This window comes from Carcharodon carcharias, chromosome 34 (assembly GCF_017639515.1).
Source record: "Carcharodon carcharias isolate sCarCar2 chromosome 34, sCarCar2.pri, whole genome shotgun sequence".
In the NCBI taxonomy this organism is placed as follows: domain Eukaryota; kingdom Metazoa; phylum Chordata; class Chondrichthyes; order Lamniformes; family Lamnidae; genus Carcharodon; species Carcharodon carcharias.
The window spans coordinates 3,376,232-3,609,646 of record NC_054500.1 but is presented as its reverse complement, the minus strand read 5'-3'; the positions used below and the strand labels follow the sequence as shown (position 1 = coordinate 3,609,646).

Genomic DNA, 233,415 nt, shown 5'->3' with positions numbered 1-233,415 from the left:
AATGACTCAAGCCTCCCTGTCGCTTGCCATTTTAACACTCCACCCTGCTCTCTTGCCCACATGTCTGTCCTTGGCTTGCTGCATTGTTCCAGTGAAGCCCAACGCAAACTGGAGGAACAACACCTCATCTTCCGACTAGGGACTTTACAGCCTTCCGGACTAAATATTGAATTCAACAACTTTAGGTCGTGAGCTCCCTCCCCCATCCCCACCCCTTTTCTGTTTCCCCCTTCCTTTTTTTTCCCAATAAATTATATAGATTTTTCTTTTCCCACCTATTTCCATTATTTTTAAATATTTTAAAATCTTTTATGCTCTCCCCACCCCCACTAGAGCTATACCTTGAGTGCCCTACCATCCATTCTTAATTAGCACATTCGTTTAGATAATATCACCAACTTTAACACCTATGTGTTCTTTTGTTCTATTGTTGTTGATATCTTTTGATGATCTGCTTCTATCACTGCTTGTTTGTCCCTACAACCACACCCCCCCCCCCCACTTCTCTCTCTCTCTCTCTCTCTCTCCCGCCCCCCCCCCCCCCCCCCCACACACCTTAAACCAGCTTATATTTCAACTCTTTCTTGGACTCGGACTCAAGTTCTGTCGAAGGGTCATGAGGACTCGAAACGTCAACTCTTTTCTTCTCCGCCGATGCTGCCAGACCTGCTGAGTTTTTCCAGGTAATTCTGTTTTTGTTTTGGATTTCCAGCATCCGCAGTTTTTTTGTTTTTAAACTGATTCATGGCTGATCTTGAGCTTCAACTCCACTTTCTCACCCACTCCGTAAATCCCTTAATTCCTGGAGACACCAAAAATCTGTCTATCCCAGCGGTAAATGTATTCAATGATGGAGCATCCACAACCCTCTGGGGTAGAGAATTCCAAAGATTCACAACCCTTCGAGTGAAGAAATTCCTCCTCATTTCAGTCCTAAATGATCAGCCCCTTACTCTGAGACTGTGCCTCCCCCCACCCAGTGTTTTAGATTCCCTGATCAGCAGAGACAATCTCTCAGCGTCCACCCTATCAAACCCCCTCAGAGTTTTATAGGTTTGGATGAGATTGATTTCTGAGAGTTGATGCTGGGTAACCAGCTCCCAATGCCATGGGTCTGTCAGCAGCTCTGACCAGCGTTCCTCTCTCCCCTAACGCTGGCAGTCCTAGTCCTGTGTGTTCTCAGAATTTTCTGTTTCTAGAAGGCAGGGAAAAGATGAGCTTTACTGACATAGGTCACTGCTCCCCCCCCCCCCACCCCCACGGGGAGAGATCTGGTCACCTTGGGTAGGCCAGCCAGGGGTCAACTAACAAAATAATAATATCCCAAAGACATAACCCAGTGAAGCAATTGACCAGCTTCCTTACAATTTAAAATTCATTCCACTATCCCCAGACTGAGGGGGGAAACTTCCTGCCAATGAAAGCGGCATTGGAAATCAGGCATTTTCTGGAACTATAAACAATCCCACCTCCCAGCGACTCTATAAAAACTCAGACAGGACCCGCTTCAGAACACACCATGGCTTCAGGTAAGAAAAAAAGCAAAATGTTTAACATGCTGCCTTGGAGTGTGTTTGGAAATATTTTAAAGTGGGTATTGCGATATTTGAATGTAGAGTAAGCTTAAGTTACAATATTGGGTTTAAGTTGCAATAATTGAATGCAGAGCTGGGTTTAAATTGGCTCTCGCTGTCCATTAGTAATGTTGGAGTTGTAACTTTGCTCAGTAATGTTGAGAAGGTTGGTGAGGAACCTTCTCGTTCAGGCGGTATCTCAGTAGCTGAACCCTGGTACTGGGAGTTGAGAGTTTACTTGGGTTCTTGTCCTGACCAAACCCCGGAGAGGTGGGGAGAGCCTTGATTCTGGTGTTAGCAATTATAATTAAAAGGAGAATGAGGTGAAGGAGCTTTGTGTGCAAGTGTTGCCTGAAATTATATTTTGTGATAGTGATGGTGAATAGCAATTAACATCTACAGAGGAGACTGCTGGAAATATAATGTGATACTGAACGGCGGAACGGGGGCATACCGAGGGCTGAATATTCCCATCGCTTTCTACTTTTATTGTGCCAATATAACCAGAGTCACGGACCTGATGGAAACTGGTATTCCTCCTGCATCATTTTGCTGTGACTATATCTTGCTCCTTGCCTGAGCTGCTGATTTTGCACCATCCGGACTGGAGTTATACCGCGGGTTGGGATCGTACACTGGTCACCAACCAAACGGGTGGCTCCCATCTCCCTGCACGGAGCTGACTCCACAGATAAATGTTTGGATGATTTTTAGAGAGCATGTGGACCTTTCATTTGCTGAAAACACTTAAAACTTAGAAAACTTCAAAAATAAACCATCAGTGAGGAGATCTGAAATCTGAAATAAAAAGAGAATGCTGGAAAAACTCAGCAGGTCTGGCAGCGTCTGTGAGGAGGGGCAGCGTCTGTCCTTGAGTAACCGGGCTCCAGCTGTTTAATGTGGGATATATACTGTTTTCCTGAATCAATTCTCCTTTGTGATTCGTGTCTGATTCTAATAGAAAAGCTAGTTTTCATTTTATTTCTCTCTCATTTGCAAATTCAAAAGTTCAGGTTGAACCCAAACTGTTTGGCGAAAGGTGGGAAAAATATACAGAAAAGGATTAAAATTTGTGTTTTGCTTGATAAACAGAAGAAAAGATTTGTTTCTGTGAAGTGATTTATGATCTCGCTCAGAAACATCCCAAAGTCCATTGAATTCCTTTAAATTGAGCAATGGGATGAAAACCATATTTTTATGACATTGGTTGAGTTTGTCTATTTAGGACAATTAATAACAGAAGAAGGATAGAGATAGCCTGAAATAATTCTGTGAACATGAATGGTGCGTTAATGAGAAAGTTAAAGCTGGTTACAAGGAAAGAGCTCATGAGATGCTACATTCTATCCACTTTCCCGTCTGTCTCACAAACCCAGATAATGAGTAAAGACTGTGGAAGAAAATTGAAGCCTTTGAAATGTGGATGCTAAGACGCACGCTAAAAATTCCACATAAAGACCAGAAGACAAATGAAGATGTGTTTGAAACTGTAACGGCAAAAAGAACTCAAAAAATTGACATCCAGGAAAGAAAGTGTTGGTATTCCGGCCGTTTGATCAGAGCAGGAAAGCTACAGATATCTTTCAGAGGGCAAAGTGGAGGCAGCAGGAAGAGGGGTCAACCTGGGCGTAGGTGGGTGATGGACGTCAGAGCGGTTACAGACAAGCTACAAGGGAGTGTGAGGATGGTGCAAGACAGACGAGCTTATCAGCACAGCAGATGATATGGTTGGAGTAACTACAAGCAGCAGCAGCTGCAGCCACAGTCTGAGAGAGAACTGTTGGGCAGAAGACCAGGAGAACATTATTTTCTTTAAATAGTGGCATCCACTGGAACAGCTAGCAGGCAAGGCTTGGGTTTAATCTCTCATCCAAAGGATCGAACGTCCCAATCCACCACAGTGACCCATTCCCACTCCACCCCAACAAACCCTCAGCAGCTCGTGCAGAATAAAATAAAAGCTGAATTAATGTTTCCAGCCGCATGTCAATTTTTAAAGTTACTAATTATGAAACTTCTTGTTTAGAGGAAAGTGAGTCTAGGGGAATGTATACTTGTTCAAAGGTAGGAAGGAGAGGTTTGTATTTATATAATATCTTTCATAACCTCGGGTCATCCCAAATCACTCTACAGCTAATGAAGTAGTTTTGAAGTGCAGTCATTGTTGCAATTTAGGGAAGCACAACAGCCAAATTGTGCACAGCAAGATCCCATGAACAGCAAAGATGTAATTGACAAAATAATCTGTTTACTTCACAAGCCTCCCCACAGATGCTGCCTGGCCTGCTGAGCGTCTCCAGCATTTTCTGCTCTTATGACAGATTTGAGGCGATTGGTAAAAGATACAGAGGTGACAAGAGGAAAGATTTTTTTAACAGAGTTTTACATTTCCGACCAAAGTGGATAACTTCACACCTGGACACATTATTTTCCAGTTGCTGTGATCTTGAACACACTGCTTGAAAGGGAAGGAGGTTCAATAGTAACTTTCAGAAGAACGTCAGATAAATATTTTAATGAGAAAATAAATTGCAGGGCTAAGGGAAAAGAGCGGGGGGAGTGGGATTAATTTATAGCTCCACCAGCACAGGTACAATGGGCTGAATGATCCACCATTCCATGATTCCATAAGTTAGCTCCAGCCCTTTGGGATTAGGGGAAGGAGAATGAGCTAAAGGCTCCCACCTTCCAAAGACCCCCATGCTGGACAGCACTGAGTGTGGAAATCATCATCAGGCTAGGTTGTGGTGGCTGCTGCAGTTGAGTAGCTCACCTATACACTTGCATGGTCATGGCTCTATCAATGGACCCTTCACTCCTGAAGGAAGTCCAGGCTGCAGTGCTTGAATTGTCCCTGGGGCCTGTACTCTCTGGTGTTGTGCTGATGTTTGGATACTCTCTGAGATTGGACCCATAGTGGTTGTGTGGTTATGGGGTGTGACTGCACAAAATACTGTCCCTGTCTGCGTAAAAGCATTAAAACATTATTTTGCTTATGCCTTTTGTTACAAAAGCCTTGTATTGTGGTTGGACCACTTTGGACAGGTGTACTACATAAATTCCTAGTTCTTATCACTTGAATGAAGGGGAAGTTTTCTATGCTTGCTATCAGACAATTAACACCAGAGGTTTTGTCAACTCAGGAGCTAGTTGATTAAGAGGCTTCTGACACACTCTTTAAAAAAACGTTTACAGACGTGTCAGGAAGGTCTGAGATTTGATTTCTGGACTGTTTGTTGAGGTGGTAAATTCCTACAGAGCACCCAATGAGATAAATGATGGTAAAAAGATTATTTCAAAAAGAGCCTCAATAATAATTGAGAAGAGATCTGATCCAGCCCAGGATCCATCTTAACTGAACAATCAAACCTGGGTTGAAACTAGAAACAATTTTTGCCCGCATATTTTAGTTAATGCCAGTTACCTGGATGAATCGATTTATTTAAAGGTTAAATCAATGAATCCAAGCCTAAAGAAATCTTTAAGTTTAGGAGTGGGAAAGAGTAAAAGGTGTTGTGGTTTGACTTGTTAGTAATCAGCCAAACAAGTCTCAAACTGAAAGCAAAAGAAAAAAATCAAGACTAAATAAATATACACAGAATATATTAATTAGAAAAATGTTTCAAGATAATTGGTGAATGCTTTAAGTTAGGAAGTTCTGTGGTGTGAAATTTTACATGCTATTAGAAGTGTATTTAGCAAGGATTTTTAAGTATTTGCCAGGTTTCAAATCAAACCATAGACTGTGTTGTTCAGTCAGTGACATGTGGACTGATGGCAAAGAATGACCAATGTTTGAAAAATTCTTCCAGGAAGGGTATTGGAAGCAAAAATGCTGGAATCATTTCGGGAGCTCTTAACGGTGAGAGAGGCTGTGGGCTCTTTCAAGAAGGAGGCTTCCCAACATACCTGGCATCTGGTGAAGGGTGTGCAGCGTTCCTGTTCCCTCTGCCCTCCCTATGCAGTTTTGTGGAGATGCAGAGTACTGTTGGATCTTCGTTATGGCCAATTGCAGAGGAGGCAGCGAGTCAGAAATGCAGAATATTATAAGAACATAAGGGGAGTAGACAACACAGCCCCACAAGTCTGCTCCGCCATTCAACATGATCTTCTGTCTCAATCCCTTTCCCACCCACTCCCCACATCCCTTAATTTCACCAGAGACCAAAAATCTGTTGATCTCAACCTTAAATATGTTGAACAATGGAACATCTACAACTCTGGGGTAGAGAATTCCAAAGAGTCACAACCTACGATGAAGAAATATCTCATCTCACTCCTAATAATCGACCCCTTATCCTGAGACTGTGGCCCATGTTCTAGAATCCCCTGCCAGGGGAAAATCTCTCTCTACCCTGTCAAGCCACTTCAGAATCTTGTAGGTTTCAATGAGATCACCTCTCAAGTCTTCTAAACTCCTGAGATTATGGACCCCATTTACTTATCTTCTCATTATTGGACAATCCTCTCATCCCAGGAACCAATCTAGTGAACCTTCACTGTTCTGTTTCCAATGCAAGTATATCCTTCCTTGGGTATAGAGAAAAAACTGCACATGTCTCACTGCCCAGTATAATTCCAGCAAGCTCCCCATGCTCAGGCTCCAATCCCATTACAGTAAAGGCCAACATGCCAATAGCCTTCCTAATGCCTTATTGTCAGCAGCAGATTTACAGTTAGTGGGGCCCTGTGCTCAGCTTCATTTTAACCTCCCACACCCCAGGACCTCCCCTTTCCCTGGGACACCCCCTTTCCCCCCAGCTCCTCCTCAGCCCCCCCCCCCCCGGCAACCTTCCTCCCCTGGGACCCAAAGGCAAAAGCCAAGAAAATACACAAATTGATCAGTGCTTCGCACACACTCTCACTCCCCCCACCAGCCTCTCACTCCCCCCGCCAGCCTCTCACTCCCCCCACCAGCCTCTCACTCCCACGCCCACTCCCACACCCACATTCACTCCAACACCCGCCCACACACACACTCTCTCTCTCTGGGTTGGAGAATTCCAAAGATTCAAAACCCCCTGAATAAAGACATTTCTCCTCATCTCAGCCCTAAGTGGCTTCCCCCTTATTTTGAAATTGTCTCCCCTGGTTCTAGACTCCCCAACCAGAGGAAACATCTGACCTGCATCTACCCTGTCTATTCCTTTAAGTATTTTGTAGGTTTCGATGAGATCACCTCTCATTCTTTGAAACTCTAGAGAATACAGGCCCAGTTTGCCCAGTCTCTTCATAAGACAGTCCCGCCAACCCTGGAACAAGTCTTGTGAACCTTCATTGCACTCCCTCTATGGCAAGAATATCCTTTCTGAGGTAAGGGGACCAAAACTACACACACGACTCCAGGTGTGGTCTAACCAAGCTTCTATACAATTGAAGCAAGACTTCACTACTCCTGTACTCAAATCCTCTTGTGATAAAGGCCAACATTCCATTAGGCTTCCTAATAGCCTGCTGCACCTACATGTTAGCCTTCAGCTTGGCCTAAATAGCCAAGTGGCTATGGTACTGGGCTTGTAACCCTAAGATCAAGAGTTCAAATCTCACAATGGCAAACTATGAAACAATGTAACTTCATCTGAATAGGAACAGATGGAAATGTGTTTGTTAGCTTGGCCTAAATAGCCAAGTGGTTATGGTACTGGGTTTGTAACCCAAAGATCAAGAGTTCAAATCTCACAATGGCAAACTATGAAACAATGTAACTTCATCTGAATAGGAACAGATGGAAATGTGTTTGTTAGCTTGGCCTAAATAGCCAAGTGGTTATGGTACTGGGTTTGTAACCCAAAGATCAAGAGTTCAAATCTCACAATGGCAAACTATGAAACAATGTAACATCATCTGAAAAACAGATGGGAACGTGTTTGTACTCGAAAGAGTTACATGTTAGCCTTCAGCTTGGCCTAAATAGCCAAGTGGTTATGGTACTGGGTTTGTAACTCCACGATCAAGAGTTCAAATCTCACAATGGCAAACTATGAAATAATGTAATTTCATCTGAATAGGAACAGATGGAAAATGTGTTTGTACTCGAAAGAGTTACATGTTAGCCTTCGGTGACTCATGGACAAGGACACCCAGGTCCCTTTGTATATCTAATCTCTTACCATTTAGGAAATACTCTGTACATCTGTTCCTTCTACCAAAGTGGATAACCTCACATTTTACCACGTTATATTCCATCTGTCATGTTCTTGCCCACTCACTAAGTCTGTCCAAATCCTCCTGTAGCTGCTTTACATCTTCCTCACAACACACATTCCTGCCTAGCTTTGTATCATCCACGAACTTGGAAATATTACATCTGGTCCCCACATCCAAATCATTGATATATATTGTGAACAGCCGGGGCCCATGTACTGTGAGCTGAGTGAGCCTATCAGCAGCAAACGCAGGTGAGCCACAGCCTGTGATTGGAGGAGCAGGTTCTTTAAGAATCTTCCACTGCACTTACCTCAGGGGGTGGGGGGCCACATTGGAAGTGCTTCACCCATGGGCCAGAGGTTGGACAGGCCTGTTCTATATTATCTCATTCTAATCTTAAACCTACATTCAAACTAAAAAGGCAGCGGTCAGTAAGTGGTCTTATCTTACAAAGCTCTCAGGTTTATAACCCATCCTGCATTTTGGGCCCCCCTGTCATTTGACAGCCCTGTGCCACAGCCCAGAGAGTTTCACTGTAAATCCACCCTGCTTGTTTTACCTGCACACTAGTTTCTGTTTCTTCTCCAAGTACACTCAAGCATTTTAGAACATCAACATTCATTTTGAAATAAAAGCAAAATACTGCAGATGCTGGAAATCTGAAGCAAACGCAGAAAATGCTGGAAATACTCAGCAGGTCTGACAGCCTCTGTGGAGAGAGAAACAGAGTTAACGTATCGAGTGACTCTTCTCCAGCTCTGAACACTGTTTCTCTAGTACTGAGGCACTGCGGAGTGTCATCTGTCAGGTGAGACATAAAAGATCCCACACACTATTTAAAGAAGAGTTAGGAGATTCTCCCCAGTGTTTATCCCTTAACCAACAACACGGAAACAGGTTGTCTGGTCATTATTGTATTTGCTATTTCTGGGAGCTTGCTGTGCGCAGATTAGCTGCTGTGTTTCCTACTTTACAGCACTGACTATACTTCAGAAAGTGCTTCATTGGCTGTAAAGCACTTTGAGTCTGCGAAAGGTTTTAAATAAATGCAATGTGGCAGACATTCCAGCTCATAACTGGCTGTACTAAAAACAAATTCTCTCCCTTCTGGTTTTCCTTCCTTAAAGCCCTCTGGTGCCAAGCCTCTGCCACTAGAATGACTTTCTCTGTATTTACTGTCATCAATAATGTAATTGGAATGTTAACCCAGAGACCCAGGCGAATGCTGCAGCAACATGAATGCAATGCCTCCTGAGGCAGCTCAGTTCAATTAATTTCTCAATCTGGAATAGAATGCTAATGTTCACCAGGTTCACTCAGACTCTTCAGGGGAGCAAATCTGCCACCCTTACTTGGTCCGGCCAACATGCGACTCTGGACCCACAGCAGTGTGGCTGAATTCTCCCTGAAATGGTGCAGCCATTCAGTTATGTCAAACCTGTAGTGTAGGAGACTGCATTGTGGTGTAGCCACATCACAAGGACTGCAGCAGTTCAAGGGGGCAGTTCACCTTCATGTTCTCGAGGGCAATAAGGGATGGGCAATAAACAGTGCCCCAACATCCCAAGAACGGACAATAAAAATCTTCCCTTAATGTCCTTTGCTGTAAGTAGAGGATCATCTGCTTGTCTCATCTCTCCCTTTTTGTACTTATACAAAATAGCAATCAGCCATGATCTTATTGAATGGCAGGGCAGGTTTTGAGGGGCCAAATGACCTACTCCAGTCCTATTTCTTATGTTCTTATGTAACATACAGTTTTCCTCTCAAATTCCTCTCAACCCTGGTTCAATGAAGAGTGCAGGAGGACATGCCAGGAGCAGCACCAGGCATACCTAAAAATGAGGTGTCAACCTGGTGAAGCTACAACACAGGACTAGTTGCATTCCAAACAGCATGAGCAGCAAGTGGTAGACAGGGCTAAGCAATTCCACAACCAACAGATCAGATCTAAACTTTGCAGTCCTGCCACATCCAGTTGTGAATGGTGGTGGACAATTAAGCAATTCACTGGAGGAGGAGACTCCACAAATATTCCCATCCTCAATGATGGGGGAGCCCAGCACATCAGTGTAAAAGATAAGGCTGAATCTTCAGCCAAGAAGTGCCGATGGATGATCCACCAGAGGTCCCCAGTATCATAGATGCCAATCTTCAGCCAATTTGATTCACTCCACGTGATATCAAGAAACAGCTGAAGGCACTGGATATTGCAAAGGGTATGGGCCCTGACAATATTCCAGCAATAGTACTGAAGACCTGTGCTCCAGAACTTGCCATGCTCCTAGCCAAACTGTTCCAGCTACAACACTGGCATCTACCCAGCAATGTGGAAAGTCACCCAGGTATGGCCTGTACACAAAAAGCAGGACAAATCCAACCTGGACAATTACTGCCCCATCAGAATACACTCGATCATCAGTAAAGTAATGAAAAGCATCATCAACAGTGCTATCAAGCAGCACTTACTCAGCAATAACCTGCTCACTGACCCTCAGTTTGGGTTCCTCATTACAGCCTTGGTTCAAACATGGATAAAACAGCTGAACTCCCGAGCTGAGGTGAGAGTGACTGCCCTTGACATCAAGGCAGCATTTGACTGAGTGTGGCATCAAGGAGCCCTAGCAAAACTGGAGTCCACAGGAATCAGGGGGAAAACTCTCCACTGGTTGGAATCATACCCAGCACAAAGGAAGATGGTTGTGGTTGTTGGAGGTCAGTCATCTCAGCTGCAGGACATCACTGCAGGAGTTCCTCAGGGTAGTGTCCTCAGCCCAACCATCTTCAGCTGCTTCATCAATGACCTTCCTTCCATCATAAGGTCAGAAGTGGGGATGTTCACTGATGATTGCGCAATGTTCAGCATCATTCACAACTCCTCGGATACTGAAGCAGTCCATGTCCAAATGCAGCAAGACCTGGACAATATCCAGGCTTGGGCTGACAAGTAACAAGTAACATTCACACCACACAAGTGAAAGGCAATGACCATTTCCAACGAGAGAGAATCTAACCATTGCCCCTTGACATTCAATGGCATTACCATTGCTGAATCCCCCACTATCAACAACCTGGGGGTTGCCATTGACCAGAGCAGGTCAGAGGCTGGGAACTCTGCAGAGAGTAACTCACCTCCTGACTCCCCAAAGCCTGTCCACCATCCACAAGGGACAAGTCAGGAGTGTGATGGAATACTCTCCACTTGCCTGGATGAGTGCAGCTCCCACAACACTCAAGAAGCTCAACACCATCCAGGACAAAGCAGCCCACTTGATTGGCACCCCATCCACCCCCTTCAACATTCACTCCCTCCACCGTTGACGCACAGTGGAAGCAGTGGTGCCATCTACAAGATGCACTGCAGGGACTCAAGAAGACTCCTTCAACAGCACCTTCCAAACCCACAACCTCTGCCATCTTTTCACGGGTAATTAGGGATGAGCAGTAAATGCTGGCCTGGCCAGTGATGCCCACATCCAACAGCAGGTGGCAGTGATCAGTAATCTAGAGGAAGCTGCCCAGCAACAAGGGAGGGAGGCGATGGTGTAATGGTGTTGCCACTGGACTAATAACCCAGAGACCCAGGGTAATGCCCTAGGGACCCGGATTTGAATGATGCTATGGCAGATGGTGGAATTTGCATTCAGTAAAAAAAAATCTGTAATTAAAAGTGTAATGATGGCCATGAAACCATTGTTGATTGTTGTAAAAACCCATCTGGTTCACTGATGTCCTATAGGGAAGGAAATCTGCTATCCTTACATGGTCCGGCCTACATGTGACTCCAGACCCACAGCAATGTGGTTGACTCTTAAATACCCTCTAAGCAAGGGCAATTAGGGATGGGCAATAACTGCTGGCACAGTCAGCGACACCCACATTCTGTGAATGAATAATTAAAAACAGTGAGCACCAGAGTGAGAAATCTGATCATAGCAATCACAATCCCTTTTTAAAGAAAGAGGCAAACCTGAGTGCAACTTGTAACAAAAAACGGAATGCCCTCACCCACTGCTTATTTAACATCGCGTGAATCTTGTGATGTGGTGTATCTTAGCAGCAGGATAATATCACCTGATATCACATCAGCTCAGCAAGGGGTCAGCACTTTTGGGGAAGGAAGGGACAGTGGAGACCAAAAACTTCACTGGTCTCATTCTTTAAAACTATTACTGGAATCCCCTGACTGGTTGCCATCATTGTCAAGCGTTACTTTGCAAAGTGCACAGTCTCCGCTGTACATCACAGAGTCAAATATTGAATAATGTAGTTCAATCCTAAAATATTTTCCTTGATTGGAATCAGATTGTGGCAAGATCTTTGTTAAAGGCCAGGGGATGACAGAGCCTCATGCTGCCAAACACACACACAATGACAATCACAATGCTGGGGACACCAAAGAGAACATCAGTGATGCTGCAGTGAACCAAGGTGATGCCAAAGTGAACAATGATGCCAAAGAAAATGCCAATGATGGCAAAGGAAGTTCCAGTGATGCTAAAGTGAGCAGTGATGCCAAAGGCAGTGCCAGTGATGGCAAAGAGAGTGCCAATGATGCTGAAGGAAGTGCCAGTGATGCCAAAGTGAACAGTGATGCCAATGAAAATGCCAATGATAGCAAAGGAAGTGACAGTGATGCCAAAGTGAGCAGTGATGCCAAAGGGATTGCCAGTGATGCCAAGGACAAGTGCAGCAAAAGGCATAAAAAGGTAAATAATGTCCTGTTCTATTTTTATTTATGTTTCCTGCCCACCTTCTTTCCCCATCAGTCACACTGTAAAGGCCAATTGAACTGCCAGCTCTCCCCTTAGGTAGCTTTGTGAAGTCTCCCTCTCAACCTCTGCCCAAATGACCACTTTTCACTTGTGAGTTTAGCGGTGAGCGTTGACAGATCGTTCACATGTGGCTATGCCTGGGCTGATCCCCTCTGGCATCTACACACCCAGGGAGGGTCCGGGGGGCTATAGAACAATGGCCAGGGGGGGCAGGAACCCTGGGCTGCTTCTCCCTCCCCTCCAACCCTGTGCTACAATATTGGGGCCAATTCTAACTTGTCTGTTGTGAGCTTGTGTCTTTATAACTCCTCATTTCTACTCTGTTATTTGAAATCTTGTTTGTTGGTGCTACTTTTTCCTCAATGTTCAAGGATTTATTTCAAGGTCACTCTTCTAGATGATGAAACCACGGGGATCAGATGCCCTCACTGTGAACATACAATGAAAGGCCAACACAGACACATTCTATTGGTATCATTCACTTAGTTTCAATGCCAGCACTTGTCAAACAGTGAGATTTGATTTTTGACTTTCTTCCCAATTCTTCACTTTAGTGAGGACAAAAAAAAGGAAAGAGGTTAAACACAGGAGAAAATAGGAAATTCTTATGTTAAAATCTGTTTGAAGGAAGCAACTGTGAAAGCTTGCAGTGAATGATACTAATGAACCACTTTACATTGTTCATATGTTACCAATTTAACCATCTAATCTACCAATTTAAAGTGATTGGTAGAATGATTAGAGGGGAGATGAAGATAATGTTTTCACCCAGAGGGTTGTGGGGGTCTGGAACTCACTGCCTGAAAGGGTAGTAGAGGCAGAAACCCTCAACTCATTGAAAAGGTGTCTGGATCTGCACCTCAAGTGCTGTAACCTGCAGGGCTACAGACCAAACGCTGGGAAGTGGGACTAGGTTGGGGTGGCTCGGTTTTCAGCCGGTGCAGAGATGACAGGCTGTGTGGCCTCTTTCTGTGCCGTAATCTTTCTATGGCCGGGATTTTCTGGCCCAGCCGAAAGGTGGGACTGGGCATTCCGGCAGGAGGTGGGGCTGGAAAATCCCACCCTGTGATTCTCTGCTACATTGTGCTCTGAATCTGCTCGGGGTTTTACTTCTTGTGGTTGACTGTAAATTGCTTCATCCTTTGTATATGATGACAGCCCCTATGTTCTGAAATAGAGATAGGATAGTATGAAGCCTTAATTATCTTCAAGTCCTACATTCCACATTGCAAAGATCATTCATTTCTGGGATAAAACAAAATGATTAAATAATCCATTTAACAACTTTCCCTGTTAAGTAACTAATGGACTCACATTCACGTAGAGAATATATAGCCTTTCTCCATAAACTGTTCCTGATCTTTCTCAGTAATCCATCTTGATTCCAGATGAGTGGAGTAAACATCCAGATGAACTGGTGAGTTTTGCCATCAAACTCTGATCCATCAAATACAGTGACTCAGCGCACATTGATGGTCATTGACCCATAACATTCCCTCATAGTGCGCTTGTTAACAAAGCCAACTCCTTTGTGTTACAGTGTAGAATAGTTTAAATGTAATGCACAGGGAGGATATTCTCTGTTGGATCTCCTGTTGCCATGGTGACTGTTTCTTGGTCTTTGTTCTCCTCCTGAAGGTGCAGACTGTACATTGGGAGTTTGGTTCCACAGGGTCTGACTGCTTTTGGATGCAGCCACTCTGCATCTGTGAGCCTAGACCTTGAATGTTTGTTGACTGTTTGACTGTGGGAGGCAGCACTGCTGACTCTGAGCTATCTCCACACATGCACGTTTGACCAAAGTGATCAGAAGCCAAAACTCTGGTCGACTATCTCCCCCTCCCATTGTAATTGGAGGCCCTGAGATAGTTGCAACATTCCCCACTGTCACTCTGGCTGAGCTGAGATAACTCCCTATGAAGTCGGCATCTAACCTGGGCTTCCCTGACCTTACTGTCCAAAGGATGCACCTGCCAATGAAGCAGAGCTTCCCCAGTGAGCAGTGTGAAGGTGGTGGGGACCCAGTGCACCTATAATAAAGTCCCATCTCTCCTAACAAGATTCCAAAAGTCATAAAAATAAAAAGCAATAAAGAACCGGTAACCCAGTGGAGTGGAGGGAAATGGGAAGCAGTAACTGCCACTTCCTGCAGTGTCACTAAAGTCAGGAATATCCAGCAACGGGGATGCTGTGGAGGAACAGAGTCACTGACCTCAGCATGTACAAGGTGGGAGTAACTCGTCAGGCACACACTATATTGAGGAAAGTTTTAATAAAATGCTGTTACAGCCGACTGGAAATGCCTGACCGGGACCTGTTTCTCTTTAACACCAGGGAGGAGATGGCCCATCCCCCAGCTCCAGTTCCAACTCCAGCTCCAGCTCCAGTAGCAGTTCCTCAGACAGTGAAAGTGAAGGAACGGTGAGTTTTGGATATAATCCTCATCATTATGGGTGTGATATATCTGACAAATAGCTACGGTGTCAGGGTGGGTTGCGTACTCTCCTCTCTGGAGTCAGAAATTTGTGGATTCAAGTGTGACTCCAGAGACTTGAGTTCAAAATTGAGGCTGATACACAAGCACACGACTGAGGGAGTGCTGCACTATTGGAGGTGCATCGTTCAGATGAGGAGTTACACTGAGGTGCCTTGGGTGCCTGTAAAAGATCCCATGGAACTATTGGAAGAACAGCAGGACAGTTATCCCTTCGCCAATATTTACCCCTCAATCATGTGGCCTTTGATTTAATTGCTGTTTGCGGGACCTTGGCTTCTGAATTTGCTACAATGACTGCATTTTACAAGCACTTCACTGGTTGTAAAGCTTTGGGACATCTTGAGGTTCTGAAATGCACAAAACAAATGAAATTCTTTCTTGTTTCTGATGTCAGCCAGAATTTTCCCTGCCCACTGGCATCAGGTGTCATGGCGGCCGTGAGTGGACAATATGGCGAGAAGCCCAAAAGTCAGTTTCACGCTGTCGTGAATCCAGTTTGTGATTGTCCATTCCGCCCGTCACTGCCTTTCCCGCTGCTGGACATCAGGAATCTAATTTCAATGTAATTGCACCTCATCATCCTGCCTGTTTACTGGAATCGCCCCGCCACCTCCCCCCGCACATTAACTTTACCACACACGCCGGCAAGAAAACATGCAGACCCAGAACACGCCTGGACACGCGTGACGTGCAGAAATCGGGACTTTACCATATCAGAAGATGCTGGAGACGAATAGTTACCAGACCTGGGAGGACGATGTCCATCACATGCTGGGTGGATTCTCACGGACATGTCTCCACCACAAAGCAGCTCAGGGAGGGTGGGAGGTCTCCATTGACGTCTGGGGTCTGATTCAGAACATCACAGACTCGGCCGTGGACTGCTATGGATGATCAATGAGCGAGGGCGGGGGGCGAGAGGGGAAGCTCCAGCAGCGAGCGGGGGAGGAAGGTGTATCAGAAGGGGTAGGGGTGGGAGAGGAAGGTGTACCAGAGCGGGGTTGGGGAGGGAGTGGAAAGTGTATCGGAGGGGGTAGGGGTGGGAGGGGAAGGTGTATCGGAGGGGGTAGGGGTGGGAGGGGAAGGTGTGTCGGAGGGGGTAGGGGTGGGAGGGGAAGGTGTGTCGGAGGGGGTAGGGGTGGGAGGGGAAGGTGTGTCGGAGGGGGTAGGGGTGGGAGGGGAAGGTGTGTCGGAGGAGGTAGGGGTGGGAGGGGAGGGTGTGTCGGAGGGGGTAGGGGTGGGAGGGGAAGGTGTGTCGGAGGGGGTAGGGGTGGGAGAGGAAGGTGTGTCGGAGGGGGTAGGGGTGGGAGGGGAAGGTGTGTCGGAGGGGGTAGGGGTGGGAGGGGAAGGTGTGTCGGAGGGGGTAGGGGTGGGAGGGGAAGGTGTGTCGGAGGGGGTAGGGGTGGGAGGGGAAGGTGTGTCGGAGGGGGTAGGGGTGGGAGGGGAAGGTGTGTCGGAGGGGGTAGGGGTGGGAGGGGAAGGTGTGTCGGAGGGGGTAGGGGTGGGAGGGGAAGGTGTGTCGGAGAGGGTAGGGGTGAGAGGGGAAGGTGTGTCGGAGGAGGTAGGGGTGGGAGGGGAGGGTGTGTCGGAGGGGGTAGGGGTGGGAGGGGAAGGTGTGTCGGAGGGGGTAGGGGTGGGAGGGGAAGGTGTGTCGGAGGGGGTAGGGGTGGGAGGGGAAGGTGTGTCGGAGGGGGTAGGGGTGGGAGGGGAAGGTGTGTCGGAGGGGGTAGGGGTGGGAGGGGAAGGTGTGTCGGAGGGGGTAGGGGTGGGAGGGGAAGGTGTGTCGGAGAGGGTAGGGGTGGGAGAGGAAGGTGTGTCGGAGGGGGTAGCGGTGGGAGGGGAAGGTGTGTCGGAGGGGGTAGGGGTGGGAGGGGAAGGTGTGTCGGAGGGGGTAGGGGTGGGAGGGGAAGGTGTATCGGAGGGGGTGGTGGTGGGAGGGGAAGGTGTATCGGAGGGGGTGGTGGTGGGAGGGGAAGGTGTATCGGAGGGGGTAGGGGTGGGAGAGGAAGGTGTATCGGAGGGGGTAGGGGTGGGAGAGGAAGGTATACGGGGGTGGATGGTGAGTTTGGGAGGGGGGGGACGAAGGTGGCGTGGGGGTGAGGTTGGGAGTTGGGGTGAAGGTGTAACAGGGGAGAATGCAACAACTGGGGAGGAAGGTGTGGGAGAAAGAGTTCAGCGAGGGAAGGACTTCAGAGGGAGGAAGAAGTCCAGCGGAGAAGGGAGTGGGGGTAGAGAAGGGAGTAGAGATGGAGGAAGGAGTAAAGGTGGGGGGATGTCTAGGTGAATGTGCAAGGGAGGGCTCTGTGGAGTCGATGACTGCTTCCTGGGAAGCAAACTGAGGGTGGACGTAATAAGAAGGGATGGTGAGTATGAGAGGGTGCAGAGTGAGCCAGAGGGGATGCGATGGCTGCAGTAGAAGGGACAGCGAGGGTGGTTGGTGGGGACTCGGAGGCAGACACAGATCCTGGGGGTGGGAAGGAGGAGGTCAGTCAGGTCAATGTGGATGGGGGTGGGATTCTCAGGAAAGTAGGGAATGTACATGTTCACCTGGACATCCTGGAAAGAAAAGGGTTCTGGCTGATAGGTGATGGTGGGGAGGTGGAAGGTGATGCCAGGGGGGTCAACAGTGATGGGGGAAAGGACATGGGTGACTGGGGGAGAGGAAAGGAGAGGGGGAGCTAATGATAAACTTAACAACTACCATTTCATAGAAATTAAAACTGAGCAGAGCCTCATGTTGGGCAGGAACAGGTGCTGCATGGGAGTGAGATCAGTGGGTGGGCGGAGATGGAGGTCAGCTCAGATGGACAACTGAAAGAGAATCTCAGCAGGCAGCATTGAAAATACTCAGGACATTGAGATGAATGATGGAGGAAGGATCCGTGTGTGTGGGAGAGGCTTACATGAGGCTCTGAAAGGCCCTGCCACACTCACACTCTCCCTCCAGAATCACTCATGGGCCGGCTGTGTGCAGCTGACCTGCTAGTGGGGGGGATGCAGGGGGAAGACTCACGAAACCTGTAAATGAAGCTGAAAGACACCATTACACTTTATTCAGTGAAAGTAAATATATCCTCAGATTATAAAGTGACAACCACTTGTGATCAGAATTTCTTAACTTTTCTCAGCCTATCTCTCCTTGTAGGTGCTGCCCTGACATCCACAGCAGGGGTGGAGACAGCCTGTGCAATGATTGGCCCCGTTGCCTCTATTGACTTTGGTATGGGTCCTCTGGAGAGCTGAGGTCTTGAGGGCCCTGACTTGCTTTGTCTGTCCTCCTGTGGGCCGGCTGCTCCCTCTGCGGTGACAGAGGACAAGGTTGAGGGGCTCACAGGTAAAGGGGACTGGGAGGGAGAGGACAACCTCTGAGATTCCTGAGTGGATGACCCAGGGGTGTCCAGCTGCTGCTCCTCCTCCCTTCAGGTGCCCTGGGGCTCCAGCCTTACTCCTTGAGGGGAAGGAGCACCTGGAGGGATGTCAAGGTGCCCTGTTTCCCTCTCGCGTTGCTACTGCAGGAACTCACCCATGGCTCCTGCGATGGAGGGGCAGGTCTGCACACACCTCCACGTTCTGCTGGACCAGGGTCTCCATGGCGTCCGCCATCCTCCCCATGGAGACCTCCATATGTGCACATGTGGGCACCACTTTATCAGAGAGCAGGCAGACCCACTCCCCTGACTCGCGTGCCACTCTGTTCAGGGCTTCCAGCAGCTCTGGGTGATGTTCCCCTGCCTTCTGCTGACTCCCCAGAATGAGTTTGAAGGCCAAATCCAGAGGCTCGTCACCTGACTGGGACCTCGCAGATACCTCTTCTCCAGCTGCCCTCCGAGTGCTGGGGAGCTTGGTCGAACCTGCCTCCTCCTGCTGTGGACACATGTCTGTGCGGTGACCACCAGATTGTGAACCCAAACCTGCTCTAGATCTAGGTCCCATCGAGGTGTGTGTCTCTGGGCTGGTGCAGGGTGTGGGTAAGCGCTGTGACGGGTCTTCCAGGCTGTTTATTCCCAGCTCTTCAATGGAGGAGGTGTCCTCTTGGCTGGAGGTGAGGACCGGGATGGAGCAGAGGGACTGGCTGGCTGAGAGTGTCGTTCGCTTGGCAGAGCTCCCTGTGAACCAAAGTAGAGATAATGAGTGCATGGCAGCAGAATCAAAAGCAGGAGAGAGAGACACTCACATTTACATTGAGAGGGATGATGTGGTGCAGGATCCTCATGAGGGTGTTCACATCCGATCTCACCCACACCACAGGCAGGGTCCACATCCTCACCACTCAGCACAATGGCCGCTCCTCAAAGTGAGTGAGGGGTCTAATGTGGGCCACTCCACCCTCCGGTCTGGGACCTCTCCCTGCTGCTGTGAGCCAGCTTCTCCTGCATGAAAACAGCTGGAGAGAGTGTGAGCAGTGACACTGAGTGGAATGTTAGTGTGGTGAGTGGAGCCGTGGACAGGATGAGGTCACGAGCTCTACAGGGTATGAGCCTGATGAGGATGTGAAGGTGTGTGTGAGAGTTAGTGATGTTGTCCATGAGGTGTGAGATCCCTGTGGATGTGTGATGGTTTGTGAGTGTGTGAGTTGAGAGTGATGAGAGGAGTGACTCACCCTGCGGAATGGAGGAGATCATTCATTCTGTAGCGGCACGGGGTGTCTGTCCTCTTTTGCAGGATGTTGGTGCTGACCATCACTGTCACTGCCTCCCTTACTGGATTGATCACCTTGCTTGCTGGCCTTCGCCCAGAGTGGGGGGTAGAGGACTTCACGGTGGATCTCCACAGCATCCAGTAGTCGCTGGAGGGTGGCGTCACTAATTTTGGGGGGCAGCACGTTTCCTTCCTTTGGCAGCCACATTTCCAGCTGCAGGGACGGCCTTTAAAGATGGCGCCAGGTTTACTGAAGGCCTGAGGTGATGGCGGGGCAGGTGAATCAGAGGTCGTCCTGCCAGCAACCCGCCGAGTTTCTCAGGAATGAGGCTGGACGCGCTGGGGCGATACAGCGTGAAAAGCCACCATTGCGGCCAGCGAGTGGAAAGTCCTTTATCCTGCCGCTACCACACTTTAGTGCAAATCCGCTCATTGTCACAGAAATTCTTTCACAGGCCAGTGAAGGTTTTGGGATTAAGTTTTATCTATAATTTTAATTTTGCTGATTCATGCAGGAACTGAAATACTGGGGCAGCCACTGGCAGATGTTCATGTGAGCAGGAATTTGCTCCTTTCATGAAACTGAATCAGCCTCTCCTCTGCCCAGTCTGCCAAACTGTTTAACTTCCTGCAATATCCTACATCCTTTCTCCGTGCTCTCTAATTTGAATTTTAACTTATTTTGATATCATTCTTCTTCTGCCTATTCCAAATCATTTCGATGTCAGTAAAAAAGCAGGTGTTTGAAGATGAAAGCTCCTTTGAAGTACCCAGTTTCAGGCAGAGCAATGTCGTTCAGCCCTTCAAGCTGATTCCACCCATCGTGGTTCTGTATCCCTTAATATCCTTACCAAACAAAAAAATCTGTCAATCTCAGTTTTGAAACTTTCCATTGACCTCCAGCCTCAACACCTCTACCTTTTGTGTCACGAAGTGCTTCCTGACATCACCCCGAATGGCCCGGCTCTGATTTTAAGGTTCAGAATTCACCTCCCACCACCACCCCCACCAACCCCCAACCAGAGGAAATCATTTCTCTTTATCTAAATCATCAACTTCTTTGATCACCTCAATTAGATCACCCCTTAACCTTCGATTCACAAGGGAAGACAAGCCTAGACTATCCTCGTCATTTAATTCTTTCAGCCCTGGTATAATTCTGATTAATCTGTGCTGCACCCCCTTCCTTCAAAGCCAGTATGTCTTTCCTGAGGCTTGGCAACCAATGCTCTTTAAATGTAACATAACTTCCATAAGAATATAAGAAATAGAAGCAGGTTTAGGCCAATCGGCCCCTCGAGCCTGCTCTGCCATTCAATAAAATCATGGCTGATCTGATTATGGCCTTAACTATACTCCATTCCTGCCTCCTATAACCCTCGACTCCTTCACCAATCAAAAATCTGTCTAACTCAGCCTTGAATATATTCCATGACCCAGCCTCCACTGCTTGCTGGGGAAGAGAATTCCACAGTCTTAACAACCCTCTGAGAGAAGAATTTCCTCCTCATCTCCATCTTAAATAGGAGACCCCTTCTGTTTAAACTGTGCCCCCACTATGGGAAACATCCACTCAGCATCCAGCTCTCAAGCCTCCACAGAATCTCATTCATTTCAATAAGATCACATCTCTGAACTCGAATGACTAATAGCCCAACTTGCTCAACCTTTCTTCACAGAAGTAGTATTTCGATGAGTGCTTAAAACGCCAAAGCATTCAGGGCTATGGGCTAATTGCTGGAAAATGGGATTAGAATGGATAGGTGCTTGATGGCTGGCACAGACACGATGAGCTGAAGGGCCTGATTCTGTGTTGTATAACTCTATAGCTCTAAGACAACCCCTTCACCCCAGGAATCAGCCTAGTGAACCTTCTCTGAACTATATCCAATGCAAGTCCAGTCTATCCCTCCTTAAAACTGTACACAGTATTCCAGATGTGGTCTAGCTAATGCCCTGTACAGTTGTAGCAAGACCTCCCTACTTTTATACCCCAAGCCCCTTGCAATAAAGGCCAATATTCCATTTGCCTTCCTAATTACTTGCTGTACCTAAATACTGACTTTTTGTGATTCATGTACACCCAGGTCTCTCTGTACTGCCGCATTCTGCAGTCTCTCTCCATTTAAATAATACTCTGCTTTTCTATTTGTTCCTTCAAAATGGACAAGTCCACATTTTCCCACATTATACTCCAAACTGCCAATTTTTCTTCCACTCACTTAACTGATATATGTCCCTTTGCAGGGTCTTTGTGGCCTGCTGACAACTTACTGACCTTGTATCATCAGCAATACACTCAGTCCCTTTCATCCAAGTCATTAATATAAATCATAAACAGTTGAAGCCCCTTTGTATTCCAGCCCCCTTAAAGATAAAGGCCAACATTCCATTAGACTATGTAATTATTTGTTGTAACTGCCCACTGCCTTACATTGGTTTCCATACTTGGACCCCTTAATCTCTCGATCCCTCCATAGTTCCTAGTTTTATTTTCCAGTGAGGAAAGGATTGGAAAAGATGAGACTAAGTTGGTGGAATCACAGACAAATGATTGGATGAAGCAGACGGGTAAAATTAAAATGTTTTAAATTTCTTATGACTTGTGTTTGAGTATTTTAAGGTGAACACAGGTGCCGATATATTATTATGGTTCTGTTAATGTTTAGTTTAGTTTCATTGTATGTGGCCAATAACTATAGAGCTGGTCAAACTCTGGAAGACTGAAATTAGCCTGATCAGACAGTCTGGGGTTAAATGCTGCGGAGACTTCCTGACAAGCCGTGTTGGCCTTTGTATAAAAGGCAAGTGAACTCACATTGCCTGGTTCTCTCCACTGATTCCGAGATTGTCCCAAACTGTTGTCCTTGAGCAGCACAGCATGCTGCACTCAGTTCAGCGATAAGCCCATGGTGTGTGTTCCAGTTCACACAGGGAGTATGAGTTGCTGTGGCAACACACACTTTAACATGTATGCTGTAGTCTGGATAGTGATGCTAGAGGCTCCAATGTTCTTTCCATCGCATGGCTGACCTGGAATCTCTCCCACTCTTACCATTGGTGTGTATTGGAGGGGTTTACAAGTTGATACTCCACCTGCTTGGCCGTGTTATGAATGCATCTCCCTTGGTCACCACGTCCTGGGTGGGACTTAAACCTCAAGCTTCTGGCTCAGAGGCAGGGACGCTACCCAATGTACCACAAGACCTCAATAGTAAGCCAAGAGCCAAAACATAGATGGGATTGTGGATGTGAGTGATGCCAGTACCTAGCCTAGTGGGCACCTTTCTGTTGTCTTCATTCATTTAGTGACGGTTTTTTTTGGTTTATTTAATGACAGCCTGGATGTGGAGAGAAAAAGAAGAAAGTGAAGCAAGCGAAAGCGGACCAGGTGAAAGAGAGCGAGAGAGAGAGAGACAAAGGGCAGACCGAGAAATGCAGACACTAACAGCGGCCGAAGAAACCCAACAAGATTTATAAAAAGATTTTGTTCTTGCCCCTAATCGTTTTGTTTCTTGCATGTTTAACGAACCCTAGTTTGGCTTTTTAAATTAAACTGTGTCCTTTGTACACTTGGTTTGCAGTCTTTATCCTTCTATTAACTGTTCATGGGCAGCCTTAATTCTGGAGAGTTTCCAGGTAAGTCTTCAAAATGTACTCAGGTTATTAGTTAGGCAACTTCTCTACATACTTGTCTTTGAGTTACTTCAATGCCAATTGTGTTCTAAAATATTTTGTATATTAATCACTTCAATTGATGGCCACACCTTCAGTTATTTGGGCCATAAACTCTGGAATTCCCACCCTAAACCTCTCTTCCTCCTTTAAGATGTTCCTTGAAACCTGCCTCTTTGACTACGGTTTTAGTTACCTGACCCTAATGTCACCTTAAGTGGCTCAGAGCCAGATTGGTTTGTCTGAGAACACTCCTGTGAAACTCTGTGGGACCTTTCACTATACTAAAGATACGATATAAATGCAAGTTGCTGTTGTTAATTTTGAGATACCAGCGAGATGAATTACAGAGATATCAATCTGAAATAGCATTGGTAAGCTCTTCAGTCACTGGCTTTCATTCATCAAGCACATGATTAAGCCGTCACCCTTGTTACGATCCTAGTCCAGACCCCCAAGTTTTTGGTACAATTCGGTTAGGGACCAATAATGTTTTGTTTAACGTGGACAAAGTTTGAGATTTAAGACACTTGCTCAGAGAGTAAAGCCACGAGATTCCACAGGTTTTGAACAAACAAAAATAAACTTTATTATACAAGGTCACAAAGATAAAACAATTTACAATATCCATCTTATTCTCTAACGATCAGGGTTAATATGAGTACATGTGGATTAACAGTCAAACTGTTGTCAAACACACCACACTACACAATCAATATGAAATGCAACCAAGACAGATCTCATAGATTTCTCAGCAACCCACCCAGATGTCAGTAAACACTATGAGTCAACCAATCTCATTGAAACTTTGTTTCCTCCACAAGGGACTCCTAACTTTTCACTTTCAAAGATCAAGCCTTTGAATTCCCTCAAAGCCACTCCAACTTGGATTGCCTCACCAACTGCACACCTGCTGGGGTTTCAATCTCATCTCCGGAGACTCCGTTCCCCTGGATTCCCGAGTCTGCGCTCCAGCTTCTACTTTATTGGCGCAATTTCAGCCCTTCAATAGCTGGCTAACTTCACTGGGTTGGCACTGCCCTGCATTTCACCCAAGCTCCATTCTCCCCAGCTACACCCTGGCTCCCATGGCTTCTTCTGAGCCCTGTCCTCTTCCGGCATGGAGCCAGTGGCCTTCTGGCACCTTCTCAGCTCCCCAGGACGTCTGAGCCTGAACTGCACAGAGCTATCAAATGGCTCCCGGAATTTCTCCAGAGCCCCAACTACACAGAGCCAGCGAAGAGCAGCACTTTTTTGGCCTGGCCTTTTTCTTTGCTGCAGAACACTCCCTCTCCCCCAGCAAACACACACATAACTTGCAACCCTGGAACTTTCTTTAGCTCCACCCATCTTCATGATGACATGGCCTTCCAGGGCTCACTGAATGCTTTTGAATTAATTGTAGCTTTAACTCACAAAGCAAAACAATTCTCTGGGCTGCATTTCTTTGCAGTGGTGTAGACACCTTGGATGGGCTTTTCCAGCTCCACCCGGACTTTTGACTGGGCCACCGAATCTCCCATCCTTTTAAGTGCTTTAGTTGCATCTATCCCATTTTCTACAGTCAAACTCTAATCTTTCCAAAGCTAAAGATGACCTTGAAAATATTTCTATGGGCCATGAGCTAGGTATTTATAATACCCTCCATAATGGAACTCTGATCCTTACCTTCATGAACATTAGCAATCAGAATTCCTTCCGATTTAAAATAATTAGCATTTGTGTGATGCCTTGTTTAATGTAAATTTCTCATGTCATGAAAACCAATGGGATTTTGGGTTTCATCACAAAGCTTAGAATGTAAGCGTGAGGGAGAAAGCCAAAGGTTGGAGAGTCGACATTGGGAATATTGTGCTCAGCTTTGACCATCTCATTTTTAAAAGGACCAAGTTGGACAGTTCACCAGAACGACATCTGGGGGAAGGGACTGAGCTGGGAAGTCACCAGTTACTGGCCCTGGTCACACCAATGTTAGGTGGGTGCCAGAATTATGGAATGGCACAACATGAGAGGAGGCCATTCAGCCCATTGTGTTTGTGTCAGATCTTTGAAAGGGCTATCCAATTAGTCCCATTCACTCTACTCTTGCCCCATTGCTACAATACAAAAATTTCCCCCTTCAAATATTTATCCGATTTCCACTTCTGAAGGTTCCTATTGAACCTGCTTCCACTGCCCTTTCAGGCAGCTCCTTCCAGATCAACTCATTGTGTAAAAGCAAAAACATTCTCATAGCGCCTCCAGTTCTTCTGCCTAAGATGTTAAAAATGATAAATTAATCTAAAACAGGGGGACATATTTTGAGATATTCTGGCTTAATGCAAACTCTGGAAAACCTGAGGGCAGAATTTTTGTCTCATTGGGTGTGCACACCTGACCCGAACGAGAGTAAAATAGTGCGCGATGATGTCAGCCAAGTGTCCTGACGAAATCGCGCGCTCTCATGATATTTCGCTTGGCGGGTGCACACAAGAGGTGGCAGTGCGCCCACCCACAACTAAAGGGCCTATTAAAGCCCTTAATCAATTAATTAAATTGGATTTTTCGATGCCCGTCCAACCATTCAGTTGGCAGGCAGGCGAAATGGGCAAGTGGGTTTTTCCCACGGGCGGGATGAGGTTTTCAACAGGAATTAAAAATAAAATAAAAAGGTTGAAATCTCATTTCTAACATGTCCCTGCTTGTGTGACAGAGTCACATGAGGGGACATGTTTTTAACACTCTTAAGTCCTTTATGTGGGTTTTTAAAAACCTTCAGCTCTGTGCCTTCAGGGAGCTTTCAGTGTGCGTACCCGTGTGAATGCACAAACATCCATACTCACCCTCCTCTCGCCCCCACCCTGGCAGCGCCTGATTCACACTGACTGGATGCCCAACACGGTAAAAATTCTGCCCTCAGACCATGACGTCCTTCCTAAAGTGTTGAGCTGGAATTGTCTTTTTTAATTCCTTCATGGGATGTGGGTGTCACTGGCTGGGCCAACATTTATCACCCATCCCCTAACTGCCCTTGTTCAGAGGGCATTTAAGAGCCAACCACGTTGCTGTGGGTCTGGAGTCACGTGTCGGCCAGACCGGGTAAGGGTGGCAGATTTCCCTCCCTAAAGGACATTGGTGAACCAGGTGGGTTTTCACAACAATTGACAATGGTTTCACAGTCATCATTAGACTTTTAATTCCAGATATTCATTGAATAACAACAGTACTCCAGCTGAGGCCAAACCACAGGTTTGTAAAGGTTTAGCATGACTTCCTGTCTTTTGTATCCAATGTCTCTGTTTACAAAGCCAGGTTTCCCATGGGCTATTTGGACAGGTGCAATTTGTGTTTTCATTTTCACTCCAATGAAGCACTTCATGATTGAAGAGCAAAATAAAGGGCGTGTCACTCAAGAAGGTGCAGGAACAGGTTCCCATGCGGAGGTGACAGAGTGGGTTGAGAAAACAGATTAAAAAGGCAAATGGGATCCTGGGATTTATATATCAAAGCATAGAGGGAGGTCGTATCAAAACAAAAGCAGGGAGGTTATAATGAACCTTTATAAAACACAGGTTTGGCCTCAATTGGAGGCTTGTGTACCATCCTGGGCATCATACTTTAGGAAGGATGTGAAGGCGTCAGAGAGGGTGCAGAAAAACCTCTCAAACATGTGACCACTACCATCTAGGAGGACAAGGGCACCAGATAGATGGGAACATCACCACCTGCAAGTTCCCCGCCAAGCCACACACTATCCTGACTTGGAAATATATCACCGTTCCTTCACTGTCGCTGGGTCACAATAAAAATGCTGGCCTAGCCAGCGATGTCCATGTCACATGAAAGAATGAAAAAAAAAATTATGAGATTAATTCCAAAAATGAGCTACTTCAGATCCCAGGAGAGATTAGAGAAGTTGGGGCAGTTCTCGTTAGTTAAGGTTGAGAGGATATTTGATGCAGGTATTTAAAATCATAAAGGAGGTAGACAGAGTAGATAGGGAGAGCCTATTCCCATTGGTGGTGGGATGGAAAACCAGAGGACACTGATTTAAGGTGATTGGCAGAAGAACCAAAGATGATGTGAGTATTTTTTTGAATGCAGCAATTTTTTAAAAAAATTATGCAGCATTTTTTTTGATGCCATCATTTTATGGCTCCTTCGACAGCACTTTCTGAACCCACAACCACTACCATCTAGAAGCACAAGGGCAGCAGACACATGGGGACACCACCACCTGGAAGTTCCCCTCCAAACCACCCACTATCCTGACTTGGAAATATATCGCCATCCTGTCGCTGGGTCAAAACCCTGGAACTCCCCCCCTAACAGCACTGTGGGTGTACCTACACCACATGGACTGCAGCCAGTTCAAGAAGGCGGCTCACCACCACCTTCTCAAAGGGCAATTAGGGATGGCCAATAAGTGCCCACATCCTGTGAATGAATAAAAAGAGACTCTTCTATAAACAGGTGGTTGTGGAGGATTTTGAGTGCCATTTTTACCATTCACTTGTTGCTGGAATCTGAAGAGGACTTTTGAAAGACATCAGGAGACTTTCTGGGACAATTATCAAGACTTCAACTACACTCGATCAACATTATTCTGGAAATGTTCTGAGAACATCATCTAACAGAAATACATGCTCTGCTGCATGTTATAGGGGTCACCAGGAGAAAGGGAACGCTTGGTCATGGCCTTCTTGCTAGGGGCTGCCCTTGGTTTAGACAAGGAATTGAAGGAGGACATGAGACCAGGCAGAGCAGCAGCAGCTTCTGGAGGTGTGAGGGGCAGGAGGACGAGGTGGACTCCTACCCCCCCCACCCCCCCCCACACGGGTTCAGGACATTCCTCCCCCTCTGGACTTCCTCCACCAGGACCTCCAGTGTCCTTTCCGAGAACCTGTGCACCCTCTGCCTCTGTCCCTGAACCATCCTGCAATGTGCTGCTGTGTGCCAGTCAGAGCAACCCGCACCTTCAGCGGAAGTGGGTGTGAGGTGCCCATATATCCTGCTCCATATAAATTGTGTCTAATCAGCACTCGAGTGCTAAACCAGCGGGTTTCTGGTTTAGCATCTCTAGACAAATGATAGTGATCATGATCAGCAATTAGGACCAAGATTGGGAATAGTAGTATTGTGGTACTGTTACTGGATTTGTACTCCAGAGGCCTAGACAATTCTCTGAATACAAAAGTTCAAATCCCACCATGGCAACTGGGGGATTTAAACTCAATTAATTTAATAAATCACAAATAAAAATGTCAATCTCAGTAATAATAATCATGAAACTACTATATTGTTTTTAAAACCCGTCTGATTCACTAATGCCCTTTAGGGAAGGAAATCTGCCATTGTTACCCGGTCTGGCCTACATGTGACTCCAGACCCACAGCAATGTGGTTGACTCTTAACTGCCCTCTGAAATGGCCCAGTTATCCACTCAGTACAAGGACAATTAGGGATGGGCAATACATGCTGGTCTTGCCAGTGACACTTACGTATCATGGTCAAGTAAAAACAAAAATTATGTACAAAATTTGGACTTTCAAACCAGCATCTCCTATTAGCACATATCCCGTTTAGTGCCTGTTATTATCCTTTCATCAAAATAATCCCGTATGATTCTAAGTCAGGAGTGTGATGGAATCCTTTCCATTTGCCTGGATGAGTGCAGCTCCAACAACACCCTGGACAATGCAGTCTGCTAATTGGCATCCCATCCACCACCTTAAACATTCACTCCCTCCACCACTGGCACACAGCGGCAGCAGTGTGTACTGAATTATTATCATCAGCTGGGTGCGTTTGATAGAAGCGAGCTGTAAACCATACTGTTACAAACTCGTGAACATTTATTGTCTATAGACACTATTTACAGAGACAGACTTTAATAGGTTTCCATTAGAATCTTCTTCTCTCAAGTTCCAGTTACGTGTGACCTGACATCATTGATGACGCACTCCAGCTATTAGCATATTAGCTATTAACCCTTTATACTCCACCACCCCCAAGTCTTCGTTCTATTCAATAACAATAACTATTTACATATTCTACTGACCCCTGCCTCCCCTTAACTCGCTGTCTCCTTTCCTGAGTCATAGGTAAAGACTAGACTGTCAGATCGTGCTCTTGTTTCCTGTGGGAGAGAGATAGGAGCACAATGTTCTTATGGAGGGGCCTGTGAATCATCCAGCACATTGGCCGGGTTGGATTCTCAGTTGTCAGGGTCATCTACCCACACCTGTAGACGCTGAGTACTGGTGGATACCAGAGCAGATCTGTTCCACTGGAGGACTCCATGGTCAGTGTGCAGTGTGGGTGAATGGACCAACTCAAAAACCAACCGAGCAAGTTCTGCTGAGGTCCGAAAAACAGAATATAGGGAGTTAGGAAGTAAGTTGAAAAGTAAGACCTCAAAGGTAGTGATCTCAGGATTACTACCAGTGCCACGTGCCAGTCAGAGCGGAAATAGCAGGATATATCGGATGAATACGTGGCTGAAGAGATGGTGTGGGGGGGAGGGTTTCAGATTCCTGGGATATTGGGACTGGTTCTGGTGGAGGTGGGACCAGTACCAGCTGGATGGGTAACACCTGGGCAGGACTGGGACTGATGTCCTAGGGGGAATATTTGCAAGAGTGGTTGGGGAGGGTTTAAACTAAAATGGCAGGGGGATGGGAACCTATGCAAGGAGTCAGAGGAAGGGGAATCAAGGACAAGAACAAAAGACAGAAAGCAGAATAAGAAAAATGATAGGCAGAGAAATAAAGGGCAAGAATCAAACAGGACCTCAGTGAAAAATAGTGGCAACGGGACAAGTAATGTTAAATAGACAAGCCTTAAGGCTTTCTGCCTTAACGTGAGGAGCATTCGCAATACAGTGGATGAATTAACTGCACAAATAGATGTAAACAGGTATGATATAGTCAGGATTATGGAGACATGGCTGCAGGGTGACCAGGGATGGGAACTGAACATCCAGGAATATTCAGTATTTAGGAAGGACAGACAAAAAGGAAAAGGCAGTGGAGTTGCATTACTGGTTAAAGAGGAAATTAACACAATAGTGAGGAAAGATATTAGTTCCGATGATGTGGAATCTGTATGGATAGAGCTGAGAAACACTAAGGAGCAAAAAACGTTAGTGGAGGTTGTATATAGACCCCCAAACTGTAGTGGTGATGTTGGGAATGGCATTAAACAGGAAATTAGAGACGCATGTAATAAAGGAACATCTGTAATTATGGGTGACTTTAATCTGCATATAGACTGGGCAAATCATATTTCATTCATCCCTCTCCTTGGATTCACCTAGTTCTGTTGAAGGGTCATGAGGACTCGAAACGTCAACTCTTTTCTTCTCCGCCGATGCTGCCAGACCTGCTGAGTTTTTCCAGGTAATTCTGTTTTTGTTTTAGATTTCCAGCATCCGCAGTTTTTTGTTTTTAAATCAAATTAGTAACAATACCATAGAGGAGGAATTCCTGGAGTGCATACGGGATGGTTTTCTGGATCAATACATTGAGGAACCAACTACAGAACAGGCCATCCTAGACTGGGTATTGTGTAATGAGAAAGGAATAATTGGCAATCTAGTTGTGCGAGGCCCCTTGGGGATGAGCAACCATAATATGATAAAATTCTTCGTCAAGATGGAGAGTGATGGAGTTGATTCTGAGTCTTGGGTCCTGAATCTTAATAAAGGAAACTACGATGGTATGAGGCATGAGTTGGCTATGATGGATTGGGAAATGTTACTTAAAGGGATGATGGTGGATAGGCAATGGCAAACATTCAAAGAGCGCATGGGTGAACTGCAACAATTGTTTATTCCTGTCTGATGCAAAAGTAAAACCGGAAAGGTGGGCAAACCATGGCTTATAGGGGAAATTAGAGATAGTATTAGATCCAAGGAAGAGACATACAAATTGGCCAGAAAAAAACAGACCTGAGGATTGGGAGCAGTTTAGAATTCAGCAAGGAAGGACCAAGGGAATGATTAAGAAGGGGAAAATAGAGTACGAGAGTAAGCTTGCAGGGAACATAAAAACTGACTGTAAAAGTTTCTATAGGTATGTGAAGAGAAAAAGACTGGTGAAGACAAATGTAGGTCCCTTACAGTCAGAAACAGGGGAATTTATAATGGGGAACAAAGAAATGGCTGACCAACTAAATACATACTTTGGTTCTGTCTTCACAAAGGAGGATACAAATAACATACCAGAAATGTTAGGGAACACAGGGTTTAGTGAGAGGGAGGAACTGAAAGAAATCAGTATTAGTAGGGAAATGGTGTTGGGGAAATTGGTGGGATTGAAGGCCGATAAATCCCTGGGGCCTGATAATCTACAACCCAGAGTACTTAAGGAAGTGGCCCTAGAAATAGTGGATACATTGGCGGTCATCTTCCGAGATTCTATAGGCTCTGGAACAGTTCCTACAGATTGGAGGGTAGTTAATGTAACCCCACTATTTAAAAAGGGAGGTAGAGAGAAAACAGGGAATTATAGACCAGTCAGCCTGATGTCGGTAGTGGGGAAAATTCTAGAGTCCATTATAAAAGATTTAATAGCTGAGCACTTGGAAAACAGTGGCAGAATCAGACAGAATCAGCATGGATTTACGAAAGGGAAATCATGCTTGAGAAATCTACTGGAATTTTTCGAGGATGTAACTAGTAGAGTTGATGAGGGGGAGCCAGTGGATGTGGTTTATTTGGACAAAAGGCTTTCAGCAAGTCCCACATAAGAGATTAGTGTGTAAAAGTAAAGTGCATGGGATTGGGGGTAATGTATTGAGATGGATAGAAAACTGGTTGGCAGACAGGAAACAAAGAGTAGGAATAAACGGGTCTTTTTCCAAATGGCAGGCAGTGACTAGTGGGGTATCGCAGGGACTGGTGCTAGGATCCCAGGTATTCACAATTTATATTAATGAATTAATGAATCAGATGAGGGAATTAATTGTAATATCTCCAAATTTGCAGATGACACAAAGCTAGGTGGGAGGGTGAGCTGTGAGGAGGATGCAGAGATGATTCAGTGTGATTTGGACAAGCTGAGTGAATGGGCAAATGCATGGCAGGTGCAGTATAATGTGGATAAATGTGAGGTTACCCATTTTGGTAGCAAAAACAGGAAGGCAGATTATTATCTGAATGGCTACCAATTGAGAGAGGGGAATATGCAATGAGACCTGGATGTCCTTGTACACCAGTCGCTGAAGGTAAGCATGCAGGTGCAGCAGGCGGTAAAGAAGGCAAATGGTATGTTGGCCTTCATAGACAGAGGATTCGAGTACAGGAACAGAGATGTCTTGCTGCAATCGTACAGGGCCTTGGCGAAACCACACCTGGAATATTGTGTGCAGTTTTGGTCTCCTTATCTGAGGAAGGATGTATTTGCTATAGAGGGAGTGCAGCGAAGGTTTACCTGACTGATTCCTGGGATGGCGGGACTGACATATGAGGAGAGATTGAGTCAGTTAGGATTATATTCACTGGAGTTCAGAAGAATAGTATACAGCTTTTCCATTCTTCCTGCCAAAGTGGACAAGTTCACATTTTACCACATAATACTCCATCTGCCAAATTTTTGTCCACTCTCTTAACCTGTCCATATCCCTTTGCACACTCTCTACTTCCTCTTACAAATTACTTGTCAGCAAATTTAGCTAATCATCCATTTGTTACCTTCATCTAATTCATTGCTGCAGATTATGAATAGTTGAGGCTCAGCACTGACCCCTGTGGAACTCCAATAGTTACAGCTTGCCAACCTGAAAAATACCCCTTTAACCCTACTCTCTGCTTCCTGTTAGCTAACCAATCCTTTATCCATGCTGTTATATGTAATATGTTTCCCCTATCCCATGAGCTCTTATCTTCTGCAATAACCTTTGATGTGGCACCTTATTAAATGCCTTTTGGAAATGCAAGTACACCACATCTACAGGTTCCCCATTATCCACCTTGCTTGTTACTCCTCAAAAACTCAAATAAATGAGTTAAACACAATTTCCCTTTCAGAAACCCACGCTGACTCTGCCTGATCACATTATGATTTTCTAGGTATCCTGCTACAGCCTCCTTAATGGATTCTAGCAATTTCCCTCTGACAGATGTTAGGCTAACTGGACTGTGGTTTCCTGCTTTCTGTCTCTCTCCTTTCTTGAATAAAAGTGTTATATTTGCTATTTTCCAATCCACTGGGACCCTTCCAGAATCTCAGGAATTTTGGAAGATTATGCCAATGCTTCTCCTATCTCTGCAGGCACATTCTTTTAAGGTCCTAGGATGCAGGTAATCTGGACCAGGGGACTCGTCAGCCTTTAGGCCTAAAGTTTCCCCAGCACCTTCTCCCTGGTGATGGTGAGTGTTTTATGTTCCTCCCTACCATTCACCTCTTGATTTTCAAGTATCTTTGTTCTGTACTTTGCTCCATATGGACACCAACACAGTAAATTCATATTTAGAGGAAAGATACAATACTTGCAACCCAGATTGCAATAAAACCTTTTAGATTTTGTTTTATATATTCTGACAATCTGCTCTGTATAGAAAGGAAGGACCATCTCCATGCTGCAGTTCACATTGTTCCATTGTCGCAGAGTTGTAGAAAGAAAAGTGAGAGGGAGGGGATGGCAAGAGAGGATGGTTCCATTCATTCCTGCTACCTAATCTCCCTCTCCTCCCTCCCCAGACACACTGACACAACACTTAGTCAGCTCACTCAAGATAACAGTATCAGGAGAAGCAAAGTTCCAGTTCCCTGGGAGTGGTGCCTGCTGCAGACAGGCAGGTCAGGCCTGGCACGAGGCTGAGTGACCAGCTCCCCCAGGCTTGCTACCCCAGGGCCTGCTCCCCCTGAGCCTGCTCGCTGAGCCTCCTCGCCCAACCCTGCTCCCCAAAGCCTGCATTGTGGGACCTGCTTGGCCTGGCCTGCTCCCCAATCCTGCTCCCCAGTCCTGCTCCCCAGTCCTGCTCCCCAGTCCTGCTCCCCAGTCCTGCTCCCCAATCCTGCTCCCCAATCCTGCTCCCCAATCCTGCTCCCCAGTCCTGCTCCCCAGTCCTGCTCCCCAATCCTGCTCCCCAATCCTGCTCCCCAACCCTGCTCCCCAATCCCGCTCCCCAATCCTGCTCCCCAATCCTGCTCCCCAATCCTGCTCCCCAATCCTGCTCCCCAGTCCTGCTCCCCAATCCCGCTCCCCAGTCCTGCTCCCCAATCCTGCTCCCCAATCCTGCTCCCCAATCCCGCTCCCCAATCCTGCTCCCCAACCCTGCTCCCCAATCCTGCTCCCCAATCCTGCTCCCCAGTCCTGCTCCCCAACCCTGCTCCCCAATCCTGCTCCCCAATCCCGCTCCCCAATCCTGCTCCCCAGTCCTGCTCCCCAGTCCTGCTCCCCAATCCTGCTCCCCAATCCTGCTCCCCAGTCCTGCTCCCCAGTCCTGCTCCCCAATCCTGCTCCCCAATCCTGCTCCCCAATCCTGCTCCCCAATCCTGCTCCCCAATCCTGCTCCCCAATCCTGCTCCCCAGTCCTGCTCCCCAATCCTGCTCCCCAATCCTGCTCCCCAGTCCTGCTCCCCAGTCCTGCTCCCCAATCCTGCTCCCCAATCCTGCTCCCCAATCCTGCTCCCCAATCCTGCTCCCCAATCCTGCTCCCCAGTCCTGCTCCCCAATCCTGCTCCCCAACCCTGCTCCCCAATCCTGCTCCCCAATCCTGCTCCCCAATCCTGCTCCCCAATCCTGCTCCCCAGTCCTGCTCCCCAGTCCTGCTCCCCAATCCCGCTCCCCAATCCTGCTCCCCAGTCCTGCTCCCCAATCCTGCTCCCCAACCCTGCTCCCCAATCCTGCTCCCCAATCCCGCTCCCCAATCCTGCTCCCCAACCCTGCTCCCCAATCCTGCTCCCCAGTCCTGCTCCCCAACCCTGCTCCCCAATCCTGCTCCCCAATCCCGCTCCCCAATCCTGCTCCCCAGTCCTGTTCCCCAGTCCTGCTCCCCAATCCTGCTCCCCAATCCTGCTCCCCAGTCCTGCTCCCCAGTCCTGCTCCCCAATCCTGCTCCCCAATCCTGCTCCCCAATCCTGCTCCCCAATCCTGCTCCCCAATCCTGCTCCCCAATCCTGCTCCCCAGTCCTGCTCCCCAATCCTGCTCCCCAACCCTGCTCCCCAATCCTGCTCCCCAATCCTGCTCCCCAATCCTGCTCCCCAATCCTGCTCCCCAGTCCTGCTCCCCAGTCCTGCTCCCCAATCCCGCTCCCCAATCCTGCTCCCCAATCCTGCTCCCCAACCCTGCTCCCCAGTCCTGCTCCCCGACCCTGCTCCCCAATCCTGCTCCCCAATCCTGCTCCCCAATCCTGCTCCCCAGTCCTGCTCCCCAATCCTGCTCCCCAATCCTGCTCCCCAATCCCGCTCCCCAACCCTGCTCCCCAATCCTGCTCCCCAGTCCTGCTCCCCAATCCCGCTCCCCAGTCCTGCTCCCCAATCCTGCTCCCCAATCCTGCTCCCCAACCCTGCTCCCCAATCCTGCTCCCCAATCCCGCTCCCCAATCCTGCTCCCCAGTCCTGCTCCCCAGTCCTGCTCCCCAATCCTGCTCCCCAATCCTGCTCCCCAATCCTGCTCCCCAATCCTGCTCCCCAATCCCGCTCCCCAACCCTGCTCCCCAATCCCGCTCCCCAATCCTGCTCCCCAGTCCTGCTCCCCAATCCTGCTCCCCAACCCTGCTCCCTGATCCTGCTCCCCAGTCCTGCTCCCCAGTCCTGCTCCCCAATCCTGCTCCCCAATCCTGCTCCCCAATCCTGCTCCCCAATCCTGCTCCCCAATCCTGCTCCCCAATCCTGCTCCCCAATCCCGCTCCCCAATCCTGCTCCCCAATCCCGCTCCCCAATCCTGCTCCCCAATCCTGCTCCCCAGTCCTGCTCCCCAATCCCGCTCCCCAATCCTGCTCCCCAATCCCGCTCCCCAATCCTGCTCCCCAATCCTGCTCCCCAATCCTGCTCCCCAGTCCTGCTCCCCAACCCTGCTCCCCAATCCTGCTCCCCAACCCTGCTCCCCAATCCTGCTCCCCAGTCCTGCTCCCCAATCCTGCTCCCCAGTCCTGCTCCCCAATCCCGCTCCCCAGTCCTGCTCCCCAATCCTGCTCCCCAGTCCTGCTCCCCAATCCTGCTCCCCAATCCTGCTCCCCAGTCCTGCTCCCCAATCCCGCTCCCCAATCCTGCTCCCCAATCCCGCTCCCCAATCCTGCTCCCCAATCCTGCTCCCCAATCCCGCTCCCCAATCCTGCTCCCCAATCCCGCTCCCCAATCCTGCTCCCCAACCCTGCTCCCCAGTCCTGCTCCCCAATCCTGCTCCCCAATCCCGCTCCCCAGTCCTGCTCCCCAATCCTGCTCCCCAGTCCTGCTCCCCAATCCTGCTCCCCGACCCTGCTCCCCAACCCTGCTCCCCAATCCTGCTCCCCAACCCTGCTCCCCAATCCTGCTCCCCAGTCCTGCTCCCCAATCCCGCTCCCCAATCCTGCTCCCCAACCCTGCTCCCCAATCCTGCTCCCCAATCCCGCTCCCCAATCCTGCTCCCCAGTCCTGCTCCCCAATCCTGCTCCCCAATCCTGCTCCCCAATCCCGCTCCCCAATCCCGCTCCCCAGTCCTGCTCCCCAATCCCGCTCCCCAGTCCTGCTCCCCAGTCCTGCTCCCCAGTCCTGCTCCCCAGTCCTGCTCCCCAATCCCGCTCCCCAATCCTGCTCCCCAATCCCGCTCCCCAATCCTGCTCCCCAATCCCGCTCCCCAGTCCTGCTCCCCAATCCTGCTCCCCAATCCCGCTCCCCAATCCTGCTCCCCAATCCTGCTCCCCAGTCCTGCTCCCCAGTCCTGCTCCCCAATCCCGCTCCCCAATCCTGCTCCCCAATCCTGCTCCCCAGTCCTGCTCCCCAATCCTGCTCCCCAATCCTGCTCCCCAGTCCTGCTCCCCAATCCTGCTCCCCAATCCTGCTCCCCAATCCTGCTCCCCAATCCTGCTCCCCAGTCCTGCTCCCCAGTCCTGCTCCCCAGTCCTGCTCCCCAATCCTGCTCCCCAATCCCGCTCCCCAATCCTGCTCCCCAATCCTGCTCCCCAATCCTGCTCCCCAATCCCGCTCCCCAATCCCGCTCCCCAACCCTGCTCCCCAATCCCGCTCCCCAGTCCTGCTCCCCAATCCTGCTCCCCAATCCCGCTCCCCAATCCTGCTCCCCAGTCCCGCTCCCCAATCCTGCTCCCCAATCCCGCTCCCCAATCCCGCTCCCCAATCCTGCTCCCCAATCCCGCTCCCCAATCCTGCTCCCCAGTCCTGCTCCCCAGTCCTGCTCCCCAATCCTGCTCCCCAGTCCTGCTCCCCAGTCCTGCTCCCCAATCCTGCTCCCCAATCCTGCTCCCCAATCCCGCTCCCCAATCCTGCTCCCCAATCCTGCTCCCCAGTCCCGCTCCCCAATCCCGCTCCCCAATCCTGCTCCCCAGTCCTGCTCCCCAATCCTGCTCCCCAATCCTGCTCCCCAATCCTGCTCCCCAATCCCGCTCCCCAGTCCTGCTCCCCAATCCTGCTCCCCAATCCTGCTCCCCAGTCCTGCTCCCCAATCCTGCTCCCCAATCCTGCTCCCCAATCCTGCTCCCCAACCCTGCTCCCCAATCCTGCTCCCCAATCCTGCTCCCCAACCCTGCTCCCCAATCCCGCTCCCCAACCCTGCTCCCCAGTCCTGCTCCCCAGTCCTGCTCCCCAATCCTGCTCCCCAATCCTGCTCCCCAGTCCTGCTCCCCAATCCTGCTCCCCAGTCCTGCTCCCCAATCCTGCTCCCCAATCCTGCTCCCCAATCCTGCTCCCCAACCCTGCTCCCCAATCCTGCTCCCCAATCCTGCTCCCCAACCCTGCTCCCCAATCCCGCTCCCCAACCCTGCTCCCCAGTCCTGCTCCCCAGTCCTGCTCCCCAATCCTGCTCCCCAATCCTGCTCCCCAGTCCTGCTCCCCAATCCTGCTCCCCAGTCCTGCTCCCCAATCCTGCTCCCCAGTCCTGCTCCCCAGTCCTGCTCCCCAATCCTGCTCCCCAATCCTGCTCCCCAATCCCGCTCCCCAGTCCTGCTCCCCAATCCTGCTCCCCAGTCCTGCTCCCCAATCCTGCTCCCCAATCCTGCTCCCCAATCCTGCTCCCCAGTCCTGCTCCCCAATCCCGCTCCCCAGTCCTGCTCCCCAATCCTGCTCCCCAATCCTGCTCCCCAATCCTGCTCCCCAATCCTGCTCCCCAATCCTGCTCCCCAATCCTGCTCCCCAATCCCGCTCCCCAATCCTGCTCCCCAATCCTGCTCCCCAATCCTGCTCCCCAATCCTGCTCCCCAATCCCGCTCCCCAGTCCTGCTCCCCAATCCTGCTCCCCAACCCTGCTCCCCAGTCCTGCTCCCCAGTCCTGCTCCCCAATCCTGCTCCCCAATCCTGCTCCCCAGTCCTGCTCCCCAATCCTGCTCCCCAATCCTGCTCCCCAATCCTGCTCCCCAGTCCTGCTCCCCAATCCTGCTCCCCAACCCTGCTCCCCAATCCTGCTCCCCAGTCCTGCTCCCCAATCCTGCTCCCCAATCCTGCTCCCCAATCCTGCTCCCCAGTCCTGCTCCCCAATCCTGCTCCCCAATCCCGCTCCCCAGTCCTGCTCCCCAATCCCGCTCCCCAGTCCTGCTCCCCAATCCTGCTCCCCAACCCTGCTCCCCAATCCCGCTCCCCAGTCCTGCTCCCCAGTCCTGCTCCCCAGTCCTGCTCCCCAGTCCTGCTCCCCAATCCTGCTCCCCAGTCCTGCTCCCCAATCCCGCTCCCCAATCCTGCTCCCCAACCCTGCTCCCCAATCCTGCTCCCCAATCCTGCTCCCCAACCCTGCTCCCCAATCCTGCTCCCTGATCCTGCTCCCCAATCCTGCTCCCTGATCCTGCTCCCCAATCCTGCTCCCCAGTCCTGCTCCCCAATCCTGCTCCCCAGTCCTGCTCACCGGGCCTGCTCCCACAGGCTGTGCTCCCCCCGGGCCTGCTCCCACAGGCCGTGCTCCCCCCGGGCCTGCTTCTGCAAACCTGTCCCTCTGAAACTGCTTCCCGAGACTTGCTGCCCACAACTGCTTGGCTTGGCCTGGCCTGGCCCTGCTCCCCCTCCTCTGGGCCTCATTACCAACAGGGACTCCCTCCTGTTCTTTCAGTTCCTGTTTCCTCCCTTTGCTGTGACAAACGGTCCAGTGCAGCTGAAGGACTCCTGAAGGAAATGGTCAGAAATACAGCTGCAACTCCTCCAATCGCAGGTTCCCCCTCTCCCACCCTTGCTGCTCCTCCAATCGTATGTTCTGTATCTGGAGGAGCAGCAAGAGCGGGAAGGAGGGAGTCTGTGATTGGAGGAGCTGAAGAAATGACTGACTTGAACACTGAGTGCAGAATCTCCTCTTGTCTTATTGGTTTCCCCAGTAGATTGAATTCAACAGGTCTTAGCAACTTCAGGAGAGCTTCCAAACAAAGCCCTCAGCAGTCAGCTCACTCCTGCAGATCTATTCCGACATTATAACTTCTGCATTCCTTTCTCCTACATAAAACCAAGCGCATTGCTAGACGACCTTTACAGACCAATCAGCACAAAGGAGAGAGGAACAAACAGCACCACACCACACGGAGCCATTGGAAATCCAGGTTGGCAAGTAAACCACCAGAATGATGAGGAGTACCTGTACATATCCAGCGGATCATGTCAGGAAAGAGCAGCCTCAGCCTCCATTCAATGGAAAGAGTGGGGATTGTATCAATGCACCAGAAGGATCTATTTTTGGACACTGCACAACTATTTTCATGATTTGAACTGCATCAGGTTACAAGGACACTGGGTATTATTAAAATTCCTTACAGAGACACTATTAAAACAGAGATCATTTAGATAGTGAGAGTTTGCACGTCCAATATAAATACACAGCACCTGAACTGAAATGCAGTAACAGCGGACAGTGTGGTGGAATCTCTGAGGTTCACTTCCTTCCACCTACAGCTACAGTGTCTCACAATCTTCAGATGAAACAAACAATCATAATAATAATCCCAGTAAATGGTGTATTTCGACAACTAACCTTTTTGCCCATTTAGCTTTGTTACTGCTATGTTTCACAGCATCACCCTTTTCTAAGGGGTGGTCCCCAGACCCTGGGGGAGGGACTGCTCTCGGTGTAAAGGTTAGTATAAAGAAGAGTTTGTGGAGCTTGGAGAGAGTTGGGTTGAGGGACCAGTGCACAGTCTCCACTGGAACTCTGGTGCCTTTTAAAAAAATTCATTCATAGGATGTGGGCTTCGCTGGCTGGGCCAGCATTTAATGCCCATCCCTAATTGCCCTTTGAGAAGGTGGTGGTGAGCTGCCTTCTTGAACCGCTGCAGTCCTTGTGGTGTAGGTACACCCACAGTGCTGTTAGGGAGGGAGTTCCAGGATTTTGACCCAATGACAGTGAAAGAACGGCGATATATTTCCAAGTCAGGATGGTGGGTGACTTGGAGGGGAACTTGCAGGAAGTGGTGTTCCCATCTATGTGCTGCCCCTCTCCTTCTAGATGGTAGTGGTTGTAGGTTTGGAAGGTGTTGTCTAAGGAGCCTTGGTGAATTCCTGCAGTGCATCTTATAGATGGTACACACTGCTGCTACTGTGCGTCGGTGGTGGAGGGGAGATCTGTAGAATGGTGCTTCTGCTGGGGGACTCCTGTATATCACTGCAAGTTATCAGAAGAACCTTGAAGGCCAGCGCACAAGTGAGAGAGACAGAATCCGTGATCGGAGGAGCAACTCTGTCTTTCCCACACCTGCTGCTCCTCCAATCACTGCTCTGTTGTTAGTTCCCACTCTCAGCAACTGACAGTTTACCTGACATTTCTTGTTTTTTTAAAAAAGCTGACAGTTGCTGAGAGTAGGCAAGACCTTTGGGCAAATTAGAATGGTTCAGCTGAGCAGACAGAAGCAGGTGATACAGCGCATCAAGCCTGCATTAGTGTAGTGCACCATAAGCCGCTTATCTCATCCCAATCTCCTGGTCGCTTTACCATTCCTCGTTATCCAAGAAATAATTCCCTTTTGAAACAATTGTCCTGTTTCAATAATGGTTTGTGGTGCAGAATTTCACCCTCTCTTTAGAACTGAAGGATTTAGCAATCCTTTTGTTGGACAGTGCAGGTTCGAACCTGAGAACTGGCCACTCCTCATTATGCAAAGGAAGTTAAAAAAAATTCTGCAGCGACACAGCCAAAAAGAAAATTCTTTCTCGTTCCTCATAATCAAACAAAGTGACCAAAGTGGGGAGGAAAACAATCTCTTTCATCCACATTTTGAGGTGAAGTTTATTCTATACATGGGCTGCAGTGGTTCAAGAAGGCAGCTCACCACCACCTTCTCAAGGGCAATTAGGGATGGGCAATAAATGCTGGGCCCAGCCAGCGAAGCCCACATCCCATGAATGAATTCAAAGACAATAGATCAAACAGGTTTTTATTCTGTGTCGAAACCAGAACTGGATTCAACTAACTTGCCTTTCTAGTTTTCTGCCCTTTTCACTTCACATATTTTGTGGCACAATAGCGGGTTTATTTATTTTGCACAGTTTTGTTTTAACCCTGTTATCAACGTATTGAGTAATCTGGCTGGATAATCAAAGTCACTAGCGTGTAGGGACATCCAAAAGATTTGTATGCAATTCTTTCTGCTGCGTCAACAGGACCCATCCCTATTGCGGGTCATTCTATTATTCGCTCGGTTAAATGAGCGGAATAAGGAAAGTTGGCCGAATGTGATGAGTATTATCCTGATTTTCAAGGCTCCTGAATTGAACCTCAGTGAGTAGACTGTAGGATGAATTTGAAAATCGCACAACAGAGAAACTCATTCGAAAGGTCTATATAGGATTGTTGGTCAAAATGTAATTACAGAACTTGTAACAAATAACACATGAAGTATTAAAACAAAAACTCTCTGTCATTAAAAAAGGTTTTTTTTGACCAAGTTTGTGCTACTTGTTGGAAGTCGGGTTTTCCTCCGTTTTGTACATCATTGTGCAGGTGAAATCTTACAGTCTCAACGCTTTGGCTCCTTTGAGTGGAAGATTCATAAGTGCGATTCCCTTTCTACCTTCACACCCTGACCACTCTTTTCTGCACTCCTCCAACACTCCCTGGTCGCTCGTTTTTGAGCCAAAATAGTGCCCGAGGCTTAAAACCTTTGCCAAAGATCTTCTGATTCACCAGTTTAGAGCTATCAAGATTCTGAAAGGTTAAGACCAGGCAGGTAGGGGCGGATTGTCTCTGTAGATCAATCAGACAGTAATGGGAGAGCACTACATTCAAACAAATTAAAAACAAGAAAAGGGGCTGGGAATGGTTGACCAACTTTAAAAATGATCAGAAATGTTAGTATTGATAGTTTTGATTTTTGTTTTTAAAGCTGGTCTTTCAGGTCTGAAGCTCTGGCTGCTCAGTCTGGACAAAGACAAGACCTCTGTTTACAACATCATGCCCAGACCCCCTTAGCCCCCGTGCACTTTGTACACCCCGTTCTCCTGGGCCTCGACAACGATAAGAGAGGTTTATCCTTGAAGATCCATCCCGAGGCATTCCCACCGTTGGGATGGGAAGGACAGCACATCTGTAGTTCCTGGTGGTCTTGTCTATAGATGGCGCAGGTAATGCAATTCAAAATCATGTCTGCAATAGCTTTAGAGATAGCTGACCACCAGACTGAATTGCAGGCCCCAGCACTGCACCTGGTGATATCCAGATGTTCCTGGTTTAACCATTGGAGAATGTCTAGCCTGAGGATCCTGGGAATGACAATGCAGTCATTATAGACTAACAGGCCTTGACCAATCGGAGTCAAGCTGGCTGGTTTAAATTTCAAATAATGCTTGGCAGTTAACTGTCAGTCACCATTAACTGGTGCATTCTCCATGGCAACACCTCTACTGATTAGTGTTCACTTGCCAAACAATCAGCACTCTCTTCTCATACAGGATAAAGTTGTTGCTTACCCTGACATTGATATTCTTGCGAATGTCCTGACGAGTGCAAGATGAAAGGCTTCAACAAACTGTCTTTTTTTTAACAATACTCAAGTTCTGTATGACCAAACGACTAATTATTAGCATACTGAAATGTTTATAGTTGTATAATGCTTTTATTATTTTATATTTTATTTCTAATATAATGATTATCTAAAACTATGTAATGAATTATGATTACTTGTTTTGTTTTTATTGTTATCACATTTCATCACCTGCCGCAAAATCAAAATAAATCAATTTTCTATCCATCTAATTCGCCGAGGCTCCTTTGACAGCAACTTCCAAAACTGCAATTTATACCACCGAGAAGGATAAGGGCAGCCAGAGCTGGTGTAACCATTAGGAAAACTAGGTGGTTACCTTGGGTGGCCAAATTTGGGAGGCGGTGGGGGGAGGTGGGGGGGAGGGGGGGATAGGAAAAAACTTCCTGCTCTTTAAAAAAATCAAAACTGAAAGCCAGCCAGAAACCCACAAAGCTACCTGAAGGTCAGAAGCAGCAGTTACCACTGGGATCATCTGTCAGTGAAACTGACAGTTCAAATTTTTTAAAAAGCAGGTCAATCACAAAGCTGCCTGAGCTTCTGACAGTTGCTGAGAGCAAGAACTGACTACAGAGCCATGACTGGAGGAGAAGCAAGCAGAGCTGCTCTTCTCACCACAGATTCTGTCTCTCCATGTTTGGTGTGTGGTTGTGCCTGAAGGAGTTGCCTGCTCTGTCACAGCTTCTCATGAACACACGGTGCTTGAACATGTTGGAAAAGTTGAATGAATGCGGGTAAGCAGCAGGTTTGCAGTTACGTGTTAGTTGCTTGGAAGAGGCTGGAACTAAGCCAGAGGGAAAGAAAAACAAACTTTCCACAAAAATCTTTATCCTGGGGCCAGTGAATAACCAATAGATTGGCAGCAATTAGTGTATCATACCTAGGCAGTTAGAGAGTGTGGAAAAGGAAGAATCGGAGTTTGACAGAACCACAAGCAAAAAGGACCCTAAAAAGAGTGAGAAACAGAGAGAGATATGCACACAGACCAAACAGACAGAGGGAGAGACATGCACAGTCGAAGAGAGAGAGGGACAGAGAGATTCACACACACCACACACAGGAGTGAAAGGGGTACAGGAACAAATAGTGAGAGCACAGAAAGTCAGCTAGAGTCAAGGAGACACAGAAAGAGAGAGAGACAGAGAGAAATAGACAGACAGAGTGGGGGGCAGAGAGGGAGGGAGAGAGAGAGTAAGAGAGAGATAGAGGGAAGGAAAGATACAGTACAACACCACAAGGGCAGGGCAAGACATCTCCGTGTAAAATGGGGATTTCTGTAAAGATGTCTGGAGTCCTTCATTAACAAATTCTTAGGGGGAAAAAAGTTATTGTTTAAAAACATTAGAATCGCCCTTGAATATATACTAAAGCTGGGAAACAATGAAAGGGTGAGGTTACTTTGGCTGGGATTGGCATCTTCCTGTCTCCCCTCACCCAAGTGTCAGTGAACCACCTGCCCAGTCATACATATAAAATTAATTCAAATTAATATTCCATTCACAAGTTTAAGTAATGTCATTCAAACGCTAACTTCAAATAAGCATTATGTTTTAAAGTTCACCGTGCGAATGAAACTTTTTCACAGATTGGATTGAAATTGATTAGAAAGTATAAAAAGTTAACGTAAAAGATTTTTTGTTGTTTAAAAGTTATTTGTTTATTCATGAAACATAAGTAAACAAACAGGCTTCAGCATCCGTGGGGAATGGGTGCTGCCATCTAACCCAAAATGCTGTTTCCGAAGAGTTTTTAACCAATCACAAAGCGTCTCGGTGATCTTGTGCTGATGCGGTGTGTTGAGGTCTCCTGAGAGGTGCAGAAGTGGAGCATGAGAATCGAATGAACAGCACTGAGGGAACAGGGTGCTACAGAACAATGGGAGCTGTGACCGGAGTGAGAGCCTGCCAATAACAACCACCGGTCAGGTTGTCCATTTTTAGTGGTTCTGTGAGAGTGAGGCTAATAGGGAACAAGTGTTAGTGCCATTTTACTATGAACTGTGGGGAGGGTGAAGGTTCGCCTGGTGTGCATCATACTCTTGCACCAGCCCTGGGGGCAGCAGACACATGGGAACACCACCTGGAAGTTCCCCTCCAAGGCACTCACCATCCTGACTTGGAAATATATCGCCGTTCCTTCACTGTCGCTGGGTCAAAATCCTGGAACCCCCTTCCTAATAGCACTGTGGGTGTACCTACACCACAAGGACTGCAGCCGTTCAAGAAGGCAGCTCACCACCACCTTCTCAAGGGGCAATTAGGGATGGGCAATAAATGCCAGTGACACAGATCATCCAAGAAATAATAAACTGAAGAGTGTATGCAGTATTTTCTGTTCTCCTTTTCCCTTTTTGACGCTGTTATTTTGTTTAGTTCGGGATTTATGGTAAAACACACCTTAACTAATTAGAAATACTGCTAAAGTCTAAACCAGGAACAACCAGTGTTCAGAAGCCAGAAAGCTGTGAACTTTCACACGGAATGTGTGTGGTGGACGCACTTGTGAAGGTGATCACCCCGCCCAACACAGCAAGATCATCCGGGTGCCATCAGTCACCGAGAGATGAGGTTGGAATTGAAGGAACGTGAAACTTTGAGCATCACACCCCTCTCCCAAAAGACGGTATAAAGAGCGCCAACTGTATATTCACTTTTTATTCTATGCTTCCGGCTTGAGTCCACACCATGGATTTTGGGTTAGGTAAGAGTAAAACACACGAATATACTAATGTATACAGCGTATTATAATGCAGAGTTGGGTTTAAGTTGCAATAAGTGAGTGCAGAGTTGGGTTTGGGTTTAAGTTGCAATTAGTGAATGCAGAGCTGGGTTTGGGTTTAAGTTGCAATAAGTGAATGCAGAGCTGGGTTTGGGTTTAAGTTGCAATAAGTGAATGCAGAGCTGGGTTTGGGTTTAAGTTGCAATAAGTGAATGCAGAGCTGGGTTTGGGTTTAAGTTGCAATAAGTGAATGCAGAGCTGGGTTTGGGTTTAAGTTGCAATAAGTGAATGTAGAGCTGGGTTTGGGTTTAAGTTGCAATAAGTGAATGCAGAGCTGGGTTTGGGTTTAAGTTGTAATAAGTGAATGCAGAGCTGGGTTTGGGTTTAAGTTGCAATAAGTGAATGCAGAGCTGGGTTTGGGTTTAAGTTGCAATAAGTGAATGCAGAGCTGGGTTTGGGTTTAAGTTGCAATAAGTGAATGCAGAGCTGGGTTTGGGTTTAAGTTGCAATAAGTGAATGTAGAGCTGGGTTTGGGTTTAAGTTGCAATAAGTGAATGCAGGGCTGGGTTTGGGTTTAAGTTGCAATAAGTGAATGCAGGGCTGGGTTTAAATTGGCTCTCGCTGTCCATTAGTAATGTTGGAGTTGTAACTTTACTCAGTAATGTTGAGAAGGTTGGTGAGGAACCTTCTCGTTCAGGCGGTATCTCAGTAGCTGAACCCTAGTACTGGGATTTGAGAGTTTACTCGGGTTCTTGTCCTGTCTAAACCCCGGAGAGGTGGGGAGAGCCCTGATATTGGTGTTAGCAAGAAACGATTTCAAATATCAGCTCTCCTTAATAGTTCGATCAAATCCACCTTTTAAATTCTAGGGAGCACAGCCCTGTAATTAGTCAATGATCAGTAATTCAGCTACTAGTTAATCCTTTCACTTTATCATTTGTTTTTAAAAATAAAACACAACTATATTTCAAATAATTAAACTGTAATTATTGTAGTTTTAATTATTGAAACAATATCCTTGGGCACAGATGAAAGAATTAGGGTGATCCCTCCGCCTCCCTTAACACTTTTTTGTGGTTTCTTAGCTTTGCCAAAGCGAGAGAGGCAGGAGGCTGACATCACAGTATCAGTTCCAGATTTACATTATTAATGTTAAAAATCTAGATCCTCCTACTGAGAATGGGGAGCCCTAAACACATTAAATAATTGTTTATTTTAATAGTTTATTTGTTTAGGAGGCAAACGTATTGTGAAATATACCTGTTAGGTATAACACTTTTGGATCAAATGCTGTGCTGATACAAGTATCTACTTACTTTTTAATAATTAATTCTAGGTTTATGGGCATAGCTGGCATTTATTGCCATGCCGAGTTGCCTTGAGCAGGTGGTGCTGAGTTTATTTTTTGAACCGCTGCAGTCCATGTAGTGTATGTATACCTGCAGTGCTGATGGGTAGGGAGTTCCAGAATTTGGACCCAGTGACAATGGAAATGCAATGATATATTTTCAAAGGTGTGAAGCTTTGAGGGGAATTTGGGGCTTGTGGTGTTCCAATCACCTGCCTGGTGAATGAATTATTAAAAAGTAAGTAGATACTTGTATCAACACAGCATTTGATCCTATATAATCCTCTATAATTTTGGAAATTCGGAGTGTGTAATCGCAAAAGCAAAGATCTCAGTTTCACCTGAAACACAAAACAATTAAGCAAAAGTTAGACTGTTGTTCACTTGTAACATTGAATCACAACATTGTTCCACTGTAATTGTGTAAAATATTACTACTATAAATAATTCATTGTAAAAAGCCATGAATATTGTAGCCTCTTTTATACAAATGTTTCCTACTTAATTAGGGGCTAACATTGTGTAGAGTCCCTTCAGCTATAGGTACGAATCAGAAAAATCTTGTTCAATTCCCAGATTGTGCATAGTCAGCTCCCTAAGAATTGCGTTACGGAAATTGTGGGAAGATTCATGAATAATGTACACTTGATGGGGGCAAGACTGAGATCATCTGTGATGCTTATTGTCTGGATTAACATAAAGTAATGGCCAGTTAAGAGGGGATTGAATTTCAGAGGATCTCCCAAAATAAGGCCCCAGATGCTGGCTGGGCCAGCATTTATTGGCCATCCTTAATTGCCCTTGAGAAGGTGGTGATGAGCTGCCTTCTTGAACCGCTGCAGACAATGTGGTGTAGGTACATCCACAGTGCTGTTAGGGAGGGAGTTCCAGGATTTTGACCCAGCGACAGTGAAGGAATGGTGATATAGTTCCAAGTCAGGATGGTGAGTGACTTGGAGAGGAACTTGCAGGTGGCAGTGTTTCCCATACATCTACTGCCCTTGTCCTTGTAGGTGGTAGAGGACGTGGGTTTAGAAGGTGCAGTGCCATTGTGCATTGGTGGTGGAGGGAGTGGATGTTTAAGGTGGTGGATGAGGTGCCAGTGAAATGGGCTGTTTTATGGAGCTTCTAGTGTTTTTGAAGCTACACTCATCCAGGCAAGTGGAGAGTATCCCATCACACTCCTGACTTGTCTCTTGTAGATGGAGTTAATGTAATACAGTGAAATATGGAGATGGTTGGTTCTTGTTGATCCACTGGCAGATTCCCACTGGGTAGTGGTGGGTGAATACCAAGTGGGTGGGAAGGACGATTGCAAGATTAGCCCTCGGTGGGTGTTTTGGTCAGAAAGTGAAGAAGTTGATGTTGTTACTCAAGGAGGCTGGGTGCTTGGATGGGCCCTATAGAGAAAGCCAGGAGAGACACATAGGGAAACTGTGGGCTAGTCCAAGGGAGATAATGGTAGGAGAGCTGAAAGGCAGTAGGGTAGTGATTGATTTGGGGTTGGAAGCAGCGGTGGAGTGCACGGTGCCTGAGAAGAGAGAAATAAAAGGTGACAAGTTCAAGTTGACAGAAAAGTTCAAGAGGAAAAAAAAATGGCAGTAGTTGGCAATGCTAAAATGTTTTCATGAATGAAGGAATGCAGGTTATATAATCATGGCAGACATTAGAAAAGATGTGTCCTAGTTGTAAATGGAGAATAAGGAGGTGACAGGAGGGAGAAGTTTAAGATAAATCATACTTTGTTGGCCCATGTTTCCAAACTGCTTGAGACCAGCTAAGGTTTTTGCACCTGCGTGTGTGTGCTTTTTGTGGGGGTGGTGCAGGGTGGAGGGCAGGATAACTCCCATCTCCTGGTCAAAGGAATTTCTTTCAAAACCAAGACTGTGATTATTGGCACATCTGCCCATCAGAAAAATGTGGCTTTAAGTACGAATAGGGAGTGGCAACATGGGAAAGTGGTTCAACATCAGCCAAGCAAATCCTCCACATTAAAGCATAAAAAAACACCCCCAACCAAATGAATGGGGTTGAGGTTATAAGTGGCGATTTTTTAAAAAAACTTGCGATTAATTTTGTTTGTTAGAATTCTATGTTGCTGTGATATAATTAAAACATCATACCAAAAGTTACTTGATGCAGTTAGAAATTTATAAATGAGCAACATTTTGCCACCTGTCACTCTATAAGGCACAGATTTCTCTTGCACTTTGGACAATCATTTAAGAATATGTCAGTAATCATTACGTTTTGACCACACCTTCAGTCGCCTCCCTTCATTATCTGAACTCCACACCTGTTTCATTCCATTGCCCAATAGAAGAGCTTTGAGGTGTTCTATACTGTGCAAAGTAACTTTAAGTAAATTTTATTTTTCCAAGTAGTTTAAGAAAAACTAGGCGACTGTTGTCTTCACGTTTGCGAGATTTCTGACTGGCTGAGAGACGTTGGGCAAAAAAATCTTAATTATGGGTAAGTGTAGATGTTAATGGGATGGGACTCAGTAACTGGATCCCAGACATTTAATTCCTAGGCAGGAATTCTTTCTATAAATTTCATCTTTATGTAACTTGCATGTAGTTTTGTGGAAGTTGTGTTAAGACTAGTGAACTGCTGTCAGTGATAGCAGCCCCATTGTGTTTCATTTTAGTAATGGAATCATACAGCTCTCCAGGGCCTCTTTAAAAGAGCTATCCATAAATCCAAATAGCGCTGCAAATCTTTCCCCTTCCAATATTTATCCAATTCCCTTTTGAAAATTACTACTGCTTCCACCACCCTTTCAGATATTTGCATTTGAGATCTGAAAGATTGTTTATATATTTTTTAAAACCTTATGTCGTTTCTGGTCCATTCCCAATTACTACAAACCTGTCTCCTGTCCTGTCAGTGGAAACAGTTTCTCCCTGTTTACTTTATCAAGACACTTTTTAAAAATAATTTTGAACGCCTCTAATTAAATCTCCCTTTAACTTTCTTTGTTCAAAGGGGAACAATCCCAGTTTTCTCTACTCTCCATAAAGAATATCTTCACAAAATTTATCAGCTTTCTTTCTCTTGAAGAATGAAGTATTTAAAAGCAATGTAAATCTGAAAATTCTTTTAATGTATGTTGGACTCTGAAGGCTGTCAGTCAAAGGAACCTTGAATTCCATCTCTGCACGATTGTTCAAGATTATATTCTGTTAGAAGGGAGAGTGTAAAATCTGAAATGTCAGAACATGCAGTACTGCTGTTAACTTGGCACTGATGCTGAGATAATCATTCTGGTGTCCACCTGTCCTTGGATAATGAAAGTGAACAGAAGGAACTTTCACCACTTACAGACACTATGAGGCTATTGAGGGAGAAAATAATGCAGAGGAAGCTGAACAGTTAAGAATATACAGAACAGGACAATATCAGATGGAGGGGTTCATTTACCACACGTCCCTCAAAGCATTTTCTTTGTAAAAATGTCATCCAACTCCCTCTTTAAAATGGCTGAGTTTATCAACCTTTGATTCTAAATCCTTCCCACCCACCGTGTAAACTAATTACATTCGATTTGCACATTTCCTCCCATGTTCCCCCTCTCGCCTTGCCAAACCCTTCAGACATCCTTAAGACCAAGGTAAACAATGTCTTGAGATTAATTTGCTGATGTTTTTTGGGAACTTGAATACTTCAGTATGATCTGTTGTCTTGAAGTGTAAATATACTTTACTACCATACCTCTGAGCTGGTGGTGCTTTATTGCCAAGATGTTTCATTGCCTCTTTCCCAGTGCCACATATCCTGTCCATAACATGGTGCCCGCACTGGACTCTAGCTGGGAAGGAGGCAACTCCCTTTATTTTCTGTTTCATGTGCTGTTAACAAGATCAGAAGAAGCTTCATGCTGCATAATGTGAGATGGTTTAACAATGTCATCAGAATAGTTTATTCTGCAATATTATCACATCAGTAATGGGCAAATTGAAGTTTTCTTGTTCAACCCCTTGTTAAGTGGACATTTTTTGACCTTTTGTTGGCTTCATTTTAGTTTTGAACTGCTTGACTTGGTTTGATGCTTATTGTGAAGCTGGTGTGATCCCATCCAGACTGTCAATGGGTCATTACCAGAATATGGCTACAGAATTCACCTACACCACACCACAACCTCTTCTTAACTCACCAGGCCCCTCCTTCTTTCCCATCTCTTCTTATCTCTCCTCTCCTTTCCATCTCTCTCCGCCTGTGTCTGTCTATCCCTCTCTGTCTGTCTCTCTGTATAAGAGGCTTTATGTCACTGATTGCATGTCATATCATCCAAAATCCATTTATGCGTGGTGCAGTACAGCTTGCCCTTGAGCAAAATGTTCTTCAACTCCAAACTTGCAGCAAGCATGAAGTGTGAACAGGGAGTGACTCCAACAACCACTCCCCACCCAGCTGCACTCTCACCAACATAGTCCCCAGTGTTTGGGGATGTGTTGTGTCTGTACACATTTACAGGTCGTCCTCTTGTGCTGTATGTGACAAACAAACCCTATCCATTCAGACATGACACACTTCATGTACATGGTTGTCACTCAGCACCAACTTAAAAGCAAAATACTGCAGATGTTGGAGATCTGAAATAAAAACAGCTGGAAAAACTTAGCAGGTCTGGCAGCACCTGCAGAGAAAAAAAGAGTTAATGTTTTGAGTCCAAAATGACTCTTCTTTGGAACAGTTCTGAAGAAGAGTCATATCGGACTTGAAATGGTAACTTTGCTTCACTCTCTCTCTCTCCCTATCTCCAAAGATGCTGCCAGACCTGCTGAGTTTTTCCAGTACTTTGTTCTTATTATCGCACACTCTTACTTTAATTTTCTTTCTTTTTCTGCTTTGTTCAGTAATACATTGCAGTCTGTTGATATGTTCGGTGTTAAATATTGTGGGGATCAATTTTGGGGGGTGATTGTTAGTCACAGCAAAATGATCGAGCTGCAGGAGTCAAACATGTGCCCAAAGTAGCTCACTGGATTGATGTTTACCGATATTGAGTAATGTAGGGGTGGGCCTTGTGTTCCTTTCGGGACAGTTCATATATTTTTAATGGACTAGAGAAACATGTCTGCTCTTTCTGGTTTCACAATATCAAACCTTTGTTGCCCAGGGAAATTTGTCATCCGGGTTCAAGGAATGGTAAGGCTACTGACCGACTCCATTCAGTCTCTGATCAAAGCTAGTGAGAAATCTCCATGCTTTATTTACCTGTGCCTCTGTCCCTGTATGTGTGTTTCATTGGCTTTGCCTGGGCTGCCTTCTTCAGTTAAATAGCCCACCGACATTCATTTTTAAGTTCAAAACTGAGTAATCTTTACTTGGGATGAGGTACTGATGCCACACCGCATCAAAGGGCAAAGGGAAACAACCCTCGAGAGTTGTTACTCTATTTTATGTTGTTCCTTGATTTAAAAGGAATAATAATTCTTGAGCCTCTATTTTATTCCTAAATGCCTATCCCATGTGCTATTTTGCAATTGTTTAGTCTAATTCTGAAATGGTCTTTTGGAATCAGATTTTGGCAAGTCCTGTGAGAAAAAGGAGAAGGACAAGTGCACTGAGAAGAAAGAAAAAAGCAAAGAGCATAAAAAGGTAACCGATCACTTAATTTCAACCCTACTCTTTTTCCATTACCCAGCTCTCCCTCTTTCACACACCCATCCCCCCAGTGAGTAACAATGTACAGAGCAAACAAGGGTTTATTTTGGTGTGTGTGCATGTGTCCCTCTCTCTTTTTAGGTAGCAACTAGCAGATGTGAAGTAATTGGCCCAAATGTCCATTCTTCACCTGTGAGTTTATTGGTGAACATTGACAGATTATTCTGTCATGGGGTGCATTGGCACCTGAACCCAGTCTGATCCTCATCTGCCAGGAGTTACAGGACAGGGACAGATTACCCAGGCTGATTCTCCCTGACTCCCACACTCCTGAACCACAGTTATAGGACCAATTCCAATTTACCCATTGCCATTGTTCTACTTACTGTAATGCTCATTTCTACTTTGTTCCTGTTTTTAAGGCGTCTTTAAAATTAATCTCAATTTGTCAATAATTTTGCCCATGGCTTCAATGTTTTGTGGATGTTAGACAGATTTGTTTCACAGCAGATAGAGTTTCATGTGGCTCTCAAACATGCAGGTTATTTCATTCCTGCTTGTTTAACTCTCTTCCAATGTCACTCCTATGCAGTTTGATCATATCTATTAAGTTCATGAGTTTTTTTTAAAGGAAAGATATTTTTGTGCTGAGAACCTTTCTTCAAGGCAGTCCTACAACTCGGGGAACTGACATTGATGAACCAGTCTGTCCCCTCAAACCTGTTTTCTTTAATTGATTCACAAGATGTGGGCTTTGCTGGCTGGGCTAGCATTTATTGCCCGTCCCTAGTTGCCCCTGAGAAGGTTGGGGGGGGGGGGGGGTGGGGGGTGGTGTGTGAGTTGCCGTCTTGAACCGCTACAGTCAATGTGGCGTGGGTACACCCCCAGTGCTGTTAGGAAGGGAGTTCCAGGATTTTGACCCAGCATCTGTGAAGGAACGGCGATATATTTCCAAGTCAGGATGGTGTGTGGCTTGGAGGGGAACCTCCAGGTGGTGGTGCTCCCATTTATCTGCTGCCCTTGTCCTTCTAGGTGGTTGTCATCGTAGGTTTGGAATGCTTGATGCATTCTAGGGTGTGTTCAATTGTGCAAATGAATCATTTTGACCAATTAATGTGGCACTGACCCTTTTTATTCCTCCCCTACCTGTCCCACCATCTGTCTACTCCTACTAATTGCCTTTTTCAATTTTAGCAGCAGCTACCGAGTTCCATTTTAAAATAATTTAATGGACTACACTCGCACAACCCATTTTTTGGAATTTAACGTTTTAATTGTTCTGTGTGCATGCAGCAAAATATTTTCTAACTTTTTTTGCTTTTCCCCCAATTTGTGGCTTTTTGCTAACATCTCAATTGCCAACGGAAGCCAAGGTGTATTTTCAACTTGTGCTGCAGATAGACCAGACATTGTAGAAACTGCTGGATTTTTTGGTTCCATTGTGGCTGACCCTAAAAGTTTTATGCCACAGCAGGGAGTTAGAAATAGACCCGGTTTATCACCAGTTACTGTATAATTTTTCAGAATCACTAGGACTATGCTTTGATGATCCAATAACCTAATAAGGACAAATAAACCACAAACTTGTTAGCCTGTGGCATTCTATTCCCCAGAGAGCAGAGGAGGCTGAGTCTGACAGATTCTTGCTTGACAAGGGAGTCAAGTGTTAAGGGGACAGACAGGAAAGTGAAGCTGAGACCACATCAGATCAGCCATGATCTTATCAAATGGCCTGCTCTTCTTCCTAATTCGTATGTTCATGTAAACTTGTGACCTCCCCTTCATTCCTGGCAAGAGCCTAGTAAATCGACAGTGCACCTACCCTATTGGCTTTTATATCCCTCCCATAATATGTTTTCCCAAAACCGAATATCATACTCTGATTGCATCCCCATTAAGGTCACACAAGAGGTTCAGCATTTGCTTGGTCTTTATATTCTGCATCTCTGGGTAATATAATGAAACTTTCTGCCGAAGTTGTACTGAAATAAATTGGATTGAAACAGAAGGTTGAAATAATGAAGTTTTATCAGCTTCATGTCCTCCATTCCTCCACGATCCCCATTATAAGGGTTACTTTGCTTATGGGACAAAAGTGAAAGAAAGAAGCTTCACTTTATATCACATCTTTCACAGCTCAGGATGTCTTGAGATGCTTTTCAACCAATTAAAGTCACTATTGCAATGTAGGAAGTGTGGAAACTGAGTTGTGCATAGCTCGATCCACCAACCAAATAAATAACTGGCTAAGAATGTGTCTTGCTCAGTGATTCATGGGTTAAATCATTTGAAGAACCTTTCATTTCTCACATGCTAACAACAATCTTTTCACAATCCTTAATCCCAAATTAGGTTCCAGAACAAACAGTCAGATTTGTTGGTGGTAACACCCAGCAGTAACCAGGTCCAAACTTTCATTGATTAAATATTGTAACTCACTCTGTAGAATTATACAGCTGCTAATTCTAATCTTGTTGGCTTGGAACATTGCCTCATAGCACATATTATCAAAATAAACTCTTGTTCTAAAGATTGCAGGTTGTTTAAATACAATATTATGGCAAGAGGGAACATTCTCCAGATTAAATTTCTTGGTGACTATTTCCCCATCCTTTCTTCCCTTCCTCTTCTGAAGTGTCATTGGGTTTGGTTCCCTGGGGGTCCAGCTAACCAATCAGCATTACCCACACAGCCATTCTTTATCTAGAGTCTAGACCATGAATGTCTGTGCACTAGCCGCTAAGTTGAAGCACTTTCTACCGTAGCGATTAAGAGCAGACTCTCTGCATTCCCCCTTATCCTAGTTGTTGCAATCACTGAGACACAATACCCTTCTAAACAACCCCGCACGCTCTAGAACAAGGGTCTATTTTGATAATAGCACTGTGTGGAACTGTTCTAGGCCAAGAAGATTGAGATCAGTGGCTGTATCATTGTACAGGCTGAGTCATAGCATTTAATCAATGGGAGTTTGGACCTTGCTGCACTGCTGGGTCACCACCAACAAATTTTTGTTCAGGAACCTAACTTGGGATGAAGGAGGACTGTTTCCTACATTACACACAAATTTTAAGTGTAGTAAACGGCAGACAATTTGCATGCAAAGATACAACAATGTAATAACGACCAAATTATTGGTTCTTGGGTGTTGATTGAGGAATTAATATTAGCCAGGACATCAGAGACAACTCTGCTAGTTGTCTTCCAATAATGCTGTAGATCTTTTATGCCCATTTGAGGATGCAGATTTGGTTTACAGTCTCATTCAAAAGAATACACGTCCAACAGTGCAGCATTCTCTCAGGACTGCACTGGGAGTGTCTGCCTGGGTTCTGTCATCAAGACTCTTGAGTGGAACATAAACCCTCAGCCTTACCTGATTTAGAGGCGAGAGTGTTACACACTGAGCCATAGATGGCAATGTGAAGACTATTGTAGAATTAAATTTCTGGTAATGCTAACCAAACAAATCCAAATGGCTGAAGGTCTGATTGATTCTGATCCTGACTGGTTTACTTTCTTTACAGAAGGGAGATAATAGTACATCTTCAAGTTCCAGCAGCTCATCCAGCTCCAGTTCTTCAGAGGGTGAGGGAAAAGGAAAGGTAAGAATAGCCCATCATTGAACTCAGTGGGATTAGGGTGGGATGGGGTACAGTTGTGGAAGAAAGAGATGGCTTTTGTTTTTGCTGGAATTGTCCTCTGTCCCTCACATCACCTGTTTCCTGGTTTGCAGCACTGTACATTTGAATTCTAGCCTGAAGCAGAGTCAACAACTTGCAAGCATAAAAACTGCTGCAGTCCTGGACAGATGCATTTCGAGCACTGTTTAAGTCATGATACAGTGTTCCGATTAGTACAGTGCACTGCCAACGTATCTTAATTAGTGTCAGGCTTTAGGCTGGGAGGTATAGACTAGATTGAGAAATGTGACCGACATAATGGTACAACCTGGTTTAGACCAACTTTCACGAGTATATAATTGCTGCAAGGTACTAGGGTATAACCTAAAGCAAGTTGATATTTAAAACATTACAAACAGCAAAATCTCTCATTGACATCAACTGGCTAAGCCTTTTGTACCTATGTGTGGGCTGGAATCACACATTCACCAGAAAATTCCAGGTGAGGAAGACCATTGGGCCCACCATTTTCTCAGCCATTCAGAAAAATCCTACATTTTCTCTCCACTCCACCTTTTTATCAGTGCATCTGATTAGTTCCTAAATGATTTAAAGTCTTTTTACCTTCCCACCTCTATCCATTGCAAGTGTTAATCGCTCTGTGAAGAACCTGTCTTACTAAAATAAAAGCAAATTACTGCAGATGCTGGAAATTGGAAATAAAAACAAAGTGCTGGAAGAGCCCGGCAGGTCTGACGGCTTCTGTGGACAGAGAAACAGAGTTAACCTTTCAAGTCCAATCTGATTTTTCTTCAGAACCGTTAACTCTTTCTCTCTCCACATTGTGCTGGAAGAACTCAGCAGGTCTGGCAGCATCTTTGTTGTCTTCTTACTAGTTTGAACCTCTATGTCCTTGTCCTCCTCAATTTAAAAATATTCTTAATGATGCCAGTCACTGTGACTGGTGGGTGTTTGAAGTGCTGAGGGATTTACCTTTCAGCAGTGACACATCACTTACCCTACTGCTTCCTCCCTCCTCAAAACCTGATTGAAGGTTTTTCCTGCTGTCTTTCCTCTTTGACAAAACTCATTTGATACCCAAGGCCTAATAAACCTGCTGCTTCCTGGCTGTTTGACATAAGTCCTGCCATTGATGAATATGACCCATGTACAAGCTATGTTGGGCATATATCTGCAACATAGTGTATCCTGCACTATGCTGGGCAAGCAGCTTTTCCTTAACATAACAAATGCTTGCTATTGCATTTGTTGGCTTCATCATGTTGAACTTGGATTGTTGAGTAACCAAAGAGTTAAGATCACCCTGTTTGTTACCTGATCCTACAAAGTGCTCAAGGCATATTTGGGTGTGTTAGTCAAATAGCAGCATATCATTCTGCTTTGCAATCGAGATGTAATCTAATCCTTCACGAGTATCTGATGCACTCTGCATTCTCTGGTTTATCATTGGCAATAAAACCTGTAAAACTACTGTTCAAAGGAGTCATTAACTAAAAGATTACCAGGGTTTATGTTCAGTTAGGAGTTTTTAAAGTCATTTTCCTGTTGTCTGATGATAAAATGTATTAGGAGCCAGAAGATGCTGGAATGTGGGCATGTGCGTGACTCCACACAATCTTGGGAGGGACCTACTTAGACCATATCCTCTCCACATACAGATGCTTGCTAATTCCAACTATTTACATGACAGAGTAACTCTTTTTGGTGGAGAGAAAGGCTTGTTATAAAGCACATTTCAATGTCCCCTAAGTGCATTACAGCCAATACAGTACATTTGTAGTGTAGTCACTGTTGTAATGTAGGGAACCCAGCAAGCCCCCACAAATAGCAATGTGATAAGTGGCCAGATCAACTCTAAGATGTTACTTGATGGTTAAATATTGGCCAAGACTCTAGGAAGAACACTCACTCTTTTTCAAAATAATGTCCTGGGATGTTTTACATCCACCTTAGCAGGTAGATGGCACCTTCGTTTAATGTCTCATCTGAGAGAGCACCTCTGACAGTGCAGCATGCTTTCAGCATCGCACTGCAAGTGTTGGTCACAGTCTCACCCAGGCTTGCTATAAGATGCTGGAACAGGCTGCACACGATGAGGGGATGCAGCTCTGACTTGATTTTTCCATTTAGTGAGCTCCTAAAACATCTTAGCTTGCCTGGTGATTCAAAGTGTCAATTGGTTGACAGGTTCTCAATGCTGCCTCAGTTTGCTGATGACAACTGGATCAGGATTGAGGATACCTCTAGATGGGGAATTAAAAAAAGCTAGTTCCTTTTCCATCTCAGCTGGAGAGTGTTTGAACATTAGGCTCAACCTTGCTGATACCATCTGCATCAAAAGAAATTGGCCCTTGCCAATCAGGCACTGCTGCAGCTCAACCATCATTGCAGTCCCAAGGTAGTGATCTGGGCACAAGTGATTTTTATTTTGAGAATGTGCAATTTTAACTGATGTTTTTCTCTTCATCTAACAGTGTGCTGGTGAAAAGGTGAAGAAGCATAAGAAAAAGGAGAAAAAATGCAAAGGAGAGAAAGGGAAGCATAAACATTGCAAATAATGGCAGCAAAACACTTGTAGAAGTGACATTTGTGCACGTGTCTAATGTCCTGGCCTTTCACTTTTTAAAGATGAAGTTTCTTCCTTTACACGCTTGGTTTATGGCCCTTCTTCCACTATTAATTGTTCATAGGCAGCCATTTAATTTTGGGACATGATGTACTCAGATTATTAGTTTTTAGCTGTGTGCGCTAGTCCAAGTAACTTTTCAGCATAGGTCTTTGTTAGTTTTCTATTTCTCCATCTCTGCTGTGAAAATTCATATTGACCTTATAAAGGACTGAGTTGTTTTTACTGAACTCTGACAAGTTGTACAAATTCCACCCCCCCGCCGCCCCAGCGCCCCCCCCCACCCCCCCCCGCCCCACCCCCCACCCCCCCCCCCCACCCCCCAATCCCCCCACCCCCCCCCACCCCCAGAAGTGGGATGGGGATGTTAAAATATAAAAACTCTTTAATGATAGACCATGAAATCTGAACCATGGCACACAACAGGTCATAGCTTACCGGACTAGGTCAGTGGGAATAACATGCTACTTAAGTTGGCAAGACCAAAACAAAAAGTGACAGCTCCTTAATGAACTTCATAACACTCAAGCTTTGTGATTAAGTGGGAGTGGCATTATTAGAAAAATGGTTGCTTAAAGATGTGTGCTTTAAAAAAACACTATTTTGTTAATCACTTCAGTTACTGCTTCATAAAGTGCATGATCAAAATATTAACTTTTGATAATGGAGTTAAATGATTATAATGTAAGCTTTACCAATTAAAAACAGCGAGTAACCAGCATGTGCGTAATGCAATTTTTTCAATGCAAACTCAAAACTTGCATAAACGCATGGTATTCCCTACTGAGGGGGTTAGCTTGAGTCAGGAAATTTGTGATTGGGATAGAGATGGGCCTGTCATCCTCAGACGCAGATTAGAGATGGCCACAGGGGCAGCCAAGTGGGCTGTTTAAAAGACTCTCCTTCGTACTCTGGGACTTCGCCCCAGTTGTCTTGCTAAATATTAAGCTCTCTGGCCTTCACACCTCTCACTACACTCCCACCCACTCTCCATGCCCCTCCTACATGCCAACTCATTGCACATCCAAGCCCATTCACCCCAGCATATGCTCTGTGCAGAGCCAAATGAATCCTCTATTAACAACGGCATGTGTGGGAATGCTTAGAAAGACAATTCATAACTATATTAAAGAAAATGCTGCTTCAACAACCCAATGTGTCAAATCTCTATCTTGTATTAATAAACAATGAACCAGTGACAAGAGATCTAAAAGAAATTTGCTCACTGGCTTTCCTGCTGTGCACCTGTTTCCACAACCTTCTCCCACAGCAATGAAAATTAGGGTGCTGCGAATGGGGCAGGAATCCTGGAAAGGTCCGCGGTTTCATGACTCCAAAGCAAACCAACATTTCCCCACCCCACCTCCAAACAACCAGACAACAGCCTTGCTTTTGTTCCGTTTGCAGAGGATTACTTATCCTCCTGCTAGCTTATGTCTGTGAACCAAAAGAGGGGAGCTTTCCTTCGTGTAGTTGCTTACACTGTCAAAAGTGCCTGGGAAATTCCTTGAATCTTTTTGCAGAGAGAACAACAGTATAAAAGTGGAAATTTGTCAATCCACTGATTGGTTAAGGAATGTACTCTGTTGGAGGGGGGAGACTTCAACAGTGTTTGCTCTGGAGGAGTGCAGAATCACACTTAGCAACTTCTAAACTTCTAGCTTAATCTGCATGTGTGCTGATTCCAGAAGTTGCTCTCAGTTCAGTAGAGTAATGATGGTGAATACAGAGAGTTCTGTCATCACTACCACAGTAAAATTCATGCCACTATCATCAGGCCACCGTGCAAGTTGTGTTCAAGAAGCTTGTGTACTGGTGACCTGCAGCCACACCAACTTTGGGGGCTGCACCACTTCCAGTGTACAGGCACATGCTGCTCCTGGAGCAGGCTGAAATTTGATACATCTAAACTGTTAAAGCAAAGGATTAAGGGTAGCACAGCAAACATACTCCAAAAGAAACATCTCCAATCACAATAGGCATTTGTCAAGGTTTTGCTGAGCTGAAACTAGGGAGAAATTTTGCTTTCACACGATTAGATTAAGATGGTCAGTTTGCTCATGAACATTAGGAAGTATCAATTCTTATTAATCTTTCTTTCCAATTAAAAAATGCCTGACTTTCTCCCTGAGAATTACAACTACCTGACCAATGGTTTTTATCCTCTTGAAGCAGTCGTTAGAACTCAAATGTTCATAAACAAAAACAAATTTATTTCAAAAGATTTAAGGCAAGGGGTTTAAGAAAAATAAACGAACACAGCTAATAATATACATACGAAAAAGAGGGGACATCATACAATACTGCAATATTCAAAACAATGTGCATTTACCATAATACATTATTGCGTTGCAATGTCTAACCTTATACAGGTATATGTACAGCAGAACTAAAACAAGTACTATCCATGTGCATCATACAGTGTTTTTAAAAATGCAATAAACTTTTTAAAAATGTTGCATATCAGAAACCCTGATTAAGAAGAACAACCCCTTTTGCAATAGGGATTCAGCCCTCTACACGCGACAAAATTTAAGACATCACATATTTAGTTTTTTTTAAAAATAGTATCAAACTAGCTCTGAAAAATACTTATGCATGAATAGGCTTCAGCCTATGATTCCTTGCACCAGGAGGTCAGGGGAAAGGGACTGAGCAAAAACCAAAAATTCTCCCCTTGAGACAGCAAAATTAAAAACAAAAGTGTCTCAGATTTATTTCAGGTAATCAGCACAAAAAGTTTCTATGAATACACTAAAATAGAACATTATACCTGACTAATCAGGTATAGCCAGCTGACTCTCACTGTATTTGAGATATCAATATTGCAGTCTACTCATTAATTCAAAATTCAATTAAAATTGAATGGCCAGATAATTTGAAGAGCTGAATTCTAACTTTTATGTTTGTATTGCTCAATTTAAATTAGATAACTCAGTTTTCCTTAAAAATATAATAAACAGTTTGAATTACAGAGTAGACTGCCTTTTGAAACCAGTAATGTCAACCAACTGTACTTTCCTATGTTTAGCTATTTTGAGCTATTTTGTAGGTGGTTTGGGATTGTTTCACAGAAATATATAATCTTTATGGTTTGTACAAAATTTTTTAAAAACAAAAACCAAACAATTCTGGAAAGGTTAACTAGATTTTAAAACATACTGAAATCATTTTCTGGGCTCTTATTTCTCATAGAAGGTGTGGGTGCAGAATTAAATAGTTGTGTGTGTCTATGGAGCTGCAGATGTGTGTTGTTCTTCAATTACCTAAAGTGACTATTAAACATTTTCTGCAAGTCATCAGTACATAAGCTTCTGTAACAATGGAGGGATCTGACCAATTCTGAACAAAAAGAAGAAAATTTGGAAAGCTTTTCTGAGCTTAAATAAACTACTGACTATAATTCTAATATGACATGTTGATTATGGTTCCCTCGTTAGAGGAGCTGCATAAAATACACTTATTAGAATGCTGTACAATTTCCTAGGTCAATGTTCAATTTTAACATCCTTTTCTGGCTCCTCAAATGCATCAATTCAATGTTGTAATTGTAGTTTTTGCGCCATCATTTTTATCAACAGTTCTGAATAGTGTTCGAGTAAAGCTGTTGCCTTGCCATTCTCAAGAGATTCTGAAGCAAATGGTGGCTTGTTTACCAGAGAAGCCGAAATTGGCAAACACTCTACAGAGTTCAAATGCTTCCTCGCAGAGGAAAATGCATCACACAGGATGGCTTTCATCTGGGACTTCACTTCCGGTGCATCTTCACTGGACGTCACCTGTAAAGAAAGGATTGGAGCAATTATTTAAAAAAAAAAAATTCCTTCCTCCTGAGGTACAGCTGCTCAGACAGGAGCTGTTCTGGTAGGGTGCACATGTTTCACACAGCTGATTTTTTAAAGAACTAGGTGAGGAAGGTATTGTAGCTCAGCTAAGTTTTGTTTTCAAGTAACGTCCATTCATGAGCATCCCACAGCAGTAATCAAAAGCAAGAACAGGTGATCTTTTCCCTCCCTATTCTTGGGATACTAAAACTAACTCAGAACAATGACTACCCTCAGCTAATTCAATCAATACCATATTTCATTTTGTCACAATTTACATCCCCGACCACTTCGCAATGATTTGGATTGTGGATCTCTGTAGGAACCAATGTGACTGAGGGGTGCACTTTAACATTCTGGGGAATGAAGCCAGACAGGTGGCTGAGGTGGTGGTGGGGGACCATTTTAGTAATAGCAACCACAACATGGTACAATTTAAGCTCGTTATGGACAAAGAAATAGACAAATGCAAAAAAATGTTTTGGATTGGGGGGAGAGCAGATTTTAATAAAATAAAGCAGGATCTGGCCAAGGTAGACTGGGAACAGCTAAATCGACAGAAGAGCAGCGGGGAGCATTCAAAAAGGAAATGGGGAGGGTACAAACTCAACATGTTCCCTCTAGGGTGATAGGAAGGAGTAACAGCCCAGAGAACCATGGATGACCCAAGATATTCAGGACACGATGAGAAGGAAAAGAGAGGTTTTTAGCAGGAGCAAATCAGCGGAGGCATTAGTGGAGTACAGACAGTGAAGGGTGGAGCTTAAGAAAGTAATTAGGAGAGCTAAGAGGAGATATGAGAAAGCTCTGGCTGGTGAAAGTAGGGAAAATCCCAAGATATTCTACAAGTATATCAATGGGAAGAGGATAACCAGGGAAAGAGTAGGGCCCATTCAGGACCAAGGGGGCAATCTATGGGTGGAGCCAAAGGAAATCGGTAGAGTGTTGAACGAATACTTCACATCTGTCTTCACCCAAGAGAATGAGGATAAAGGTATGGAACTCGGGGGGAGAGACTGCGAGGTTCTTGAGCAAATTGATACAGGGAGTGATAAGGTATTAGAGGTGTTGGCAGGCTTAAAAGTGGACAAATCTCCAGGCCCGGATGATTTGTGTCCCAGACTGCTGAGGGAGGCAAAGGACGAGATCGCAGGGGCTCTGACCCTAATTTTTAATTCCTCTCTGGCCACAGGGGAGGTGCCAGAGGGTTGGAGAACAGCTAATGTGGTTCCGCTATTTAAGAAGGGTTGTAGAGATAAGCCAGGGAACTACAGACCAATGAGTCTCACGTCAGTGGTAGGGAAACTATTGGAGAAAATTCTGAAGGAGAGAATCTATCTCCACTTGGAGAGGCAAAGTTTGATCAGGGATAGTCAGCATGGCTTTGTCAGAGGGAGGTCATGCCTAACAAATTTGACTGAATTTTTTGAGGTGACGACCAGGTGTGTAGATGAGGGTAGTGCAGTCGACGTAGTTTATATGGATTTCAGTAAAGCCTTTGACAAGGTCCCACGTGAGAGACTTATAAAGGTGGCCAATGCACATGGGATACAGGGTAATTTGATAAGGTGGATTCAAAATTGGCTTAGTTATAGGAGACAAAGGAGACAGAAGGCTGCTTTAGTGGCTGGAAGCCAGTGTCCAGTGGCGTACCACTGGAGTGGGTCCCCTATTATTCGTCATTTATATAAACGACATAGATGATTACCTGAGGGGTAGGATTAGTAAGTTTGCGGATGACACAAAGATTGGCCGGATGGTTAACAGTGAGGCTGAGTGTCTTGGGCTACAGGAAGATGTAGATGGGATGGTCAAATGGGCAGATAAGTGGCAGATGGAATTTAACCCTGATAAGTGTGAGGTGATACCCTGTGGAAGGAGTAATTTGACAAAGAAGTATTCAATGAACAGCATGGCACTAGGAAGTTCTGAAGAACAAAGGAACCTTGGCGTGTGTGTCCATAGGTCTCTGAAGGCGGAGGGGCATGTTAGTGGGGTGGTGAAAAAGGCATATGGGACACTTGCCTTTATCAATCGAGGCATAGATTACAAAAGCAGGGAGGTCATGTTGGAGTTGTATAGAACCTTGGTGAGGCCACAGCTGGAGTACTGTGTGCAGTTCTGGTCGCCACATTATAGGAAGGATGTGATTGCACTGGAGGGGGTGCAGAGATTATTCACCAGGATGTTGCCTGGGATGAAACATTTAAGTTATGAAGAGAGGTTGGATAGACTTGGGTTGGAGCAGAGAAGACTGAGGGGCAACCTGATCGACGTGTACAAGATTACGAAGGGCATGGACAGGGTGGATAGGGAGCATCTGTTCCCCTTAGTTGAAGAAGAAGTCACGAGGGGACACAAGTTCAAGGTGAGGGGCAGGAGGTTTACTGGGGGATGTGAAGAAAATCTTTTTTATCTAGAGGGTGGTGATGGTCTGGAACATGCTGCCTGGGAGGGTGGTGGAGGTGGGTTGCCTCACATCCTTTAAGAAGTACCTGGATGAGCACTTGGCACGTCATAACATTCGAGGTTATGGGCCAAGTGCTGGTAAATGGGATTAGGTAGGTAGGTCAGGTGTTTCTCATGCGTTGGTGCAGACTCAATTGGCCGAAGGGTCTCTTCTGCACTGTGAGATTCTGTGAACATATATACACTAGTGTTGCTGATTTTCCTCCTCACTCACTGTTTCTATGTACAAGAGATGTATCATTCCAATCATTTTCCAGTAGAAAATGCCCAATGAACAATGGGGCACTGGCATCAGTACTGGAACAGGAAGGATCTGTACCGTTGGGACAGTCTCTACTGTGTGTGTGTGTGTGTGTGTGTGTGTGTGTGTGTGTGTGTGTGTGTGTGTGTGTGTGTGTGTGTGTTGGGGGGCCGGGGGGGGGGGGGGGGGGTGGAGGTGGTGTAGATTCAACTTCATGGAAAATTATGAAAAAACTGAAAAGAACGGAGAGCCCAGGAGAGGCTATTAAAGTCCCCAGAACACAAAATAGGACAGAGTGTTTGGAAAGGGCTAGGAATCTAACTTCATGTACATCAGATAAAGGGACGACAATGAGAAAGGGGATGGGAAATACAGGACTGAAGGTGTTGTATCTGAATGCATGTAGTATACGAAATAAGGTAAAAGAGCTTGTGGCGCAGATTGAAATTGGCAGGTATGATGTGGTGGGCATCATGGAGACATGGCTGCAACAGGATCAGGACTGGGAGCTAAATATCCAAGGATATACATTCTATCGAAAAGATAGGCAGGTTGGCAGAGGGGCTGGGGTTGCTTTGTTAGTAAGAAATGAAATTAAATCGATAGCAAGAAATGACATAGGGTCAGATGATGTAGAATCTGTGTGGGTAGAGTTGAGGAACCGCAAAAGTAAAAAAAAAATAATGGGAGTTATGTACAGGCCTCAGAACAGTAGTCAGGACGTGGGGCACAAGATACACCAGGAGATAGAAAAGGCATGTAAGAAAGACAAAGTTACTGTGATCATGGGGGATTCCAATATGCAGATAGACTGGGAAAATCAGGTTGGTAGTGGAACCCAAGAAAAGGAACTTGTGGAGTGTCTACGACATGGCTTTTTGGAACAGCTTGTGGTGGAGCCCACTAGGGAACAGGCAATTCTAGATTTAGTGATCTGTAATGAGGCAGATTTGATAAGGGAGCTTAAAGTGAAGGAACCCTTAGGAGGAAGTGACCATAATGGAGAATGGGGTTGAGAAACTTATCAGCCATGATTGAATGGCGGAGCAAACTTGATGGGCCAAATGGCCTAATTTCTGCTCCTATGTTTTATGGTCTTAGGTAGGGAACCAGACAAAAGCGCATTGCTAGTTCAACAGTCCACTGATTAATCTGGCCGTCCAGTGCCTGGGTGCCTATTTTAGGCAAATGTAGTATATCTAAACTCATTGTAATCAATTGGCAATAGACAAATAGAGTCCTAAAGGATGCCTTCTTTCAAATCTCTATTAGTTTGATCTAAGAATTTTGACATCTTTCATCTTTACTAGCAAGTCAGTAAATAAACCAAGATGGCCTTGCAGCAGTTTTATATTATTTTAATTTCAATAGCTGCTTAGAATTGATGGTTTCCTTTTCAAAAAAATATTGTAGGGTGTGGCCAGAGGAAGCATTTACTACCCATCCCTAGTAGCTCTCATGAAGGTAGTGGCTAGTTGTCTTCTTCAACCTCTGCAGTTGTGTGATGTAGGTAAACCCACAGGGCCGTTAGGTAGGGGATTTCAGGATTTTGATCTAGTGATGATGAAGGAATGCCATTACACGTCCAAAGTGGGATGGTGAGAGACTTGGAGGGCACATGTTGGTGTGGTGTTCTCATACACTTGCTGCTCTGGCCCTTCCAGGCAGTGGAGATTGTGGGTTTGTGAGAAGATTCTGTCCAAATGACCAAAGTAGAAATGTAAACACAAATTTTATGGACAACTTGAACCCGAGGCAACATTACAATGATTAAACGGAAAAAAAAATTCCACAATCTCAGGAACATTAAGCCAATGGGCCTCATGTCAGAAACTAGGGTTTGGTCTATCTTCTATGCTTTTAAAAAGTGAGGTACAGCATATATTTTTTGACAGTTCATCAGTAAATGAAGATGAAGATTATGTAGCATAATAACATTCCACTCTGCTGTATCTCCTCCCTGCCTTCCTAAAGAGGGGATTGACAGCCTTCTGATTCAACTTTAGGCTGATATTCATTATTAAAAAAAATTCACATGTGAACTGGTTTTATTTCTAGGCAGTGAAACCACTATTCACCATGGAAAAGGAAACATCCATATAGCTGCTAAATGCAATGCTTCTGTGCAGTACTAATTTTATGTAGCCCTTTTAAATGCCACAGTATTCCCTTGAAACCTATTACAACATTGTGCACAGGTTGTCTGATGTAAATATTATGCAAGACCCTGCTGTGAGCAAAGAAACAGGCCATTCAACCCAATAGGGCTGTGCCCGTTTCATGTTCTACACTATTGTTCTTCCAACCTTCTTCACCTAACCCCATCAAGATAACCTTTTCTTCCTTTATCCCCTCATATGTTTATCTACCTTCCCTTAAATGCATCCATGTTGGTCACCTCAACTACTGCTGTGAAAGCGAGTTCCATTTGTCTTGATGTGAAACTATTGGGAGAAGCACCCACTGAAGTCTTGGACTTCCAGAAGGCCTTTGACAAGGTGCCGCACAGGAGGCTGCTCAGTAAGATAAGAGCCCATGGTGTTAGAGGCAAGGTACTAGCTTGGATAAAAGATTGGCTGTCTGGCAGGAGGCAGAGAGTGGGGATAAGGGGGTCCTTCTCAGGATGGCGGCCAGTGACTAGTGGAGTTCCGCAGGGGTCAGTGTTGGGACCACAACTTTTCACTTTATACATTAATGATCTAGATGAAGAAACTGAGGGCATCCTGGCGAAGTTTGCTGATGATACAAAGATAGGTAGAGGGACAGGTAGGTAGTATTGAGGAGGCAGGGAGGCTGCAGAAAGATTTGGACAGGTTAAGAGAATGGGCAAAGAAGTGGCAGATGGAATACAACGTGGGGAAGTGTGAGGTCATGCACTTTGGTAGGAAGAATAGAGGCATAGACTATTTTCTAAATGGGGAGAGAATTCAGAAATTTGGAGTGTAAAGGGACTTGGGAGTCCTAGTCCAGGATTCTCTTAAGGTTAACTTGCAGGTTGAGTCGGTAGTTAGGAAGGCAAATGCAATGTTGGCATTTATTTCGAGAGGACTAGAATATAAAAGCAGGGATGTGCTGCTGAGGCTTTATAAGGCTCTGGTCAGACCACATTTAGAATATTGTGAGCAATTTTGGGCCCTGTATCTCAGGAAGGATGTGCTGGCCCTGGAGAGGGTCCAGAGGAGGTTCACGAGAACGATCCCAGGAATGAAAGGCTTAACATATGAGGAACGTTTGAGGACTCTGGGTCTATACTCGATGGAGTTTAGAAGGATGAGGGGGGATCTGATTGAAACCTACAGAATACTGAAAGGCCTGGATAGAGTGGACGTGGGGAAGATGTTTCCATTAGCAGGAGAGACTAGGACCCGAGGGCACAGCCTCAGAGTAAAGGGAAGACCTTTTAGAACAGAGATGAGGAGAAACTTTTTTAGCCAGAGAGTGGTGAATCTATGGAATTCATTGCCACAGAAGGCCGTGGAGGCCAGGTCATTGAGTGTATTTAAGACTGAGAAAGATAGTTTCTTGACTGGTTAGAGGATCAAAGGTTATGGGGAGAAGGCGGGAGAATGGGGTTGTAAAACTTATCAGCCATGATTGAATGGCAGAGCAGACTCGATGGGCCGAATGGACTAATCTCCAATCCTATGTCTTATGGTCTAAGTCAGGCAGGTAGGAGTAACAAAGTAGGTCAGAGCTCAAATAGGTCAGTTTTCTGCACCCTTAATCAAAAATACAACAAATAGTGGAGAAAACAAAGCTGTTTGAAATAGGGAAAAGAGTAGAATTAAGATATTGATGAAGTTAATCAACATGTACCTACCTTGCTGTACAGCTGCAAGGCCTTATGCAAAGTGCTCTGAAGTTCTGTTACGACATACTCGCAGTTCTCGATACTGACTACAAGATCTGCAAAAATCAAGAACCAATGGAGGAAAAAATTCAACATACTTGTAAACATACTAGGAGAAGCAGCATCAGTGAATCACAAAATATTTCCCCCCACACCCATGTAATCTGATACCTGCACAGCGTTTCATTTTGTGTAGAAATAAGGCATAAATGGTGTTAAAAGTAAAAATGGTAGCTTCTGGTGTATCACACAGCAGCCGCAATCAAATGCTGCTCAGGACTCTCGATCAAAAAAGTTAGTGACTACCCATGCATTGGATGCATGAACTAAGCTTAGATTTTTCAGTTTTTTTTTAAAAATTCTTTCACAGGATGTGGGCATCCCTGGTTAGGTCAGCATTTTTTTTTTATTGCCCAGCCCTAATTGCCCTTGAGAAGGCAGTGGTGAGCTGACTTCTTGAACCTCTACACTACATGTGGTATACGTACATCCAACAGTAAGGGAGGGAGTTCCAGTATTTTGACCCAGCAAAAGTGAAGGAACAGCGATGTATTCCCAAGTCAAGATGTTGTGTGGCTTGGAGGAGAACTTGCAGGTGTTGGTATTCCCATGCATCTGCTGTCCTTGTCCTTCCAGTTGGTAGAGGTTGCAGGTTTGGAAGGTGCTGTCAGAGGAGCCTTGGCATATTGCTGCAGTGCATCTTGTAGGTGGTACACAATGCTGCCACTGTGCATTAGTGGTGGAGGGAGTGGATGTTGAAGGTGGTGCATGGGGTACCAATCAAGCAGGCTCCTTTTTCCTGGATGGTATTGAGCTTCCCGAGTGTTGTTGGAGCTGTACTCATCCAGGCAAGTGGAGAGTATTCCATCACACTCCTGACTTATGCCTTGTAGATGGTGGACACGCTTAGGGGAGTCAGGAGGAGAGTTACACACCACAGAATTCCCAGCCTTTGACCTGCTATTGTAGCCACACTATTGTTATGACTGCTCCAGCATGTTAAAAGTGGGTGATTCAGTGATGGTAATACCATTGAATGTAAAGTGTGTGGGTGGGGGGAAGGGGGGTGGAATGGCTGGATTCTCTCTTGTTGGAGATGGACATTGTCTGGCACATGTGGGCACAAAGGTTACTTGCCACTTATCAGCCCAAGCCTGAAGGTTGTCCAGGTCCTGCTGCATATGGGCATGGACTGCTTCGGTATCCGAGGATTCATCCGGTTTCATTCCTTCTTGGTTTTGATACAACTGAGTGGCTTGCTAGGCCATCTCAGTGTCAACTTAGTCATATGTAGGCCAAACCATGTAAAGATAGCAGATTTTCTTCCCTAAAGGAATCCATTAGTGAACCAGATGGATTTTCAAATCGACTATGGATTCATGATCGCTATTAACAAGACTAGCTTTTAAATTCCAGATGTATTGATTGAATTTAAATTCCACTGGCTGTCGTGGTGGGGGGATCTGAACCCGTGTCCCCAGAGCACTAGTCTGGGCTTCTGGAATACTGGTCCAGCATATTACCACTACTCCAGACGTTAAATTGAGTTGCTAGGAGATTTAACCTGAAAACAGATGGGAATTAACCCTTCACATCCTGAATATTTTCCTTCAATTCCATGGGAAGAAATTATAACGACTTTGAAAGGTGAATCCACTTTTCATCACTAAAAGTTTGAAGTTAGTCATTATTCATCTGGCCATAATATCTACCTACACAATTTAAACATTTATTATGTGTAAGCATCAGAACAACTGCACTTATGCAATGCATGCACTACAACATTCAAGTATCTTAAAGTTATACACAAGAATATTTTTTTGGTTGCTGGGCAGAAAGTGGAAGGAAGAAAGGTCTTACCATACCCAGCAGAAGCACACACCCCTGAACTGTCCAGACAACTGCAACATCTGCAGTTCAGGTCGCTTAAATGGTAGAATAATATAGCAGTAGAGAGGCTTTTAAGTGGAGATAGAGTTAGGGTGGGGAAAAAACAAATGGCATAAAAAACAAAAACAAACAAACATTCTTATTCAAGTTAGCCAAGAAGAAAACAAACTTTACTGTGACAGAACTATAAAGATTAATTCTATATCTTTTCTTCAAAAAATAATATTGGGAGCCAGAGATGCAATGGAAGCTAAATACATATTGGAAATTATAGTACCTGTTTCATTGGTGGGTTGCTCTTCAATCCCTGCACATTCTCTGGGTGATTTAGGAACACTTGTGGGAAGGTAGTTTCTTTTGGTGATAGTTATAGAATTATTGCTCACTCCATTGCTGTTGGGACTGATGCTGTCGTGCTGTGGTAGTACAGTAATTGAGTCCCATGACTGAAATACTTCTAACTTGTGCTCCATGACATCTTGAGAATTGTTACAGTGCTCCGAATTCCCAGTATCTCTCTTTAGGATTGTCAATGAGTTCATGTTTGGGCTGCTCCCATTTTCCTCAGCATCTTCACAAACGGTTTGATCTTTTTTAGCCAAACACACTGGTTGTGTAGGTGTGACTGCTGAGGTAGATAGCCGTGTGGAGTCCTGGCCAGCACGCAGTTTTTGTTTGACCTTCGAAACAGCAACACCATTAGCTATCGGAGGAGGCATCAGCAGTCTGTCTGTGTGCATTTTGGAAAGGTTCAAAGTTAAGTTAGCTCTAGCTTGATGGTTCCCATAAGACAAAGCACCATTCTGTAATGTCTCTTTTGACGCCACCTTTTCTTTAAGATTTTCAGTTGGACCATCTTCACTTGGAGTGGAGCCATTCACGGACTCCATTAAGTCTACAGTAGATACTGCTCTGGAACTAGGTAAACTCATAGCACTCGACTGTCCTAAGGTTTTCAGGTGCAGGTTTTCTCCCATTGATGCACTACGTGACATTTTAGCTTTGAAACTGGCAGTTGGGTGCATGTAGGACCTGGGTTTGCCAGGTTTGCTCTTCGACACCTCTTTGCTCAAAGTTGCAGCAAGCATGTCCATTTTGCCATACAGTGAATGTCTCTGCACTGTCCCCTCATTTACATGCATATTATGCATGCTGGATCCTGAGGCTGCTATGAATGAAGCGGATGACACCTGTTCTTCTGATTGAAAATGAGAAAAAATAAATGAGGTCAAATATTTAGTTAATGCACTTATGGCAAAAAGGTGGAAAAGATTGTGAAATGGAAATTAATCATTTTATTAACAAAAGGGCATTTGCTTGGGGTGTATTAACTACCATTTTGTAATAGAAAACTTCTAGGGTTAAATCTTACCTGCTTGTACCAGGTCCATCACAGAGACTGAGCGTTTATACATTAGGCTTCTTCCATTATATGGTGCTGCACCTTTCACCCCTGTCAATGCATGAGACATCTCGGCACTTGAACTCACTGACTCTAAACCCCATTCACTTCCACTGTACACTTTCTCAACACTTTGACTCAACATTTCATCGCTATGGTTCTTTGCCCCTTCGAAAGATGGCTGTGACTTGGATCCTTTAACTTCTATAAAAGGTTTAATTTCAGCACTTAATTGTGTAGATTTGTAACTTGTCTGTGAGGGGGGAGGAAAGAGAAACACAATTATAAAACAAAGATACATTTACTTGTCACAAATTTTCTTTTAGTCTTATTTTTGTTCAGTGGTAACTGATGGTTCAAGTAGGGACTGTATTCCATGATCACCCAAAGCTACATCGCATATCTACCCCAGCATCAACTGGAGTAAAAGATGCTGTTAGGGAATTTAGATGTCACATTAGCCATATAGAGATAAAGGGATTAATCTACAAATGCTGAAATACAAATTTTTTTAATGAGTCCAGTATTTCAAGTATCTTCTATCTTTCACTGAACTCTGTGCTGATTACCACATAGCAATGGAAACATACAATCTGTCCTGAGCAATATTATAGCTGTGCAAGATAGTGGGATTCACAGAAACATTCTTGTACTTAGCAGAATTACAACAACGTTCAATTAAGAAATAGATTCCCCTCAAATTGAATAAGTGATGACAATTTTTAATTTCAACTATGCTTAATGCACACAGCAAGTCAAATCAGAATCACATAGGAAAGTTTGACTAATATTTTCCACGTTTTTCTTAAGAAAAGTGATAGGGTAGTGCTAGAGCAGGATGAGCTCAGCTCAGGTCCAATGCTGGTCTATACAATAGGTTCCAAAGAAAGGGGATAAAATGTGAAGTCAGAATAATTTACAGCAATCCAGTCTAAGTTTTTCTAAAACAGAAACAGAATTACCTGGAAAAACTCAGCAGGTCTGGCAGCATCGGCGGAGAAGAAAAGAGCTGACGTTTTGAGTCCTCTTCGAGTTCTGTCGAAGGGTCATGAGGACTCGAAACGTCAGCTCTTTTCTTCTCCGCCGATGCTGCCAGACCTGCTGAGTTTTTCCAGGTAATTCTGTTTCTGTTTTGGATTTCCAGCATCCGTAGTTTTTTTGTTTTTATCTAAGTTTTTCTAACTTTATTCTTTCACAGGTTGTGGGCTAGCATTTATTGCTCATCCCTAATTTTTGCCCCCGAAAAGCAGTGGCACACCACCTTCTTGAACTGCTGCAGTCCATGTAGTATAGGTACACCCACATGGCTGTTAGGAAGGGAGTTCCAGGATTTTGACCCAGCAACAGTAAAGTGACTGTAATATAGTTCCAGGACAGGACGGTGTACAACTTGGAGGGAAACTTGCAGGTGATGGTCCTATGTATCTGCTGCCCTTATCCTTCTAGGTGGTAGAGGTGACGGGTTTAGAAGGTGCTGTCGAAGAAGCCTTGGTGAATTGCTGCAGTGCATCTTGAAGCTAGTACGGACTGCTGTCACTGTGTGTCAGTAGTGAGGGAGCAAATGTTTAAGGTGTGGATTGGATGCCAATCAAGCGTGCAGCTTTGTCCTGGATGGTGTCGAGTGTTTTTGGAGCTGCACTCATCCAGGCAAGTGCAGAATATTCCATCACACTCCTGACTTGAGCCTTGTAGATGGTGGCCAGATTTTGGCAAGTCAGGAGGTGGGTTACTCACGAATTCCCAGCTTCTGACCTGCTCATGTAGCCCGAGTGTTTATATGGTTGGTCCAGTTCAGATTTTGGTCAGTGGTAAACCGCAGGATATTGATAGAGGGGGATTTGTTGACAGCAATGCCACTGACATTCACATGAATGAACCAGATGGGTTTTTAACCAGATGGTTTCATGGTCACCATTATTGAGAATAATTACAAATTTATTAATCAAATTTAAATTCCAACTGCCATGGTGGGATTTGAACCCATGTCCCCAGAGCACTGGTCTGAACCTCTAGATAGTGGTCATGTCACTGGACGAACAAAGTTCAGAAGGGGTGTGCAAAAGAATATGAGAAGGGACTATCAGTTAACGTAAAAAGGGTATCCAAAAGTCAGTCATAGGCATATAAGTAGTAAAATAATGCTAGAGGAGGAGTAGGGTTGATTAGGGACCAAAAATAAGATTTATGCGTGAGGGCAGAGGGAATGGCTGAGGAAGTAAATTAACATTTTGCACCTGTTTTTAACCAAGGAAGAGGATGCTGCAAAAATCATATTGAAAGAGAAAGTAGTTGACATACTGATTATGCTAAAAACTGATAAAAAGGTTGTACTGGAAAGGCTAGCTGTACTTAAAGTTGATTAGTCACCAGGATCAGAGATTTATCTGAGAATACTAAGGAAAGCAAGGGTGGAAATTAAAGTCACTTAGGCAAATGTAGATTAATTAAGGAAAACAAGTGGGGATTTGTTAAAAGCAAATTGCATTTAAGTTTTTTTGATTAGGCAACACTGAGGTTTGATGAGGGTAATGCAGTTGATGTGCTGCACACAGGCTTCTGAAAGGCGTTTGATAAAGTGTCACATAACAGACTTGTGAGCAAAAGGGGTAATGGCAGCATGGATATGAAATTGGCTGAGTGACAAGAAACAGAAAATAGTAGCGAACAGTTGTTTTTCAGACTGGAGGACTTTATATGGTGGGTTTCCCTGGGCCGGGAAGGATTGTGATGGGCTCCAAGAGGACAAGGACATTCCACAAAGGTAGAATGGGCACAGGTAATATAAAATAAAAGACAAAAGGATTCCAAGAGCAGAATGACAAGGGGGGATATATGTGCACAAATTGTTGACAGTTGAGAAAGGGGACATATGAGGTCCAGGGCTTTATAAATAGAAGGACAGAGTGCAAAAGTAAGGAAGCTAGAGCAAACCCTAAAATGTGCCTCAACTGAGTAATCTTCATAAAACACTGACTCAGCCTCAACTGGAATGATGTGTCCAATTCTGGGCACCACATTTTAGGAAGGATCTGAAGGCACTAGAGAGGGTGCAAGAAAAGATCGACAAGAATGAAGTTCTTCCCTGGAACCAGATATATAGATAGATTGGAGAAATTGGGACTGTTCTCCTTGGAGAAGAGATGGTTGAGAGTTTGATAGAGCCACTGGGATGGAGTAGGTTAAGAAAAACCGTTCCTATTGGTGCAAGGGTCAAGAACCAGAGGACAATGATTTAAAAGTGATTGTCAAAAGAACCAAAGGCAACATGAAGGGAAACTTTTAAGCTGGTGCTTAGGTTTGGAATGCACTGCCCAAGAATGTGGTGGGGGCAGATTCAATAATGGCTTTCAAAAGGGAATTGGATAATTATCTGAAGTATTACAAAGGTGTGCAATACAGAATATTGATATTGGATATATTGAGAACATTTTGTGCTAAAAAGGACACTGTCTTACAGTGGCTACTAAATTGCACTTGTGAACGCCACAAGCCAATTTATGGAGACAGTTTACAGAGCTCTGAGACAATGGCTAAGATAAGTCCCAGACTGAACCCAGAAATGTGACCCAGCTCTTGGTGTAAAATATATTGGATTTGAACTAACATACAGAGACTGCCATAGTGACAGTAAGGGCAACAGCCTCAGCACTCCCCCTCTCTCTCAGAAACCTCTCTCAACAAAGCTGAGCCCTGTTTGTGGTTTGAAAACCCACCAGAAGACCTCACGGTTGTTAACCAAGAATTCTTAAAGGAGCATCCCAACTCAATATCATTGTCTTCAAGAGAAACAGAGAATCAACCGGCCACAACTGCAGAGTAACTGCTTCAGTGAGAAACCAAAGTACCAGCACCCACTATAGAAAGTGACTCTCTAACTAAGCATTTGGGCAGTGAATAAATTGACTACTTTTTAAAAAAAAATCTTGGCCAAGTTTTAACATATCTGATACTGTAAAGTTTTATTTATTTGTGAGCATGTGTGGGGAAATTGTGTTTTTGTTAAACATTAGAGGGGAGTTTGTCAATTTCCGTATCTTTACCCAATTAAGTGTTAGTAATAAAACTAACTGCTTACTTGTTAACGCAAGGAATCTGGCGAGATTAATTCTTATACCAAAGCTATACACAGCACACAGTTTAAGAGCATAGTGAATTGGCAACATCACATTTTTAAAAAATTCAAACTCTCTGTTATAAATAATCCAGGTATGGGACAAAGAGGAGTCAGCTGATCTCTCCCAATTTGACCATAACAAATGGTTTGCAGGGCTATGGGGAAAAGACAGTGGAGTAGCACTAGCTGATTTGCTCTTGCAGAGAGCCAGCATGGACATGACAGGACAAATGGCATCAATTGGTGTTGTAACCATTCTATGATTCTATCTTGCAATTATTGTACAGGAGACTTACAAACTTCTAAAATCAGATTCAACTGATACATATTCCAATTAAAAATCATAATTTACATAATTATTCAAGAAAGCTCCTTAGACTTAAGCAAGATATCCATAACTTCATCAAGTGAAAAAATGGGAAAAAAGATATGGTCACAATCTGAATTTATATCTAAATTTTAGCTTTTACTCCATTTTGGAAGTCCTAAAACAAAAGATGATCAGAAGGAAACATAATGGAAAGTAGATAAAAACAAAAAAACTGCGGATGCTGGAAATCCAAAACAAAAACAGAATTACCTGGAAAAACTCAGCAGGTCTAGCAGCATCGGCGGAGAAGAAAAGAGTTGACGTTTCGAGTTCTGGACCAGTTCTGTTGAAGGGTCATGAGGACTCGAAACGTCAACTCTTTTCTTCTCCGCCGATGCTGCCAGACATGCTGAGTTTTTCCAGGTAATTCTGTTTTTATAATGGAAATTAGTACCACTCCAAGGGCACTGTCTTTCAACAGCAAGACCATAAACTTATTCAGTCAATAGCTCAAATGCACTGGTATCAGCTTCCTCTGTCTCACCCATCAGATGGAGTGACATAATGTGGTAGTAGTTCACATTATGTTTCTTGTCTTATACATCGTGCCTGGCAAATGGGATCTAACATCTGGGTAAAAGTGCTGTGGCTCAATTAACATATCACACACTGCTTCCCTTGACTGTTTACTAAAAGGTAACAGGCAGTTGCACAGCTTAGGCTTTATTACTAGTTGTGCTGATCTCATCCAAGACAGCAGTGACGATGGTAGAATTATCCTGAAGATCCTTGGGCTAGGAAAGGCTCCTCATCACTACCCAATGATCCCTGCTTGTAAGCATGAACATGTGGATGTCAGGAAGGGGCAGGATTAAATGGAGGTCTGTTCCACCCCCCCAGCTCCCCTCTCCACCCAATAGCAAAGTGATCTGCTACCAACTGCTCTCTAGGTCTAAGATAAAAATGGAGTTACTAGACAGTGCCTGATGCCTTTGGAACTGCAATTATTGAAGTTGTTGCATTCAGGAGAGAAAATTAACCCAGTTGATAATGGATTTCTGACTATGTATTCATCAAAAAACTTAATGAAAATAAGTAGTCACCTTCTTACAAGACACACTTGAATCCATTTGTTAGCACGCTCAATTCTATTTAATATTTACTTTCATGTATTTAAAAAAAGTAAACTGATTATTTAATTTGGCACTGTAGGCTTTATGCATGAGTTAATGCTCTCCTACCCAGGATATGGCTTTAAACTCAATATGCAAATTGTCAATCTGCTGAGATTAGAAGTATTTTCTTCAATGCCAATTCAATGATCCGTGCTCCTAACACAAAAGTTATAACTGAGGGAAGCAAGTTGGAGAATTGGCACGACAGCGGTCTCTCTAATTTGTATTCTGCATGGCCTCTTATTACCTGAAATTGATGAATTTACCACTATACTGTCTGTTGAATAAATTCCTATGATTGAATGTATAAACTCAGCACAACCAAGTGGACTATTTGATATTCATTGAAAACTGGATCAGAGGTACCCTGTAACTATTATATGCAACATGGTTTGAACAAATCATTGGATCTTGGAAAATTGGAAAAACTAAGTGTTTAAATTAGCTACTTACGTCTTGCACATGTTGGAACTGCAGTTGGACTTTGGGAGGGAAAGCTGCTGCCATTCTGTGGGAAAAACAGAAGTCACAACATTCAGAAACACTTGCCTGAAATAGCAAATCTGAAGTGTGGCATTCTAAATTATTGAACTATCTGAAAAGATTTAAAATTTTCTCTGGAGAGCCATCTCAAATTAATTTGTAATCTAAAATCAGAAAATGGTTACTTTTCAATTGCAAAGACGGCATACAATGAAATAATTAAAAAAGGTCAACATTCAGTTTGCTTCAGCGTACCAGACAGAAAAGCCCTAGACTTTTATCAGTAATTTGTGTTGTATTAGCACCAGGAACTTTGATTAAGAACACTGACTGCAATATCCAAGGAAAAACAGAGAAGAGTAACATTGCTACTGCTTTATGTTGTTCAGCAATTTCTGCTGAAAGTATAGGCCGATCATGGGTGAAAAGTCAGACTTAAGTGATATCTACATGTCAAATAATATTCACTTAGACAAAAAAATTAGAAGGCGATGGCACACATGGAATCATACCCTTCAAAAAGTCAATATTTTAATACACTTTAAGGGACAATCTTGCAAATGAATCCCAGTCAAATCTATTTTCTGTCCAAGCTGGATGTTTAATGCTGTGTGCCACATTAGATCCAACATTATAGGATTTAACTTGTGTAAACCAGAGAGCACCAATTAATTTAATCAATCCCAGACTTCTTGAGCAGATTTGGAAACAGGTTACAACAGTGGAAGGTAAGTGCTGTGCCATCAACCAGCAAAGACATGAATTTAAAAAAAGGGATTTAATGGAACTGGAGATATACTTCATTATATGCATCAAGAACTTTCAGATATTTAGGCAAACCTATTTGAATCAGCCTTCAAATTGAACAATTGCTAAAATATAACCAAGGGCCTGAAGAAGTTCATAAGGTTTTGTATACTATTAAACTCATTAAATCTTTTTGGGAAAGTACAACACGAACCTGCTGTTTTTCTGGCAGCGGGACAGAAATCTTGCAGAGATACTCAAACGAGGATTCAGGAAAAAGTTGTTTTCATTCTCTGCACTTTGCTGTAGATCTTTCAGAGAGCTGTCAAATTTTTCTGCAAATTAATAAACCAATTTTAGTGACAAGGAGCTGCAAACAGTTAACAGTTAAAACTCACAGGGGTAAGGAAGTCACATTTTACACAAGTTGTTACCATTAGAAAATTCATTAGCCAAAGCTTCAAAGTTGTGCTTGAGAAATTTTTCCTGATCTGGTGTTTCTGCAGTATGTGACTCATGTGACACCATACAGGACTGCTCCTCCTCCTCCTCCAATCCTGAAGAATGACCATCAGAACTGAGTTGGCCCACAGAGTCAGAATCTAGGGATGGTACACAAAAGATATAGAAAGTACAGTTAGGGTTTACCTCAAGCCTCAATTTTTGTAATGCACTTAGTGGACTTAGTTTGCGAAACATATTATACCCAAACTCATACAATTGGATCTGCTTGACAAAAAACAACCACTTAATATCAGAGACATTTCCAGCACAGGAGGCAGCAATTTGGCCCAACAATTTGGCTCTCTGTGAAGCAAGTCCCATTCCCTCACCATCTCTGCATTCCTGCAAGTTTATTTCCTTCAAGTGCCCATGCAAATTTATTTTGAAATCACTGATCATCACTGCTGCTACAACTCTCATGGGCATCATTACCATTTGCTGCATGAAAAAATTCTCCCACATTCCCCCTCTATCTTTGCCCAAAATTTTAAATCGGTGTCTCCTAAGCCTTATACCATCAGCTAATGGGAATATGTTAGTACTAACTTTTTGCAAAAGCATCAAAAGATTCATGAATTGAGGCAGCCATTCAGCTCATCACGCCTCTGCCAGCACTTTGGAAGACCTATCCAAATAGTCCCATTCCCTGTACTTTCCCAACAGCCCTGGAAGCTTTCTCTTTTCAAGTATTTATCCAATTCCCTCTTGATAATTGTAACTGAATCTGCTTCCACAACCCTTTCCAGGCAGCGTATTCCAAACTACAACTCACTGCATAAAATGTTGTTTTCCTCACGTCACCTTTTGGTTCATTTGCCAAACACCTTAACTTCATGTCACCAGGTTACAGTCCTTTCTGCTACTGGAAGCATTCTAAGTATTAGGGCAGTTGATGATTTTGAACACCTCCAACAAAATTCTTAACCTTCTCCGCTCTAAGGAGAACAAACCCAGTTTCCCATAAGAGCATAAGAAAAAGGAGCTGGACTAGGGCAATTGGTCCTTCGAGCCTGCAACAAGATAATTGCTGATCTTCTACCTCAATGTTACCTTCCTACACTATTCTCACATCCTGTAGTACCCAAAAATCTATGGACCTCTGTCTTGAATGTACTAAAAGACTGAACATCCACAACACTCTGGCGTACAGATTCAGAACCCTCCACATCTCACTCCTAAATGGTCAACACTTTAATCTGAGGCGGTGACCCCATGCTCTAGATTCCCCAGATGGGAAACATTTTCTCAGCAGCTACTCAGTTAAGCCCCTTAAGAAATTTATTCTAATCTCTAAGGAAAATAGACTGGTCTACTTAATCTTACATCAGAACAATCCCTTCAGCCCAAAACTCAATCTGATGAATCATCATTGCACTCCTCTAGGGAAAGTATGTTCTTCCTTAGGCAAGGGGACCAAAAACTGCATACTGTATAACCAATGTCCTGTATAATTTTAGTAAGAGTTTTGTATTCTTATGTGCCAATCCCATTGTGACAAAAGTGGTCATACTATTTGACTTCCTAAATGTTTGATGTACCTGCACTTTAACTTTATGATTTATGTACAAGGACACACAGGTCCCTCTGAATTTTCCAGTCTCTCACCATTTAAAAAAATTCTATATTTTTCCTACCAAAGTGGCTAACTAAATACTTCACCACATTGCATTCAGTCAGCAATGTTTTTACCCACACCCAATCCCTTAGTGGCCTCCTCACTTTACTTTCCTTACTAACTTGGTGCTGTCAGCAAGCCTGGATACTGCCCAAATGCTGATCCTTGCATACTCTGCTAGTTGCAGCCTGCTAATCTGAAAATATTCCATTGACTCCTACAGTTTTGTCCATTAACCTATCCTGAATCAATAGTAATTACTTCCAATCCCATGTGTGTTAACCTTGTGCAAACAACCTCGTGTGGCACCTTGTCGAATGCTTTTTGCAAATCCAAATAAACTACATCTGGTTCCTCCCCTTTTCCACTTTACTAGTTGCATCCTCAAAAATTCATCCTTGATTTTGTTCTCTATGCCTCTATTAATGAAGCCAAGGGTCCCTTATTTTGTGTAGTAATCTTTTAAAAAGTAAGAGCTCATGGTGAATGGTCAACATATTAGCATACATAGAGGATTGGTTAACTCATAGGAAGCAGAGAGTAGGGAATAAATGGGTCATTTTCAGGTTGCAAGCTGGAGCTAATGGAGGAGTGCCACATGGAACAATGCTGGTGCCTCAATTATTTACAATCTATATCAATGACTTGGATGAAGGGCCAAATGTATGGTTTCTAAATTTGCTGATGACACAAAGATAGGCAGGAGACTAAGTTGTGAGGATTTGGCAAAGAGATAGAGGTTAAGTGAATGGGCAACAATTTAGCAGATGAGGTCCAATCTGGGAAAATGTGAACTTGTCCCTTTTGGCAGGAAGAATAGAAAAGCAGTATACTATTTAAACGGAGAGAGATTGCAGAACTGGTACAGAGGGATCTGGGTGTCCTGGTACGCGAATCACAAAAATTAGTATGCAAGTGCAGCAAGTGATTAGGAAGGCAAATGGAATATAATTGTTTATTGCAAGGGGAATGGAACAGAAAAGTAGGGAAGTTTTGCTACAGTTGTACAGGGTGAGATCACATCTGGAGGACTGTGTGTAGTTTGGTCTCCTTACTTAAGTACATAATTGCATTAGAGTTGCATGATATCCAATGGCATTACCATCACTGAATCCTTCACTAACAACATCCTGGGGGGTTACCATTGACCAGAAACTGAGCTGGACCAGTCATATAAATACTGTGGCTACGAGAGCAGGTCCAGAGGCCGGGAATTCTGTAGAGAACAACTTGCCTCCTGACTCCCCAAAGCCTGCCCACAATCTGCAAGGCACAAGTCAGGAGTGTGACGGAATTTCCTCCAGTTACCTGGATGAGTGCAGCTCCAACAACACTCAAGAAGCTCGGCACCATCCAAGACAAAGCAGCCTGCTTGACTGGCATGCTATATACCACCTTCAACATGCACTCCCTCCACCACTGATGCACAGTAGCAGAAGTGTGGACTGTCTACAAAGATGCACTGCAGTAACTCAAGGCTCCTTCAACAGCACCTTCCAAACCTGTGACTTCTACCACCAAGAAGGGCAAGTGCGGTGAAACTGCATAGTAAAACTACAAGCTGCATGTTCCTCTCCAAGCCACACACCATCCTGATTTGTAACTATATTGTTGTTCCTTCACTGTCACTGGGTCAAAATCCTAGAACTCCCTCCCTAACAGCATTGTGGGTGCACCTGCACAACATGGACTGCAGTGGTTCAAGGAGGCAGCTCACCATCACTTTATCAAAAGGCAATCAGGGTTGGGCAACAAAAATGCTGGCCCAGCCTGTGACATCTTGTTCTGTGAAAGAATTTTTAAAAAGGGAAAAAGAAACAGTTCAGAGAAAGTTCACTTGACTGATTCCTGGGATGAAGGGGTTATCTTATGAGGAAAGGTTGGGCTTGTGTCCATTGGAGTTTCGAAGAATAAGAAATGATCTTACTGAAACAAAAGACCTGAGGGGACTTGACAGGGTGGATGTTGAAAGGGTGTTTCCCCTTATGAGGGAGACTAGAACTCAGGGACACAATTTAAAAATAAGGGGTCTCTCATTTAAGTTGGAAAGTTTTTCTCAGTGGGTTGTTAGTCTGCAGAATTCTTTCCCAGAAAATATTTTTAAGGCTATGTTAGATGGATTCTTGACTGACAAGAGAGTCAAAAAGTAAAGGGAAAGTAGAGTTGAGGCCACAATCAGTTATGATTTTATCAAATGGTGGAACAGGCTCAAGGGGCTGAATGGCCCACCCCTGCTCCCAATTCTTATGTAAAAGAGCCTTTTCAATTTAGGACGTTAGCTTCAAAGATTTGTGTACATATAACCTCAGGTGTCTCCGTTTCTGCACTCCCTTTAAAATTGAACCATTTAGTTTACAAGACCACAAGAAATTGGAGCAGGAGTAGACACACAGCCCATCAAGCCTGCTCTGCCATTCAATAAGAACACGGCTGATCTTGGGATTCAAATCTATTTTCTCACCCTCGCCCCATATCTCTTGATTCTGAGACACCAAAAATCTGTCTATCAATCTTAAATATATTCAACGATGGAGCACCCACAACGCTCAGGGATGGAGAATTCCAAGATTCACAACCCTTTTGAGTGCAATAATTTCTTCTCACCTCAGTCCTAAATGATCAGCCACTTATCCTGAAATTGTGCCCACCTGTCTTAAATTCTCTGACCAACAGAAACATTCTCTCAGTGTCCACCCTATTAAGCCCTTTCAGAATTTTGTAGCTTTTGAATGAGATTGTCTCTCATTCTTCTAAATTCTAGAGAATATAAGCCCCATTTACTCAGCCTCTCATCATAAGACGACCCCCTCAACCCAGGGAGGAATTTAGTGAACCTTCGCTGGTACCGTCTCTAATATAATAAATATCCTTTCTTAAATGTGGAGACCAAAACCGTACACTGTACTCCAGGTGCGGTCTCACCAAAACCCTGTACAACTATAACAATTCTTCTTTGTTCTTGTACTCTAATCTCTTTGCAATAAAAGCCAGCACACCATTTGCCTTCCTATTTGCTTGCTGCACCTGCATGCTAATTTTGTGTTCCATGTACAAGCACACCCAAGTCTCTTTGAACATCAACATTTATAAATTTCACACTTTTTGAAAAATATTCTGCTTTTTTATTCTTATGGACCAAGTGAATAATTTCACCCTTCCTAACATTATACGCCATCTACATCTCGTTGCCCACTCTCTTAACCTGTTTACATCTCTTTGAAGCCTCTGTGTCCTCCCCACAGCTTACCTTTCCACCTAACTTGGTATCAGCAGCAAACTTAGATACATATCTGAGTCATTAATATAGACTGTAAATAGCCAGGGCAACAGCACTGATCCTTGCAGCTCTCCACTACTCACTGACTGACAACTTGAAAAAGCCCAATTCATGCCCATTGTTTTCAATCCTCTTTCCATGCTAATATAAAACCTCTAACTTCATAAGCCCTTATCTTGCTCAATAACCTTTTGTGTGGCAGGTCAGAAGATTGGACGGGATATAAAAAACAGAATGACAAAAAGATTAATAATGAGGGAAGAATTATAGCATGAGAGAAAGATAATTCGAAATATAAAGACAGATGTAAGAGTTTCTATAAAAGAGTTAACCAAGTAAGCGTTGGTTCCTATAGAAAGTGAGTCTGGGGAATTCATAATGGAAAATAAGGGGATGGCAGATGAATTGAATACTTTGCATGAGCCTTCACTATAAAAGTATACAAATAACATCCCAGAAATAGCTGTAAATCAGGAAATGCAAGGGAGGGAATGACTCAGGAAATCTGCAATCACCAGGGAAGTGGTGCTTAACAAATGGTTGGAGTGGCGGGCTGACAAAGCCCCAGGTCCTGATGGACTTCATCCTAGGGTCTTGAAAGAAGTGGCTAGTGAAATAGTTTGATGTGTTGATTTTAATTTTCCAAAATTCACTAGATGCAGGGGGGGATTCCATTAGATTGGAAAATAGCAAATGTCACTCCTTTATTCAAGAAGAGAGGGGGACAAAGCAGAAAACTACAGGACATTTAGCTTAACATCTGCCATCAGGCAAATGTTAGAAGCTATTATTAGAGATGCTATGGCAAGGCACTTAGAAAAATTCAAGGCAATCGGGCAGAGTCAACATGGTGTTGTAAATCATATTTAACCAATTTATTGGCGTTCTTTGAAGGAGTCATATGTGCTGTGGATAAAGGGGAATGGATGGATGTTCTGCATATAGGTTTCCAGATGGCATTGATATGGTGCCATATCAAAGGTTATTGTGGAATAAAAGCTCACAGCGTAGGGGGTAACATATGGCATGGATAAAAGATTGGCTCGCTAACAGTAAACAGGGTCTTTTCTCATTGGCAATATGTGATGAATGGTGACGAATGCTGGGGCCTCAACTTTTTAAAATCTATATAAATGACTTGGATGAGGAGACCAGCAGTATGGTTCCTAAATCTGCTGATGACACGAAGATAGGTTGGAAAATAAGTTGTGAAGAGGACATAAGGAGGCTACAAAGTGACTTAAATAGGTTAAGTGAGTGGACAAAGATCTGGCAGATGAAGTATAATGTGAAATTGTCCATTTTGGTAGGAAGAGAAAAAAAGCATATTATCTAAATGGTGAAAGATTGCAGAACTCAGACGAAGAGGGATCTGGGTGTCCTAGTGCATGAATCACAAAAGGCTAGTATGCAGGTACAGTAAGTAATTAGGAAAGCTCATAGAATGTTATTGTTTATTGCGAGGGGAATGGAATTTAAAAGTAGGGAGGTTATGCTTCAGGGGAGGCTGTGGCATAGTTGCTGGACTAGTAATCCAGAGACCCAAGGTAATGCTCTGGGAACCCAGGTTCAAATCCTGCCACAGAAGATGATGGAATTTGAATTAAATAAAAATATGGAATTAATTATGACCATGAAACCACTGTCTGTTGTTGTAAAAACCCATCTGGTTCACCAACGTCCTCTAGGGAAGGAAATCTTCTGTCCTTACCTGATCTGGCCTACATGTGACTCCAGACCCACAACAATGTGGTTGACTCTTAAATGCCCTCTTAACTAGGGCAATTAGGGTTGGGCAATAAATGCTGGCTTAGCCAGTGATGCCCACATCCCATGAACGAATAATAAAATTGTACAGGACATCTGGAGTACTGTGTACAGTATTGGTCTCCTTATTTAAGGGTGTAAATGCATTAGCAATTCAGGAAATAAACTAATACCTAGAATGGGCGGGTTGTCTTAGGAGGAAAGGTGGTCAGGCTAGGCTTGTATCCGTTGAGGTTTAGAAGTGCAAGAGGTGACTTGATTAAAACCTTTAAGATCCTGAGGGGTCTTGACAGGGTCGATGTGGAGAGGATGTTGCCTCCTGTGGGAGAATCTAGGGGTCACTTTAAAAATAAGGGGTCACCCGTTTAGGACAGATGAGGAGAAATTTTTTCCTCGGAGGGTAGGGTGTTTTTGGAACACACTTCCTCAAAAGGCAGTGGAAGCAGAATCCTGGAATATTTTAAGGCAGAGGTATATAGACTCCTGATAGGCAAGGGGGGGGGGGTGAAAGCTCAGGGGAAGCATGAATGTGGAATTGAGGTTGAAATCACATCAGCTGTGATCTTATTGAATGGTGGAGCAGGCTTGAAGGGCCTGCTCCTAATTTGTACGTTAGTGTGGCACCTTATCAAATACCTTTTGGAAATCCAGGTATTCGAAATCTATTGGCTCCCTTTTATCTACCCTACTAGTTACATTCTCAAATACACTAATAAATTTGTCAAACAGTATTTCCCTTTAATAATAAAAACTAGTAAGGCTGGAAAAAGTCAGCAGCTCTATGAAGAGTCATATTGAACTCAAAACTTTAACTCTGTTTCTCTCTCCATAGATGCTGCGCCAAACCAGAGTTTTTCCAGCTTTTTTGTTTTTATTTCAGATCTCCAGCATCCACAGTATTTTGGTTTTATTTCCCTTTAGTAAGAACCATGTTGACTTTTCTAAGTGCATTAAGACTTCCTTAATGATAGGTGGTAGCATTTTCCCAACAACTGATGTCAGGCCTGTAGTTCATGGTTTCTCTCTCCTTTCTTGAAAAGTGGTGCAACACATGCCAACTTCCAATCTCATGGGACTGCTCCTGAATCTAAAGGAATTTTTGAGAATTATAGCCAGCACATCCACCATCTCTGCAGCTCTCTTTTAGAACCCCAAGGTGTAGGCCACCAAGACCCAGGGATTTGTCAGAATTTAGTCCAAGTTTCTCCAATACTTTATCTCTGCTGATATTAATTTCCCCACTTTTTAGCCTTTTGGATAGTGTCTATTTTTGGTATGGAACTTGTACATAAGAACATAAGAAATAGGAGCAGGAGTAAGCCATTTGGCACCTCAAGCCTTCGCCACCATTCAATAAGATCATGGTTGATCTGCCCCAGGTCTTAACTCCTCTTTCGTGCCACTCGTCATAGCCCTGAACTTCCCTATATTTCAAAAATCTATTACTTCCTCTTTAAATACTTTCAGTGATCTAGCCTCCACAACTCTCTGGGGGTAGAGAATTCCAGACATTCACTACCCTCAGAGAAGAAATTCCTTCGCATCTCAGTTTTAAATGTCCGTCCCCTTATTCTGTAACTATGTCCTCCAGTTAGAGGTTCCCCCACTAGTGGAAATATCTTCTCAACATCCACCCTCTTAAGCCCCCTCAGAACCTTGTACGTTTCAATAAGATCACCCCTCATTCTTGTAAACTGTAATGAATAAAGCCTAACCTGTTTAGCCGTTCCTGATAAGTCAACCCCTTCCTCCCAGGAATCAGCCTAGTGAATTTCTTTTGAACTGCCTCATATGCCAGTATGTCCTTTCTTAAATACGGGGACTAAAACTGTACACAGTACTCCAGGTGCAGTATCACCAACACCCTGTACAATTATAACAAGAATTCCCTATTTTTTTTTAAACTCCAGCCCCCTAGCAATACAGACCAAAATTCCATTTGCTTTCTTAATTACTTGCTGCACCTGCATGCTAATGTTTTGTGCAAAAGAACACCCAGATCCCTCTGTGCTGCACTTTTTTGGAGTCTCCCTCCATTGAAATAATAGTCTGCCTTTTGATTCTTCTTATCAAAGTGCATGACCTCACATTTTCCTACATTAAGCTCCATCTGCCAAGTTTTTGCCCACTCATTCAACCTATCTATATCCCCTTGCAGACTCCTTTTGTCCTCATCACAACATGCCTTCTCATCTATTTTTATATCAGCAGCAAATTTGGATACATTACACTCTGCCCCCTCCTCCAAGTCATTAATGTAGTTAATACTACTTCCTTCTTTACTGCTACACTGGCAGCCACCTCTTCACAAGTGAAGACAGGTGCAAAGTACGGATTTAGTACCTTAGCAAATCTCACCCATGTAGGGTGCTTTTCCACGCCACATGCTGCAAAGTTGCACAAATTTGTCCTGGTAATGCAAACAGCCCTTTCAATGTCATTTTGCCCACCTTGATCTGTGACCTAAATACCTTGGAAAAATAGTTCCAGAAATGGAAGTTCAAGTCAAACCCCAACAAAACAACAATTACTTCATTCCATCTGAACAACAGAAAGTGAAATCCTGCAGCAATAGTGCACGACTGACCCCACCTATCTCGGAGCGAAGCTGTAATGGCCGCTATCTTTTTCCAGTGGTCAAGAGGCAGGCAAGGGTCAATCTGCTCCAGAAATTGGTCCAAAGTACGATGCAGCTGTGCTCACATCAGCTACTCTGTAGTCGTAAGCATGCTCAACTTGATGTCCAATTGAACGCTGCAATATAGTGCATCACTAGAACCCTCAGGTGACTCCAATAACCTGGCTGCCAAGGATGTCATACGCCACTCCCTTATTTGTCAGGATAATGCAATCCTCTGGGAAGTCCATGAATCGAGGAAAACTCATCTCCCAATCCATCAGAACCTCAGCACACCTTGAAGGCATGCAAGATCTTTTATACCCATGCACTTAACCTTCAACAATGCAACCTTGAAGAAGCTTGGAAAGTCAAATGGTGTTCACAAGAAGTCACAAAGACATTGTGTGGAAGCCCTGATGCAGAGGATTTGAGCTTGTGCAAAGTTCACTGGCAGCCCTAAACCACATCTTACAAACCATGGCAGATATGGATACTTGATACACAATTGGAAAATTAAAAACTCTCCAGTGTGTGACTGTGCTCACTCAGAAACTTCATAAAATTGAAGGATGCATCGCAGTGATACACTGTGGGAAGATGCTGGCGTAGTGGTAAAACAATGGGCTAGTAATCCAGAGGCCCAGGCTAATGCTGAGGCTATGGGCTCATATCTTACCATGGCAGCTGGTAGAATTTAAATTCAACTAAATAAAATCTACAATTGAAAGTTAGTCTCTGTAACCAGGGAGGCACAGACTCAAGGCTAGAAGGCAGTAAGTAAGTGAACAGTTTTGATTCCAACTACCTCAGGAGGATGCTGAATTTCTGGAGCAGGGAGGTGGAAGTAGATATCATTAGTAGATTCAGTAGCAAGCAGAACAGATATTTGGCAAAAGAGGGAACTTTGAATACAAGATTTTTTAAAAAGTTTATAAACACCATGTTCCCATATACCTCCAGAAATCACCAGGGTGTAAATAAATGCAACACTAAGTTTGTAGAGTTTTTGCAGAATCTACTTGGAAAAAAAAAAGTAATTTTTTTTGTTAAGAAACAGTGAGTATGTGAAGACTATGTGGAGAAAAATGCGACTATTCATGGCAAGCCAAGCAGCTGCCACTCTGAAGGGATTACTGAGCCCAACAGGATGTGCAAACCAAGCTTAGATAGGTGAAATGACAAGAGTATTGAAACACAAGAGGAACAACTACTGATGTTCAATCAACCTAATTATTGTCCTTTTAGAAATACATTTGACTGTATACCATACGATCCTTAGTACAATTCAACTGTGTAATATTGGTTGCAGTATTATTAGTTTTAGTTTTATTAACATTAGTACATTTACTCTGTCCTGCTCTACTTACTACCTTCTCAAAAAGAAAAAAAGGTGCTTTCAGGGATTTCTCACCATCCTGTTGTTGTTCACTGGAGGTGTGGCTGCTGCCCGAATCCATTGAGTAGGCACTGTCGGGACTGCTCTCCACCGAATGCACAACCTTCCATTCAGACTCACTCTCCGGTAGTTTCTTTGGAGGCTCTTTTACTTGATAATCACTGGTGTGAAATGAGAGATATAGTCATTGTACAATCAGGACAAGCTGCTTGGGTCTTTAAATTGTTCAGCATGTATGCTGGAACTTGACAGTGTAGGAACTTACTAAATGTTGGGATTACAAAATAACGGCTCATGCATAACTTTCATTCCTTCTTACTTTACAACTGCTTATGCTGCACCAAAACAATGCTTTCCATAACCAGATGCAAGGATAAGTGCCTACAGTGACTTATCGCGATTGTTTTCCCCTGTTGGAGGTAGAGGGATGCTTGCTTTTGTTTAGCAGCTGCTTTCAACAGTCTACACAAATTGATAGGCTATTGGTAAACCCTAAATCTGTTCCCCAGTGACAATCCATTTTATTAAAATATGAATTTTAGATGGGGAAGCTGAGTCATTAGCCTACAATGCGGTTTGTATTGCATATAATAAATGCTGGACATTATAAAGCAGATTAGATGCAGAAATACATTAGTTTAAAGTTCAACCAGTTCTATAGAGGAGGAGTTCATTTTCTATGTCAGAAAGCAATTTTTGTATATTTAATATTGATGAATACATACTTTTCTGTGCTGGTAGAATGATCATCATTCTGCATGGGATAAAACATTGGTGCACTTAGTTCAATTTCTGGAGTATCCATCTCCTGGGAAAATGTATTGTCTGTAATCTCCAGGCAAATAGAGCTTGGCCTTCCCGCAGACTCTTTTGACAGAAGGCTGGGAGATAGCTCCATCTAAAGCAATAAAGTTCTTATATTATATAGAAAGTCCAAAATAGTCTTAACCTTGAAGCATGTTACTGTTTTGCTGCAAAACGTTCATATAAAATGTTAAAATATCAAAACATTGTTTCAAAGAATGAAACGGTACCAATTCATCCTATAATTTCTTCAGAGCCTTTCTAATATTGGCCATTTTAGAAGATGAATGTTGCAAGTCAAGACTAAATGCTTCCTCAACAAAACTGATGAGGAAAGAGGAAGACCCAAGGGCATAACCTCAGAGTAAAGGGAAGACCTTTTAGAACAGAGATGAGGAGAAACGTCTTTAGCCAGAGAGTGGTGAATCTATGGAATTCATTGCCACAGAAGGCTGTGGAGGCCAGGTTATTGAGTGCATTTAAGACCGAGATAGATAGGTTCTTGATTGGTAAGGGGATCAAAGGTTACGGGGAGAAGGCAGGAGAATAGGGTTGAGAAACTTATTAGCCTTGATTGAATGGCGGAGCAGACTCGATGGGCCGAATGGCCTAATTTCTGCTCCTATGTCTTATGGTCTAAGACATTACCCTGTGCAATGCACACATATCTAAGGGCTGGTTACAAAGGAGGTTTCTACCTCAATTATGCTGACACTGCTAACTCGACTGGTTCAACTGTTCTATTTAAATTTACCATGGAGTCAGCATGTGAACCTAGATTTCGGGCTATTAGAAAGCTTTTTGTCTCTAGAAAGAAAATGGTTCATAGAATTAGAGAGAAATTCAAACAAACAGGTCATTACTTTTTTTTAATATAAAAAGCAACTAACATTCCATAACCATTTGTAAGCAGCAGATACTTTGCCACTAATCTCAAGCAGCTTAAAATGTGTGTTCTAAAGCACAATCGTTCCACGATTCATAGAAATATTTATAGTGAAACCCAAATTTCCAGTCCTTCACCCAGAGGGTTTTGTATAAATAAAAACAAAATACTGCGGATGCTGGAGATCAGGTCTGAAATAAGAACAAAGTGCTGGAAAAACTCAGCAGGTCTAGCAGCATCTGTGGGGAAAGAGAGAAATAGTTAATTTTGAGTCCAATTATATAGAACCAAGTTCTTCTTAGGAACCAAAGTTTGTATAAATATCTTGTACATTGAAATTTTGACAGATATCAATCTACCAAAACAATTAAATGCACTTAAACAGTGCTGCTTCTCTATCATTGCCTGCAGGACTCCTGAAGCCATTTCATTTAATGCAATTCTTCAATCTACTTTAGAATTTGCTCTCAGCTTATGTATAAAAAATGAACACATGAAGTTGTTCAAACCCTCCCAGCATATCAATGTGAAACTTGTAATATAACAATTTCTGTAGGGAAAGCTTCTAACCATACATTATGGTTTGCTGTACGATAGTCAAGATCTCTGGCAGTCTACTTTAAAACACATTGTTTACATCCTCTGGGAGGATAGTAGAGAATATGCAAGCCTACAATCAGCAGTCTCTTTGCATTATTGTATTAAGCATATCAATTACACTTTAATAGTGTATGCTGTCAATGTATAAATAATAATCACTGTATGGCAATCACCTTGTTAAAGACAATTGCTAGTTAAACAGGCGATGGGCATTGATTATCCCATCAAAACAGAATAAAAAGATACAGCTGGAACACTTTGGGTGGAAGCTATTTGGAAGTCAGTAACACTGAGGAGCTGCCTTGAAAATAAACCAGCTTGAATCAAAAGGCCAGCCTGGATTAATTCTTCCACCACAACCTCTAATTGTGATTAATATATGCCTTAGTCCAAGCTTAATGGGAAAGCTAGTTCCACATTAACATTTGCTCAGTTACCAATTTCTCTGGGCACCCAATATAACTTTATAATTGCGCCAAGAGGCTACCTAGAATGGGAAGTTGCTCCCATCTCTGTTATTGCTGTTGTGAAGTAGTCTACATGATGTGGCTGCCTGAAAACTTTCAAAGATTTTCCTTTTCCCCAACTCACAGGCAGAAAGATACAAACAACTACCGGATCTTCACTTGATTACATATCCCTATTCTTCATTTACTGGTGGCGTGGTGTATCTTCTCAAGAGAGACTGTAGCCTGAATCAAGTAGTTACTTCAAAACTGGTTTATTTACACCATGTACAATATATACAAGGTGGGCTACTGAGTAGGCACATCTACCCCAAGGGCTGCCTGCTGTATAGTCTCTAGCACGACTGCTAATGCCACGATTACATCATAGCCTACTTCACTTACTCCCATAACTATTCTATTAACCTATTACACTACACCTCCCAAGTATGCTATCAACTTTTTAAATAATGGTGTTAACTATTTCCAAACTGCTAACATTGCATTGACTTTAAACGACTTACATTGCATTGGCTCTGCCACCTCCTCCCGCCAAAGTCCCCCAGTCAGTGGTTAAGTCTCCTGGACTCGTTTAGTTGTGACTGCTACATGGGGCAGGAGGTCCTAAAAGGACTTCTGGGGTTCGGGTCAACATCTCACAAGCTGGTCAGAGTATCCTTGCGGTCTCCATTCCGCATCCTGTGGTAATCGAAGACCTGTGTTCTTGTGGGTATGAAATCAGGCCTCTCCATTTGCATCGCAAAGTACCAGACAGTGTTTGGACCAGGTACAACTGTAGATGCTCCGTTATTTGAAGGACCACACCTTGTGATTTACGATCCTGGATCCAAACCCTTTGGCTTGGTTTTAAAGGTGCTAGGGTCTTGGCCCTATATGTGAAGTCGTACAATGGTTGTCGTTTGCCATGGAGACCTAGCTCCCTTTTTCTCACCCTCTTGTTACCCCTACTAATCACATGAGGTTGGAGGTTCCTTGGCAGTAGAGGAACTTGGGTCTTTGGTGAGGCTCGGTATTCTAAAAGGACCGAATGCCAATCAGAATTCTTGGACACAAGGGTCTTAATGGTCCTCACTGTTCGTTTAAACTCTGTTAGCTTGTGGATGGAGAGGAGAACTGGTAACATGGGCGATTCCATTATCATCAGCAAGTTTTCTTAAGTGGTCATTAGCAAATTGTGGATTGTTATCAGAGACTGTTTCATTATGAAACCCATGAAGATGGTCTACAGCACCCTCATCACTGACTCAGCTGTGGTGCTGTGGAGTCTGACCACTTCCAGCAATCTGGAATAGTAATCTACAGCTACAAAGTATGCCCTGACCCAATAATCAAAGAGGTCGAGCCCCAGTTTCTGCAGAGGTTGGTATGGGAAGCGAGGTCATATCAATAGTTCTGTGGGCGTCTGGCTGTTAATTCTCCAAGTGAGGCAGGAGAGAATGAAATCTTGGACAGCTAGAGTAATTCCTAGCCATCACAGATTGCCGAGAAGTGCTCTGCACTTTGGAGTCTGAGGATCTCTTCACACATGGATTGAGGAATGAGCAGGCAATGATCAAAAGCTAAGAGATCATCCACTAAACTCAAGTGTCTACATTGTTTGCGGTGTTGTCATGAAGAGATATTTATGGAGGAGCTGGTCTGCAGGACTATGTCTAGACCAACTTTTCAGAGTTCTTGCACTTGGGCACATTCTCTTTTTGTGCTGTCAGGACATCTTGGAGCTTTCTGATGGAGATCGGTAATAAGTTCAGTATAGTCGAAGAGAATGCTTCCACTTCTGAGATGTGTGAAGCAGAGGGTAGTAGCCTGGTCCACCGTAGCTTTGGAGAGAGCATCAGCAATGGTTTGCAACTTTCCTGGAACTTAGATGGCCAAGTATTGATAACACATCAGGCGAAAGCAAAACCATTGAAAGCGTAGGGGCATTTTAACTATCTTTGTGGTATTTAAGAGGGTTATGAACGGTTTGTCTCTGGAAGTATGAGCTCATCCAGTAGTCAGAGAACATCTCAATGGCCCATGTGACAGCCAGCGCTTCCTTTTCGATGGTGGCATCGCGTTGCCAGAAACAAAATATACATGCTTCCTGTTGCCATATTTCTGGAGTTGGAGAAGAACAGCACTAAGGATGTGTCAGCAGTCACTACTGTGGGCTACATTGGACTATAGTGTGCCAGCACATCTGAAGCAACCAGCCTTTGTTTAATACATTGAAAGGCATTGATATGTTCAATACCCCAGAAACATCGTTTGCCTTTTCATAGAAGCATAGAAAAGTTAGTGCAGAAAGAGGCGATTCAGCCCAATGTGTCTGCGCTGGCCAAAAAGAGGAAAAACGAGCTGCTTATTTAATCCCATTTTCTGGAACCTGGTCCCTAGCTTTGCAGATTATAGTACTTCAGATGCAGATCCAGATACTTTTGAAATGAGCTGAATGTTTCAGCCTTAACCACTAACTTAGGCAGTGAATTCCGGACACCCACCACCCTCCGGGTGAAAAGATTTTTCCTCATGTCCCCCCTAATCCTTCTACCAATCACCTTAAATCTATGCCCTCTGGTAACTGACCCCTCAGTTAGGGGAAACAAGAATTTCCTGTCTACCTTTTCTCGGCCCCTCAATTTTGTACACCTCAATTAAGTCACTCCTTAAGCCTCCTCTGTTCTAAAGAGAACAACCCTAGCCTCTCCAATCTCTCCTCATAGATGCAATTTTCAAGCTCTGGCAACATTCTTGTAAATCTCCTCTGCACACTCTCCAGAGCAATTATGTCCTTCCTGTAATGTGACCAGAATTGTACACAAAGTTCCAACTGTGGCCAAACCAGCATTTTATACAGTTCCATCATTACATCTCTGCTTTTGCATTCAATACCTCACCCAATAAAGGAAAGCATTCTATATGCTTTCTTGACCACCTTGTCCACCTACCCTGCCACTTTCAAGGACCTCTGGACATGCACTCCAAGATCTCTCACCTCCTCAGCCCCTCAATAACTTCCTGTTTGAGTATTCCCTTACTTTGTTTGTCCTCCCCAAATGCATTACCTTACACTTTTCCAGGTTGAATTCTATTTACCACTTCTCCGCCCACTCAACTAAACCACTGATATCATACAGGAAACTTCTTAAAAATACTGTGGTGATGGTGGCTAGATTTGGAATCAATTTTCCCACCTGATTCATCATTCCTAGGACCCACTGGGCATTTGTGACATACTTTGGTTGGGGAAAAGTCACTGATGGCCCTTCACTTTTTGAGGGTCTATCATGATACCCTATCTTTGAATAATAGAGTAGTAATAGTGGGGATTTCAACTTCCCCAACATCAACTGGGTTAGTCATAGTGCGACAGGTTTAGAGGGAGTGGAATTCTTAAAATACATTCAGGAGAGCTTTTTAAGCCAGTAAGTAGGAGGTCCTACAAGAGGAGTTCCTGGACTTCATTTTAGGGAATGAAGCTGGGCAAGTGGTAGAGGCATCAGTGGGGGAGGATTTTGCAGATAGTGATCATAACTCCGTTAGATTCAAGGTTGTTATGGAAAAGGACAAGGATGGGCCAGAAATCAGAGTTCTAAATTGGGGGAAGGCCAGTTTTAATAAGATCAGATATGATTTGGCCACAGCGGGCTGGGAGCAACTACTTTTAGGTAAATCTGCGTCAGAGCAGTGGAACTCATTCAAGAAGGAAATAGGGAGAGTACAAGGCCAACATATTCCAGTAAAGTCAAAGGGAGGGACCAACAAATCAAGGGAACCCTGGATATCGAGGGATATATAGGAGTTGATAAAGAGAAAAAGGGAGGCTTAAGGCAGATAGCAAGGGCTCAAAACAGCAGAAGCCTTAGAGGAGTATAGAATGTGTATGGGGGGGGGTGGTGGTGGGGGAGAGACGACACACACTTAAAAAGGAAATTAAGAGAGCAAAAAGGGGGCATGAAGAAACATTGGCAGGTAAAATAAAGGAAAATCCAAAGTTATTTTACAAGTGCATTGAGAGTAAGAGGATAACTAGGGAAAGAATAGGGCCCATTAAGGACCACAATGGTAATTTGTGTGTGGAGTCAGAAGATGTAGATAGGGTTCTAAATGAATACTTTGTGTCAGTGTTTGGGGGGGGGGGGGTGCAAAATTTATGCACTTGCATGGCATCTGGGAGCAGCTTAATAGTTTTCCAAGCCTCTGGAAGAATTGTGGGAATTCTTGTTTGGATTCAGTCCTGTTGTGAGGTTGAAGGACTTCATCCACTTCTTGTAGGATGCCCAGTTGCATGCATGCTTTCCTGTTGAGTAGAGATGTTTTGATTACACAGAATATAGAGGTCTTTGTGATCTGTCACCCCTTGTGTGTGTGTGTCTGTAATCTGACCTTTAATCTGCAGATTTGTTCCCCCTGGAACTTGAAACTTTGATGGCTGGACAGGGACAGTGTTGAGCCATGCTAAATGATCAGCTACTATAGAAACACCAGCACCAGTATCAAGCTTAAAGTGGGTTTTAAAATTCTTTAACTTCTAAAAGTGACAAACCAGATGTATTGCTGATGGTCTCCCAGGAAGTCAGAGGTGGCATTTGATTGTTTGCAGCCTATGTTCTGGGTGAGATGCAAGCTGCATTTATTCTGTTGTTTTCTCCCCATATTGGAGGTTTTCAATGAATGGAACTGTTGGGAGTGCCCGTCCTCACAGCGGAAACACTGCGCTCCCTGCTGGGCAGTGTTGTCTCAGTGCTGTTTCTAAGCAATTCAAGATGGCTGCTCTAAAGTTTTGGCCAGTTTGGTGGGCTTTTGCATGGATGGGGCTACTGAGTCTGGACCTAAAACGGTGAATGGATATCTCCGAAGCTTCTGTGTTGGCAGGAGAGAGGCAGATGTCGCTAACTTGGTTCAGTTTGATTAGTGTCATGAAGTGATCGATCAAGTGTGTGATCATCTGTCAAGTAGTCCTGCTTGTGACAACTAACTACTGTGAAGATGTTGTTAAGGCATTGGCAGATTCCCTTGGTTTATGGAGTCTAAGGTTGGAGTGCGCTCACCCAGCACCAATATCTCAATTTGGTGTAAACAATGTATTAGAGATATTTAAAACAGATTCCAAGTCTGCAGAAGTCTCTTCTAACCCCTGTCTGAGAAGGATCTAGTCAGCAATAGGCCCTACAGTGTTGAAGAATGAACTAACCTGGAGCTTTTGCTCTTTGGTAAGGAGACCTGAGTCTGCTCTTCCAACTTAGGCCTCTGTGCAGGCCCTTGAGACTTTTGAACAGTTAAGGGCAGTGACTGCTTTGAGTACTGCCATCACTACCCTTTTCTGTTGGCCTCAGTACACTTGTGGATTGTCATTTTTGATCAGCGTTTGTTCCAGTGGAACAGCCATCAATGGCACCAAGTCTTGGTTAGATTGATGTCATCACCACTTGCCATGTTAATCCATTACACTACAACCATAACATTAGACTGTCAGATACTTCAGAACCGATTGCAGAACTGAAAATAAAAACTGTAAAACAAAAAGAAAAAAAACTGTTCCTCATTCCATGCTATGGGTTCTTAATCTTAAATACTCAAGATCCATCAAACATAGTTTTGGGTTTCTGCATAGATGCACTTAACATCTAGTTTTAAAATATGGATAAACCTGGGGGTGTCTATGCTACAAAGGAAGTTGTCACAACAGCAGCACATTTGACTAAAGCTCCTCCCCTTTCTTTCTGGAGATTCCCTGCTCAACTCCGGAGGCTTATGGTTTACTTGAGAGTTGTGCTGCTCTGTAATAAAGAAAAAGCAGCATGGTCATTCAGTTCTTCGATGCACTTTGCAGTTATGTTATGGAAAGAAAACATTTAGTTACAATATAAACCTACAATGGACTCAACAAACTTTTTCAACAACTTTTAAAATCATGAACTTAAATGCTATAAATAGAACAAATGCAGTTAGTAAAACAATCCCAAGAACTGCACATAGAAATCTTGCATCAGAAATTTTATAACACCTTTTAGGATGCTTCACATGGAAGTATATTCCTGTAACTGTTCCACTTCCACTCATTCTGTCAGTCATGCTTTCTCAGATTCTCACCCTCATATGACTGAAAAATCACAGTGACAGTTAAGGAATATTCATAGTCTGTCAGTTAGGTAAATGAACTGGAAATTGTTGAATAATCAATTATATTAATTCAGTTCTGTAAAGAATGTTCCATATTTAAAGTTCAACAGTTAAATTACTTATTTATAGTTAACAATCTTGGAAATAAGGGCAACTCTTAAGGGAATGCATGGTGCAGCTCATGATGGTGTTGTTGCTTTTAGTTTGCTTCACTGGCAGAAGTTTTCTCAACTTTGCATACTTTTCAATGCAAGGTTGTAACTGAATTTATGTTCTTTCAACGCTACTGTAAGATTTCTCCCTCTCTCAACTCAGCTTATGCACCTTACAGGGCAGTGTGCAGTTTTGATAATATATAATGGAATAAGATAATTGGATTCATTGAACCTGCACCGCCATTCAATAAGATCAAGGTTGATCTGATTGTGGCCTTAAGTTCACTTTCCTGTCTGTTCCCCATGACCCTCAACTTCCTTGTCAATCAAAAATCTGACTCACTGAGCCTTGAATATATTCAGTGACCCAGCCTCCACTGCTTTTTGGAGAAGAGAATTCTAAAGACCAATGATCTCCAGAAAAAAAATTCCTCTTCTTCGTCTTAAATGGAAGACCCCTTATTTTTAAACTGTGGCCCCTAGTTCTCGATTCCTCATGGGGAACATCCACTTAGCATCTACACTGTCAAGCCCCCTCAGGGTCTTACATGTTTCAATAAGATCAGCTCTAATTTTTCAAAACTCCAATCGACCTGACCTGCTCAACCTTTCCTCAGTACAATCCCATGTTTAAGAATGCTGCCCAAAAAGTAATTTAATGAAAAAGTCTGAAACACCAAATTTTAACCATTTTTCATAAGCTAGAGAAAATGACAAACCACTAGCTTAATGACTTAAACTACTGGTTAAGTTGCTTCTTGAAATGCTACAGAAGGATTTAAGACTCCACTAGGTAAGGGTTAAAACACCTAAGTATTTTGACAGTCTTTATGGACAATGGAGGGAAAGATTTCAAATAGTGTTATAGTGTCTCAGACTATGAGCTGAACATTTCACTTTTCTACTTAAACAGCTTTGGATGACATCTTGAAAATTAGAAATTTAACAAATTAAAATGACAACTTATGTCACGTCAACACAAGTATGTTATCCCTTATTTGTCTATAATAAACCACTTCCAACAAAAGTGAAATATAACTTGACACTGAACAGCACAAATCACCCTAGGGCAATTTTAAATCGCATGAATGCTTAGAAAGTATAAGTACTTCACTTCTGTGAAGAAACTGCTGCTATTAATCATTCTATTCTTATTCTTAATCCATGGGAAAACAGGCTTGGTCATCATCAAGCTCGTCACTCAAAGAGTAGCAAACAACTCAACAGGTTTGGGTTTTATAGTAACTCGAGTCTTGCACACCCTCCCCCTCCATCACCTCCAGCTGGAGAAAGACAAGACATCACTTATGGACTATTATAACCACTTCTATCTAATCAGACTGACATCAATGGTAGCTCTACATATACACATATAACACGTTTTAATTCATTTGCAGGATGTGGGCATTGCTGGCTGGGCCATTTGCCCATCCCCAGTTGCCCTCGAGAAAGTGATGGTGAGCTGCGGCCTCCTTGTACTCTGTACTCCGTGATGTAGATACATCCACAGTGCTGTTAGGGAGGGAGTTCCTGGATTTTGATCCAGCAACAGTGAAGGAATGGTGATATATTTCCAAGTCAGGATTTTGTGTGGCTTGGAGGGCAACTTCGAGGTGATGTTCCCATATATCTGCTGCCCCTGTCCTTCCAGATGGTAGCGGTTGTGGTTTGGAAAGTGCTTGAGGCACCTTGGTGAGTTTCTGCAGTGTATCTTGTAGATGGTACACACTGCTGCCACTGTGCAGCAGTGGTGGAGGGAGTGAATACCAAACAAGCAGGCTGCTTTGCCCTGGAATGTGTCAAGCTCCTCGAGTGTTGTTGGAGCTGCACTCATCCAGGCAAGTGAAGGAGTATAACATCACGTTCCTGATTTATGCCTTGAAGATGGTGGACAGACTTTGAGGAGTCAGGTGGTGAGTTACTGGCTGCAGGATTCCTAGCTTCTGACCTGCTCTTGTAGCCACATTATATATATGGCTAGTCCAGTTCAGTTTCTGGTTAATGGTAACCACCAGGATGTTGTTAGAGGGGGATTCAGCAAAGGTAACGCCATTGAATGTCAAGGGGCAATGGTTAGATTCTCTCTTGTTGGAGGTACTTGTGTGGCACGAATGTTAATTGCCACGTCAGCCCAAGCATGGATATTGTCCAGGTCTTGCTGGATTTGGACATGGACTGCTTTAATACCTAAGGAGTTGCGAATGGTGTTGAACATGTGTAATCAGCAAACATCCCCACTCTGACCTTATGATGGAAGGAAGGTCATTGATGAAGCAGCTGGAGATGGTTGAGCCTGGGACATGATCTTGAGGAACTCCTGCAGTGATATCCTGGAATTAAGATGATTGACCTCCAACAACCACAACCACCTTCCTTTGTGCTAGGTGTGACTCCAACCAGTGGAGAGTTTCCCCCACCACCCCGATTCCCATTGACACCAGTTTTGCTAGAACTCCTTGATGCCACACTCTGTCAAATGCTGTCTTGATGTCAAGGGCAATCACTCTCACCTCTAGAGTTCAGCTCTTTAGTCCATGTTTGAACTAAGGCTGTAATGAATTCAGAAACCGAGTGACTCTGGTGTAACCCAAACTGAGCGTCAGTGAGCAGGCTATCGCTAAGCAAGTGCCACTTGATAGCACTGTTGATGACCCCTACCATCACTTTACTGACGATCAAGAGTAGACTGATCGGGTGGTAATTGGCCGGATTGGATTTGTCCTGCTCTGTGTGTACAGGACATACCTGGGCAATTTTCCACATAGCCGAGTAGATGCCAGTGTTAAAGCTGTGGTGGAACAGCTTGGCCAGGGGTGCAGCAAGTTCTGGAGCACAAGTCTTCAGTAATATTGCCAGAACATTGTCAGGCCCCATAGCCTTTCAGCAGTTTCTTGAAATCATGTGGAGTGAATCGAATTGGCTGAAGACTGGCATCTATGATTCTGGGAGCCTCCAAAGGAGGCCAAGATGGATCATCCACTTGGCATTTCTGGCTGAAGGTTGTAGTAAATGCTTCAGCCTTATCTTTTGCACTGATGTGCTGGGCTCCTCCATCATTGAGGATGGGGATATTTGCAGTGCCTCCTCCTCCAGTGAGCTTTTTAATTGTCCACCACCATTCATGACTAGATGTGGCAGGACTGCAGAGCTTAGATCTGATCTGTTGGTTGTGGGATCGCATAGCTTGTCTATCATTTGCTCACCAGGTTGATACCTCATTTTTAGGTATGTGTGGTGCTGCTCCTGACAAGTCCTCCTGCACTCTTCATTGAACCAGGGTTTATCCCCTGGCTTGATGGTAATGGTAGAGTGGGGGATATGCTGGGCCATGAGGTTACAGATTGTGTTAGAGTACAATTCTGCTGCTACTGATGGCCCACAGTGGCTCATGGTTGCCCAGTCTTGAGTTGCTAGATCTGTTCAAAATCTATCCCACTTAGCATGGTGGTAGTACTACACAACACAGTGGAGGGTGTCCTCAATGTAAAGGCGGGATTTCGTCTCCACAACGACTTTGTGGTGGTTGCTCTTACCGTTACGGTCATGGACAGATGCATCTGCAGCAGACAGATTGGTGAGGACGAGGTCAAGTATGTTTTACCCTCACCACCTGCCAAGACCCAGTCTAGCAGCTAGGTCCTTCAGGGCTCAGCCAGCTTGGTCAGTAGTGGTGCTCGAAAGCTACCCTTGGTGATGGACATTGAGATCCCCTGCCTAGAGTACATTCTGCGCCCTTGCCACCCTCAGTGCTTCCTCCAAGTGATGTTCAACATGGAGGAGCACTGATTCATCAGCTGAGGGAGGGCGGTACATGGTAATCAACAGGGGGTTTCCTTGCCCACGTTCGACCTAATGCCATGAGACGTCATGGGATCCGTGTCGATGTTGAGGACTCCCAGGGCAACTCCCTCCCGACTGTATACCACTGTGCTGCCACCTCTGCTGGGTCTGTCCTGCCAGTGGAACAGGACATACCCAGAGATGGTGGTGGTGGTGTCTGGGACATTATCTATAAGATATGATTCTGTGAGTATGACTCTGTCAAGCTGTTGCTTGACTGTGAGACAGCTTTCCCAATTTTGGCACAAGCCCTCATATGTTAGTAAGGAGGGCTTTGCAGGATCAACAGGACTGGGTTTGCCATTTTAGTTTCTGGTGCCTATGTCGATGCCAGGTGGTCCATCCGGTTTCATTCCTTTTTATTGACCTTTTAGCATTTTGATACAAGTGGAGACCATTAGCAACATTCAATTATTACTAGTTAACACACTGACCATCTCAAGGAAGTTATCCAAGTTTCGTGGTCCAAACTTGTCCTGTTCCACTGAACAGCTGCTTGGCACTCCCTGCACCACTGACATGCTGCCTGGAGTTGGGGTTGCACAGTACTCCTCCAGCTGCCTCTTTCCCAGGATGGATTGAATAAGTTCTTTGTCCATTCTTTCAGCCCATCTTCCTCGTGGCTGGAATGTTTCCATGGTGCTATCTCCAGTTCTATCCTGCACACTTCTGTCCCCTGCCTCCTACAACAGATGGTGAAAGAAAGTGAACTCTTTGGAAAATCTTTGCCATTAAAATGATTTTTTTAATATTTGCACTTCCCAGATTTTTCACAAGTGTTTCCCTTTTGTCTCAATTTTCAATTCATAGCTCCTCAATCTCCTATCCCCACTGATAGGCAGGGCTAACATTAGAACCCGTGGTTCAGTTGATAAATTACTATAAAAAGGCAGAGATTGAAGTGTCACTAAAGCCAGACATAATTTCAGACTGTAATCTCTATTCCCATTTTGCTTTTGTTCTTTGGCAGGCTTTCAATTAACTCGTTTTTAATCTTCGGACAGCAGCTGTTCCTCATTCTGTCAATCACACCTCCTCTAGACACATCTTTTGTTTCTTTACTTGCCCAATGCCTTGCACCACCAACCCTTTTGTCATTTAATTTTTCCTGTCTTCCACCTTATCTTAGACCTTCACTTTTGTTCTTTTTCCCATCCATCGCCTTGCTTAAAAGTCCATGAACTGGCTTTTCCCAGTTCTGATGAAAGGTCACTGACCAGATGTCTGTCTCTCTGCACAGATGCTGCCTGACCTGCTGATTATTTCCAGCAATTTTCATTTTTTGTTGGAATGCCACTTGTTTGATTGGGTCATCTACTTCAGCTGGTGTCCCACCATTGGCCTCAATGTTCCTGATTTAGAGACCCAAAGCAGCCAGGACTCCTGGTCAGTAACAGTACAGCTCTTGGGTGCAAGGGCAGAGATGTAGAATGGGAGGGGAGTAAAGAATGACACTCAGCTCCCAAGACTAAAAAATATGAGACAAGAATACTGCCCTGGTTCATATATGAATCATCTCATTTGGCATAAAACAGCATAGATATGTAATTGCAGCTTTGCACAACGCCATGCCCTCCAGAGGGATGATGGGGAAAGAATTCAGGACCATCATAATGTTTAGTTGAAAGAATCTTCTATCATTGAATTTAATGTCACCAACTCATAACCTCTCTTTGCACCCCCAGAACATTTCAAGCATATGATCCTTACTCTGATAAAACTTTTCACTTGGATCCAAGTCATACATTTGTTAGCTACATCTGTTTCAGCATGATATTCAAGATGCCAGTGTACTGCTACAAACTTTGCATATTACATCTGAATATAGCAAATCATTGTTTTACTATTTTATGCACTTGGGATGCATAGTTCCCTTGCAGTGACATAAGACACTGAACAAAAAGCATCAAGAGGCAGCTGTGCACCAATGTACAAGCTGTTACACAACTGCTTCAGAAAGATGTGATCTTCATCACAACTCCCTTCTTTTTCCCCATGCACAGGCCCAGATAGGAACATGGGATTTGGGAGGAGTAGGCCATTTGGCCCTTCGAACCTGCTCTGCCATTCAATAAGATCATGGCTGATCTGACTGTGGTCTCAGCTCCAGTTTCCTGTCTGCACCCCCCCCAACCCTTCCAATATCAAATATTCTGAATCAACATATGGCCATCCTAACTCAAGCACCGCATTGATAGAGGCCTGGGAAAAGGATGTTTTCCAAAAGGAAGAAACAAGAGAGAAAATAAAATGGAAGTGAGAACATGAAATTAGATGCAATGCAAAAAATGTCTGATTGCTAATCCTACATCAGTTTTCTGTACAGTTTATTTTGTTTGAGGAAGAGTGGATTTGGAGAAGTTTAGAATAGGTTTCACAGGCATCTGATGGCTCAGCAAGTAAGTATAATGTATGAGGAATGGAGTCAGGAAGAGCCAAGGTTCAATCCCTGTTCTGAATGTTAGCTAATCTCAGCTAGTACAGTGCAGGTGGCCTTGGTCAAAGAGCAACATTTTTTTGTAGAGAGGAAAGGATAACATGCATTCAAGTTAAAATGAGGAACGTACCAGTCTTTTTGCCCACAGTGGAAGTTTCCCATTAGTCATCAGGAACACAGCATCTTCAGTCTTACCTACAAGATTGTGTAGCAGCAATAAAAATGGTGAAAAAAAGTTTTTTTAAGCACTCGAGAGCAAATTGTATTGATATTTGAAGCAGAGGAAAATACAGGGATGCAAGACATGGAGCAGTGGGATTAGTTTTGGATTGTTCTAACAAAGAGCTAGCATCCATGATAGGAGGGGGATGAATAGTTTCTTCTTGAACTGTAAAGTCCTTTGGTTTTATCATGTGTTCTTAGGACTTTGCACAGAATAAGAAGGGAGAAAAGGACAACATCCATATTGTCAAGTGCAAAATCCAGAAGTAGTACCCTGTGGTTAACCTTAGTTTAAAAATAAACACAGTTGCTAAGGATCTTTTACGAAAATATTTCTGGTAGATACTGGAAAATCTGATGGAAAGCATACCACATTGGAATATGTCACACTAACAAAGCAGTGGCAGTAGTGTTAGCACAAATGCAGAACTTAAGTTATAAAATAAATGGTCAAATATTTCCAGGCTATACTTTAACCTTGGGGTTCAGCTAGCTATTATAAACTTTTCAAGCTTTGGTTTTAATTTAGAGCCAGCTTTGGCTCAATTGGTAGCTTCGGAGTTAGAAGCTTGTGAGTTCAAGTCCTACTCCAAGAGTCGAGTACAACAATCTAGGCTGGCGCTCCCATGCAATACTGAGTCTGAGGGAGTACTGTACTATTGGAGGTGCCATCTTTTAAATGAGACATTAAACCACCCTCTCAGATGGGTACAAAAGATCATATGACATTATTTCAAAGAAGAGCAGAGGAGTTATTTCTTGGGTCCTAGCTAATGTTCACCCCTTAATCAACATCACAAAGCAGCTTGCTGTGCAAAATTAGCTACTGTGTTTCCTGCATAACAATGGTGACTGTAGTTTAAAAGTGCTGAATTCGCTGTAAAGCATTTTGGATGGTCAAGAAAGGCACAATACAAATGCTAAACTATGAAGCCATTGAGGTACAAGTTTTTTGGGGGTCTATTTCATTCATCCCATGCACTGTATAGTAAATGCAAAGCAGCTCCTACCTCTGTCCATGTGCTGTTTTAAAGGGGTTTGGAATGACCCATCGTCTGCATCATCCTCACTCTTATCTTCCTGATCCTCTGAAGCCAACTTTCGCACCATAAAGGTCTCTCTCCTAAAAGAGTTATTAAGTATTAAAAGTAAAGTCCTTTGTTCCATGTTGGAAATCTTCAAAATATTAGTATTTCCTAATCTCAGTCACCAATGTTGTGACTATAATAGTGGGTATTCCAAAAAAGGCTCAAAATGCTACGCTGGGTAGACAGATGTAAACATGCACATGGTGGTACACTGAAGTTTGGAGAAAACCAAAGCACCATGTACACAGCCAGTTACAAAAGCAATAGGTACTTCCGAGCCTAACTCTGTCAGCTGTGGCTCAATGGGCAGCACTTTTGCCTGAGACACGTTCCAAAGACTTGAAAATAAAACCAAGGCTGATACTTTAGTGGGTGTTTTGCACAGTCGGAGGCTCCGTCTTTCAGGCGAGACATGAAACTGAGACTTCGTCTGCCCCCTCGGGTGGAAGCAAGTGGTTCCATGGCATTTTTCTGAAGAAGAGGAGAGTTCTCCCTGGTGTCTTGCCAATGTTTATCCCCCAATCATAAACAGGTTACCTGGTTATCACATTGTGGGAACTTGCTATACATAAATCGGTTACATTATAACCGTGACTATGCCTTAAGAGTACTTATTTGGTTGTAAAGTGCTTTGGAAAGCCCAGAGATCATGAAAGACACTATATAAACACAAGCTATTTTACTTTTGTCACGGAAATTGGACTGGACTTGCACCAGTGAATATGCGAGTACATATCTGGGATTCAATATGTTTATATTGTAGGGAAGATTGCTCTTCCAGGACCAAGGCAAATCACTTGTCTAGATCATGAAATATAGACTACATACTTATAAGAGTACTCTGTAGTTCTACTGTTGCTACAGTTGTTAGGGTAATGCAAATCAGTGGGTGGCAAGATAACAATAGTATTGTGGCAAACCATAATACAACATTTAGATCTCCTGGCCCCACACTTGCATTCTTCTTCAACTCTAAAGGTCACTGAGTATCAGAATGAGGAGCATTAAGATTTATCTGGGGTGGGTGAGAAGGGAAGCAGTAACACATTAAGGAAACTGAAAGTTGTTAAGTCACATGGGCCCACTCTCCTGCTTCTTAAATGGTTAGATCAAGGTATTTGCACATATTTTGGAACCTGTTGCACTGCCTGCCACCTACTCAGAGGAGGACTGGATTATCAAACTTTGTGAGCTCTGAATAAGAACTTACAAATAAAGGGAGCTGAAGACTGATTTTCTGAATGTCAGTATCTTGTTGTGATCCCAGTTGATGTTACCACTGGACAAGCCTGATCCCAGAGTGGAACCCAGCTTGAGAGATCCTAACTTTTAATTTGTTTGTTTAGGTATTTGAAGAGTGGCGACTGAACACACAGTCACAGAAGTTAGCTGATGAACTTTTAACAAAAGAATAAAACATTTATTTAACAAGAAAAGGTGAACTACATTACAATACTCCTTCACCCACAATTACACCTTTACAGGTATACACAGATTTGTAAGGATAACACGAGTTACAAAAGCTATCTTATACTCTAATGTCCACAGTAAGTACACAGTCAATGTAAACCAATAAGTGACCTGAGGTCAGACACACCACACTTTGAAACCAAGTGATAGATGCCATCTCAACCAGATGCTATGGGTCTCTCCTCAACTACCCCCAGACACTTATGTCACACCATGAGCCAACCAGTCTCACTGAACTCAGTCTTTCATATGAAGGCTTCCAATCTCCACTTTCCAAGAACTCCCCTTGGAATCTTCTTCCAAACCAATACGTTCTCAGACACTTCCTGCAAGGATTCACGTCCAGGGTTTTGAACTCCCCTTCCGTTGTTCCTCTCCCCTGGGACACCACATGCGTTCAAGCTTTTCTCTACATATTCTCTCTCATTAACTCAGCCGTCAACAGTACACCACTGCTTCACATGCCCATAGCAAAAAAAGTTATAAGATCTTCAGCTGTCTTTTTGGGCCTTCTGGCTTCTCAAGCCTTTATAACACTTTGATTCTTCTTCCTGCAGTTTGGAGCTTTAAGCTGAAGCCTTTCTCTGCCACTCACTCTTAACTTCACTTAACAGGACCTTTTCCAGGTTCTTGTCCTCCCTTTGACTAGAAGGTTTGCTTGGGGCTATCCTGTTCCACTCCCTGGATTCTTGGGGACTTTCTGCTTTAGCTTGGGACTGGCTATCTGCCCCCTTTGCTCCAGTCTCTTCCTGGCAGCTACTTTCAACCAACTTTAGCTTGGAACTGGCTGAGTCTTCTAGGCTGCTCCTTCCTGGCAGCTTTCTTCAAAATTGAACTCAAAAACTGGTGTTTCTAGTTTATTGTGTGTGTGTCTCTGGGAGGGACTTGCATCTCTGGACCAGAGACCAGAGCCCAGTTTTTCTATTCTTATGATTGCTCAACTTCTCTTAGTCGTAAACTCTCATTAGAAATGCAGGCATCTTTTAAAGTGAAACTAAAACTCAACTTGACCTTAACACACACAGAGAGAAAAACGAATCAAACTCAAACATTAAAGTTAAAACTCATTCCTAAACATCCACAAACCCAATATAACTTAAACTATCTCCATTTCCTAACAATAGGAAGTACCTTGCAAGTTAGCCAGCAGTTTTAATTAATATACCTTAACGTTGCAGGTGCCTTGGTTGGTGGCGTTTTGTCTTTCTTAGCAATCTGCTTAATTTCAGAGAGGCGATGTCTCATGCAATTTGTTAACTGAGAGTCCAAGCGCCATATGAAAATGCAACTGTGGGTTATAAAATAAAGTTAGTAAAACTCTGGAAAATTCAGTAAAAATAGGGCAATTATTGCTTTAAATAATATTGCACTCAGGGTAGAAAGTGTCACAATGTTGACTTGTCAGGCAGTTATATAATAAGCTAGTTTTATTCATAGCATTGCTACGGAACATAAATTCAGCCTTGCATGAAAGTGCTATGATAAACACTTTGAATATACACAGTATATTTAGTAGTTGAAGGGGTAGAAATGAGATTAAAATCCTGAGGAATTGTCATAATGGTCATGGCAAACAAGAAAAGCCCATATGTTAATGACACGTCACAATCCTCAGCGTTGAAGTACTCATTTAGCTGGGGATAATGAATAAGGCACAGACTGCCACTTCCCAATGTGACCAAGACTATACTAGAGTGACAGATTAATGGAGGAAGGGAAAATAAGAGGGACAATGTGCATTTGTTTTCAGTCACTTTTTCATAGTGGAAACATTTCATGAATAATGACAGCATGTCGGCCTCCAACTGTCAGGTTATTGTTGAGTGGTATGTGGAAGAAATTACACATTGTACATGCTCGTCATGTCGGCCTACAAAAAAATTAGGGCCCTTTCAACAACTATTTATTAACAACCAAAACATACTTTGCGTGGTTTCTCCCACAACTATAAACCGTGTGGACCAGTAGAAAGTACTGACCTGTCTCCTGATACTGTGATCAGATACTTGCAGTCATTACTAAATTTCATGCCTGTTACAATTTCTAGGATAAAAATGGAAATTTATTTGAAAATTAGTACAATTTTTGTAATCTGTCTGCATTTACAGAATTCAAAGTTATTCTAAACAACACACAACAGTTTAAGTGGTTTCTGACAAATTCAAGTTCCATGTAGAAATTCACAAATTACTCCTCAAATTTATTCATTTTCAATCCAATTCTATCAGACTTCAAAATGAAGCATCTTTACAGATTTGTATGGAGACACAAACATTGTGGATTTCAACCTCTACCAACTGAGCAATGCTAGATTTCTTAGTAAACCAAAATGAAATCTCCAGTCAGAATTAAGTTGAAACATTTGTCAGCTGGTGTAGTGGGTAGAGATTTCACTTCCCTATGAGAAATTTATAAATCACAAATTGCATCTTCAATCGCATCCAACACAAAAACTTGGTGGAGGGCAGGTTACTTTCCCACTCCGAGCATTCTCTGAGCACTCTCCCAAGGATTGTGGTCAGCTCAGATTATCCAAAGCCAAGCAGAATGAAGTCAAGCAAGAGTTGCTGGATACTGAGCATGTAAAAAAGAGAAAAGGGGTGTTACCAGAGTTCACTGCAGCTCAAATAAAATTATATATTTGTGCTCCTGCAGTCATGACCATCTGCATTAACCAATACAAAACATATTGCTTCACGCAGGAAAATTTCAACAACATATGCTGTTAAGGAGACTAAAAGTGGAATTTTCCCATCCTGCCCATGGTGGGCAGCAGCAGAGAATCTAGCAGGAGCCAAAAAAACCAAACCAGCTGGCTTAAAAACAGTTTGCAATTCTTCTGATGGCGGGTCGGGTACCCTGCTCAGTAGTGGCGTGAATGCCACTTGCATTCATTACCATCACATGAACGCTCATTAAATTAGTTGCTCGCTGGAATCACATGCCGTCTTCCAATCTTGCATCACGCCAATGGGAAATCACAGCAGTCTAAATCCCATTTGAAAACAAAGTATGGCGTGCACTGGTCAAACTTCACTTCGCTTGTGACTCTGAGGCGAGTGCAATTTACAAAGCCAATCTTGTTGCAATGCCAGTGGAATGTCACACTGCTGGAGGTGTAAGGTTGGTCTGCTTCTGGTGGGTGCCTCCATAGGCAAAGGGCACCACAGTGCAGCAGTAAATCAGGCAGGGCTCAACATTCAGACAGAAATCAGTATTGTGCCAGCTGGGAGGTGGGGGAGAAACAATAACAAGCACATGGGTCAGGGGGCAAAGGAGCAGGAAGGCTTTGCAAGGGATCGGGAGGAGGGGGTGGAGAAGAAGAGAAACGATGTAAGGAAGAGGGGAGACCAAGGGGCATGAAGCTGAAGCCCAAGGGAAACAGGTGCTGGCACACAAGGGATGAATGGGATACCACATGCATGAATGGGAAGAGACGCACACAGGCTCTAGAATAGGAAAGGGAGCAGGGTGTGTTCATGTGGCACAAGGAGGGATGGGTTGCACAGAGGCTCAAAAGGAGGGGCACAGTTGGGAAGGGAGACAGTGTCGTTTTCAGTCATGAAGGCAATGGGGAACTCATTGAAAGTCAAAGGCCTTGGTCTGGAGCTAGCAGGTCAGAGTCAGAGAGTAGACACAGTTGTGGGGTTCTGTGGACCTCACAGTCAAGAGTAAAAGGGTTGAGATGGTCATGGAATGTAGTGGATTGTGCTACAGGGCCATTCATGGCTCACACGGTGGTGCAAGGACTGTGTGCCCAATTAGAATAATGCACGCCAAGCTGTGCAGTGAGCTTTCACAGTCACTGTCATGGACTTGTCTGTCTCTGTAATGAGCTGCAGATGGGATGATGGTTATGGGAGGCATCCACAGCCGGTATTTGAGGGAAACATAATAAAGGTTTGTGTGTGTGTGTGTGTGTGTGTGTGTGTGTGTGTGTGGGGGGGGGGGGGGGGGGAGGAGGTGGAAATGGTGGATGTGTGATATTTCCTGGGGGGGTGTTGTAAGGCTATAAGTCATAGGAGCAGAAATTAGGCCATTCGGCCCATCGAATCTGCTCTTCCATTCAATCATGGCTGATACGTTTCTCAACCCCATTCTCCTGCCTTCTCCCCGTAAACTTTGATCCCCTTACCAATCAAGAACCTATCTATCCCGGTCTTAAATGCACTCAGTGACCTGGCCTCCACAGCCTTCTGTGGCAATGAATTCCACAGATTCACCACTCTCTGGCTAAAGAAATTTCTCCTCATCTCTGTTCTAAAAGGTCTTCCCTTTACTCTGAGGCTGTGCCCTCGGGTCCTAGTCTCTTCTACTAATGGAAACATCTTCCCCACATCCACTCTATCCAGGCCTTTCAGTATTCTGTAAGTTTCAATCAGATCCCCCTCCTCATCCTTCTAAACTCCATTGAGTATAGACCCAGAGTCCTCAAACGTTCCTCATATGTTAAGCCTTTCATTCCTGGGATCGTTCTCGTGAACCTCCTCTGGACCCTCTCCAGGACCAGCACACCTTCCTGAGATACGGGGCCCAGAAATGCTCACAATATTCTAAATGTGGTCTGACCAGAGCCTTATAAAGCCTCAGCAGCACATCCCTGCTTTTATATTCTAGTCCTCTCAAAATAAATGCCAACATTGCATTTGCCTTCCTAACTATTGACTCAACCTGCAAGTTAACCTTAAGAGAATCCTGGACTAAGATTCCCAAGTCCCTTGGCACTCCAGATTTCTAAATTCTCTCCCCATTTAGAAATTAGTCTATGCCTCTATTCTTCCTACCAAAGTGCATGACCTCACACTTCCCCACGTTGTATTCCATCTGCCACTTCTTTGCCGATTCACCTAACCTGTCCAAATCCTTCTGCAGCCTCCCTGCCTACTCAATACTACCTGTCCCTCCACCTATCTTTGTATCATCTGCAAACTTGGCCAGGATGCCCTCAGTTCCTTCATCTAGATCATTAATGTATAAAGTGAAAAGTTGTGGTCCCAACACTGACCCCTGCGGAACTCCACTAGTCACTGGCCGCCATCCTGAGAAGGACCCCCTTATCCCCACTCTCTGCCTCCTGCCAGACAGCCAATCTTCTATCCATGCTAGTACCTTGCCTCTAACACCACGGCCTCTTATCTTACTGAGCAGCCTCCTATGCGGCACCTTGTCAAAGGCCTTCTGGAAGTCCAAGTAGATAACATCCATTGGCTCTTCTTTGTCTAACCTACTCATTACCTCCTCAAAGAGTTCTAACAGATTTGTCACGCATGACCTCCCCTTGAAGCCATGCTGACTTTGCCCGATTTTACCATGCACTTCCAAGTATTCTGAAATCTCATCCTTAATAATGGACCCTAAAATCTTACCAACGACTGAGGTCAGGCTAATCGGCCTGTAATTTCCTGTCTTTTGCCTCACTCCCTTCTTAAACAGGGAGGTTACATTAGCGATTTTCCAGTCCTCTGGGACCCTCCCTGACTCCAGTGATTCCTGAAAGATCACCACTAACTCCTCCACTATCTCTTCAGCTATCTCCTTCAGAACTCTGGGGTGTAATCCATCTGGTCCAGGTGATTTATCCACCTTCAGATCTTTCAGCTTTCCTAGCACCTTCTGCTTGGTAATGGGCACCACACTCACCTCTGCCCCCCGACTCTCGAACTTTGGGGATGTTACTCGTCTCTTCCACTGTGAAGACTGACGCAAAGTACCTATTCAGTTCCTCCCCAATTTCTTTGTTCCCCAATACTACTTCTCCAGCGTCATTTTCCAGCGGCCCAATGTCCTCTTTTGCCTCTCTCTTACCCTTTATATATCTAAAAAAACTCTTGCAATCTTCTTTTATATTCCTGGCTAGTTTACCCTCATATTTAATCTTCTCCCTCCTTATTTCTTTTTTAGTTGTCCTCTGTTGGTCTTTGTAGGTTTCCCAATCCCCTGGTTTCCCACTACTCTTCACCACATTGTATGCTTTCTCTTTAGCTTTTATGCTGTCCATGACTTCCCTTGCCAGCCATGGTTGCCTCGTCCTCCCTTTAGTATGCTTCTTCTTCCTAGGGATGAATTTTTGCTGTGTCTCCCAAATTACTCCTAGAAACTCATGCCATTGCTGTTCCACTGTCTTTCCTGCTAGGCTAACCTCCCAGTCAATTCTGGCCAGCTCCTCCCTCATGCCTCTGTAGTTGCCTTTATTCATCTGATTCCAGCTTTTTCTTCTCAAATTGCAGGGTAAATTCTAACATATTATGGTCACTTCCTTCTAACGGTTCCTTCACCTTAAGCTCCCTTATCAAATCTGCCTCATTACACATTACTAAATTTAGAATTGCCTGTTCCCTAGTGGGTTCCACTACAAGCTACTCCAAAAGCCATCTCGTAGACATTCCACAAATTCCTTTTCTTGGGATCCACTACCAACTTGATGTTCCCGTATTGGAACCCCCATGATCACAGTAACCTTGCCTTTCTTACACGCCTTTTCTATCTCCTGGTGTATCTTGTGCCCCACATCCTGGAGGCCTGTACATAACTCCCATTATGTTTTTTTGACCTTTGCAGTTCCTCAACTCTACCCACACAGATTCTACATCATCTGACCCTACGTCATTTCTTGCTATCGATTTAATTTCATTTCTTACTAACAAAGCAACCCCAGCCCCTCTGCCAACCTGCCTATCTTTTCGATAGAATGTATATCCTTGGATATTTAGCTCCCAGTCCTGATCCTGTTGCAGCCATGTCTCTATGATGCCCACCACATCATACCTGCCAGTTTCAATCTGCGCCACAAGGTCATTTACCTTATTTTGTATACTGCATGCATTCAGATACAACACCTTCAGTCCTGTATTTCCCATCCCCTTTCTCATTGTCATCCCTTTATCTGATGTGCTTGAAGTTAGATTCCTAGCCCTTTCCAAACACTCTGTCCTATTTTGTGTTCTGGAGACTTTAATAGCCTCTCCTGGGCTCTTCTTTCTTTTTAGTTTTATTTATAATTTTCCATGAAGTTGAACCGCCCCCCACCCCCCACCAAACACAGACGCTAACCTGCTGCTTTGTTTCCCATTAGTCACACCTCTTGGAGTTTTATCCTTGCCTGTGGTTCTCCTCTGTGGTTGACTGTGCACACAGCCTCTAGATGAGGAGGGTAGGAGGTCCACATGGGGCATAGGCATGTCAGCAGTGACAAGCTTGGGGTGGGAGAAAGGTAGGAGTGTTGACAAGAACAATGGGATCCAGTTTTACTAGAGGAGGCAATAGAACAGGAGGGAGCTCTACCTTCACATCATGAGGTTACAAGTAAACTTCTGGAGCGAGAACAGAGAGGGGGTGGAGGGAACAAAGCTGGTCTCGAAGTAATTGTGCAGAACAATCATCTTGCATGATCAAAGTAATGGCGCAATTATAAAATCACAAGGAGAAGCAAATCTGATTGGGAGAAGTCTGAGGCAGCGTTGGAGGAGTGCATTGCTAGACTAAGGCACCCTTTCTGGGGGTGCCCTTTAACTTGTTAGTACCACAAAGCTAAACTAGAGTCTGCGCTGAGAGAAAGGAGGACAACCTCCTTAAGAATCCAATCACTGGAACCCATGCCTTTTGCAGCACTTTAACAGAGAAATGTAGGAGTCTCTGGTTTAGCATCACAGTCGCTGTGTTTCAACATTAAAGAGGACTGTCAAATTTGAGAATGCAGGCAACCGCTAAGGGGGCAGAGGTGTTCCATATATAGCATCTCATTAATGGAGGTCTGTCATGTGCTCCTCAGAATGGGCATTCATAACAGGCCAAAGTGCATCCAGTCATTAATCACGAGCAACTTATTGTTAACCAGTATGCCAGATTGGAGATTGGAGCACTGAGTTAGGTCAGGTTGAGCATGTCATAGAAACCTTCTCCAATTACTGTGGGATTCAGATGTTAAGTCTCAGGGGTGGCATCTTGGTCACCTAATGTGTCCAGTAGTGCCTCAGATACAAAACTGCATCAGCAACAAGGTTAGCAGGGCAGAAGCCACTATAGACCATTACAGTTGCTATTGTTCAAGATTGCAAACTTCACTATGTTCACCCGTTATTCATTAATCTATTCAATCTATCATTTCAGAAAAGGATAGAACAGTAATGGATCCAGGACTCAATGCTGCCTTTGAGGGTTCCAAAACAATGGAGGAGAGGGAGAGGCGACACAGAGCACAGCATCTGCAGGAGGCCCCACTTGAGGTCCAGGGGAGCCACAGCAAGAGCATGAGGTTCAGAAGGAAAGCTCCAGACCACAGAAGCGACTCACGGGCCCTCACTGGTATACCGAAGACTCTCCTATTTACAGATGAGTGAGAGACCACGCCGTGCATGTCTGCTCTTGTCCTGAGCTCTGGTAGATCACATCTGCCATACTCTTAGTGAAGACCTAATGCCCCGTGGAGTGGGAGGCTATCCTATCCCCTGCCAGTTGCTTTGAAGGTGACCGCTCAATATCTTTTCCTGTGAATCATTCCAGGGATCCATAGGGGGCCTGTGCGGCATCTCAGTCTACAACAAAGATGCATCAAAGAGGTCAAAGGTGCTCTCCACAGCAAGGCACCTCACTATGTGAGGTTTGCACTTGACGAAGATAGCCAAGCTGTGAGATTCGATGGCTTTGCAGCTACCTCAGGCTTCCCAAGTGTACCCATGAGGCTTTAAGGGCTCAATGGCAGCAGCCCCTAATGTTTATCAACCGTAAAGGCATTCATTCCTTCAATGTTCTTAGGTTCTGTGGCTTAGTTGGTTAAACTGCCTCCCTAGTAAACAGGCGATCCTGGGATCAAACCCCAGCAATCCTTATTTCGTTGGACATTATCTGTGCAATTGAGCCCGGGGTGGGGGGGGGAAGAATACGAACATAGTGGCGACAGGGGATAGATACTGTTCTTGGCAGTCGTGAGCGAGAGTCCTGAAGGTTGTGTTGCTTGCCCGGTGCCAGGGTTAAGGACATCTCCTCAGGGTTGGAGAGGAACCCTGTTGTCATCGTCCACATTGGCACATTGGTACCAACGACATTGACAGGACTATAAAGGAGGTTCTGCTGAAAGAATTTGAACAGTTAGAAGCTGAAGTATAAAGCAGAACCTCCAATCTTGGGATTACTACTTGAGCCACGGGCACACTGGCATAAGGTAAACAAGTTCAAGGAATTAAATGTGTGGCTTAAAGATTGGTGTGGGAGGAATGGGTTTTCGTTCATGGGGCACTGGCAGTACTCGGGTAGAAGGGAGCTGTTCTGGTGGGACAGTGTCCTGGCAAATCGAATAACTAGGGCTGTAAAGAGGGCTTTAAACTAAACTGGGGAGCGGGGGGGGGAAAAGAGGGTTCTGGAGAAGGGATACATAGGCTTACAAAGCAAAGGGATATGACAGCATTGCAGGGCAGCTATTTAGGTAAATGATACCTAAAGTGTGACAAGAAGGGACAGAGTGTACAAACATTAAAAAAACAGCAGCAAAAAAGGTCATAAGAGGGGGAAAAAAAAAGGTAAAAAAGGCAAAATTAATGGCTCTTTACTTGAATGCACGTAGTATTCAGAACGAAGTAAATGAATTAACGGCACAATTAGAGGTTAATGAGTATGATCTTATGGCCATTACGGAGACATGGTTACAAGGAGATCAAAGCTGGGAACGAAATATTCAGGGGTATGTGACTTTTCGAAAGGACAGGCAGGAAGGAAAAGGTGGTGGGGTAGCTATGTTAGTACAAGATAGAATAAGTACAATAGCAAGATAGGATCTTGGATTGGAAGATGTAGAATCCATATGGGTGGAGGTAAGAAATAACAAGGGGAAGACGACACTGGTGGGAGTAGTCTATAGGTCCCCGAACAGTGGCTATACTGTAGGACAGAGAATAAATCAGGAGATAATGAGAGCATGCAAAAAAAGGCATACATTAATCATGGGTGACTTTAGTCTTCATGTAGTTTGGGAAAATCAAATGGGCAGAGGTAGCTACGAGCAAGAATTCATAGAGTGTATTCAGGACAGTTTCCTGAAACAGCATGTTGTGGATCCAATCAAGGATCAGGCTATTTTGGATCTGATAATGTATAATCAGGCAGGTTTAATAAATGACCTCCGAGTAAAAGATCCCCTACGAAAGTGACCATAACATGGCAGAATTTAGCATTCAGTTTGAGTGAGAGAAACTTGGGTCGGAAACAATTGTGCTAAACTTAAATACGGTTAATACAAAGGAATGAGGGTAGAGTTGGCTGGAGTGGACAGGGAAAGGTGTTTAGCAGAAAAAAAACAGTTGATGAACAATGGCAGACGTTTAAGAAAATAATTCACAACTCACAACAAAGATATATCCCAGTGAGCAAGGAAGATCCTAGAAAGGGACTTTTTACCTTTTTTTCCCCCCTCTTTTGATCCTTTTTTGCTGTTTTTTTAATGTTTTGTACACTCTGTCCCTTCTTGTCACACTTTGGGTATAATTTACCTAAATAGCTGCCCTGCAATGCTGCCATATCCTTTTGCTTTGTAAGCCTATGTATCCCTTCTCCAGAACCCTCTCCCCTGACACAGCCCCCCCTCTCGCCCCACACCCCACATCCCACCACGCCCCCGCCCCCTGCCCCCATTTAGTTTAAAGCCCTCTTTACAGCCCTAGTTATTCGATTTGGCAGGACACTGGCCCCAGCCCGTCCCACCAGAACAGCTCCCTTCTACCCCAGTACTGCCAGTGCCCCATGAACTAAAACCATGGTTACCCGAGGAAGATAAGGATAATATCAAATTGAAAGAAAAACCATACAATGTGGCAAAGGTTAGTGGTAAGCCAGAGGACTGGGGAAGTTTAAAAACCAACAAAAGAAGATGACCCAAAATAAAATAGAGGGAGAAAATAAACTTTGAGGATAAACTAGCAAGTAATATAAAAACAAACAGTAAGAGTTTCTTTAAATATATAAAAAGGAAGAGAGGCCAAAGTGAACATAGGTCCTGTAGAGAATGAGGCTGGGGAAATAATAATGGGGAACCAGGAAATGGCAGGAGTTGAATAAATGCTTTGCATCAGTCTTCATGCTAGAAGGCATAAATACTAAATAAACAAGGAGGAAGAAGAGGAAGAATAAATACAGTAACCACCACTGGAGAAAAAGTACTAGGGAGGCTAATGGTGCTAAAGGCTGATGAGTCCCCTGGATCTGATGGGTTGCATCCTAGGATATTAAAGGAACTAGCTGCAGAGGTAGTGGAAGCACTGATAGTAATCTTCCAAGAATCCCTAGATTCTGGAAAAGTCCCAGAAGATTGGAAAACTGCCAATGCAATGCCCTTATTCAAAACGGGGAGACAGACAAAAAACAGGTAACTACAGGCCAGTTAGCTTAACATCTGTCATTGGGAAAATGTTAGAATCTATTACAAAGAATGTAATAGCAGGGCATTTAAAAATGCATAATCTAATCAAGCAGAGTCAATGTGGCTTTATGAAGGGGAAATCTGCCTGACAAATTTACTAGAATTCGGAGGTAACAAGCAGGATAGATAAATGGGAACCAGTAGATGCAATATATTTGGATTTCCAAAAGGTGTTTGCTAAGGTACCGCACATAAGGCTACTAGTAACAGAAGAGCCCATAGTCTTGGGGGTAGTATATTAGCATAAATATAGACGATTGGCTAACTAATAGAAGACAGAGTTGGGATAAGGAGGGCATTTTCAGGATGGCAACCTGTAACTAGTGGAGTGCCACAGGGATCAGTGCTGGGGCCACAATTATTTGCAATATATATTAATGACTTAGATGTGGAAAGTGAATGTACTATCAAGTTTGCAGATGACAAAAATAGGTGGGAAGGCAAGTGGTGAGGATGACTCGAGGAATCTACAGAGGGATATAGACAGGTTGAGTGAGTGGTCAAAAACTTGGCAGATGGAATATAAATGTGGGAAAATGTGAGGTTATGCACTTCGGCAGGAAGAATAGTGAAGCTGAATATTATTTAAATGGAGAAAGACTGCAGAAAGCTGCAGCACAGAGGGACTTGGCAGTCCTCATGCATGAATCCCAAAAAGCTAACATACAAGCTCAGCAGGTAATAGGGAAGTCAAATGGAATATTGGCCTTTATTTCTAAGGGAATGGAGTATAAAAGTAGGGATGTCTTGCTAAAACTATACAAGGGACTAGTTAGACCACACCTAGAATACAGTGAACAGTTTTGGTCTCCTTATCTAATGAAAGCTATACTGGCATTGGAAGCAGTCCAGAGAAGGTTTGCTAGGTTGGTCCCAGGTATGGAGGGGTTGTGTAGGTTGGGCTTGTACTCGGAGTTTAGAAGAATGAGAGGCGACCTTATTGAAACATACAAGTTTCTTAGGAGGCTTGACAGGGTAGATGCTGAGGTTGTTTTCCCTTGTGAGAGAGTCTAGGACAAAAGGCATAATCTCAGAGTAAGGAGTCACCCATTTAAAGGCAAAGATGAGGAGGAATTTCTTCTCTCAGAAGGTAGCGAATCTGTGGAGTTCTTTACTGCAGAGGGCTGTAGAGGCTGGGTTGTTAGGTATATTCAAGGCCGAGATAGACAGATTTTTAATCAATAGGGGAATCAAGGGTTATGGGGAAAAAGCAGGAAAGTGGAGTTAAGGATTATCAGATCAGCCATGATCTCATTGAATGGTGGAGCAGACTCAATGAGCCGAATGGCCAACTTCTGCTCCTACGTCTTATGGTCTTATGATCTAATGCTCAACTCACATGCGATCGTTGGAAGCACATAACGCACAATTGTGCCAGGTACCCTGGGAGTTGCCATGACTCATACATCCCAAATCACTCCCAGGTGCCTCAGATATTCAAATGGTCTGAGTATCGGCAGGGATGGCTGCTTGGGGATAAAGGGTGCCCACTAAGATGCTAGCTCATGACACTGGTGCGTTGGTCTCAGAGTGCTTCAGTGGAGAGGTACAACGCAGCTCACAGCTCCATATAGTCCCTAAATCGAGCAAACCATTAGCATCCTGAAGATGCGCTTTTGAGGCTTAGGCCACTCAGGTGGTGCACTGCAGTACACTCCTGACAGGTATCTGCATCATCGCTGTGTGTTGCACCCATCACAATCTGGCACTTGCCAGAGGGTGAAATGGAAGAGAATGAGAGCTCCTCAGAGGATAATGAAGAGCAGAAAGCCCAGGAACATGAAGAGGGGAGATGAGGGTTGGCTTCCACAGGACGATGCCATCGAGGATGCAAGACATGGAAGGTGTGTCTGTGACACTTTAATTGCTGCCAGATTCCAGGAGGAGTTAAGGGAAGGCAAGTAAGATGGCCACAGTTTTCCTGGCCCTGAGCCCTGAAAGGGATGTTCAGTCACATCGAGGGCAATTCAACATTCACCCTAGCACTTTAAAGCCTCATGATTCACCAGGCTGTGATCTCCAAGGTCGCGATTCAACCTCTATGCATTTGCTCTGGGAAGTGAGAGTTGATATAACAGCAAGAATACTGTGGAAACTTACTTGATGCAGTCATCACCACATTAATGAGAAGCTACAGCAGCCACTGAGATGAGGACATGGTTGGGGATATCCCCCTCCCATCCTGGTCTTCTTCTTTGGCACTACCACTGAGGAGACAACTGCTGCTAACCCCTCAAGGCTGCTGAGTTGCCCTCACAAAATGGTGTTTCATGAGGAAGAAGGGTTACAAATGCATTAATCTCATAATTCCAATAAAGACTTTAACACATCTCTGACACCACACAAGGGTGCAGAAATTAAGTTCAATGAGGTTGACATCACATGAATGTGAATCTCTCAGAGGGAGGCTATCACTGAGTGGGAGGATGGCCAAACCTCAAAAAAAAAAGAGGATTCAATTTATTATTTTGTGGTTGTTCATCCATATCCCGAAAGGGATTTCAGTATTTCTTAACCTTCCTATCCCCACCACTACACCCAGGTGCAGTCCCGACATCCACAGCTGAGGTGCAGGCAGCTTGCTGACTGCGACATCCTGATGTCTGAGATGACCTTGACGGATGTCCTCTGGTGCCCGAGGCCTTGAGGACCCAGCCTGGTGAGAGCGTCCAGCTCAGGGGCAGATGCACCCTCCCTGGCCTGAGCAGTTGGAGCCGATGGGGTCACAGGCAAAGGGGACTCCCAAGCGATTGCACACCCTTGGAGTGTCCTGAGTGGGTGTCCCCAGGGTGTCCAGCTGATGCACATCCTGCCTGAGGGCCCCTCCCCATCTCTGAGAAGGGGCACCTGGAGGGATGTCAAGGTGCCTCATTCTCCCCTGCCTGGACAAGTGTGTGTGGCCATGAAGTTCAGGACTAAGCGCAAAACCTGTTGGACCAAGGTCTCCATCGGTGGTTGCCAACCTTCTCATGGTTACCTTGCATGTTGGGGCCACGACATCAGAATGTGAATGGATTCCTCCATCCTTCACTCTAGTCTGCTGAGTGATTGCCAAATCTCTGTCTGATGATCCACCGCATATTGTTGCATCTCCAACATTGAGTTAGCAGCTGCTTGCAGATGATCACCACCTCAGACTCAGCAGGTGGCCAGTCTCCAGCAGCCTCTGAGTGCTGAGGACCTGAGCTGTCCCTGCCTCAGACTGCTGTGGCTTGTGTCAGTGAGGTGTTTGCCAGTAGGTGAGCCTGAGCCTAATCTATGCCCCACTGAGGTGTGTCTCTGCACTTGTGGAGGGTGTGGGTGAGCACACGGATGGTTCTTCCTCATCCAACATGGTCTAAGGGCTGGGGTTTATGTTGGCCAGTCTTGTGGGCCTCAACCTGCTGGTGCCTATAAAAGAAAGAAGAGTGTTTTAGTTTATAAGCAGGCAGATTACACAATTGCATGTCACTCACTGAACATCAGGATACAACCACCTCATGGGAGATCTGTACTAGGTTGCTGGGACAATCCAATCTCCACTTCCCCACAGAAGCAATCCCTGTACTTACTGGTGAACTTAGCAGCATCCTCCTCAAATTGCATGTTGGCTGTCCCTCTCCCGGTCTGGGATTTTTCCTGTCTGTTGTGGGCAAGCTTGCCTGGATGAAGACGAAAGATTGCCATGCAAGAAGGCATGCAGCAGAGATTGGGAAACATGCATCCTGTGTGTGGTGAGCCCAACCCAGAAAAGGCTGAGGATGGAGTGTGAGCAGTATGATAGATGAGATGGTAGTGATATGTGGTCCCTGCTAATGGTTGTGGGAGATCACCGAGGAGAGTAGTCCTTTGAGTACATGTTGGCATGATAAGAGTTTAAGATTGGAGTGAGTTGAAGGATGACTTACCCTAGCCAAGCAGAGGAGATCATTCATCCAATCTCTTCCTACACTGGATGGCATTGTGGGTGCGATGGCTAGCCACACTGACATCCTCTGTGATGGCTTTCCAGGCCGGAGACATGAGGCTGGTGTGCTTTCTGGAGCTATTTCTGGGATAAAGCACATCCCTATGTTCATGCACTCGTCGTATCAATGCCTTTATGGTGGTGGGGAAGAAGCTTCTTGTGGCTTGCTGCCTTCTTTGTGGTTGCCAGACATCTCAATGTGCCATGTGAAAACAGGTGGGCTGGAGAGAGTGAGATAAATATGCTTGGGTGGCATTAAAATACGATGCCCAAACCTTCGACCCCATCAGGTAACAGCAGGAGGGACGAATCAGCTCCCAACCTGCCAGGTGATTCAGAGAGGTACCCAACTGTGCATAATTAATGAACTTCCAAGCACGGACTCGGGCATGATTTCCTGCCATTCCAAACAATGAGAAGCAAGCTGTGGTACCCAGCCGCCACTGCAGTTAGTTTCAAAAATGGAAAATTCCACCCCAAGGCTTTTCTTTGCCACTTGTTACTAGTTTTGTGGCTTTTACATTTTTTTAAAACACTAAGTATTGTGATTTAATTACATGCAGATTCTTATGAAAAATAGAAGTTTAAAAACATGCAGGAAAATTCACCTCTTTACAATCAGAGGCTATTCTGAATCAATCCCACACCCTTGAAGAATCTCTCTATTCAAAATACTCACATTTACTGATTATGTAACCCTATGAACTTGTTATGTGAATAATTCTGAAAGTTCTTTGATCACTGAAATTGCTTCTTGTATACAGCATTAGTACAACCCTACCCACAGAGGCTTAGGAGGGAATTTTACAGAGCTACTAGAGTAGGAAATGTGGAGGGCGGGGTTGACTGAATTAGGCAGGATGCAAAATTTTGGTTTTCTGACAGCGGGATGAGATACACAGATAAAGTCAATAGTGTATTGAGCCTCATGCCAGCCTACAGCGGATGCATACTTATAATACATTTGCATTCAATTAATAATCATCTTGACTTTACGCTAAAGTCAGCAGTGCATGAAAATCACAGTGCACCCAGTTCAAGATTGTTTAAAGGTGGTTTGCAGTCAGCTTTGTGCAGTTGCGTATGACATTAGTGGTTTTCCTTGAACTCGGCAGCACAAGGGAGGGGAGCAAAAGAACAGCAGTTTGCATGGAGGCTCAGCTGTGGCAAGGGAGAGTCAATGGTAGGGTGGATATGTGAAGCAGGGTTGGGAGCATAAAGCATTGAAGGAAGAGTAAAAGAGGGATCCAAGGGAGGGCAGAGGGTGCGGTCAGGGGCATGGAGAAGTGCAGTGGGAGGATCCTGGATATGGTGGGGGAACAGGTCAGTCAAAGAAAGAAAATGAGAGGCCTAAAAAGCAGGGTCAGTACTGTCGAAATGTGGGTCCATCTCAGGATGTTGGCTGGTAGAGTCCTTACCAAGGTTATGAGTTCACCCACATTTCAATTATCCTCGCTGAGAGTGATCTTGTAAAATCTCTACAATGCATTGCCTGCAGATTCAGTCATGTCCTAACAGGGTGGCAAGTACAACCCTGGACAGTAACAAGAATATTCAATAAAAGACTGAATAAAAAACACATTGTTTCTTCCACAATAAAGGAAATGTCCTCAACTACCCCATAACCATCAATGCGTATCAACCACAAGATACGTCAGTATGTTTAGCTCTCCGACTAGTCTCGACAAATAACAATGACGCATGTATGAGTAAAATCAATATAGTGTGAAATATTTAAATTTAAATTTGAAAACCGTCCTTTGTGCTCTCAAAAAATCTCATGTTAATGGCAATATTGTTGGGTGGGAAAGTTTTGGCCATGATGCAGAGTCTCCCTGTTTGATCAGAGGTGCTTCTACAGCCCAACCATAGCTGCAGCATTGTCAGCTGACAGCAGGTTTCACCAATGAAAAGCATCCCTTTCTGCAGAATTGCATGCTGCTGGCACTTTTTAAAAATTGTAATGGCATGGAAAACAGGAAAAAGTGTGGAACTGATGCACACTTCCAGTTCTACCTTCAGGAATAGCATGCTACCAACAAAATTCCACCTTCACTTCCTGGGCTGTTCAGTCCAATTTTAGTTACTCAATGTAGTTTAACCAGAATGTAGGAGATTACTGGATTTCTTCCAAGGAAAAAAGGCTGGTTTTAAGGAATGAAATTTAAAAAATATATATACAAGACGGAAGAGAAATTTTAAAAGTTAAATAATGCAGGTTGTAGGTTAATGTCAAAACAATACCTGAATGCCCAAACATGCTGGCTACACATTCTCCAGTGTAGAAGTCGAAGATGGAAATATTCTTGTCAGAACAACTAGTGGCTACAAATGTTCCAGAGGGATCCATCTGAACCTAGAAATCAAAGCACAGAAACCAATGCTAGAAACCTCAAGTAAAGTTTGAAATAGTTACAAGGAAAATCCTCCATGTTTAAAAGAAATGTGTTACTAAAAAAAAAAACAAAAGCCATTGATGTAAGAAAAAATGCAGACAGTATGCAAGGCAGTTTAACAAGTATGGTTGTTTTTATTGTCAATATTCTCTTTAAACCTTTCAACTACCACTGAAGTCAAATCACTTTATAAAAAGGCATTTTATGTATATTTAATTGTTCAAATGCTTCCATTACTCCAACAGCAGAGGGCACTCCAGCTTAATGTTTGGTTTGAATAGCCAAAAATGCCTCGAACGATGGTTTACTATTTCAAGTCAGGTGGGGTGGGAGCTGTCAGGTGAAGGGAAATAAGTTGTCACGGACCTAGAAAATTGAACTACCAGCAGCCAGATGAGCTGATTGGAACAGATGGACAGAACACGTGGAGCTGTGAAAATGACAACTCAAGATAGCTTGGCTGTATAAACCAAGGGTGCAGTGTACTAGGCTATAAAGAACAACAGGTGCTGCACTGGAACAACCTTATGGCTTTTGAAATATGCCATTACCTGTAGAGCTCTTTCAAATTCAGAGGGGGAGACCCACCCCACCACAAGAACCCTATCCTAATTTATAAAAGTCTGTAACACAATAAACTTGCATAATTAGATAATACCTTTAAAATAATAAAACATCAAGGCACTTCACAGGAATGTTGTCATACAGGTGGTCCAAAAGCTTGGTTACAGAGGTAGGTTTTAAGGGGCAGCTTAAAAAGGAGAGAGAGGGGTTGAGGGAGGGAATTCCAGAGCTTAGGGCCTTGTCAGCTGAAGGCATGGCTGCCAATGACAAGCTATTAAAATCGGTGACGTTCAAGAAGGTACAATTAGATAGATGGTCACAGACCTGAAATATTAAGTCTGCTTTTCTCTTCAGATGTTGTTTGGCCTGCTAAGTATTTCCAGCATTTTTTCTTTTTATTTTAGAATTAGAGTATAGGTAGGTATTTTGGAGGGTAGTAAGGCTGGAGGAGATTGAAGAGATAGGAGTGAGGCTATAGAAGGATTTGAAAACAAGGGTGAGAATTTTAAAAATAAATTCAAGGCATTGCTTCTCCAGGAGCCAACACAGGCCAGTGAGTACAGGGATGATAAATTAAGGGGACTTGGTATGAGATCAGACACAAAAAGCAGAATTTAAGATCACTTCAGCTTACCAGGGTGAAACATAGGAGGCCAGCCATTGGAATAGTCAAGTCCAGATCAAGTCCAAGGGCATAGATGTGGGTTTCAGATGCGGAGGTGCAGAACAGTTGGATAATGTTAGGTGGAAATTCGTGGCTTTAGTGATGGTGCAGGTATATGGTCAGAAGTTCAACTTGGGGTCAAATATGGCATCAATGTTGTGAACAATCTGAATAAGACTCATTGTTGCCAGGGAGAAAGATGGAGTTGTTGAAAAATGGAGTTTATGGCAGGGACCAAAGACAATGGTTTCAGTCTTCACAATATTTAGTTGGACGAAATTTCTGCTTATCCAGTACTGGATATCAGAAAAACAGTGACAATTCCTTGACAGTGCAATGGTGGAAAGAGGTCGCGATGATTTTTTCTTCAAGTACTTGTCAGATTCCCTTTTGAAGGCTACTGTTGAATTTGTGCAGAAAACAAGAATTCTCCAATGTGCTAACAAGTCAACAAACACATAAAAATTTTAGGAGTGTAACTAATCCGGGAAATCTCAGAAATCTCTGCAGACTGAATCCTGGTTTCAAATATTTCCACGCTAACTCACCAATCCAATTATTTTCTCAATTACCCTATTGCTTTTTCATCAATACACTTTTCTTGTTTGAAGTATCAGCCTTTACCACATTGACAAGCCAATTGCAGAAAACAACAGGCAAATCCACAGGAATTGTGCCGAGATTAGCAGCTTTTAAGCAACGGCCACATGAATCCCAATGACAGGGAAGTGCATCAGCGCACCCAGTTTCTCTCACTCTTTGTGGGTGATAATGTTGAGGATGCCTATGTTATGACAGCAATATGTGTGGTTATTTGAATGAAGTATGCTCACATTTTGCGAGTGAAAGGATGGTTTCAACTGGGGGTGGAGTAAAATATAAAATACACTTTACTTGCTGAAGGGGCCTTCTTGGAGCAGTTCCTATAAATTATGGAAATAGGTGGTTCTTCATATTCTATAATTGCTAGCTTTCTGCAGGCTAGCAGACAAGTTCAAAAACATTGTTCGAGATATAGTTTGTGTAGATTTGTAGAGATGATATGTGGACAAAGTTTGTATAACAAATAAGCAGAAAGGTAAAGTAAATATAAGGTTTGTGCAGTGGGGCCTTCAAATCCTGGGCCCTAATGATGATTTTAGTAAATATTTCTTCCTATGCAGCAGTCCAGGGCTCAGGTGGAATGCTGTGCTTGATTTGCTTCTTCTGAGAGAGTCAGCTGTTATGTCACTGATCCCATCTGCACATTTGGGAATTCTCAATTGCTGATGTGGAACAATATCTGTTATTTATTTGCTTTTCTAAAATACTGGTCTATACTGCCATGCATGACCATATCAATGTACTGCCTCCTGCTAAGCTACAATTATACCAGAGAGAGACTTTGGTCTTAAAGCTTTGCACATTTCGCATTAACATTTATGAATTCCAGAACAAAACAGAAAAATAATCAAGTCCACAAGTACACAATGTGATAACTTATCCTGTTGTACATTCATCAGAAATATTCCCTTCTCTACCACCAGGGCAAATTCAGCTGTGCACTTGCAGGGCTATGAAGAAGTTGTCTTGCATTTCTGAACTTAGCTATCCCTTGATGTTCATTAGAACAGATTTTTTAATAAGGTCAGTCTCCATATATTTGATTCTAGTGCTCTAGTGCTTCATTTAAAACTCTATGTATCCATAAGAACGGGAGAAAGAGGAGTTGGCCGTTTGACCCCTTGAGCCTGCTCCATCATTCAATGAGATCATGGTTGATCTGATCATGGCTTCAACTCCACTTTCCTGCCTGCGTCCATAATTTTCTACTCTCATAGATCAAAAATCCGAGGCTATTCAAGGCAGAGTTAGACAATGATTCAGTGTCCACATTTTTTGCGGTGGGGTGGTGGGGGATAGAGGATTCCAAAGATTAACGACCCTCAGAAGAATTGTCGCCCCATCTGTCTTAAATGGATGACCTCTCATTTTGAAACTGTGCCCTCAGTTCTAGATTCCCTACAGGGGAAACTTCCTTTCAGCATCTAATCTGTCAAGAACCCTCAGTACTTATGTTTCAGTAAGATCACCTCTCATTCATCTAAACTCCAATGATTATAGGCCCAACCTTTCCTCATAAGACAAACCGCCCCCAGCCCAGGCCTCAATTGAGTGAATATTCTCTGAACCACCTCCAATGCAAGCATATCCCTTCTTAAATATGGAAGCCAAAACTGTACACAATACTTTACAGGGTGTTGGCAACATCACACCTACAGTTGTAGCAAGACTTTCTTACTTTATACAACATTCCCCTTGCAATACAGGTCAACATTCTAATTTTGCTTTTATCAACATTCCAATTGCCTGCTTAATTACTTGCTGTACCTGCATGCTAACTTTGTGTTTCATATGTAAGGCATCCAGATCCTTCTGCACCACAGCATTCTGTAGTCTCCCCATTTAAATAATATTCTGTTTTTCTATTCTCCCTACCAAAGTGGATAACTCACATTTTCCCACAAATTTTCTCCACTGCCAAATTATAACCCACTCACTTACCCATCTATGTCCCTTTGCAAACTTGTGTCATCCTCCTTTCTTACCCATCTTTGTATCATCAGCAAATGTGGCTACAATACACTGTCCCTTCATCCAAATAGATTGTAAATATTTGAGGCTACAGAATTGATCATGTGGCATCCCATTAGTTACAGCTTGCCAACTTAAAAAAGTGAATCCTTTATTCCCGCTCTGCTTCCTTTGGCTTGCCAATCCTCTATCCATGCTAGGTATTATTATTATTATTACTACTACTACTACTACAGGTAGTGTCCCAAATTTGGCACCCTCAGAACCGAGGCTATACTGATTTCGATTTTCTGGATTTCAGAACCAACTTCTTCGCACAAGTTGCTTCTGTAGCACATTGTACTGATCATAAAAATAACTAGGTTGTGGATAACGGGACAGGGAGTACTTTTAAGCCTTCATAATTATGGGCAAAAACATTGAAGATTTAAAGGTTTGATTGGACAAGTGTTTAAAAATCTATTGCCATGGGGCTCAGACAAAGGATTGAAATAACTGAAGCCATGACTGGCTATGACTCTCATAAGTAATTTCTGGCCTTCAGAATAGCAGCAATCGCTATCTATAAAGAGGCACTAATGCCTATGACTGCAGAGATCAAATCCCAAGGAAATGTACAATGACTACTCACATTTCGAAGGCCAGACCTTGGCTGATGGAGATCATAAGTCTGCAAGGACAAAAGGACCCTGAAACCTCTGTTTACCGGTGGTAAGAGGAGAAACCAGGGCTGTTTAAATTAAACCCCTTCCCGTCCGTAACGCTATTAATCTCACATTGGAGTTCTTCTTGTAGGGAAAAAAAGAAGAGCATCTGCTTGGATGACAATAACTAGGACAGAGAGAAATGGCTGATTTCTGACCCCGTCACCCGAAAGTGGCCAGGAATGCTGCAATCAAAATATTCCCACCAGTGGAACAGGCAGCTTTGTGTCTGGAGAATAGGGAGGGCCAGGGGAGGCAGATCTTAAAATGCTGCAACTGACTCAAACCCTGTGCACGCATAATTCTCATTGATTCCATCTTCTGGGATCAACCAGAGAATGGCCTGTTCATTCCCACGCTTACCATTCCACGAGTGGCGCCCAAGAGAACAATATCCGGTTTTTGGACAATTCTAGTTTTTTGAACAGTCGGATTTGAGACGCTATCCGTACCCTCAGCGCTATGAGCTCTTATCATGTGGAGTAACTTCTTATGTGGTCCCTTACTGAATGCCTTTTGGAAATCCAAACACAATATCTACTGGTTCTCTTTTACCCATCCTGCTTGTTACATCCTCGAAGAACTCTAATAAAATTTGGCAAATACAATTTCCCTTTCATAAAACCATGTTGACTCTGCTTGATTGTAATATGATTTTTTAAGTATCCTGCTACTACTTACTTAATAATAGATTCCAACATTTCCAAATAACAGATATTATGTTAAGCGGCCTATAGTTTTCTACTTTCTGTCTCCCTCCTTTCTTGAATATGGGAGTTTTCCAATGTTTACATGTTTAACCTGATAACTTAATCCTATACATGAACTTTTCAATGCAAGTCACACTGCAATTCAGCTTATGGACAGTGAATGTGTTTCTTGAACAAAATACCATTAAGATTACAATCAATGCATCCATCTCTGCAGCCGATTCTTAAGATCCTAGAGTGCAATAGTATTGTTTTTGGTAAAGTATCATAACCCTGTAAAACAGTGAAAATAAATTCAGTGCAACTTCAGATGCTGCTGAGATCTATATTGCTTACTTTGAGGAGGATCCCATCTTCACTCTGCGAACCTTTGAAACATTTTTTTTGTTTCCCGCTGCCGATGGTAAATACTCTGCAACATCAATATAAGAAAATGTAATTGTATTAAAAAGAATCAGCTTTATCAAAGAAATGAATTCTCTTTTTGGCTCTTAACTCCTCCCATTTTCTACTGACCGAAAAGTGATAGCCCGCAGCTGACCATATAGAGACACTGCACTCAAATTAAATTTTGACAATAACAGCAATACCTCAGTTTCCATCCTTATAAATCTGCCATAAAGTGGTGATTAGGGACGAGGGACTTGGGGGAGAAGAATCACCAAAGAAGGAAACAATGTTTTCTTACAGACCAAAATTGATATCAAATTAATCCTGGCACCCATAGACTTGGCAGGTCACCTGCTTAGCTTTGCCATCAAGGAGGCAGTGCACAGCACAAGAAAATAGCAATACTATAAATGGAAAAAAAAACTACAAGCTCATTAATTTCATACTTGTATTCTATATTAGTGTGGCCCATTGCATTTAAACACTTAGATCAGGTCCCTCCTCAATTATCTTTTCCCCAAAGAAGTTAAGATCCAAACTACTTTCTAAATTGAGATGCAAAGTAAATGTTTTCAAAATTGGTGGGGAGGGCGGAGAAGTAGATGAATTTGGAAATAGCGATGAGGTGGTGCCAATATCAGGTTTAAAAACCTAAGGATTTATTGCTTTAATATGTTTTAACTATGCAGTGCCAGAGGGTGGTTAAGAAACCAGCTGAATGCCAATATAAAGTAGATGCTTAGTGTAGGCTGTAGCTTCCCACCCATTTTTTGACTCAGGTAAGGAAATCTGACTGAGCTCTTGCGAACTTGTTAGCTAGTTCATAGATGGGGACTGCCAGCTGATCTCTGCCTTCCTGTCTGCAGATAGTACATGGCACAGTAAAACCTGAATGACAGATGACCAGGTGGATAACAATGTGTGCAACATGTAAGGACAAAAGATTTTAAACTTTCAATAGTACTCCATCCAAATTGGTTAATCGAGTTGCCATTCATGTTTACTTTAACAAGTAACGCTTCAGGTGATTACTCTCTTCTACTATTCATTAACACTAGGGAAAGAGCAAATGAATTTTACTCTACATCAAATCATACGATGTGACTGGGGTGGGGCAGGGAGTGAGGATAAAAAAGAATGTTTGATGCACGATGAATGTTTGATAAAGATAGGAAGTGCATCATTCTCAATATTAACATTCCTCACTGGCTGCAACCCACCTCCGAAAAGAAACAAACATACCTAATATTTCTGTCCTGGCAGCCAATAGCTGCATATTTCCGCGTGATATCAACATCCATGTCATACAGGGTCGTCTTTCCAACCACATGGTGTGTTCGTGTAAACTGAATTCCATCGACAGACTGGCAAAAGAAAATTTATATTGACTAAAAAGACAAGTACTAGGATCTCTCATTTCAGTGCTCTGTAAAGATTTGAATTATCGAGCAATACTTCAAACAATATCAACCACTACCTATAGGTAAGAATAACCATTACTCAGTAAAAACTTCTGGGACATGATCGCTTTAAGACATTCACAACCCAGCCATCAAGGGACTTTCTCCCCTTAACTTTCCTTTGGGCATGCCTTTAGTTTTCTGACAGGAGGAGAAAGACTGTAAGCAACCATGAGAGCATGGAGACAAGTATGTGTGGCTACAAGACCAATGCCAAAAATCAGTTTCATGTGGGGAAATTAAGTTATTATCCAAGATTGAGTCATCATTTTTTTGCTGAAACAAGAACTTCCTTAAACGTCTCTAATTTTCTACACTTCCCACTGACTAAGTATCCTGTTATTATCTGAATGAATATTTGTTAGAAAGGAGTGAGTTTTATTTCCTTTGAAATAATTTAAAGTGACTCAAAGGGTGGCACAACTTAGAGCAGCACCCCAATGCCTACAAGACACAAGATCTAGGCTTATATTATTCAAGTGGAGAGACACTACAGAAAGTTACAGTACAGAGCAATCTGTGTGTCCTTGCACGTGAAGCACAAAAGTTAGCATGCAGGTACAGCAAGTAATTAAGAAAGCAAATAGAATTTTAGCCTTTATTGCAAGGGAATGGACTATAAAAGTATGTAAGTCTTGCTACAATTGTCCAGGGCATTGGTAAGACTGCACCTAGGGTACTGAGTACAGTTTTGGTCTCCTTAATTAAAAAGAAATATCCTTGCATTGGAGGCACTTCAGAGAATGTTCGCTAGATTGATTCCTGGGATGAGGGGTCTGTTTTGAGGAAAGGTCGAGTAGGTTGGGCTGTACTCATTGGAGTTTAGAAGAATGAAAGGTGATCTTAAGTTTCAGTAAGATTCTGAGGGGGGCTTGACAGGGTAGCTGCTGAGAGGATGTTTCCCCCTTATGGGGGAAAATCTAGAACTGGGGGCACGTTTCCTGAATAAGACAAAGATGAGGAAGAGTTTCTTCTTTCAGAGGGTTAGGAATCTTTGGAATTCTTTACCCCAGAGAGCTGTGGAGACTGTGTCATTGAATACATTCAAAGTTGAGATAGACAGAATTTTGAACCATAAGGGAGCATATGGTTATGGGGAACAGGCAGGAAAATGGAGATGAGGCAAAGATCAAATCAGCCACGATCTTAGTGAATGATGGAGCAGGCTTGAAAGCCCATATAGTCTTCTCTTATTCCTATTTCTGTGTTGTGGCAAAAGTAGTAACTGTGACATGAGGATTTTTTTTAAAAAAAAGTGGTTAGGCAGTGCATTCCAGATCCTGAGTGCGTGGTGAAGGCAGATTTAGTCATGGCCTTCTAAAGCAAATTGGATAGCTATCTGAAGAGAAAAATATTGGAGGGCTATGGGGAAAAGGCAGAGGAGTGGGTCTAGGCAAGTTGCTCCTGCAGCGAGCCGATATGGTCACAATGTGCCAAATGGCTTCCTTCTGTGTATAAGCCATTCTATGATTCTATATTATGTTTTCAGAGCTGCATTGGCAGAGAGCTGGAAAAGTTCATTTGTGTGTGGAAGCCAAGATTGGTACAGTTTGAAAGCAACAAAAGGCAGAGTTATTCACAATAGTTAAGCAATGCATTTCTCAATGCAGATTTTCCCCAGTAATTCTTAGCACAATGAGATCCCTATCTCAGACCAGGATCTGAAAAAGTCAGAACAAAAAGAAAAATCGACCAAATCCATATTATTCATGTACTTCCACAAATGGTCACTTTGTGGTATTATTAGCCAAGCAATTATTCAGTAATTACAGTCACTACACTGGATGCGGGTGCTTTGGGATACCCTTGAGGTGGAGCAAGCTGCCACAAAAATGCACAAACTCGAAAAGAAATGGGGCAGGAAGTTTAAGTGAAGTAGTACAGAAAAAATAAACGCAAGGAGTCAAAGAGAAAGTTTACCTTGTGTGCTGTACGGAAATAGATACTTTTATCAGCACCACAGCTAACCATTTTGACATCATCATTGGCTACAGAAAAGGGAGAATGAAAAGGAATAATTCAGAATAAAGTTGTCAAAACTTTCCATCATTATGCATATACATAACTGGAAACAATACCCAAGTCATCAAAGATTAGGAGTACATGGTCACATACAAAACCCCCAAGTGCTTCTTTATATACAGATGACTCCCATATACTATATAAAAATCTATGGCAGCTGCCTTAACCCCCTTCAAATAATTGCCCAGAAGGTATTTTAAAACATCTCTATTCCAAAATATCCAAAGTAACCTACGGCATCAAAAACATAAGCTACATAAACATATGAAATAGGAGCAGGAGTAGGCCACTCTGCCCCTCCAGCTTGTTCCGCCATTCAATGAGATCATGGCCGGAATGAATGTAACCTCATCCCCAAATTCCTGCCTACCCCTGATAGCCTTTCACCCCCTTGTTGATCAAGAATCTATCTAGCTCTGCCTTAAAAATATTCAAAAACTCTGCTTCCAACGCCTCTTCAGGAAGACAGTCCCAAAGACACTCAACCCTTAGAAAAAAATTCTCATCAGTCTTAAATGGACAACACCTTATTTTTATACAGTGACCCCTAGTTCTAGACTCTCCCACAAGAGGAAACCATCCTCTCCACTTCCACCCTGTCAAGACCCCTCAGGATCTTAAAGGTTTCAATTAAGTCGCCTCTTACTCTAAATTCCAGTGGATACAAGCCTAATCTGTCCAGCCTTCCCTCATAAGACAACCCGCTGATTCCTGGTATTAGTCTAGCAAATCTTCTCTGAACTGCTTCTAATACATTTACATCTTCCTTTAAATAAGGAGGAGACCAGTACTGTACACAGTACTCCAGATGTGTTCTCACCAGTGCCCTGTACAACTGAAACCCTATTTTTGCAATCAATTCCCCTCACAATAAATGATAACATTCTATTAGCTTTCCTAATTACCTGCTGTACCTGCATCTAACCTTTTGTGATTCATGCACTAGGACACCCAAGATCCCTCTGAATCTCTCCTTATTTAGATAATAATTATTCTAAGATAAAAGCAAAAACTGTGAATGCTGGAAATCTGCTCTGAAGAAAAGTCATATGGACTCAAAACATTAACTTTGTTTCTCTCTCCACAGATGCTGACAGGCCTGCTGAGTTTTTCCAGCATTGTGTGTTTTGGTTCTTTTTTATTCTTCCTGCCAAAATGAACAATTTCACATTTGCCCACATTATACTCCATTTGCCAGATCTTTGCCCACTCACTTGACCTATGTCATTTTGTAGCCTCCTTACATCGGTTTATATTCCTCCCTATCTGTGTCATCAGCAAATTTAGCAACCATTCCTTCGGTCCCTTCATCCATATAAATTGTCAAAATGTTGAGGCCCCAGCACTGACTCCTGTGGCACACCACTCATCACTTCCTGCCAACCAGAAAATGACCCATTTACGCCAATTCTCTGCTTCCTGTTAGCTAGCTAATCTTCTATCCATGCCCCTATACCATGAGCTTTTACTTTCTGCAATAACCTTTGATGCGACACTTTATCAAATGCTTTCTGGAAATCTAAGTACAGTACATCCACCAGTTCGCCTTTGTCCAAAGCACATGACTCCTTCAAAGAGCTCCAATAAATTGGTTAAACTTGATTTCCCTTTTACAGAACCATGTTGACTCTGCCTGATTGTCTTGAATTTTTCGAAATGCCCTGCTATAACATCTTTAATAATAGCTTCTAACATTTTCCCTATGACAGATGTTAGGCTAACTGGCCTATAGTTTCTTGCTTTCTGTCTCCCTCCCTTTTTCCCGAATCTCGGGAATTTTGGAAAATTAAAAACTGTGCATCAATTATCCCATGAACCACTTCTTTCAAGGTCTTAGGCTGAAGTCCATCTGGACCTGGGGATTTGTCAGCCTGCAGCCCCAACAATCTGCTCAGTGTTCTTCCACTTTCTGTAACCATCCCAAACAATAAATTAAACCACGTGTGTTGCATTCTCCTTATTAAAGAAATAAATGGATCAGCTCAGTAGGACTGGTGGTGTAACACAAGCTAATGAACATGCGCTCAGGAAATTCTTCCTTCACTAGCAGTCTTTTGAAGGTACAATGTAATTTTTCAAACTGGGTGATCTGGAAACCAGAGGACAACTGTAAATGATTCACGATGTCAGACTTCCGCATCAGATTTCTGCAAGTATTGACATACAAGCACATAATTTCTGTTGATGTATGCTATTAAAAGGTTTCTGCAAAACAGTACTGCTGTCCCTTCTTTTGCCTGCACAGTCTTTCACAATTCAGAACAAGGTACCCCTTGTGGCAAAGTTTGCAAAACATTGAGTTGTAATTGTGGAATCCCATTAGAATGCCAATTCAGCAACAGCTTTAACAGAAACAAACACTATTATGCAACACCCAAAAGTATGGTCTCAACTTTTCAAATCTGTGGAGAAATAAGAAAGAAACAGCCATGGCTCATAGTTCAAATCTCCTTCTAGAAAGAGAATATCACAGATAAGAAAAGCATCAGGCTCAGCAATGAGGCTCCCATTATCTCTAACACTGTCAGCATTCCTATATCAAGTGGTACTTTGAATATTTTTTGGAAATGCAATCTCATTATTATTCAACCAATTCCAGTTGGATAACACACAACTTAATGACTTCAATTTGTTTGCAACTGAAAGCCAAGAACTAATTTGACTTCAAAGATATGTTTGGTCAACATGCCATTTATTAAAAAAAAAAACCACAGTGCAAAGCTGTACAAGGAATTTAAATTCAATATATTTTAGGAGTCAGATAGTTTTTGGGGTAGCTATTTTGGGTCCAAAAATGTACCTGCAAATTTCACAGCAGTAATAGATGAGGAATGGTCATCCAACGTCTGCACCAGGTTGTACTGTTTGTCCACATTCAGTACATGAATCAAACGGTCTCTACTTGCTGTTGCCAACAGATTCATTCCTAAACAATGATTGTATATTAAAAATGAACACAGTTCCATGACCATTAAATAAAGTACTTTGTCATTATTGGGTAAATTGTCAAAGAAAAGGGATAACTTGTGTGAACTAATTTGAATTATTCAGTAAACTGCATGCAATATAGGCAAATAACCATGTTAAAACTTTGGTAAAATTTCATAATTATGAAATCAGAATCACCCAATTCTTTCAGCTCAGTTTGCCATGCTGGTTGGGAGATGGCAATATGCAGCTGCAGTTAAACAGAAATCTCAGCTCCAGCCAGGATTGTTAAATTGCCCAAAGTTAAACGTACCTTTAACACAATATTTAATCACCTAACAGTATTTAGAGGTGAGACTATTTCAACATGTTACAGCATTGAAGCAATTAGGCATGGCCAAAGATTTCCCACTGGTAAGGAAAATCAGAGAAGAGATGCCTTGGGGGTCACCCTTCAATACCAAGCAACAGATGGATTAGGCCACTATCTGTCCATCACAGCTAGGGAAAAAAAAAAGTATAGGCCCTCAAGTTTTTTTTTAAAGTCATAATCATCTTATCTTGCATCATAGATGTAACAATTCTGATTCTAGCACAAAAGGAGGCCATTCAGCCTGTTGTGTGCTCTGGTTCTTTGCAAGAGCAACTCATCCAGTCCCACTCCCCAACCCTTTCCATATAGCTCTGCAATTTTTTCTCCTCAGATAATTATCCAAATCTCTTTTGAAGGCCACAATATAATGTGCCTCCAACACACTGTCAGATAATGTATTCCAGATCATTATCACACATTACGTAAAAACGTTTTTCACATTGATTTACGGTGAATGACAAAAGAACCAAAGGCAATGTCCTCCTGTTCTCGATCCTTCCGCCAATGGGAAGGGTTTCTCCCCATCTACTCTGTCCAGACCCCTTGCAATTTGAACACCTCTATCAAATCTCTTCTCAAACTTCTCTTCACTAAAGAGAAAAGCCCAGCTTCTCCAATCGATCCATCTAACTGAAACTCCTCATCCCTGGCACCAATCTCAATTTTTTCTGTATTCTCTAATGCCTTCATATTCTTCCCAAAGTGTGGTACTCAGAATAGGATGCAATACTCCAGTTGTGGCTGAACCACATTCTGTTATGGTAAAAGGGAATTCAAGTTCTACCATTGTACACAATCTACCATTTCAATTATAAAAACTTACTTAACTGTAGCTCTTATTTATTAAATCTGCCTTTGATACTGTCACACTGATAACAGAAAATGAATTTCTTCTAAAAAAGCTTATTCTTTTATTTTTGCATCAAGATGCATCACAGTATTGTTCTGCAATTCTCCTGCTAGGTCTGGAGTCTTTTGCTAATCATATTGGGATGAAAGTGCTGACAATTCAGTTTCAGCACCATCCCTGTAATGGCTACAGTGTTAAAATAGCAGCCAGAATGACAAAGTTTATTTTGGATGGCATCACAGCTGAAGTTAGGTTGATTCACAATGAAGTTATTGGTGCATCTACAGTCTGAACACTAGTGTAAACGTAACACTGTGGGGGAAGAATCACAAAACCGCAGCTAGATTCAGATCTTAAAACAAACACATAAACATTATTCATAAGCATTTTCAAAATCAGCAGGTCAATAAACAAAGAAACTCAAACAAGTACTAGTAGTCAAGAAGACAGGGGTACACACAATTACTCACCTGTTTCAGGTTTAGAATACTCCAGGCATAGAATCTCAGAATCATGAGCCTCAACTTTCATCAGTTCATCTAGGAACTGCAGGTCAAAAATTCTGAAAACAAAAGCACAATAGGTAAAATCTAATTAGGCATAGTTAACTATGTATGAAGTTATAAAACATAAGGTTCACCATAAAAATAGTTGGTTACTAACTCCCTACCCAAAGGCATCATAGGAGGTCCTTCAACACAGATTGTAGCCACTCAAGAGCAACAAGGGGTGGGCAATAATTGTCAGCCTTGCTAGCAAAGCCACAGTTAGAGAATGGACAATATAAAAAAGTGGGGATCCAAAAACAAAAGCACAAGAGGAAGGCTCTATGAGTTTGTGAATATTAAAAATTCCAAGCCTATTATAATTGCGACACCTCTCCAGTATAGAGTATAGGGCATTCATGTCAAATAAAATATATTTCAAAAGTCCTCCTCCTATAATCAATATAGATAATTTAATATATTAATCTTTAACTGTTACTTAACATTCTTCCCTTAACTGTTAAATTTGTCATTACTGTTCCAATGGTGATTTACTACAAAAAGGTTCCTGCCACCTGTTGATCCAGTTCGATCACTATAAAAATATAGCGCTTTCAGTTTATACTGTGGTATAACGGCACCACTTTTCTAAAACTAACTCAGCATTAATGCTTCTCCTAAAGTACACGGCAACCCAAAAGTACCTGCGCAGACCACACACAAGTTGGCTTCTTTATGTTATCACATATGTGCAAGTGCGGAAAAAAATTACAAAGGGCTGCACACTTAAAGTATCAGTGACGTACTACAAATAAAACTTAAATGGTACATTGCTCAGCACTATAAACATCATGAATCCTTTCCATGGTCATCTAGTGCTAAAATCATTAAACTTTCACGTTTAAATGTGTACGGTGCCATTACACAAACATTGACAAGATCAAAAAGCAACCTTCAAAAGGAACCTCATCTGTACCTTAGGGTGCCCATCCTGTCTCCAGAAGCCAGGTGCTGCCCATCAGGGCTGATGGTTATGACCCGAATTCCTGACTTTATCTCTAAAGTTCCTCCATTTTCAGTTCGGTCAGCATTGCTGGTTATATCTTGGAGATACTGAATATTGTCATCAACGTACACAACTTTAATCAAGTCCTAGAAGAACAAACAAGAGTCATGTACTCTGGCTGAGAATGCACTGTTAACAAATACCACTCTGCAACAGGCCACATGATTATTAAAGCAAAAAATGACAAAAAGCTAAAATTCAACATTGCTTTATTCCCAGAGGAGGTATACTCTCCCCTAATCTGGACATCATCCCATGTCTTAATGTTTAGAGCAAAAAGCTCTGTTTGAAAACACCATGATTTGCAATCCTAACCTAGAGTGTGCAGTTAATTTCATGTTCTGTCCAGCCCACAGTACAGCAATTATTCTTTAACTTAATCCCGATTCTCAACCTAATACCATATTTTTGGTGCTAATAAGCAGTATAGCAAATATTACACAGCGCAAGGGTTCCAAGTTTTGGCATTATCCTTGCTAATCTTCTGGATTCTTTCCAGTAGAATCCAGGTGTCTCTTTCTCTCTCAGCTGATTGGGAGTAGTGTCCCTGTGTGGGATCCATTACGCAATATCACAGGTAATGGAATGAACAATAGCACGAATTGTGAAAATAAATATCTTAACCGTGAAAAAGCACTTACACATTGAACGTGGTTGAGCGCATCAGGATTAGGGTAGGGAAAAAAGAAAGGGGGACAGTTCTTACTGTACTATAAATATTCCTGTGGAATGAAGTGAATTGAAATCCGGAGGCACCATCAGCATTCCACAATCTTATAGTATTGTCCGATGAACAAGTTAGAAAAGATGCAGGCGGCAAGCAAGCTTGGTTACTATTTTCCAACTCTGGATAAACCTGGAAAATTAATAAAACACAGACTAATGCAGTTTTTACACCAGCTCATCTAACAATATAGCAATTCATATTGTTTATAAAATTAAACAGCAATTCTGGGAGGTTGACTTGATGTGGGTCAATAACCTATAAAGTCATACCATTGCATAATAATTTAGGTGGGCAAATAAACAACATCCACAACGCTGTGCATATACTTAGCAAACATGGTCTTTATTCCTTAAGCAAAGATTAAATTTCCATGTACAAAATTATATTGTTAACGTTTCAAACTGGCTAGGATGGTGATGGACAGAGGACCATATTGTGGGATACTGCCATTTTCAGAAATTTGCACTCCAAACCGTTAGGGAGTCCTATCCCCAACTTTATACAAGACTGCATTCTGGGATGTACTTTGTCCATTGATAGAAGCAGAGACCTCAACTAAAAGCCAGGTAGAAAATAGATTAGTAGCTGTCACTGCTTCAGAAAGACAATTATTGATTGCACCTCAATGTAAATGAATTTGAAGACCTTCCTGTAAGTTTCTTGGATTTCAGTTAGAATGATTTCAAAAAGGAAGGGCACATGAGGAAAATAAATTTGCAGGGCTATGGGGATAGAACAAGGTAATGGTTCTGACTAGACTGTTCTACAGAGAGCCACATGGACTCAAAGGTCCAAATGGCCTCCTCCTATCCCATAATGACTCTATGACTAAGTACATACTCTTCAGATAAAAACAAAAAACTGCGGATGCTGGAAATCCAAAACAAAAACAGAATTACCTGGAAAAACTCAGCAGGTCTGGCAGCAGCGGCGGAGAAGAAAAGAGTTGACATTTCAAGTCCTCATGACCCTTCAACAGAACTGAGTGAATCGAAGGAGAGGGGTGAAATATAAGTTGGTTTAAGATTTGGGGGGGGGGGGGGGGGGGCAGGGCAGTTGGGTGGGGGGAGTGGTGTGGTTGTAGGGACAAGCAAGCAGTGATAGGAGCAGATAATCAAAAGATGTCACAGACAAAAGAATAAAAGAACACAGAGGCGTTGAAGGTGGTGATATAATCTAAACGAATGTGCTAATTAAGAATGGATGGTAGGGCACTCAAGGTACAGCTCTAGTGGGGGTGGGGTGGAAAGACTAGCAGGGCGTAAAAGATTTAAAAATAATGGAAATAGGTGGGAAAAGAAAAATCTATATAAATTATTGGAAAAAAAACAAAAGGAAGGGGGAAGAAACAGAAAGGGGATGGGGCCCCTTTCTGTTTCTTCCCCCTTCCTTTTGTTTTTTCCAATAATTTATATAGATTTTTCTTTTCCCACCTATTTCCAATATTTTTAAATCTCTTACGCCCTGCTAATCTTTCCACCCCAACCCCACTAGAGCTGTACCTTGAATGCCCTACCATCCATTCTTAATTAGCACATTCGTTTAGATAATATCACCACCTTCAACGCCTCTGTGTTCTTTTATTCTTTTGTCTATCTGCTCCTATCACTGCTTGCTTGTCCCTACAACCACACCACCCCTCTGCACTTCTCTCCCCCGACCCAACACCGCCCCCCCTCCCCCACCTTAAACCAGCTTATTTTTCACCCCTCTCCTTAGATTCACTCAGTTCTGTTGAAGGATCATGAGGACTCGAAACGTCAACTCTTTTCTTCTCCGCCGATGCTGCCAGACCTGCTGAGTTTTTCCACATACTCTTCAGGTTGGTTGCACATAGCCAATCTCCCAGTTTTAAGCCACATGTTCTACAAGAAGGCGCCCATATTTAACTCAAGGTTGAGTTCAGAGCACTTTGCCCTAGAATAAAATAATTTTCAATAATTTCAGCATCCAAAGTAATTTTCCCACTTTGTTGCATAGGATGTCCCTTTTCAGCACACAAAATTGTCCAGAGAAAATCAATCAATTTTGACGTGGGGCTCCACACATGATGGTCATGGTTTCTTCAGGCCACAAAAATCTTAAATATAGTGCACTTGAGGATGTATTTCTATACACATACTTTATAAATTGGTAAATCTGGACACAGAATTGCACTGTTGAGACAGTGGCACACACAGACTCTCAAGTTGAGCTGATTTGCCAACTCTATAGAAAATCCAAAGTGCCAACAATATTTTCAATTGGGCATTCGAAATTTAGGGGAATAAACAACTCATTTGATATTGGATTTTCATTTTAAATGAAGGGTCAACATACCTCTATGCTCCACACACTGGAATTATGATACAACGCAGAGTAAACCTTCCCAAACTTCTTAATGTCTTTTGTGTCCCACACGTAGAGACTATGATCACTATATACACATGACAACCACCGATTGGAAGGGTCAAACGCCACAGCAATAGTGTCAGGATACATGGCATCGGTCTTCTTGTTGACTAAATGGCTGAGGAGATATGATCATATTTAGAAATCATCACTTCTGCTTCTTGTGGTCAAATTCTAAGACCTTGATAGTAAAAAGTAGTGACAGCAGAAGTTTATTTCTTCTTTTTACCTTGGTTCAATTCCAGCTGCCACATCCACTCCCAGATAGTGAGGTTTGGGCAGATTAGTGATGAAATGGAGATTCACAGGGTTAAATAACTTCAGTGTTCCATTGGAACAGCCACAAAAAATGAAGTCCTCAGCTGCAGAAATGCAGTTTGCTGCAGAAGTCTGAAAGCAAAAAAAAAAGATAAAGATGCTAAATATACAAAAAAGTATTAAATGCTTTTTAAAGTTTGTTCTACACTAAAAAAATAATCAGAGATTAGTGTGTTTAAAACCAACAGAAAAAAAAAGTACCTTCAAATCCAACCACTTATCAAGCAGCCTTTTCCCATTGAACTGGCAGAGAAGACCAGAGCTGGTGATGCAGAAGGTGTTTCCTGCCATCTTCCCTCTACCACATGCCACTCCATAAAAGAAGTTGTTGTGCAGCTCACCCAGCAAAGCAGACCGCCCTATTAAGGGAACAGTAACATTTGCCTAGATTGGAAAACACACAGGCACTAGTTTTAGTGATGAGTGGAGGTAAAAAATTACACAAGGAAATTATCACAATTACAGGGCTCAAAAGACAAGGCGACAATTATAAATCTTGTCATTCCAAAACCTGTCATCTCAGCAAACAAGAAATTCATGTGTCCATCAACTTTCCAGCTGATAAACCCTCCACCAGTTTCTAACAAGTGATGTTGGGATGAGGAAAAAGTAGATTATTGGTATGACTACAAAGCATGACCAACTTCTTCATACTCTTCTGCTCAATTAATCAATCAAGCAGAAAACCAATGGATTCATCTACAGCACACAAGGAACAAATCAATTGGTCCTCGTATATGTAATTTAATGAGCAAAACAGATTAAAAAGGAAACTGATCAAGCCATCCATCACAAGGGAATCTTAATCCTTCCATAATTGTTGTGAGCACCTCACAGGTAAAGAATGACTTCATCTAAAAAGGAAGCCACTCATTTTCTTGTATCAATACAGTTGGTTCTAGACTAAAGTAATTTCCATTACCGCAAAACTGCATTTTAATATGTTTGAAATCGTTCTCAGACAGGAAGAAATGTACCTACCTTGCAAGCTTTGGATTCATTCAAATACCAGAACTTGACATGTCTGTTGCCAGCTGTGACAAAGAAACTGCTGTCTTCAGAGAAAGAAACGGCTGTAACTTTACTGGAAACTTTATTAGATGCTACAATGGAGTTTTTCTGTCAAAACAAGTACATTTCTGTAAGTTGTACTCGAAAGTCATTTTCCATATCCAACCTACAATTTTCATCATTTCTAACATAACAATCACAAGAGAATAAGACCTACTATAGCCAGAGATCAAGAAATAAAACCTGACTCATAAGGCTCTGGCACTTAATTGGTGGATAGTAGCATAATGATCCAGGACTAGGCTGAGAATGGGTGGATTGCGACTCCCCTCATTCTTAGTAGAGGGAAGTTATGCGAGCAAGGCAAATCACAAAAGGGAAGGAAAGCATGAATGAGAAATGAAAAGTACTCTGGCAGTTACTGACTTGCAACATTAATACTGGTTATTATTAAAAACACTGTTCTTCATAAATTCTACACAACTATGTTTGGAATTCACCTGGAAGTTGAGACCTGTGGATCTTCACACTGGACACAGGGGCCTTTTTCCTGTAGTTTAAACCTTAGCATGTGAACTTCTGACATGCTTTTCATGCCCAGGTTTGATTACATTTTGACAAAACACAAAAGCCAAAAATGCTACACTGCTTATGTTAACTTATGCCCCATGTTCTTACCTTCCAATCCCAAACATTCACAAGCTTGTCGTGCTGGTAGCCCACAGATACAATATACTTCATGTTGGGAGAAAAAGATACGCACGATACCCCGTATTTATGGCACTGTAATTCAGCCACTTGCACCTTGTCAGACACATCCCACACCCGCACAGCAGGCATGTGTCCACTCTATTTTAAGAAAAAACATAGATTTTATAAAACACAACAGGGGTCAACTAAACACATTTATTTTAGAACTCTAATCACTAGATTTAGAAGTTCTCCAACCCAAAACTGTATAATTTCATTTCAGCATTGGGCTATCAAGATCTTTTTCCATTTATGATCTGTTATGTGACTATTCATTATTCTTTCATCCCTTATTACCTCCAGCTCATCCAATAAATTTTAATGCTAACTGATAAAAATGAGAGCATTGCATTGCATAAAAATACACTGCATTGAGTGTCAAGCCTGTTCATGTATAGAACCAACTCATCTCTTTGCCAAAAATGTTGCTTGTTGGCTTCATGGTTCCACTTACAAAAAGTGGTCATATTTTTTTATTTGCTTTCACATTCAGTATAGCATTTGTACCTTTTCTTTACCAAATAGTAACAGGTAACAAATCTTTTATAATTCCATTTTCCATCCAAATAGACATGAGGCTAGCCAGAAAAGATAAAAGAACATTGAAGATTTACACATAGAAGGGTGTAGGAGGAAATATTTAAGACATAAGAAATAAGGACAGCAGGTGGTAATATGGCCTCTCACACCTGCTCCACTATTCAATCTGACCATGGTTGATCTTCTATCGCAACTTTACTTTCGCTGCCAATTCCCCATATTCCTCGATTCTCTTAGTGCCGTAAACCCTAGCGAGCTATGGATGTTCATAGCTTTTCAATGATTTGCAATACTGAAGAAATTTCTAGAATTAGCAGATTTGATAATTTTTATTCATCAAAAATGTGCTAATTGATCTCAATGCACCTAATACAGAGCTCACTTTAAACACATTGGGAGGCCTTGTGCACAGTCAGTAGTATCCCTGGCTCCAGGCCAGAAGCTCCAGATTCAAATCCTGCCCCGAGACTTGATGGCCACAGAAGTGGGGGTGCTCATAACGTGGCCCTGGGCTCAAGGGGCTACATTACATGGCTAATCCCCGCTCCTACTTATGTTCTTAAATTTCATATTGTAAATTATGCATGTGGTCATTTTAAAAACAGACTCACCTCCCCAGTAACCAAGTATTTTCCATCTGGAGAGAATGCCAAGGCACTGACTGCTTTTCTAAAAGAAGAAGATTAAGACAATAATTGACTTGAAGCATCATTAGCACGTAATGTCTCAAACAGAACTTCATTAATTCCAAGAAGTTTTGAGTAAGCAATCACCCATTTCTTGTTTACTTGATCAGAATATTTTGCCAGCTTCTGAATGCAGGATATTTTGCATGGTCAGTGGTAGCTCGACATGTTCAAAGGTTCGCCTCAGTTTGTATTAAAATGCCAACATTATATTCCCGATTGCACGATTCCCTGGCAAAACCCACTATCAGCAATTTGAGTACCAGTCCTTTCATCACAACCTGCCATATGCCACTTCCTTCCAGCTTAGGGCAGCAACTGACCAGGATCATGCAAATGAGCCCTGGGTTTTAAAATCACGTGACATCATGTTGCTGAGGTTAGGGAAATTTACTTTGGCCTACACCTAGCTGATTCTCCAAGTTAAAAATCAAGGATGAAGAACCCATTGGTAATTTAGACAAACTTATTTCTTATTACTCAAAGCTGCCAGAGTACTAACATTTAACCTCCATGTGGTCAAAAAAGGCAACCTACACAATTACAAAAATAGTTAATAGCTGTAATAAATTAAGTTACATTGTTAAAACAGGTCTAGTTGTTGCTAAAAGCAAAATACTGCGGATGCTGGAAATCTGAAACAAAAACAGAAAAGGCTGGAAAAACTCAGCAGGCCTAACAACATCTGTGGAGAGAAAAAAAAGTTAACTTTTCAAGTTGGACTCAAAACGTTAACCCTAGTTTGTTGCTATATATCTTATAATACAGTATGATCTAACTGAAAGTGGGGTTATACTTAAATGAAAATACTTTTTAAAAAACAAGTTGATAATGAATCAGGGACCAACTAAGCTACCATGGGTGGTGGTACCACCTTTAACTTGTTTATACTGTTCTCATTTACAAAGACTTGAGCCAAATTTCATAATTTCAATGGTTTTAAAATTGGATCCCAAGGTTGAGAATACTTTTTGATACATACCCAAACATTGCAGAATATTTTAAAATAGAACTTTCAATTCTACAACAAAACCCATCCTTAAACATCAACAGTCGAAAAGCCATCATCACCCGCTTTGGTGGGGGGTGGGGTTGAGGGAGCAGGCAGGAGAAGGACAGATATTATGGAGCTTACAAGGGCAGGAAACGTGGCATGACTGAATTAAGCGGGATGCAAAATTTGAATTTCCTGATGGCAGGTTGACATGCAGAGATAAAAAGTCAGCAATGTGCTTGCAGCATGTCAGGCCTCATGTTGGCTTGTGGTGGGTTCATACTTGGAATACAGTTGCACGCCCATGAATACTAATTATATTTTAAAACATTTTATGCTGAAGTCCTACCTTCAAGATAAAGTAAGCAGCGCATTAGAATCTCGGTGGTAGCTGGTTCATGTTTGTTTAAAGGTGGCTTTGTGTGGTTGTGTCGGAGGTCAGTGGCTTTCCTTGCTGAATGCTACAGCACAAGGAAGGGGGAGCAGAAGAATGCCAGCTCATAAGGAGGCTTGGGACCAGCAAAGGTGAGTCAATGCAGATGTGGCAGGCAGGTATGGAGTGGGGTCAGGGGCATGGAGGAGTGAAGTAGAAAGGGCCTAGGGTCCTGGGCATCATGGGGACAGGTCAGTCAAAGAAAGAAAATTAGGGGCCTAAAAAGGGCACTGGCAGTATGATCCAAATGTGGGCCTATCAGAGTCCTTACAGGGCTGAGTTCACCTGCAACATTTTCAATTATCCTCACCAGGTGATCTTGGACAATATCCTTTACAATGTACTGAAGCGGAGCACTGAAGCAGAGCCTACAAGTTCAGCCATGACCCACAGAGTGGCGAGTACAACACTGGACATGAACATGAACATTCAATAAAGAGTGAACAAAAAAAAAAAAGCACTTTCTTCCACAAAAGGAAGTGTCTCTAACTACCCTATAATCGTCAATGCATGCCAACCATGAGATGTGCTAGTACATTTAGCTCCCTAAGCTAGTCTCAACAATTAGCAATGATGCACCTGTGAATAAAATGAAACCAATGTGAATTATTTACAAATGAAATTTAAATTTGAAAAAACGCCCGTGCTACCTTTGTGCTTTCAGTAAGTCTCAAGTTAATGGTAATGAAGTTGGGCAGTTTTGGCCACGAGCTCCCTGTTTAATCAGCAGGGATTGTTTTACAGCACCCCCGCAGATACACCATTGTCAGCAAACAAGTTTCACCACTGAAAAGCATCCCCCACCACAGAATCACAAGCGTTTCCCATGTACGCCACCAGCATCTTAAATTTTAATCGTAGTCACATGGGAAATGGGAAAAAGCGAGGGGAAATGGTGCACACTTCTGGTTATGCCAACAGGAATGGCACGCCATTGATAAAATTCTGCCCTTAATGCATAAAATGATACAGCATTGAATCACACAAGTTCAAAATACTTATTTGTGCTGAGTTAACTCACCCCAGTTAGAGAATCATAATTAACAGTAGCATTCTTAGGTTTGGGTTGTTTTTAAGAGTTCTGGTACCTGATTACAATTTGTGACCAATGCAAAATACATACTGGTATGTGGACATCTGGCATGAGGGCATGACCAGCCCTCTTACACTTGATTAGTCTTACAATGCTCACTACAATGAATGCTTTGGCCAAATTATGTGAGCACCCTTGGGACAATGCCCTATCTGGAGATTCAGCAACTTCAGATGGAGACACAATCTGAATACAGAAGGATATTTTGTATTTTTACAGATAGGGCACAGAGTAAAATAACAGAACTCCTACTCCTCCTTGGCAGCCAATGGTAAAAAATTGTACAGGTATAGTGGAAAACACTATATACAACAGCACAAACCACATTCTAAACTGCTTTCCTGTTTGACAGTATTTCCTTTGTGTATGAGAACATTGGAATTCTCAAATAATATTGGTGAGATATTTAGGTTAACGTGGGCTAACAATATTTTTTAACAAAAAAGGTGTAATTGGCCACACAAGCTTCAGACACTACAGCACACGATGGTATAGAAACTGCATGATGTGTAGTTAGAGGTAAGCTTGTAATGAAAAAACGTAGTTTCCTATTCTAATGACAAGAGGTTTAAGTTTTATTGGGGGAAATTTCCATTACAGTATTAAATAGCAGATTCTTCCCTTAAAATTTCAGTTTTTTTTTTACTATGTTGCAGTTAAAGGGGAAACAAATTGAGAGTCACAGAATTGCACTGCATTTGAGAATGCACTGCCAAAGAAAACAATGCATGAGGTGGGAAATAAAACAAGCCCACAAGCCTTTAAGAGTTAGACAGAAATATCTTAAAAATAAAAAATAAAAAACACCATTTGGTCCATCCATGTTCATCCTGTCCATTGGACAGTGTAAGGTCACGCACCATCTTTCCCAACTGCTAGTAATGCTAACTCAGGGAGGCAACAGGGAAACAAACCTGCTGAAAACTTGGATAATTTTTCTAAGGCAATTAAGCATGAGGAGACCATGATTACTCAGGATATATCAAGACATACTTAAATACTTCCTGTTGGAAAATATAACCACAATCAGGGAGATCCCAAAAATCACAGATGTGCTATCCTACTTTCTACCTTTCAATTGTTCCTACATCCTTTCAAACAAGGACCCGAGCAACACATTGTGCTCCAATTTGATGCTGTCTTTAGGTTAAGACTATTGGATTGCTTCACAATAGATGCTGCACTTGGTTCTCCCTTACCTGGAAGCATTGAGGATGTGAGTCTGCTTACTTTTTTTGGGGTTATACAACACCACCACACACCTTTTAAAAACAGAAAAAAAAAATGAGAATAAGTTCTTGTGTTACAGAAAAAGAATCAAATTAGTATTGCAACTACTGCACCATCATAAACAGCTACAAACGTTTGTCATGCACAATGCTAGTCATTTACACAAGGCTAACTTGAACATGTCTAAATATTCCGAGTTTCATTCAAACTACAGTAATGCATTTCTGCTTTGGAAATTATTGCAGTGTTACATGGGAACACAAGCAGTAAAGTCATTCCTTGTTTCAAAATCTTTTCTTTCTCATTTACCCAATGCATTGGCTCTATATTTCATATAAAAGAAAATCTATATTGCTGAGAATTGACTTTTCATCTGATAAAAATCACTAGTTATCAGCTCAGCTAAGAAGACTGTCCCCCTCACTCAATTATTACATGGAATAAAATAAATATAAATCTTACTATATTGACCTCTAGGTTCATAATCAGGAGCAGCCCCCATGGCATTGCTCACAAGTCAGAGAAAAGACAAGGTTATTGGGTGTCAGTATGTTCTTGGCAAAAGCTTGGATAAAGGGGTCAGGCTGTCTTGATTTCTTATTACTGACAATCCAAGACCAAATACAGGTTAACGATATTGCAACTATTAAGCAAATATTGTCATGTCTTTTTACCCATTGAAAAAGTACAACACCTAATATGTATGCATAGATGAGAAAAAAATACATATAGGTGACTTAATATATTGCATATGCTTTTTTTCCTTATTTGTTTTTGGGATGCAAGCAACACTGGCAAAGGCCAGCTTTAATTGCCCATCTCTAATTGCCTGAGGCAGTGGTGGCAAGCCACCTTCTTGAACTACTGCAGTACTTATGGTGTAGATACACCCACCATGCTGCTAGGGAGAAGTTCCATTTGATCCAGCGACAGTAAAGGAACTGCTGCCAACGTGCGCCAGTGGTGGAGGGAGTGAACGTTTAAAGTGGTAGGTAAAGTGGAGGTCAAGTTCAAATCAACCACGCTGCTTTGTCTTCCAGTGTTGTGTTTGAGTAATGTTGCAAGCTGCACTCATTTCAGCAATGTGGAGACTATTACATCAGGCTCCTGATTTGCACTTTGTAGATGGTGCACAGGTTTGGAGAGTCAGGCATTGAGTTAGATGCTGCAGAAATTCTAGCCTTAGACCTGCTCTTGTAGCCACTGTATTAACGTAGCTGGTCAAGTTAAGTTTCTGGCCAATGGTAACCCTCAGGATGTTGATGGCAGGGGACTCAGTGATAGTAAAGCCATTGAATGTCAAGGGGAGATGGTTAGATTCTCCCTTGGAGGTCATTGCCTAGTACTTAAGTAACAAATAAAATTCATGCTACATATCAGCCCAAGTCTGTATGTTGCCCACAGATTGTTGCATACAGACATGCACTGCTCCGGTATCTGAGGAGTTGTGAATGGGTTTGAACACTTGTGAAATCGTCAAACGTCCATACTCTGACCTTATGTTGAAGGGAAACTCACTGATGGAGCAACTGAAGATGGCTGGACCCAGGATTGTATCCTGAGGAACTGATGTCCTGGAATTCTAAACAAACAACTCTGAACAATCATATTTTCTTATAAGTGTGGACTTAAAAAGGAAAAACTGTACTTGCATGAAAGTGTATCACCCAACTGATCATGAGCAACAAAAAGAGATAACAGGTGTTACATACATCTCTGGAGTGTCAATATGTCTTTAGGTTTGACAGCAAGAAGAGAGAGTCAGTCACAAACCAAGTCTCTAAAGTTTAAGCAAGGCAAGTTTTAGGATCTGCTTTTAATAGGTAGATCTACAAATAGTGAAAAGTATTCAGGAAGTTTTTAAGTACAATACAGAACCAATATATACCCCCTAAAGGCAAAAGCTCCACTTGCACAGTTGAGCAATCATGATCAACAAGCTAAGAGACAGTATCGAAGCTGAAAGAAAAGGCTTACTCAAGTCTAAGAAAAAGCAGAAATCCAGCAGACAAAGCATGGAAATGAGCAAAGGGATACAAAGAAAGTAAGATGAGGTACAAAATGAGTTTTTTTTTAAATTTGCATGGGACATCTAGTACAAGTTTTTATAACTGTAGTGAGCGATAAAGGCGAATGTGGGCCCTCAACCCTTGACTTCTTATTGTATCATTGGTTACAAAATAAACTACAGTTGTGGAATCTGAATTTTTATGACGAGGTTATTAGTATAGTACAGAGGAAGCATCTTTGGACATTTTCTCCAAACTACCAGAAGGCATTTGGTAAGGTTCCACATAAGAGATTATGGAAAAACAAAAGCACACAGACTGGATATAACTTGCAACCCATGTCACAAGCCTGAGGGCAGAGACATGCATGGAATATACAGAGTGGAAGTTTACACATTCAGAAGGGGGGTGGGGTGCATGGAGTGGAGGAAAGCAAACAGCACACAGCCAAAAAAAAATGTACAATAATTATACAGGATTAATTTGCAAAAACTGTATAAGTCACTACTATTTAAATGGATGTTGCATAGTTACACATCAAGCAGAGACCTTTCACAGATTTACTGAATTTTGGGAATTGAGTAACTCTTGGTCACACCCAATGTCTGGATCCAGTAATATACATATCGAAATCACATTGAACTTCCTCATAACTAGGAAATCATCAAAAGAGACACACCTGTGTTTACCCAGTTGTTATGGCATTAAGCTCCAGCTAGACAGACCTCAGCTATATTAGAATGCTTTCAGATGAAAATCACAATGCTGTATATTATATAAACCAATGATCAAAATTCATTTCTGAACAGTTACAATTCTTTTACACTTTCAAAATGAGCTTAGTTGAAAAACAATGATAGGTAAGAGATGGGAAGGCAAGTCGCTTTGACAAATAGGTCGCAAGACAGGTCAGGATTGACCTATTCAAGCTTTGAACAAATGAGAGTCACCCTTTAGAAGTGACAGTATTTGCAAACTAACAAAAGCAAAAATACTGTAGATACTGGAAATCCAAAATAAAAAAAAAACAGAAAATGCTGAAAATACTTAGCAGGTCAGGCAGCCTCAGTGGAGAGAGAAACAGAGTTTACATTGCTGGTTGATGACCTGAAATGTTAACTTTGTTTCTCTATCCACAGCTGAGCATTTCCAGCAATTTCTTTTTTTATATAAATCAATTATATTGGCAGTTTACTGACATTTGGAAAACAAAACTTGCACTTGAAATTAAGGCAAACTTTATAAAAGCTGCAAGCTAACATTCTTACAGAAATCTTCAATTTAGTTACTAGTACTTTGCTGCAACATTGGACCACCCATTCACTGGTTTCAAGTTGACAAAATGCTGCCAACAATTAAGATGAATTATTCTGTTCAAGTGTTTCAGCACAGGGATATTTAAAGCCAATGCCAAAACCTTACACTAGCCAGATGAAACAAAAACAAGTCATGTAAACCTTTATTTTCCAGCCCATTAATACTACAATTCTCCCCTTGGCATTAGATTACAATTTTCTACATTAATCCCTTTCTATTCATTTTTTCCTCTCTCTAGCCTTGTCAAAATCACTTTATTAGAACATATTTATTTAGATGGAATTAGCACAACAGAACTATTTCAGCAACAAATTCAGACTACAAAGTGTAATCCTGTTTAAGCCAATTTTCCAAAGCATGTACTAATGCAAGGAATTTCAGATTCACATTGATGCACTAAAAAAAGGTCAGGGAGAGGCTACAGTCTGCAGGACATTAAAAAAGTATAAAATATGAACATCGAGTCAACAGCCCTGACCAAGGAGTCTTCACAATCCTTCAGTTCTCAAATGAACACCAGTTAAATGCCAACGGAGCTTCATTATCCCTGAATGATGGGCAATATGGGAGTAGACTGTATAGTCAAGGTTTGTTGGTTTTCTCTGCAGATACTGGTCAGTGACAATATCTGTGGTATAACTGCTCTCCATCCCCATCCCAAATTCATCCTTGGTATAGTATCAATCTGACATTTTACCTACCTGTGTACATTTTTTGCTTGAACATTCACCAAAATGTTATAGCACTGATACAGATAATTATGTATTTTCATAGAAGGGAATGGCAACAGCAAATATATGAACTTTGCGAGCGCAAGGTTCATATTTGAAACAAAATGTTCAGGTGCCACTTGTAAAAGATAAATTCCCTGGACAGTGGGTTCAGGGTATGATTTATGTGGAATCTGGATTCCAGTGGGTTGATTTTTTTTTAAGGTTCAATTCTAAATTCAGCATTATTTACATTCATTCTCAAGCTAATATACTGTGCTTGTTCTCACTCATTTTATAGTCTGAAGATGCACAGGGGAAAAAATAGTCCAACAGAATGCTTTGGTAAAAATCTAGATGTATATTGCCAAATATGCTCTCCAAAAACAGAGACCAAACTAGATTAATCGCGTAAATCCCTTTGAAAACTGTTATGCACAATATTAATATTCTACACTACTTACTGTTTGCATAGTCACAACATTTTTCAATCTACACCGCCAAGGAAACTTCCGAATTAATATAAGTCCTAAAAACGATACAGTGTCTAATTATAGAAAGCTAAAATCAACCTGGCTCAAAAAGAAACTTGAGGCTGTTCTACTGTTTCATACCTGTCAGGCATGATTAGGTCAGGTAAAGCAAATATAACAATGCAGCAATTTACCTGTTTTACAATTTGATAAATGATATCCAAAAGTTTAGAATTGTACTTTTATATTAAGATACAGATACATTAAGATACATTAAGATTAAGAAAAAGATGCAGACAGATTTTATTTTTCTAACATGTATTCCCACACTTCAATAGTCTCTGGGGACCCATCGCTACTATATGTCCCCATCTCTTAGATAATTCAACCAGATATGAATTGCTTAACATTGAGTGCCCTTACTGCAAAGCAGTGACTCCAAGGGTGCTGTTACAGTCACTTCCCAAAAGATGCAAAAAGTAGTTTTTGATGCTCACTGTTAGGCAATTGCAGTCTCCCAGTGTTTTCTACCAATGATCATTCTTTACATGCAAATTTAGCCCGCAGTTAGTGACTGGACAATCAACTGTGGACTACAGCCAAATCCAGTCTAACCTCCCTGGATAACTATAAGGAACAGGAGCTCCTTTTAAACTTTCCTCAGTCAGATCAGTGAGAGTTGAAGGCACTTGGTTCTATTACTCCTAATATTAACTGGATCAGCAAGTACCATGAAACCTAGTAGCTTCCTTGGTCTGTGTACCTCAGTAGGCTTAATAGCTTCCTGTCTGTTCTGTAGAGGTTATCTCCAAGCCTATGGGCAATTTGCTGGATGTCAGATATAGTAGAGTACTGCAGCAAGGAAAATGGAAAAGAATTGCTGCATTGACACAGTCTTTTTTGATGCATTATCAGTGACATAGGGTCTGTGGCGATTACATCAGCAAGAATCACAGCTTGCATGTCATCAGGGAGTAGGTGGAGGATGGTGACTAATGTCTGAGGGCAGCCAAGTTTGAGGAGGAAATTCCATAGACTGTCATGGTTGAGAGTCAAAAAGGCTTTTGAGAGGTTGTAGAGTGGTTGGTGCTGTTCCTTGCATTTTTCTTGAATTTGCTATGAAATGAAGATCATGTCTGTGGTGCCTCTCAATGGGCAAAAACCACATTACAATTCTGAAGAAATTCCTTGGCCACTGAGGGGGTGGGGAGAGGTGGTCAAGCAGATTCCATGATCCTCCCTGTGGCAGGCAGCAGGGAGACTCATCTGTAGTAACTGCAACCAGACTTCTCCCTTCTTGAATACAGTCACGATCAGAGCTGAAGATCTCCCAACCTGCGCTCTTCTTCCCAGATGAGGGATGTGAGGTTGTGCAGCCATGCCAGGGGTGTAATGCTTCTGAATATCAACAGGGGTTCCATGTACTCCAGGGGCTTTGCTTTTTTTTAAAAAAGCTGTTGAATGGCTTGTCCAACTTCGTTCGGGACCAGGGTAGCGCCAAGGCTAAACCAGAAGTGGTACTGACGAATGGAGTTGAAGACATTAAGAGTCAGATTCTCAGTTGAATGAGTACTGACTGCTTCCCTGTCCTCAATTTCCTATGGCTCTCCGCGGGGTGGGCCCTTAAGTGCCTGGGCCATGGATGGTCTCGACAGCAAGACCCTGGCTTATGACTGACCACAATGATCCGGTGCGCGAGAGAGCGGGCGTTCATCAGGAATGTACAAAGGTAAGCTCGAGGTGAAGGACGAAGAGCACAAACCTTCAAACAGTCCTTAAAGCACTACTTGCCTGTCTGCATTCCCCACCCACCCCCATACCATGGCAAAGTGTGCAGATTGCTTATTGCACCTATTAGCCATCACATAACTCACTCATCAATCCAGCATGTAAGGTCATCCTCAATCCCGAGGGACTGCCTAAGAAGGATACCTCAGTATGGCACCACACATTTGCCAACTGAGCCATCCTGATTGGTAAGTGCTTTACTACAGGATTAAACCAATTAGCGACATTTGAATGGCTGAAATTTCAAAAGAGTTTTCAGCTCCTATTGTCTCCTTAGGCTACACATCAAAAGATCTTCCCATATCTCTGCTGTTTATAGCCATCCATTAAGATTATATACTAGTTCAGCTTGAGGTAACATCCAATTAAATATTTATTTTCCTTTTGCACAGAAGCATCTATCCAACACTTCTTAAACAGTAGGTCTGGGATCAAGAGCTTTAAACAGCCGTACAAATCTGTACCACACTCCTCCTTTCTGGCGTATTATGCAGATAGCTGGAAGAGGAAAGTTCATTTAATGTAGCAGCCATAAGCCAGGAAACGTTTACTTCACTTTTGGTATTGTACAATTGATACAGGATACAAAATACTATCATAGACTTAAATGTTTAAATACTTTTGAACAAACATTGCTTTCTGTATTTTTAACCTTAACTACACAATGGGTATGTCCTGCAAAACAGAGAATCTTGGTATGTGAAAACAGTATCATTGTTAGGCATTTCCTAACCAGCTTCTAAAAGACAGCATTAGCTACCCAACATAAATCTGTACTGTTAATGTTGACATAGTTCCTTTTAAACTGCTGCAACAGAAATAGCAACAAATGTAGAAAATAAAGTTAAAATGACACGGTTATGCAGTAGAGCACCTGTTTAAAATGGATCTAATTGAACCCAATCAGCTGTGATTGATCATACAAATGTTTAGATATTAATCCCACAATACCTGGGTTGCCTAATGTCACTTACCCTGCTGGATATGCCACTAGCCCTGTGGTTAAATCACAGGCTAAACTACTGCTGCTGGAAGCTGTAATTCCAAGGACTTTGTCCAGAGTAATCTGAAGAGAAGAGAAACAATTAAAAATTAAATGGCACTCAAGGAATCAGCTAAAAGGTTGTTTAAAGCACAAAAGATAAACCAGGAAGTTATACTTAGTGTAGCTGAACTGCACTGCATCTCATTCATGACCCAAGAAGTTTCTTTTTCTACCAACCCTGGCCTTCTATCCAGCTTCACCTGCTCCACCCCCCTTAAACACTATAAATTAGATCACATTTTTAGTTCTCTTTAGCTCTGAAGAGTCATACTGACTTGAAACATAACTCTGTTTTCCTCCCCACTGCTAGACCTGCTGAGTTTTTCCAGCATTTTCTGTTTTTGTAATGCTCTGAGAGCCTGGATTCGAATCCCACCATGACAGATGAAATTTGCATTCAATAAAAGTTTGGAATTAAAAGTCCGATGACCATGAAGCCATTGCCAATTGTCATAAAAACCCATCTGGTTCACCAATGTCCTTTAGTGAAGGAAATCTGCTATCCTTACCTGGTCTGGCCTATATGTGGGTCTGGAGTCACAGTAATGTGGTTGACTCTTAAATGCCCTCTGAACAAAGGCAATTAGGGATGGGCAATAAATGCTGGCCTAACCAACGACACCCACATCCCATGAACAAATAAAATATAAAGGCCAATACTCCATTTGCCTTCCTAATTATTTACTATATCTTCATAGCAACTTTATGATGCACGTACAAGGACACACAGATCCCTCTGTACCACAGCATTCTGTAGTCGCAGTTTAATACTCTGCTTTTCTATTCTTCCTGCCAAAGTGGGCAACCCCACATTTTTGCCACATTAAATTCCATCTGCCAAATTTTAACCCACTCACTAACTATATCCCTTTGCAGACTCTGACCCCCTCAACATGCTTTCCTAACTATTTTTGTATTGTAGCCAAGCTTGCTGATGATACATTCAAGTCATTAATAGGGCTTGCAAACAGTCGAGTCCTGAGCACTAACCCTCAGACACCCCACTAGTTATGGTCTGCCAAGCTAAAAATGACCCATTTATCCCAAATCTTAGTTTCTTGTTACCTAGCTAATTCTCTATCCATGTTAATATATTACCCGCAACACCATGAGCTCTTCTCTTGTGTAGTAATCTTTTGTGGCAATTTATTGAATCAGTTTTGGAAATCCAAACGCATTACATCTACTGGTTCTTCTTTATCCACCCTTTTTGTTACATCCTCAAAAGTACTCTAATAAATTTGTCAAACACAATCTCCCTTTTATAGAAACATGTTGACTCTGCCCGATTTTATTATGATTTTCTACATATCTTGCGACTACTTCCTTAATAATGGATTCCAGCATTTTCCCCCAGTGACAGATGTTAGGCTAACTTGTCTAGTTTCCTGCTTTCTGTCTCCCTCCTTTCTTGAACAGTGGTGTTACATTTGTGGTTTTCCAATCCACTGGGTCCTTTCCAGGATCCAGGAAATTTTGGAAGATTATGACCCATACATCCACCATCTCTAAAGCCACGTTTTTTAAGACTCTAGGATGCAGGCCATCAGATTCGGGGGACTTGTCAGCCCTTAGCCCCATTAGGTTTCCTAGTATTTTTTCTTCAGTATAATAATTATTTTAAGTTCCTTCCTCCCTTGTCTTCTACTATGAAGACACATACAAAATACTTGTGCAAAGTCCCTGTCACTTCCTTGTTTCACATTAATTCTCCAGTCTCACTAAGCTACTCTTTTCTTTTCTATATACTTATAGAAACTTTTACTGTCTGTCTTTTCTAGCTAGTTTACTCTTGTTCTAATTTCTCCCTCTATTCCTTCTTTAAGTCATGTTTTGCTGGTTTCTAAAGTTCTTCTGGCCTACCACTAATCTGGAGTATTTTACACCTTTTTTCAATTTGATCCCATCTTTACCTTCTTTAGTTAGTCACTGAAGTGCATCCTTCTTGTACAGTCTTTTTAATTGAATATCGCTTTGCTGAGGGTTATGAAATATCTCCTTAAATGCCTGCCACTGCTTCTTTACCACCTTATCTTTTAACCAACTTTCCCAGTCCACTGCACCAAACCCTGCCTTCATAAACTTAAAGGCAATTACAAAGGTAAGCGCTAGTTCCAGACCCAGGTTTCTCACCTTAAAACTAAATGTGAAATTCTATTATGTTATGATCATTCTTGCCTAGGGGATCCTTTACTATGAGGTCATTAATTAATCCTGTCTCATTACATATTACCAGGTCTAAAATATCCTATTTCCTGGTTAGTTCCAGAACACATTGTGGCAAAATAATTTCTCACTACTGCACTGACTTCAAACTTTATTAACAAAGCTACCACACCTCATTTTTCTTTCTTCCTATCTTTTCAAAAAATGCCAAAAAACCCTTGAATATTCAGTTCCCAGCCTTGGTCAACTTGCAACTACGTCTCTGTCATGACGATCACAATCGTGCCCATTTCTTTAAATATGTGCTATCAGTTCACCCATATCACTGCCAAATTTAGTTTAAAGCCCTCTTTAATTAAATGATTTGCCAGGACTCAGTCCCAGGTACAGGTCCTTCTTTCTCCAGTGCTAGTGCCACATGAATTGAAACCCAATATTTTTCCACACCAATCTTTGAGTCACACATTCAGTTCTCTGATCTGATCTACCCTATGCCAATTTGCTTATGATTTGTGTTTCAGATGACTCTCAGATGATCCATGACTACCTCCATTGACATTTCTCCATGAGAAAGCATTTCCACTTGCCCAGAGAAACACTCAGTTTATTTCAACTACCGTTTTACCACTTGCTTCTCCTAATCCGTGGAAGACACAGAATACTACACTAGACCCTGGGTTGAATTTTCACTACTGAGGCAGGTAGCTTGAGTTGGGAAATTTCCCGACTTGGCAGACCCACCTTGGTTTAAAGTGCTCTGGGGAAGACGGGGGTGGGATAGATTTGGACCTGCTGACCCCAGAAGCAGATCCTAAGAAGCCAAGAGAATGCAGCTGGTTAGAATGCCCGCTTTAGTTCTCTGGGACTTAACCCCAGTTGTTTAGAAGTTGTTATCCTCTCTAAACCTCACCCAGCTCTATGCTCCTTCCATGCCAACCCATGTCCACTCATATCCCCATGCCATCTCCATAGCCACTCACCATGAGCAGGTCTCAGGAGCCATCCCCACAATCTAATAATCTCACTCCTACCCACATGATAATGAAAAAAACCTCCCAATCAAAGCTTTATGAGAAGCTTGAGATTTGAAAGAAACTTCTATCGGGGCCCAACACAGATAAACTGTGAACTCTGAACTCCCAGCCGGCTTCACAGGAGCCCTCGAGAAAATGGGCAAAGAACGCTTATCAAAACTGCATGACCAAATAGCTTTTTTTAAAAAACCTACACCAGATGATCTGTCAAAGCAGTCCAGCAAAGGGTTTTCTTTTTAAAGCTCTGAGCTTCTGCCTGTTTTTTTTTCATGAAAAGAGCAGGGGATCTAAAAACTTCAGGTCATGACACTTAGACCGTATCCACCCCTCAAGAGCATTTAAGTCTAATTTATTACTCCCACACTGCGAGTCAAGACCCTTGGACCAGCCAAAATGGGCTCTGTTTGAACTCAGCACTAAGTTCTAATGGCCCAGAGTTCAGAATTCCCTGCATGGGTCACACCCACCTCCTTCCTCCTGCTTTCAAAAATTGCCATCTGTTGAAATGGGGGCTGTATTTCTGCATCTGGGTCCCCCCTGCTAGTGTTTGTTTTTTTTTGGGGGGCCGCAGAGTGTTCCCAACTCTGCAAACATCTGGCAATTCACCTCAGGCTTAAATCAAACTTATTAAACAATAATAGAGCAAGCTGATTCAATAATAGCAATATGCAGCTAATGGTGGCTATGCCTTCAGCTGCCTATGCCCCAAGCTCTGGAACTGCCTTATGTATACCTATGTAAAAAGCAAGAGGGTAGACAGGGAAAGGGTAGACCCACTCAGGGACAGAGGTGGGAATCTGTGTGTGGAGCAGAAGAAATGGGAGAGATACTAAGTGGTTACTTCTCATCAGTATTCACCAAAGAGAAGGACTCAGTGGTCGATTTTTCTAGGGAAGAGTGTGTAGATAGCCTGGATCATGTTGAGATCAAAAAAGGTGTTAGGTGTCTTGAAGAATATTAAAGTGGATAAGTCCCCAGGCCCAGATGGGATCTACCCCAGAGTACTAAGGGAGGCAAGGGAGGAGATTGCTGGGGCCTTGACAGAAATCTTTGTATCCTCACTGGCTACGGGTGAGATCCCAGAGGACTGGAGAATGGCCAATGTTGTTCCATTGTTTAAGAAGGGTAGCAGGGATAATCCAGGAAATTACAGGCCAGTGAGCCTTACGTTGGTGGTAGGGAAATTATTGGAGAAGATTTTTCATGACAGGATTTACTAATGATTTGGAAGCAAATGGGCATATTAGTGAGAGGCAGCATGGTTTTGTGAAGGGGAGGTCATGTCCCACTAACTTGACCGAGTTTTTCGAAGAAGTGACAAAGATGATCGACGATGGAAGGGCAGTGGATGTTATCTACATGGATTTCAGTAAGGCCTTTGACAAGGTCCCTCGTGGCAGACTGGTACAGAAGGTTGCACGGGATCAGAGGTGATCTGGCAAGATGGATACAGAATTAGCTTGGTCATAGAAGACAGAGGGTAGCAGTGGAAGGGTGCTTTTCTGAATGGAGAGCTGTGACTAGTGGTGTTCTGCAGGGATCAGTGCTGGGACCTTTGCTGTTTGTAGAATACGTAAATGATTTGGAGGAAAATGTAACTGGGCTAATTAGTAAGTTTGCAGACGACACTAAGGTTGGAGGAGTTGCAGATAGTGAAGAGAATTGTCAAAGTTGATACAACGGTATATAGATCGGTTGGAGACTTGGGCACAGAAATAGCAGATGGAGTTTAATCCGGACAAATGCGAGGTAATGCATTTTGGAAGGTCTAATGCAGGTAGGAATTATACAGTAAATGGCAGAACCCTTAAGTGTATCGACAGGCAGAGGGATCTGAGTGTACAGGTGCACAGGTCACTGAAAGTGGCAACGCAGGTGGATAAGGTAGCCAGGAAGGAACATGGCAGGCTTGCCTTCACCAGCAGGGGTATGGTGTATAAAAGCTGGGAAATCATGCCGCAGCTGTATAGAACCTTGGTTAGGCCACAATTGGAATATTGCGTGCAATTCAGGTCGCCACATTACCAGAAGGATATGGAGGCGTTGGAGAGGGTGCAGAGCAGGTTTACCAGGATGCTGCCTGGTCTGGAGGTTATTAGCTATGAGGAGAGGTTGGAGAAACTCAGATTGTTCTCACTAAAGCAATGGAGATTGAGGGGCGACTTGATAGAAGTTTACAAAATTATGAGTGGCATAGACAGAGTAGATAGTCAGAAGCTTTTTCCCAGGGTGGAAGAGTCAATTACTAGGGGACATAGATTTAAGGTGAGAGGAGAAAACTTTAGGGGAGATGTGCGGGGCAAGTTTTTTTACGCAGAGGGTAGTGAGTGTCTAGAATTTGCTGCCAGAGGAGGTGGTGGAAGCAGGTACGATAGTGGTGTTTAAGAGGCAGCTTGACAAATATATGAATAGGATGGGAATAGAGGGATACGGACCCCAGAAGTGCAAAATGTTTTAGTTTGACAGTCAATATGATCGGCGCAGGCTTGGAGGGCCGAAGGACCTGTTCCTGTGCTGTACTTTTCTTTGTTCTTTTGAAACTTCCATCTCTCTACTTCCTTTAAGACACTCATTAAAAGTTACCTCTTTGACCATGCTTTTATCTATCCCCCCCTAATATGATTCAGTGTCTAATTTTGCTCCAACCCTCCTGCTGAGGCACCTTAGGGTATTGTTAAAGGTGCTATACAAGTTATTGCTGAAAAGACACATGCTGTCGGAGCTTTTAAAGCCATAAGGCATAGGCGCAGAAGTAGGCAATTCGGCCCATCGAGTCTGCTCCACCATCCAATGAGATCATGGCTGATCTGATATTCAACTCGACTTTCCTGCCTTTTCCCCCAAAACCCTCAATTCCTTTATTGATTAAAAATCTGTCTATCTCAGCCTTAAGTATGCTTAACGACCAGCTTCTACAACCCTCTGTGGAAAGAATTCCACAGATTGACTACCCTCAGAAGAAATGCCTCCTTATCTCTATTTTAAATGGGTGACCCCTTACTCTGAGATTATACCCCCTAGTCCTAGACTCTCCCACAAGGGGAAAAAACTCTTAGCATCTACCCTGTCAAGCCCCCTAAGAATCTTATGTTTCAATAAGGTCACCCCTCATTCTTCTAAATTCCAATGAGTACAGGCCCAATCTACTCAACATCTCCCCATAAGAAAATACCTCCACACCCTAGTGAACCTTCTCTGGACTGCCTCCAATACCAGCATATCTTTCCTTAGATAAGGGGACCAAAACTGTACACAGTATTCTAGGTGGGGTCTAACAAGCGCTTTTGTATATTCTTTAGCAAGGCTTCCCTATTTTTATACTCCATTCCTTTTGAAATAAAGGCTAACATTCCATTTGCCTTCTCTATTACCTGTTGAACTTGTACGTTAGCTTTTTTGGGATTCATGCACAAGGACTCCCAAATCCCTCTATGCTGCAGCCTTCTGCAGTCTTTCGCCATTTAAATAATATTCAGTTCCTCTATTCTTCCTGCATAACCTCACATTTTCCTACATTACACTCCATCTGCCAAGTTGTTGCCCACTCAATTAACCTGTCTATATCCCACTGTAGACTCGTGTCATCCTCACCACTTCCCTTCGCATCTATTTATGTGTCATCCACAAACTTGGCAATAGTGCATTCACTTCGTTCATTTAAGTCATTAATGTATATTGTAAATAATTGAGGCCCCAGCACTGATCCCTGTGGCACTCCACTAGTTACAAGTTGCCATTCCAAAAATGCCCCCCCTATCCCAACTTTGTCTTCTATTACTTAACCAATCCTCTATCCATGCTAATATACTACCACATGTAGTATATGGGCTCTTATCTTATTAAGTAGCCTTACGTGTGGTACCTTATCAAACGCCTTTTGGAAATCCAAATATATTACATCTACTGGTTCCCCTTTATCTATCCTGCTTGTTGCCTCCTCAAAGTATTCTAATAAATTTGTTAGCATTATTTCCCCTTCATGAAGCCATGCTGATTCTTTTATTAGATTAGATTTTATTGATTATGTACTTCTAAATTCTCTGCTATTACATCCTTTATAATAGACTCCAACATTTTCCCAATGACAGATGTTCTGCTAACTTTTCATCTTGCACTCATTAGAACAGATGCAAAAACTCCAAAATCTCAAAGGACCAACAACTTATACTACATAAGAAAAGAAAGGGTGCTGACTGTTTGGCAAGTGGACTAATTGGTTGAGACGTTGCCATGGAGAATACAGCAGGGAACAGTTATCCCCCAAGATTTAATTTAACTGAAAAAGACCTGGACTTGCTGACCGTTTGTATTGTCATAAAAATCTAAAAAATTTCATAATGTTGTGATTTATTGTAAAAGTGCGTTAATAGCAGGGTTTGTATTAGTTTCTCTGTGTATGTGTGTGGGGGATTTAATTGAATTGGAAACAGCTGGTCTGGAGGTTTTGAGTTGAGTTATCAGCAAGAAGCTAGCTTTGAAATGCTAAATAAGTAAACATGCTGAAGTTTTAGAATGTGAAGTGTAAGGAACATTTGCATTTTTCGATAAATTAGGTTGAATTTCAAAGAGATGGTAAGATGTTACACCTAGCCAGAAGAAGCTAAGACAAACAGTGTTTATTTTTCCCCCAAAGGTTACTGATAAAATTAGTGCCATGAAAATATTTGTATTACGAGAAAAGTAAAGTTGCAAAATCATATGGGAACAATGGAATTTGCATTAAAAAGGAAAGAAGGTTATGTGTAGGAGGGGAAGGCATTCTAAGATCTAACCCAAGTGTGTAAAGTCTCCAGCCTCTGTGCATCAAGTTGCTGTCTACAGGAACTGAAGCTGTGAAAACTCACTTTGAACCTCACTGTCCAGGGTATTGTGCTGCTTTGCCTGGGTCTATTAAATCTATTTGTTTTTACTGTTGCCTTGATGGAGGTGTAACTGGGAGCCAGGTTAATTAGGGGTTTTAGGAGTTATTATAGTAGTAATTTGTAAACCTATGTATGTGCTTGAAATCTTTTGTTAATAAATGTTTAATTTTGTTTTCTAAAAACCTCTAAAGTCACAGTAGTCTTATTACTTCCAAGTTCAGGGCACACGTCTCGAAATAAATAAAAAATACAACTTGCAAAACAGTTGTGACCGCGTGATCAAGTTTCCCTCATGGATTTGATCTGCCTGGCACACCTCATCTGCCATGTCACAACAGTGTATAAATATATGTAGCTTGCAGCAAGCATATATGAGCCACATTGCAAGCCCACTAATAATCTTAAATTGGTTTAGTGTAATTTTTAGCACACTCAGGGCTACTCAGTAAATGCTATCCAATCGTGGATTCTCATTTAATGTTAGACATGACGTTCTGTGTTTTGCAAGCATGGGCGGGTAGAGGATGGCAAGTTCTCTGCCTATTGCGAACAGCCAAAGGGGTGTGCTGTTTGATACAATCCACCAGTCGTTGGGACATATGCAGTATATACCTGGCATCACATCAGCATTGAAGTTCATATACCATATTACTCAGTTGTGAGACAGGCATATTGCCTTTTTGGCTTGACGGCCATCTTGTCAGTGGAAAATATCACTGGTGTTGCTACTGCATAATAGTGTGAAACAGCTATTGCTCAATTTTTTTTAATATAAAATAGAACGCCTTGCCCTTCCAGGGTAATCAGAGGTAGACTGGGCACTTTTCAGGGCCAAAAGTGGCAGCCTTAGGCCTATTCATGAGCCTGCGTGATTTACAGTGAATAATGATCTGATCAGAGTAGTCATTATCCCACAGGACAGCTTTGATGTGTGAGCAAATGACTCAGGCCCAACTTACAAGGTTTCCAAAAAGGCCAATCTTATGGCGGGTGGAACTGTAGGAATCCCAGCACGTATATTAACCAGAGAAGTACGGCTTGCAGTAGACAGTAGTAGAGGACCTATTAGCAGGTTTCTCAAACAGCACGTCAAGGAAAGGAAGCTCATTCGACAGCTCCATTCCAAAGGTGAAACTGAGTGCAGGATGGAGCCCATTAAAGAGTGTAAGCAAATTCTTACATGCAGCTGCAGATTCAAATATAGCAAACACATCATCCAAGTATCAGAAATATGCAAGGTGGTGGTGGTTAGGGGTCATTACATTGGTTTCCACGAGAAACAACTTTTTGATGAAACTTTTAGTGACAGATAGGCCTAGGGGATCCCTTAGCAACATCATCTATTTGAGCATACATGGCTTTGTTAAAGCTGAACACAACTGTGGGAGTCGCTAAGTTCATAAGTTCAATTAATACAGATTCAGACAATGGTGGCATGTCTAGATTTGCATGAGTGACGTGGCGCAAATGTCTATGGCTTCCTTAAGCAGCATATTAGTCAATAAGCTAGCAATGTCAAAGGAGTATATGGGCATGGCATTGCTGTTGATATGTATTGTATAGTCTTCGTCAAGGTGAAGAATCTGCCACCATCTATGTGGGAAACTTAGTTAACACTAACAAAATGGCAACCTGAATTCATACTGCAAAACTGGTTTGCAATTCTAATGAGAAGAGAAAGGCATCATGTATGTTAACCAAGAAGCATGCGCATAGTCATCAAATCATGGACATTTTATCAAGACATTGTGGTGGAGGCTCTCGGAATATAAAGAAGAAAGGCTACTAATCAGGTCCTAGGCCAAGGGTTTGTGACCTTTTTGCTGCTAAAATTCCTTCCAGTATTATAAAATTCCACGGGCCCTATAATACCAATATTTTTTGCACATATAAATTAAGTTATGCTGTTCCAAAATCTAAATATTGATCATATATTGCATGCTTGTTAATGAAATGGAAGGTTTCAAAGATTAACTGAGCAATACTTACACACTGCAGTTGAGATGTTTCTCCACTTCCAGCACAAATGAAACCCAAGATATAAGTAACTATTTCCATATTTCTTCAATGTTGCAGGGCTAATGGCATCTTCATGATTTCTCTCCCCCAACCCCCTCAACTATATGTCCAAACCCCTCATGTCTAATGTGTCCATTATTATTTGGATCAAGACATCTTGTGCAAGATCTATCACCAAAAATTTTAAAAAGGTTACCGAGAGGTTCCTATGCCATCTTTGCTAGAGAGAGTGCTGCATTGTTGGAGATGCTATTTCACAGATAGGATGGCAAATCTGTGTGCCTATTCCAATGGTCATTAAGAATACAAATACCTAATGCCAGGCTGTTAATTCCACAGACATCACAACTTCCCAGTCTTTCCTATTCTCTATTCACAGTGGGTTTAGACAACAGCATGTGGGAGTCTGGACAGACTACTAACTCTGGACAAGTTGTATTCAGCTCTGTAGGAGTAGATCAGTCCAGACCTGCTGGAAGTGTACAGGAATACACTTCTGGCTGGCAACATGTCAGAATACATGAAGAAAGGCATCATCATCCTCATCTCAAAGCTGAAGGGGGTGAGGAAGGAATCAGAAACTGGTAGCCCAACTCACTGCTTAACATGGACTACAAAAGTCTGACCACAGCCATTGCCAACGGAGCCAAGTCTGTTCTGGAGTTGGTGATCCGTCCCCGATCAGACTTGCACTGTACCCAGCAAAAGGATCCACCAATATCCATTACAAACCCACCGACTCCCACAGCTATCTCGACTACAGCTCCTCACACCCCACTTCCTGTAAGGACTCCATCCCATTCTCTCAGTTCCTTCGCCTCCGTCGCATCTGTTCCGATGATGCTACATTCAAAAACAGTTCCTCTGACATGTCCTCCTTCTTCCTTAACCGAGGTTTTCCACCCACGGTCGTTGACAGGGCCCTCAACCGTGTCCGGCCCATCTCCCGCGCATCCGCCCTCACTCCTTCTCCTCCCTCCCAGAAACATGATAGGGCCCCCCTTGTCTTCACTTATCACCCCACCAGCCTCCGCATTCAAAGGATCATCCTCCGCCATTTCCGCCAACTCCAGCAAGATGCCACTACCAAACACATCTTCCCTTCACCCCCCTTATCGGCATTCCGTAGGGATCGCTCCCTCCGGGACACCCTGGTCCACTCCTCCATCACCCCCTACTCCTCAACCCCCTCCTATGGCACAACCCCATGCCCACGCAAAAGATGCAACACCTGCCCCTTCACTTCCTCTCTCCTCACCGTCCAAGGACCCAAACACTCCTTTCAAGTGAAGCAGCATTTCACTTGCATTTCCCCCAACTTAGTCTACTGCATTCGTTGCTCCCAATGTAGTCTCCTCTGCATTGGAGAGACCAAACGTAAACTGGGCGACCGCTTTGCAGAACACCTGCGGTCTGTCCGCAAGAATGACCCAAACCTCCCTGTCGCTTGCCATTTTAACACTCCACCCTGCTCTCTTGCCCACATGTCTGTCCTGGGCTTGCTGCATTGTTCCAGTGAAGCCCAACGCAAACTGGAGGAACAACACCTCATCTTCCGACTAGGGACTTTACAGCCTTCCGGACTGAATATTGAATTCAACAACTTTAGGTCGTGAGCTCCCTCCCCCATCCCCACCCCCTTTCTGTTTCCCCCTTCTTTTTTTTTCCAATAAATTATAAAGATTTTCCTTTTCCCACCTATTTCCATTATATAAAAAAAACCCACTAGAGCTATACCTTGAGTGCCCTACCATCCATTCTTAATTAGCACATTCGTTTAGATAATATCACCAACTTTAACTTTAACACCTATGTGTTCTATTGTACTATTGTCGTTGACATCTTTTGATGATCTGCTTCTATCACTGCTTGTTTGTCCCTACAACCACACCAACCCCCTCCACCTCTCTGTCTCTCTATCTCTCCGCCCCCCACACACACACCTTAAACCAGCTTATATTTCAGCTCTTTCCTGGACTCGAACTCAAGTTCTGTCGAAGGGTCATGAGGACTCGAAACGTCAACTCTTTTCTTCTCCGCCGATGCTGCCAGACCTGCTGAGTTTTTCCAGGTAATTCTGTTTTTGAAAAGGATCTCTACCCTCTCAGTACTCAGCGATAGGATTGCATGTGTGGGGGTGGTTGATAGCTGCCTCAGCAGCCTGGACCAGGAGAAGGCCTTTAACAGAGTAATCACACATGAACACAATGGATGAACTCTCCAAAAACAGGGTTTGGGATGGGAATCCGCAATTGGATCCAAGTGCTCTACACAAATATCAATAGCACAGTTTCAATCAATACCAGGAACCAGGAAGTTTCTCAAATAAACCTGGAGTCAGGCAGGGCTGCCCCTTCTTCTGTTCATATGCTATATCAAAACTTTTTCCAAGTCCATCAGGAAGGACGTGGGCATAAGAGGGGTGACAATCCCAGGCAGTGGAGGTACTCAGGTAGAAGCCTCCCTGTACATAAACAGCATTGCCATCTTCTGCTTGGATCTACTGTTTGTTCGCAAACTTATCAGCATCTGCAACCAGGGCGAACTGGCTTTGGGAACCAAAGTAAATGCAGCAAGAACGAGGCCATGCTCTTTACGAGGGAACTGACCAATCCTTTGTCCCCTTCATCAGGTCAGGCTACCTGAAGGTACTGGGAATTTGGTTGAGGGGGACTGGGATGTTCACCAAAAACTGGAAGGAGAGTTTAGCCATGGTAAAATAAAAACTAGGCATGTCGAAGTGGCACTCTCCCTCCATTCTGGGCAAAAAACTGGGTATCAGGCACACTAGATACTCAACATGATGCAAGTCTGGCCCATACCTTTTTTTAAAAAAACTCATTCACGGGATATGGGCATCACTGGCTAGGCCAACATTTATTGCCAATTCCTAATTGCCCTCGAGAAGGTGGTGGTGAGTTGCCTTCTTGAACTGCTGCAGTCCATGTGATGTAGGTACACCCACAATGCTATTCGGGAGGGGGTTCCAGGATTTTGAATCAGCGACAGAGAGGGAACGGCAACATATTTCCAAGTCAGGGTGGTGTGTGGTGATGTTTCCATGTGTCTGCTGCTATTGGCCTTCTAGATCATAATGGTCATGGGTTTGGAAGGTGCTGTCCAAGGAGCCTTGGTGAGTTCCTGCAGTGCATCTTGTAGATGGTACACACTGCTGCCAGTGTGTGTCAGTGGTGGAGGGGGTGAATGTTTGTGAATGGGATGCCAATCAAGTAGACTACTTTGTCTTGGATAGTGTCAGCTTCTTGACTGTTGTTGAAACTGCACTCATCCGGGCAAGTGGAGAGTATTCCATTACACTCCTGAATTGTGGCTTGTAGAAGGTGGACAGACTTTGGGGAATTGGTGGGGAGCGGGCAGGATAAGTTACTCACTGCAGGATTCCCATCCTCAGAACTGCTCTTGTGGCCACAGTATTTATATGGCTAGTCCAATTCAGTTTCTGGCCAATGGTAACCCATTGATTTTGATAGTTGGGGGTTCAGTGACAGTAATGCCATTGAATGTCAAGGGATGGTGGTTTGGTTCTCTCTTGTTGAAGATGATCATTACCTGGCACTTAAGTGGCAAGTAACATTTGAGCCACACATCAACTCAAGCCTGGATATTATCCAGGTCTTGCTGCGTTTGGACATGGACTGCTTCAATATCTGAAGAGTCACAAGTGGCACTTCTGGCTGAAGACTGTTGCAAACGCTTCAGCCTCATCTTTTGCACTGATGGGCTGGGCTCCCCCATCAGAGGATGCCACACCATGGCAGTCAGCTGAGCCATCTTCCACTTTACCTGGAGCATGTACAAAAATGTCTAGGAAAAAAAAAACCTGTCCAACATTTCCCACATCTTGAACACCACCTTTCTGAGGGTACATCAAGCTGTGCATTGACCCTCAGAATGCAAACACCAAGCATCACCAGTAACGAAGTTTCTCCATCTCCGGTGTTGTGAAGATTGGCTGGCCACATTGCCAAGGAACAATCCATTCATTTGGACTGCTCCTGATGGAAAGGTTTTGCAGAAAAACAGCTTTGATCACAGTTCTATCAGGCAGTGGTCTGCATATCACATTTGAGGCCCTGCGGGAAACGGAGAACTTTCAAACAAGCACCAAGACAAAGCTTGGTTGATGGTGAGAAGGGCCCTCCCTGTCAGATCCTTCCTACATAACCCAAGTTTCACTCTAAAGGTGGATGAAGTCCCACCTCCATCTGGAACGTGCCCTTTCATGGGAGGTCTGGATGCAGTGGTTTCTGTTGAGGTTCATCCTAACCATTAACACAGGACTCTGTGCTCTATGGGGCATTCCTAGAAGCATGCACAGAGCGAAACATCAACTGTTGGAGGACTACTGGTGAAGCCACTCTTTTGGTCTGCCTGAAACTTGCTGGTCTTTCAGTGCAAAGAGCAGTTGATAACCAAATACTGCAGACTGGCACATTCCAAAGTCCAAGACTGTGTGTTGAGGGACTAAAGCTTGGGGCAGCTGTCACAAAGGCTCAACAGGGAAAGGCCACCCCACTATAGTACACCAAGGAGTTAGTAACCTTGTAAAACCCCTCAGGCTGTATGGTTTGACATGAATGAAATATTGCAAATAAGTTGGAATATTGCAAGTGTAGTGAAACATCCAAGAGTGCCACATACTGTATTGAAAGAAACTGAATCATTAAGTAATGTCAAGTTTGAACTGGTATGAAATGTACTTTTATAAATTATGAATGAATTGTTTTTCCTGCCAAAATTATACTAAGCTGCAATTTGAAGATGCACCTCTCCCAGTTCCTAGTAAATACTGCTCCCACAGCTAACACCACTAAAGGCAGATTAGACACCCATTCACCTCTATGCTCTTTGCAGGATCTTATGAAAATGGCTATATTTTCCTCAATAACTACCCATACAACGCTTCAACTGCCTTTTAATGTAATAAAATGCCCCAAGGTACTTCAAAAAGAGTATTATAAAGCAAAAATCTGATTTTGAGCCACATTTCCTGACTCCATAAAGTCTATTTACCATCTCCAAGGAACAAGTGAGGAGTGTGATGGAATACTCGCCAGCTGCCTGGATGAGTGCTACTCCAACACTCAAAGCTCAGAACCATCCAAGACAAAGCAGTCTACTTAAACCAGCACCCCATGTACCCACCTTAAAACGTTCACTCCCTTCACCACCAGCACATAATGACAGCAGTGTGCGTCATCTACAAGATGCACTGCTACAAATCCGCAGGGTTCCTTTGACAGCACCTTCCAAACCCATGACCTCTACAACCACCACCTAGAAGAACAAGGGCAGCAACACATGGGAATACCACCACCTACAAGTTCCACTCCAAGGCACACACCATGCTGACAAACTGTATTGCCATTCCTTCTCAGTCACTGGATCAAAATTCTGAAACTCCCTTCCCAACAACAGAGTATAACGACACCAAATGGATTGCACACTCTCAAGGGCAAATAGGGATGGGCAACAAATGGCCTCGCCAGCAATACCGAGATACCATGAAAGAATAAAAAAAGACAAGATAGTAGGGCAGATGACCAAACGTTTAGTCAAAAGAGATAGGTTTTAATGAGTGCCTTAAAACGAAGAAAGCAAGTTAGAGGGGCAGAGGAATTTAGGGAGGGAACTCCAGAGCTTAGGTCCATAGCAACTGATGGTATGGCCACCAATGGTAGAGTGATTGACATCAAGAATGTACAAGAGATCAGAATTAGAGGGGCATGAATAGCTCAGCTGGAGGAGTTTAGAGATAGAAAAGCCAAGGGCATGGGAGAGATTTGTAAACAGTCTGAGAATTTGTTTTAAAAAGGCATTGCTTAACTGGATGTCAATGTAGTCATCAAGCACTAGGTGAACAGGACTTGAGAGTTAGGATAAGAGCAGAGCTTAGATAATCTCAGCATCAGATGCTGGCCTGGAGTGTGTTGAAACAATCCCATTTGGGCATAGAGGCATGGATGAGGATTTCAGCAGTATTTTAACGCTGCAAGGATAGGAGTTGAGCATTGTAGAGTTGGAAACAGGCAGTATTGATGATGGGGTATGTAATTGGAAGCTCATCTTGGGGTCAAATATGACACCAAGTTTGCAAGTGGTTTGGTTCAGCCTCAGGCAGTTGCTAGGGAATGGAGTTTGTTGCAGGAGCTGAAAACAACATTCCAATATTAAATTAAAGAAAATTTCTGTTCATCTAATTCTGGATGTCGAACAATTTAGCAACAGCAGAGGGATTGGGAGAGGTGAGGGTGAGCTAGAGTTCAGTGTCGTCAGCATATATGTCGAAACTGATGCTGTGTTTTCAGATTATGTCACCGAGGATCAGCATGTAGATAAGAAATAAGAGGAGGCCAAGGGAAAAAAAAAAGTTATCACATGTAATTCCCTGGCTATGGTTAGATAAGAATGGAACCAAGCAATTGCAATCCCACCCAGGTAGACAGCAAAGGAAAGCTGGAGTTTGCTGCTATGGACAGCCAAAAGCTGCAGACAAGTTGAAAAGGGCAAGGAGGGATAGTTCACCTTTGTCACAGTCACATCTGTACTATGACAGGGGCAGAACCTGGAGGGATTCAAACAGTTTTAGGAAAGATGATCATGGGTTTGGGACCCTCTCCAAAGTCCTTATACATGAGACAGAATCCTTCTCACCCCCATGATGTGATTCAGCAGAAAATTCTTTCACCTCTCCAAGTTCCTGAGAATGCACCTAAATCAGAGTTACAGTAATATAGGCATCTTCCAAATCCTCACCCAAATGACCATTCTTCATTAAAACATTGCAATGTGTACCAGCCTTCGGTTCATAAACTATTCTGTGTTATCCAGTTGCTACTGGTGTTGATATTGCTTATGCTAATGAGTAAGTAGCCAGGACATAAACTGTGACCAGACATTCAGAGGAGCTTTAAGTTTAGGTAGTAGCATGTGTTGTGAAGAAATTGCAGCTGTACTTTCTTGTTAACAATAGCTGTTGAATCTTTATAGCAAATCTGTCTGCTGAGCAATCCTGTACTACATCTTCAAATAAACTGAACCTACATTTATTTTGCCAGTCCTGTGTGACATTGATGAGTTTGTATAAGCAAACAGAAATACAACTGGCAGTGCGTTTCTGCTCATCGCATTCTCTCTTGCTCCATGACTCCCACAGAATACAATTTTTCCTCTCACATCTCTGGTTCTATTTTACCCTGACTAGATGCCTTCTCATCCCATTGAAGTAGCTCTCTTCCTACATTTTACTTTAGGTTGTTCCTTGCTCTTCTGCATTAGGAGTCTAATTCTTATGACATGATGATCACTCTTACCCAAGTGTTCCCCCAAGACACTTTATTCCCCAAAACTAGATCCAGCCATGCCTCCTATCTAGTTGAGCTGAGAACATATATTCCGATCAAGGAAATCCTCCTGAACACACCAGAAATTTCTCCCACTCATTACCCTTTACTCTAATATTATCCCAATTAATATTTGGGTAATTAAAATCCCCCAATATCAGCACTCAAGTTCTTGCACATCTGATTTCCCTGCAGATTTGCTCCTCTCTCTCTGTTTAGAGGCCTAAAGAATACCCCTAATCATATGAATATCCTTTTGATTCTCAACTCTTACCAAATCAATTCTGTCCTTGTCCCCTCAAAGACATTCCCTCTTTCAAACGCTACAATATCTTCCCCAATTAGTACTATCCCATCTCTCTTCCATATCTTTTTCTGGACACTATATCCCTGAATAATAAGTGCCCAGTCTCCACCAACTTTTAAGTCACGTTTCAATTATTACAACATCACATTGTAGCTCACCAACCTTATTCACCACACTTTGTACATCTGTCTTTAAGTCCACTCCTAATTAATGTGGAATTAGACCCGTCTCTAGTTCTTTGCAACTTTATGCACCTTAATCACCTTTTCTATTTCTATATGCTGATGCCCATCCTTTGCTAATTTAGTTTAAACTCACCCCAACCACACAAGTGAACCTCAAGGCCATTAGTTCCAGTTCTTGAGGTGCAAACGGTCCCTTTTGAATAGATGCCACCTGCACCAGAACTGAACCCAATAACTCAAGAGTCTAAAGCCCTCCCTTCTGCACCATGCCTCCAGCCACATATTGGATTCCTCCCAATACTAAACACTGGCAAAAGTAGGAATAGGAAGATAGGGATGATCACAGGTTACTTCCTTTGAGGTCCTACTTTTTGAACTTTCTCCCTAGCCCCTGAAAATATGACCATAGAGCCTCAATACTTGTCCGCTCTATGCTGCTGGTACCAACGCTTACCACAATTTCTGATTCATTACCTTACCTCTGCAGGATATACTGCATACTCTTCTTGATGCCCTTTACCCTGACACCAGGGAGGCACAACACAATGCAGGACTCACGATGACAGTTAAAGAAATGTCTCTCTCCCCCAACTATGGAATCTCCTATAACAACAGCATTTCAAATCATTATTGCTACCCACCCCCCACCCCCCACCCACTTCAATGCCATGATCTAGACTGTACTCCTTCAAGGTATCATTACTACCAGCAGTCTTCAATGCTGGTTAAGGGGTTCAACGGTTAAGGGGCACACCATGAAGACTCCTGTACTTCCTGCCTCCTCCCTATGGCCACCCATCTAGTATTCTGAACTCTTACTGTCTCTGCAGTGGTCACCTCCTCAAATGTACGATTCAGGAAACAGCCTCTCTGATGCTCCGCAGCTCAAGCTCAGAAATCCCAAACTCAGCAGTTGGAAACACTGCTGACACATAGCATTTTGTTTAAACCACTAAGTTTAATCAATGCCTCTAGAGCTCTGTGCTATTACTCATATTCATACATTTGCTTTTATACTTAGCCATACTGAAATTTGTACCTTCCTGGTTCCTCGTTTAAACGAATGTTATGCTGTCCTGTGACATCAATCTCTTAGCAGGACCATGCTCGTCCCCAATTCCCTTTCAACCCCGACTGCCCAATCGGGTCTGCCCCCTTAGGCTGCGCTCTCCCTCTCTAAATATCCGCCACTGCTGCTGGTGGAGCAATTAGACCCGCTCTCGTCCATAGCACTGCCCAACTTTGTGCTCCTGAGCTCATCAACTACTGAAAACATAATCCTTGTTATTTTTAGGCTTGAACTATTCCAACACACCCCTGACTGGTGTCCCATGTTCTATCCTCAATTTGAGATCATCCACAATTCTGCTGCCCATGTGTCATGAAGAGATTAATATCTAGAATGCTACTGGAAATTATTTAAAATAGAGTTTAGTGGTGTGTGTGTGTGTGTGTGTGTGTGTGTGTGTGTGTGTGTGTGTGTGTGTGTGCGCGCCTGTGTCTTAACTGGATTAAAGCCAGCCAGCCTGTGTGCTTTGATGTGTAGAAAGATGTAAGTTTGAAATGGTTATTAGATAAACATGAAGCAGCTCAGAAACGTAGGTGTTAAGGGTGTACGTTTTCATTTGTTGAACAAAGCATTCAAGAGTGGGAGTAAAATCTTGCACCTAGCTGGGAGATGCCAAGCAAATATGTTTATATTATTAATAAAATCAGTGGGATGAAAGTATTATTGTTAGAAGAGGTAAAATTAAAAACCTAGTAATACTATGGGAAATTTACATTCAAAGGAAAAGCTAGGTATAAAAAGAAAGGAGTTGGTGTGTGTAAGGCAAAAGGCATTTAAGATCTAACCAGCCTGCAGCCTCCAACTGTGTCTGAAAGGAATCTCATTTTGAATTCGTATGGTCAAATGTGCTTTGCCTGGGGGGTCTTTTAAAATTTATGAGTTTTACTATTGCCTTAATGGGGGTGTAACTGAGCGTCAGATTAATTAAGGGATTTTTGTCGTTATTATAGTAGTAATTTTGTAAACATATGTATGTGCTTACAATTTTTCTTGTATTAATAAGTGTTTAATTTAGTTCCATAAAAATCTTCTTAAGACTCGGTGGTCTTATTGCTACTGAATTCAAAGTTGCATCTCGAAACATACAAATTGCAAAAATAGATTGACAGTTGCTTCAAGTTTCCCCTCTGGGATTTGAGCAGCTCAGCCTTTATCATCGGCTGTGTCATAATGCGTGTCCTATCTTGCACCAAGAATAGGTCATGAATTACCCAAATTGTTGCTGACCCACACTGGCTCTCAGTTAAGAAACACCTCGCCTTTAAAACTCTCATCCTTGTTTTCAAGTCCCTCCATGGCCTTGCAACTCCCCATTTCCGTGATCTTCTCCAGTCGCAAAGTCCTCAGATATCTCTCCAACTTCTAATCTGGTCTCTTGAGCATCCCAGATTTTAAAAACACACTCCACCATTGGTTTCCAGCTATTTTTAAAATTTTTTTCATGGGACATGGGGGATCACTTTTTTTTTTAATTGCCCATCCTTAATTGCCCTTAAATTGTGGTGAGCCGCCGTCTTGAACTGCTGCAGTCCATTTAGTATAGGTACATCCACAATGATGTCTGGGAGGGAGTTCCAGGATTTTGACCCAGCAGCAGTGAAGGAACAGCTACACAGTTCCAAGTCAGGATGGTGTGTGCCTTGGAGGAGAACCTGCAGGTGGTTGTGCCCCCATACATGTACTGCCCTTGTCCTTCTAGGTAGTAGGAGATCGTAGGTTTGGAAAGTGCTCAGAGCCATAGAGGTCTACAGCACATCGGGGCTGCATCAGTCAAACAAGTGCCTAACTATTTTAATTCTATTTTCCAGCACAAGGCCCATAGCCTTGTATGCCATGGCATTGCAAGTGCACATCCAAATACTTCTCAAATGTTATGAGGGTTTCTGTCTCTACCACCCTTTCAGGCAGAGTTCCAGATTCCCACAGCCCTCTGGGTAAAAAAATTCTTCCTCACATCCCCTCTAAACCTCCTACCCCTTACCTTGAAGCTATGCCCCCTGGTTATTGATCCCTCCACCAAGGGGAAAAGTTCCTTCCTGTCTACCCTATCTATGCCCTCATAATTTTATACAACTCAATCATGTCGCAACTCAATCTCGTCTGCTCCAGGGAAAACAACCCCAGTCTATCCAATCTCTCTTCATAACTAAAACTCTCCAGCCCAGGCAACATCCTGGTAAATCTCCTCTGACTCTCTCTAGCACCTTCCTATAATGCGGATTCTAGAACTGCAAGCAATACTCCAGCTGTGGCCTAACCAGCGTTTTATATAGTTCTAGCATAACTTCCATGCTGTTATTTTCTATGCCTTGGCTAATAAAGGCAAGTATCCCATATGCCTTCTTAACCACCTTATCTTCTGGTCTCGCTACCTTAAGGGACCGGTGGACATGCACACCAAAGTCTGTCTGATCCTCGGTGTTTCCCAGGGTCCTACCATTCACTGTGTATTCCCGTGCCTTGTTTGGCCTGCCCAAGTGTATCACCTCACACTTATCCAGATTAAATTCCATTTGCCACTGATCAGCCCATTTGACCAGCCCATCTATATCCTCCTATATTCTAAGGCTATCCTCCTCACTATTTACCACCCCACCAATTTTGTGTCAGCCGTGAACTTAATGATCAACCCTCCTACATTCAAATCTAAATCGTTTATATATACTACAAACAGCAAGGGACCCAACATCGATCCCTGTGGAACCTCACTGGACACAGGCATCCAGTCACAAAAACACCCCTCGACCATCACCCTTGGCTTCCTGCCACTTAGCCAATTCTGGATCCAATTTGCCAAATTGCCTTGGATCCCAAGGGCTCTTACCTTCGTTATCAGTCTCCCATACGGGACCATATCAAAAGCCTTGCTGAAGTCCAAGTAGACTATGTCAAATGCATTGCCCTCATCTACACACCTGGTCACCTCTTCGAAAAATTCAATCAAATTGGTCAAATTGCCGTTGAAGAAGCCCTGGTAAGGTGCTGCAATACATCTTGTAGATGCCAAAAATTGCTGCCACTGTGCGTCAGTGGTAGAGGGAGTGCCAATCAAGCAGGCTGCTCTGTCCAGGATGGAGTCAAGCTTCTTGAGTATTGATGGAGCTGCACTCATCCAGGAGAGTATTCCATCACACTCCTGACTTGTGCTTTGTAGATGGTGAACAGGCTTTGAGAAATCAGGCGGAGAGTTACTCACCACAGAATTCCCAGCCTCTGACCTGCTCTTGTAGCCACAGTATTTATATGGCTAGTCCAGTTCAGTTTCTAGTAAATGGTAACCCCCAGGGTGTTGATAGCTAATGATGATAATACCATTGAGTGTCAAGGGGAGATGGCTGGATTCTCTCTTGCTGGAGATCATTACTTGACACTTAATTGGAAAATAACATTTGTGCCACACATTAGCCCAAGCCTGAATGTTGTCCAGCTCTTGCTGTATATGGGCACAAACTGGTTCAGTATCTGAGGAGTCACAAATGGCGAATACTGTGCAATCATTCTCACTTCTGACCTTACGATGGAGGGAAGGTCACTGATGAAGGTTGGGGCTAGGACACTCCCCTGAACAGAAACTGAGCGTCAGTGAGCAGGTTGATTCTGAGTGCCACTTATTAGCACTGTCAACAAACCTTTCCACTACTTTTGCTGAAGATCAAGAGTGTACTGATGGGCAGTAACTGGTCAGGTTGGATTTATCCCGCTTTTTGTGGACAAGACATAATTTGGGTAATTTTCTACATTGCCAGGTAGATGCCAGTGTTGTAGCTATACTGGAACAGGTTGGCTAAGGGCGCAGCTAGTTCTGGAGCACAAGTCTTCAGTGCTGTTGCCAGAATGTTGGCAGGGTCCATAATCTTTGCAGTATTCAGTGGCTACAGCCATTTCTTGATAACACATTTAGTGAATCAAATTAGCTGCAGACCGGCCACTGTGATGCTGGGGACATCAGCAGGAGGTCGAGATGGATTATCCACTCAGTACCTCTGGCTGATGATTGTTGCAAATGCTTCAGCCTTGGCTTTTCATAGGTCTTCAGCTCTGGAATTACTTCCCTATTTTTTTGCTTCCCTACCTCTCTTTCCTACTTTAAAATGTTCCTTAACCTATCTTTCTGACCAAGCTTTTGGTCATATGCCCGAATTTCTCAAAAGGTAAACATTTTATAAAGCACCCATGAGGCGGCTTAGGATGAACATATGAACAAGGAGTAGCAGTAGGCCATTCAGCACTCAAGCCTGCTCTATCATTTAATAAGATCATGGCTGATCTGATAGTAACCTCAAATCTGCATCCTGCCTATCCCTGATCACCCCTTTGCTTAACAAGAATCTATCCACCTCTGCCTTAAAAATATTCAAAGGCTCTGCTTCCACCACCTTTTCAGGAAGAGTGTTCCAAAGACTCAACCCTCAAAAAATTGCACCTCATTTCAGTTTTAAATGGGCGATCCCTTATTTTAAAAGGGTGACCCCTATTCTAGATTCTCCCACAAGAGGAAGCATCCTCTCCACATCCACCCTGTCAAGTCCTCTCAGGATCTTATATGTTTCAATCAAGTCACCTCTTACTCTTCTAAACTCCAGCAGATACAAGCCAAGGCTGACCAACCTTTCCTCATAAAAGGACCTGCCCATTCCAGGTATTAGTTTGGTAAACCTTCTCTGAATTGCTTCCAACACATTTACATCCTTCCTTAAATAGGGTGACTAATACTATACATAGTGCTCCAGATGTGATCTCACTAATGGTCTGTATAACAGAAGCATAATCTCCTTACTTTTGTGTTCAATTCCCCTCACAATAAATGATAACATGCTATTAGCTTTCCTAGTTACCTGCTGTACTTGTAAACTAGCCTTTTGCAACTCATGCACTAGGACACCCAGATTCCTCTGCATTTCAGAGCACTGCAATCTCTAACCAATTAGATAATATGCTTTTTTATTCTTCCTCCCAAAAGAGAGGATTTCACATTTCCCCCCATTTGCCAGGTCTTTGCCTACTCAATTAAGCTATATTTTTTGTAGCCTCCTTTTGCCCTCTTCACAACTTACTTTTCTAACCATCTTCATGTCATCAGCAAATTTGGCAACCATCCCAACTATCCCTTCATTCAAGCCATTTATATAAATTGTAAACAGTTGAGGTCCCAGCACTGATCCCTGTGACACACCATTCATTTACAGCTTGCCAACCTGAAAAAGACCCATTTATACCTGCTCTCTGCTTCCTGTTAGCCAGCCATCTTCTATCCATGCCAATATGTTACCCCACCATGAGCTCTTATTTTCTGCAATAACCTTAGATGAGGCACTTTATCAAATGCCTTCTGGAAATCTAAGTACAGTACATCCCCTTTATCCACAGCACATGTTACTTCCTCAAAAGGAGTCCAATAAGTTGGTTAAACATGATTTCCTTTTCACAAAACCATGTTGACTCTGCCTGATTACCTTGAACTTATTCAAGTGCCCTGCTAACAATAGCTTCTAACATTTTCCCTAGGACAGATATTCAGCTAACTGGCCTGTAAGTTTCCTGCTGTATCCCTCCCTTATTGTATAATGGAGTTACATATGCTCTCTTCCAATCTAATGGGATCTTCCCCAAATCTAGGGAGTTTTGGAAAATTAAAACCAATGCATCAACTATCTCAATAGCCACTTCTTTTAAGACCCTAGGATGAAATCCATCAGGACCCAGACGTTTGTCAGCTCACGACTCCAACAATTTATCCAGTGCCACTTCTCTGAGGATTGTAATTTCACCTCCCTGCACCGTGCACCCCCCACCCCCCCCACCCTGCAATCCCATCCATCCCCAACCCGCCACCCAGCCACCCACCAAGTGGTTATTATTAGGAGGTTTGTACACTTCCCCACAAGCATCTTTGCCATTTCTCATCTCTACCCAAACTGTTTCCGCATCCTGGTTTCCTGAACTTAGGTCATCCCTCTCTATTGTGCTAATAACATCAGTAGCAAAAAGAGCCACCCCTCCACCTTTTCTTCACTTCCCTTCTTTCCTAAATGTCCTATATCCTTTAATATTCATGTCCCAACCTATGTCCTCCTGCAACTATGTCACTGTAATGGCTATCAAATCGTACTTATTTATTTCTATCCGCGCTCTCAGTTCATAGGTTTTAATTTGAATGCTTTGTGCATTCAGATACAGCCTTTAGTTTTATCCCTTTATTCTTTTTTATAACCTCTAGTCTCATCTGTTGATTTACTGTTAGATTTGTATCTCACTAGCCAAAAGGTCAGTTTTGCTGTAGTGCATCCCACTGAGCTCATTTATGTAGATCTATGGGTCAGATGTGCTAATTTAGCAGTTAGCATCCGAAATACTGGCCGCCATAAAAGCAATTTCTTTCTCTTGCACAGTGAGAGAGTTGTGGTTTAATCTTAGCAAAAATATTAACAAGCATTGTTGTTGGGGTGAGAGGCAGGAGGGAAGAATAACATTTAGTTTAGGAATTGATTTCAGTGCAGAAGAGTTTGGTTTGTACGTTGATTGAGGGTTATTCAGTCCAGATGGAACATTAGTCACATTAAAAATCTGATATGAATTAAAATACATATGCTTATGTATAAAGCCTCTGAAAGTAAAAAAAACTGCAGTACAGATTTAAGTTTGAAATATTATCCTGGGCAGGGAGACAGCAGTGGGAAACAAGGATAGAAACAAAAGACAGAAAAGTAAAAAAGTGGAAGGCAGAAAAAACAATGGTGAAAAACAAATGGGGTCACAAAGCAAAGTAAAACTAAGATGAGTAACAAGGTTAAAAAGACAAGTCTAAATGCATTTATCTTAATGCGTGAAGCAATAAGGTAGATGAATTAACAGCGCAATTGGTATATAAACGGTTATGATACAGTTGCAATTATGGAGACATGACTGCAGGGTGACCAAGGGTGGGAACTGAATCTCCAGGGACATTCAGTATTTAGGAAGGACAGAAAAATAGAGAAAGGGTAAAAGCAAAATACTGTGGATGCTGGAAATCTGAAACAAAAACAAAAATACCTGGAAAAACTCAGCAGGTCTGACAGCATCTGCAGAGAGGAATAGTTGACGTTTCGAGTCCGTATGACTCTTCATCAGAACTAAGGAAATAGAGAAATTAGGTGAAATATAAGCTGGTAGAGGGGGATGGGACAGGTAGAACTGGATAGAGGGCCAGTGATAGGTGGAGGCAAAGAAGAGATTGCCAAAAATGTCATAGACAAAAGGACAAAGGGGTGTTGACGGTGCTGATATTATCTAAGGAATGTGCTAATGGGGGCATTAAGGGTAGCAAGCAGGACAAGCTAGTGGCAGATGGCCCTAGTGGGGGTGGGGTGGGGGAAGGGATCGAAATGGGCTAAAAGGTGGAGATAAAACAATAGTTCGAAATAAATTTAAAAATAGGTGGGAAAAAAATATATTTTTAAAAAAAATTATAAATTATTGGAAAAAGGGGGATCGGAAAGGGGGTGGGGATTGAGGAGAGAGTTCATGATCTGAAATTGTTGAACTCAATATTAAGTCCGGAAGGCTGTAAAGTGCCTAGTCGGAAAACGAGGTGCTGTTCCTCCAGTTTGCGTTGAGCTTCACTGGAACATTGCAGCAGGCCAAGGATGGACACGTGGGCATGACAGCAGGTGGTGTGTTGAAATGGCAAGTGACAGGGAGGTCTGGGTCATGCTTGCAGACAGACCGAAGGTGTTCCTTCATTTAAAAGGAGTGTTTGGACCCTCGGATGGTGAGGATGGGGGAAGTAAAGGGGCAGGTGTACTTCTGTTTTTTCTCTCCCTCCTTTTTTAAATAGTGAGGTTACAATCTGTAGGAACTGCTCCCAGAGTCTTTGGAAGATGACCACCAATGCATCCAATATTTCTAGGACCACTTCCTTTAGTACTCTGGGATGTAGATTATCAGACCCTGGGGATTTTTCAGCCTTTAACCCTTTTAATTTCTCTAGCACCGTTTGTTTTTTTTAAACTAATACTGATTATCAATTCCTCCCTCTCACTAAACCCTTGGCTCCCTAACATTCCTGGGAAATTATGTGTGTCCCTTTTTTTGTGAAGACAGAACCAAAATGTGTGTTCAATTCTTCTGCCATTTCATGAATAGGATGGGAATAGAGGGATACGGACCTTGGAAGTGCAAAATGTTTTAGTTGACAGGCAATGTGATCGGTGGAGGCTTGGAGGGCCTGTTCCTGTGCTGTACTTGTCTTTGTTCTTTGTTAATCTTATTGGATAGTGGAGCAGGCTCAAGGGACTAAAAGGTCTATTTCTTATATACCTATTGAACATGCAGCATACACACAATGTGCTAGGTCAGGATTGTACAGCAACTCCAAATACACATTCTGCAACTTTAAACTCTGTTGCATCAAGAAATAATATCCCACATACTTTCTAAATCACAATGAGGTTATTTAGCTGTTTGAACAAAATCTGGACAACAAAAATTTAACTTCAAAGCAACATTGATTTAACCAATCTATGCATGCCATTAACTAAACAGTAACTTCAAATGATCAAGTAAATTTATTGGTGAGGGGGGGGTGGGGGGGGTGGCAGGAAACAAAGCTTCCATTTTACTGAAAGCAATTAAGATACTGGAGAGCAGTGAGTTTCCTTACCTGGAGCTGTGATCCAGTCAAGAAGCTCAAGTGATGTGAATCATCTCAACCTAAATGCTCTTTCCAGTGCATTGATTGGCTTTCAATGTAACTTTTGCAGCATTTTTTTTTTAAAAACAGTTCATCACCAGTGGTGACCTTCGTGAAATAGCAGAGCAACACAGGACTTAGTGTTATTTTTAAATTACGTAAAAATGTTAGAAATATTACATTAGAGAGTTACTTATACCAGAATATCTGGCCACAGTCATATCTTGACCCAGTCGAGATTTACTTAACTGCTCCAGAGTTCAATCTTCATCTGTTTTTGGGGTTATAAAACTGCAACCAATTGATTGTGGCAGTAAAAAGAGATTTGTTGTCAAATGTTGCTCAAGTAAAGATAAAGCTAAAGTACAGCTTGGTTCAGCTGAGGTCTATAGCTTTGGAAGCAGAAGCTTGTGGTTTCAAGCCCTACGCTGGAAATACAACACAATCTTCACTGACACTTCTCCAATGCACTATGAGGGAATGCTGCATTGTAAGAGGAGCTATCTTTTGGATGAGGTGTTAAACAGAGGCTTCTTGTATCCTTGACAAGGATCAGTTCTGGTAGACAAGGGCAAAAGCAGGATATGGAGCCAAGACAGGAAGATGACGTTTAAATACATATCAGCCATAATCACATCAAGTGGTGGAATGGGCACAAGAAGCTGGATGGCCTTCTACTATTCCTATGCATAAACAATCATGCTGCAGAATTTGAATAGGAAATTTTTCCATTATCCTTGATAATGTTCCTTTTTTAACCACTACCTCGAAACAGATTAACTGGGTACTTATTATCTATTTGTGACCATACCATGGACAAAGTACCCCGTTTACCTATCTAACCACGACTGCACTCAAAAAGCAATTTTTAAAATATCTATTTTTCCCTCAGACAAGGGTGATACTTGCAAGACCATATTTATCGCCTATTCCCAATTACCCTTAGAAGCCACTCACCAATCCTCTCCTTGAACCACGGCAGCAACGTGGCAATAATGCTCTCAATGGTTAGATAGGAAACCCCCAAGAATATTAATCCAGCACCAATAAAACACTTGGTAATAAATGTCCACGTCCACTTCATGGTCATGACATTCTCACAACACTGTCAGCCTCTTTCTTCTCAATGATAAAAGGTCAGAGAGTGGCTGTGGAAGTGACTTTGGAGATTTGCTCCAATGCATGGTTAAGATCAAGCTTGTCCAACCTTTTCGCTCAGGGGGCCATATTTGCATTTTTCTGCTCATTTGGGGCCGATGAGCAAATTTCGGACAGATAAAGTTTGGCACAACAATAAACCAAAGTTCAAAAAAAAAGAGGTTTTAAGGAAAAAACAATTGCTGAGCAAAAGTACAGCAATGTCATAGCAATAAATTGAGTTAAAAAAAAACAATTAGTAAAAATGACCAGAGTGCGAGATGGTCAGATTGTGCAAGTCTGGCTCACTCCCAGTCTTGGTGCTCATTCACTCGACCTCAGCCACTGAGCGATTAGATGTATACGTGTTGGTGTATGGTAGTGAGAGACAGGGAAACCAGACATTGGGAGTAAGGCAAACACTCACTCACCAAGGCACCATACCCTCTCCAGCTTAATGCAACTTCGCCCTCCTGGGCTCCAGCTCTGCCATTGCTCATCTCCCCAGGCTCCAGCCTTGCCATAACTTCGCTTTCCTTGGCCCAGCAGCCCTCAGCACACTCACCAATGCCAATGTTCAGTGTTCCTCCAATCAGAGACTGTTTCTCGCCCTCATTTGCTGCTGATGGAGCTACTCCTCCAATCACAGTCCATGCAGAATCTTCCATTGAAACTCACCGGTTTGATCAGAATTTTGAAATCTGGCTCAGGGGGCTGCATAAAGGGGCTTCATGGGCCGCATCCAGCCCACAGGCCGTACATTGTACGAGCCTGGCGTAGATTGTGCATACCAGAGGCATAATGAGCTGGTGGTGGAAGGGGTGCAACTAAAGTCTAGTAGCAACGGCAGTCATGCGAACTGTTCTGTCCTGGCTGTTGAACTACGAGCTAGATAAGTGGACAGCATCCCATCACAGTGTTGACTTGTCGGCAGTCAGGAGATGCATCAGTCAATGCAGAGTAGCCAACCTCTGCTCTTCTACATAGTGTTAATATGGTTGCCTCAGTTCAGTTTCTAGTCAGTCAATAGTGACACCCGCCCCTAACACCCCTCCAAAGATGTTGACGGCAGGGTACCAATGGGACATGGATTGGGTTTCTCTCCTTCAAGATGGTCATTACCTGACAATTTTTTAGGTGTGAAATTTTACTTGCCACTTGTCACCACAGATAAGAGTCCTGCTGTAGGCTAACATGGGCTGCTTTATTCATTCTGAAGGGCACAAAATGGTACTATATAAATGCACATTAAATATCCTAATTGTAGATCCTGCATTAACCTATTAAATAACAAGGTTATGCTCTCCTGGTCATTCCTACCTTCAAAGCTTTATGACTACATTACAATGCACTAGTGACAGGAAATCATCCTCATTACCTTGCAGTCATTAACCAGCCAAAAGGAAATATGCACGAACGTCAGAAGTGAGTCACATCACACCTCTACAAGCACCTCAACTAAGACATGTGACCAGTCGCAAAAGACAACATAAACCAGCACCAAGCCACAGCATCACCTTTCTGTTGGTTATGAACTAACTGCTGCTAAAACTTCCCATCTATGTTTATACATCAATCTTGAGCACTTGATTATTCTTAATGGCTCATGGGTAAATCTACTTGCACAAGGTACTACTGAATGACAAAAAACAGCAAGTTCCTGGTGTACAGAGCATACAGACTACACAATATCAGGTTCAATCTGTACAATTTCATGTTTCCATGTTGGAAAGTGTGCGTGTAAACAGATGAAGACAGGACTACTTTAGAGTACTCTGCCCTCTTCAGTTGCACAGCACATGCTCAAGTTAGCTACACATGAGCAATAGACACTCGGATAAGGTACAGTATCAGAGATCAGAATGTTCAAGGGACTGTTCCTCATTAAATCCTATCAATTTTCTGTCAAAGAGAGGGAAATCCTTTTAGGGTTGCATCAGAGAACATTAACAGAACAGTTCAAAGTTCTGAAAAACAAGGCACCAGTTTCAGAGCAATAACAGAAACTGCAAAATCACCACTCCAGAAAGACTCTTTTACATGGATTATACAGAAAAAACCAATTTGGGGTGAATTCTTTATTCTTAGATTTGGATACAATCCTACCCAAAGCATTTTAAGTTTAGTATCAGTTAGTTTTTCTAACTTGCCCCAGAGCTCATATCTTCCATTAACACTGCCAAGTTTTACATACATGCAATCCAAAGTTGTTATACAATGTTTTTATTTTATGTTAAAGTCATGATAGTTTTTTTGCTGAGAAATCTCACACTCCAGTTCTTCTGCCACATAAGTTATCAGCTCCTTTTCCTTCATGTCCCAGCACTCTTTATATGTCCTTATCACTGAAAGTTTATTCTGATTCATATCTCAACACCTGAACCTAGTTACCAAATATCATATAGATCGGTATAAGCAGACTAGCATATCAGAAAGACAGTGAATTTCTTGAGATTGTCCAGAATAGCTTCTGGCAACAAAATATCTTAGAACCAACAAGGGGACATGCCATGTTAGATTTAGTAACAAGTAATGAGCAAGATTTTGTTAACAATCTAACAATGCATGAGCACTTATCTAATAGGATCATAATATAGAGTTCAATGTAAAATAATGCTTAAAAAAAAAGAGAAATGTGAAATAGCTAAGATTCTCGATATAAGTAAGGTTGACTTTAATAAGATAGCAAACTGGGCAAATCTGTTAACAGTTAAAACAATGAAAGTTCCAAAAGAACATGATACAGAACCAGTTTATACCTCTAAGGCACAAGAGCTCTACTTGCCAAAAAAGATAAGACATGACCAACCAGGAAGCTACAAAACAAAACTAAAGAGATAAAGCATACACAAATGCAAAAAAAAATCTTGGTACATGAGAAAGATACCATGACAACAAAGGCTAATAACACATAATAAGAGCTTACAAAAAGGAGTTTGAAAAGAAACTTGCAGGAAATATGGGACTATCAAAACCATTTTTTTCACAGATATATTAGAAAATAGGTGGTCTGAAGCCTCTTAAAAATTGATGTGATCAATGAAAATGAGGAAATGGACATGCTCAACAATTACTTTGCATCAGTATTTACAGTAGAGGGAGAGCTCAGCATGCCAGGCATAAAGGAAATTATTGAATAAGGGTTAAATTTAACGCAAGTAAAATAACAATAATGAAGCCAATAATGACACTAAAGAACAAATCAAGAACTAGATGATTTTAATCCCTGGGTTTAAAAGGAAGTAAGTGAGAATATTCCAGATCCTCCAACGTGAATCTTCTCATTCAAGAACTGTTCCTTTAGGTTAGAAAAAAGCAAAATGACAGGAATTTAAGAAAGGTGACAAAGAAAGCAGGGAATTATGAACCAGTTGATCTAACATCTGTTATCAGGAAATTGGTAGAGTCTATAATTAAGGGTACAGTGACTGAACACCATGAAGGTTTTCAACTGATCAGCCCTGGTTCAAATGACAAGTGCAGGAGGACATGCCAAGAGCAGCACCAAGCATACCTAAAGAGGTGATGGATATCCTGGTGAAGCTACAACACAGGACTACTTTCGTGCTAAATAACAGAAGCAGCATGGGATACACAGGGATAAGATGGATCAGATCAAAGCTCTGCAGTCTTGTCACATCCAGTCATGAATGCTGGTGAACAATTAACCGGAGGAGGTTGCTCCACAAATATCCCCATCCTCAATGATGGCAGAGCCCAGCACATCAGCGCAAAAAACAAGGCTGAAGCAATTGTAGCCATCTTCAACCAGAAGTGTTGAGTGAATGATCTTGGCCTCCTCCTGAGGTCCTCAGCATCAGATGCCAGTCTTCAGCCAACTTGGTTTACTCCATATGATATCAAGAAACAGTTGAAGGTACTAAATACTGAAAAGGCTATGGGCCCTTGGCAGTAGCACTGTACACTTGTGCTCCAGAGTTAGAAGCACCCTTAGCCAAGCTGTTCTAGTATAGGTATAACCGTACCACTGACCCGAATGTGGAAAATTGCCGAGGTAAACCCTGTCCACAAAAAGCAGGACAAACCCAATTCAGCCAATTACCGTCCATCAGTTTCCTCTCAATTATCATCAAAGTGATGGAAGTGGAGCCATTAATGCTATCAAGCATTGTACTTACACAGTAATGACCTGCCTACTGATGCTCAGTTTGGGTTCTGCCAAAGCTACTCAGCTCATGACCTCATTATAGCCTTGGTCCAAATATGGACAAAAAGAGCTTATGATCCCACCATGTTCAGTGCCATTTGCAACTCTGATATTGAAGCAGTCCTTGTCCATTGCAGAAAGACCTGGACCACATTCAAGCTTGGGCTGATAAGTGACAAGTAATATTCATGCCAAGTACCAGGCAATGACCATCTCCAACAAGAAAGAATCTAACCATCTCCCCCATCGTCAAATACCCCACCAACCTCCTGGGGGGGGGTTTACAACTGATCATAAACTTAAACTGAACTAGCTATGTAAGTACTGTGGCTAAAGGAGCAAGTCAAAGGCTGGGAACTTTGCAGGAGTAACTCACCTAACTCCACAAAGCCCATCCAACATCTATATGACATGCCATGTTCATTCACTGTTGCAGGGTCAAAATCCTGGAACTCCCTTCCTAACAGCACTCTGGCTGTACCTGCACCAGGTGAGCTACAGCGGTTCAAGGCGGCAGCCCACCACCACCTTCTGAAGGGTAATTAGAGATGGGAAACAAATGCTGGCTTTGCCAACAGCACCCACTTCTCATGAAAGAATTATTTTTTAAAAAAAACATGGATTTGTAAACGGTAGGTTATATGTGATGTACCTGATTAATTTTTTTTGAAGAAGTGACAAAGTAGTGGACAAGGGAATGTCTATGGGTATCATATGGACATCATATGGACTGCCAGAAGCTTTTTGATAAAAGTCCCTCATAAAATAAAGTTGAAGTTCATAGAATTCAAGGACAAATTATTGACCTGGTTAGGAAATTGGCTTAGTGGAAGGGATGACAGGCAGGTAGATAAATTGGCAAAAGATGTAGCTTGAGGTGTCCAGCAAGGATCTGTGTTTAGGGCTCAACTATTCATCTTATCTTTCAACAACTTATAATTAGATAAAAAGCCACTTATCTTTGTATCATCGGTAAATTTAGCTACATGTAAGCAGTGTAGATGAAAGCATAAGATTACAAAGAGACCTTGGTAGATTAACAACTGTGGAAAACAAATTTCAGTGTAGGTAAATACAATGTCATCCACTTTAGATCCAAAAAGGGTCCAAATGTTCAAAATGGAGCAAAATTAAAAGTGGAGGTCCAGAGAGACTTGGGGATCCAGGTACACAGATCATAAAAATCTCATGAACATGTACAAAATTAACCAAAAGGCTAATAAAATGCTTGCTATTATATCTAAAGGACCAAAATACAAGGGTGTAGAAGTCATTCTATTGCTATACAAAACCCTGATTAGGTCACACATGGAGTACTGTCAGCAGTTCTGGGCACCACACCTTATGAAGGATATATTGGCTTTGGACAGTGTGTAGATTCATCAGAATTATACCTGGGCTTGAATGGTTAAGCTACAAGGAGAGCCTGGAATTTAAAGGTCAACAGTAATCTGATCTATGTTTTCAAGGTCTTAAGAGGAACTAATAGAGTAGAGAAAAACAATAACTGCTGGTTGAAAGTGTAGGATTAGGGGCATAGTCTAAAAATTGGAACCAGATCTCTCAAGCGTGAAATCAGGAAACATGCGTGTATAAGTTTGGAACTTACGTCTACAAACTGATGCTAGGTCAATTGTTAAATTTTAAATCTGAGATTGATGGATTTTTGTTAATCAAGGCTATTAAGGATATAGAGAAAGGAGAGTACATGGAGTTAGGTTTCAGATCAACCATGATCTCATTGAAAAGGAGAACAGGTTTGAGGGACCAATTGCCTATCCTTGTTCCCAAGTTCCTGTGTTCCTATGTCTGCAGCACCATCCTTGTCTACAGGGAAGTAACGCAATCCAATTCCACACTACTTCCTTCCATTGCAGCCCCAAGCACTCAATTGCTCAGAGGATAATGTGAGGGTGCACAGCATCAAAACAGCTAATGCCCCTCCACCACTAATTGGGAGAAAAATGGAAGCCAAGTGATTGGCAATCTGCTGACTTCCACACAAATATCTACCAATAAACACTGGAGCACAGGCAAGATGCCCGTCTTACTGAGCAAAGAGTGAGACGTTGTGGCCTAAAGATGCTGTAATAATAAAAACCAGTAATAAATATACCTGTAATAACTTTGGACATTTGTTAAAGCGACTTAGAGAACGGTGCCAATCTATATCAACCATCACTGGAATTGTGCACTAACAAATATAATACTGGAAGGTTTTCCAGCAGTTGTGTTGACAGTCAAGACTCAGTTTATACTGTTTTATGTTAGAAGACTGCTTGATACATAGGGCTGGGCAACAAGATTAGAAAAATCAGAGTTTCAAATATGAACAAAACCATCCAAAAATTTTCTCAGTTCCTGATATATCAATCCCTTCAAACACCTCTTACAAAGGTTTATTTCTAGGTTTCTTGGGAACTTCTATAAATAAACTTGAGCAGAAGCACAAAAGTGGAGCTTAGACAGCTGCAAGACCACAATGATGATCAAGGGTTTTAAAATATATCATTTATGATAATATAATAGTTAATAACATAAGTTAACAGTTATGTTATGATAATTTGTTAACTCACATAGTCTTGGAACTCAAAGTAAAAAAAATGCCCTTGGCACTTCAAAGGTTTATGGGAACAGATGCTAAACCAAGAGAGATTTGCAGGTGTGACCAAATACTTGGTTGAAGAGACAGGTTTTTGAGGAACACAAGAAGTGTCCAAAAGAAGCAAGACCTGGACAATATCCAGGCTTGGGCTGACAAGTGGCAAGTAACATTTGAGCCACACAAGTGCCAGGTAATGACCATCCCCAACAAGAGAAAATCTTGCCATCACTCCTTGACATTCAATGGCATTACCATCACCGAATCCCCAACTATCAACATCCTAGGGGCTACCATTCCCCAGAAACTGAACTTGACCAGCCATATAAATACTGTGGCTTCATGAGCAGGTCAGAGGCTATAGGAATCCTGTGGCAAGTAACTCACCTCTTTACTCCCCAAAGCCTGCCCGCCATCTACAAGGCACAAGTCAGGAGTTTGATGGAATACTCTCAACTTGCCTGGATGAGTGCAGCTCCAACAACAGTCAAGAAGCTTGACATCATCCACGGCAAAGCAGCCTGCTTGACTGGAACCCCTTTCACAAACAATCACCCCCTCCACCACTGACACACAATGGCAGTAGTGCATCTACAAGATGCAGTGCAGAAACTCACCAAGGCTCCTTAGGCAGCACCTTCCAAACCCATGGCTGCTACCATCTAGAAGGACGAGGGCAGCAGATACATTGGAACACCAACGCCTGAAAATTCCCCTCCAAGCTACTCACCATCCTGATTTGGAAATTTATTGCCATTTCTTCACTGTCGGCGGGTTAAAATCCTGGAACTCCCTCCCTAACAGCACCATGGATGTACCTACACCACATGGACTGCAGCGATTCAAGAAGGTAGCTCACCACCACCTTCAAGAGCAATTAGAAATGGTCAATAAACTGGCATAGCCAGTGATGCCCACATCCTGTAAATGAATATAGAAAAAAAAAGCCAGTATAGGTATTTAGGGAGGGCATTTCAAAGGCTGGGATTCAGACAGTTTGAAGGCTCTGCCACCAACAGTGCAGCAATGGAAATGGGAGAAGATAGACAAGAGGATGAAATCAGAGGAATGCCTAGGGCAGCGGAAAATTCAGTTCTGGATTCGTCTGTGGAAATAGGTGGGGCAGGGCCATGATGGATTGGAGATGTTGGGAGGTCAGAAAGAAAGATAATGGGCAAGTAGTGCAAATTACGTGGGGTAAGCTTTTGCCACATTGGAGTTCATGGAGGGTGGAGAATAGGAGGTAAGTAAGAGTATCGGAACAGTTAATTTGAGTTGCCAAAGTCAAGTACAAGGGTTTCCACTGAGGGGCTGAGGTAGCGGTGGATATATAGTGTCTAATGGTATCTGAAGCTCAGTTCAAAGTTGAACAGAACATTGACTTGCAAACAGTCTGGTAAAGTCCAGTGCAACCTGGTTCAGCTAAGTAGCCAGGACAGCAATGGAATTAGTAGCAAGGGAGCAAAGCTTGCAGCATGTGTTAAACATGATGACTTTGACCTTACCAGTGTCAAACTGGAGAATGTCAAGATTCATTAAATACAGGATTTGAGAGCACAGATGTGGTAGTGAAGCATAGCTGGATGTCAGTGTACATGTTGAAGCTGATCCTGCGTCTGCAGAAACTGTCGAAGAGCAGCAGGTAGATGAAGGTAAGGCAGTCAAATAGGCATTCTGAGTTCGAATTGGATCAACCGCTGCTTAAAATGCTCTGGTAAGTTCAGATAGAAGGTATAGAATAAAGTAAGAGCAATCCCTCAAACATCGCAAATAAAGGAAGAGAAAGAAGGATACTGAGAGATAGAGGTTGCTGGTTTGATGATTACAGCTATTTTGGTACTGTAGGGTAGCAGTCAATCGGGAGAGGATTTTTAATAAGAGACTTAAGGGAGATGGACACAAGAGTTCAGTGGCTCCTACAATCAAGGATCTTAAGAGGAAAAGGAGGTTGGAGATGGGGCAGTAAGGACAATTTTTTAAAAAAATTTTTATGATAGCTGATGCCCAAGGAGAAAGAATCATTGACTATTTCAGCTAACAAATGGAATTGGGAGGCCGAAAAGTGGGTATAGATAGCGAAGAATTGAGGGAGCAGGAAGTGGGTATCATGATGATTAAGTTCATCTAGCTGCCAGTTTACAGCAAGGATTTTAGTCCTCAAGTCAGTTAGGTGCTCCTCACTGCTCACGAGTATGAGTTTTGCCCTCAGATGATAATCCGTCTAAATTCCCGTTGAACAATTAATGTTCACATGCCCACCAGTGCATTTTTCACCTTCTCACCATGTTCTTCAATCCCTTCTCTTGCTATGGAAATACATTAAATTACCTACTTAAATGCTCAACATTCTGACTCAACAGCATGAGTGCTGCCTCTGAGCTACTAATGCCTTGTGCTCAGTTTGCTTTTGTATGATCATGTAGCTTGAATTTAAATTTTGAATTTCAAAAGTCACATCATCCTACATCAGGATCATGTTTTAATTGTATCCAAATGAGATCAGCAGATATCAACTGCTAATCACAAATTGCATTTGTGACCTTTCCTTCAGACTATCAGTATGGAAAGTTAATTAGAGTTAGTTATTCTCTAACGTACTCTTCTCCTTTTACTGATAAATCCAGTAAACTACCTTATAATCATGACGTCGCTGAGAAGGGGGAACAGCACTAGCAACTTTTACTAATAAAAGCATTTGCAACCATTTTCTGAACAAACTAGGCTGATGTGTAATTTTCCAGTACCACAGCTTCTGCTCCTTCTGCACTGTGTATTCCCTCTACTCTCACTATACTTTGGATATGATGCCACCTGCATCATATCAAATAAACCGTTGGTGAAAAAGGCACCGTCTTTATGACAAGGATACACTGAAAGCTTGGCCGGGGTGGGGGGGAGAAGAGGCAGATAAATCAAAGTCATTTGTTAAACACAAGTAACAATGATGTATTTCAACACAAGCCAGATCATGTCATTGGCCTGAATTTGTGTGGTGCCTTTCAATATTTGCTACCTCCCTGAGCATTGTGTTCAGAAATAATACTTGAATGTGATGAGTTTCAGCAGTTCCTATAGAAGTGTCAAAACATCTCTGAATATTTGGAACTTAAGAAAAAGAGTACACCATACAGCCTTTCAAGCCTGCTCCACCATTCAACATGATCTTGGCTGACCTTTGGTGTCAACTTCACTTACCCACCATCTCTCCATATTGCTTGATTTCCCAAAAGACCAAAAATTTGTCTAACTCAGGCTTCTGTACATTCAATGTACAGAATTCAGAGCTTAAAATCATACCTCTCAAGTCTGAAGTTTTCTGTTGCGAAATGGAAGGATTTGGCATAATCTGGGCATGTGGGTGCTAACCTGGGATTTTTTTTTTTTAAAAAAAAGGTCATGTTTTCACCTTGGAACTGTCAACAAGCAGGCTGCTTCCAAGAAATCACCTGACCTATATGGTACTTAAGAAGGAGTTATTTAGTACTTCAATTAATGAAAAGCTGGGAGACAAAAAGGCAACCACATGGGAGAGAGGAAAACAATTTAAATCGTGAACCTGCTTGTTTTGAAGGCAGTCTTGAAGATCAAACGGAGGAAGGAAGACTACCTTGACTGGCTCTCTCTCTAACTTGCCTAAAATTGTGCGTGGCTATCAACCTGTAGCCAAGGAACCCTCATCTGAGTGTATCTAGTCTGCATTTGGACCTGCAAAGCTGAAAGCAGTTGGTGAGAATTTCCAGGCATCCACCAGGACCAGCAGCCCGTTTGCACATGAGAGAACTCCAGGCTGACAACGTCGAGATCCTGCAGACTATATCTTTTATTTTTATAAACACCCATCCTCCATAACTCACCCCTGCAGAGAGACTCCATCTGTTTGTCCTTTGTTTGTGTGTGTGTGTGTGTGTGTGTGTGTGTGTGTATGTATGTGTGTGTGTGCGCGCGTGTGTGTGTGTGTGTGTGTGTGTGTGTGTGTGTGTGTGTGTGTGTGTGTGTGTGTGTGTGTGTGTGTGTGTGTGTGTGTGTGTGTGTGTGTGTGTGTGTGTGTGTGTGTGTGTGTGTGTGTGTGTGTGTGTGTGTGCACACTCTGGGGGAATTCTTTAGGAAAAGATGGATAGTTATACTTCCCGATTACTATTGTTTATTAACTAGTACTTGCAACTTGTTAAAAGAATTTTTGTTTTAAAATAAATCAATCATTCTAAGTTTTGAAAGCAGCCCAGTCAGAGTCTTCTTCTGGATACCAGAGGTATAGGTACTGGCCATTTTGGTGGGAAAGTTAAATATTTAAATTAATAGTACAACCTGCTGAGTAGTGGGGCTTGGTATTTCACGCACTCCTCCCATCTCAGTTATAATAGAGCATCCACAACCCTCTGGGTTAGATAATTCCAAAGGTTCACAACCCTTTGAATGAAGGAATTTCTCCTCATCTCAGACCTAATGCCCCTTATTCTGAGACTGTGGCCCATGTTCTAGAATCCCCTGTCAGGGGAAAATCTTTCTCTACCCTGTCAAGCCACTTCAGAATCTTGTAGGTTTCAATGAGATCACCTCTCAAGTCTTCTAAACTCCTGAGATTATGGACCCCATTTACTTATCTTCTCGTTATAGGACAATCCTCTCATCCCAGGAACCAATCTAGTGAACCTTCACTGTTCTGCTTCCAATGCAAGTATATCCTATCCAAGCATAGAGACGAAAATTGCACACACTACTCCAGACGTGCTCTCACCAAAGCCCTGTACAATAGTAAAAACTTACTTATTCTTGTACTCCAACTTCCCTTGCAATAAAGGCCAACATGCAGTTTGCATTCCCACCTAGCTTTGTAATGTCAGCAAACATTACACTGTCTCCTTTCCCAAGTATTTAACATAGATTGTAAATAGCAGAGGCCCTAGCGCTCCACTAGTTGCATTCTGCCAACTCTGATGACCTGTTTATCCCTACTCTTTGCTTCCAATCCTCGATCATGGGTCAAGATGCTTATTAGACATATTTCTTTTGCTGTTGTGCCTGAAACATTCTGGTATGTAATTGAAGAATTACTTTAATATGCAGCCTTCCTGTCCAGCACGAACCAAACAGAAGTAATCAAAAAAGAAATGAAAAAGAAGCCATTCAGCTTAGCGCATTATACCTGTGCCAGGTCTTAGTAAGGTACCAAATTGTCATGCTCCCTCACTCTTTCCTGTCTGCCTTGAGATTTTTCCCTTTCAAGTACGTATCCCATTTAAAAAAATTCAGATTGAACGAGATGCCACCACCCTTTCAGCTAGTGTATTCTAGATCACAGAACACTGTATGCAAAAGGGCACAAATACCCCGCCTTTACGGCGGGCAGTGACACCCGCTACCTCACCTCCGGGGGCCCAACCCCCGCCCAAGCCCCCACCCCACCCAAGCCCCCACCCCACCCAAGCCCCCACCCCACCCACTTTTACTCCGGATGCTGACCCCACCCCACCACCTTTACCCCAGATGCTGCCACGCCCCCCAACCCCACTCCCCTTTACCCCCGACGCTGACCATCCCCCCCTGCCCACCTTCACCCTGGGCGCTGATGCCCCCACACCACCCACTTTGCCCTGGGCACTGACGCCCACCTCACCTTTACCCCAGGCGCTGTTGCCCACTAGACCACCCCTTTACCCCAGACACTGCTGTCCCCATCCCATCCACTTTGCCCCAGGCACTGAAGCCCCCACACAACCGTACCCCGACACACACACCCCGCCCCTGTACCCCGACATTCCCCCTGTACCCTGACATTCACCCCGCCCTATGTACCCCGACACAACCCCCACCGCCCCCCTGTACCCCGACACGACCCCCCGCCCCCCCTGTACCCCAACACGACCCCCCACCCCCCCGTACCCCGACACGACCCCCCGCCCCCCCGTGCCCCGACACGACCCCCCGCCCCCCCGTGCCCCGACACGACCCCCCGCCCCCCTGTGCCCCGACACGACCCCCGCCCCTCTGTACCCCGACATGACCCCCCGCCCCCCTGTACCCCGACACGACCCCCCGCCCCCCTGTACCCCGACACGACCCCCCGCCCCCCTGTACCCCGACACGACCCCCCGCCCCCCTGTACCCCGACACGACCCCCCGCCCCCCTGTACCCCGACACGACCCCCCGCCCCCCGTACCCCGACACGACCCCCCGCCCCCCTGTACCCCGACATTCCCCCTGTACCCTGACATTCACCCCGCCCCATGTACCCCGACACAACCCCCTCGCCCCCTGTACCCCGACACAACCCCCCGCCTCCCTGTACCCTGACATTCCCCCTGTACCCTGACATTCCCCCCGCCCCTGTACCCCGACACAACCCCCCCGCCCCCCAACACCCCCCGCCCCATACCACGACACAACCCCCCCGCCCCCATACCCCGACACAACCCCCCGCCCCCTGTACCCCGACATCCCATCCCCCCACACCCTGTACCCCGACATCCCATCCCCCCACACCCTGTACCCCGACATTCCCCCTGTACCCTGACATTCCCCCCGCCCCCTGTACCCCGACACAACCCCCATACCCCGAGGCAACCCCACACCCCCTGTACCCCGACACAACCCCCCGCCCCCGTCACAACCGCCCCCACACCCGTACCCCGACACAACCCCTCGCCCCTTGTACCCTGACATTCCCCCTCCTGCCACCCCTTGTACCTCGACATTCCCCCACCCCCTGTACCCCAACATTCCCCCGCCCCCCTGTACCCCAACATTCCCCCGCCCCCCTGTACCCCGACAATCCCCCTCCCCCCGCCCCTTGTACCCCGACAATCCCCCTCCCTCCGCCCCTTGTACCCCAACAATCCCCCTCCCCCCGCCCCTTGTACCCCGACATCCCATCCCCCCACACCCTGTACCCCGACATTCCCCCTGTACCCTGACATCCCCCCCGCCCCCCGAGGCAACCCCACACCCCCTGTAGCCCGACACAACCCCCCGTCACAACCGCCCCCACACCCGTACCCCGACACAACCCCTCGCCCCTTGTACCCTGACATTCCCCCTCCCGCCACCCCTTGTACCCCGACATTCCCCCGCCCCCTGTACCCCGACATTCCCCCGCCCCTTGTACCCCGACAATCCCCCTCCCCCCGCCCCTTGTACCCCGACAATCCCCCCTCCCCCCGTACCCCGACAATCCCCCTCCCCCCGCCCCTTGTACCCCGACAATCCCCCTCCCCCTTGTACCCCGACAATCCCCCTCCCCCTTGTACCCCGACAATCCCCCTCCCCCCGCCCTTTGTACCCCGACATCCCATCCCCCTCCCACCTGTACCCCGGACACTGATAGCTCCTTCCTTACCCGCTCTGTGCCAGCCTTGCCTGCCAGTCGGGATCGCCGGAGGTTGATTGCAGGCGGTGAGCGGAGTAAGTTCTTGATGCGGCTGGTGATGCTGCTGCTTCCTGCGGCGCCCGCCATTCGGCCTCGAGTCCCGAACCGCACCGGGGGGGGCGGGGGGGGGGGAACTTTCCACAAAAATTATAAACTCATTAAAAACAGACCACGACCCTTTCACCCTTCGCTAATCTCGGGGAGTCACGAGTGTAGCCACAAGTCACATTTAAAGAGCATAAGCAAAACTTTTCGTTTGTTTATTGACTTCCCTCAGTCACCGCCTCCTCCTCGGCCTCGCGCATTCGCTGACTGAGATTTAAATTCCAGCCTCTAACGGACGGCCCCAACCGTCAGCCCAGCGCGAGGACCCCGTTTAAACCCAAACGGCGACAGGCGATTGGAGGAAGGAGAATGATTGACCGACTGAGCACCCAATCGTCCCCCAGGCCCTCAACACCCCGCCCCCTTGTCCACCACCCGGGGGCATTTCGGAAGCGCTGATTGGATTGAGGATGTGATGGACGCATGAGTGAACATGCCTTCGGCTTTCGGTCTTGGAGAGGTGATTAGATCAGAGAGGGTTGACTGACTGAGCATGGGGTAGAGTCCCGCTTTCTCAGTAAGTAGCTTGTGCTTTAAGTTTCCCTCATTCACCCTCCTGAAAGGTTGACAATTCCAAGATTTGTGCATGTGCAGCATTCCTCTTCAAACTTGTACTCTTTACAAGTTGTATTGATTCACCTCATTCTTCCTGCCCATTCCACCAGTCTCCACCCCCCCCGAAAACTGCCACTAACCTTCTCGCTGTTTAACCTTTCAAAGTTTTCCTAGTGTCAGGTTTTCAATAGTATATGTTAGTAATGTTTCACAGTATGTCCAGCTGGGAGGTAGGAGATGATGCATTTTCCCTTCGAATCCACCCCCCCACCAATGCCTCTGCTCTCTCAGTACAATTGAAACTGGGAAGTAACTGGTATCGGGGGCCGGGGGTGAGATATTACAGAATTCCTGCAAGTTGGGCAGAGATGGGGCATAATTTATGCCAATAAACAATTGCAGTATGCATTTCCACCACAATTTGCCACTTGCTCTAGCAGCTATAATTATGCTAGGGTAATCAATTCTGGTCGAATATATTCCTGGCAGTTTCACCATATGACAGTCTGCTTCATATTGCCCCATCCTCATGCTCACACCGTTGCTTACCCAACACGCCTGTCTTCACAAGGCCCCAGAATTATACCTGACAGACACTGCCCCAGACACCACCCTGGGTATGTCCTGTCCCACTGGCGGCACAGTGGTATACAGTCGGGAGGGAGTTGCCCTGAGAATCCTCAACATCAACTCCAGACCCCATAAAGATTTATGGCATCAGGTCAAACATGGGCAAGGAAATCTCCTGCTGATTGCCATGCACCGCCCTCTCTCAGCTGATGAATCAGTGCTCCTCCATGTTGAACACCACTTGGAGGAAGCACGGAGGGTTGCAAGAGTGCAGAATGTACTCTGGGTGGGGGACTTCAATGTCCATCACCAAGAGTGGCTTGGTAGCAACACTACTGACTAAGCTGGCTGAGTCCTAAATGACATAGCTGCTAGACAGGGTTTGTGGCAGGTGGTGAGGGAACCAACAAGAGGGAAAAACATACTTGACCTCATCTTCATCAACCTGCCTGCCACAGATGTACCTGTCCATGACAGTATTGGTAAGAGTGGCCACCGCACAGTCCTTATGGAGATGAAGTCCTGCCTTCACATTGCGGATAGCCTCCATCATGTGTGGAACCACCACCTTGCTAAATGGGATAGATTTCGAACAGATCTAGCAACTCAAGACTGGGCATCCATGAGGTGCTGTGGACCATCAGCAGCAGCAGAACTATACTCAAACACAATCTGTAACTCATATCCCCCATTCTACCATTACCATCAAGCCAAGGGATTCATCGTTCAAAGAAGAGTGCAGGAGGGCATGCTACTTGTGTGTCAAACAGCATAAGCAGCAAGTGGTAGACAGAGCTAAGCAATCCCACAACCAACGGATCAGATCTAAGCTCTGGAGTCCTGCCACATCCAGTCATGAATGGTGGTGGACAACTGAACAACTCACTGGAGGAGGATCCACAAATATTCTCATCCTTAATGATGGAGGAGCCCAGCACCTCATGGCAAAAGATAAGGCTGAAGCATTTGCTACAATCTTCAGCCAGAAGTGCCGAGTGGATGATTCATCTCCTCCAGAAGTCCCCAGCATCACAAATGCCAGTCTCCAGCCAATTTGATTCACTCCACATGATCTCAAGAAACGGCTCAAGGCACTGGATACTGCAAAGGCTATGGGCCCTATTATGACACAGCCAATGGTAAAAGCTGAGTTGTTCAAATCCCAGAGGGAAACTTGAAACAACTGTGATAACCCAATTTTGCAATTTGTATGTTTCGAGATGCAGGCTTTGAATTCAATAGTAATAAGACCACCAAGTCTCAATAAGTTTTTTATAAAACTAAATCAAATATTTATTAATAAAAGGAAGAGAGTAAACACATAAATGTGTACACAAAATTACTACTATAATAGCTTTAAAAGTCCTCTAATTAATCTGGCTCTCAATTATACCCCCTGTAAGGCAACAGGAAAACATAGATTTAACAGACGTCTGATAAAGCACAGCCTGAACAGTCGCATTCAAAATTAGTTTCTTTCAGCTCTGGGTCCTTGCAGACAGACTTGAGGCTTACTGACTGGAGGCTTCTCACACTTTCTGGATCTTAAAATGCCTCTCTATCTTACACACAATCTTCTTTATACATGTTTTTCTCTTTGATTGTAAATTTTCCATTGTATCATTAGGCTTTTAACTTTACCTCTACTAACAATAACATCCTTTCACCCCACCAATTTTATTAGTAAGCTGAAAAAAACTAAACACATTGCTTGGCATCTTCTGGATAGGTGTAAGATTTAACCCACAGCCTTGAATGGTTTCTTTTAACAAATGTAAATTTACACTTTACCTTCTACCCTCCTTCCATTTATCGAATTAACATCCCAAAACCACCACACATCAAAGCACCCAGACTAGCTGGCTTTAATCCAATTAAGACACACAGACATACACATAGACATAGCCCCACTAGAACTCTATTTTAAAATAATTTCCTATAACATGATTACATCTTCTTGACAGGCTCTGACAATATTCCAGCGTTAGTCAGTTGTTTTCCACAACTGATGATTGCACAATGTTCAGCACCATTTGCAACTCATCAGATACGGAAGCAGCCCATGTACAAATGCAGCAAGACCTGGACAATATCCAGGCTTGGGCTGAAAAGCGGCAAGTAACATTCATGCCAAACAAATGTCAGGCAATGACCACCTCCAACAAGAGAGGATCCATCCATCGCCCCTTGATGTTCATTGGCATTACCATCACTGAATCCCCCACTATCAACATCCTGGGGGTTACCATTGACCAGAAACCCAACTATATTTATATGGACTAGCCATATAAATACTGTGACTACAAAAGAAAGTCAGGGGCTAGCAATCATGCAACGAGTAACTCACCTCCGATTTCCCAAAACCTGTCCACCATCTACAAGGCGCAAGTCAGGAGTGTGAGGGAATACTCCCCACTTGCCTGGATGAGTGCAGCTCCCACAATGCTCAAGAAGCTTGACACCGTCCAGGACAAAGCAGCCTGCTTGATTGGCATCAAATCCACAAACATTCACTCCCTCCACTACCAGCGCACAGTTGCAGCAGTGTGTACCATCTACATGTTGCACTGCAGGAGTTCACCAAGACTCCTTTGACAGCACCTTCCAAATCCATGACCACTACCATCTAGAAGGATAAGGGCAGCAGATAGATGGGAACACCACCACCACCTGCAAGTTCCCCTCCAAACTAATCACCATCCTTGGAAGTATATCGCTGTTCCTTCACTGTCACTGGGTCAAAATCCTGGAACTCCCTTCCTAACATGTCAGGAAAATATTAATGTATATAATATTATTGGAAATTATTTTAAATTGGACTTGTAGGAGTGTCTGTGTCTGTGGGGGTCTGTGTGTGTGTGTGTCTTAATTGGATTAAAGCCAGCTAGTCTGGATGCTTTTATGTATAGTAGTTTTGAGATGTTATCAGTAAGGTAAAGAGTATATTTGCATTTTTTGAATAAACCATTCAAAGACTGGGGGTGAAATCTTGCACCTAGCTAGGAGATACCAAGCAATATGTTTATATTACTAATAAAATTTGTACTATGAAAGGTGTTTTATTTTTAGAAGAGGTGGAGTTCAAAGGGCCTGGTGATACATTCAAAGGGAAGGCTAGGTGTATACAGAAGAGTTTTGTGTATGGATCAGAGGCATGTGAGACCTAAGCCACCTGTAAGCCAACAACTGGGGAACCTGATTTTGAATTCGTAAGATAAAATGTGCTTTGCCTGGTGACTATTTAAGTTTATGGGCTATTGTTGCCTTGGGGAATATTACCTGGGAGTGATTAATTTGGGGATTTGTTTAAAAGTTATTATGGTAGTAATTTGTAGACTTGTAAATTAATAAATATTCAGTTCAATTTATATAAAAAAACTCTGGAGGCTTGGTGGTTTCATTTCTGAATTCAGAGCTGCATCTCAAACATACCAATTTAAAATATAGATTATTACAGTTTAAAGTTTCCCTCTGGGATTTGCCTTTACCAACTGCTGTGCCATAACAACCAACACCAAATGGACTGCAGCAGTTCAAGAAGGCAGCTCACCACCACCTTCTCAAGGGCTACTAGGGATGGGCAATTAATGCCGGCCTAGCCAGTGAAGCCCACATCCTGTGAATGAATAAAAAAAAACTAGCCTAGCGACATGACCAACTGGGAGACACTAGAATTTCACGAGTAATTGATTGTGACAAAACAAGCTGTCCAACATAGAACTTTCTCAAGTAGGGCAATTTTTTTTAGCAGTATAAGCAGGGTCCCAAGTGGCTATGTCATACTTTTAAGTGTGGTCTAACCAATGTCTGGTACAACATGTTCTTTACTGTAAAAAGTGATCGAAGTTCTGTTGGATGCCTTGGAGGCTGCATATTGACTTTATACATATCACTTTAAATTATTTTGGATATGGATTCCCTACACTGTGCATGTACCAAAGCTGTATGGACTGCAGCGGTTCAAAAAGGTGGCTCACTACCACCTTCTCAAGGGCAATTAGGGATGGATAATAAATGCTGCCCAGGCCAGTGATGCCCACAGTCCATGAAAGAATGGAAAGAAAAATGAAATGGAGAAAAAGGAGTAACACCTGATTGTGCAGTGAATATAGGGAGGAACTGAGTACTACCTGTATTCACAAGCCCTTGCTTGGAGCAGCCTTTAGGAATTTGGCATAAATAATGCCAATGCCTGCTATGCCAACATTAGCCAGGAAAGTATCAGTACCCAGCCCCTTAGTTCACTAGTGTCAGTACTGCACTTGTGAAATCATTGTAAAGTATATAATTAAGGGTAGAGGGTCAAATCTCACCAATGTTCGTGTTCTTTGCTTTTCCAATCACAGCCTATCAGCAGCAAATGAGGGAGAGCAATAGTCTCTGATTGAAGGAGCAGCTCCATGCAAAATCTTCCATTGAAACTCACATGTTTGACAGGAATTTTGAAAACTAGCTCTGGGGATCGCATAGAGGGACTTTGTGGGCTGTACCCAGCCCATAGGCCGTATGTTGGACAAGCCTGGTCTCGTCTATGACTACAGATGTCACTGTTACATCAGGGTCCACACCACTCATTACCAAAGTTATTTTGTTAACCCATAACACTACACTGTTTGTGAAACCTTGCTATGTGTGAATTGCTGCCATGTTTCCTACATTATGTCAGTGACACTGTTTCAAAAGGTACTTCATTGATTGTAAAGCACTTTGCAATGTCCTGAGATTTTTAAAAACACATTGACATTAAGAATGAGTGGCAACATCAGGGGTATTTTTGTACATGAGAACATAAGAAATTGTGCAAAAATAGGCCATTTGGCACCTCGAGCCTGCTCCGCATTCAATAAGATCATGGCTGAATGTGGCCTTAACTACACTTTGTACTGTTACACTTTGTACTGTGGCCCTTTGCCAATGATGGTTAGGTTGGGAATATCTAAACCTCTTCCATATAGTTCAAAGAAACCATCTTTTACCAGCTTGGACAGAGCTTGAACCCAGGTCCCATAGGCAAAGGATAAAAGCTCAGGGTGAGGCCCAATGACATGGCTTTCAAACCTCAGGGAATCTAATTTCTATCAGCACTTACATTTCCTATTCACTGGTCTGTCCTGTTTGAATTTCATGGGCCTGAAGTTTTGCTGTTACCTGGTAGACAAATTTGAAATCAAACACCAAGATCTGTTAGTATCAGCATTGTGAGACACAGCTTACTCTGAATTCAACTGATATATTTACAGTTGTGTGCAGTAAATTTCTACTTTGCAATTGACATTCAAATATTTGAATAATTTGAATTTGTAGTGCAAATGAAATGCCGGAATTATCAGTAGACTGCATTTGCAAATGTTAGGAATATTGATTAGACTTCATAAACAATCATTGGAGCCAAGAAGTTTGAATACCTTGCAGTATGCCACCCAGTCCTCCCAACAAGAAAAAAACCTTTAGTTCAATGATTGCAGAAATCAACACACTTATTATAATTTCTTTTCTTGCCCAACACAGCCAGATAAATGAATGCAATATTGTACAGTGTTTGTGTTATTGTACAGTGGAGACTGCCTGCAGTCTGGGTTTGTGTTGATTTACTTTTTATGCTGAAGCAGGGAGAGAACTTCCAACCCATTTTCTCTTCCTTGCCAGATATCCTCATCTTACAAAACTTCAGCCAAAGGACTGATCAAATAACAACATGGGGTTTGTTTTAAAAATGAAGTCATCTGTTTTAAATAGGATAGTTAAAATCAGACAGTGGCATCATGATTAATCAGCACAAAGACTCCTCGCACTGTTCTTGTAAATACAGGGTTTGTCCAGGAATTGATGCTAAAATGATTGCCACAGTCTTAACAGTGTGTCTACAGAGACCTTGGTCGTTTAAAGTACTTCCCTACCTTTTCACCAATTCTTTATTTAACAGTCCAACTCGAGGATTAAAGGAATTGTGGAATCATGTGTCAATTATGGACAAACAGTCATTCCTCACTCTTTACATAACTTAATTTTTTTTTTGAAATTCCGTTTATTGTTGTGCCAAATCCTATCTTTCTGAAATTTGCTCATTGGTGCCCTGAGTAAGAAAAACATGCAAATGTGGCCCCCTGAGCTAAACAGTTGGACAAGCCTGTGCTAGGCACTTGGGAAAGAGGATGGAACTCATGGGAGACCTAGTCTGTAACCTATCTTATACATAATGTCAGTTTGAAGTAACTGCCAGAGTAAGACTACAATCTCTCTAGATAAGATAGGCTACGCATACCAGAAGCAATGTCACCAGTATATTAAACATAGTATCAGCAGTAGTGACACCAGTGTAAAGAAGGGTTGGTGCCATCAATGGGATAGAGCAAAAAAGTGCAAGAAAACCTGGTAAAAGGAAGAATCTACAAGCTTTCCGAGGAAGGAGGCAAACTGGAAGGCGATAACGATGTACATACCCGGTGAGTCGTCACTGCCTCCTACCCTGGCCATTTGAAAGTCTCGAGGGCTTGCAGAGAGGCCAAAAGTGGGAGTTATGGAAGAAACACTTCCTCCAGTATCAGTCAGCATCAGGCCTTCATGTTAAAGAGCAGAAGCACCATGCTAGTTCTTTCCTTAATGCCGGAGGACCAGTCGCTGACGATATTCTTTTGAGATGGGAGATGGAAGAGACCTCCGCAGACTTTGAGACTATCCTCAAATTCTTCAACACGCATTTAACCCGAAACAAAACCTTGTGATAGACCAAGTGCGCTTTAGCAAAGAACGCGAAGACCAGTGGAAGCAGTTGAATTATTTCTTACCGACCTATATCGCCTAGCTCTTGTTAATATGGTGCGTTGAAAGATGAACTTATTGGCGACTGCATTGTTATCGGGTTCCATGATGAAAAGCTCAGATATTTTACAGACCAAATACAACCTCACTCTAGATCAAACGGTTCAATCTGCAAGGCAGGCAAAACTCAAATAAATCGGGCTTTAATTTGGCACGACACCGATGCTCTAAATGACTCCATTAACTGGGTAGGCCCCACCCACTCAAAAGCCCGCAAAAATGGGCAAAAGGGTGGGGAACCCTCCAGCAGCCATTTTGAAATGCTTATGCTGCAGTGCAAAGAAAAACATAAACGCCAAGCTTGCCCAGCTGGGGCAACAGAGTGTTTCCACTGTGGGAAGACTGGACATTTCAAGTGCTTCTGTGTGTCCAACAACTTTAAATAAAGGAAGGAGACAAGAGAACATTTATGAAGTGCACACTATCCAAGAAATTGGAAATAATGACAGAGACAAAATTACAGAGTACTTAGGGGAAGTAAATGATTGCTCAGTTACAGCCGCAGTTAAAGGCTTTGACACCAACTTTAAAATTGATATTGGAGCTGGTGTTAACATATTAGCTGATCATCTGCACTGGCTTCAATCAATATTCCTCCATCCATCATTGCAAGGTCCAGGAGACACAGACCTTTCAGTAAAGGTTGGCTAATTACCACTTTTCACTACAAGGAGTGACAGATAGTTGATTCCTTTTATGTTGTTTACCGTCAATGTATATCCTTATTGAGTAGAGATGTTGGTATACTACCGGGTGTTCTTGAAAAGCCAGATGATGGCCAGCAGCTGGACAACTGGATGCCTTTCATGGAGGAATGTCTGAAATCATCTGTGGAAATAGTGGATTTTTAAACTTACAGCAGCTGGTGAGGTTTATTCACTGAACAGTGGCTCACTCTCCATCATAGAGGCACCATTCAATCCCGGGTGGAGATTGAGGTTGTGGATCTCAGTTCTTTATGAAGCTAGGCCAGAGGATGTGGATACAGAAGGCAGACAGTCATCTGCAAGATCATCTTTGGGAGCTGCGTTGGCTCTTTTCTGAAGAAGGTAATAAGGAAGAAGCCATTGTAGCTCTGAATGATCTGTTGGAAGATGAGGTCCTAGAGGTTGGTTCATTACTCCAATCTATAGCCGAACCTTATGAAATCTGTTATTTTTTTATTGAGTCAGCTGTGTTTACTGCAGCAGAGCAGCATTCAGATCTTTATCCCACTGAACCCAAACAACATGCTTGAATCTATAGAGGATCACATTGCCAGAGAGTTGGTAGTACCTGTTACCTTGAGTGAAAGTAAGTTGACACCAACATTTCAGCCACAGCTACACTTGTGTGGAAGCTGAGGCAGAATCTTTAGAGCTTCAGAATCGTGAACAGGAAATTCATCTTCATATCATCTTAAAGATTCATCCCATTGTAGAAAATGGTGTTGTCTTATTATCTTATCCTCAAATTCTTCCCATTGCCCATGGTGGAGCAGCCTCAAATAGAGGAAAGTGTGGCAATGTTATCACTGCCTACAGAAAATGAACATCCTTTCTAAAATATCATCAGGAAATCATCTGTTCTTGATTTCTAGCAATTCCTACAGGAATTTTGTTGTTCTTCTTCTCGTCATCCAGATTCATTGCAATCTCAGATCTTCAACACCTCTTTTGTCCACAATGCAATAGTGAATGAAACGGCTGTGAGAGTCTTCATTGGAGTTGAAGATCCTTCGCCTTCTCAGGTCTTTCTCCAGTGTGCTTTGAGGGATCAGAAGATTCCTGAGCGGGTCTTAATTTCTTCTATTCTGGTTCAAGAGAGTCCAAGTGTTGATATCCTTCAGTCTTCTCTCTTGGATCAGTCTTTTGTTGAAAAGTTTCCATGGTCCATAGTTCAGTGGTCCTGAAATTTACACCCCAATTGCCAACAGTCCTGCAAAGCAGTTGTATCATTTCACTGTTGACGTCCTCTAAGGAAAAGAGGAATGCCTGCATGTCACAAAGACATCTTCTGAAAGAGCAGAGAACACTACAGGAGATTGAATTCCTTATAACAGTGACCTGTAGCAGGACCGGTGGGGGGAGTGGTGGTGCAGGGGAAGAGTAGGAATAGGAGTTGGTTAGAATCTGTAGCACTAAAAGGGGCTTAAAGAAATACAATGTAAATATTTTAAAACACATTTTAACATTGTTAAGAAGTTAATAGAATTTTGGGGCATGGTGTAGTGTAATGGGTTAATAGAATAGCTATGGTAATAAGTGCTGTTGACCATGATGTAACAGTGACATCAGCAGTCATGTGCTGGACATTCAGGAGAAAGAATGCAACAGTCTGTACCTCCTCTATAACCTATATATAGGGCAGAATTTTGCCCTCGTTGGGTGGGGATGGTCAGGAACCCTACCGCCATCCGCAATTGGGGCTGGACTGCGATTTCATGCTGGCAGGCCAATTAAAACCCGCCCAGTGTGAAATGTGAGCGGCAGTGCTTAGTGCTGCCTGTGCGGGCGGAGGAAGAGGGTGAGCGCGAACTTCGCGCATGCGTGCAAATGCACGCTTGAAAATCTCCAAGGCACATATCTGCATCAGGCAGATGAACTGATTTTTAAAAATACAGATTTAAAAAATGTTATAAGACATGTCCCCTCATGTGACTCTGTCACATGGGCAGGGACATGTTATAATTAAAACGTAAAATGTTTTATTTTTATTTGCTGTTGGAAACATCATCCCACCCGTGGATGAGGTTTTCTAAAAAGTGCAAAGGCCACTTGGCCTTTTCACCTGCCCACCAGCCATAAGGCGTGAAAAATTTAAGTTATTTATCTTTTTAATAGCCTTAATAGGCCTTTTAATTGTCAGCGGGTGCATTGCCGATTCCTGTGCGCATTTGCTGACCGAAATATTGTGCGACTGCTCGTTGATGTCAGGATGCTCGAGTGGGTTGGGCGCGCGCCCGGCTGCTGAGGTAAAAATTCTGCCCAGTGTTAATAAATCAGTAACCACCAGAGTAAGACTACAATCTCTCTAGAAAGGTCATGCATACCAACAGCCACACCAACAGTATATGGAACAAATAGCAATGCGATGATGTCTAGATGATTCATTTTAAGGCGTTTGTCAAAAATATTAGCTCGGAATAAAAGGTAATTAACTCCTTTACATGCACCTGAGGGCACAGATAGGATCTCAATTTAGCATCTCACCAGAAAGAGGGGAACATTCATCCTGTAAAATGTGACCAGGGAGTGCGTGAATGTTGACACCAGGCATCTGAAATGAGAAGATATTCCATTGCACAAAAAAAGGTGGAACTCACATTTGTGGTGGGGAAAGACTGCGATGTCCTGTGTATTTAGCAGTAGAACTGGTTCTTCCAATTCAGGAGTCCCACAAGTCACTGCTTGTGGTGTTTGTAGTATTTGGATTATCTGATTGAAACAGGAGAACTGAGAGGAACAATCTGTCCCAACATCTTGTCAGCTTATTGATCACAAAATCCACAACATTAAAAAAAAACAGTCTACGGGCATTTTGTTTTTAAACCAGTATATCAGTTGCTGCATTCATTGAGGTCACAAGATTGTCCTTTAAAGCAGTGTGCCTGAGGGACCTGGATGGTGTGATGGGTTAATGCAGGGATATTCAGTCTCTTGTCTGTCAGGGTGTAAATGAAGTTTTGGAGGTTATTAATTTAAATCCCTATGTTTATTACTTCCCATATATCTCAAGCTGCTAACACTACTTCCAAACCTGCAACCCCTTCCACCAAGGACAAGGGCATCAGACACATGGGAACACCACCACCTGGACGTTCCCTTCCAAGCCACTCACCATCCTGACTTGGAAATATATCGCCATTCCTTCACTGTCATGGGGTCAAAGTCCTGGAACGCCCTCCCTAAAGCCACTGTGGTGCCACATAGACTGCAGCGGCTTAAGAAGGCAGCTCACCACCAACTCTCAAGGGTAATTAGGGATGGGCAATAAATGCAGGTCTAGTCAGCAACGCCCACATCCCATGAAAGAATAAAAAAACAGATCCAGGTATTCTGATTTAGTATTTATCCACCAAGAGACAACAGCCCTTTTGCACATCCCCAGGCCTACAAACTTGAAACAATCAGGAAACAAAAACTTCAACATGGGTGGACAGACATCCAATTTTGTACCAGATTCTCCAGATTTCACCACGTCAGTTTCAGTATCCAACGATCTGACGGCCCTCTGCCCAGTACTTCAAAAGCTTAGGCTCAAACGTTACCGTTACTGGAGCTCACCATTACACCACATTGGTGACACACTATAAGGATGCTGAAAAATCCATGCAGAACCATTTCAGTTTAACTGAAATTAAAAGGTTGATTCAAATGGTTTGTAAGTAACACAAATATTATTCCGTAAACAAGAAATAGAGCTCCAGCAGAGTCACAAGATCTAGGATGTGAATTTGCTGCGTTCGTTGTTCCATTGACTTCAGGTTTGATTGTACATTAATTTTCTCATTCGCTTTGATTAAGCTACAATAGAAATTAGTCTATATTGTGGCAAATCTATTACGACCAGATGAAAAGGGATGAGTGGGCTCCCCTTTATTCAACCTCCTTGGTTGGTCACAATAAAGGTTTAAGTTTCTTTTGCACAAGGGTATGCCTTCTCTGAATCATAATGTATTTAAGCTGTGAGCAATAAGGAGCCAATCAAACAAGGTTTTAATGAAAGAGAAAGAGCAAATTTATTAACCCCTAAACCCAAGAAAAATAATAAAAATGCCTTGTCAAGCATTCGGCCCTCATACACAGTCTCTCAGACACACACCATAGAAATAAGGGAAGTTAAAGTCCAATTAAAAAAAAGGCTAAAAGAACATACAGTTGTGTCATTTGGTTGTCCTGGAGGCGTAGATTTTAAACACTGCGGCTGATTTGGGTTAGCTGATTGTTTAGATACGGTCAGATGTAGAACAGTTGCAATTATTACAAGATCTCAGTTCGTTGGTAGGTTTTTGGTATAGTTGGCTTCTCGAACTGGGTGACACATTTGTTCCAAAACAGAGATAGGGAGGGAGAGCAACCTTCAACCTCTGCTGAAGATGTTCTTGACACCACCTGTGTCACTTGCAATCTTCTCTAGTGGCTAGGCAGCCTTGCCTTGAAATCTTTCACCCATTGTGTATTTCCTAGAGGTTTTGTGTGGGTGTGTCTGTGGTAGCCATTGCTTCAATATCCAGTACTCTTTACATTTTTAATGTCTCTTCCTTAGATAGTTGAGTTTCAATGGATGTCTGGATTATGTTTGGAAATGTCTCTTTCCACACTCACTGAGGGGGATTCGTTTGTCTCTCATCTTTACCTTGGAATGTGGCCTTGCATTTTTAAGCAGTTTGCTCTCAGTTCAAATTGCAAAATTTTCAATTAGTTGAAAGTTGAAAAATCATTTTTTCAAAAATAAAGAGGCATAGCCTAATGACAAATCAAATAACATTTACTTGTAGTTAATTAGTGTAGATGTATGCAGAATCATTAAGAGTTTCTAGATTTGTCATCTAAGATTTTGTTTTAAAGTTTTGTTTCAACTATAAAGTTTACTGCTGGGCAAGAATGTTTATTTTCTCCTTCAAATAAATACTTAACTTGTTCTCCTTATATTTGTGACTCTTTACATTGCATGGTCACACTAAAATAAATCTTGGTACATTTTTGATAAGAAACATTGGATTTACAAGCAGTTTTAAATGTCACAATGGCCAATGGGTTTGTATGCAATGGTCTGCCTTCATCACCTGATGAAAATGAATTACCTTCTGACTTTGCACTCAATATATGCGACATACTGAAGGATCTGTGCAGCTTCTGTAAAAATGTCTTGAAAGTGTCATGAACGCTTTGATCACAGAATATTGTTCATCTTTAAGGACAGGAACATTCGGGAAGAATTTGTGTTTTTAAAAGACACTGTCCCTTAAAGGGTTAATGCAATGACTCTGCTGCTATTCCTGAAAAAGGCATCATCTTACAAGGAAAGATAATAAAGCAGTTTTAAAGGAGCTAGGAACCTCTTGATCCTGGTGGACTGTTTACTAAAATGTCACATGGTTTATGGCTTAGGGAAAACCATGTCTGTGAAACTGCTGTCAAAAGCTGGTTTTGGTTTTGCTTTGGAGGTAAAGAAGGACCAACTGCATACAAGACGACCACAGCTTTTTTTACAATCCAGAGCCAGTCCACAGCTGCAAGTGAATTGAAGTTGCTCCTAAGTTGCTCTACGTGCTGGAATGGAGTACCTGTAAGTGTTCCTTGAGTCCGCCTGAAAGGCAGTGCAAGAGTCATCGATTTGTTTTGCAGATCAGTTCTGAGACACCAATCGTATAACCTGGACGCCATTTCAAGAACTCCACCATCTATCCTTTTCCCTTGAACCATTGATTTTTAACCTTTGGGCAGAATTCTCTCTTTTTTTGTGAGACAGAGAGTTGGGGTAATTAGAAAGAGAATTATTATACTTCCATATTTCATAATGCACTTTGATAAGCTTTGCCTTTCTACTTGACAAGACTGATTTTATAATAAACTAATAATTTTGTTGTTTATTGAAGAAACCTGGGCATTGAGCGGACATTCTGAGATTAATAGGTAAAGCATACATTTGGCTATATTGCTAGCTGGGACAATCATTTAAATATATGTTGTGATCCATGGGGTAATGGAACTAGAAACAGATAGTGCACTCCTCCCATTTGGGTCGCAACAAAAGAAGGGATACGAAACATTGTGTGAACATTGATACTGCTGGGCAAGTATTGAGTGGGTTTAATTTATTTTATGGACAGGTCAGCCAGACCTTAGCTTGCCTCAGTCTTTTTTGTGTTTATGCATATGTGAGGGCGGACAGGCCGGGGGTGTGGTTTGTGTCTTGTATTTCTGGCCTCAGCTTGTGGCCACCCTACTTCAAATAGAACTGTAGATACCAAAACTATCGAGTCCTACCCAAGACTAAAATAATTAACCAGCTTTACACAAACTCATCAGCTCACATTGATTCTCTAGCATCACTTTTAGCCATTGAATTCTGCAACAATGGAGGAGGCCGTTATGCCACAAGTGACTGCTGGTTGTGAAAGAGTTATCCACATGCCCAGACCCTTCTAATTGTTTATTTTACAATACCTATCCATTTCCCTGTTAAATTGTTACAGATTCCTCTGAAGGGCATTCTGTGTCACAACAACCCTCCGAATATATGGAAAAACCTTTCTAACCTTTCTCTTAAAGTGACAGTGTTTGCATTTTCTGTTTTCACAGTTCTCCTTTTCTCTGTCATTCTATACCATTGCCTGTCAACAATTTGGGTTAGTGACCGACTCAAGCTTCCCCTCCCCTGCCCCTGACACCATCCCTACTTCCAAGGTCAGTTTATAACTAGTGGTTTAAATGGGTTCAGATTACTCTGGGGAGGGAGATAACGAGGGACCAATTTAAAATAGGAAATAAATCATTGCAAGCAGAAAAGGTGAATAACTCAAATCTGATTGTAAAATAAAAACAATGCTGGAAAAACTCAGCATGTTTGGCAGCATCTATGGAGAGAGAAACATTTCGAGTCCAATATGATGCCCCAAAGAGACTCTCTCAAGTCGGAAGCATATTTCAGGGCTGTTGCCCTCTGCTATTTTTGAAAAGAAATCTGTGTTTTGATCCTAGATAGGAAAGCTTGTAGGGGCTTGCTAGATGTTTGAATTAGACTAGCTGAATGACATTTCTCATCCGTTAGTAACGTAATCTTGTTGAGTGATCTGTATTGGTCCCCCCTCTAGTGACAAGGCACTGAAGTGCATCCCATACAAACATATTAATTAGTAGCAGTAGCGGGCCACTTGGCCCTTAAAGCCTGCTCCGCCATTCAATATGATCATAGCTGATCTGATTGTAACCTCCCTCCTATCCCTGATAACCTTTCACCCCCTTTCTTTATCAAGAATCTATCTACCTCTGCCTTAAAAATATTTAAAGACTCTGCTTCCACTGCCTTTTGAGGAACGGAGTTCCAATGACACACTATCCTCAGAGAAAAAAATTCTCTTTATCTCTGTCTTAAATGGGTGACCCCTTATTTTTAAATAGTGACCCCGAGTTCTAGATTTTCCCACAAGAGGAAACATCCTTTCCACATCCACCCTGTCAAGACCCCTCAGGATCTTATATGTTTCAATCAAGTCACCTCTTACTCTTCTAAACTCCAGCAGATACAAGCCTAGCCTGTCCAACCTTTCCTCATAAGACAACCCACCCATTCCAGGTATGAGCCTAATAAACCTTCTCTGCATTGCTAATGCATTTACATCCTTCATTAATAAGGAGAATAATAATTACACTGTACTCCAGATGTGGTCTCACCAGTGTCCTGGACAACTGAAGCATAACCTCCGTAGTTTTATGTTCAATTCCCCTTGCAATAAACAATAACGTTCTATTAACTTTCTGAATTACTCGCCGTACTTGCACACAAGCCTTTTGTGATTCATGCACTAGGATACCCAGATCCCTCTGAATTTCAAAAGCTCTGCAATCTCTCACTATGTAGATAATATGTTTATTTTTTATTCTTCCTGCCAAAATGGACAATTTTACATTTGACCACATTATACTTGATTTGCCAGATCTTTGCCCATTTACTTAACTTATCTATATCCCTTTGTAGCCTCCTATGTCTTCTTCACAACTTAGTTTCCTACCTATCTTTGTGTCATCAGCAAATTCAACAACCATTCGTTTGGTCCCCTCATCCAAGTCATTTATATAAATTGTTAAAAAGTTGAGGACCCAGCACTGATTCCTGCAGCACACCACTTGTTACATCCTGCCTATCAGAAAAAGACCCATTTCCTGTTAGCTAGCCAACCGTGCTAATATGTTTCTACCTACACCACGAGCTTTTATTTTCAGCAATAAGCTTTGACACCTTATCAAATGCCTTCTTAAAATCTAAGTACAGTATATCCACTAGTTCCCCTTTATCCACAGCACATGTGACTCCTTCAAAGAATTCCAATAAATTGGTTAAACATAATTTCCCTTTCATGAAACTATGTTGACTCTGCCTGATTGCCTTGAATTTCTCTAAGTGCCCTGCTATAACACCTTTAATATTAGCTTCTAACATTTTCCTTATGACAGATGTTAGGCTAACTGGCCTGTAGTTTCCTGCTTTCTGTCTCCCTCCTTTTTGAATAAAGGAGTTACATTTGCTATTTTCCAATCTAATGGAATTTTGGAAAGTTAAAACTAACATATCAACTATCTCAACACAAAAACAAAAACAGAATTACCTGGAAAAACTCAGCAGGTCTGGCAGCATCGGCGGAGAAGAAAAGAGTTGACGTTTCGAGTCCTCATGACCCTTCGACAGAACTTGAGTTTGAGTCCAAGAAAGAGTTGAAATATAAGCTGGTTTAAGGTGTGTGTGTGGGGGGCGGAGAGAGAGACAGAGAGAGAGAGGTGGAGGGGGGTTGTGGTTGTAGGGACAAACAAGCAGTGATAGAAGCAGATCATCAAAAGATGTCAACAACAATTTTTTTTTTATATCAACTATCTCACTAGCCACTTCTTTTAACACCCTAGGATGAAGTCTATCAGGCCTGAATATTTGTCAGACCACAGCTCCAACAATTTGTCAAGTACCATTTCCCTGGTGATGGTAATTTTCCTGAGTTCCATTTCCTGATTTACAGCTATTTCTGGGATGTTACATGTATCCTCTACAGTGAAGACTGATGCAAAATATCTGTTCAATTCATCTGCCATCTCCTTATTTTCCACTATTAATTCCCCAGACTTACTTTCTATAGGACCAATACTCATTTTTAAAATTATTTTCTTATTTAAATATCTATCGAAACTCTTACTATCTGTCTTTATATTTCTAGCTAGCTTTCTCTTGTACTCTAATTTTTCCCTCATTATTAATGTTCTTATCAGTCTTTGCTGCTCTTTATATTCTGTCCAAAATCTGACCTGCCACCATCTTTGTGCAATTATATGCATTTTCTTTAAGCTTGATGCTGTCTTTAACTTTTTTTAGTTAACCACGGATGATGGGTCCTCCACTTGGGATTTTTCTTTCTCACTGGAATGTATCTATTCTGTGTATTCTGAAATATCCCTTTAAATATCTGCCACTGTATCTCTATTGACATATCCCTTAACCTCACTTGTTGGTTCACTTTAGCTAACTCTGCTTTCATGCCCTCATAATTGCCCTTTAAGTTTAAAATACTAATCTTGGACCAACTCTTCTCTCTCTCAAACTGGATGTAAAATTCAATCATATTATGATCACTGCTACTTAGGGGTGCCTTCACTATGAGGTTATCAATTAATACTATCTTGTTGCACAATACCAGGTCTAGTATAACCCACTCTCTGGTTGGCTCCAGAATGTGCTGTTCAAAGAAAATATCCTGAGAACATTCTATGAACTCCTCATCCACGCTACCTTTGTCAAGGTCCCACATGGGAGACTTATAAAAAAGGCAAATGCAAATGGGATACAGGGTAATTTGATAAGGTGGATTCAAAATTGGCTTAGTTGTAGGAGACAGAGGGTGGTGACAGAAGGATGCTTCAGTGACTGGAAGCCACTGTCCAGTGGAGTACCACAGGGATCTATGCTGGACCCCCTATTACTTGTCATTTATATAAACGACATAGATGACTATATGGGCGGTAGGATTAGTAAGTTTGCCAATTGGTTGGGTGGTTAACAGTGAGGTTGAGTGTCTTGGGCTACAGGAAGATATAGACGGGATGTCAAATGGGCAGATAAGTGGCAGATGAAATTTAACCCTGAAAAGTGTAAGGTGATACACTTTGGAAGGAGTAATTTGACAAGGAAGTATTCAATGAACGGCATGACACTAGGAAGTTGTGAGGAACAAGGGACCTTGGCGTGTCTGGCCACAGATCTCAAGGTGGAGGGGCATGTTAGTGGGGTGGTGAAAAAGGCATATGGGACACTTGCCTTTATCAATCGAGGCATAGATTACAAAAGTAGGGAGGTCATGTTGGAGTTGTATAGAACCTTGGTGAGGCCACAGCTGGAGTACTGTGTGCAGTTCTGGTCGCCACATAATAGGAAGGATGTGATTGCACTGGAGGGGGTGTAGAGGAGATTCACTAGGATGTTGCCTGGGATGAAACATCTAAGTTATGAAGAGAGGTTGGATAGACTTGGGTTGTTTTCGTTGGAGCAGAGAAGACTGAGGGGTGACCTGATCGAGGTGTACAAGATTATGAAGGGCATGGACAGGGTGGATAGGGAGCAGCTGTTCCCCTTAGTTGAAGGGTCAGTCACAAGAGGACATAAGTTCAAGGTGAGGGGCAGGAGGTTTAGTGGGGGATGTGAGGAAAAACCTTTTTACCCAGAGGATGGTGACGGTCTGGAAAGCACTGCCTGGGAGGGTGGTGGAGGCAGATTGCCTCACATCCTTTAAAAAGTACCTGGATGAGCATTTAGCAAGTCATAACATTCAAGGTTATGGGCCAAGTGCTGGTAGGTAGGTAAGTCGGGTGTTTCTCACATGTTGGTGCAGACTCGAAGGGCCTCTTCTGCAATGTGAGATTCTGTGATCTTATTTTTCCAATCTATATGTAGATTAAAATCCCCATAATTATCGATGTACCTTTCTGACAAACTCCAATTATCTCTTCCTTTATACTCTGTCCTACCGTGTAGTTACAAATAGGGGATCTGTACACCACTCCCACAAGTGACTTCTTGCCTTTATCATTTCTCATCTCAACCCAAACCACTTCTACATCTTGGTTTCCTCAATTTAGGTCATCCCCCTCTAATGTGCTAGTGCCATCATTAATTAACAGAATTACCCTTCCACATTTCCTAGTTTCCTGTACTTCCTAAATGTCACATTCCCTTCAATATTTAGGTCCCAAGCTATGTCATCCTGTGGCCATGTCTCTGTAATGGCTATTAAATCATAATTACTTATTTATATTTGCGCTATCAGTTCATCTGTTTTGTTTCAAATGCTATGTGCATTCAGATACGGAGCTTTTAGTTTTGTCCTTTTTATTATTCTTGTAACGTCTAGCTTTATCTGCTGATATACTTTTAGATTTGTACTCTCTGTCCCTTCCTGTCACTGTCTGTTTATCATTTCCCATATTAGTACCTTTCTCTCTCTTGCCTTGTTTCTACTCTTTGCTTTCCACATCTTCCCAAATTTGATCCCTTCCCCCAACTATTTAGTTTAAAACCCACTCGACTTCCCTAGTTATGCAGCTCGCTAGAACACCAGGCCCAGGATGGTTCAGGTACAAACCTTCCCAATGGTACAGCCCCACTTTCCCCTGTACTGGTGCCAGTGCCCCACAACTGGAACCCACTTCCCCCACATCGGTCTTTGAGCTACGCATTCATTTCTGTAATCTTTTTTGCCCTATGCCAATTTGCATGTGGCTCAGGTAATGATCCAGAGATTATTTCCTTTGAGGAGAGAAAGACAGTGTCTGTCTTTCTCTCCACAGATGCTATCAGACCTATTGAGTTTCTCCAGCAACTTTTGTTTTTGTTTCAAATTTCCAGCATCCGCAGTATTCTGCTTTTATTTCCTTTGAGGTTTTGCTTCTTAATTTGGTGCCTGGCTCCTCATACTGACTATGCAGAACCTCCTTTCTTATCCTGCCTACCTGGTACCTAGAAGGACCATGACAACTGCATCCTCCCCCTCCCACTGCAAGTTCCTCTCCAGCCCTAAGCAAATGTCTCAAACCCTGGTACTGGGCAGGCAACACAGCTGTCTGGACCCTCGCTCTTTGTTACAGAGAACAGCGTCATATACCTCACTATACTGTCCCCTAATACCACTACGTTCCTTTTTGCTCCCCCCACTTGAATGGCTTCCTGTTCCACAATGCCATCATCAGTCAGTTCATCCACCCTGCAGCCCCCACTCTCATCCAAACAAGCTGAAAGAACCTCAAACCTGTTGGGCAATTGCAGAGGCTGAAATTCCTGCACTCTCAGTCCCCTTACCTGCCTCAGCCAGAGTCACATTCTCCTATCCCTGACCACTGACCAAATCAGAAGATCCTTTCTTAAGAGGTGTGACTGCCGCCTGATACAAAGTGTCCAGGTAACTTTCCCCCTCCCTGATGTGCCACAGTGTCTGCAGCTCGGCCTCCAGCTCAATGACTCTGAGCCAAAGCTCAAGTCACAGACACTTACTGCTGACGTGTTTCCCCTGGATCACACTGGTATCTAGGAGCTCCCTAATGCTGCAGCCATGAAACATCACCTGTCCTTCCATCCTTATGTGTTTTAATTAACTACATAATTATCTTATTCAATTATTTATTTTCCTTTATGTATTTTGTTAATCTTACCACAATTTTACTATTTTAAATCTTAGGAATAGAATAGACATTAACTGCTCACCAGATACTCACTAAGCTGCTAGCTTCTTCCCCTGCAGTAGAGTAAGAACCAATTTCTACAGGGTGAAAAAGTTAGAAAAAGCAAAGGAATACCTCCTTTTCCAACTCCCTCAACTCAAAGTCCAGCACACTGTTTAAGGTTGCACTCCAGTGCTCGGTTGCATCGAGATGTCTGAGTTCTCACCATCATATGACTTAGAGTGAGGGTGAACAATATCATGGCCCAAATCTTCTGGTCTCCAGATTGTCAAAGACTGGTTGTACAACTGAAGATGCATGGACAAATGTGGAAATTTCCCAGAAGTTAAAACTTCTGATGGGCAATTCCCCTGCACACTGCGCAAATGTCTCTGACTCAGGACAGAGACTTTTTTTTATCCATTCATTGGATGTGGGCATTGCTGGCTTAGGAATGTCATGATAATGAAGGAAAAAACATCAAATTGCATCCGGAAATATAGGACTTTAAAAAATAAGACCTGAGTTTTTTGAAATGCACAGAAGCCACTGGTAATGGAACCCCACCTGGTTGCCAGACAAAGTACTTCTAAAGACATCCTGAAGCTAATTGCTCCCTCCAGTAAAGACAATGGGACATAATGGAGGATAAGTATCATCTCATCAAGAAATCCTGTGAGCAAAGCCCAGACAGATTTGTGAATTCGCTTCTCACTTGGAATATACAAAGAAGGGGTTAAAAGTGAGCTGAAAAGCTACCTCAGTGTCTGTCTGTTGGGGGTGTTCTGAGAGCGAGCAAGTGCTGGAAGTTTGACTCAGAAGTAACAGCCATATGCAGTACCCCTGCAAATCGCCATTTTTCAGATATCCAGATCTCTATCCCTCTCTACCAAATTCAACACTACTGGAACCTCGAAACTAACTATTTCTGTACCGAATTCAACACAACAGGAACCTTGAAACTGACTATTCGTCAACTGGAGTCAATTCTACTGGAATCTCAAATCACAATGGCCGCAATGCTCAATCACCTACTCCCCACGAGTCAAGGACTGTTCCATATACCCTTTTATAAATTTGCTCCTTCAAAACCAGAACGATTAGATCTGGGAGAAAAGTATCTGCGAAAGATATCTTTTTTAGATTAAATCTTGTTGCGACCAACTGAAATTGGGGGGGGTGGGTGGGGGCAGATGGGGAGCTGAATAAAGACAGGGAGCCAGTTCATCCCTCCTCACCTGGGACAAAACAATTTGGGAATGTCCCAGCCAGACAGTGACAAATTGAGGGGTCTCACCTGTATCAACAACTTTAGGAAACCTCACCTGGAGGTGGGTCATAACAGGAGAGATCCGTGGTATTACCTGGATAGTTATGTAGGAAATGTTAGACAGATTAAAACCTACTCAGTTGTCAGGAGGGGATGGTGTGTAGTGGTAATTTCACTAGACTTGTAATCCAGAGGCCTAGGTTAATACTCTGGGGGCACAGGTTAAAACCCACCACAGCAACTGATGGAATTTAAATTCAATTCCAAAAATCAGGAATTGAAAGCTAGTCTCAGTAATGATGACCATGAAACTATCATTTTTTTGTTGTAAAAACCCAACTGGTTCACTAATGCCCTTTAGGAATGGAAATCTGCCACCTTTACCTGGTCTGTCCTACATGTGCTTCCAGTAATGTGGTTGACTCTTAAATGTTGTCTGAAATAGCCTAGCAAGCCACTCAATTCAAGGACAGTTAGGGATTGGCAAGAAATGCCAGCCTTGCCAATGACACCTACATTCCATGAAAGAATAAATAAAAGAATATGACTTACCGCTACCTCCTCAGGGACAAGTAAGGATGGGTCATAAATGCTAGCCTTGCCACCAATATCCACATCCTATGAATGATTAAAAAGTCCATTCTTTTCTGTTGTTCTGTTTATCATTTAAACTGATAAGGACTCCCTCACCATCCTTCCCCCAAATTCAAAGAATTACTGGTAAAGCCTCTTAGAAGGTAGGAGCCTGATATTTCTTTCCCCAAACAAATCAAGGAAAAACAACTCCAAAAGAAAAGAATTCTCTTCAACTGAAGCTGGTTATTCTAATTCAATTTCTTTACCTTTTCGTAGAAACATAGAAAATAGGAGCAGGAGTAGGTCACTCAGTCCTATGAACCTGCTCCGCCATTCAATACCTTGATATTCAATGGCATTACCATCACTGAATCCCCCATTATCAACACCCTGGGGGTTACCATTGACCAGAAACTGAACTGGACTAGTCATATAAATACTGTGGCTACAAGAGCAGATCAGAGGCTAGGAATCGTGTGACAAGTAACTCACCTCCTGACTCCCCAAAGCCTGTCTACAATCTACAAGGGACAAGTTAAGAGAGTGATGGAATACTTCCCACTTGCTTGGATGAGTGCAGCTCTCACAACACTCAAGAATCTTGGCACCATCCAGGACAAACCAGCCCACTTGATTGGCATCACATCCAACATACCATTTGCCCTCCTAACTGCTTGTTGCACCTGCATGCTTGCTTGCTTTCAGTGATTGGTGTACAAGGACACCCAGGTCTCTGTACATCAACATTTCCCAATCTATCACCATTTAAATAACACTCTGCCATTGTTTTCCCGACTGTAGTGGTTAACTTCATACTTATCCACATTATATTGCATCTACCATGTATTTGCCCACTCACTCAACTTGTCTAAATCGCCTTGAAGCCTCTTAACATCCTCCTCACATTCCCACCTAGTTTTGTGTCATCAGAAAACTTGGAAATATTACATTTGGTTCCCTTATCCAAATCATTGATATATATTGTGAGTAGCTGGGGCCCAAGCACTGATCCCTGTGGTACCACACTGGTCACCGCCTGCCATTCTGAAAAAGACCCATACTGAAAAAGAATTCTGATATGGACCACGACATCTGGCTGTTCTCCCTCCCCCTTCAGAATGTCCTATAGCCGCTCAGTGACATCCTGACCCTGGCACCAGGGAGGCAACATACCATCCTGGTGTCACGTCTGCGGTTGCAGAAATGCCTATCTGTACCCCTTACAATAGAACCCCCTATCACTATTGCTCTCCCACTGTTTTTCTCCCTCCCTGTGCAGCTGAGCCACTCGTGGTGCCATAGACTTAGCTCTTGCTGCATTCCCCAATAAAGAAAGAAACAAACAAACAATCTCCCCCAGCAGTATCCAAAACAGAAAATCTTTTAGAGAGGGAGATAGACCCAGGGGATTATGTAGTCGCCCTGGAAACTGGAAGTGTCCCTGACTTTGCACATCACACAGGAGGGGCATTCCATGTGGCTGAACTGCCCTGCCATGACTTGCCCTTAAATTACTCCTTTACTTTTACTTCCTCTAGTTTAAGGAATATTAAATATTTACTCAGGATTTTAATTCTTATACCTTAATGGCCCAGTGCTTTTACTCTCTCCGGCGGTCACCCATTCCATTTCTGCCTGTGCACTCTTTACCTGCGGGGTGACCGCCTCACTGTATGTGCTATCCAAACAGTTCTCACTCTTGTAGATGCTCCACAGAGACTCCAGCCACAGCTCCAGCTCCGAAATGCAGATTTCAAGGAGCTGCAGCTGGAGACACTTCCTGCACATGTAGTCGCCCTGGAAACTGGAAGTGTCCCTGACTTCCCACATCACACAGGAGGGGCATTCCATGTGGCTGAACTGCCCTGCCATGACTTACCCTTAAATTACTCCTTTACTTTTACTTCCTCTAGTTTAAGGAATATTAAATATTTACTCAGGATTTTAATTCTTATACCTTAAACGCTACTTAATCTAAACTAAAGACCAATTTTTACTTTAAAGAGTGGACAGGAGAATTACTCATCTGGTCCTACTTACCAAGGTCACTGTTCCTTTTGCACTGGCTCCCAGTCCCGCTCTGGTCTTGGGCCTGGATCTCCTTGTTCTTTAAAGCATCTTCTCCTCTCGCACTATCAAATGCCAAAAGCAAAAACAAAGGAGCACCTTTTCCCCTTCCTCCCCCAACTCCCTTAATCACCCAACTCCCAGCACTCTATTCTAAGTCGTACACAAAAAGCAGGACAAATCCAATCTGGCCAATTACCGCCCCATCAGTCTACTTTACTGATGATGGAAAGTAATGGAAGGGGTCATCGACAATGCTATCAAGTGGCATTTGCTTAGCAATAACCTACTCACTGATGCCCAGTTTGGGTTCCACCAGGGCCACTCAGCTCCTGATCTTGTTACAGTCAAGTTCAAACGTGGACAAAACAGCTGAACTCCCGAGGTGAGGTGAGAATGACTGCCCTTGACGTCAAGGCAGCATTTGACCAAATGTGGTTTCAAGGAGCCCTAGCAAAATTGGAGTCAATGGGAATCAGGGGGAACACACTCCACTGTTTGGAGTCATACCTAGCACAAAGGAAGTTGGTTGTGGTTCTTGGAGGTCAGTCATCTCCAGGACATCACTGCAGGAGTTCCTCAGGGTAGTGTCCGAGGCCCAACCATCTTCAGCTGCTTCGTCAATGACCTTCCTTCCATCAAAAGGTCAGAAGTGGGGATGTTCGCTGATGATTGCACAACGTTCAGCACTATTCATGACTCATCAGATACTGAAGCAGTCCACGTCCAAATGCAGCAAGACCTGGACAATATTAGGCTGACAAGTGGCAAGTAACATTTGCGCCACACAAGTGCCAGGCAATGACCATCTCCAACAAGAGAGAATCCAACCATCGCTCCTTGATGTTTAATGGCATTACCATCACTGAATCGCCCACTATCAACACCCTGGGGGCTACCATTGACCAGAAACTGAACTGGACTAGCCATATATGGCTGCAAGAGAAGTCGGAGGCTAGGAATTGTGCAACAAATAACTCGCCTCCTGACTCCCCAAAGCCTGTCCACCATCTACAAGGCACCAGTCAGTGTGGAATACACCCCACTTGCCTGGATGAGTGCAGCTGCTACAACACTGAAGAAGCTGGACACTGTCCATTGCAAAGCAACCTGCTTGACTGGCACCAAATCCACAAACAGTCACTCCCTCCACCACTGATGCACAGTAGCAAGAGTGTGTACCATTTACAATATGCACTGCAGGAATTCGCCAAGGCTCCTTAGGAAGCACCTTCCAAACCCACGACCACTACCACCTAGAAGGACAAGGGCAGCAGACAGATGGGAATACCTCCACCTGGAAGTTACCTTCCAAGCCACTCACCATCCTGACTTGGAAATATATTGCTGTTCCTTCACTGTCACTGGGTCAAGTTCCTGGAACTCCCTCCCTAACAGCACTGTGGGTGTACCTACTGCAGCAGTTCAAGGTGGCAACTCAGCATCACCCTGAACCGATCTGGGACCAATGTTCTAGCTAAAAGGGTAAATAGGGTGGTCAACAGGACTTTAAACTAGAAAGTGTGGCCGGGGGGGGGTGGGGGGGTGGGCAGGGAAGGGTAAAACTCCAAGAAGTATGGCTAATGGGAAACAAAGCAGCAGGTTAGTATGTGGCGGGGGGTGGGGGGATACAACTTCATGGAAAATTATGAAGAAACTGAAAAGAAAGGAGAGCCCAGGAGAGGCTATTAAAGTCCCCAGAACACAAAATAGGACAGAGTGTTTGGAAAGGGCTAGGAATCTAACTTCAAGCACATCAGATAAAGGGACGACAATGAGATAGGGGACAGGAAATACAGGACTGAAGGTGTTATATCTGAATGCACGCAGTATACGAAATAAGATAAATGAGCTTGTGGCGCAGATTGAAATTGGCAGGTATGATGTAGCGGGCATCATGGAGACATGGCTGCAAGGGGATCAGGACTGGGAGCTAAATATCCAAGGATATACATCCTATCGAAAAGATAGGCAAGTTGGCAGAGGGGGTGGGGTTGCTTTGTTAGTAAGAAATTAAATTAAATGGATAGCAAGAAATGACGTAGGGTCAGATGATGTAGAATCTGTGTGGGTAGAGTTGAGGAACTGCAAAGGTAAAAAAAAACCATAATGGGAGTTATGTACAGGCATCTGAACAGTAGTCAGGATATCGGGCACAAGATACACCAGGAGAGAGAAAAGGCATGTAGACTGGGAAAATCAGGTTGGTAGTTCCAAGAAAAGGAATTTGTGGAATGTCTACGAGATGGCTTTTTGGAGCAGCTTGTGGTGGAGCCCACTAGGGAACAGGCAATTCTAGATTTAGTGATGTGTAATGAGGCAGATTTGATAAGGGAGCTTAAGGTGAAGGAACCCTTAGGAGGAAGTGACCATAATATGATAGAATTTACCCTGCAATTTGAAAGGAAAAAGCTGGAATCAGATGTAACGGTATTACAGTTCAATAAAGGCAACTACAGAGGCATGAGGGAGGAGCTGGCCAGAATTGATTGGGAGATTAGCCTAGCAGGAAGGACAGAGGAACAGCAATGGCATGAGTTTCTGGGAGTAATTTGGGAGACACAGCAAAAATTCATCCCTAGGAAGAAGAAGCATACCAAAGGGAGGACGAGGCAACCATGACTGACAAGGGAAGTCAGGAACAGCATAAAAGCTAAAGAGAAAGCATACAATGTGGCAAAGAGCTGTGGGAAACCAGGGGATTGGGAAGCCTACAAAGACCAACAGAGGACAACTAAAAAAGAAATAAGGAGGGAGAAGATTAAATATGAGGGTAAACTAGCCAGTAATATAAAAGAAGATTGCAAGAGTTTTTTTTAAGATATATAAAGGGTAAGAGAGAGGCAAAAGAGGACATTGGGCCGCTGGAAAATGACGCTGGAGAAGTAGTATTGGGGAACAAAGAAATTGGGGAGGAATTGAATAGGTACTTTGTGTCAGTCTTCACGGTTGAAGACACGAGTAACATCCCCAAAGTTCAAGAGAGTCGGGGAGCAGCGGTGAGTATGGTGGCCATTACCAAGCAGAAGGTGCTAGGAAAACTGAAAGGTCTGAAGGTGGATAAATCACCTGGACCAGATGGATTACACCCCAGAGTTCTGAAGGAGATAGCTGAAGAGATAGTGGAGGAGTTAGTGGTGATCTTTCAGGAATCACTCGAGTCAGGGAGGGTCCCAGAGGACTGGAAAATCGCTAATGTAACCCCCCTATTTAAGAAGGGAGTGAGGCAAAAGACGGGAAATTACAGGCCGATTAGCCTGACCTCGGTCATTGGTAAGATTTTAGAGTCCATTATTAAGGATGAGATTTCAGAATACTTGGAAGTGCATGGTAAAAATCGGGCAAAGTCAGCATGGTTTCATCAAGGTGAGGTCATGCCTGACAAATCTGTTAGAATTCTTTGAGGAGGTAATGAGTAGGTTAGACAATGGAGACTCAACGGATGTTATCTACTTGGACTTCCAGAAGGCCTTTGACAAGGTGTTGCACAGGAGGCTGCTCAGTAAGATAAGAGTCCATGGTGTTAGAGGCAAGGTACTAGCATGGATAGAAGATTGGCTGTCTGGCAGGAGGCAGAAAGTGGGGATAAGGGAGTCCTTCTCAGGATGGCGGCCGGTGACTAGTGGAGTTCCCCAGGGGTCAGTGTTGGGACCTCTCCACTTTATACATTAATGATCTAGATGAAGGAACTGAGGGCATTCTGGCTAAGTTTGCCGATGATACAAAGATAGGTGGAGGGACAGGTAGTATTGAGGAGGCGGGAAGGCTGCAGAAGGATTTGGGCAGGTTAGGAGAATGGGCAAAGAAGTGGCAGTGAAATACCACGTGGGGAAGTGTGATAAAAACAAAAAAACTGTGGATGCTGGAAATCCAAAACAAAAACAGAATTACCTGGAAAAACTCAGCAGGTCTGGCAGCATCGGCGGAGAAGAAGAGTTGACGTTTCGAGTCCTCATGACCCTTCGACAGAACTTGAGTGAGTCCAAGAAAGGGGTGAAATATAAGCTGGTTTAAGGTGTGTTTTGGGGGGGGAGAGAGAGAGAAAGAGAAGTGGAGGGGGTTGGTGTGGTTGTAGGGACAAACAAGCAGTAATAGAAGCAGATCATCAAAAGATGTCACAAACAACAAAGCGGTCACCCAGTCTGCGTTTGGTCTCTCCAATGTAGAGGAAACCGCATTGGGAGCAACAAATGCAGTAGACTAAGTTGGGGGAAATGCAAGCGAAATGCTGCTTCACTTGAAAGGAGTGTTTGGGCGACCGCTTTGCAGAACACCTGCGGTCTGTCCGCAAGAATGACCCAAACCTCCCTGTCGCTTGCCATTTTAACACTCCACCCTGCTCTCTTGCCTACATGTCTGTCCTTGGCTTGTTGCATTGTTCCAGTGAAGTCCAACGCAAACTGGAGGAACAACACCTCATCTTCCGACTAGGCACTTTACAGCCTTCCGGACTGAATATTGAATTCAACAACTTTAGGTCTTGAGCTCCCTCCTCCATCCCCACCCCCTTTCTGTTTCCCCCTTCCTTTTGTTTTTTCCAATAAATTATATAGATTTTTCTTTTCCAACCTATTTCCATTATTTTAAAATATTTTTAAATCTTTTATGCTCCCCCCACCCCCACTAGAGCTATACCTTGAGTGCCCTACCATCCATTCTTAATTAGCACATTCGTTTAGATAATATCACCAACTTTAATACCTGTGTTCTTTTGTTCTGTTGTTTGTGACATCTTTTGATGATCTGCTTCTATTACTGCTTGTTTGTCCCTACAATCACACCAACCCCCTCCACTTCTCTCTCTCCCCCCCCCTCCCCCGCCCCCAACACACCTTAAACCAGCTTATATTTCACCCCTTTCTTGGACTCAAGTTCTGTCGAAGGGTCATGAGGACTCGAAACGTCAACTCTTTTCTTCTCCACCGATGCTGCCAGACCTGCTGAGTTTTTCCAGGTAATTCTGTTTTTGTTGTGGGGAAGTGTGAGGTCATTCACTTTGGTAGGAAGAATAGAAGCATAGACTATTCTCTAAATGGGGAGAGAATTCAGAAATCTGGAGTGCAAAGGGACTTGGGAGTCCTAGTCTAGGATTCTCTTAAGGTTAACTTGCAGGCTGAGTTGATAGTTAGGAAGGCAAATGCAATGTTGGCATTTCGAGAAGACTAGAATATAAAAGCAGAGTTGTGCTGCTGAGGCTTTATAAGGCTCTGATCAGAACACATTTAGAATATTGTGAGCAATTTTGGGCCCCATATCTCAGGGAGGATGTGCTGGCCCTGGAGAGGGTCCAGAGGAGTTTCTCGAGAACGATCCCAGGAACGAAAGGTTTAACATATGAGGAACGTTTGAGGACTCTGGGTCTATATTCGATGGAGTTTAGAAGGATGAGGGGGGATCTGATTGAAACTTACAGAATACTGAAAGGCCTGGATAGAGTGGACGTGGGGAAGATATTTCCATTAGTAGGAGAGACTAGGACCTGAGGGCACAGCCTCAGAGTACAGGGAAGACCTTTTAGAACAGAGATGAGGAGAAACTTCTTTAGCCAGTGAGTGGTGGATCTATGGAATTCATTGCCACAGAAGGCTGTGGAGGCCAGGTCATTGAGTGTATTTAAGACCGAGATAGATAGGTTCTTGATTGGTAAGGGGATCAAAGGTTATGGGGAGAAGGCGGGAGAATGGGGTTGAGAAACTTATCAGCCATGATTGAATGGCGGAGCAGACTCGATGGACCGAATGGCCTAATTTCTGCTCCTATGTCTTATGGTCTTCTCAAGGACAACTAGGGAAGGGCAATAAATGCTTGTTCAGCCAGTGAACCCCACATCCCGTGAACAAATAACAAACTCAAGTGCTAAGTCACACTAAGTTGGCTGGCTTTATATGCTCCTCAGACAAAAGGTGGAATTGTCCATGCCAGCTGGCGTCAGGCATGCTTGGCAGCGTGAGCGGACAAAACGACGAGAA

At 43.2% G+C, this 233,415-nt stretch overlaps 3 protein-coding genes across 8 annotated transcripts; 2 read left to right on the top strand and 1 right to left on the bottom strand.

Moving 5' to 3' along the window:
• The first annotated feature begins 14,663 nt into the window (after positions 1-14,663).
• On the top strand, positions 14,664-23,201 carry LOC121272484 (immortalization up-regulated protein-like). Its single transcript, XM_041179083.1, has 3 exons — positions 14,664-14,723; positions 14,831-14,917; positions 22,972-23,201. Exons 1-3 carry the CDS (start codon positions 14,682-14,684, stop codon positions 23,077-23,079), a joined length of 237 nt encoding a protein of 78 aa, XP_041035017.1. The 5' UTR covers positions 14,664-14,681; the 3' UTR covers positions 23,080-23,201.
• A 22,716-nt stretch (positions 23,202-45,917) lies between these two features.
• Positions 45,918-59,558, top strand: LOC121272726 (protein FAM133-like). 3 transcript variants are annotated; one of them, XM_041179502.1, is made up of 5 exons: positions 45,918-46,087; positions 49,838-49,925; positions 52,981-53,057; positions 56,591-56,668; positions 59,182-59,558. In XM_041179502.1, the coding sequence occupies exons 2-5, from the start codon at positions 49,922-49,924 to the stop codon at positions 59,263-59,265; spliced, it is 243 nt and encodes an 80-aa protein (XP_041035436.1). In that variant the 5' UTR covers positions 45,918-46,087; positions 49,838-49,921; the 3' UTR covers positions 59,266-59,558. The 3 variants fall into 3 exon arrangements, with proteins under 3 accessions (XP_041035436.1, XP_041035437.1, XP_041035434.1); XM_041179503.1 differs by having other exon boundaries at positions 49,835-49,925; XM_041179500.1 differs by lacking the exon at positions 49,838-49,925.
• Positions 59,559-61,525: 1,967 nt separating this feature from the next.
• On the bottom strand, positions 61,526-202,358 carry LOC121272697 (mitogen-activated protein kinase-binding protein 1-like). 4 transcript variants are annotated; one of them, XM_041179433.1, is made up of 31 exons: positions 202,061-202,353; positions 159,072-159,163; positions 151,770-151,832; positions 147,976-148,033; positions 146,753-146,923; positions 146,045-146,182; positions 145,265-145,447; positions 144,975-145,135; positions 144,674-144,863; positions 142,334-142,483; positions 141,538-141,713; positions 140,547-140,638; positions 138,726-138,851; positions 135,824-135,891; positions 133,686-133,807; positions 132,390-132,465; positions 126,686-126,797; positions 111,071-111,134; positions 110,257-110,379; positions 107,544-107,656; positions 106,442-106,506; positions 104,309-104,557; positions 91,743-91,915; positions 91,033-91,178; positions 80,273-80,440; positions 80,053-80,173; positions 79,062-79,116; positions 72,980-73,262; positions 71,885-72,802; positions 69,688-69,773; positions 61,526-63,112 (listed from the first exon to the last, which is right to left on the bottom strand). In XM_041179433.1, the coding sequence occupies exons 1-31, from the start codon at positions 202,175-202,177 to the stop codon at positions 62,870-62,872; spliced, it is 4,902 nt and encodes a 1,633-aa protein (XP_041035367.1). In that variant the 5' UTR covers positions 202,178-202,353; the 3' UTR covers positions 61,526-62,869. The 4 variants fall into 4 exon arrangements, with proteins under 4 accessions (XP_041035367.1, XP_041035368.1, XP_041035366.1 ...); XM_041179434.1 differs by having other exon boundaries at positions 71,885-72,805; positions 91,743-91,771; positions 202,061-202,351; XM_041179432.1 differs by having other exon boundaries at positions 71,885-72,805; positions 202,061-202,349.
• Between the last annotated feature and the right edge of the window lie 31,057 nt (positions 202,359-233,415).

Coding starts and splice junctions, on each gene's coding strand:
- LOC121272726 (XM_041179500.1), top strand. Junction 53,058..56,590: donor AAAGCAAAGAGCATAAAAAG/GTAACCGATCAC, acceptor CTTTCTTTACAG/AAGGGAGATAATAGTACATC. Junction 56,669..59,181: donor AGGGTGAGGGAAAAGGAAAG/GTAAGAATAGCC, acceptor TTCATCTAACAG/TGTGCTGGTGAAAAGGTGAA.
- LOC121272697 (XM_041179432.1), bottom strand. CDS start 202,177: ATGGCGGGCGCCGCAGGAAGCAGCAGCATCACCAGCCGCATCAAGAAC. Junction 142,484..144,673: donor CCAGTGTGTGGAGCATAGAG/GTATGTTGACCC, acceptor TTAATTTTCCAG/GTTTATCCAGAGTTGGAAAA. Junction 80,441..91,032: donor CAGTGAACAACAACAGGATG/GTGAGAAATCCC, acceptor TACCATCCCTAG/ATTCTGACTCTGTGGGCCAA.
- LOC121272484 (XM_041179083.1), top strand. CDS start 14,682: ATGCTGTGGAGGAACAGAGTCACTGACCTCAGCATGTACAAG. Junction 14,724..14,830: donor CTGACCTCAGCATGTACAAG/GTGGGAGTAACT, acceptor CTTTAACACCAG/GGAGGAGATGGCCCATCCCC. Junction 14,918..22,971: donor ACAGTGAAAGTGAAGGAACG/GTGAGTTTTGGA, acceptor ATTTAATGACAG/CCTGGATGTGGAGAGAAAAA.